Source organism: Salvelinus alpinus, chromosome 4 (genome assembly GCF_045679555.1).
Source record: "Salvelinus alpinus chromosome 4, SLU_Salpinus.1, whole genome shotgun sequence".
Taxonomy (NCBI): Eukaryota; Metazoa; Chordata; class Actinopteri; order Salmoniformes; family Salmonidae; genus Salvelinus; species Salvelinus alpinus.
Window position 1 is genome coordinate 41,479,515 of NC_092089.1, and position 284,208 is coordinate 41,763,722.

The 284,208-nt window shown below is 44.8% G+C and overlaps 15 protein-coding genes across 36 annotated transcripts in view; 10 read left to right on the forward strand and 5 right to left on the reverse strand.

The window, feature by feature from the left end:
- Positions 1 to 2,698: 2,698 nt before the first annotated feature.
- On the reverse strand, positions 2,699 to 17,326 carry LOC139573547 (DDB1- and CUL4-associated factor 13-like). The gene is made up of 11 exons (XM_071397132.1): positions 17,140 to 17,326; positions 16,650 to 16,849; positions 16,350 to 16,457; positions 15,823 to 15,912; positions 15,362 to 15,517; positions 14,458 to 14,535; positions 13,046 to 13,128; positions 12,568 to 12,732; positions 12,275 to 12,410; positions 4,544 to 4,707; positions 2,699 to 3,717 (listed from the first exon to the last, which is right to left on the reverse strand). The coding sequence occupies exons 1-11, from the start codon at positions 17,207 to 17,209 to the stop codon at positions 3,630 to 3,632; spliced, it is 1,338 nt and encodes a 445-aa protein (XP_071253233.1). The 5' UTR covers positions 17,210 to 17,326; the 3' UTR covers positions 2,699 to 3,629.
- A 194-nt stretch (positions 17,327 to 17,520) lies between these two features.
- On the forward strand, positions 17,521 to 23,747 carry LOC139573546 (zinc finger protein 384-like). Of its 4 annotated transcripts, none has more exons than XM_071397128.1 (11): positions 17,705 to 17,847; positions 18,618 to 18,682; positions 18,810 to 19,008; positions 19,109 to 19,225; positions 19,331 to 19,497; positions 19,705 to 19,799; positions 20,688 to 20,912; positions 21,382 to 21,549; positions 21,828 to 21,906; positions 22,043 to 22,201; positions 22,387 to 23,747. In XM_071397128.1, exons 2-11 carry the CDS (start codon positions 18,623 to 18,625, stop codon positions 22,783 to 22,785), a joined length of 1,668 nt encoding a protein of 555 aa, XP_071253229.1. In that variant the 5' UTR covers positions 17,705 to 17,847; positions 18,618 to 18,622; the 3' UTR covers positions 22,786 to 23,747. The 4 variants fall into 4 exon arrangements, with proteins under 4 accessions (XP_071253232.1, XP_071253229.1, XP_071253230.1 ...); XM_071397129.1 differs by having other exon boundaries at positions 18,810 to 18,993; XM_071397131.1 differs by lacking the exon at positions 20,688 to 20,912 and having other exon boundaries at positions 17,521 to 17,847; positions 19,723 to 19,799.
- An 834-nt stretch (positions 23,748 to 24,581) lies between these two features.
- Positions 24,582 to 32,743, forward strand: LOC139573548 (guanine nucleotide-binding protein-like 1). Of its 2 annotated transcripts, none has more exons than XM_071397133.1 (12): positions 24,582 to 24,805; positions 25,715 to 25,868; positions 26,532 to 26,668; positions 26,952 to 27,103; positions 27,417 to 27,488; positions 28,082 to 28,274; positions 28,422 to 28,526; positions 28,867 to 29,049; positions 29,239 to 29,417; positions 29,825 to 30,026; positions 30,234 to 30,374; positions 30,877 to 32,743. In XM_071397133.1, exons 1-12 carry the CDS (start codon positions 24,733 to 24,735, stop codon positions 31,140 to 31,142), a joined length of 1,857 nt encoding a protein of 618 aa, XP_071253234.1. In that variant the 5' UTR covers positions 24,582 to 24,732; the 3' UTR covers positions 31,143 to 32,743. The 2 variants fall into 2 exon arrangements, with proteins under 2 accessions (XP_071253234.1, XP_071253235.1); XM_071397134.1 differs by lacking the exon at positions 24,582 to 24,805 and adding an exon at positions 25,388 to 25,409.
- Positions 32,744 to 50,943: 18,200 nt separating this feature from the next.
- LOC139573550 (epithelial discoidin domain-containing receptor 1-like) lies at positions 50,944 to 118,423 on the forward strand. Of its 4 annotated transcripts, none has more exons than XM_071397135.1 (21): positions 50,944 to 51,326; positions 79,425 to 79,582; positions 83,115 to 83,217; positions 87,299 to 87,374; positions 87,622 to 87,774; positions 88,093 to 88,240; positions 89,928 to 90,030; positions 90,888 to 91,074; positions 97,109 to 97,358; positions 97,571 to 97,726; positions 99,583 to 99,636; positions 103,104 to 103,264; positions 103,444 to 103,669; positions 111,954 to 112,100; positions 113,104 to 113,257; positions 113,434 to 113,566; positions 113,861 to 113,988; positions 114,194 to 114,391; positions 114,657 to 114,924; positions 115,094 to 115,243; positions 115,415 to 118,423. In XM_071397135.1, exons 2-21 carry the CDS (start codon positions 79,483 to 79,485, stop codon positions 115,553 to 115,555), a joined length of 3,036 nt encoding a protein of 1,011 aa, XP_071253236.1. In that variant the 5' UTR covers positions 50,944 to 51,326; positions 79,425 to 79,482; the 3' UTR covers positions 115,556 to 118,423. The 4 variants fall into 4 exon arrangements, with proteins under 4 accessions (XP_071253236.1, XP_071253237.1, XP_071253240.1 ...); XM_071397136.1 differs by having other exon boundaries at positions 111,996 to 112,100; XM_071397139.1 differs by lacking the exon at positions 111,954 to 112,100.
- Positions 118,424 to 118,487: 64 nt separating this feature from the next.
- Positions 118,488 to 135,235, reverse strand: LOC139573551 (flotillin-1-like). Its single transcript, XM_071397140.1, has 12 exons — positions 135,084 to 135,235; positions 133,872 to 133,933; positions 132,994 to 133,069; positions 132,551 to 132,641; positions 132,255 to 132,398; positions 131,551 to 131,670; positions 130,912 to 131,160; positions 130,498 to 130,679; positions 124,767 to 124,812; positions 123,275 to 123,412; positions 122,579 to 122,743; positions 118,488 to 122,456 (listed from the first exon to the last, which is right to left on the reverse strand). Exons 2-12 carry the CDS (start codon positions 133,912 to 133,914, stop codon positions 122,430 to 122,432), a joined length of 1,281 nt encoding a protein of 426 aa, XP_071253241.1. The 5' UTR covers positions 133,915 to 133,933; positions 135,084 to 135,235; the 3' UTR covers positions 118,488 to 122,429.
- A 7,717-nt stretch (positions 135,236 to 142,952) lies between these two features.
- Positions 142,953 to 155,785, forward strand: LOC139573553 (tubulin beta-4B chain-like). Its single transcript, XM_071397144.1, has 5 exons — positions 142,953 to 143,108; positions 152,646 to 152,754; positions 152,923 to 153,033; positions 153,254 to 153,498; positions 154,760 to 155,785. Exons 1-5 carry the CDS (start codon positions 143,052 to 143,054, stop codon positions 155,573 to 155,575), a joined length of 1,338 nt encoding a protein of 445 aa, XP_071253245.1. The 5' UTR covers positions 142,953 to 143,051; the 3' UTR covers positions 155,576 to 155,785.
- Positions 155,786 to 156,796: 1,011 nt separating this feature from the next.
- Positions 156,797 to 167,975, forward strand: LOC139573552 (mediator of DNA damage checkpoint protein 1-like). Of its 3 annotated transcripts, none has more exons than XM_071397141.1 (10): positions 156,797 to 156,861; positions 157,471 to 157,609; positions 158,079 to 158,720; positions 158,899 to 158,977; positions 159,145 to 160,565; positions 160,928 to 164,253; positions 164,702 to 164,863; positions 165,064 to 165,246; positions 165,504 to 165,629; positions 166,606 to 167,975. In XM_071397141.1, the coding sequence occupies exons 2-10, from the start codon at positions 157,483 to 157,485 to the stop codon at positions 166,927 to 166,929; spliced, it is 6,390 nt and encodes a 2,129-aa protein (XP_071253242.1). In that variant the 5' UTR covers positions 156,797 to 156,861; positions 157,471 to 157,482; the 3' UTR covers positions 166,930 to 167,975. The 3 variants fall into 3 exon arrangements, with proteins under 3 accessions (XP_071253242.1, XP_071253244.1, XP_071253243.1); XM_071397143.1 differs by having other exon boundaries at positions 164,711 to 164,863; positions 166,606 to 167,065; XM_071397142.1 differs by lacking the exon at positions 156,797 to 156,861 and adding an exon at positions 156,925 to 157,258.
- A 412-nt stretch (positions 167,976 to 168,387) lies between these two features.
- LOC139573557 (uncharacterized) lies at positions 168,388 to 190,121 on the forward strand. 3 transcript variants are annotated; one of them, XM_071397152.1, is made up of 11 exons: positions 168,388 to 169,312; positions 176,266 to 176,334; positions 176,932 to 176,952; positions 177,063 to 177,341; positions 180,769 to 180,889; positions 181,178 to 181,353; positions 182,000 to 182,139; positions 182,408 to 182,555; positions 183,014 to 183,195; positions 183,299 to 183,388; positions 183,533 to 190,121. In XM_071397152.1, the coding sequence occupies exons 2-11, from the start codon at positions 176,280 to 176,282 to the stop codon at positions 184,478 to 184,480; spliced, it is 2,160 nt and encodes a 719-aa protein (XP_071253253.1). In that variant the 5' UTR covers positions 168,388 to 169,312; positions 176,266 to 176,279; the 3' UTR covers positions 184,481 to 190,121. The 3 variants fall into 3 exon arrangements, with proteins under 3 accessions (XP_071253253.1, XP_071253251.1, XP_071253254.1); XM_071397150.1 differs by lacking the exon at positions 168,388 to 169,312 and adding an exon at positions 169,408 to 169,547; XM_071397153.1 differs by lacking the exon at positions 168,388 to 169,312 and adding an exon at positions 176,095 to 176,132.
- An 807-nt stretch (positions 190,122 to 190,928) lies between these two features.
- On the reverse strand, positions 190,929 to 199,984 carry LOC139573558 (zinc-binding protein A33-like). Of its 6 annotated transcripts, none has more exons than XM_071397155.1 (7): positions 199,317 to 199,983; positions 198,826 to 198,932; positions 198,371 to 198,466; positions 197,769 to 198,002; positions 192,752 to 192,774; positions 192,238 to 192,353; positions 190,929 to 192,006 (listed from the first exon to the last, which is right to left on the reverse strand). In XM_071397155.1, the coding sequence occupies exons 1-7, from the start codon at positions 199,372 to 199,374 to the stop codon at positions 191,438 to 191,440; spliced, it is 1,203 nt and encodes a 400-aa protein (XP_071253256.1). In that variant the 5' UTR covers positions 199,375 to 199,983; the 3' UTR covers positions 190,929 to 191,437. The 6 variants fall into 6 exon arrangements, with proteins under 6 accessions (XP_071253256.1, XP_071253260.1, XP_071253259.1 ...); XM_071397159.1 differs by having other exon boundaries at positions 199,313 to 199,357; XM_071397158.1 differs by having other exon boundaries at positions 199,248 to 199,357.
- A 2,266-nt stretch (positions 199,985 to 202,250) lies between these two features.
- On the forward strand, positions 202,251 to 205,131 carry LOC139573555 (INO80 complex subunit E-like). Of its 4 annotated transcripts, none has more exons than XM_071397146.1 (8): positions 202,251 to 202,390; positions 202,622 to 202,736; positions 202,855 to 202,925; positions 203,113 to 203,165; positions 203,335 to 203,404; positions 203,518 to 203,629; positions 203,990 to 204,088; positions 204,523 to 205,131. In XM_071397146.1, the coding sequence occupies exons 2-8, from the start codon at positions 202,656 to 202,658 to the stop codon at positions 204,727 to 204,729; spliced, it is 693 nt and encodes a 230-aa protein (XP_071253247.1). In that variant the 5' UTR covers positions 202,251 to 202,390; positions 202,622 to 202,655; the 3' UTR covers positions 204,730 to 205,131. The 4 variants fall into 4 exon arrangements, with proteins under 4 accessions (XP_071253247.1, XP_071253249.1, XP_071253248.1 ...); XM_071397147.1 differs by having other exon boundaries at positions 202,263 to 202,390; positions 202,625 to 202,736; XM_071397148.1 differs by lacking the exon at positions 203,990 to 204,088.
- A 923-nt stretch (positions 205,132 to 206,054) lies between these two features.
- On the forward strand, positions 206,055 to 210,757 carry LOC139573554 (endonuclease domain-containing 1 protein-like). The gene is made up of 3 exons (XM_071397145.1): positions 206,055 to 206,665; positions 207,278 to 208,051; positions 209,763 to 210,757. The coding sequence occupies exons 1-3, from the start codon at positions 206,336 to 206,338 to the stop codon at positions 210,312 to 210,314; spliced, it is 1,656 nt and encodes a 551-aa protein (XP_071253246.1). The 5' UTR covers positions 206,055 to 206,335; the 3' UTR covers positions 210,315 to 210,757.
- Positions 210,758 to 210,925: 168 nt separating this feature from the next.
- Positions 210,926 to 225,871, forward strand: LOC139573559 (valine--tRNA ligase-like). The gene is made up of 30 exons (XM_071397160.1): positions 210,926 to 211,052; positions 212,017 to 212,366; positions 212,600 to 212,743; positions 213,448 to 213,637; positions 214,470 to 214,597; positions 214,799 to 214,874; positions 215,022 to 215,122; positions 215,232 to 215,359; positions 215,684 to 215,848; positions 215,978 to 216,059; positions 216,239 to 216,358; positions 216,453 to 216,561; positions 216,733 to 216,821; positions 218,607 to 218,697; positions 218,819 to 218,943; positions 219,471 to 219,574; positions 219,746 to 219,904; positions 220,259 to 220,349; positions 220,466 to 220,571; positions 220,669 to 220,739; positions 220,997 to 221,122; positions 221,233 to 221,337; positions 223,106 to 223,253; positions 223,359 to 223,486; positions 223,675 to 223,830; positions 223,966 to 224,190; positions 224,309 to 224,420; positions 224,566 to 224,741; positions 224,901 to 225,050; positions 225,174 to 225,871. The coding sequence occupies exons 1-30, from the start codon at positions 210,929 to 210,931 to the stop codon at positions 225,240 to 225,242; spliced, it is 3,948 nt and encodes a 1,315-aa protein (XP_071253261.1). The 5' UTR covers positions 210,926 to 210,928; the 3' UTR covers positions 225,243 to 225,871.
- Positions 225,872 to 226,026: 155 nt separating this feature from the next.
- On the reverse strand, positions 226,027 to 243,576 carry LOC139573560 (phosphatidylserine lipase ABHD16A-like). The gene is made up of 19 exons (XM_071397162.1): positions 243,411 to 243,576; positions 242,936 to 242,998; positions 242,617 to 242,683; positions 242,275 to 242,361; positions 241,852 to 241,937; positions 241,567 to 241,640; positions 241,243 to 241,353; positions 238,083 to 238,197; positions 236,356 to 236,457; positions 236,139 to 236,202; positions 235,908 to 235,957; positions 235,416 to 235,539; positions 235,052 to 235,156; positions 234,539 to 234,602; positions 229,083 to 229,139; positions 228,926 to 228,988; positions 228,562 to 228,737; positions 227,711 to 227,757; positions 226,027 to 227,262 (listed from the first exon to the last, which is right to left on the reverse strand). The coding sequence occupies exons 1-19, from the start codon at positions 243,510 to 243,512 to the stop codon at positions 227,179 to 227,181; spliced, it is 1,641 nt and encodes a 546-aa protein (XP_071253263.1). The 5' UTR covers positions 243,513 to 243,576; the 3' UTR covers positions 226,027 to 227,178.
- Positions 243,577 to 249,523: 5,947 nt separating this feature from the next.
- Positions 249,524 to 261,943, reverse strand: LOC139573561 (uncharacterized). 2 transcript variants are annotated; one of them, XM_071397163.1, is made up of 14 exons: positions 261,781 to 261,943; positions 260,453 to 260,785; positions 259,971 to 260,234; positions 259,689 to 259,724; positions 259,103 to 259,275; positions 258,699 to 258,861; positions 257,866 to 257,927; positions 257,374 to 257,566; positions 255,600 to 255,644; positions 251,403 to 251,561; positions 251,062 to 251,135; positions 250,606 to 250,632; positions 250,067 to 250,113; positions 249,528 to 249,777 (listed from the first exon to the last, which is right to left on the reverse strand). In XM_071397163.1, exons 1-14 carry the CDS (start codon positions 261,857 to 261,859, stop codon positions 249,717 to 249,719), a joined length of 1,716 nt encoding a protein of 571 aa, XP_071253264.1. In that variant the 5' UTR covers positions 261,860 to 261,943; the 3' UTR covers positions 249,528 to 249,716. The 2 variants fall into 2 exon arrangements, with proteins under 2 accessions (XP_071253265.1, XP_071253264.1); XM_071397164.1 differs by lacking the exon at positions 255,600 to 255,644 and having other exon boundaries at positions 249,524 to 249,777.
- A 3,692-nt stretch (positions 261,944 to 265,635) lies between these two features.
- LOC139573562 (nectin-2-like) overlaps positions 265,636 to 284,208 on the forward strand; it is a 73,015-nt gene continuing 54,442 nt past the window's right edge. Inside the window, exon 1 of one of the 2 annotated variants that reach the window (XM_071397166.1) lies at positions 265,636 to 266,064. In XM_071397166.1, the coding sequence (XP_071253267.1) occupies positions 265,980 to 266,064 (85 nt within the window). In that variant the 5' untranslated portion in view covers positions 265,636 to 265,979. The remainder of the gene's footprint in view (positions 266,065 to 284,208) is intronic. The other variant, XM_071397165.1, reaches the window with a different exon arrangement.

Here is a 284,208-nt window from a genome sequence, read left to right on the forward strand (position 1 = left end):
AGGAAGGGGAGAGGGGCGCTTGTCGACGTATTTTCATTGACATCAGGCATTTGCAAAACACGGACTGTAAATCCTTTACAGCTGGACCAGATTATACAAAACATTTGCCTCTTAAAGAGCATTTTCTGAAGAAAAATTATGTTAAATGTATAGCGAAAGTTAAAAGCTTCATCAGCACACGATAAAACTGGCACACTAGAAATGTGCATTTCAACACCATGTCGCTGTCCAGTTTGTTATGTGGTGCAGTAGCATATTGTGGAACTTATTTTCCGATAGGATTGCCTCTCCAACTGGAGGTATGAATAAAATTGTGTTATACAGCATTCTTATTCCTGATTTGGTAACACTTTAGACTACTTTTAACCATCCAGGTATAATAATAAAAAATAAAAAAACATTTGTCCTAGAAAAAAGCTAGCACCAACACAATCCATGTCTATCATTGATTTATCAGCTGCTTCTTGTGACACTGCTTCTTAACTTTTTAGTCCCATCATGTAAAACACCCCTCTTATCCCCTCTCACCCCAACTCAAGGCCCAACCCCCTCATCCCAATGTCCAGACCGTGACCCCTCATCCGAAGGCCCAGTTCTAACCACTAATTTCAAGGCCTAGCCCTAACCCCCCAAGGCCCAGCTCTAACCCCTCATCCCAAGGCCCAGCCATAACCCCTCATCCCAAGGCCCAGCCATAACCCCTCATACCAAGGCCCAGCCATAATCCCTCATCCCAAGGCCCAACCCTAACCCCTCATCCCAAGGCCCAGCCCTAACCCCTCATACCAAGGCCTAGCCCTAACCCCTCATACCAAGGCCCAGCATTAACCCCTCATCAGAAGGCCCAGCCGTAACCCTTCATCCCAAGGCCCAGCCATAACCCCTCATCAGAAGGCCAAGCCCTAACCCCTCATCCCAAGGCCCAGCAATAACCCCTCATCCCAAGGCCCAGCCATAACCCCTCATCCCAAGGCCCAGCAATAACCCCTCATCCCAAGGCCCAGCCCTAACCCCTCATACCAAGGCCCAGCCATAATCCCTCATCCCAAGGCCCAACCCTAACCCCTCATCCCAAGGCCCAGCCCTAACCCCTCATACCAAGGCCTAGCCCTAACCCCTCATACCAAGGCCCAGCATTAACCCCTCATCAGAAGGCCCAGCCGTAACCCTTCATCCCAAGGCCCAGCCATAACCCCTCATCAGAAGGCCAAGCCCTAACCCCTCATCCCAAGGCCCAGCAATAACCCCTCATCCCAAGGCCCAGCCATAACCCCTCATCCCAAGGCCCAGCAATAACCCCTCATCCCAAGGCCCAGCCCTAACCCCTCATCCCAAGGCCCAGCCATAACCCCTCATCAGAAGACCCAGCCCTAACCCCTCATCCCAAGGCCCAGCCCTAACCCCTCATTCCAAAACCCAGCCATAACCCCTCATTCCAAGGCCCAGCCATAACCCCTCATCAGAAGACCCAGCCCTAAACCCTCATCAGAAGACCCAGCCCTAACCCCTCATCCCAAGGCCCAGCACTAACCCCTCATACCAAGGCCCAGCCATAACCCCTCATCAGAAGACCCAGCCCTAACCCCTTATCCCAAGGCCCAGCCCTAAACCCTCATTCCAAGGCCCAGCCATAACCCCTCATCAGAAGACCCAGCCCTAACCCCTTATCCCAAGGCCCAGCCCTAAACCCTCATTCCAAGGCCCAGCCCTAACCCCTCATCCCAAGGCCCAGCCCTAATATCCCCCCTTCCCAAACCGTGCTCATGATCCAGGTTTGATATGATGCTCATGACTTATTTCATAATCCTATCTAAATCCTGCAGTGATAAAGTGGATTGAACACTACACCTCATTAAGACTAAGTCCATTAGCATCAATACACTGAGCCCAACACAAGCTCATCCACTTTGAGTCAGAATGCCGAGAAATCATTAAACACCAAAACACTGATAAAAGTGTGTTGAACTTGTAGCTACTGCTTTACTTAATCCTCTTTGTATCTCGGGTGGTACATAAGGCTGCAACAATCTTCTGCCATCAGTCTCCATCTTCGGCCACAGCTTGTGCTATCCCATGAGACCCATCAGTTCTAGCTCAGCCACTACTATCCGCCGCTAGGTAGTTTTTGGCCTGCCTCGCTTGCTCTTTTCCAGTTGGTGTCCACATGAAGGCAACTTTGTGGATCCTTTCTGGTGGCATACTTAGCACGCGTCACAGCCAACGAAACCTGCATCTATAGTAACCCCTATACAAGATCATCCACCTTGAGTCACAATGTTAAGAAATCACTGGTACAAAACGAATCCAAAAACATTGGTAAGTCAGTCTAATTGTGTCTTTGTCGGCCCTGCAACATGGGTATATCAATTACAACACATACCTCCTTGGTTACTAGAACTCAGGCACATTAAAATGACAATTCAGAAACAATCACCCTTTTTACCATCACTTGTGCCATCCCCATATATCAGTAGACTGTTTTTAGGATTTTACTCCTATAATGTATCCATTGTTATACCACCTATATTACTCATGTGCCAAACAACACACAAATTATGCTAATCTGAGCCCTTGGATATTAATTGTATACTTCGTTTTTTTAAACGTAAGAAACAAGCGTTGAAAAGTATCGTTGCATCGCTATGAGAATCAGTGTATTTTGCCTACCAAAAAACAGTATTCATATCAGACCCAAAAATATCATACCACATCTTTATTAGCAGTGTATCAATAAATACAAAAAACAGTATCAATAGAAACAACCCGTAGCATCATGCAATCTTTAAGGTTACTGAATCAGTACACACACAATAGCTGAAGGTATGTGGTGGTGTAGCGAGGCCAAACATTTTCAAGATGGTTCCTAAAATACTAAAATAAATGTTCTGGTGATATTTGACAGATGTCGTTCTTCTTGGTTTCTAGTGTATTCTTATTTCAATACAATAACATCCCAAAATAATGTTCCAACAATAGCATTCATGAAATCATCATCTGGGGGTACAAAGTTTTACCATGACAGTTGGGACACTTATGTCAACAGACTTCAAAATATTGACCCATAGTTGTCTTTTGTAATAAGCCTTGGAGAGGTGGAATGAGTTCTTTCAGTCTTAGATAGGGTTGTGTTCAGGAGGGTGCAGCCTTTTGACCGTTGCAGATTAGAATGTCATGAATATAACTGAAGGGACACATAACGTTGTGTGCAGGGTTGCAAAATTCTGGTATCTTTCCCAAATAGCCAGGTTTGTCAGAAATCCCGTTTGGAATATTCCTGGAACATAGGAGGCTGCTGAGGGGAGGACGGCTCATAATAATGGCCGGAACGGAGCAAATGGAATGACATCAAACACATGGAAACCATGTGTTTGATCCCATTCTGCTCTAGTTATTACCGCGAGCCCGTCCTCCCCAATTAAGGTGCCACCAACCTCCTGTGTCCTGGAATCATGAGGGAACAAGCAGGATATCCAGGTATCTGGAATTTCTGGAAAACCAGAGAATTTTGGGAAACTTACCGACATTTTGCAACGCTAGTTGTGTGTTTCTGAACGTGGCCCAGGTGTGTGTAGAGTTGAGTAGTCCTTTAGTCCTCCAATGCCACACGGTCACTGGCGTCCATGTTCCTTCTATTTCACCACGGTGACGACATGTTTCTCTTTCTCCGTCACCACAGGCATGGAGCCAGGCTTGCTGTGCTTGCGTACGTTCCTCTCCCTGGGACACACAATGAGGCAACAATGAATAACTCAAACATCAGGAGCCAATTCATGAGAATATTCACACACAGAGAGAGAGAAACGTTAGCAGAGTACACAAAGGAGTTAGTGCCAAGCAGGTGGCCTGATGTCATAAAATGTAGAATACACTAAAACTGACGTCATCTGAAAAATACACAAAGAGACTGTAGGCTACACTGCCTTCAGTCACAGCTCCAAGGTACACATGGATGACATATTACAATGTGTTACGTTTCAGGACCAAAAATCAACACGGACTAATATTTGATTAATCATCAACTGGTCATGATGGCACCATCACTTCCCCTTAGAGACTTTAGTGTAAATGAGCAAAAAGCCCACGATGACCAAGCCATGAGGGACCATCCTGTCCTATCAGTCCTGTTACCCATTAGGGTAAGTGTGCCTTGGTAGGGCAGTCAGACCTATTCTGGCAGCCAGCTACGGCCTTAACCACTAGACGGACACTATGAGGACCTTCTGCCATAGTTGGACAGAGGCCAGGGTAGTTCTAAACCTACTGTGTTAAGAGATTGACAGTTTCCTTTGTGGTGAGGCCAAAGACCAGGTCAACCACCCGAAAACCTCCTCCCATCAACACAGAGACAAATAAGATCCAAAACCACACTAACCTTACCAAGAACACAAAGAAGCCAATTCTACTGATATACATACTGTAATATATAGACTTCTGTGGTTTCACTGTAAAAACAAGAGTATTGAGGATATGTGCAGGTAGAGTTAAGAACAGAAAGCCACTGTAGGGCAGACAGTAGTGGCATGGGTAAAGAAGGAGCCCATACTTCCTGCGGCGAGCCTCCTTCATGACACGCAGCTCCTTGCTCTGGCTGTAGATGGACTTGGGCAGGTGGCGGTGGCGCGAGATGCGGCGGATCTGAGGGTGGTGCTGGAACTTCTCCTTCAGCTTCTGGCTGTAGTTCACAGCTGCCTTCTCCCTAGGAGCCAGCTAGACCACGGGGGGGGGGGGGGGGGGGGTGACGACGACAAATAGAGGAAGAGAAATAGCAGGTAAGAAGAGAGAGAAAAAGAAAGAAAGGGAGAGAAAAGAGAACCAAGAGATTTCAATCTATTACTGAGGTCTACTTGGGTGCCTCATTTATCAGTATACACTAATTACCAGACCATAATCACAACACTGAAATCTAAATAAAATGGTATAACTATATGACTATGTCCCCTGGGATGTTGAACCATGGCGAAAAGCAGGGTTGAAATGTTCATCTTTGGATTGACAGTTATCTTTAACACCTACTACTGCTCGCTGATCTTTGTGACTTGGATATTATGACTGAATGATATTAGTTATAAGATGGTAAAATATTTGCTATTATCTACAGTATAGGGCTGTCCCTGAAAAATAAATATTGGATCACTGAAAGTCTGTTCTTTCGACCAATCGTTTGACCAGTCAAAAAAAAATTAAGTGTATTTTCCATATATAGACACACCTTATGAGTCTCAATAAAATAAAAAATATATGCATTGAGCTTGTCTGATGCTTTAAGCTCACTGTTTGATGAAATAAGACACAAATAACTCAAGAGGGAGTCAGAGATCAAGATAACCAGAAGAAAATAAAAAACCTGTCCAGACCATCCTCCTCCCGCTCCTCCTGGATTTTGCAGATTCTGCACTTAAGCTCCTGAAACTGGCGGTAATAGGCTATATGAGAAGTCGGCAAACTTCCTCATGTGGAATGGCAATTTATCTTACCATTACTACCGATCTGATCTGCGAGCCAGTTATGGTTTTCATACGCACATTTTCGTGGAACAGTTTCATTTAATTTATAATAACGTCTTTGTATCTCAAAATCATTTGTCATTTAGTTTATCAAAATGTAATCCAAATATAAATAAATTATAAACCTAACAAGTTACTTCTATTGCCAACTAGGTAGAAATATCCTATAAAGCCACAAGGGATAAGAAGTAATCAGGTAGGCCTATTATGACATTTCCACTGGATAAGAGCATGACATTTTTCCCTTTCACGCCGAGTGGTTATCAAAAGGCAGGGAGCTCAAAATATATATATTTTTTAACATCAACTATTCAGAGACTGCGTGAATCAGGCCTTCATGGTCAAATTGCTGCAAAGAAACCACTACTAAAGGACACCAATAAGAAGAAAAGACTTGCTTGGGCCAAGAAACACAAGCAATGGACATTAGACAGGTGGAAATCTGTCCTTTGGCCTGATGAGTCCAAATTTTAGATTTTTGGTTCCAACTGCCGTCTTTGTGAGACGCAGAATAGGTGAACGGATGATCTCTGCATGTGTGGTTCCCACCGTGAAGCATGGAGGAGTGTGATGGTGCTTTGCTGGTGACACCGTCAGCGATTTATTTAGAATAAGGCACACGTAACCAGCATGGCTACCACAGCATTCTGCTGTCAAGGCAAATGGTGCTGTCAAGGCAAATGGTGGCTACTTTGAAGAATCTGAAATATAAAATATATTTTGATTTGTTTAACACCTTAAGCCTACTATTCATTGGGTGTTGAAAGATTGTATAGGCCATAGAGAACTCTGCAGAGTCAGTGTTGCTCTGCTCCTTTTTCACTCTAAATGTTGTTCAGGTTTTCATAAATAACATTTAACAGGCTGTTGGCCTGGTCTAAGCGAAGCAGTGTACCTCAACATCATCAGCAGCTATTAGCTAATCTCCCACAAATTGAATTGATTATAATTAGAATAAAAGCCCTGGAAGAGTGGCCACTTACAGAACCTCTGAAACCACGGCCAGAGAGATTGTTTTTAGTCGAGCAGTAGTAAATACAAAGTACCAGTCAAAAGCTTGGACACCTACTCATTCAACGGTTTTTCCTTTATTTTTTACTATTTTCTACATTGTAGAATAATAGTGAAGACGTCAAAACTATGAAATAACACACATGGAATCATGTATTAAGTAGCTGTATGAGCTGTGTATCCATAGAGATAGTGAGCTCCAAAAGTATTGGGACAGTGACAAATGTCTTGTTTTGGCTCTGTACTCCAGCACTTTGGTTTTGAAATGATACAATGACAGAGGTTAAAGTGCAGAATGTCAGCTTAATTTGAGAGTATTTTCATCCATTTTGGGTGAACCGTTTAGAAATTACAGCACCCATTTTAGGGGACCAAAGGTATTGGGACAAATACATACACTTATATGTGTATTAAAGTAGTCAAAGTTGAGTATGTGGTCCCATATTCCAGCACGCAATGATTACATTCATCTTGTGACTACAAACTTGTTGGATGCATTTGCTGTGTGTTTTGGTCATGGTAGCTGTGTGTTTTGGTCATGGTAGCTGTGTGTTTTGGTCATGGTAACATCCACATTAAAGTAGAAGTATTTAGAAACATTTTGTTCTTATTTACAATAAAAGTGACTCCAATATGACATAATACCTTATTTACCATTCATTTCTATTGGGCACAAAATAAATCTGAAACACAACCAAAACAAACAGCAAAAGCATCATGCAAGTTTGTCATGTCACAAGTTTAATGTAATCATTGTGTGCTAGGAATATGGGACCAGATACTAAACATAAGTACACAAGTAAATTTGTACCAATACTTTCGGTTCCTGTAAAATGGGAGGGACTATGTTCAAAAAGTGCTGTCCTTTCGAAACGGTTCACCCGATATGGAGTGAAAAGCGCTGGCGTACAAAGCCAAAACAAAGAATGTGTCTCTGCCCAATACTTTTGGAGCTCACTGTATGTATAGGATATATAGGTCATACTTCTCATGACTGTCATGAGAATGTGTTATACGGACGGTAATGTGTGTAATTTCAGAAGGTGAATTTACAATATATGTCAAAGGCAATGAGATGGTCATTATTACGCCAAGTAACATGAAAAATAGGATGTATAGTTCACACAGTGAGGTCAAAGGTCAGCTCATAGAAAGGCATCAAAAGTCAAAAACCAGAGAGAGAGAGACACTGCAGTTACAACAAACACAGGCTGAAGACTTCCACCCTTCCGGAGATCTGACAGTCAGCCTTGATTCAGCATTTCTTTTTAATTAAAGACCATTCCAGTCCAACTTGATTGTTAATGCTTCATTATTTCCAGAGTGGCCGCTCTCTTTAAGTGATTGGGCCCATTCAAACTGCTGATAGCAGCTGTGCTCGTCTGATCTGTTTAAGTGCAAAGCTACAGAATAAATATCCTCTTATACACTGACAGTAAAACAAGTGCCAAAAGTTGCCCAATTCTCCAGTGTTAAGCTGCATTAAGGGAATAAGGAAGAGTGAAGCAAAAGGGGGATGGATATTGGAGATGGCACCGAAAAACGTCCATTCATCTCCCTTGCAATTCATCCTTGTAGGCTAAATGCTGGTTTTGGCATCAGATGAGAAAGGAGTTAGTCTAGCCTATGTGTAAGAATCTGTTTAAGATACGCTAAACAGAACCTTATATTTCAGGTAATGTGTAAATAATGCCTTGAACATTCAGAGTGTTAGAGGTTGAAGAAAACATAACAGATATAATGCCAATGTGGGCAGAATGTAATTCCAATGTTTTGGGATGGGCGATGCTAACGTTCGCCTGCTGTAACACCTCTAAGTAATTCAAGTCTATCAAAGTTGCAGTCCCTATTTGCCATACATACATTTTAGTGAACTATCCCTTTAAATCCACTCTATAGTGCCACATTGCCCACACTGACTGACTGACTGGTCAGAAATTGTCTATTGGTAATCAAGAGTTCCAAATAGCTCCAGTCTGTCACTAACCCTGCCCTGCTGTCCCTATTGGTCCATTGTACTTATTGAAAGTGATTCTGTTCCAAGTCAGTCAGCATCCATCAGAGCCCTTGGCAGTGCCACTGCTGTTGCTGCTGGCAGCCTTGCCTCCCTCTCTCTTACCATGCTGAGCGTACCATGGTGGGCATCTGGCCATGGCAGGTTGAGGAATGCAGCAAACTCACAAAACGGAAGGTCAAAATCACAGCTCCAACAAATGCATCAGAATATTAGCAAATACAGTTGAAGTCGGAGGTTTACATACACCATAGCCAAATACTTTTAACTTCTTGGAACTATAGGGGGTGCTGTTCCGCATTAGCATATTTTGGTCTCCAAATTAAACTGCCTCGTGCTAAATTCTTGATCGTACAATATGCATATTATTGTTATTATTGGATAGAAAACACTTTCTAGTTTCTATAGCCGTTGGAATTTTGTCTCTGAGTGGTACAGAACTATATCTACAGCACTTTTCATGACAGGGGTCAGATTTCAGAAATTTTTACCCCTGATCTGGAGTCTGTTTTTAAGGTGACAGTGAATGCTATGAAGAAACCGACACTGCCTACGTCTTCCTCTGGGTGTCTGTACGTCATCACGTTTTGAATGGAATCGATTGCACAATCACAGCCACTATAAAAGAAGAAAACGTAGAGGTACCTCCCTTTCTCGTCGCGCGCCTGAAGCGTGAAGGACATCGGACTTGCCTCATTCCAAATCGTTGTTTAGCCAGCAATATTTCTCAGGTCATGTTTTTACTCGTTATAGTTGTTAAAAACATCATAATGTAGTTAATTTGAACCGTTTTATAGCAATTTATATCCGTTTAGTGCGATTCTGAGGAATTTCTTTGTCGTGCACTTTCTAGCTTTGGGAACGTTTCGGGGTCTCGGTCGTTGTTAGTGGACATTTCGAAGGACAGAGGACATCTATCGACCAAAAGAAGATTACAACATAGAAAGGATACATTGCCCAAGAATCTGATGGAAGAACAGCTCAAAGTAACCAATATTTAATATGATAAATCGTTGTTCTGTCGAAATATTTTAAACGCATATTTCGCCATTTTGTTTGTTATCGCGTCACTTGGCGAACCCTGTATTGAAAAGTAAGGATAATTTTAAAAATGTAAGTCAGCGGTTGCATTAAGAACTAATTTGTCTTTCGATTCCTGTCAACCCTGTATTTTTTAGTCAAGTATATGATTAGCTTTCAATTAAACTAGATCACTCTGAAAGATGACGTCAGACATTTTGAGGCTTGATTTCCTAGTATTTTCATTGTGTAACCACGGTTTTGTATGGCTAAATATGCACATTTTCGAACAAACTGTATATGTATGTTGTAAAATGATGTTACAGGAGTGTCATCGGAAGAATTCTGAGAAGGTTAGTGAAAAAATTAATATATTTTGGCGGTGATTACGTTATAGCGCTCTTTGGCTGGAATCGATGCTCTGGTAACGTTTTCACATGTGGTATGCTAACTTATCGATTTATTGTGTTTTCGCTGTAAAACGCTTAGAAAATCTGAAATATTGTCTGGAATCACAAGATCTGGGTCTTTCCATTGCTATGCTTTGTCTATTCTTATGAAATGTTTTATTAAGAGTAAATTGGTCATACACGTTGCTCTCTATAGTAATTCTAGTCGTGTTGTGATGGTCGGTGCAATTGTAAACTGTGATTTCTACCTGAAATATGCACTTTTTTCTAACAAAACCTATCCTATACCATAAATATGTTATCAGACTGTCATCTGATGAGGTTTTTTATAGGTTATTGGCTATCAATATCTTAGTTTAGCCGAATTGGTGATAGCTACTGGTGGAGAGAAAAAATGGTGGACAAAGAAATTGTGTATTTTGCTAACGTGTTTAGCTAATAGATTTACATATTTTGTCTTCCCTGTAAAACATTTTAAAAATCTGAAATGGTGGCTTTATTCACAAGATCTGTATCTTTCATCTGGTGTCTTGGACTTGTGATTTAATGATATTTAGATGCTACTATCTACTTGTGAAGCTATGCTAGCTATGCTAATCAGTGTGTGGGGGGTGTGGGGGGTGATCCCGGACCCGGGGTAGAGGCTCGTGAAAGGTTAAACTCAGTTTTTCACAATTCCTGACATTTAATCCTAGTAAAAATTCCCGGTCTTAGGTCAGTTAGGATCACCACTTTATTTTAAGAATGTGAAATGTCAGAATAATAGTAGAGAATTATTTATTTCAGCTTTTATTTCTTTCATCACATTCCCAGTGGTCAGAAGTTTACATACACTCAATTAGTATTTGGTAGCATTGCCTTTAAATTGTTTAACTCGGGTCAAACGTTCCGGGTAGCCTTCCACAAGCTTCCCACAATAAGTTGGGTGAATTTTTGGCCCATTCCTCCTGACAGAGCTGGTGTAACTGAGTCAGGTTTGTAGGCCTCCTTGCTCGCACATGGTTTTTCAGTTCTGCCCACAAATTTTCTATGGGATTGAGGTCAGGGCTTTGTGATGGCCACTCCAATACCTTGACTTTGTTGTCCTTAAGCCATTTTGCCACATCTTTGGAAGTATGCTTGGGGTCATTGTCCATTTGGAAGACCCATTTGCGACCAAGCTGTAACATCCTGACTGATGTCTTGAGATGTTGCTTCAATAAATCCACATCATTGCCCTACCCCATGATGTCATCTATTTTGTGAAGTGCACCAGTCCCTCCTGCAGCAAAGCACCCCCACAACATGATGCTGCCACCCCCGTGCTTCACGGTTGGGATGGTGTTCTTCGGTTTGTAAGCTCCCCCCTTTTTCCTCCAAACATAACAATGGTCATTATGGCCAAACAGTCTTTGTCCCCAAGTGCACTTGCAAACTGTAGTCCGGCTTTTTGATGGCGGTTTTAGAGCGGTGGCTTCTTCCTTGCTGAGCGGCCTTTTAGGTTATGTCGATATAGGACTGCTGTTTCCTCCAGCATCTTCGCAAGGTCCTTTGCTGTTGTTCTGGGATTGATTTGCACTTTTCGCACCAAAGTACATTAATCTCTAGGAGACAGAATGCGTCTCCTTCCTGAGCGGTATGGCGGCTGCGTGGTCCCATGGTGTTTATACTTGCGTACTATTGCTTGTACAAATGAACGTGGTACCTTCAGGCATTTGGAAATTTCTTCCAAGGATGAACCAGACTTAAAGAGGTCTACAATTTTTTTTCTGGAGTCATGGCTGATTTCTTTTGATTTTCCCATGATGTCAAGCAAAGAGGCACTGAGTTTGAAGGTAGGCCTTGAAATACATCCACAGGTACAACTCCAATTGACTCAAATTATGTCAATTAGCCTATCAGAAGCTTCTAAAGCCATGACATAATTTTCTGGAATTTTCTACGCTGTTTAAAGGCACAGTCAACCTATTGTATGTAAACTTCTGACCCACTGGAATTGTGATACAGTGAATTGGAAGTGAAATAATCTGTCTGTAAACAATTGCTGGGAAAATGACTTGTGCCATGCATAAAGTAGATGTCCTAATCGACTTGCCAAAACTATAGTTTGTTAACAAGAAATTTGTTGAGTGGTTGAAAAATGAGTTTTAATGACTCCAATCTAAGTGCATGTAAACTTCCGACTTCAACTGTAGGCCTACCGGTTAATGGTAAGCATTCAACATTGTTCTGGGATCCAGCTTTCTTTCATGACATTACTGTTGATCCCCGACACCTGCAGGTTACAGGACGTGCGTACACTACTTCTAAAGGAGAGGAAGAGGACTGTGTCTCACCAATCCCAACTTCTCAGCAGCGTTGGCCTTCCACAGTCTGATGTTCATCTCATCTGAAGCACTCAGGATGTACTTGTTGTCTGACGACCACTTTATGGAGATGACGTGCTGCATGCGCTTGGTGTGGTACACCTCCCTGTGAAGTCACACACACAACCACACACACTGAACACAATGTTGCTGTCGCACGGCGTCATCTCTAAACATGTCGACACCTGTAGAAAAATAAATACATCAAAGCTGATAATAACAATCTGCTGGAACCCAGTGTCTGAACCCCTGGCACCACTAACCTGCTGTGCCCACTGTCTTTGGGGAAGATGCGGATGGTCTTGTCAAAGCTGGCCGAGACAAACTCCTTACCAGTTGGAGAGTAGTCTACATCCAGCACGGCTGAGACATGGTCCATGTGGACGGTGACAGGCTTGTCCAGGTACCTCATATCAAATGTATACAGACTGAAGGGGGAGGAAACGCATGCTGTTGGTTAATAAATACAAAGATGAGATGTTAACACACACCACCATGCTTCTCTCATGCATGATGTAAGGTCAGTAAATAAAAACACGAGATCTCGATGGACATGCTGTTATTGTAAAACAAGTGTAAATGTACATTAGTAATAATAATTATATCACTCCCCAAGCAATTGCACGAACAAAAAAATGATTAGCCATGGAAATACACAAACTTCTCTCCAGGAATGAATGAGGCCTATGTGATGTAGTGAACATGTTGTAAACTCAACACATTTTGAATTGCATCACTCACTTGTAATCTTCATTAGAGCAGGTGAAGTTATAAGCTTCCATGGGATTCCAGCACAAAGTGTTGCTCCTCATATTCATGATTACCTATATAGGAAATCACACATTCATACTTCAATACACTAACCATTAGACACATTCAGTAATGAGAGGACAGTATGGAATGGGAAATGAGTTTAGTAAAGGGCAAAGTCATGGGCAGTAGGGCTGGACGATATGGGCAAAAAAATCGATTTGACATTTTTATACCAAATATTGAGATTGTGATTTTACATCAAATCACTTGGTTAAACTGTTGGAATCATAGAAATAGAATGATCTGATCATTCAAATGTTATGGTTGAAATACAGTGGCTACTTGGAATGCAGTTGTTTGGCATGACAACGAGGAAAGGGTAAGGGAGGAGATGGTTGTGACAGAGTAAGAACCAAAGTGTTGGTCAGCGTTTCCCATGGCCAGCAGCATACCACCCTGCATCCCACTGCTGCCTTGCCTCTGACCTGACTCCCGGTGGTCACAAAAGATTCCATGGCACTTATCGTAAGAGATGGGGTGTTAACCCCGGTGTCCTGGCTAAATTCCTAATCTGGCTACCTATTGTCTCCTTCCTCACCCCTGTAACTATTCCCCAAGTCGTTACTGTAAATGAGAATGTGTTCTCAGTCAATTTACCTGGTTAAATAAATAAATTGGGACCCTAATTAGGTTTAAATAGATACATTTAGACAAAGATTTTACAATATTATTTGTATTTTCCTCTCTGATTAAGAACAAGCTGTTTCACAAACAATGATGATATACTCCACCATTGGTACCGTCCAATATTAGAGTAAAAGTTTGCTAGCAAGATTTGCACTCAGTGGAATTAGCTAGGAAGCGATTAGCCTTGCTAACAAATTCTAGGCACATTTTCAGCTAACTAGTGTTTTGCAGAGAGCAAGTTACACAAACGAATAGTATAATAAAGAAAATATAAATGTATATTAAGAAGCAAAGTGGAAAGCTGCGTCGTACTTGTTAGGAAAAAAATCTGTTGACTGCATGCTGTTTGGTCAATGCATGCAGTGAATCTTGAGCACGAGGAACTGCCTGCTTGAGTGACAGGGGCCGGGGTTTTGTGTGTTTGGGATTGGGAAGCGGCCAGAGGAGAGAAGGAGAACTCTTCAACTAAAGTAATATAACAAAACATTTAAAAAACTGGCGTTACAGACGGACGGCTAAGTGGCATTTCAAAATATTGCAGCCTCTTGCGATATGGATATTGCGCATGTCCATATTTCAATTTAGATAAAAATTTGATTAATCGTGCAGTTCTAATGGGCAGCATCCCAAATGGCACCCTATGAGCCCTCGCCAAATGGTAGTGCACTAAATAGGGTGTCATTTGGGATGCACCCAAGGACATCGACATTTACCTTTTTAAGAGGTGTAGCTTCCCTCATGTCATACAGCACAATACTTCTGTCAGAGGCACAACTTGCTAGAAGTTCAGTCTGAGGAGAAAGCGGGAAAGTCAAGAATCAAACTTTTTTTAAATCCACTAACATACAATTCTGTGTTTTATACAACCTTTGACCTACATAATCCTGATATGGGTATAGCCTCCATTATTCTGGTGTATGGAGGCTATAGCCAAAGATATTTATAACGAACACAAGATAGTTCATCTGTGCGTTTACAGTTTGAGCAACCGAAGCATAGTGGGCAAAACAAACAAGGCGGTAGGCAAAGCCAAGCACGAGCTAGCAAGATCCTATTGGCCCGTTGTAGCTAGTATTTGCATTTTTCCATTAGGGAACGCCTCCTCTGTGAAGTGTGTGTGTGCACAAACTCAATTTGACCTTGCACTCCTTCTAAACAACGCATTTCGTTTTTCAGTTTGGCAAAGCATCAAGTCTATAAATATTAGTGCACTGTGTTCGTAACAGATTCTAGTTTTGGGAACAGAAAAATTTGTTTCAACAATGAGATAATTTGCAAAATGTTGGCACAGTTTCACCTAGTTCCATCCTCTCCCACTACCCGCGACTGGACTTCCTCTCACTACTATATATTTGATGGTGATAAAACATTCTAAACGGATACTTCAGCTTTATAACCGCTGTGACGTGTCTGGGTTACGCTTTATGTCTGTGCTATAGCAATGTCAGGGCCCGTATTCACCAAGAGTCTCAGAGCAGAAGAGCTAATCTAGGACCAGCTTTGCCTTTTAGATTATAATTAACAAAATTATATGGACATGGAGGACCTGATCCGTGATCAGGAATCATACGCTGAAACACTTTCTGCTACAATCCACACAGAGAAAGGGTTGATTACCTCTACAGGGTTGAAGCGGACGCAGTTGAAACTGTCCACGCCCCAGGAGAAGGAGCGGATGGGGTTGCTGCGCTGCTCATCCCAGATGTCCACCTGCTGGCCACACGTCACAAACACACCCTCCTTCTGGTGGTGGTCGATGCTGGTGAACACAGACTGGAAGGAACAAACATTGGTCTCAGTTACATTTTTAAAGTGAATCCTCAATCATCATCATCACTGACTAGAGGGAATACATTACAACAACCATCATCATCACCCTGACTGTAGAGAATATCTCCAAAACCATCATTCTTATCATCATGGGCTTAAAGCCACAATCTTTAATGATGGGTCCACTCGATGGTATGCACATTTTACAGTGTTGCTTAATGAGATCAGATAGGTTAGGTCAGAGACACACTCTCAGAGATATTCATTGAGCAGAATAATGACAGAGACAGACACCTCCTCCTCCATACCTTCCCAAGAATAGTATTGAGAGGTTCCTCTTCCTCTCCGTAGCCGGGAGTCTCCATCTTCCACTGTTTGATAGTCTTGTCATCACCAACCTGTTATTCAGAAACACAAGCATGTTTATTTGAGGTTGATTTATAATGAAGTTGTGTCATAAGACTGCAATTCAGCAGAGGGCAACCATTCTGTGAGATAAAATCAGGGGTGTATTAATTTTGTGTGTTGTAAAACATTTTGCAACAAAAACAACAGTTTCTATTAGAGCAATTCAGATAGGTCCCTCCCAGTTTCATTCTGTTTACTTCCATTTAGCACCTAGAGTAAACGGTAAACAGTTTCCATTGCAACAGACCAAATGTTTTGCAACGGAATCCAACTAATGAATACACCCCTAGTCTAGTTAGTATTCACTAGACAGAAAATGAAAGCAAACGGGCCAGAATGGGGAGGTACTATGTGAACTTGTTCATTGCACAACGTTTAGAGTGTGCCCTAATGAATACAACCCTGGGTAGTGGAACAGATACTGTACCGTAAAGAAGGAGGTGCCACAGAAGCGGACGACCACCCCCCTGACAAAGCCTTCATGGGCCTGGAGTGTACGAACACACTCACGTTTGGTTAGATTCCACACCTTCAGCTGAGAAACAAATCAGTTAGTCTTACAGTATAAACAGGTCATTTAGATGCATCATCTCAATGCACAGGCTTGTCATCCTATATGTTTGACCATTCCATAGTTAGACATGTAGCCTATAATTATTGGATTTGTAATCAACTCGTATTTAACCAGGCCATTGCTAACTCAAAGTACAGTTAGCTAGTTAACTACCTCTCCATCGCAGGAGCCGGACAGCATTGTGGAGAGGCTCTTGGGGTGCTTGGCCATGCAGTTCACCCCATCCCTGTGGCCGTCCAGAGAAGTCAGGAACGGCTTGGCGAACACGCGCTCCAACTTGGTGGCATTCAGGGCACGGGTGTATTCTCTTGGCACCTCGAACGGATGGAGGGACGGGTCGTAATTCCGTGGTACTGTAGGTTACATTCACTGTTAGAATAAGTTGTTTTGCCAGTGCTGATTGAGCTAGCTATAGCTCTCTACAGTGGATTGAACTGTGTGGCTCAGTTGGTAGAGCATGGCACTTGCAACGCCAGGGTTGTGGGTTCATTCCCCACAGGGGGACCAGGATGAATATGTATGAACTTTCCAATTTGTAAGTCGCTCTGGATAAGAGCGTCTGCTAAATGACTTAAATGTAAATGTAAATGTGTGAAGTTAGCTAATGTGCACTAGCTGGCTAACGTTAACTCTCTGCACTTACCACGCTGGATATCCAACTTCGTCTCACGGACATAGTCGTCCGGATTCCTGGAGAGGACTTTAACTTTCATTGTGTGAATGTGTATAAAGCTCTATAATTCTTCCCCAAAAAATGTAACACAGTAAAATGATTCGTACGGCATGTGTTTACGTGTGTGACCTCACCTACCGGATGTTGAGGGCAATATCCGCTCATATTTGCCGGAAGTGTGTTTGTAGCTTGCGCTTACAGCGACCACAGATAGAACATTGAGTTACACATTTTCTTTGGCGACACCGTGTGGACTGATTGTTTCTGTACTCTGGGCTTCCGAGATCTCACTAGATTAGATTTATTGTGGGGCATTACGTATATAACGTATGTTTTTATGTTTATTGCATTACAGTAAAATACGCAGAAGGAGAACATTGCATTCATTTACGTTTTATATATTTAATAGCATATCGATAGTACCAATTTGAAGCTTCCAAAATTAGACGGAAATGACATCACCACACACTCAGAGAGCTTTGTTTCTTCACAGAGTTTAATCGACCTTCTTCGAAGGAAGTGCAGCGCAGACAAGCGACTCCATAAGAAAGAAAAAAAAAAAAAAAAAAGAAGAGAAAAAACTCGGTGAATTTGTCAAATCTTAAAGATTTGAACAGAGTTTCTGAACTGTACCGGGCTACGGGAATTCCGGGAAGGGAGCACGCTCTGTTAGCACAGGTAAATACTGTTATTTTTTTCATAATCATAGTATTTATCTTCCAATTTGAGCGACTTGTACCCGACGAGTCTCTTCTCTGTCTGGACAGCCGGAAGTCTGTGCGATATAGTTTTTTTTCTTCTCTCACCGCTTCAGTTTTTTTTATCCTCGATTTTTTTTGGGTGCTTTGCTTTTTCTATTTTCCCAGGCATCGAAGAGCGCGAGAGTCAGATAACATTGCTCTCGTGGTTTTATTAGAGCGTCTAGCTGACTGTAAACGCCTAGCAAGGAATTGAAATGCACTTCCAGCTCACAAAATTGCTAACAAGTAGCAACCTAGACATCTTATTTGTGTTCGAATTATTGCTAGCTACATTGTATCACCACCCATCACCAAATTAATTACTTTGAAGTGGAAAACACATGTAATAGCGAGCTAGCACGGTCCTCCTTCCCATGCAACCACAACAATGTACATTTACAGTAGGCAGCTAAATTACCTAGCTCGCCTTTAACAAGTCATACTATTGTCTAACCCAGGGGCATAATTAGTGTAATATATGTCCAAATATTTCAGCTATCTAACCAAATGAAGTACCAACATAGTTACCATTATTGTTTCATTAGCTAGCTAATGTATGTGAAGTGACATGTAAATGATTTAAGATTATTGTCGCCCAAAGGTGTCAGTCGGATGTGCAAGCAACAGTGTAGCCAATTTTATTTCAATTGATGAGTGATTAGCTGTTTGGCCTAGTGGTGATATGGCGGTGTTACTCTTCCATTGCAGAAATTATGGAGGATTCCCATTTTAACTCTCAGTACTTCTGGTCCCCTGTGCCTGTACAAGGACAGGTACGTTTAGTGAAACATTTCTGTTTAAAATGTTAAAGTATATTGCAAGTGACACCTTTGGATTATAGCAATTACTCTTTTTGGAGTTTGGAATTTTGTAACAAGGATTTCTATCTCTCGCTGTCAGATTGAGAACGCCATGTTCCTGAAACAACTGAAGGACCAGGAGAAGAACACTTCGTTCCCCTCCTCTCATTACCAGACGACCTTGCTCACTGTCCCCAAGCAGGAGGGAGGGGGGCAGGGCCAAGGGGGTCACCTACACCCCCCTCACACCCAGAACATCACTGTGGTGCCTGTACCTTCCACTGGTATCATGACAGCAGGTGTGTGTGTCAACTGTTAGTGTAAAATTGCTCACACTTTTGCATTGTCTTTTTCCCATCTGTCTGTTTTGTATCATATTTTTTTCCCCTCTCTCTGCAGCGGGTCTGGTCATCACAACCCCTCAAGGCACGCAGCTGGTCTCTCCTGCCTCCTCTCAGTCCTTCGTCTCTGGACATCCCACCACCACCATGATCGTCTCTACACTGCACGCTCCAGGTAACACACACTCACACGATTGTCTCCACCCTCCATTATCCTAACACTGAAAAATACACACTTCACTCACGTACTGTCAGACTCTCACACACATTTTTCACTTAGATAAGAAACAGGAAGGTGGAACCCCCCAGGTGGCCGTCATGCCGACACCCTCGAAGCGAGGCAGGAAGAAGAAGTCGACACTAGGGAGGGCGGGGCATGCCGGTGGCCACACCCTCTCCGCCGGAAATGAGGCGTTGATTCTGGCTCACTTGGCGTCGGGAGGGCAGGTGAGACAGTTACCATAGTAACTCCAGAGTAACCAAAATAAAAGCTATTCCCACTAAAACACTTCCAGACATTTCCAGACTAAGCTCAGGCTATTAATTTCCAGACTAAGCCTTGCCCATCTCAAAAAAAGCTCATGTAGACTTTTACAACAGTGTGCCTTTCTAATATGATGAATGTGATTCTAATGTTTGTGTGACATTTGATAGGTGGTTATGTCTTCGCAGCATTATACAACTGACCCGTACGACCTCGCCAACGAAGATGAGAACCACAGCGGGAAAGACTGCAACAAGACCTACAGGTACGGACCTACGGCGTCACAGAAGGGCCAAAAAGCACCTGTTGTGCTGTGCATCCCCATAGGAATGTGAAGCTGTGGAATGCTTGCACACCCGTATGTCTGTATGTTGTAGATGATAGAGTCAGGACAGAGAGGTTAGACACGGGCTGTGGATGAACACTAGGTGCTGCTGGGCACGGGCATTTCTCTCTTTCTCTCTCACACAGAAACGACTCCACTGCATGCTGTGGCAGCGCACACACCTGCTTAAATATTTCACTATGTGTTTGTACCTGCACTCTGGAACACAATGTGTGTTTTCTTTGCAGCATGGACACACACATTCTCTGCCTCCCTCATGCATCTGCCCCACACACACGCGCATCCCTGCACACATTGGACACGCACTCCTTCGCCTACTTCTGTCCTCTATCTTCCTTCTTTCTATCTCTCCTTCATACAATGTTTCCCTACTTTTCAAGCTATCTCTGTTTGTCTTTCTATTTCTTGCTTCAGCAGAATCTGCTATTTTTCCTGCTGTTTTCACTGATTTCCCCCTCTTTATCTCTTCCCCCTCCCTGTCGCTTGTTTTTTTCCTTCACATTCCTCGTTCATTTCATCTGCTCCCTTGTTTTTATCTTTCTATCCTGTTGTCTTTTTCCTCTTGCTCTCTCCCTTTGTTTTCCACACTTGCTGTCTCATGTTTCACCCCTTTTTTTGCATTCTTCCACTCTCGCCCATCTCTCATGTCCCTGTCTCTTTGTCCTTGCTTTTTGTATTTTCATCTCTCTGTTTCTCACCTGCTCCTGCCCTCATTTCCTTCATCCCTACCTCTTTCTTCCCATTCTCCCGCTCGTTCTCCCCTCTTTCTCCCCATCCCTGGTCTGTGTGTCTGTCTCTGTCCCGTAGGTGCCGGATGTGTGCAGTGACCTTCTTCAGTAAGTCAGACATGCAGATCCACTCCAAGTCTCACACAGAGGCCAAGCCCCACAAGTGTCCCCACTGCTCCAAGTCATTCGCCAACTCCAGCTACCTGGCCCAGCACATCCGTATCCACAGCGGGGCCAAGCCCTACACCTGCTCCTACTGCCAGAAGTCCTTTAGACAGCTCAGTCACTTACAGCAGCACACACGGTACTGCTCACAGCAGCTCCACCTGACCTGCTCTACCCTACAGGCTTTATCTAGCCTGCCCCCCTCCCCTCTATTGGCTGCTAGCACTGTGTGTGTGTGTGGAGATGTCTGTGAAAAGGCAAGACGCAGGCTGTGTGTGTGTGCGCACGATTGTGTGTGATCTCTACTTCAAGTCCCTCTTTGTCTCTTCAGTCTGTCTGTTTGGTGTCCTTACTACTTCACTGCTGCTTCTCCCTTGCGCGTACACACACACACTTACACACATGATTACACACAAGTTTGAAAATAATTTGGGCCAGAGTGGAATACTGTTATGTTTCAGAGAAACGTTGTGATTTTTTTTTTAGAAGTCAGGCACTGAGTAATAGGGTGTTTAAGTGTGCTTTTTGTTGTTGTTCTATCAATCAAGGTTTAAAGAAAAGCAACACTGTTCTTCCCTCCTCCCTCTATCTTCTCTTCTTGCTTCCAGAAACCACACAGAGTCCAAGCCCCACAAGTGTCCCCACTGCACTAAGTCCTTTGCCAACTCCAGCTATCTGGCCCAGCACATCCGCATCCACACAGGGGTGAAACCGTACACCTGCTCTTTCTGTCAGAAGTCCTTCAGACAGCTCAGTCATCTACAGCAGCACAACAGGTGAGGGTGATGTCCTACATATCTGCCCCTTTCTCTGCGGGGGCCTTTCAATGGTGTCTTATTTGGGGGCATCTCAATAGTATTTTATTTGGGGGCATTTCAATAGTCTTTTCTCTGTGGGGGGGCCTCTCGATAGTCTACAGTGGCTTCCTCTCCATCTCCCTCATCTGTAATGGTGGGGATCACAGGATAGCTGAAAGGAGAATATGGCGGGTCCATTTACATTTCTCCCCTCTCTTTTCTTCTTCTTACTGGTTGTGTTTTCCATGTTTCTGCAGGATCCACACAGGAGACAGGCCTTATAAGTGTGTTCATCCGGGCTGTGAGAAATCCTTCACACAACTCTCCAACCTACAGGTGACTACTATCCATTTTCTTTGTTTTTTGTTTTTTATTCCCAGTGGTGAAAGCATAGTAACACTGACCCTTAGTAGTAACAGTCTTACAAATACCCATTTGAAGATTAGTCCTGAACGGTCCTGTTCTGTTCCAGTCCCACAGACGGCAGCACAACAAGGACAAACCCTTCAAGTGCACCAACTGTAACCGTGGTTACACGGACGCGGCCAGTCTGGAAGTCCACCTGTCCACTCACACGGTCAAACACGCCAAGCTCTACTCCTGTGGCCTCTGCAACCGCACATACACCTCTGTAAGAGAAACACCACTGTTAAGGCACTCAGCATGTAGTAGTCACAGACCTTTAACTTTCAACAGACATTTTCACAGGCTTCAGACAGTGTGCATGTCTGTGCATAGTGTGTGTTTGTGCACACTTGTCAACTCTCGCTTTAACCCTCTGTATTCTATTCTCAACCCTCTGTATTCTATTCTCAGGAGACGTACCTGTTGAAACACATGCAGAAACACAACTCAGACCCGCTCACTGCAGCGGCGGTGGCTGCTGCACAGCACTCTCAGCAGAACCAACAGAACCAAAGCCATACCCAGAACCAGGGAGGTTCTCATGGCCGAGGAGAGGTCACCGATAGTGGGGCAGACCGAGCCGGAGGACAAGGTGGAGGTCATGGACAAGGACAGAGCCAGGGGCAAAACCAGGGTAGCTACTCTCAGGCAGAGACGGCATCCTGCCCCTTTGACCTGCACCAGTATAAGACAGTCGCTGCAGGGGACATCCAGTTCAAAACAGTCAGTGTGGCGGACCTAGTGACCCACAAGGACCTCTGTCTCACCGTGGCTACCTCCACCATTCAGGTGGAGCACCTAAACTCATAGGGGTAGGAGGGAGGAGTGGTAGAGACAGAGGCCTATGGACAGACTGGATAAAAGCAATACAGGGGGGGTATAGGAAGATGTGACTGTGCCTGAAAGGTGGGTAATGGAAGAGGAAGTTAAGAGATGTTCGAACAGAGATGGAGTCTGGAAATAGAGGACTTTGTAGTTTTTTGTACTCGTTTATCACTTTTATTTCATTATGCCTATGTTTTTGTACTACTCTTTTATAATGGATGGCTAGTGTATACCGTTGGTAAAGGAGTGTTTCTCTGTCCGTCACTGCAATGGTGCGGAAGAGACACAAAATGATAGGGAACAATGAGTGAAGAAGAGCGAATGTTTTCAAAAACATTTATCCTCCTACTCCCTACAAACACAACTTTGATTATGGTGTCATCCGTGAAGTGTATAACTGAATCTGACAGATAACTGTTTAGGTACATTTTTCAACTTTCCCACATATACTATCAGGTTTTGATTACATCATCATTGTCATGATGGTTACTGTAATCTACCTTGTAAAATTTGCTCACAAATCTTTTTCACTGGAAAAAAAAAGGGAAGTAGGCTCTGTTTTCCGTTTCTGTAAAGAAAAAAGGCCTGCAAAAGTATATATTGATATACATACCAGTGTATATGTGTGCGTGTTAAAAATAAATGTATAATCCATACTATATAACACTTTGATATTTACCCTCAGTCCACAAGCCAATCATAGAGCCCTGTTTACCTCACCTGACCCTGTAAGAACTGGGAAGTGAATGTGATCAGCTGGTACATGTTGTATGTAATCCTTGTAGTATTTATTTTTTTGTGACCTAAGAATATCATTGTTATCCAAATATATTCTGACTACTTCCACTACTGTTATACTAAAGTGTATGAGCCTTTACAAATAGACTGATACATATGAAAATACAGTTTTCCCTTATCAAACAATAAACCTCACTGAAGTCCAACAATTTGCCTTTCTCTATCCCTGTAACACATTGTGCACTTGCAGTAATGATAAAGGTTAATTTTGAAGATATCAGCATCAGGCTATGCATGATGCCATTTAATTTATTGTAACGACAGATGTGTTAAAATCAAATCAAATCAAATTTTATTAGTCACATACACATGGTTAGCAGATGTTAATGCGAGTGTAGAGAAATGCTTGTGCTTCTAGTTCCGACAATGCAGTAATAACCAACAAGTAATCTAACCTAACAATTCCACAACTACTACCTTACACACACACACAAGTGTAAAGGGATAAAGAATATGTACATAAAGATATATGAATGAGTGGTGGTACAGAACGGCATGGCAGATGCAGTAGATGGTATAGAGTACGGTATATACATATGAGATGAGTACTGTAGGGTATGTAAACATAAAGTGGCATAGTTTAAAGGCCCAGCACATCCGCATCCACACAGGGGTGAAACCGTACACCTGCTCTTTCTGTCAGAAGTTAGTTTGAATGACACTGAATGTCACATTTGAATATGACAGCTGTAGATGTAAATTTGCCCCAATGCATGATGCATGTAAGGACTTGGCAAAGTTGGCAGTGTTGAGTGATGTGTCATGCAAATAATACCTGCATCACAACATCAGCGTGAGCAGTAATAGTGGAATCGGCGGGTTACTGTGTGGACTGTACCATTCTTTAAATATTTTTTTCTATCCATATTAACTTGCCATGTCTTGTCAGACAATGATTCAAAGCATGACATTTACATTGTTTAAAAAATAAGTAAATATAAACTGTGTAATGACATGTATTACCATTGAATGTTTTTGTAACTTAGTCCCCCAAAAAATCTGCAGTGCCGGATGGCGTCGGGTGGTTAAAGTGTAGGAGTCGAGAAACTTCACGATAGTAAATAACGACGTTACTGTATTTCTGCCTTAGCTAACACAAATCCACACTACGAAACTGTAATTTTTCATTCAAACATGCCTCGGAAAAAGCCGTTCAGCACCAAACAGAAGAAGAAACAGATGCAAGTGAAACGGGAAAGAAAGAGAGGTAACGTGAGCTGCAATGATAGAAAGTGTGCGTGCCGAAAATGCTAACGTTAGCTAGCATAGCTTTTCATTTTAGTAACTTGTACGAGGAGAGTTGGGTAACTTGGCTAGTTAGCTCTGCTTTCAGGAACAATAACACTGTCATGTTACCCGATATATTTTGGACGAATTAGCTACAAATAAAGAATAGGGACGTCATTATTTTTGCCATAACATGTGTGCCTTGTGTATTTGGGTCTTTCTAGCAAACGTTAACTACCTTGCTTGCTAGCTAGCTAGTACCTTGCTTGCTAGCTAAAGATGTGACGACGTTATAGAGCTAACTATGTGTGTGACCTTATCGCTGAAATTGTATTGCTGGCGTCATTCATTGCCATTGGTGGAAAAGTATTGATGCACAGAAATCAGCATCACTGTACTACACTGGTATTGTTTTCACTTTGTGTAAACTCTACTGCGCAGACTCGCTATCAAATTATGTAGGAACGCTAGCTTTCTCAAATTGATGGAATAACAAAAGGTGTTGGAGTTCACATACCTACACAACAGCTAGCAATGAAAATAGATTTATTATGAAAACGTCCACTGTCAATTTATTACATAGGGTTAGTATTGAGACGATTACCACATTTATAGATAGCTATGTGTTATGTAATGTAGATAGCATATATTGTATGTAAATGCATGTACACTCGATTCTAAAGTAGAACGTTGTGGAATATGGTCTTTGGTACCAAGTGCTGACATAGAGGGTAGTTTTCATTCTGTCCACTGTAAGTTTATGTTCCAAATAGCACTATATCACCTATATATAGTGCCCAAGAAAAAGTTGTGCACTATATAGGGAATAGGGTGCCTTTTGGGAAGGGTTCAATGTAAGCCTCTGACTATGATGATCTCTCCTCCTCAGGTGAGCCAGGCTCAGGGCCCAGCAGCCGTAATGCCAGTGTGGAGCGGGGGATGGACAGGGAGAGGCAGTCGGACACCTCAGATAGCGAAACCACAGATGTCAGGAGGATAAACCAGCAGCCCGGCATCAGGGAGGGCAGATACGATCCCAATAGGTGAGTTACCAATACATTAGCATAGGTAATATTTAGCTCTGGTCCAGGGGATTACATGCGGCTTACTGATGCAGACGCTGAGCAAGCCACACGTAACACCCTGGACCAGAGCTAATGTAATACTACATCACCTGCAATGAAACTAAACATGTGTGTTATTGCTGGGCTTGAACAAAAGCCTGCAGACTGTATGGACCAGGATTGGTGACCACTGATAGCTAGGCTCATAAGGCTCTCACCAGCTGAGTGGGTTTCTGTTTTGTCAGATATCATCAAAAATACCTTTTGGGAAAACATGTCATGATTGCTGTATGAACTGATGCCTGGAACAGTGGGAATTCCCTGGAACAAACTGAAGGGTTAATGGAAAAATATTAATTAGAGCAATGTCTGGGTCTGTAGATATTAAAAGTAAGAGGCCGAAAGAGACTAAGTAAAAAAAATGAGAACATGTTACTGTAGGAATCCTGAACCATGAGCAAAAAACTTTCAGACAGAGGTCAATGGTAAATTACAGAAACTGCTGTTGTCAGAACAAACAACCATGTCACACACACCTGATGTTCATGACTCTGCACACAAATGGTTTTGTGTCCTTCACACACTCACCCTGCCCAATTCCCCCCTCTACACACAGCTATATTCATCTCTCTGTCCATTCAGGTTCCGTCTGCACTTTGAGAAGGAGAGCAGAGAGGAGGTGGAGAGGAGGAAGAAGCTTGCCAGAGAGAAGGTTCTGGACCAGATGTTAGACAAAGACCTGGAGGTTGACATCAACGACATCTACCCCACTGAGAAAGGTCAGAGCTCCTTGACCCTGAGCCTCACAACAACCTCTTAATGCTGTTAAATAAAGGTTCTGTCTCAAATGGCACCCTATTCCTTATTTAGTACACTCATTTTGACCTAAGCTATATGTGCTCTGGTCGAAGTAGTACACTAATAGGGTGTGATTTGATACGTAACCTGTATCCTGAGCCTCTCAATGCTGTTAAATAAAAACCCACTCTAGTGTGAGTTTTGACATGGTCTTTTCACTTTGTGTCACTGTTTGACGTATCTGCCACTGACCTCCAATCTCAGGTCTTGAGTTTCCGCGGCGACCTCCGTGGAATTATGGGATGAATCGTGAGGAGCTGCTGAAGAAAGAAGAGAAGTCATACCGGGAATATCTGAACGACCTGCACTCCAGAAACCCACCTGGATCCCTCAGCCACTTTGAGCACAACCTGGAGGTGAGGAAACGATATATCCAGAACCCTTTATAAATGCTCTTCAGGGAGGTGGTGGTAGCCTTGAGGTTAGTGACCGGCTAGTTACGGGGGGCTGTATTGTGTCAGCAGAAAGGTCCATTTTGATGGATAATTAAAGAGCTATGAATTCTACAATATTCTATAAACTTGAATGAATCCGTTAAAAACCACCTCTTTCTCTGACACTGAGCAAAACCTAGGGTAGGTAAAACCTAAATACTCTTCACATAACTTTACTCTTTATACCCTTCCTTTCTCCCCCTCTCTCTTTCTCTCCCCCCTCTCTTTCTCTCAGACGTGGAGACAGTTGTGGAGAGTGTTGGAGATGTCCGATGTGATCCTGCTCATCGTGGACATCAGGCACCCGGTGGGTAATCTCTTTTAAACTCCTCCTACTGTCATTATCTGCTACTAGTCATGTACCATAGTATCATTATCAACTTACTACTGTCACCATGATAATGTAATTAATAGTTACTATGATGGCAGGTAGCCTAGTGAGTGGTTAGAGCGTTGGGCCAGTAACCGAAAGGTTGCCAGATTGAATCCCCGAGCTGGCAAGTAAAAAAATCTGTCGTTTTGCCTCTGAACAAGGCAGTTGACCCACTATTCCCCGGTAGGCCGTCATTGTAAATAATAATTTGTTTTTAACTGACTTGCCTAGTTAAATAAAGGTTAAATATAATACATAAAAAGGATGGTTTCATTATGCTTTGAACCATATGGTGAAATGCATACATAGAGTATCCACCAGGTGGAGCCACAGACAGGGTAAGTTATAGGTGGTCAGTACCATGTATAACTTGACTATGTTCATGACTATGTTGCTATGGGCCCTGGTCAAAAGTAGTGCACTATATAGGGAATAGGTTGCCATTTGGTACGCGGTCTATAAGTCGTTTGCCAGACCGAGCATGCATGTCTTAATGAATGTGTTCCTGGTGTGTCCCTCCCATGCAGGTGCTGCAGTTTCCCCCAGCGCTGTACCACTACATCACTGGGGAGCTGCAGAAGCAGGTGGTGGTGGTGCTGAACAAAGCTGACCTGTGTCCCCCTCCGCTGGTGCTGGCCTGGACACACTACCTCCAGACACAGTTCCCCCACCTCCACTGTGTCTGCTTCACATCACACCCCGGCCAGCCATACAGCACAGGTGGGTGGGAGTGAGGGTGGTTGTGCTGAAGCGAAAGTGATACACAAGGAGAGGGACAATGATGAGAGCTGATTGTAGCTGTTGAACTGTGTACTTGATCACCAGGATAACCTATTGCACTGTCTGTATCTGTCTCTGTGACTCTAGTGCTTCAGAAGAAGAGGATGAGAAAAAAGGGTACATGTGGGTGGGGACATGCTGGAGGCCCCACCCACATCCTGAAGGCGTGTCAGGAAATCACAGCAGGAAAAGGTTAAAGGGACCCACCCACCTGGGTGGCATAGTACCTATTTCACACATGTATTGCTAACCATGTAAGTCTGTAATGACTAAATGCTTTGGCCAGGTACTTTCCATAGCATCCATAGCATAGCTAATTACTGTTGAATGAAGGATTAGTGTCTTCATACAAAGATCTGTGGGTGCCGGGTTGTAAGGGTATATCATAGAAGAACCAACACTGAATGGAAGTAGTCTTAAAATAGGCTGAAGACAAGTAATGCTCCTTCCCAATTCTCCACTTTTTTCCCCAGAAGTGTACAGAATGATTGGCTGTAGGGAGTGTTCACCATTGTTGCCCCCCCTCTTGTAGTGGACTTGTCCAGCTGGGAGAAGAAGATCCAGAGAGATGCGGTTGCTATGGGATCAGAAGGAGAGCAGTCAGAGGAGGGGGCGGACTCTGTTCTAGTGGAGCACCAGAGTGATGTTGCCATGGAGATGAGCAGCCCCTCCCAGGAACTATATAAAGATGGCGTACTCACGCTGGGCTGTATAGGTGAGCGGCCATGTTGGAAGCTTGCTTTCCTACCTCCCAATCACTAATCTGTCGTCACTGATTAGTAACTTGATAAAGTTATGCCTGTGTACCTCAAGGCTTTGTTACCCCACCAGCCGCCTCTGGCATTCATGAATGTCTACTACAAAGGGAATATGAATATACGTCTCTCTTTCCCTCCCTCCCTAGGCTTCCCTAACGTGGGGAAGTCATCAGTATTGAACAGTCTGGTAGGTAGGAAGGTGGTGAGTGTGTCTCGAACCCCCGGCCACACCAAATACTTCCAGACCTACTACCTCACACCCACTGTCAAACTGTGTGACTGCCCTGGACTGGTCTTCCCTTCACTAGTCAACAAACAACTACAGGTAACTGAGAGGAGGGAGTGAGTGAGTAGGGTATATGTTTGTGTGTGTACTATGTCCTCCCATTCCCTAAGAATCCCAGGTCAAATCACTTTTTGGTGACAGCCTGTGAAGGAAATGTCTTGGAGAGTAGAAGAATAACTGATATTCCCTCTGGCCATTTGAAGGCTGTTTTTGGAGTAGAATCATAATTCAAACCACTTTTAAGTCTCAACTACTGCAGAGAGCTTTGTGTATAAAAGCAATCATTACTCTTCAACCCTTTTCAAACTTTTTTTAAACTATCTTTCTCATCATGCTTTACTCTTTCTAAACACTTTTTCTCCATTCTTTTGTATCTACGCCTCTTCCTCCATCTCCCCCTCACCCTCCATTTCTCTCCCTCCTCTTATCTGCCCCTTTCTGCCTAGATCCTAGCTGGTATCTACCCAGTATCTCAGCTGCAGGAGCCCTACAGTTCTGTGGGTTATCTGTGTGAGCGGACCCCCTTCCTGTCGGTGCTCAAGCTCCGGCACCCCAGCGTGGAGGGCCCACAGCATGCACCCAAGGGGGGGGAGAAGGAGAGGGAGCAGGGGCCCGAGCACAGCTGGACAGCCTGGGACGTGTGTGAGGGTAAGGACCACCTCCAGTCTGGCTCTAGAACCTCTGATCTGGTTCTAAACTGTTGAAACACGCCCTCTTGTCTGGATGTCAGGGAGACATCCAGACAATTCTCAGGAACAGTTGAAATTATAATACAATAACAATTTATCGGTTTTTGTTTTCTGTCCCTACCCCTCTTTCTCGTTTTCTCTTTCTTTCTCCTTGTCTGTCTCACAGCCTGGGCGGAGAGGAGGGGTTATAAGACAGCGAAGGCAGCTCGTAACGACGTGTATCGGGCAGCTAACAGTCTGCTGCGGCTGGCCGTCGACGGGAGGCTGTGTCTGTGCCTCAGACCACCTGCATATAATGATCAGAGAGGTCAGTACACAGGTCATACAACTATCAGAGAGGTCAGTACACAGGTCATATAACTATCAGAGAGATCAGTACACAGGTCATACAACTATCAGAGAGGTCAGTACACAGGTCATATAACTATCAGAGAGGTCAGTACACAGGTCATACAACTATCAGAGAGGTCAGTACACAGGTCATATAACTATCAGAGAGGTCATAGACCGGTCATGACAACCAGTGAGGCATCAGGCATATCACTTCATCACTACTGTACAGACAACAGAGACTCATATTTAAAAGGGAAGATAGACCGACACGAATGTCGGCCGTGAACAGTGGGCATGCAGGGGAAGGTCAAATCCCAGCAGGTGATCTACTGTGCACGGCTGATGTTCATGTTGATCTGGTTTCCGACCTTTAAACTGATGACTTGGACTTTGTACAAAAAAACATGAAGAAAAATGTTTATTTGATTGCTTGATTGATTGATTAATTATTCAACCAATGGATTTGTGCTATACAGAGCAGTGGGAGTCCCACCCAGACCTGGCAGAGATCATCGCTCTACAGGGACGGAAGGAAGAGGGGGCAGGAGAGAGGGATGAGGAGGAGGAGGGGGAGTCCAGCTCTGAGCCGGAGGAGGAGAGGGATAGGGATGCTGATGATGATGATGAGGATGGTGATGATGAAGATGAAGGGTTTGGACACCCAGCAGTGAAAGAGAGGAAGGGGCCAACCAGCCTCACAGTCAATATGTTCGATGTCCTCCGGGAAAACGAGTGCGAGTGAGGGAGAAAGAATACATTTTAAAAAACAAAGTGCTTGATCTCACCCTACACTCACTGCACCTTCATTCCATTTTCCTTTCCTTGACTTGCATTCCTTTTACATTCTGACTCTTCTTTCCTCTATTCTCTCTCCCTGCCCCTTCCCCCTCCCAGAGGTTACTAAAAGCACTCTGATATTGTATAAAACATTTTCATTTTTCCATGCTGTGCCTCTGCTCTGCTTGTACACCCATGCAGCTGTACTTAGACCATTTAGACAGGTAGGCCAATTCTGATCTTTTTTCCACTAATTGTTCTTTTGACTAATCACATCCTATCTTTTCACATTCAATCTTTATCACAGCTGATTGGTCAAAAGGCCAATTAGTGAAGGAAAGATCAGAATTGGGCTGCCTTGTCTAAACTATTGTAGGATTACATTTGTTTTGTTTTTATCATTTTCCTGCATGTAGGATTTTACTTTTATTATTTCCCTTAAAGCTGGTAGGGGCATTGTGGTGTATTAATCGTTGATTGGTTTGTGGCCTCACAGCTGAGATGCCAAAGGTCATTAGACCCTAGAAATGTAATGGCTTGAACTGACAGGGTTATGGATTCCACCTCATGTTGAAGGTCACACAGTCTAAATGGGGATTAGACATTGATGATGATGTCATCCACATGGGACTTCCATTTGGCTGCCAGTGCAGATTTATGACATCACTGTCTAATCCTGGTTGATTTCACTGTGTACAACAGTATGATAGTACTTCGGTAGAGTCGGGATGTGGTGGATGTGTGGAATTCGGCATTCCATGCTGCTTTCAGTGGTAATAATCATTGTCAAACCCATTTATATGATTCTACCCAATTCAGTGTTCTATTTTAGGGTCCACTAGGGGCAGTGTTTGTCAATCCTGGTGCAGCCACTCACGTGCAGCACTGTATCATGCAAAGCTGACTGACTGACTTGAAAAAGAGAGAGTTTGGCAACTGCGGTTTCAACCAAAAAGCACTCTGATGTTCTGAGATGCTATCACATGGTTCCATAGCAGCCAATATTGACCAATACAATAACGGTCCTGTTATTGATCCTAAATTATACCAGCTACGCAAACCAGCTGAGTAGCTAGAATTAAGAACAAGAGTCTAAATACTGGAAGAATGGAACGACATTAATGTTGGTCAAACTTCCATCTCTATCTCTCTAGGGCTCTGTTCTAATGTTACAATCTGTCAGGGCTGGATTATAGTGTGCTGTTGCCTACTGTTATACCTCATTGTTCCTGTTCAACTGTATTACATGTCACTCTGAGGGAACTACAGCACAGTGCTGCGTTACCATGTAACAACATGCACTGTTCTGGTCTATACCAATGGCACACTTAGAAATATACACACTAGGGCCATAGGTTTTTCCTGTCTGTGTGACTGATCAGGAAAAACTCCGGGCCGTAGTGTGTCTAAGCAACAACTAGGGACCCAGCAGAGTTTTTCCTACCCACGTGACCAGGAAAAACTCCTGTCCCTAATACACACCACTCTGGTTTCCGATATGGAGATAGATGTGTTAATGCTCTTTGTTTGAATGATTAAAACAGACTTGTGAGTGTTTGGATTTTGTATTTGCTGCATTCTTTATTTCATTCCTGGTATGCTCAAATGACAATGAACTGGACTGCTCTCTGCAATAAAGATAATCCATGGAACAAGGTCTGTCTTTTTATGACAGGCTCTTTCTTCACACAGGATTTACTTTAGCAATCATATAAGCGGCAATTTGGGATTGGTATATACATTTTTGAACTTTTAAATAAATTATTTGTAGTCATTGATTCTTGATAAATATAATGTATAAATGCCTAATGAGCTTATTTAAACTGTTTTACCCCATCCCTCAGCTGTCAATCAAAAAAGTGGCGGGATGCTGTGTTGTTTGAATCTCAGATTGCCCATTTACACTGGCACACAAAATAAGTACACTAGGATACCACCTTTTCAACAAGTCAGTTCGTACAATTTCTGCCCTGCTAGCACTGCCCCGGTCAACTGTAAGTGCTGTTGTTATGAAGTGGAAACCTCTAGGAGCAACAACGGCTCAGCCGCGAAGTGGTAGGCCACAAGCTCACAGAATGGGAACGCAGAGTGCTGAAGCGTGTAGCGAGTAAAAAATCTTCTGTCCTCGGTAGCAACACTCACTACCGAGTTCTAAACTGCCTCTGGAAGCAACATTAGCACAATAACTGTTCGTCAGGAGCTTCATGAAATGGGTTTCCATGGCCGAGCAGCCGCACACAAGCCTAAGATTACCATGCGTAATGCCAAGCGTCGGCTGGAGTGGTGTAAAGCTTAATCACAATGGACTCCGGAGCAGTGGAAACGCGATCTCTGGAGTGATGAATCACACTTCACCATCTGGAAGTTCGATGGACGAATCTGGGTTTGGCAGATGCCAGGAGAACGCTACCTGCCCCAATGCATAGTACCAACTGTAAAGTTTGATGGAGGAGGAATAATGGTCTGGGGCTGATTTTAATGGGAAATCAATGCTACAGTATACAATGACATTCTAGACGATTCTGTGCTTCCAACTTTGTGGCAACAGTTTTGGGAAGGCCCTTTCCTGTTACAGCATAACAATGCCCCTGTGCACAAAGCGAGGTCCATACAGAAATGGATTGTCGAGATCGGTGTAGAAGAACTTGACTGGCCTGCACAGAGCCCTGACCTCAACTCCATCGAATACCTTTGGGATGAATTGGAATGCCGACTGCGAGCCAGGCCTAATCGCCCAACATCAGTGCCCAACCTCACTAATGATCTTGTGACTGAATGGAAGCAAGTCCCCGCAGCAAGGTTCCCACATCTAGTAGAAAGAGGCTTTTATAGCAGCAAAGGGGAGACCAACTCCATATTAATGCCCATGATATTGGTATAAGATGTTTGACAAGCAGGTGTCCACATACTTTTGGACATGTAGTGTATTAGTGACCATGATATTACACCATCAACGTCAACAGTGAAGAGGCGACTCCGGGATGCTGGCCTTCTAGGCAGAGTTGTAAAGAAAAAGCCATATCTTAGACTGGCCAATAAAAAGAAAAGATACAGTTGGGCAAAAGAACACAGACACTGGACAGAGGAACTCTGCCTAGAAGGCCAGCATCACGGAGTCGCCTCTTCACTGTTGACGTTGAGACTAGTGTTTTGCAGGTACTATTTAATGAAGCTGCCAGTTGAGGACTTGTGAGGCGTATGTTTCTCAAATTAGACACTAATGTACTTGTCCTCTTGCTCAGTTGTGCACCCGTGCCTCCCACTCCTCTTTCTATTCTGGTTAGAGCCAGTTTGCGCTGTTCTGTGAAGGGAGTAGTACACGGCGTTGTATGAGATCTTCAGTTTCTTGGCAATTTCTTGCATGGAATAGCCTTCATTTCTCCGAACAAGAATAGACTGACGAGTTTCAGAAGAAAGTTCTTTGTTTCTGGCCATTTTGAGCCTGTAATCGAACCCACAAATGCTGATGCTTCAGATACTCAACTAGTCTAAAGAAGGTTCGTTTTCTTGCTTCTTTAATTGCAAAAGGGTTTTCTAATAATCAATTAGCCTTTTAAAAGGATTAACTTGGATTAGCTAACACAACGTGCCATTGGAACACAGGAGTGATGGTTGCTGATAATGGGCCTCTGTACGCCTATGTAGATATTCCGTAAAAAATCTGTTATTTCCAGCTACAATAGTCATTTACAACATTAACAATGTCTACACTGTATTTCTGATCAATTTGATGTTATTTTAATGGACAAAAAAATTGCTTTTCTTTCAAAACAAGGACATTTCTAAGTGACCCCAAACTTTTGAACCGTAGTGTATATTTGACTAAAACATAATTTCAAACCTTGCTTGCATTTATTTGTCCATGATCACATGTGTATCTCTATTATGCGTGGGAATACTGGGGAACAGACTCCCCAAAAAATGTAGCACTTGGAGCTGATTTCCTGGTGTTTTTACAATCCTTTATGTTCAACGATAAAAATAATAATACTCAGAAAACTTGGGGGGCCAAATAAGCCACCCCCGGGCCAAGTTTGACTGCCGTTGGGGAACCCTATGTAGGCTTTCATGTTGAAGCAGAAAGTCATCTTCTGAATCATCATCCACACTCTCATTATAGACGCAGTGGCGGTTCTAGACCATTTCAACTGGGGGGGGCCAAGCTGGGGCCAGTTGTACTGTTAGAGGGGCCAGTTACATTAGATGTTATTGTTGTCATCGTTTTCTTCACTGCATTGCAGGCATTAGCAGGCAAAAGACCATGTTCATAATCATCATCGTTGCTACTGTCTAATAACGGATGTAAAAAAAGAACGATAGCAAAAATTAGTTATGTAAAAATTATTTCATACTCCCCCCCCCCAGAACAGCCACTGCATAGACGTCCATACCGTCTCTCTTGGCAGTGATTGCATCCCAAATGGCACCCTATTCCCTATATAGTAGTGCACTATACAGTGTGTGTATTTGAGTGCATTGGTTATCTATTTCATCCAGTGTGTTAATACCACAGATGATCTGGAATGGTTTCTGTCCATCTGATCGACACCCCAAACTATTCACTGCCTGATTTCCAGGGATCAACCTGTATGGTAGCAATTATACCGTCACATAGAAAGCAGCCTTGAGATTTACTAGTGCATGACACCATAAATATAAAAACTGTTAATTAAATTCTGGTGTGTCAAAAGAATTTACTGCCAGCAGTATGTGTTGGTCGCGCCAGTAATGCCCATGTGGTTTGAGTTAGAGTTCAGCTTTTCAGGGAGGCTCACTGTGGAACTCTTTTCTCATGATGTAATCAGTGCCTTAACCCCCTTCCCCTTCCTATCCTGACACACACACAAACAATTACAGACATAGACACACACATGCACACTTCCTACCCTGGCACAAACTCCCTCTCTATGTGCCCCCTCAACTAGCCAATGCCTAATGTGTGTGAGACCAGATGGTAATGAATAGGTTTCGAATGAGAGGCAGAAAATTAACAAACAACAGAAACACTGTTAAGCCTGGTAGACACTGTCCCCTGAGTGGACACACACACACACGTGGGAAGCTGAGAGTACAGGTGTTATAATGGGCCCTTATTATGGCTACTTACTGGGGAAACAGAATAGAGAGGACCCCATAAGCCCAAACTCAACACCCAAAGTTAACCTCATTACTACAGCACTTACTTGTTCCCCAGGCTAGCATAGGGAGGAAGCATCTTGTGAACAAGATTTCCACAACACCAACTGTGGGACCAAAATACCCAGCTGGCATGTACACCTGTATGGTCACTAGAGGGCTTTCAAGCCTTGCAGCACCATTGATGTCTGGAGTTGTTACTGGTCTGGAGTTATTACTGGTCTGGAGTTGTTACTGGTCTGGAGTTGTTACTGGTCTGGAGTTGTTACTGGTCTGGAGTTGTTACTGGTCAGGAGTTGTTACTGGTCTGGAGTTGTTACTGGTCTGGAGTTGTTACTGGTCTGGAGTTGTTACTGGTCAGGTTCTGCTGGCCTATTGTGCACAGGGTTCTCATTGGTGGTGTTAATAGTATGTACGTGCAGTATGTGCTACATGATATCACACACATGACTGGTTTTTACCTTTACATAGGTGTGTCATGGACTATTGAGTATCTCGCTCTCTCTCTCACACATACAGTTGTACACACACAGAGGCGCACACTCACCCTCTACTTTCTCACAAACACACACATACTGTATTTTCTCAGACTGTAATGCTGTATTTTCTCACACACACACACATACCTCCCTTATATGATTTAATACCAGGCGGTTGTCTCCAGCCTGCTTCCGTGTGGTGCGTCATTGTGGGGGACAGGGCAGCCTCAGCCGGAAGATTGGGTGTCCTGATCTCCCTGTCTCAGGCTTGTTTTAACTAGGGCAACACACTAGGCCATAACAGAGCACCCGGGGAGATGAGAGAAGACTAGGAAGCCACCTTACCACTGGGTCTACTGGGTTGGGCCCATCGTCACTGCTGTTCTGGTTGACCTGGTGCTCAGGTAGGTCTCTCGCTGTGCATCATGATATTATTTATCCTCATTGTCATCTTAATGATGTTATTCCTGTCTTGTGTTTGTTTATCCCCTGAAACATTCTGCAAAAGCTCAATCTGTGAGTAAAAATAGCAATCGATCATACCCAACAGGCTGGTGCAAAACATTTCTTATGGTCTCTGGATATGGTTTGCTAAGGGACAGAGCACTCCCAGAAAATAACTAAGAGGACTTGAGATGAAGGAGAGGAGACGAGGAAAGAAAGCCACTTTAGACTAGACTGTGCTATAATGTAATGCTGAATCTTATAGATGGGTGTCCTCTACTCATCTTCTCTTCTTCACTTTTACTAATCTGAAAACACAAAGTAAGGGGAAGCAATATGGCGGCGGTCTACAGGGAGTGTCCAGTTCTTTCATGAAGGAGAGGCCATGGCAATGAAGCCTGTTACTATGCTCTACTATTGACTTACAGCCTCTTTGAGAGAGAAAGCGTATTGTGTTACAAACTTGGCTGCTCAGTAACAGTCAGTCTCTATTGTCCTGGAGGGACTCATAACCAGGTAAACACACCCAGCCCCAGTTCCTCTGCGAGGAAAAAACAAGAGTCATGATGAAGTACTATCACACCCTAATCTGTTTCACCTGTCATTGTAATTGTCTCCACCCCACCCATGTCTCGCCCATCTACCCCATTATCCCCTGTGTATTTATACCTGTGTTCTCTGTTTGTCCGTTGCCAGTTCGTCTTGTTTGTCAAGTCAACCAGCGTTTTTGTTCTCAGCTCCTGCTTTTCCCAGTCTCTCTTTTTTCCGCCCTCTTGGTTTTGACCCTTGCCTGTCTGGACTCTGAGCCCGCCTGCCTGACCACTCTGGCTCACCCTGAGCCTGCCTGCGGATCTGTACCTTTGCCCGAACTCTGGATTATTGACCTCTGCTTACCCTGACCCTGAGCCTGTCGTCCGGTACCGTTGCCCCACCTTTGGTTTACTGACTCCTGCCTGCCTTGACCTGTCTATTGCCTGCCCCTGTTGGATTATTAAACCATTGTCAATTCGACCTTGATTCCTGATAAGTAGCAACTCTTTACTAGTCTGCTTGGACTACTTTACTGTACATCAAACTATCAACAGTTGGCGGACTGATCTAGTATCATTATGACAACATTAGGTAAACTAGTCCATACATGTCCCAACTGTCATGTTTTATGAAGTTACACAGAAATAACACTTTCCCTACATATTTCTTTCACAATACGTCAGCTGAGCTGTTTGCCTTAAGGACCTGCGCTTGCGTGTGAAAACTGTTGGCACTGCTTTTAGCTTGGGTGAGGAGCATCACTCTAGGAATACAAACTCATTGTCATTAAAGGGGCTGAGATGTAGATGATGCTGAACTAATCATACATAGTCATGTCTGTCTGGCTGCATGAAGCCTACTGTTATTTGTGTGTGTAATTCCTCTTGAGGTTCTGTATACTGTATGTGTCTCTGAGTGAATGGGTCCCCTTCAGTCATCGACCGCAGGCGGCGTGTGTGTTTGTCTGTGCCCCTGTTTGTGAGTTGGAGCCCATGTGTCAATAGGTATTTTTAGTGCCGCCTCTCACTGCATTGCAATGGCACTCCTTCGCACCCCTTTGGACCTCCCCCACCCACCCTGTCTACCCTCCACCTCCACCACTCCAATCCCTCTGCCATAACATTCCCTCTCACTGGGAGAGACTATAGAGCTAGCCAGCAACAGTCAGTGTGTAACTTTAAAAAGGAGAGTGATAGTTTAGAAACGAGAGGAGCAGAGACAGACGATAGGGGATTGGACGACTCCAGTAACCATGGTGATAGTAGAACCCGCAGGCAAGAGTGCGCATGTTTAGGTTTTTGCCCTAGCACTACACAGCTGATTCAAATAATCAAAGTTTGATTATTTGTTCATTTATAAATATGTGCTTCTAGATTGTTGAGTCTAACCATGTTTGCACACAGAGAGACAAGACTGTAGGTGTCTGTGTTTGAGAGACTACAGTGCATTCATAAAGTATTCAGACCCCTTGACTTTTTCCACATTTTGTTACGTTACAGCCTTATTCTAAAATGGATTAAATTGTTTTCTTCCCCTCAAACTACAAACACTACCCCATAATGACAAAGCAAAAAATAATAATGTTTATGTTGCTAATTTGAAATATCACATTTACATAAGTATTCAGACCCTTTATTCAGTACTTTGTTGATGTACTTTTGGTAGCGATTACAGCCTGGAGTCTTCTTGGGTATGACGCTACAAGCTTGGCACACCTGTATTTGGGGAGTTTCTCCCATTCGTCTCTGCAGATCCTCTCAAGCTCTGTCAGGTTGGATGGGGAGCGTCGCTGCACAGCTATTTTCAGGTCTCTCCAGAGATGTTAGATCGGGTTCAATTCCGGGCTCTGGCTGGGCCACTCAAGGACATTCAGAGACTTTTCCCGAAGCCAATCCTGCGTTGTCTTAGCTGTGAGCTTAGGGTCGTTGTCCTGTTGGAAGGAGAAGTCTTGGTGGTTCCAAACTTCTTCCATTTAAGAATGATGGTTGTTCTTGGGGACCTTCAATGCTGTAGTGGTACCCTTCCCCAGATCTGTGCCTCAACACAATCGTGTCTTGAAGCTCTACGGACAATTCCTTCGACCTCATGGCTTGGTTTTTGCTCTGACATGCACTGTCAACTGGAGGACCTTATATAGACAGGTGTGTGCCTTTCCAAATCATGTCCAATCAATTGAAATACCCACAGGTGGACTCCAATCAAGTTGTAGAAACATCTGAAGGATGATCAATGGAAACAGGATGCACCTGAGCTTAATTTCGAGACTCATAGCGAAGGGTCTGAATACTTATATAAATAAGGTATTTCTGTTTTTTATTTTTAATACATTTGCAAAAATTTCTAAGAAACTGTTTTTGCTTTGCCATTATGAGGTATTGTGTGTAGATTGCTGTGGATTTTTTATTTATTTTTATCCATTTTATCCATTTAAGACTGTAACGTAACAAAATGTGGAAAAAGTCAAGGGGTCTGAATACTTTCCGAAGGCACTGTATGTGGTTGAGAGATTTCCCTGAGCTACTGTTAGTGTTGGAGAGAGGAGTGGTAGTAGGATGGTAATGCCTCGACTGACAGAGTGAATGAAAGAAGGTGTAATTGGACAAGACAATGGTTCCGTCACTAGACAAAGGGAATTAGGGCACATCCAATGGGGGCTATAAGAGGAAGTCCCTAAGCACTATAGTTAGACACTTTAGAGAGAGGAGAAGAAAGGGGGAACATTTTCATTCACAGGCTGAGCAGGACAGGAGTGGAGAGAGAAGGGAGGGAGGGAGGGAGAGATTAGGGGGGGGGACTAAGCGTAACCCTAGAGGGGTTGGAGTGATAGTTTGAACAGGGGGCGATAGTTGTGGGAGAGCCGCCCAAATGCCATAGCGACTGCAGCAGTCCCCCTCTGCTGCAGGGTGTGTATGTGTCGTGTGTGTGTGTGTGTGTTTGTGTGTACTACTAGTCGGTGTGTGTGTGTTGGTTTGTGTGTGAGTGCTACTAGTCGGTGTGTGTGTGGTGGATGAAGGATTGCGGGGGATTTCTCAGAGGAGTAAAGGAACCCGACACCCAAAAGAAGTCTTCCCCCCAAACACCACTCCCCACCCAGCCCTCCAGGAGGAAGAGAGGACACAAGTGCAGGCCATGGAAGGGTACAGCTGAGAGGGTCCCCAGAGACCTCCTGACTGTGTGAGGGGTCATCTGGAACACCCGCCTCAAAGCCTACCCCCAACCCCCCCACCCCTTCTCCTCTGACCCCACCACCACTATGATCCCACCAACCAACATCACATCCACCTTCTAGCACACAACAGTGTAGCAACCCACCACACAACCCTCTGGCCTCCACAGCACAAACCTTCGAGTGGGATCACTTTCAACGACGACAAACACAGATGAAATAACTGAGACAGTTGTTAAATACACACTGATCAATCCATGTATCCGTTATTGAGTAGAGCATTTCACATAATGGCTGTCGCACCTCTTCGGAGACAGAAACTTTGATTTGCTCGCTGTTAGACAGTATGCTGCTAAAATGCTCTTTTATTACAGTACACGAGCTATCAATCACCTCTATAACCACTAGGATTCAAAATGTCCATTTAACGCTATCCTCTAAAGCCACAGAGTTTTCTGGCTCTCTTGGCTCTCTTTTGTTTGCTTGTAAAACAAAGCTCCCCCCAACACACACTGAGACACTGACACACACACTGACTGAATGATTGACTGGGTGTAAAACTGAGTTGGGTAGGGGAATGTGCCAGGTCACAGAAAGAACTGTGAGGAGAGTGAGAGGAGCTGACCACCGCAGATTTTTTACACTGAGCATCCAGAGGAGAACTCCTCAGGGGCTGTGCCGCACACCCTGACCCCCACCCAGGAACCTTCCCCTGGGGTAGACAATGACCCAATGACCCCTGAAGCCTCCCGACTCATAAGACACTCCAGGGACCAATTATAAACAACCCACCCCGAGGCCTAGGATATTGATAGTGACAAACACAGACAACTCACACTAAACAGACAAATGTGCATGCATAATGCATACCCACACACACATGTATGCACACACACACACACACACACACACACACACACAAACGCACAGTCAATAAACACGCTGCATATTGAAATAAGTGCTGTGTTCTCCGTCCATTTCAGAGGTGACATTGAAGAACAGAGTGGAAAGCCCATGAAAGAGAGGGAGAGAGAGGGGAAGAGGGAGAGAGAGAGGGGGGGGGTAGTGTCACTGTACAGTCTGTGCTTTCAACAGCAATTGAGATTTTGAGAAATTCTAGGGATTCTGAAAGGCATTGAGAAAGAGAGACACATAGATTAGAATGTTTTAGAGGGTAGAATGCTCAGCATTGTGGAACTGATCTGTGTTGTCAGAATCCTGCACTCCTCCACCTCCTCTGGGACAGAGGATGTGTGTGTGTGTCTTGCCTCTTGAATTCCTTTGAGAGAGCCACTTTCATTTTTTATTTACATTTTTCAGCTGAAGTCAAAGAGGTGATAAATTCATAGCATAAATTTGGAATGAGTCGAATAACAGGAGATGCATCACTGTCAACACAGAAGAACTAGACTGAATACTTAAAGAAACTTGGGATGGAAGGTTAAATTACAGAGACAGATTAATTTCTCATAATCAACTTCTTCTCTAAAATCTCAAGGCTATCTTTCAACTAACAAAGAGTTAGGCGCGTTAATGAAGAGTAGAGAAAATCTCCCCTTTAAAACCCTTTTTCTATGCTCTCTCTTGATAATGACTGACTTGATGTTTTCTGGGCATCCTCCTCTCTCTCTCTCTGTCTGCACTTCTTTCCCTACTCAACCTTCTTACCTTTTTTCCTCTCTCCTTCTACCTGACTCTTCATCCATTCTACAACTTGATCTCTCTCTCTCTCTCTCTCTCTCCCTCTCTCCCTCTTTCTTTCTATCTCTCTTTCTATCTTTCTCTCGATCTCTCTCTCTCTCTCTCTCTCTCTCTCTTAGTGAATTCCTCACAGGATCAGACCTGCTTTTTATGCTTCACTAGGTTTCACTCAAAGTAGCGAGAGAGGAGGGAGAAAGTGAGGAGAGAAGAAGAGGGGTGGAGAGTGACACCACACAGAAATGGCTGTGGCAGCATGTGTAAGTTTTAAACAACAGCAAATGGACAAAAAATACATTTTGTAAAATGGAGAGAATTAATGTCAGAAAGGAGGGAGGAAGTAAAGAGAGACAGAGGGAAAGAAGGTCAGAAGAATAATGGTAATAAAGGTCATAACATTTGGAGGGGTATTTGCGGTTGCCGGGGCAACCAACAAAGCCTTGCCAGTCAGGGGAAGAGCCCAGAAAAGAGTGTGAAAGCGAGAGGGAGAGGCAATGGCCTGCACAAAGGATAGCAGCTGAAGTATTTCTCAGTAAGAATGAAAAAGAGCTTCTGATAGAAATGGGAGAATATTATTTTAATATTTTTTACTTTATTATCCCCATGGTGAACTATGAATATGCTTGAGGAACGGATAGTATTTCATATCTGATGTGTCAGGTTTTGGCCAGGACTGTTCTGGTTTTTTGTCACTAGATGTCCCCATTGCACCTTTTTTGTACCTTTTGTTTTTCCCTTGCTCTAATTATTGTTTGCACCTGTATGTCGTTCCCTTGTTAGTATTTAATCCCTGTGTGTTCCTCAGTTCCTTGCTCAGTGTTTGTATGTTAGCACCCAGCCCCAGCCCAGGCCTTGTTGTGAACATATATTTTTCTCTTGTTGGATTTTCCAGAGGTTCTCTGGTTTTGTTCTTTTGTATTTTGGATTAGTCTTTTGAGGTTTGTTTTTCCCTTGCTGTTTTTACCACTTTGTGGATTTTCTTTGTATTTTGGAAGATATCTATTTTTTATTAAACCACCATCTCTAGTACTGCTGTGTCTGCCTCATCTTCTGGGTTCTGCCGATTTAGTGACTGTTTCTCGCACCGGGTCCTGACAGAAACACTGAGCCATTAAAATGAACCCAGAGGCAGCCAGTACCCAGGACTTTTTTCCCATGCTGTCCCACCACGAGGGGACTGTCCAACGTCACGAAGCTGCTCTGGTTCAGCAAGAGGCCTTAATGGCTGGACATTCTCAACTTCTGTCGGAGATGATGACTTCCATAAAGCAGATTTCTGATCAACTTTCTCCTGCAACCGCTTCTGCTCCAGTTCATCAGATTCAAGTGCCCGTGGCAGTTAACCCCCTGGCTGAACCTCGTCTGCCGCCTCCCCAACGGTTCTCAGGTGATCCGAGTGGTTGTAAGGGGTTTTTCACCCAATGTTCTCTCTCCTTCGAGCTGCAACCCTCGTCATTTCCCACCGACCGGTCCAAGATAGCATATATCATCACCCTGCTGTCGGAAAAAGCCCTAGCCTGGGCTACTGCTGTGTGGGATGCCCAAAGTCCCTGCTGTGCCAGCTACTCTACCTTTGCTGAAGAATTCAAGCGAGTGTTTCAAGGTCCTACCAGCGGTCCTGACTCAGCCAAACAGCTCCTGACTCTCCGCCAAGGTCGGCGCAGCGTGACGGACTATGCCATCCAGTTCCGCACGGTGGCAGCAGCGAGTGGCTGGAATGACGAGGCGCTCACAGTGTGCTTTTTGAAGGGTCTTTCCGACACCATCCAAGATGAACTGGTCACTCGGGAACCACCGGACAACCTCGAGTCCCTGATCAAGTTGGCTTCACGCATAGACCAGCGTCTGAGAGAGAGAGAGCTCAACCGTAGATCTCTCACCCTAGCTCCTATCGGTCCCAGCTCCGAGTCTCCACCTTTATCCCCGCTGACTCCACCGGAACCCATGCAGGTTGGACGCATCTCCCAGGCTGAGAGAGACCGCCGGATGAGGGAGCGATGCTGTCTATATTGCGGCAAACCGGGCCATTTCCTCTCCACGTGTCCCGGGCTCCAGGGAAAACGCACTCTCCCGTGCAGGCCTGGGAGGACGGTAACGGGAAACATAACCTCCTCTCATCCATCCAACTCCCGCCTGCTCATTCCAGTTACCCTTTCCTGGGACAACCACGAGCTTCCCCTTCAAGCCTTGGTAGACTCTGGAGCCGCAGGTAACTTCATGGATGGTGTCTGGGCGAAGGAGAATGGCGTTCCCTCTGAACCTCTAAGTGACCCCATAAGGGTTACTACGTTGGATGGAAGCCCTTTTGGATCTGGACTTGTCACTCGTGTCACTACCCCCTTGCGTCTTTCAGTTTCCCAACACCAGGAAGTGATGAACTTTCATCTGACCTCGTGTTCCGAGTTCCCTCTCGTCCTTGGTTACCCCTGGCTTCACAGCCATAACCCTCACATCGACTGGTCTGTGGGCACTATCAAGCAGTGGGGTCCTACGTGCCAAGCCACTTGTATCTTCCCAAGTTCCCCGAGTTCCCCTCCCGAGTCTCTAGAATCCATCGACCTGTCCCGAGTTCCCGAGTGTTACCATGACCTCAAACCGGTATTTAGCAAACAGAGGGCCACCAAACTACCACCTCATAGACCTTACGATTGCCCCATCGACCTGTTTCCGGGCACCTGCCCCCCCAGGGGTCGGATCTTTTCCCTATCTCCTCCCGAACGAGCTGCTATGGATACCTACATCAAGGACGCTCTGGCAGCAGGCCTCATGCGTCCATCCACCTCGCCGGCGGGAGCAGGGTTTTTCTTTGTGGCCAAAAAAGACGGGGGATTACGTCCTTGCATCGACTACCGGGGACTTAATGCCATAACCGTCCGTAACCGCTACCCGCTACCCCTTATGGCCACAGCCTTTGAGCTGCTCCAGGAAGCAGTGGTCTTCACTAAGCTTGACCTGCGGAACGCATACCATCTTGTGCGGATCAAACCCGGTGACGAGTGGAAGACCGCTTTCAACACGCCTACTGGTCACTACGAATACTTGGTGATGCCCTTCGGCCTGACCAACGCCCCGGCTGTGTTCCAAGCGCTCATAAACGATGTGCTTAGGGATATGCTTAACATTTTCGTGTTTGTTTACTTGGATGACATCCTCAACTTTTCGAGCTCCCTTCAAGAACACACTAAGCATGTCAGACAAGTGCTCAAACGCCTCCTAGACAGCCATTTGTACGTTAAGCCGGAAAAGTGTGAATTCCATTCCTCTCGAGTACAGTTCCTGGGATTTGTAGTGGAACCCGGTCGAGTCCAGATGGACCCCAAGAAGGTAGGGGCGGTAGCAGATTGGCCCAACCCCAAGTCCGTTAAGGAAGTTCAGCGTTTCCTGGGCTTCACTAACTTCTACCGCAAGTTCATCAAGAACTTCAGCTCGGTGGCAGCCCCTCTCTCAGCTTTAACCAAGGGTGGCAACACAAGGTTTCTGTGGGGAAGAGAAGCTGAGACGGCCTTCCAAGGACTCAAGCAGCGCATCCTCTCTGCTCCCATCCTGACACTACCGACGGCGGATGAACCTTTTGTGGTGGAGGTAGACGCATCAGAGGTTGGTGTTGGAGCTGTCCTGTCTCAGAGGGGTGAAGACAAGAGGCTTCATCCTTGCGCCTTCTTCTCTCACCGGCTTACCCCGGCCGAGAGGAATTACGATGTGGGGGATCGTGAACTCCTAGCGGTTAAGATGGCATTGAAGGAATGGAGACACTGGCTCGAGGGGGCTTCTCAACCGTTTCAAGTGCTTACGGACCACAAAAATCTGGAGTATATCCAGCAGGCGAAGCGGTTGAACTCCAGACAAGCTCGATGGTCTCTTTTCTTCAGCCGATTCCAGTTTATTCTCACCTATAGACCCGGGTCGAAGAATCTCAAACCGGATGCCTTGTCACGAGTCTACTCTCCTGCCATTCGAGAAGATACTGACATGACTGTTCTTCCTGCCGCTAAGATCGTGGCTCCGATCTCGTGGCAAGTGGAGGATACCGTGAAACAAGCTCAAGCCATCGAACCGGGCCCTGGAGGAGGTCCTGCTAATCGGTTGTTTGTTCCCAAGGCAGCAAGGTCCCAAGTCCTTCTGTGGGGGCACTCCTCTCGCCTCACCTGTCACCCGGGCGTAGGTCGCACCTTGGAGTTCATCCAGCGTAAGTTCTGGTGGCCCACCATAAAAGAAGACGTTGCCACTTTCGTCAAGGCCTGTTCCGTGTGCTGCCAGGGCAAATCTTCTCACCTCCGCCCTCAAGGACTCCTTCACCCTTTATCTATTCCCCACCGACCCTGGTCCCATATCTCGCTGGACTTTATTACTGGCCTTCCTCCGTCCCATGGTAATACTACGATCCTAGTCATCATCGACAGGTTTTCTAAGGCGGCCAGGTTTGTTCCCTTGACCAAATTACCTTCTGCCAAGGAAACAGCTGAGTTGGTGATTAACCATGTGTTCCGAGTCTTTGGCATCCCGCAAGATATGGTTTCCGACAGAGGTCCCCAGTTCGCCTCAAGGTTTTGGAAGGCCTTCTGCCAACTCATAGGGGCCACGGCCAGTTTATCTTCAGGGTACCATCCGGAGTCCAACGGCCAAACCGAGAGGATGAATCAAGAGCTGGAAACCACCCTCAGATGTATGGTTTCCAACAACCCATCCACATGGTCATCCTTCATTGTTTGGGCTGAGTACGCGCACAACACCTTGTGCTCCTCCTCCACTGGTATATCCCCGCACGAGTGTCAGTTTGGCTATGCTCCTCTATTGTTCCCGGACCAGGAGGCAGAAGTCAGAGTGCCTTCAGCCTCGAGGTTCATCAGACGCTGTCGGCTTACGTGGAAGAAGGCCCGTCTTAATCTTCTGCGTTCCTCACAGCAGTACCAACGACAAGCCAACAGACGTCGCCGTCCCGGTCCTACCCTGTACCCCGGCCAGAGAGTATGGCTCTCAACAAAAAACTTACCGCTACGGGTGGAGTCTCGCAAGCTGTCCCAGAGATTCATCGGACCCTTTAAGATTGCCAGGAGAGTCAATCCCGTTACTTTTCGCCTGCACTTACCCAGATCCCTTAAAATCAATCCCACATTTCACATTTCTTTATTAAAACCTGTTGTTTTTTCTCCCCTTATTCCGGCAGGCAGACCTCCCCCTCCGCCCCGTGTCATCGGAGACCAGTCGGCTTATACCGTCCACCGGATACTGGACTCCCGCCGGGTGCAGCGGTCCTGGCAGTATCTGGTGGACTGGGAAGGCTACGGTCCCGAGGAGCGCTCCTGGGTTCCTGCCAAGGACATACTGGACCCTGACCTCATTCGTCAGTTCAGGGCCCTCCACCCTGAGAAGGCTGGTAGGAACGTCAGGAGCCGTTCCTAGGAGGGGGATTCTGTCAGGTTTTGGCCAGGACTGTTCTGGTTTTTTGTCACTAGATGTCCCCATTGCACCTTTTTTGTACCTTTTGTTTTTCCCTTGCTCTAATTATTGTTTGCACCTGTATGTCGTTCCCTTGTTAGTATTTAATCCCTGTGTGTTCCTCAGTTCCTTGCTCAGTGTTTGTATGTTAGCACCCAGCCCCAGCCCAAGCCTTGTTGTGAACATATATTTTTCTCTTGTTGGATTTTCCAGAGGTTCTCTGGTTTTGTTCTTTTGTATTTTGGATTAGTCTTTTGAGGTTTGTTTTTCCCTTGCTGTTTTTACCACTTTGTGGATTTTCTTTGTATTTTGGAAGATATCTATTTTTTATTAAACCACCATCTCTAGTACTGCTGTGTCTGCCTCATCTTCTGGGTTCTGCCGATTTAGTGACTGTTTCTCGCACCGGGTCCTGACATGATGACTGTCAAACATTCATTAGAAGGTTTTCATAACCTTCATACATTTGGAAAATATCAGTTAAACATTACCTCAAAGTTTACTGTAGTGTAACTGTTACATGGACCTACTCATTCGCCATTTGTCTTGGGGAAAAAATATCATCAAAAACACTTTTGAGGCCACAGACAGTTGCAGCGAAAGCTGTAAGTACGTCTATGAAACAACCCTAGCAACCAGACAACATGTATAAATCAAGTTAGTGAAGTGACTAAATAGATTCAAAGAACATGGTGGAAAACCCTATTCATTTATTTATTTAACCTTTATTTAACCAGGTAGGCCAGTTGAGAACAAGTTCTCATTTACAACTGCGACCTGGCCAAGATAAAGCAAAGCAATGCGACACAAACAACAACACAGAGTTACACATAAACAAATGTACAGTACATAACACAATATAAAGAAATCTATATACAGTGTGTGCAAATGAGGTACGATTAGGGAGGTAAGGCAATAAATAGGCCGTAGTGTCGAAGTAATTACAATTTATCAATTAAACACTGAAGTGATAGATGCTGGAGGTCATTTTGCAGGGCTCAGGCAGTGCTCCACCTTGCACAAAGGCGGAGGTAGCGGTCCTGCTGCTGGGTTGTTGCCCTCCTACGGCCTCCTCCACGTCTCCTGATGTACTGGCCTGTCTCCTGGTAGCGCCTCCATGCTCTGGACACTACGCTGACAGACACAGCAAACCTTCTTGCCACAGCTCGCATTGATGTGCCATCCTGGATGAGCTGCACTACCTGAGCCACTTGTGTGGGTTGTAGACTCCGTCTCATGCTACCACTAGAGTGAGAGCACCGCCAGCATTCAAAAGTGACCAAAACATCAGCCAGGAAGCATAGGAACTGAGAAGTGGTCTGTGGTCACCACCTGCAGAATCAGTCCTTTATTGGGGGTGTCTTGCTAATTGCCTATAATTTCCACCTTTTGTCTATTCCATTTGCACAACAGCATGTGAAATTTATTGTCAATCAGTGTTGCTTCCTAAGTGGACAGTTTGATTTCACAGAAGTGTGATTGACTTGGAGTTACATTGTGTTGTTTAAGTGTTCCCTTTATTTTTTTGAGCAGTGTATTTGTGTCCATACATCATCTGGGTTTATGGGTGTTTGGAATATAGCGTTTATGTCTCTTTGTCCTCTGACATAAACCACACCATGCCTTCATGTTGACGTACTGAGATAAGGTAACATGCTGACCAATATACTGTACACACAAACAGTCTATCAGTGGTTCAGAGCCCCTGTTTATCCAAAGTGGGTCTGGATCAGGCAGTGTTTGCTAATGACCTTTATTGTCCCACGCTGCTGATAGAGTGCCAGATAAAGTTAGCTTTTTCTCCTCGTGGCACCACACTGCGAGAGACGGGCAAGTACTGACACATAGCTGCCTAATACTCTTCCTCTCTATCTCGCTCTTCTTGCCTTCTACTCATTTTCCTTCTACTCATTTTCCTTCAGCATACCCAACTCCTAGGCTACTACACTGTCTGTCTATCATTGGCTTGATTTTAAAATAACCAATTGTTTTCATTAGAGTTTGTGTAGTGTGTTACTGTTTGTGTTTGCTTGTTTCATTCACCTTACAAACTCTACTCTTTCACGTTTATACTGAACAACACTTTTATCTCACTTCTTAGGTTGAGTCTTTTCTGTGTGAGCTTTGGTCTCCTCTCCAAGCCCCATTTTCACAACTCTTATGATCCAAAGTACTGTGCTTTAGTGTAAAACCTTCAATCACACTAATTATAGCCCAGGGGTGTAATAGTATACAGTTAAAGTGGCAAACTCTGTAATAATGTTTACTTTTGGGGTAAATCCAGAGAAAGAACCCTAGATAGATGTAGGCTATTGGCAACAGCTATGATGAGTGGATGAAAGAAGTGATAACAGATGAAGGTGTGCATCCCAAATGGCACCCTTTTCCCTATAGTGTACTACTTTTGACCAGGGCCCATAGTCAAAAGTAGTACACTGTATAGGGAATTTGGTGTCATTTGGGAGGGAATTTGGTGTCATTTGGGAGGCAACCTAAGTGTTGTTTTTGATATCTCACATAAAGTAAGGATGTTGATGCTGAAACCAGGATACAGTTACCCAGACAGAAAGGTCGATTTTGTTAGGTGTAGATGCAAGGGATTAAAAAGGTAAAATACCTCTGTTTTTTTCCTCTGTATTATATTTCATATTCCCCAAATCTCTCAATTCCTTTAACAAATAAAAATCACTTTATACCGGGGCTTACTCATATTTACAGTGCTGTTGTCGGGCCATGGGTCCCACCCAGGGGGACTACTGATTGGCTGTTTGCTGGTAGAATATTCAACAAGCACCTGGCTAGCTGTTATGATTGGACACAGCCAGTGCCGTTATGTAAATGAGCACCTGGTGGCGTTTTCTGGCCTCTGGGTGAGTTGAGGTTTGAGCAGGGCTCTCGTGTGCGCAGCTGAAGCTAGGTTTCCGCGGTGAAGTAGACGAGTAGAGAGCGACGAACAAACGGAACGGAGATATGAACCGTTTTCTCGTCCAGTTCTCACTTTAATCTTGACAAATGTGAGCTAAACGACTTGACATTTTCATCTACGTTTTTTTGACGTCACGTGTCGCCTATTTTGGAGTGCTTTGTTGTTTTCAGAGTTTAAGAAAGGTCGAACGCGCCGCGCAACAACTGCAGGTAGTGTTGGATTATTCCCGTGACGGAATATTTTGGTGGACAGTCACAGTCCGACACATTGCGCACGGGATATTCAAAACATTTAGAAGTTGCGATTGGTGTCTCATATCTCCGTGACTTTTAGGTAAGTGGTAAAAACGACATCACGTTTATGCATTGATAAAGAGGTTACATATCTGTACGCACTGTCAATAAACGCAAAATGCTAAATCGCTTTACTCATGCCAGTTAAGGAGCTGCTGTGGGTGGGCTATCTTAGACGGTTACATGAGGTATTTATGTCCGTTTGTCTGTGCATGGGTGTTTGTGGGTTCATGTCAGTCTGTCTGCCTGCCTGCCTCGCTGTGTCGATTGGCGTCAAACAGTCTCGGTGTAAGGCGGGGAAGGCTGGTTTGGACTCTGGCCACGGCACTCTGGAAGCGCATAGTGAGGTGTAACGTTGCAACCACATTGCTTGTTTGCCTGGCCTGGTGATTTGACAAATTCTATCTTCCACGAGTCAACGAACTAACTACTTAGTTATTACATTGCATCATTCACGTCTTCATTGGTGATATACAAAGTAGCTAGTTAAGGCTATTGTAATTAGGCTACATTGTATCCCTGCAGTATAAAAAGTAGCCAAATGTGTAGATAGCATAGTTACAGTACATTGTATCTCTCTAAGGGACAACAGAACTGATAACCCATATCATCGGCTTCTTATTAGACCACATAGGCCTAAATGCTCTTCACGTCATTCTATTCTATTATTTGATAGATTACCACTGTAATACCAGTGTATAAACAGTGTATTACCTAAAAAACGCACTATGTTGTTCAATCGTTTTTTGTTCTTAGTAGGCCACCTATATGAATTAGCAGGCCTGCATTAGGCCAAGGTCTATGCCACATTTGGGTTTTTCATGCATATCCTTATTTAGGCTACATTTTCCATTAGATCTCTTAGGTGCTTATCTGATTTACTGCCCACAATTGACCCCCCTAAATTGCAAATGGGCTTGAGTTGTTTCAAGTCATTCCCCCTGCCGCATTCCATACTAAATAACCTTTCAGTGACATGGTTCGCTTTGAATTATCCAGAGTGTGTAAACTATAGAGGTAATGGGCCGATTCTATTGATATGGGGCTGGTGTGAAACACAATTCTACGGATGCAGAATACTAAAACTGTAAAAAGGCAAAGGGTCAACGGTCCTTGATGTAAGAAGAACGGGGTCAATAAAACGTTGAATGTTTACCATGATGACCTCATAGCGTCCAGGTGGCCATTGTCACACCGAGATGGAACATGGCGCGGTTACTGACCTTGTGACCTCGCGCGGCAAGCAGGTGACACCAAACAAGGCAGAGCCGCTTGAATTTCGTCCCTGTGGGATATACCAGTGTAGCGAATGGGGGTTCTCCTCTGGGAAGCAATCAGTCACTGGAACAAACCCCCCAAACTAGTCTAAAGTACTGCCAGAGAAAATAAACATGTTTTTAGAGAATCCAGTCTCAACCTATGGAACACAATCGGACACCACCAAAAACTGAAGGGTTTTTAGAAGGAACACATGCGGAAGAAAGGGAAGGAAGAAGGAGAAACATGTCCATTATGTCTCAAGCATCATCACCCACAGTGTTAATGAATCTATCATGGAGAATGAATGGATCAATTATCCTCTGACAGAGACATGAGATGAATTACAGTGAGCGAGAATATGCTTTCTCGTAGAACCAAGTGTGTGTATGTGCGACGTGTGTGTGTTTTTGGGACACAGAGTAAACGATAGGGTTAGGGGGGTAATTGTGCAGAGAGAGCAGGGGTCTGGTTTCTCTTCCCTGGGATGAAAATGCTACCTTTAGGGGGTATATATGCCTTTTATTGTGTATAGATAGTTGTCCTGGCCAGGGGGCTGGTCCTGCTGCTGTGTAGGGAGGATGGTGTTGTTGGGGTGGGGGGTAATTGCTGCCTGGCTGGGGGGGGGGGGGGGGGGGGGGTTTAGCTGCCTGTGGTTTTGTTAATAGATAAAAAGACAATAAAACCCTTTTCTCCCCCTATTCTCTCTCTTTCTCCCTCTCAGTTCAATTCAAGGGGCTTTATTGACATGGGAAACGTGTTTACATTGCCAAAGCAAGTGATATGGATAAACAGTAAATATTACTCACACAAGTTCCAAAATAATTAGATAATTTAAAATGTCATTATGTCTATACAGTCTTGTAATGAGGGGCAAATAGTTCAAGTAAAAAAAGTAAAATTAATAAACATACATATGGGTTGTATTTACAATGGTGTTTGTTCTTCACTGGTTGCCCTTTTCTCATGGCAACAGGTCACACATCTTGCTGCTGTGATGCACACTGGTATTTCACCCAATAGATATGGGAGTTTATTAAAGTTTGATTTGGGGTTTTTCGAGTTCTTTGTGGGTCTGTGTAATCTGAGGGAAATATGGCAACCTTTCTCAATAGCAAGACTGTGCTCACTTAGTCAACATAGTTGAGTCACTTAGTCAACACTTAGTTACATAGTCAAAGGCTTTCCTTAATTTTGGTTCAGTCTTTCAGTGTTTTGGGCCAAATAGCTTTCTAGTTTGCTCAGTTTTTTCAGTTAATTACTTGACACATTGGAAATAATTATCTTTTTGTTTTCTCATGATTTAGTTGTGTCTTATTGTGTTGCTGTCCTTGGGGCTCTGTGGGGTATTTGGTATTTTGGGGTATTTTATTAGGATCCCCATTAGCTGTTGCAAAAGCAGCAGCTACTCTTCCTGGGGTCCACACAAAACTTGAAACATGACATAATACAGAACATTAATAGACTTTGTTTGTGAACAGAGCCACAGGACCAGCTTGCTTAGGGGACTCTTCGCCAGGTTCATCTCTGTAGGTGATGGCTTTCTCTCGTGCTCTCTCCCGCTCTCTCTCTTTTCCTCTTTCTCTCTCCCCTATTTTCTCTCTCTCTCTCTATGCCTCCTCTCTGTCCCCTACACGCTCACTCTCCCCTACTCCCCTCTCCTGTGCTAGTAGTACCAGTGAAGAGTGAGGACATAGAGGAGGAGCATTGTGTTGATAGATAGACCCCAAGGGATCTGTTCTATCCCTGTCTAATGGGCATTTGGATGCTAATTCCTCCATGTCGTCCGAAGAGGATGGTTGTCATTTCATAGTCTGGTTCTATCAGCTGTAGAGAAGAGAAGAGACGAGAAGAGATTGACATATTATAGCCTACAGTATTTAGATCAAACTTCCAGAATGTGAGTATACCGCTGCATACAAATTGGATTCTTGTGAATTCTTTGGAGTTTTGTACAGGAAAGATGAATTTACAGAGTCAGAATGATTTTCTTTGTAAGTGCTCTATGGAAGTTGTCTGTTCAGTCTATCAGTAAGAGGTATCTGTTGGAAGCATTTTAAAACAATAATGAGGAAATATTGTACATTCCAGGTGTGCAAGGCTCTTAGAGACTCACCCATAAAGACTCACAGCTGTAATCGCTGACTAAGGGGATTCTAACATGTATTGAGTCAGGGGGTTGAATACTTATAATCAAGGTATATTAGTGTTTTATTTTTGTATTTTTATTTTTTTACAGTTGTTTGATTCTTTTTTTCACTTTGACATTGCAGAGTATTTTGTGTAGATCATTAACAACAAATGTTTCAAATTTTATCAGAATTTGTTAACATAACAAAATGTGGAAAAAGTCAAGGGGTGTGAATACTTTCTGAATACACTGTAGATGCATGTAATGACACAAAGGCATGCATACCACATACCATGTAACTACACATTATCAATAAAATGTAATAAACGTGACAAAATGGATGATGGGATATAAGTGGTATCCAGTCATACAGCAGTATGTTAAAGATGAATAATGTAACTGGGTTTAGGTGATTGTGAAGCGTTCCGGTTTAGTCTCCGCCAGTATACAGTCACACAGGTTAATCATTGACCTCGCTGCTGATGACACCATTGTCCTCTTTTTCAGGTCATTGTGTTTATGAGATACATTTATTAGATGTAGTGTTAGGAGAGAGACTGTAAAGTTACATGACATCAATCTTCAAAAGGGATGCGCTCGCATGTAAAACAATATATATATATATTTTACCGGTTCATTAAACGTGAATCAAAATAATAAATGAACCACACGTTGCCTGCTTGCAAAACCTCACCTCTTTATTGCAATCTACTCTATTTCAATAGTCAATGCTTCCATCTATCATTGAGGTCTGTTGAACTAAACATTGGCTATTGAAATAATAAAGAGCTGAAACTTTGCAAGCATACACAGTGTACAGGATTTTGTTATATAATCTATAATCTGTAATCTGATAATAGCATCCTTTTGTGGAGTGTATGGCTTGTATGGAAGCAGTTATCTAGTCGTCCATATCACTGGGGTTTGTTCTGGACTAATTGGCTCCCAACAGGCTGACCGACCTCAAGTTCAGGAATAATTCAATTACCAAGGATGAGCAGGTTCCATCCACATGCTCAGACAAAGTAGTCTTTTACGGAAGACACACCCAAAAAGAAACCATTGGCTAAATTGTTTATCTCTTGTCCTAAACCAATTTCCCCTTGGTCTAGACAGCTAGCTAGACTTTTCAATCCAAATTCTTTCCCATACTTTTCTCTTGCTAGCGTTTGAATGGCTGTCAAAGAGAGAGGAAGAGAGAGAGGAAGAAGAGAGAGAGAAACTATAAATTGCATAATGGGCGGTGACACTTAAAAGCGGGATGTGAAGTCGTTTTGGGTTCTGTGTGTCGGTTTGGTTCAAATCTAAAAGGAAACCATTTCTGAGACCCATTTGATCTCCCCTTCTCCATCCGTCTCTCCCTCTGCCCCATCCAACATACCTTTGATGCAGTAATTGATCATTCTGGCAATCTGTCTCTCTCCAAATCTCTCTGAACATCTCCTCTTTCAGTTCATCTTCCACCACACCCCTCTCTCTCTCTCTCTCTCTCTGTCCCCCTCCGGCTGAAGCAGCACTAGATCATTTATCCCTCTTCCTTTCCCTCATCCTCCCATCTCTTTATCATTAACCCTGATAGTGTTGGTATGGGGCTGGGTAAACAGTTTGCGTCTATTGACTGTGGCTTGACTGTTTGAATGAGTGAATCTGTCAAGTGTGTCTTATCTGGGGATCTCACATACCCTCAGCATATCATGCCAGCATAAGAGTTGACTGGAATTCCTCTGTCTGCATGCAGTATAATGAGTACTCATCTTCAGGGTTGTTCATTTCAGTGATACAGTCAGGGAGTATTTGAATAGTGAAGTGTGTGCCCCCAAACAACCTAAAAGGCATTTCACATTATTATATTGTAATGATTTTACTGAATAAATTCATTGTGTTTGTTTTTTTATGAGTCAGAGTCAGACTCACTGGGCTCTAACAAGTGTCTCTCCACATTCTATATGACAGCTATCATATTTCCCTACGATAAGTATGGAAACGAACAAACTTCAGTTGACTTAAATCCAAAGTAATGAGCTCTTTTTCTTTCATCTCTCTCTCTCTCTCTCTCTCTGTTGACTCACGTGGTACAGTATCCCACCCCCGCAGTCATTACTCAGGACTTTCAGACGACGCTAGAAAACTTTTAAAAAGCTTCAGGAAAAAAATGCCACGATGCCATGCTGAACATCAAAGAATTGCTTATTTTATCATGTTGACCAGGGCCTAGGAGAGCTTGACCAGGGCCTAGGAGAGCTTGACCAGGGCCTAGGAGAGCTTGACCAGGGCCTAGGAGAGCTCTGGTCAAAAGTAGTGCACTATATATAGGGAATAGGGTGCCATTTGGGACTGAGCCGATGTCTCTTTATCACCTCAGTGTTCTGAGTAACACCATCCCTGTTGAGGTTCTGACTATGACATCAGCCTTCCCCTTCCAGGCATTAGGACCAGGATACTGCTGTGTGAAGTGTCAGTGAGCTCTTTTTAGAAGCAGAGAGAAATTAGCTGGTAGAGGGATCAACCGATGCCTGAGGGGTGTAAAAATGATAATGGGTGTGTTCGTGTGTGTGTCAGCATGAGTTACATCTAGTACCAGACTCCACGTTAATCAGGTTATCAGGAACTACTCCAGAGCCGACATAAAACAGCTCTGAGGGTGTCTTCAGCCTTCCCCTGCGTGACCATTTATTTGTCTTGATGAAGAAGTTGGTTAGTGAAGTAGAGTCTGTTTTTCTCACTGCAGTTCTAAATGCTGAGCCTCGCACAACACATTCTGGTTTGACCTGCTCGCTCTCTTTTCTCTCTGTCTCCAAACTATTCCTCCCTCCCTCCCTCCCTTTTCCCTCCTGTGCTCCTTTCCATTTCAATGCTAACTCACTGGGTGAATCATTCTCACCCTCCTGCTGCCAAGGTCCCGTCTTTGTCTAACGCTGTCTAATGCTTACTCTATATTTCTGAGTCAGGCTTCTAAATATGGAAGCCCCACCCCCCCCCCTCTCTGCTCCTCTACTCCTCTCTACCACTTTCTCCTCCTGTACCCATTTCTCGTCTCTTCTCCTCTCCCCCTTTTCTCTCCTACTCTCTCTCTCCACCATGGTGGACCGGGCGGCAGTCCGTTTTCTCTCTCCCCATTGTGAGAGTAGCACGGTGCCGTCACGTACTTCTGCTTTCTCTCCTCCCCCTCATCCCCTCTTTCTCTCCTCCCCCTCATTCCCTCTTTCTCTCCTCCCCTTCAACCCCCTTTCTTTTCCCTCTCCGCAGACAGGTGGTAGTGAGACAGTGTAAATTGAATTCAGGGAATTGGTCTGAGGCCTTGTCACACTAGAACTGTAACAAACCCTCAGAGGTCCAGTATAGCTAGAGTCACTGTAACAAACCCTCAGAGGTCCAGTATAGCTAGAGTCAGTCTAGCATCACAGATTGATATTCACTCTATGTCATTAGGATGCCAATGCTACTACAGATATATTACATACTTGTTATTGTATAGGTCTCATATGGAAAACTGTTATTCCTATGCCTAGGGCTCAATTCAGTTAAAACATCATTCTTTTTTCAGTGCTAAAATTTTCTCTCCAAGACCATGTTTATAGCTTGAGACTTAAAGAGATTTGACGGGTTCTTAATTCAGATTCAGTGGCAGTACACCTCCCTGGATTTTCGTGACTGCACTTCTCTCCCATCTAGGGCGGCAGGTAGCCTAGCGGTTAGAGCATTGGGTCAGTAACCGAAAGGTTGCTGGTTCGAAAACCCGAGCTGATCAGGTGAAAAATCTATTGACGTGCCATTGAGCAAGGCACTTAACCCTAATTTTCTCCAGGGGCGCCATATTACTGTGGCTGACCCCGTAAAGCAACATATTTCACTGCACCTATCTGGTGTATGTGACAATAAAACATATACTGAACCACAATATAAATGCAAGATGCAACCATTTCAAAGATTTTACTGAGTTCCAATTCATATGAGAAAATCAGTCAATTGAAATTAATTAATTCAGCCCTAATCTATGGATTTCACATGAGTTGGTCATAGATACCTTAAAATAAATGGGCCTCACATTTATGTATTTCTGTGTATTTCTGTGCATTCAAATTGCCATCGATAAAATGCAATTGTGTTCGTTCATAGCTTATGCCTGCCATACCACAACCCAACCACCAAAATGGTGCCCTCTGTTCACAACGTTGCAAACAATCAGCAAACCGCTCGCCCACATGATGCCATACACGTGGTCTGCGGTTGTGAGGCCCGGTTGAACGTATTGACAAATTCTCTAAAACGATTTTGGAGGAGGCTTATGGTAGAGAAATTAACATTCAATTCTCTGGCAACAGCTCTGGTGGACATTCCTGCAGTCAGCATGCCAATTGCACGCTCCCTCAAAGCTTGAGACATCTGTGGCATTGTGTTGTGTGACAAAACTGCACATTTTAGAGTGGTGCACCTGTGTAATGATCATGCTGTTCAATCGGCTTCTTGATATGCCACACCTGTTAGGTGGATGGATTATCTTGGCAAAGGACAAATGCTCACTAACAGTGATGTAAACAAATTTGGCCACAACATTTTTGAGAAATAAGCTTTTTGTGCGTCTGGAACATTTCTGGGATCTTTTTTTTCAGCTCATGAAACATGGGACCAACACTTTACGTGTTGCGTTTACATTTTTTTGTTTAGTGTATATATACAGAACACCTTCCTAATATTGAGTTGCACACCCCTTTGTCTTAATTTGTTGGCCCATGTTTACCACAATGCAGTTGTATCAAGTTGGCTGGATGTCCTTTGGGTGATGAACCATTCTTGATACACAGAGGAAACTGTTGAGCATGAAAAATCCAGCAGCATTGCAGTTTTTGACACACTCAAACCGGTGAACCTGGCACCTACTATCATTCCCTGTTCAAAAGCACTTAAATATTGTGTCTTGCCTATTCACCCTCTGAATGGCACACATACAGAATCCATGTCTCAATTGTCTCAAGGCTTAAAAATCCTTTAACCCGTTTCCTCCCCTTCATCTACACTGATTGAAATGGATTTAACAAATTAAATCAATAAAGGATCATAGCTTTTACCTGGATTCACCTGGTCAGTCTATGTTATGGAAAGAGCTGGTGTTCCTAATGTTTTGTACACTCGGTGTATATATCCAGGACAGGGATTATGGAGAGAGGGAGTGTAGCTCCACTAGGCCAGGTGTAATCATCCGTTTGAGGCCCAGAGCAGTTCCCTGGACGGGCACCGACAAGTACGGAGATCTTAGTCCTGTCTGAGAACCAAAACAAAACCGTTGGAGTAGCAGACAGTGAGAGTGAAACAAAATTCTTGTCCCGTGGGAACCTATTGGAGTCCCACTCTCAGTCCAAAATGGCACCCTATTCCCTACGCAGTGCTTTACTTTTGAACAGGGCCTTTTTTTCTCTCAACATTTAAAAAATATTAATATTTTAGATAGATTGTGGCTTATATCAATGTATTGTCTGCATCATTTCCATACATACATATATACATACATTTTTTGTAAATATATATGTGATGAGTAACCTTGCCGGAGACTTGAAAGCTTTGTCAACTTCTAGATCTGATGCCTAGGCTTTAGCTCAGTGTGCTAACGTGGTCTAGATCTGATGCCTAGGCTTTAGCTCAGTGTGCTAACGTGGTCTAGATCTGATGCCTAGGCTTTAGCTCAGTGTGCTAACGTGGTCTAGATCTAATGCCTAGGCTTTAGCTCAGCAGTTTAAGTTGGTCACGTACACAGTTTAGCAGATGTTAAAGCTGGTGCAGCGAAATACTTATTTTACTAGCTCCTACCAATGCAGTAAAATGTCAAACAAGCAAAATAGCATGTCAAGAAACCAGTATATCTGCATCGCAGTGCTAGCTGCGCCACCAGAGTCTCTGGGTTCGCGCCCAGGCTCTGTCGCAGCCGGCCGCGACCGGGAGGTCCGTTGGGCGACGCACAATTGGCCTAGCGTCGTCCGGGTTAGGGAGGGTTTGGCCGGTAGGGATATCCTTGTCTCATCGCGCTCCAGCGACTCCTGTGGCGGGCCGGGCGCAGTGCGCGCTAACCGAGGGGGCCAGGTGCACGGTGTTTCCTCCGACACATTGGTGCGGCTGGCTTCCGGGTTAAAGGCGCGCTGTGTTAAGAAGCAGTGCGGCTTGGTTGGGTTGTGCTTCGGAGGACGCATGGCTTTCGACCTTCGTCTCTCCCGAGCCCGTACGGGAGTTGTAGCGATGAGACAAGATAGTAATTACTAGCGATTGGATACCACGGAAATTGGGGAGAAAAGGGGATAAAATTTTTACAAAAAATAAAATACAAAATAAAATAATCCAGTATATAAATACATATGTGGTGTGTGTATAAAGTGTAACTGAAATGTCATGTACAGTAGTAGAAATATTAGAATGAGCTACACTACGTGAACAAAAGTATGTGGACACCTGCTCGTTGAACATCTCAATCCAAAATCATGGACATTAATATGGAGTTGGTCCCCCCTTTGCTGCTATACCAGCCTCCACTCTTCTGGGAAGGCTTTCCACTAGATGTTGGAATATTGCTGAGGGGACTTGCTTACATTCAGCCAGAGCATTAGTGAGGTCGGGCACTGATGTTGGGCGATTAGGCCTGGCTCACAGTCGGTGTTCCAATTCATCCTAAAGGGGTTCGATGGAGTTGAGGTCAGGGCTCTGTGCAGGCCAGTCAAGTTCTTCCACACTGATCTCGACAAACCATTTCTGCATGGACCTCGCTTTGTGCACAGGGGCATTGTCATGCTGAAACAGGAAAGGGCCTTCCCCAAATTGTTGCCACAAAGTTGGAAGCACAGAATGGTCTAGAATGTCTTTGTACGCTGTAGCGTTTAAGATTTCCCTTCACTGGAACTGAGGGGCCAACTTTACAATTGGCACTATACATTGGGGCAGGTAGCGTTCTCCTGGCATCCGCCAAACCCAGATTAGTCCGTCGGACTGCCAGATTCATCACTCCAGAGAATGCGTTTCCACTGCTCCAGAGGGAAAGGGGGAAGGAACATAATGGAGTAACTGGAAGTTTTACTCCCTTAATGATTGACTTCTACTTGGCCCAAGCTGCATATAATGAATCAGAGTTTATTACAATACTTTTTTACTCCTGTCTCACTTCCCTAAAGAGTTGATTCATTGGTTTTTGTTGCATAAATATTTTCTGTCTGTCAGTTCCTCGTCGCTTAGATTGGTTCAGAGCAATGTTATTGTGCATGGCGTAAGTTTATGGTCTTGGCACTGGCAGTTAGGTGAAGGGAAAGTTTGTGTGTGTGAGTTGTGGAAACTGTGTTTCGGAAAGCAGAGAGCCGTCGTAATGAGTCAAGCCACACTTCCCAAGGCCAAACTATTCCTGGAAATGAGTTTCCTTTCTTTCTTTCACTCTCTCTCACTCTTTTTCTATCGCCGCCGCTTTTAAAAATGACTTTTATTACTATTCTCTTTCCGCCCACTTTTATAATCCCCCCCCTCTCTCTCCTTCCTCACTCTCAAGCATGTTCTTAGTTTCTCTCTCCATCTATCTTTCACCTCTCTCATCCCTTTTTGTTCTTTTTAAATAACTCACTTTTCCTCTTCCTGCTCCATCCTCTCAAAATCAGTTCAGATTCCAAACTTCTGACTGGCTGTACTTCCTGCTGACTGGTACTTCCTGGTATTGATGAAGTGTCAGCTGACACATACTAGTGAATCACTGGATGACTGAATGACTGGACCGCTGACTGACTGACCAACCAATAGCGCTGTACATACAGCCTCATCACAGAGGATATCCACCACAGCCATTTTTTCCAGACAGATGGCTTCATTCCATCTGTGTGTTTGTTGTTCTTGGAATCCAGTGAGAGGATCCATATGTGCCGTTGAAGGACAACGCACCACACTTCTCTCAGACACACTTCTCTCAGACCATCGATAAGAGACAATACTGTGCAGCTGCATTCATCGACCTGGCCAAGGCTTTCGACTCTGTCAATCACCACATTCTTATCGGCGGACTCAACAGCCTTGGTTTCTCAAATGACTGGCTCGCCTGGTTCACCAACTACTTCTCAGACAGAGTTCAGTGTGTCAAATCGGAGGGCCTGTTGTCCAGACCTCTGGCAGTCTCTATGGGGGTGCCACAGGGTTCAATTCTCGGGCCGACTCTTTTCTCTATATACATCAATGATGTCGCTCTTGCTGCTGGTGGTTCTGTGATCCACCTCTACGCAGACGACACCATTCTGTATACATCTGGCCCTTCTTTGGACACTCTGTTAACTAACCTCCAGACGAGCTTCAATGCCATACAACTCTCCTTCCGTGGCCTCCAACTGCTCTTAAATGCAAGTAAAACTAAATGCATGCTCTTCAACCGACCGCTGCCCGCACCTGCCCGCCCGTCCAGCATCACTACTCTGGACGGTTCTGACTTAGAATATGTGGACAACTACAAATACCTAGATGTCTGGTTAGATTGTAAACTCTCCTTCCAGACTCACATTAAGCATCTCCAATCCAAAATGAAAACTAGAATCGGCTTCCTATGTCGCAACAAAGCATCCTTCACTCATGCTGCCAAACATACCCTCGTAAAACTGACTATCCTATCGATCCTTGACTTCAGCAATGTCATTTACAAAATAGCTTCCAACACTCAGACTGCATCCAATTTGCTAAGTAATCACAGTGACATCCGTTTTGTCACCAAAGCCCCATTATACTACCCACCACTGCGACCTGTATGTTCTCGTTGGCTGGCCCTCGCTTCATATTCGTCGCCAAACACACTGGCTCCAGGTCATCTATAAGTCTTTGCTAGGTAAAGCCCCACCTTATCTCAGCTCACTGGCCACCATAACACCATAACCCGTAGCACGTGCTCCAGCAGGTACAGTGGGGCAAAAAGGTATTTAGTCAGCCACCAATTGTGCAAGTTCTCCCACTTAAAAAGATGAGAGAGGCCTGTAATTTTCATCATAGGTACACTTCAACTATGACAGACAAAATGAGAAAAGAAAATCCAGAAAATCACATTGTAGGATTTTTTATTAATTTATTTGCAAATTATGGTGGAAAATAAGTATTTGGTCAATAACAAAAGTTTATCTTAATACTTTGTCATTGCCAACAAAGGGTATATAACAGAGGTCAAACGTTTTCTGTAAGTCTTCACAAGGTTTTCACACACTGTTGCTGGTATTTTGGCCCATTCCTCCATGCAGATCTCCTCTAGAGCAGTGATGTTTTGGGGCTGTTGCTGGGCAACGCGGACTTTCAACTCCCTCCAAAGATTTTCTATGGGGTTGAGATCTGGAGACTGGCTAGGCCACTCCAGGACCTTGAAATGCTTCTTACGAAGCCACTCCTTCGTTGCCCGGGCGGTGTGTTTGGGATCATTGTCATGCTGAAAGACCCAGCCACGTTTCATCTTCAATGCCCTTGCTGATGGAAGGAGGTTTTCACTCAAAATCTCACGATACATGGCCCCATTCATTCTTTCCTTTACACGGATCAGTCGTCCTGGTGCCTTTGCAGAAAAACAGCCCCAAAGCATGATGTTTCCACCCCCATGCTTCACAGTAGGTATGGTGTTCTTTGGATGCAACTCAGCATTCTTTGTCCTCCAAACACGACGAGTTGAGTTTTTTCAAAAAGTTATATTTTGGTTTCATCTGACCATATGACATTCTCCCAATCTTCTTCTGGATCATCCAAATGCTCTCTAGCAAACTTCAGACGGGCCTGGACATGTACTGGCTTAAGCAGGGGGACACGTCTGGCACTGCAGGATTTGAGTCCCTGGCGGCGTAGTGTGTTACTGATGGTAGGCTTTGTTACTTTGGTCCCAGCTCTCTGCAGGTCATTCACTACGTCCCCCCGTGTGGTTCTGGGATTTTTGCTCACCGTTCTTGTGATCATTTTGACCCCACGGGGTGAGATCTTGCGTGGAGCCCCAGATCGAGGGAGATTATCAGTGGTCTTGTATGTCTTCCATTTCCTAATAATTGCTCCCACTGTTGATTTCTTCAAACCAAGCTGCTTACCTATTGCAGATTCAGTCTTCCCAGCCTGGTGCAGGTCTACAATATTGTTTCTGGTGTCCTTTGACAGCTCTTTGGTCTTGGCCATAGTGGAGTTTGGAGTGTGACTGTTTGAGGTTGTGGACAGGTGTCTTTTATACTGATAACAAGTTCAAACAGGTGCCATTAATACAGGTAACGAGTGGAGGACAGAGGAGCCTCTTAAAGAAGAAGTTACAGGTCTGTGAGAGCCAGAAATCTTGCTTGTTTGTAGGTGACCAAATACTTATTTTTCACCATACTTTGCAAATAAATTCATAAAAAATCCTACAATGTGATTTTCTGGATATATTTTTTCTCATTTTGTCTGTCATAGTTGAAGTGTACCTATGATGAAAAGTACAGGCCTCTCTCATCTTTTTAAGTGGGAGAACTTGCACAATTGGTGGCTGACTAAATACTTTTTTGCCCCACTGTATATTTCACTGGTCACCCCCAAAGCCAATTCCTGCTTTGGCCGCCTTTCCTTCCAGTTCTCTGCTGCCAATGACTGGAAAGAATTGCAAAAATCACTGAAGCTGGAGAGTCATATCTCCCTCTCTAACTTTAAGCACCAACTGTCAGAGCAGCTCACAGATCACTTCACCAGTACATAGCCCATCTGTAAACAGCCCATCCAACTACCTTATCCCCATACTGCTATTTTTTTTTTTGCTCCTTTGCACCTCAGTATCTCTACTTGCACATTCATCTTCTGCACATCTATCACTACAGTGTTTAATTGCTAAATTGTAAATATTTCGCCACTACGGCCTATTTATTGCCTTACCTTCCTTAGCTTACCTCATTTGCACACACTGTATATAGATTTTTCTATTGTGTTATTGACTGTATGTTTGTTTATTCCATGTGTAACTCTGTGTTGTTGTTTGTGTCGCACTGCTTTGCTTTATCTTGGCCAGGTCGCAGTTGTAAATGAGAACTTGTTCTCAACTGGCCTACCTGGTTAAATAAAGGTGAAATAAAAAAATAAAAATGGCAATATCCCGATCGATCGGAGAGAGGGCCAAAACTTTCTGTTGGGCTACTGTCCAAGAGGGCAGCCATCTTCCCTCAGCTTCAGTGACCAATGGTGTTCTGAGAACAATAACCAATGACATGGAGGAGAAATTCATTGAGTCAGATAGTTTAATAATACTTCAAGGGAAGGCGACAGCTTCAGGGATAGGGTATCAGAACTTCTTGCAGGATTAGTAAAAATGCCTGCTGGATGGTAGCACAGCACTCTAGCTGCCACTATTGTTATTCTGGCCAGGTCTTCAAAGATTCTCAGAGAATAGCCCCTCAGAACCAGTAGCAGTGTTACCAGGCTAACAACAACCATGACCTAGCCTGGTCTCTGATCTGTTTCTGCTGTATTGTCAACTACAGCATAAATAAACAAAGGGGTATTCTACAAAGCAGGATAAATGAGTTAGCCAGCTAACTTGCCTAACTATTCTGAAATAACGTTGTTGTTTTTAGAAAGATAAGCTTGAAATGGGCATGGTCTAATTGACTCAACAACCAATAACACATATCTAAGTAGGTATGTGTACCGAAACCCGGTATTAAACTGGCCCCGGGGCTAAATTATGAAAGACCTTAGTATCGATAAGCTCAGACGTTATCGGTTCTGCTTTCAGTACTGGAGAAATTAAGAAAATACATTTCCTATTTATTATTGCTACATAAAGGTTATCTCACCAACCGTTTCCAATTTGCAATAAGATTAAGAGATTTGTCTATGATGCATTTTCGTTATTCCCAATCCAGAAGAGATCTCTGTCGCGCGGAGCCTGTCTCTCTCACACGGTACAGAACGCACGCACGCACACACACACAAGAAAGACTTAATTAGTGACGATGGCAGAGAGAACTAAACGTTCAAAATTGTGGTTACACTTCACCAGAGTCGATGCTGATAATGCTCGTTGCCACAAGTGCAACAAGACTTTTGCTCGTGTTTCCGCCCTTACAAGCATTCTGTCCAAACATCTATGGAAAGTGCATCATGTACAGGCAGAGAAATGCACAGTTTTCGACTGCCTAGCTCGTAGTTCATCTCTCGTCGCCCGATCTACGTTAGGTATGTATGCTAGCAGCCTAGAGCCAACACACGGAGTTAACTAGATTATGAGAACATGGGTTCCTGATCAAAAGGAACCATTAGCCAGCTGATTGTTTAGTTGTGGGTGCGTTCAAAAATAAAAACAATTATTAGATTTGGAAACTTTTTTGTTAAATTTGCAGCTACAATGAACCAACCCGCTGCTCCCTTTTAATACCGCTGGTCCAAGCCAAAGACAAGCCCAAAGCCCCTTCACGCTGGCAGCTAGTGGGAGGATGACTGATGAGAATGACTGCCACCTAGCCGAGACCAAGTTCATAGTGAAAGGCCTATACCCCTTTGCAACAGTGGAGTCCAAGGGCTTTAGGTAACAGTCTGTCAGTATATATATTGAGTTGTATTCATGTTTAGGATATAGTAGTATAAAAGGGTTGTATGTTAGTTCCATCACTCCACAATACAATACACAACACAATAATTCAATAATGATAATTAAACACATGAACATTCTTTTTACTGTAGGGAGATGAGCAAGGCACTCAACCACAAATACATCCCTCCCTCCAGGAGTTACCTCAGTGACACATTCATTCCTACCTGGTATGGGGTAGAAAAGGCCAATGTGATCACTGAGCTGAAGGACGTGCCAAAGCTGGCCATCACATCAGACGAGTGGACCAGCCTCTGCCAGGACCACTATCTCACTGTTACAGTGCACTACACAAGCCAGGGCAGTGTAAAACAGAATGTCCTCCACACCAGGGCAGTGTAAAGCAGAAGGTCCGCCACACCAGGGCAGTGTAAAACAGAAGGTCCTCCACACCAGGGCAGTGTAAAGCAGAAGGTCCTCCACACCAGGGCAGTGTAAAGCAGAAGGTCCGCCACACCAGGGCAGTGTAAAGCAGAAGGTCCGCCACACCAGGGCAGTGTAAAACAGAAGGTCCGCCACACCAGGGCAGTGTAAAACAGAAGGTCCGCCACACCAGGGCAGTGTAAAGCAGAAGGTCCGCCACACCAGGGCAGTGTAAAACAGAATGTCCTCCACACCAGGGCAGTGTAAAACAGAATGTCCTCCACACCAGGGCAGTGTAAAACAGAAGGTCCTCCACACCAGGGCAGTGTAAAGCAGAAGGTCCGCCACACCAGGGCAGTGTAAAGCAGAAGGTCCGCCACACCAGGGCAGTGTAAAACAGAAGGTCCGCCACACCAGGGCAGTGTAAAACAGAATGTCCTCCACACCAGGGCAGTGTAAAACAGAAGGTCCTCCACACCAGGGCAGTGTAAAACAGAAGGTCCTCCACACCAGGGCAGTGTAAAACAGAAGGTCCTCCACACCAGGGCAGTGTAAAACAGAATGTCCTCCACACCAGGGCAGTGTAAAACAGAAGGTCCTCCATACCAGGGCAGTGTAAAACAGAAGGTCCGCCACACCAGGGCAGTGTAAAACAGAATGTCCTCCACACCAGGGCAGTGTAAAACAGAAGGTCCTCCACACCAGGGCAGTGTACAAATGGCGAAGTAGTGTCAGAGGAGATCTCAGACATTCTGTAAGAGTTTGAGACAGAGCCCAGCAAGATTGTAGCTGTGACTGTTGATAATGCTGGCAATATGGATGTTGCCATCAAGAGGCTACACATCCTAAAAATAGGATGCTTTGCAAACACCTTGAATCTGGCAGCGCAGAAAATCTACAAAATGACTTCCATTGATAAATGGGCTCCCCGAATCAGAGCAGTGGCCGTGTGGTTCAAGAGATCCTCGATGTCCAAAAGCAGCAGCTTCTTGGTAAGAAGCCAGTTCAATTTATTAAAGTATTATTTTGAAATTCCCACATTTAACTATTTAATTCAATATTCAAGTGTGCGGTAATTAAATGTATGTTGTTTTTTGTTGTTTCAGGCCTTCCGCAACACTCACTTATCCTTGATGTCAAGACCAGATGGAACGCTATCTAATGAGAGAGAGATTCATGGAGCAGTATCCAGCGATCCAAGCAGCAGCCTTGGACCCACGACTGTGAAAAGCAATGACCAAGGACAACCTGGACCGTCTGAAGGACGAGGACTTCCATAAGGCTGGAGTTTGTCCAGCTCATGAGAATATTTTATACATCCACACTGTGTGTATCATGTGAATAGAATGCCACCTGTGGACAGATCATATCCATCCTCCACAAACTGGAAGAGCACTTCACTGTGAAGCATGAAGATACAACGTTGGTGGCAACCATCAAAGAGAAGGTGTGGGAGAACCTCTCTGAGCGCTATCAGGATGAGGACATTCAAGCCTTCCTGCATGAGGCCACAGCAATAGACCCCAGATTTAAAGGGAGCCTGGTGAGTGATGCCATCTGCGACAGGCGGAGGGAGGTGCTGAGGCCAATGTGACAGGAGCAACACCAGGGCTGTCAGAGGAGCCGAAGCAGACAGGCACAGAGCACCAGCAACAGGAGGAGGAGTCTGAAGGAGAAGGAGAGGAAATGGAGGAGACAGTCCCTCCATTGTACAAAACAAGGAGTGCCTTGGAGGAGCTGTTCTCAGAGGAGGACAGGGAGTTGAGGTTGACGATCCAACAGGACACCTCGTCCCTCACCCTCAGCGAGTGTGTTGACCTAGAGGTGGAGCTCTACAAAGGCCTGCCTCCCATCCCCATAGCTGAAGATCCTGTGATGTGGGAGAAGAGAGCTTCTCTGCCCCTCCTCACAAACATTGCAACAAGCTACCTCTGTGCTCAAGCCTCCTCCACCCCTGGCGAGAGGGTATTTTCTACTGCAGGGAACACAATAAGCCAGGAGAGGTCCCGACTTCTGCCAGAGAAGGAAAATATGTTGATCTTTCTCCAGAAGAACTGCTAAGAACTGTTAGTCCTTTTGTAGCCTACCTGCATGTCCCACCCGTGTTGCTCTATACCACTGTATTTTCTTTTGCAGGAAAATATTGTTTATTTCATTTGTTTTACATTTCCATCATCACAACATTAGTCTATAATAGCAATGTTTTGAACAAATCACTGTTTCTTTTGCTGTAAATAATTGTTTATTTTATTTATTTGACATTTCAGAAAATAAAGCAGTGTTAATTCTGTTCTTAATTTGTTTAGTTTTTTTTTCTCGTAACAAATAACAAAAATAACCGATAAGAATACCGTTAAAGTACCGGATCGATAAGCAGTATCGGTAAGAGTAGTAATACATTAAAATCTTAACGATACCCATCCCTATATCTAAGTTTGGCTTTTTAATGAAACAAAAAATCAACAGTTATTTCTGCTTGTTAAAGTTAGCCTGCTAACTCATTGATCCTACGTTGTAGTATACCCCTCTGATGTCAAGACCTCACAAACAGATCTGGGACCAGGCTATCACTGACTCACAGACAAAACAACAAAACCATCTGCTCTCGTTCAGGAAAGCCTTTGAGTGCCGCCTTGTTTCCCCGGCTGACGCCACTGAACACTGTAAGCACTTGGAAGGTTAAAAGGTGTTTCCATCTATCCAGGACTCACCGGATGGTTGTGCCTCAGTGACTCCCTCTACTTCCTCTACTGGGTCTGACGGAAACCCAGAACAAAGACCTCTCTACTCTCTAACCTCCCCAGTGGAAGGGTTACTATTACTCCTGTCTGACTGACTGGCTGACTGGGGAGAGAAACGGTCTGTCTGTCTTACTGACTGGCTGGGGAGAGAAACAGTCTCTGTGGCTGTTGTGTTCATGGACTCCACACAGAGAAAACAGAACACAGAGAATATAATAGATTTAGAATCAGCTCCTTGTTCTACCCCAGGCCCAAACTCAACCCCTTAGAATTAGACTGAGTGGAACGAACATTCCAACTCAAAGTTGGGCTTGATACCATCAACTCATATAGTATGGCAAACTCTCATAGTATGGCCCAACTTGAATGGGTGTTTTAATGGGCACTATTGATCTTAGCAGTTACCAGACAATCACATTATACACTGAACAAAATATAAATTCAACATGTAACAATTTCAAAGATTTTACTGAGTTACAGTTCATATAAGGAAATCAGTCAATTGAAATGTATAAATTAGGCCCTAATTTATGGATTTCACATGACTGGGAATACAGATATGCATCTGTCGGTCACAGATACCTTTTAAAAAAGGTAGGGGCGTGGATCAGAAAACCAGTACGTTTCTGGTGTGACCACCATTTGCCTCATGCAGTGCGACACATCTTCTTCGCATAGAGTTGATCAGGCTGTGGATTGTGGCCTGTGGAATGTTGTCCCACTCCTCTTCAATGGCTGTGCGAAGTTGCTGGATATTGGCAGAAACTTGAACACGCTGTTGTACAAGTCGATCCAGAGCATCCCAAACATGCTCAATGGGTGACATGTATGAGTATACAGGCCTTGGAAGAACTGGGACATTTTCAGCTTCCAGGAATTGTGTACAGATCCTTGCGACATGGGGGTTCATCCATGAAGAGCACACTTCTCCAGCGTGCCAGTGGCCATCAAAGGTGAGCATTTGCACACTGACGTCGATTACGACGGAAAACTGCAGTCAGGTCAAGACCCTGGTGAACATGACGAGTACGGAGGGGAGCTTCCCTGAGACGGTTTCTGACAGTTTGTGCTGAAATTCTTTGGTTTGCAAACTCAGTTTCATCAGTCCAGGTGGCTCGACACAGATTTTATTTAATACATTTTATTTAACTAGACAAGTCAGTTAAAAACAAATATTTATTTACAATGACGGGCTACACCGGCCAAACCGGGACAACTCTGGGCAAATTGTGTGCCGCCCTATGGGCCTCCCAATCACTGCCGATTATGATACAGCCTGGATTCGAACCAGGGAATCTGTAGTGACGCCTCAAGCACTGAGATGCAGTGCCTTAGACCGCTGCGCCACTCGGGAGCCCTGGGTTGGATGATCCCGCAAGTGAAGGAGCCAGATGTGGAGGTACTTGGTATGCGTGGTTACACGTGGTCTGCGGTTGTGAGGCTGATTGGATGTACTGCCAAATTCTCTAAAACAACGTTGGAAGTGGCTTATGGTAGAGAAATTAACATGAAATTCTCTTGCAACAGCTCTGATGGACTTTCCTGCAGTCAGCATGCCAAATGCACGCTCCCTTAAAACTTGAGACATCTGTGGCATTGTGTTGTGTGACAAAACTGCACATTTTAGAGAGGCCTTTTATTGTCCCCAGCACAAGGTGCACCTGTGTAATGATCATGCTGTTTAATCAGCTTATTGATATGCCACACCTGTCAGGTGGATGGATTATTGTGGCAAAGGAGAAATGCTCACTAACAGGGATGTAAACAAATTTGTGCACAAAATTTAAGAGATACGCTTTTTGTGCGTATAGAAAATGTCTGGGATCTTTTATTTAAGCTCGTTAAACATGGGATAAACACTTTACATGTTGCGTTTATATATTTTTTCAGTATAGTTTGGAATGCAAATTACAATGTGATTGTCATGAGACATTGCAGTGCCAAAAGGAATCCAAACTCTTTTGTCAAACTTTTTCTGAAGCATACTTTTTTATAAGAGCCTTTCTTCTCCCTCCCTCATTCCCTCCTTCCTTCACTCTCTCTGTCTGTTTTATTGTTGTGTGGTGGGACAGCTGTTCATAACCATTCATTAGCAGTGGATTAGTCTGCACAAATCATGTGAGTGGAGGGAGATGGCAGTGGGATAGGGAGATGGATGGTTAGCTAAACACTATGTGCTCCGCCTCGCTTCCCTCGCTAGCTTCTCCTTAAACACTGCGGCTTGTTTTTCCACTTCCTCAAAAACACTTGACTGTCTATGCCAAACATAATCTTGGTTTTGGTTAGTGGGGATCTCATTTGGTTGTATTTTCTTCAGGACCTAAGGTTTGTGTTTCCATCCAGTTTTGTGGTCGCTGGTCAGTAAAAGTATTTTATCTGTTGTAACATTTGTCAAGTACATTGTTATTGATTGTGACAGGGATCATTTTCGTTTACGATGTGGAGTGGTTACCGTGGTGACTGTGTAGGATTGTTGACATAGTGGACAGGCCAGCGGAGGAAGATTCTCAGCTCTGGTTCTGCATGCTTAGAGTTACTGGAATCCTGTAAGAGACATATTTCAACATGGTGTCATCTGGCAAACCAGACACACACTGCTTCACTCGTTTGGAAGGCTTGGGTGTTTTCTCAGAATAAGCTGTCTACTCTCTCTCCCTCTCTGAACACTTGCACCCTGTATCTGTTGCCTAGCGCCTGTCTCTTGTTCTGGACAGCTGCACTGGCTAGCTATCCCTGAAATCTCCTCTGTGCCACACACACACACACACACACACTCTACTATGTCATCCATGTCATCTGGACCGCTCCTTCGTTCCATCCTTCTCTTCCATTCTCTATGCATACAATTCCACTTTTCACTTGTCTTCATACCTCCCTTCATTCCTTCCCTCTGTCCATCACACTGTCGCTCCCCTTCCTCTGTGTCCCTACAGCTGTGTGTCAGCTGTCGGTCTGTGCCAGTGAAGTCAGAGCTGAAGCCGAAACACAGAGGGCCCACAGGAACCCCAGGCCACCCCTCTACACCCCCTCCCCTACCAGCTGTCTCCCCCTCCCTGCCCCCGTCACCCCCAAACATTAACCATCCACCAGTAAAACTACTGGACAAGCCCTTTTGTGTCTCATAGATGGGTAACTACAGCACCCTATCCACCCTATCAGGCCCCAGTCTAACTACTACAGCACCCTATCCACCCTATCAGGCCCCAGTCTAACTACCACAGAACCATATCAGGCCCCAGTCTAACTACTACAGCACCCTATCAGGCCCAGTCTAACTACTACAGCACCCTATCAGGCCACAGTCTAACTACTACAGCACCCTATCAGGCCCCAGTCTTACTACTACCGCACCCTATCCACCCTATCAGGCCCCAGTTTAACTACTACAGCACCCTATCCACCCTATCAGGCCCCAGTTTAACTACTACAGCACCCTATCAGGCCCCAGTCTAACTACTACAGCACCCTATCCACCCTATCAGGCCCCAGTTTAACTACTACAGCACCCTATCCACCCTATCAGGCCCCAGTCTTACTACTACCGCACCCTATCAGGCCCCAGTCTTACTACTACCGCACCCTATCCACCCTATCAGGCCCCAGTCTAACTACTACAGCACCCTATCAGGCCCCAGTCTAACTACTACAGCACCCTATCCACCCTATCAGGCCCCAGTTTAACTACTACAGCACCCTATCCACCCTATCAGGCCCCAGTCTTACTACTACCGCACCCTATCAGGCCCCAGTCTTACTACTACCGCACCCTATCCACCCTATCAGGCCCCAGTCTAACTACTACAGCACCCTATCCATCCTATCAGGCCCCAGTCTAACTACCACAGAACCATATCAGGCCCCAGTCTAACTACTACAGCACCCTATCAGGCCCAGTCTACCTACTACAGCACCCTATCAGGCCCCAGTCTAACTACTACAGCACCCTATCAGGCCCCAGTCTTACTACTACCGCACCCTATCAGGCCCCAGTCTTACTACTACCGCACCCTATCCACCCTATCAGGCCCCAGTCTAACTACTACAGCACCCTATCAGGCCCCAGTCTTACTACTACCGCACCCTATCCACCCTATCAGGCCCAATCCCACTACTACAGCACCCTATCAGGCCCCAGTCTAACTACTACAGCACCCTATCCATCCTATCAGGCCCCAGTCTAACTACCACAGAACCATATCAGGCCCCAGTCTACCTACTACAGCACCCTATCAGGCCACAATCTAACTACTACAGCACCCTATCAGGCCCAGTCTACCTACTACAGCACCCTATCAGGCCACAATCTAACTACTACAGCACCCTATCAGGCCCCAGTCTTACTACTACAGCACCCTATCCACCCTATCAGGCCCCAGTCTTACTACTACAGCACCCTATCCACCCTATCAGGCCCCAGTCTTACTACTACCGCACCCTATCAGGCCCCAGTCTTACTGCTACCGCACCCTATCCACCCTATCAGGCCCCAGTCTAACTACTACAACACCCTATCAGGCCCCAGTCTTACTACTACCGCACCCTATCAGGCCCCAGTCTTACTACTACCGCACCCTATCCACCCTATCAGGCCCCAGTCTAACTACTACAGCACCCTATCAGGCCCCAGTCTACCTACTACAGCACCCTATCAGGCCCCAGTCTAACTACTACAGCACCCTATCAGGCCCCAGTCTAACTACTACAACACCCTATCCACCCTATCAGGCCCCAGTTTAACTACTACAGCACCCTATCCACCCTATCAGGCCCCAGTCTTACTACTACCGCACCCTATCAGGCCCCAGTCTTACTGCTACCGCACCCTATCCACCCTATCAGGCCCCAGTCTAACTACTACAACACCCTCTCAGGCCCCAGTCTTACTACTACCGCACCCTATCAGGCCCCAGTCTTACTACTACCGCACCCTATCCACCCTATCAGGCCCCAGTCTAACTACTACAGCACCCTATCAGGCCCCAGTCTACCTACTACAGCACCCTATCAGGCCCCAGTCTAACTACTACAGGACCCTATCAGGCCCCAGTCTAACTACTACAACACCCTATCCACCCTATCAGGCCCCAGTCTAACTACCACAGAACCATATCAGGCCCCAGTCTAACTACTACAGCACCCTATCAGGCCCAGTCGAACTACTACAGCACCCTATCCACCCTATCAGGCCCCTGTCTAACTACTACAGCACCCTATCAGGCCCAGTCTAACTACTACAGCACCCTACAGCACCCTATCCATCCTATCAGGCCCCAGTTTAACTACTACAGCACCCTATCAGGCCCAGTCTAACTACTACAGCACCCTACAGCACCCTATCCACCCTATCAGGCCCCAGTCTAACTACTACAGCACCCTATCAGGCCCAGTCTAACTACTACAGCACCCTACAGCACCCTATCCACCCTATCAGGCCCCAGTTTAACTACTACAGCACCCTATCAGGCCCAGTCTTGCTACTACAGCACCCTATCCACCCTATCAGGCCCCAGTCTTACTACTACCGCACCCTATCCACCCTATCAGGCCCCAGTCTAACTACTACAGCACCCTATCCACCCTATCAGGCCCCAGTCTTACTACTACCGCACCCTATCAGGCCCCAGTCTTACTACTACCGCACCCTATCCACCCTATCAGGCCCCAGTCTAACTACTACAGCACCCTATCAGGCCCCAGTCTAACTACTACAGCACCCTATCCACCCTATCAGGCCCCAGTCTAACTACTACAGCACCCTATCCATCCTATCAGGCCCCAGTCTAACTACCACAGAACCATATCAGGCCCCAGTCTAACTACTACAGCACCCTATCAGGCCCAGTCTACCTACTACAGCACCCTATCAGGCCCCAGTCTTACTACTACCGCACCCTATCCACCCTATCAGGCCCCAGTCTAACTACTACAGCACCCTATCAGGCCCCAGTCTTACTACTACCGCACCCTATCAGGCCCCAGTCTTACTACTACCGCACCCTATCCACCCTATCAGGCCCCAGTCTAACTACTACAGCACCCTATCAGGCCCCAGTCTTACTACTACCGCACCCTATCCACCCTATCAGGCCCAATCCCACTACTACAGCACCCTATCAGGCCCCAGTCTAACTACTACAGCACCCTATCCATCCTATCAGGCCCCAGTCTAACTACCACAGAACCATATCAGGCCCCAGTCTACCTACTACAGCACCCTATCAGGCCACAATCTAACTACTACAGCACCCTATCAGGCCCCAGTCTTACTACTACAGCACCCTATCCACCCTATCAGGCCCCAGTCTTACTACTACAGCACCCTATCCACCCTATCAGGCCCCAGTCTTACTACTACCGCACCCTATCAGGCCCCAGTCTTACTGCTACCGCACCCTATCCACCCTATCAGGCCCCAGTCTAACTACTACAACACCCTATCAGGCCCCAGTCTTACTACTACCGCACCCTATCAGGCCCCAGTCTTACTACTACCGCACCCTATCCACCCTATCAGGCCCCAGTCTAACTACTACAGCACCCTATCAGGCCCCAGTCTACCTACTACAGCACCCTATCAGGCCCCAGTCTAACTACTACAGCACCCTATCAGGCCCCAGTCTAACTACTACAACACCCTATCCACCCTATCAGGCCCCAGTTTAACTACTACAGCACCCTATCCACCCTATCAGGCCCCAGTCTAACTACTACAACACCCTATCAGGCCCCAGTCTACCTACTACAGCACCCTATCAGGCCCCAGTCTTACTACTACCGCACCCTATCCACCCTATCAGGCCCCAGTCTAACTACTACAGCACCCTATCAGGCCCCAGTCTACCTACTACAGCACCCTATCAGGCCCCAGTCTAACTACTACAGGACCCTATCAGGCCCCAGTCTAACTACTACAACACCCTATCCACCCTATCAGGCCCCAGTCTAACTACCACAGAACCATATCAGGCCCCAGTCTAACTACTACAGCACCCTATCAGGCCCAGTCGAACTACTACAGCACCCTACAGCACCCTATCCACCCTATCAGGCCCCAGTTTAACTACTACAGCACCCTATCAGGCCCAGTCTAACTACTACAGCACCCTACAGCACCCTATCCACCCTATCAGGCCCCAGTCTAACTACTACAGCACCCTATCAGGCCCAGTCTAACTACTACAGCACCCTACAGCACCCTATCCACCCTATCAGGCCCCAGTTTAACTACTACAGCACCCTATCAGGCCCAGTCTTGCTACTACAGCACCCTATCCACCCTATCAGGTCCCAGTCTTACAGCTACAGCACCCTATCCACCCTATCAGGTCCCAGTCTTACAGCTACAGCACCCAGAGAAACAGTGTTTAGAAAGGAGCTCTGAAATCCACTTTTTCATGCTTGAGCTACTTCTGTGTCTGATACATGCCTAACTACAACCATAGAAGTAGAATGAATTAGAACTTGAATGAATTATATTTCTATGACTACACCACCCATAGAATCGTGTTTAGAATGAGGCTCTGAAATCCACTTTTTAATGTTCCACCATTTGTAGGACCAAGGATTGATTGTCTGTCCTGTCCCGTCTGTCCGTCTGTCCGTCTGTCTGTCTGTCTGTCTGTCTGTCTGTCACTTAGCTCATCTACTTATTGATACTGATACACAGACTGGACTGTCAATCATCTCAAATATATATGTTACCTTCCTCTATTTCTCTCTCTATCTGTCCTTTTCTGGCTATGTGTTCTGATGAATAATCTACATGTATTTACTACTGTCTTTCTCTATCTCGAAACATCCCTGCTGTTATGTTTAAGCCAATTAGGGCTTGAGGAGGAGTTTGCAATAAGGGAGTTGGAAATGACATGATTTACATTTCGAACGCTGAAGGACTAAGTAATGCTGGCTAGGCTAATTATACCACCTTCGATTGGTTCATTGTGCAACAACAACAGATCTAAACCAAGCCAATGGTGTCTGTGTTGTGGTGCCACTAGTCAATCAATCAATCAAATGTATTTATAAAGCCCTTTTTACATCAGCCGATGTCACAAAGTGCTATACAGAAACCCAGCCTAAAACCCCAAACAGCAAGCAATGCAGATGTAGAAGCACGGTGGCTAGGGAAAACTCCCTAGAAAGGCAGGAACTTAGGAAGAAGCCTAGAGAGGAACCCGGCTCTGAGGGGTGGCCAGTCCTCTTCTGGCTGTGCCGAGTGGAGATTATAATAGAACATGGCGAAGATCTTCAAACGTTCATAGATGACCAGCAGGGTCAAATAATAATAATAATCACAGTGGTTGTAGAGGGTGCAACAGGTCAGCACCTCAGGAGTAAATGTCAGTTGGCTTTTCATAGCCGATCATTCAGAGTTAGACAGCAGGTGCGGTAGAGAGAGAGTCGAAAACAGCAGGTCCGGGACAAGCTAGCACGTCCGGTGAACAGGTCACGGTTCTATAGCCGCAAGTAGAACAGTTAAAACTGGAGCAGTAGCACGACCAGGTGGACTGGGGACAGCAAGGAGTCATCAGGCCAGGTAGTCTTGAGGCATGGTCCTAGGGCTCAGGTCCTCCGAGAGAAGAGAGAAAGAGAGAGAGAGAGAATTAGAGGGAGCATGCTTACATTCACATAGGACACCAGATAAGACAGGAGAAATACTCCAGATATAACAGACTGACCCTAGCACCACAACACAAACTATTGCAGCATAAATACTGGAGGCTGAGACAGGAGGGGTCGGGAGACACTGGCCCCGTCTGACGATACCCCCTGACAGGGCCAACCAGGCAGGATATAACCCCACCCACTGGTCTGTTGTGTTGAATTGAGTTATTTGTATCTACTAGACACACAGTGTGGATGTGTAGAGGATCTACTACTGTATCTACTAGACTGGACCTGACATTTAGACAGAAACCCATCCACACGGATTATCACCTCTCTCATTCTTCCTACTCTCTCGTATTCTGTCTTTCATGATACAAAATAAATGATTCATGCATTCTGAAATCTTCTAATCCTTCCCCTCTCTCTCGCTCTCTCTCTCTCTCTCTCTCTCTCTCTCTCTCTCTCTCTCTCTCTCAGGTATGCCTGTGGTTGTCAGCGTGTCTCCGGACAGGTAACCGGGTGTGTTGCTGGTGCCATGGCAACTCCAGAGCTGCGTCTGTTGCCTGTCATCGTGGTTACCATCGTCCTGGTGGCGTTGTCGGCTGCGGATGACCATGAGTGGCACTTTAAACCAGGTAAGAGGTCAAAGGTTAGACAGGAAGTGGCTGTTTAAGGGCAAGGTCAAATCAGATCCCTAGAATATGATTGGTCGTTATTGTTGAAGAGAATGGGTTCTCAATAACCTGCCTAGTTAAAGCTAAGGTAGATAGTAGACGGACTAGGGATTGATGATCGTTGACCAATCGGCCAGGTTTAATACAATTTGAGTCACAACAAGGGAAAAAACTATAATCAGAACAGATGTGTTTTACCTTCCATTCAAGATCTCACAGGCACCCCCTCAGAAATGTCAGACAATTCCATCTCGGCCTCACCTATTGCCCTATCCTCCTCCTCCATCCCTCGCCCTCTCTGCCCCTCACTTGTCTACATTCTCCTCACAGTCTTGGATGTGTGCCTTAAGTCTGTCCATCAGCTATCAGCAGCCAATCCTGTTTCAGGTCCATGTCTCCTAGGCACCCTTGTGTAACAGGAGAGAGATGGTAGCAGGGCGATAGAGCCTCGGGTATTCAACCTCACTAATGCACAGGCTGCTCATCAACCTGTCAATCATACAAAGAGAGAGAGAGGGGAGTGAGGGAAGAAAGGAGAGAGGGGAGGAGAGGGATAGAGAGAGAGTAGAGAAAATTAAACTCCACAAGGTGAAACCAGAGCTGCCGTTTTCTGTCACCTCCAGGGTATCAGCAGACAATGAATTATCTGTCTCACGCACACGCACACACACAGTTGTCATCTGATTTGCTCCATATGGTTATTATTTCCACACCGTTGCTGTGGTGATGCAACAACAGGTCTTTTATAGGAAGAAATAGCCCGGGATATTAGTACCGGGATATGAACTGATATGAAGAGTGAATAAAGGAAGGGAAACAGCCACCATGTGTGTGAAAGGGGGAGAAAGCCAATGGAGACAGAGGGCAATAACAGAGAGGGGAGTAAAAAGAGAGATGGAGAGGCCTGGAGAGAGAGAGTTTTATTGGCAGCTTGGTAATGATGTAATGAAACAGGCCTGTCCGTGTGTGTGTGTGTGTGTGTGTCTCAGAGGGTTTATCTTCCAACCCCACATTCCTATCCACTGACTCACTTGACAGCAACTGAGTTAGAACTTCCCCCCTTATCACCCCCCCACACCCTCATATCACTGACAGCATCATTATCACCCCCACACCCTCATATCACTGACAGCATCATTATCACCCCCCACACCCTCATATCACTGACAGCATCATTATCACCCCCCACGTCCTCATATCACTGACAGCATCATTATCACCCCCACACCCTCATATCACTGACAGCATCATTATCACCCCCCACACCCTCATATCACTGACAGCATCATTATCACCCCCCACGTCCTCATATCACTGACAGCATCATTATCAGCCCCCACACCCTCATATCACTGACAGCATCATTATCACCCCCCACGTCCTCATATCACTGACAGCATCATTATCAGCCCCCACGTCCTCATATCACTGACAGCATCAGTTATCCACGCCCCAATATTACTGACAGCATCAGTTATCCCCCCCACCTCCATATCACTGACAGCATCAGTTATCCACGCCCCAATATTACTGACAGCATCAGTTATCCCCCCCACCTCCATATCACTGACAGCATCAATTATCCACGCCCCAATATTACTGACAGCATCAGTTATCCCCCCCACCTCCATATCACTGACAGCATCAGTTATCCACGCCCCAATATTACTGACAGCATCAGTTATCCCCCCCACCTCCATATCACTGACAGCATCAATTATCCACGCCCCAATATTACTGACAGCATCAGTTATCCCCCCCACCTCCATATCACTGACAGCATCATTATCACCCCCCACACCCTCATATCACTGACAGCATCATTATCACCCCCCACGTCCTCATATCACTGACAGCATCATTATCAGCCCCCACACCCTCATATCACTGACAGCATCATTATCACCCCCCACGTCCTCATATCACTGACAGCATCATTATCAGCCCCCACGTCCTCATATCACTGACAGCATCAGTTATCCACGCCCCAATATTACTGACAGCATCAGTTATCCCCCCCCACCTCCATATCACTGACAGCATCAGTTATCCACGCCCCAATATTACTGACAACATCAGTTATCCCCCCCACCTCCATATCACTGACAGCATCAATTATCCACGCCCCAATATTACTGACAGCATCAGTTATCCCCCCCACCTCCATATCACTGACAGCATCAGTTATCCACGCCCCAATATTACTGACAGCATCAGTTATCCCCCCCACCTCCATATCACTGACAGCATCAATGATCCACGCCCCAATATTACTGACAGCATCAGTTATCCCCCCCACCTCCATATCACTGACAGCATCAATTATCCACGCCCCAATATTACTGACAGCATCAGTTATCCACCCAAAGCAAAGTCTCCGTATCAATAACAATAACTGAGTTCGATTCCCCCCCCCCCCCCCCCCCCCACTAGCACAACCCCATTATCCCCTCTCATTTTCCATCACCATCACCACCCCTCCCCCACTCCAGTTAGTAGCACCATCCTGTCTCCCCCACACCCCCTTCCTTTCATATCATCTGGCCCACCACCACCACTCACTGTGACTGCCTCTCTGCCCCCCATTTGGTCATGTCTGACCCTGCAGTGAAGTCATGGCAGATAGCTAAGTCGTTGGATAGTGCCTGGTTGATATATGCCTGTGGGACTGTTGTCTGGGCTGATATTTGAACCGGTTAGAGCAGAGCTGTCCATTTCATCTGTTAACTGCCTGCCCTATGTCCTCCTCTTCCCCTCTTTCACTCCACTTCCACCTTGTCCTCTTCTTTCTCCTCCTCCTCTTTTTAGTCCTGTGCTCACCTCACCTCATCTGCCTGTTAAAGTAAAAATAAATGGAGAATGATACTTCTTCAGGGTTATAAGCTAATAGAAGAATATCTGTTTGTAATGAACTTGGCAGCTCCTATTCTTCAATATTCATCCTATTAGATGATTAATTAACGTTGACTGTACGTGTTTCTTCCTGAGTGACTAGAAGAGAAATAAGAGGTGACAAGGACATTATTGGATGAGCTCCACTACGCAGTCTGAGGATGTGTCCCAAATGGCACCCTATTCCCTATAGAACGCATTGCTTTTGACCAGACCCTGGAGTAGGGTGCCATGTGGGAAAGATAGAGAAGGAAAAATATGAATTATTATCCACATAATAATTCATATTTCCTGTTGCTGCAGGATTATTTTCCTGCTGTGAGAAACTGGTCAAATTAAGATCCTACATCTGTACATGTAGCTATCATGTTACTCCTGATGTATGATAGTAGAATGTATGATAGTAGAATGTATGATAGTAGAATGTATGATAGTAGAATGCTCTATTCTGTCCTCTAGTCTCTGTATGACAGGCATGATGAATTATATTATGTAGTCTCTATCTCATTCTTGCCCCCCCCCCTGTCTATGTCTCCCTTTCTCACACGAACACACACACACACACACACACACACACACACACACGGCCACATCCATGCAGCTCAGTGTCGTTATGCCCTGGGGATGGAGGATGGCACCATCCCTGACTCTGACATCACGGCTTCCAGTGCCTGGTCAGACTCTACTGAGGCCAAACACGGCAGGTACGTATGTCGGTGTGTGTGTTATTGCATACGTTCCAAAGGGAAAAAGCCCAGCAGCTGGCCTGTATAGCTCTGTGTCAGCTGTTATAGTAGCTGATAGCTGATCTCTGTGGAGGAGAGGTGTTTCTGGTTTCCATGATTCTAAGACTCTGCGACCTTTGACATATTTGGGTCCTTTGTACCTCAATGCTTGACTGTGGAGAGTGCAAATAGAGTATTCAAAATGTGTGTGAGTGCCTGTGTGTGTGTGAGTGCCTGTGTGTGTGTGAGTGCCTGTGTGTGTGTGAGTGCCTGTGTGTGTGTGTGAGTGCCTGTGTGTGTGTGTGAGTGCCTGTGTGTGTGAGTGAGTGCCTGTGTGTGTGAGTGAGTGCCTGTGTGTGTGAGTGAGTGCCTGTGTGTGTGAGTGAGTGCCTGTGTGTGTGAGTGCCTGTGTGTGTGTGAGTGCCTGTGTGTGTGTGAGTGCCTGTGTGTGTGTGAGTGTGCGTGTGTGTGTGTGTGTGTGTGTGTGTGTGTGTGTGTGTGTGTGTGTGTGTGTGTGTGCAATTACATGATCTCTATTCATGTCTGGTTCTGGGTCTGTATCTCTCTACCGTTGACTATGTCTGTCATCTGTTGTCACCATGTTTAAATCACACAGGAGAAGACTATTAGATTACAATACAAGGCTGTGGCCAGCGTGTCTCTTTATAGCACATTAGGTCATGATATTACATTACCAGCCTATATGTTAAACAAGGCAGATTGACATGGTCTATTACTAGACATCCACAGTGTGTGTGAGTGTGTGTATGTGAGTGTGCCTCAGTTTCCATGTCTCTCTTAGCCTGCCGTGTCTGGGCTGGGTCTGCTGGCTGACTCTCAGTTCATGTGGAGGTGATAAGCGCCAACCCCTTAAAGAGACACCACAGACAGACGGAAGGACGGACGGACGGGGAAGAGAGAGAAGAGAGAGGGACGGGGAAGAGAGAGAAGAGAGAGGGACGGGGAAGAGAGAGAAGAATGGAGGGAGAGGGGAATAGAGAGAGAGAGGGAGGGATCGGGGAGAGAGAGAGGAGGGAGAAGTAGGGAAAATGGGCGCCACTGTGATGGAGGGGGAGATTGAAAGAGGGATGGAACGAGGGAGGGAGGAAGCCTGGTGTGTGATCTTAGGGAGATGCTCATTGATATTGTCTGAAAGCAGTTGGATGACAGCATGTTAGATGGAGGGAAGAAGAGAGGGAGGAAGGGAATTTAGAGAGAAGGAGGAAGGGATAGAGTACTTGGCTGATCTGAGAGTGAGAAAGAGAGAGCGGGAATAGAGAGTGATCAAATCAAATCAAATTTTATTTGTCACATACACATGGTTAGCAGATGTTAATGCAAGTGTAGCGAAATGCTTGTGCTTCTAGTTCCGACAATACAGTAATAACCAACAAGTAATCTAACCTAACAATTTCACAACAACTACCTTATACACACAAGTGTAAAGGGATGAAGAATATGTACATAAAGATATATGAATGAGTGATGGTACAGAACGGCATAGGCAAGATGCAGTAGATGGTATAGAGTACAGTATATACATATGAGATGAGTAATGTAGGGTATATAAACATTATATGAAGTGGCATTGTTTAAAGTGGCTAGTAATACATTTTTCCATACATTTTTACATTGTTAAAGTGGCTGGAGTTGAGTCAGTATGTTGGCAGAAGCCACTCAATGTTAGTGGTGGCTGTTTAACAGTCTGATGGCCTTGAGATAGAAGCTGTTTTTCAGTCTCTCGGTCCCTGCTTTGATGCAGGGGGGGATAGAGGGGAATAGAGGACTTGGCTGGTCTGAGAGTGAGAAAGAGAGAGAGGGAATAGAGAGTGATGGAGGGGGGATAGAGGGGGTAATAGAGGACTTGGCTGGTCTGAGAGTGAGAAAGAGAGAGAGGGAATAGAGAGTGATGGAGGGGGATAGAGGGGAATAGAGGACTTGGCTAGTCTGAGAGTGAGAAAGAGAGAGAGGGAATAGAGAGTGATGGAGGGGGGATAGAGGGGAATAGAGGACTTGGCTAGTCTGAGAGTGAGAAAGAGAGAGAGGGAATAGAGAGTGATGGAGGGGGGATAGAGGGGAATAGAGGACTTGGCTGGTCTGAGAGTGAGAAAGAGAGAGAGGGAATAGAGAGTGATGGAGGGGGGATAGAGGGGAATAGAGGACTTGGCTGGTCTGAGAGTGAGAAAGAGAGAGAGGGAATAGAGAGTGATGGAGGGGGGATAGAGGGGAATAGAGGACTTGGCTGGTCTGAGAGTGAGAAAGAGAGAGAGGGAATAGAGAGTGATGGAGGGGGGATAGAGGGGAATAGAGGACTTGGCTGGTCTGAGAGTTAGAAAGAGAGAGAGGGAATAGAGAGTGATGCAGGGGGGGATAGAGGGGGATAGAGGACTTGGCTGGTCTGAGAGTGAGAAAGAGAGAGAGGGAATAGAGAGTGATGGAGGGGGGAATAGAGAGGGGAATAGAGGACTTGGCTGGTCTGAGAGTGAGAAAGAGAGAGAGGGAATAGAGAGTGATGGAGGGGGGATAGAGGGGAATAGAGGACTTGGCTGGTCTGAGAGTGAGAAAGAGAGAGAGGGAATAGAGAGTGATGGAGGGGGGATAGAGGGGAATAGAGGACTTGGCTGGTCTGAGAGTTAGAAAGAGAGAGAGGGAATAGAGAGTGATGCAGGGGGGGATAGAGGGGGATAGAGGACTTGGCTGGTCTGAGAGTGAGAAAGAGAGAGAGGGAATAGAGAGTGATGGAGGGGGGAATAGAGAGGGGAATAGAGGACTTGGCTGGTCTGAGAGTGAGAAAGAGAGGGAGGGAATAGAGAGTGATGCAGGGGGGGATGGAGGGGGATAGAGGACTTGGCTGGTCTGAGAGTGAGAAAGAGAGAGAGGGAATAGAGAGTGATGGAGGGGGGAATAGAGAGGGGAATAGAGGACTTGGCTGGTCTGAGAGTGAGAAAGAGAGAGAGGGAATAGAGAGTGATGGAGGGGAATATAGGGGGAATAGAGGACTTGGCTGGTCTGAGAGTGAGAAAGAGAGAGAGGGAATAGAGTGATGGAGGGGGGGTAGAGGGGGGAATAGAGGACTTGGCTGGTCTGAGAGGGAATAGAGTGATTGGGGGGGGGGGGGGGGTAGAGGTCTTGGCTAGTCTGAGAGGGAATAGAGTGATTGAGGGGGAATAGAGGGGGGGGGGGTAGAGGACTTGGCTGGTCTGAGAAGGAATAGAGTGATTGAGGGGGAATAGAGGACATGGCTGGTCTGAGAGGGAATAGAGTGATTGAGGGGGAATAGAGGGGGGATAGAGGACTTGGCTGGTCTGAGAGGGAATAGAGTGATTGAGGGGGAATAGAGGGGGGAATAGAGGACTTGGCTGGTCTGAGAGGGAATAGAGTGATTGAGGGGGAATAGAGGACTTGGCTGGTCTGAGAGGGAATAGAGTGATTGAGGGGGAATAGAGGACATGGCTGGTCTGAGAGGGAATAGAGTGATTGAGGGGGAATAGAGGGGGGGGATAGAGGACTTGGACAGTTTGTCTCCTTTTGCACGTCAGTGATCTGTCATATGAATCATTTTGGCTGATGTAGGATGGAGAGGCCTGGTTTGTCTCTCTCTCTCTCTCCCTTTCTTCATCTATCCATCCCTCCCTCGTATCTGATGTACTGTATGATGCAGTGAGGCCTGGCTCTATCCCCAACTATCTCCCCTCCCTCCATCAGTGTCAATGACCTAGTGTTCTGAATGGTAGGTTGACCTCAGTGGGATCGCGATCAACTGTAGTATAACTTTATTATCATTCGATTCAACAATGTTGACAGGAAGAACTGTGTCTTGGTGTTAGGGCTGGTCTTTATATGGTCCAGGTTTGGTTTGCTTCATGTGGACCAGTTCTCAGTGTGAATTGATCCTAATGCCAGCGACTAAGTGGTTGTACTGTGGTCTGTTTGTTGTGATGGATATTGTGGTCTCTGTAAGAAGTATTTGTGGTTGGGAAAGTTATATTCTATCCAGAATGATCTCATTATGGAATCCATGAATGTATAATTCAATAATCCCCCCCCCCCCCTCCCCCAGGTTGAGTACAGGAGAGGGAGACGGTGCGTGGTGTCCTGCAGGAGCAGTGTTCCCCAGTGCTTCAGAGTACCTCCAGGTCAGACATGGGCTACAGCCACATACTATATGTGAAGGATTCTCTGTTTCCATTGGCTAGAGGTGCATTCATTCCGCCAATACTCACATTTCATTGGGTTATAGTTTGTGTTTAATTTAATCAAGGTAGAAGTTCCCTAGTTTCCCTGTGTTGGAGGTAGAGGGTCAGGATGGGCTGAGGGTCAGAGCACTACATTACAACTGACCTTAGATCAGTGACTAGAGACGTCTTGTTCTCTCTCTTCCAGGTGGACCTGCGCTCACTGCACTTCCTGGCTCTGGTGGGTACCCAGGGTCGCCATGCCGACGGGCACGGCCAGGAGTTTGCCCGCAGCTACCGGCTCCGTTACTCCCGAGACGGACGCACCTGGATCACCTGGAAGGACCGCTGGGGGCAGGAGGTAAAGATAAGTGTGTGTGTGTGTGTGTGTGTGTTTTATCTATTTAATGTATCTCTCTCCCCTTGGCTCTGCTTCTCTGACTCATTCCATTATTTCTGTCTTATACAAACCTTTTATTCAGCCACCCACTCACAACATCCTTGAATCTCACTAGTTTCCTAAAGACCTTTTATGTATCATTCATTCACTATCATTTCTGTATTCCATTATGTCCATGTTGCTTTTTCACATCTAAATGCTTAATACTGCTATTCATGGTTATTCAATGGGTCTCCATGCTACTCTTGACTGTCTCCCTCCTCCCCCCTCACCCCCCAGGTGGTGTCTGGGAATGAGAACACCTATGATGTGGTTCTGAAGGACCTGGGTCCACCCATTGTTGCCCGTTATGTCCGCTTCTACCCCCTGGCAGACCGGGTCATGAGCGTCTGTCTACGAGTGGAGCTCTATGGCTGTCTGTGGAACGGTGAGTCACACTGTGTGTGTGTGTGTGTCTGTCTCTGTCTGTCTGTCTGTCTGTCTGTCTGTCTGTCTGTCTGTCTGTCTGTCTGTCTGTCTGTCTGTCTGTGTGTCTGTGTGTCTGTGTGTCTGTCTCTGTCTGTCAGTTGGGAAACATGTGTGGATGGGTTCTGTGTGGGTCTAGAGCAGATTAATTAATACACTCTTAGAAGAAAAGGTTCTGGATAGAACCGATAAGGGCTCTTTTGCTTGTTTCATATACGGCACTATATACTGTAGAACCTTTTTGTAGGGTTCTTTGATCAGAACCCCAGGGGTTCTTCTTCATTGAACCAAAATTGGTTCCACATTGAACCCTTATAGAACCTTTAGGGGGGGCCATATATGAAGCAAGCATAGAACCCTTTTTGGTTCTATCCAGAACCTTTTTTTCTAAGAGTATAAGGTGGATACAGACAGACATTGAAAGAAGGCCTTTGGTCTCATATCTCTGCTGTCTGCACTCCAGACACCTAGGGGGATGGCCAACGACTTCACCATCCTTAGATGTGTGTGTGTTCGTGTGCGTGTGCGTGTGCGTCGCCTTGAATTTACGGTCTGTTTTCTGGATTTGAGAAATAAGTCTTATGTGTCTTCAAGCACGTATTTCTGCAGATATGGTCAAAGGATTCACTCACCATGACTTTTAATTTACTGTCTGGTTTGGCCTGAGATAAAACCATCCAGTTTTACCACAGATAAGTGACACTACAGCACTAAGGATGATAGATGGTATGCTCACAGAGCACCAGTGAATTACACTGCGTTTATGGGTGGGTCACGTCTCCTCTCTGTCCTCCTCCCTCACACAATGGCTGGCTGACTGGCTGTAAATCAAGCCTAGTGCTGAGCCTTAGTGCCTGGGGTCGCTGCATCTGGATGCATCCCAAATGGCACTATTCCCTGAACAGGGCTCTGGTCAAAAGTAGTGCACTGTATAGGGAATAGGGTGTCATTTAAGACTCAACCTCTGTGTGTCTCTCTGGGGATAGACTGACTATCTTCTTGGAATTATTGTCTGTTAGAGAGGGCTCTGTCTCTGTCTCTGTAACCACTAACACTATAACATGCAGATTCACAGAAATGGCAGACACATTTCTCAGCACACATTCCTGTTCCATCATCACATTTTACATTGTGGCGGGGAACCGGTATGCTATGTGGTTTGTTTATTGTGCAAGACCCCAATGGGACTGAGCCCATGTCCCCCACACACACGGACACACATGTACACACAAACACACACACTCCCTGCCTCTGTAAAAGCTGTGTTTATTGTGGATGTGAGCACTGAAGGAGAAGGTGCTAGTTGCAGTGAGTGACGTCAGGCCTGTGCTAGGAGAACATACTGATTAGCCATACAGGCTGGCTGGGGGGAGAGAGAGTCTAGTGTTTCACTGACTAATGTTCTATAGAGCTGTTCTGGAGAGATGTCTGCTCTGCCTGTGTGTTTCTCATCTCCTGAACACAGGCTTAACCAACGTATGTAGGTAATGTGTAGCTGACCAGGCGATGGTAAAGATGATGTATGTTGTATCTTATTAAAGTGTATATTATTAATGTAGTCTCTCTCTATATACTTCCTCTCCCCTCTCTATCTCTCCCTCTCTCTCTCTGTCTCTCTCTCTCTGTCTCTCTGTCTCTCTCTCTCTCAGATGGCCTGTTGGTGTACACAGCTCCAGTGGGTCATGTGATGCACCTGTCTGGCTCACCTGTGTACCTCAACGATTCCACCTACGATGGCAGCGTAGAGTCAGGGTAAGCATCATCCTCCTCTCTCAGCTCTGTGGGTATTGGCTGGCTACTTGAAATTGGTCTTCAGCCTCCGTTGGCTTTAGTTGGGTCCCACACAAATGCAACTTTTCCCCAGGTTGTCGCTGTAAAAGAGAATGTGTTCTCAGCCAACCTACCTGGTAATGGATGTATGGATGTATGGATGAATATATAAAGGAACCAGCAGCTAGCTGAAACATGGCCTCCATCGTCTGCAGGCCCCCTCCGGTGCTGCTCTGCTCCTGGACTCATCCCATCTGTTAGTAGTGAACAGGGCCTTAGTGAGCCGCAGTCAGCCAAATGCCTTTAGTCTGTCATACACACACACGAAACATCTCCTCTAACCAATGTTTATTTTCTCTGTCCACCTAATCGAATAAGAATGAAATGATCTGGAGTCAGACTTTATTTGCTGAGGGAGTTGTACTCTGTTTCCAGACTGTATTGTCCAGGGATGGGGGAAAGTAGGGAGGTTATATTCACATATACCTTTTTAATGGGGCACAACTGTTTTCATAGCGGGTGAGCTAACGTTTTTGACGCAACCCAGACCTATATAGTGTGTGTGTGTGTGTGTGTGTGTGTGTGTGTGTGTGTGTGTGTGTGTGTGTGTGTGTGTGTGTGTGTGTGTGTGTGTGTGTGTGTGTGTGTGTGTGTGTGTGTGTGTGTGTGAGAAAGCTGAGACACAGAGGTCTGAGTTGTGTGTGTGTACTTCTGTATATGTCTGGATGTGGGTGTGTGCATGTCTCTGCGTGTCACATGTACAATGTATGACTGTGTATGCCTTGGCATGTGTGCAGTATATGTATAACGGTGTAATAATGTGTACTGTATGTGTTTAGGGTTCAGTTCGGAGGCCTGGGCCAGCTGTTTGACGGTGTGTTAGGAGGGGATGACTTCACAGAGACCAAGGAGCTGAGGGTGTGGCCGGGGTATGACTACCTGGGCTGGAGCAGAGAGGCTCTGGGGCAGGGCAGCGTTGACATCGAGTTCCACTTCGAAAAGACACGCAGCTTCCACACCATGCAGGTAAGAGGATGTGTGTGTGTGTGTGTCCCTTATATCTACATGTGTGTCTCTTTAAGTCCAAAAATCCCCCCCAAAATCCTTGGCTCACACAGTCCAATACATCTCTATAAAACCTTCAAATTATCTATGATACAATAATGTTGACCAACATTACACAACACATAATAACATAATAACTGTTGTCACATCACTTCATATCTCTTTATCATCGTGTGACTAGCCAGTAACACATTGTCTTAAATTACCCTCCCAGTCCCACCATCATATTAGCTTTTCATTATCCTGTCGTTTATCATTGTTTGTCTGTTGTCTGTAATCTGGTCTCTGTGGGCCATTAGGTTGTATCACTGGCTGTATGTGTGGTTGTGGTTTGATGGTTTCTGGTGAAATGTTGCGTTGCTATGTTGGAAGATTTTGGAATGTGTGAACCCAGTTTAATGTGTGAACCCAGTTTAATGTGTGAACCCAGTTTAATGTGTGAACCCAGTTTAATGTGTGAACCCAGTTTAATGTGTGAACCCAGTTTAATGTCCTGTTGTTTTCTCTTCTGGAATGGAGTCAGTCTGGAATGTTGGTTAGGGCTGGAATTAGAGATTTGCCCACTATAAAAACTTGAATGAAAGTGTATTTAAAACAATAAAATGAATGAGATAAAAGAAAACAAGCAGGAAGAATGAAAGAGATGAGTAAAGAAACAATATTAACCAGTTTGACTTTCCAGTCTAGATACAAACGATGATTAATCTGTTTTGAACTTTTCAGTCTTACTCATTAGTTCCCCTATGCTACGCCGTTAACGATGGGAATTCTTGAACTATCCCAGTGTTTTCCCAGTCCTCTCGGAATGCTGCACCTAAGCTATCTAAAGCTTTCTATCGCTTTCCTAAAGGTTTTTCCTGACACGTTTTCCTGTGTTTTTGTTTTTCTATATAGATCGTTTCAATAGTCTCCTGTAGTCTTTCCTCAATCCGGTTCCTGATGCGTTCCTGATGTTTTTCCTGAGCTTAAGCAGTTTTTTTCCTGCCTTTTTCCAATGCGTTCCCTGGTCTTATCTCAGCAAACATACACCTGAAGGGAATAGCACACAGTTCACATAAATAACTGCAGGAACATGAACCTGACAAGTCTGCCTTCCCTAAAGGGAGATATGTTCTCTAACCTGGTTCTAGGACACTCCCAGGAGAGGAACGTGTTCCGTTACCTAGCTCGCTCTCTCTCTTTTCTCTCTCTCTCTCTCTCTCTCTCTTGTTGTCACTCTCTCTCTTCTCTCTCTCGTTCTCTCTCTCTTGTTCTCTCTCTCTTCTCTCTCTCGTTCTCTCTCTCTTCTCTCTCTCGTTCTCTCTCTCTCGTTCTCTCTCTCTCTCGTTCTCGCTCTCTCTCGCTCTCTCTCTTGTTCTCTCTCTCTCTCTTGTTCTCGCTCTCTCTCTTCTCTCTCTTTTCTCTCTCTCTTGTTCTCTCTCTCGGTCTCTCTCTCTCTTGTTCTCACTCTCTCTCTTCTCTCTCTCGTTCTCTCTCTTTCTCGGTCTCTCTCTTGGTCTCTCTCTCTCTTGTTCTCTCTCTCTCTTTCTAATTTTCTTTACTTTTACATATTTTTGATACTGAATGTTATCAGATCTTCAACCAAAACCTAATATTAGATAAAGGGAACCTGAGTGAACAAATAAAACAAGAATTACATCCTTACATAACTTAGTTTATAAAATAAATTAAATAACACCCAATACCCCTTACACTCAATAACTGGTTTTGCCACCTTTAGCTGCAATGAATCCAAGCTTGAAAAACCCGCAAAAGTATAGAAAATCAAAATGAGGCAAATACTTTTGTACCTTTTTATTTATCCAGGTGAATCAATTTGAGCATAATTATTATTTACAATGTCTGATCTCCTCTAACCTACTAATAAGTGTCTGATCTCCTCTAACCTACTAATAAGTGTCTGATCTCCTCTAACCTACTAATAAGTGTCTGTTCTCCTCTAACCTACTAATAAGGGTCTGATCTCCTCTAACCTACTAATAAGTGTCTGTTCTCCTCTAACCTACTAATAAGTGTCTGTTCTCCTCTAACCTACTAATAAGTGTCTGATCTCCTCTAACCTACTAATAAGTGTCTGATCTCCTCTAACCTACTAATAAGTGTCTGATCTCCTCTAACCTACTAATAAGGGTCTGATCTCCTCTAACCTACTAATAAGGGTCTGATCTCCTCTAACCTACTAATAAGAGTCTGATCTCCTCTAACCTACTAATAAGTGTCTGTTCTCCTCTAACCTACTAATAAGGGTCTGATCTCCTCTAACCTACTAATAAGGGTCTGATCTCCTCTAACCTACTAATAAGTGTCTGATCTCCTCTAACCTAATAATAAGTGTCTGTTCTCCTCTAACCTACTAATAAGTGTCTGATCTCCTCTAACCTACTAATAAGGGTCTGATCTCCTCTAACCTACTAATAAGTGTCTGATCTCCTCTAACCTACTAATAAGTGTCTGATCTCCTCTAACCTACTAATAAGGGTCTGATCTCCTCTAACCTACTAATAAGTGTCTGATCTCCTCTAACCTACTAATAAGTGTCTGATCTCCTCTAACCTACTAATAAGTGTCTGATCTCCTCTAACCTACTAATAAGTGTCTGATCTCCTCTAACCTACTAATAAGGGTCTGTTCTCCTCTAACCTACTAATAAGGGTCTGATCTCCTCTAACCTACTAATAAGTGTCTGATCTCCTCTAACCTACTAATAAGTGTCTGATCTCCTCTAACCTACTAATAAGTGTCTGATCTCCTCTAACCTACTAATAAGTGTCTGATCTACTCTAACCTACTAATAAGTGTCTGATCTCCTCTAACCTACTAATAAGTGTCTGATCTCCTCTAACCTACTAATAAGTGTCTGATCTCCTCTAACCTACTAATAAGTGTCTGATCTCCTCTAACCTACTAATAAGTGTCTGATCTCCTCTAACCTACTAATAAGTGTCTGATCTCCTCTAACCTACTAATAAGGGTCTGTTCTCCTCTAACCTACTAATAAGTGTCTGTTCTCCTCTAACCTACTAATAAGTGTCTGTTCTCCTCTAACCTACTAATAAGGGTCTGATCTCCTCTAACCTACTAATAAGTGTCTGTTCTCCTCTAACCTACTAATAAGGGTCTGATCTCCTCTAACCTACTAATAAGTGTCTGATCTCCTCTAACCTACTAATAAGTGTCTGTTCTCCTATAACCTACTAATAAGTGTCTGATCTCCTCTAACCTACTAATAAGGGTCTGTTCTCCTCTAACCTACTAATAAGTGTCTGATCTCCTCTAACCTACTAATAAGTGTCTGATCTCCTCTAACCTACTATTAAGTGTCTGATCTCCTCTAACCTACTAATAAGTGTCTGATCTCCTCTAACCTACTAATAAGTGTCTGTTCTCCTCTAACCTACTAATAAGTGTCTGATCTCCTCTAACCTACTAATAAGGGTCTGATCTCCTCTAACCTACTAATAAGTGTCTGATCTCCTCTAACCTACTAATAAGGGCCTGATCTCCTCTAACCTACTAATAAGGGTCTGTTCTCCTCTAACCTACTAATAAGTGTCTGATCTCCTCTAACCTACTAATAAGGGTCTGTTCTCCTCTAACCTACTAATAAGGGTCTGTTCTCCTCTAACCTACTAATAAGTGTCTGATCTCCTCTAACCTACTAATAAGTGTCTGATCTCCTCTAACCTACTAATAAGGGCCTGATCTCCTCTAACCTACTAATAAGGGCCTGTTCTCCTCTAACCTACTAATAAGGGTCTGTTCTCCTCTAACCTACTAATAAGTGTCTGATCTCCTCTAACCTACTAATAAGGGTCTGTTCTCCTCTAACCTACTAATAAGTGTCTGATCTCCTCTAACCTACTAATAAGTGTCTGATCTCCTCTAACCTACTAATAAGTGTCTGATCTCCTCTAACCTACTAATAAGTGTCTGATCTCCTCTAACCTACTAATAAGTGTCTGATCTCCTCTAACCTACTAATAAGGGTCTGTTCTCCTCTAACCTACTTGTCATATGTTCCTTGTTCCGTGTTCTTCCATTTACATTTCAGTCAGTTAGTAGGATGTTTTCATCCAACTCACAAATAAGTGCATTCAAGTAAGTGATCAGAAACATGTTCTAGAAGAATGCAACAGGAAGACTTAAGCACCAAATAACAAGAACATAATGTATGTTTTCTAGCCAGGCCTGTGCAGATCAGATTACCCAGCAGGCTTTGCTTTTTTGAATTATTAGGCCCCCTCCAGATTACAATCAGTTACATGTTAACCTCAGTGTTGTGTTCCAGGAGTGTGCATGAGAGCATATATGGGTGTGTGTGTGTTTGTATTACACAGATCCACATGTGGTTTTAGTTAGAGAGGTTATCCCTGCAGTAAGTGTCAGGTTAATGACTAACCTGTCAGTAGAGTCTTAATACCAGCCCTTCCTTCCCCATTAGAGGGAGCATTTCTCCCTCCCCTTTTCTTTCCCTCCCTCCAGATGCCCTATCCCCCTTTCCCTTTCTTTTCCTCTGTATTCTCTCTCTCTTCCTGGCTATTCTATTCCCCACCTTTCCCCCTTGAACCTCTATCTACCTCACCATCTATCTACCTCACCATCTATCATTTCTCTTTCTCTCTATTCCCTCTCTTCCTGCCCCCCCCCCCCCCCCCTCTTTCTTTATTTCTCTCTCTCCTCACTAGGTAGCAGTGATAGTCTATAGACATAGATGGAACCTTTCTCTCCTGCCGTGTCCCTCTGGTTGGCTGTAAAGTGTATTTTCTCCAATCAATCACCTCTCCTTCTCCCCCTCTCTTATTCTCACCTCACCCCTCTTCTCTTTCCTTTCTCTTCCCTCTCCTACTTTGTCACTAATCACTTTCCACTTTCACTCATTTGCATTTATAGCCAGCTCACAACAATGTTGTCAAAACAATCAAGAGTCAACAGGATTTAAATCCTGTTTTTAATTTCATGTTTTAATTGAAAGCCCCCCTCTCCCCCTCCAACTTAAAAAGATAGTTTGCACATTGACTGTTTCTTTATGCAGAGTTTTGTTATTTTCCACCTAGTACCTCAGTGTAATGTGATGTTCCTATTATAAGGAGGTAGTACATGGTCATAACAAGGCTAACGATGCATTATAACTGCAGGGTTTTAGTGTTACTATTTTTTAAATCCAGATCAGGTGGGCCTTCACACTTCAGAAAACAAAGGAAAGGAGGGGTGCTCTACAACAATGACAAAAATCATGAGAATGGCTTACCAAGAAAAACTTCCAAAAGGACTAATTCGAGGTAACAAGAAGTTGGAGCATAGTTAAAACGCGGACTATATTTATTGCACGCCACTGCATCGAAGCCGACCATGGCTCACCTTCCTCCCTGTGCTTTGTAGCCACAGAACAGGTTCACATTTCACCAAGACGAGGTGACATCATACATCAACTCAAATAAAGAGAGGCGTTCTGTTGCTACTGCATAGACACTGTGGATCCTAAGTGGCTAGAGGATCTTTCACTGTCCTCGTTTCTAGAATGTCCTTGCCTTGATTTTGGGGGTCTCTGTGTCTCCGAATTCAAAGACACTCAAATATCACTTATGTACAGTTGAAGTCGGAAGTTTACATACACATTAGCCAAAAACATTTAAACTCAGTTTTTCACAATTCCTGACATTTAATCCTTGTAAAAATTCCCTGTCTTAGGTCAGTTCGGATCACCACTTTATTTTAAGAATGTGAAATGTCAGAATAATAGTAGAGAGAGATTTATTTCAGTTTTTATTTCTTTCGTCACATTCCCAGTGGGTCAGAAGTTTACATACACTCAATTAGTATTTGGTAGCATTGCCTTTAAATTGTTTAACTTGGGTCAAACGTGTCGGGTAGCCTTACACAAGCTTCCCACAATAAGTTGGGTGAATTTTGGCCCATTCCTCCTGACAGAGCTGGTGTAACTGAGTCCCTCTCCCCCCCCCCCCCCCCCCCTCTTCCCTCCCTCTCCCCCATCCAGGTCCACAGTAACAACCGTCACACCCAGGGTGTGAGGGTGTTCAGTAAGGTAGAGTGTCAGTTTAAACCTGGCCTCTTACTCCCCTGGTCCTCGCCCCCCCTCTCCCTGGCTGTACCCCTGGAGGACCTGAAGGACCCCTCCTCACGCCCCATCTCCCTGCCCCTGGGGGGTCGCCCCGCCCAGATCTTACGCTGCCAGTTTTCCTTCGCAGACCGATGGATGCTCATCTCTGAGATCTCCTTCTACTCCGGTACGTTCAGGGTATTGCTCTCTTTCACTGCCTTTCATTCTCACTCCTCTTCTCTCCTTTTGTCATTATCTCTGTCATTTTAACGTTATCTCTCCTTTTCTCTCTGGTTCTCAGTGTCTCTCTCCCCTTCTACTCTGTGGGATTCATGGTTATCTCTGATTGTCTTAAGAAGTTGATCATCCTATTCTTGTTTATCCCCATCTCTCTCTCAGAGCCGTATGGGGAGGGTGTCGACCCCATGGACACGGGCTCTGCTCTTCCTGCTCCTCCGGTCTCCTTCGCTACTCCTCCTCCTCGTCCTGTCTTCCCCTCCTCCGTCAGCCCCGCCCTCAACCACAACTCCTCCAACTTCACTAGCGTTCCCTCAGGTGAGTCGCCTCTCTTTCTTTTTTTACCCCCTTTTTCTCCCCAATTTCGTGGTATCCAATTGTTAGTAGTTACTGTCTTGTCTCATCGCTACAACTCCAGTACAGGCTCGGGTGAGACGAAGGTCGAGAGCCATGCGTCCTCCGAAACACAACCCAACCAAGCCGCACTGCTTCTTAACACAGCGCGCATCCAACCCGGAAGCCAGCCGCACCAATGTGTCGGAGGAAACACAGTACACCTGGAGACCTGGTCAGTGTGCAATGCGCCCGGGCCGCCACAGGAGTCGCTAGTGCGAGATGAGACAAGGATATCCCTACCGGCCAAACCCTCCCTAACCCGGACGACGCTGGGCCAATTGTGCGTCGCCCCATGTACCTCCCGGTCGAGGCCGGCTGCGACAGAGCCTGGGCTCAAACCCAGAGTCTCTGGGGGCACAGCTACCACTGCGATGCAGTGCCTTAGACCACTGCGCCACCCGGGAGGCCCGAGTCGCCTCTCTTTCACCACTTGTACCTCTCTCATCCCTGTTTGTCTCATCCCTCTCTATTCCATTCATCTCCCTTTTGTCCCACTCTCCTCTCATCCCTCATCCTTTCCCCTTCCTTCCCACCTTCCCCATTTTCACCCCTCCTCCATTCCTATTCCATTCCCCTCTCCCCTTTCTCCTCTCCTTCTCCCTCTCCCTCGTGCCCTTCGACCCACCAGTTGTGATGAGTGTGGGCATGCAGTGTTCTAAGTCGTGTGTTTTAAAGCAGTTCCAAAAACATGCAATGACAAAAAAGACAGGATATAAGAAGTAACCATACCATTCAATGCTGGATATCAATGTAGAAAGGAGCCATGTGTGAGCCGCCTCCTCCTCTGTCCATCATGCTGTGTTAAAGCCGCTGGCCTCAGTCCAACCTCACACAACAGCCGTCTACACTGCAGCTTTGTCTGGCAACATGGTCGTCTACACTGCAGCTTTGTCTGGCAACATGGTCTTCTACACTGCAGCTTTGTCTGGCAACATGGTCGTCTACACTGCAGCTTTGTCTGGCAACATGGTCGTCTACACTGCAGCTTTGTCTGGCAACATGGTCGTCTACACTGCAGCTTTGTCTGGCAACATGGTCGTCTACACTGCAGCTTTGTCTGGCAACATGGTCGTCTACACTGCAGCTTTGTCTGGCAACATGGTCGTCTACACTGCAGCTTTGTCTGGCAACATGGTCGTCTACACTGCAGCTTTGTCTGGCAACATGGTCGTCTACACTGCAGCTTTGTCTGGCAACATGGTCGTCTACACTGCAGCTTTGTCTGGCAACATGGTCGTCTACACTGCAGCTTTGTCTGGCAACATGGTCGTCTACACTGCAGCTTTGTCTGGCAACATGGTCGTCTACACTGCAGCTTTGTCTGGCAACATGGTCGTCTACACTGCAGCTTTGTCTGGCAACATGGTCGTCTACACTGCAGCTTTGTCTGGCAACATGGTCGTCTACACTGCAGCTTTGTCTGGCAACATGGTCGTCTACACTGCAGCTTTGTCTGGCAACATGGTCGTCTACACTGCAGCTTTGTCTGGCAACATGGTCGTCTACACTGCAGCTTTGTCTGGCAACATGGTCGTCTACACTGCAGCTTTGTCTGGCAACATGGTCGTCTACACTGCAGCTTTGTCTGGCAACATGGTCGTCTACACTGCAGCTTTGTCTGGCAACATGGTCGTCTACAGAATAATACATCTTTATTGTCCACGTGGAGTTGGACATCTCGTATGCTACATATCATCACTCTCATGCTTTTCAGTACCTTGAGAGGAACTCTCTCTTCTCCTCTGTCTTCTCACTCCTTCCATCCCTCGTTCCTCCAGAACCCACCACCACCAACCCCATGATGGACAGCACGGGCAACAGCACACTGTCAGGTGAGAGAGAGGGCGAGAGAGAGAGGACATTTCCCCTGATAACTGGTCTGTTTATCACAGCTTAGAGCTGTCCTGAGACCATGAGGGGTTCAGAAGGAGAGAAAAGAGGGATAGATGGAGGGATGAAGGGCAGGAGGGGAGGATGGAGCGGTGGAGTTCATGTTTTAACTCTGGGCCAAAGAGTGTAACACACTAACACAGCATGTTGCTTTGTGGTACCTCATCATATTCACATACAACAACACCACTGCTTCCTTCCTGTGATCTCCCTAACTGCATGTTGACGGAACCAACGGAACCACTGTGGAACTAAGGAACATCAGATCATGGGACACCAGACAATTACAGGCCTTTTTAGAGGGCGGCAGTGGGTTCCACTGTGGTGGGTGTGTAGTGCTATGTCTGTCTTAACGGCTATGGTTGTGTGGCTTTGGATGTGTTTGTTTGAGTATGTGCGCATGCCGAGAGAGAGATCTCACTTTACAACACTGTTTTGCATGTTTGAGCTGAACTCATAAACTGTGTGCATTCTATTTCCTATATAATCAGAGCTGCTGCTCTCATGCAAGGTCATCTGGAACATAAAACACAGCTAAAACATTCTGTCCCCAAGACCAGCCCTGAGGCTTTCACAGACGTCCCCGGCATGAACACACACACACACACACACACACACACACACACACACACACACACACACACACACACACACACACACACACACACACACCAGACAGTCAGTGAGCTTGATGAAAGTATTTGGGTGTGCCAGACAGATGCGTTCTCAGCAGCTCCCTCTCTGACTATACAGACCGTGCTAATACACAGACTGCAAAGCTCATTAACACTTACACATTTACTGATGAAATACTGATTCTCTCACGTACCACATACAGCTCTGGAAAAAATTAAGTGAGCACTGCAAAATAATCAGTTTCTCTGGTTTTTACTATTTATAGGTACAGTGGGGAGAACAAGTATTTGATACACTGCCGATTTTGCAGGTTTTCCTACTTACAAAGCATGTAGAGGTCTGTAATTTTTATCATAGGTACACTTCAACTGTGAGAGACGGAATCTAAAACAAAAATCCAGAAAATCACATTGTATGATTTTTAAGTAATTAATTTGCATTTTATTGCATGACATAAGTATTTGATACATCAGAGAAGCAGAACTTAATATTTGGTACAGAAACCTTTGTTTGCAATTACAGAGATCATACGTTTCCTGTAGTTCTTTACCAGGTTTGCACACACTGCAGCATGGATTTTGGCCCACTCCTCCATACAGACCTTCTCCAGATCCTTCAGGTTTCGGGGCTGTCGCTGGGCCATACGGACTTTCAGCTCCCTCCAAAGATTTTCTATTGGGTTCATCTCTGGAGACTGGCTAGGCCACTCCAGGACCTTGAGATGCTTCTTACGGAGCCACTCCTTAGTTGCCCTGGCTGTGTGTTTCGGGTCATTGTCATGCTGGAAGACCCAGCCACGACCCATCTTCAATGCTCTTACTGAGGGAAGGAGGTTGTTGGCCAAGATCTCGCGATACATGGCCCCATCCATCCTCCCCTCAATACGGTGCAGTCGTCCTGTCCCCTTTGCAGAAAAGCATCCCCAAAGAATGATGTTTCCACCTCCATGCTTCACGGTTGGGATGGTGTTCTTGGGGTTGTACTCATCCTTCTTCTTCCTCCAAACACGGAGAGTGGAGTTTAGACCAAAAAGCTCTATTTTTGTCTCATCAGACCACATGACCTTCTCCCATTCCTCCTCTGGATCATCCAGATGGTCATTGGCAAACTTCAGACGGGACTGGACATGCGATGGCTTGAGCAGGGGGACCTTGCGTGCGCTGCAGGATTTTAATCCATGACGGCGTAGTGTGTTACTAATGGTTTTCTTTGAGACTGTGGTCCCAGCTCTCTTCAGGTCATTGACCAGGTCCTGCCGTGTAGTTCTGGGCTGATCCCTCACCTTCCTCATGATCATTGATGCCCCACGAGGTGAGATCTTGCATGGAGCCCCAGGCCGAGGGTGATTGACCGTCATCTTGAACTTCTTCCATTTTCTAATAATTGCGCCAACAGTTGTTGCCTTCTCACCAAGCTGCTTGCCTATTGTCCTGTAGCCCATCCCAGCCTTGTGCAGGTCTACAATTTTAGCCCTGATGTCCTTACACAGCTCTTTGGTCTTGGCCATTGTGGAGCGGTTGGAGTCTGTTTGATTGAGTGTGTGGACAGGTGTCTTTTATACAGATAACGAGTTCAAACAGGTGCAGTTAATACAGCTAATGATTGGAGAACAGGAGGGCTTCTTAAAGAAGAACGAACAGGTCTGTGAGAGCCGGAATTCTTACTGGTTGGTAGGTGATCAAATACTTATGTCATGCAATAAAATGCAAATGAATTACTTAAAAATCATACAATGTGATTTTCTGGATTTTTGTTTTAGATTCCGTCTCTCACAGTTGAAGTGTACCTATGATAAATATTACAGACCTCTACATGCTTTGTAAGTAGGAAAACCTGCAAAATCGGCAGTGTATCAAATACTTGTTCTCCCCACTGTATGTGTTTTGGTAAAATGAACATTTGTGTTTAATTCTATAAACTACTGACAACTGAAAAAAATAACAACTAAAAAACTACTGACAACTAAAAATATTGTAATTTAGAGCATTTATTTGCAGAAAATGACAACTGGTCAAAATAACAAAAAAGATGCAGTGTTGTCATACGATGCAGTGTTGTCATACAGTGCAGTGTTGTCATACAGTGCAGTGTTGTCATACAGTGCAGTGTTGTCATACAGTGCAGTGTTGTCATACAGTGCAGTGTTGTCATACAGTGCAGTGTTGTCATACAGTGCAGTGTTGTCAGATCCTCCACCAAGTTTCACAGTGGGTGAGAGGCCTACAAGCCACAGTGTCTCACACCCACTGTGAAGGATTGGTGATGATCTGGGGATGCTTCAGCAAGACTGGAATCAGACAGATTTGTCTTTGTGAAGGATGCATGAATCAAGCCACGTACAAGGTTGTCCTGGAAGAAAACCTGCTTCCTTCTGCTCTGACAATGTTCCCCAACTCTGAGGATTGGTTTCTCCAGCAGGACAATGCTCCATGCCACACAGCCAGGTCAATCAAGGTGTGGATGGAGGACCACCAGATCAAGACCCTGTCATGGCCAGCCCAACCTCCAGACCTGAACCCCGTTGACAAACAGTTATTTTGACCAGTTGTCATTTTCTGCAAATAAATGCTCTAAATTACAATATTTTTATTTGGGAGAAATGTTGTCAGTAGTTTATAGAATAAAACTAAAATGTTCATTTTACCCAAACACATACCTATAAATAGTAAAACCAGAGAAACCGATAATTTTGCAGTGCTCTCTGAAATTTTTACAGAGTTGTATACCGTCGCAAACACACACATGCACTTCATTACGTTTATGTTCTTCTCAGACTTCGATGCTGTGACCCCAGGGGCGGGCCTTCCTGTCGCCAAGGACGACACCAGCAACACAGCCATCCTGATTGGCTGCCTGGTGGGCATCATCCTGCTGCTATTGACTGTGATCGCTGTCATTCTGTGGAGGCAATACTGGAAGAAGATACTGGGCAAGGTGAAGGAGGAAAGGCTTTCAGCATGACTTTCAAAATGGCTACCACTATCTGTCTCACGTATCTTTACATTCTAACTTAATGTGCGTGTTGGCCTTTCAGGTTCAAATTAGTCTGTCCAGTAACGTGTGAGAATGTATGTGTGTGTGTGTTTTGCTAACCCTCTCCTTGTCCTCTCCAGGCCCAGGGCAGTCTGTCCAGTGACGAGTTGCGTGTCCATCTGTCCGTCCCCTCGGACAACGTGGTGATCAACAACACACACAGCTACTCCAGCCGCTACCAGCGTATACACACATTCCCTGACGACAGGGAGCGCTGCGACGGAGAGGGAGAGTACCAGGAGCCCAGCGCACTGCTCCGACCACTAGACCACACCGGACGAGACAGCACCGGACGAGACAGCACCGGTAAGACATGGTTGCAGTAAGACCGCAAACACACTGAGAGAATGTCAGTTTGACACATAGTTAGAAAGAAAGACACAGACAGATATACAGACAGGCAGACAGATATGCAGACAGATATACAGACAGACAGACAGATTGATATACATACAGACAGATAGATTTATATACAGACAGACACACAGACACATAGACAGATATCCAGACAGACAGACACATAGACAGATATCCAGACAGACAGACACATAGACAGATATCCAGACAGACAGATTCCAAGAACACAGGATGAGATGTTATTATCCTTTGTGCAAGCACTTCCAAGAGTTCATGAACAGTGAGACTGGTGAAATTTGGGGAGCGCATCGTCAGTAGTGTACCTTTGGTTCCTAGGGTGTTTCGGCCTTTCACACTATACACCCTCCCCAAAGGCAGCCAGCGACAGGGTGATCAATCCTACGCTTGCGTCCCATTCCCAATTAGTCATAGGAGTTGCCTTGTTGTTGATAGCCAACGTCCCATGGGACTATGCATGGCAGGGGCGTCTTCCTCCCTGAGTCAAGCATTGTTGACCGCATACCTCCTGGCCCTCTCACTTCGGGGCCCAGCTGGGGTCTTTCCTCTTCATCCAGAGCCATTGACTGCTGCCTTCTGCCGCCTCTGATACAGCTTTGATTGCCGAACGCTGGCTCTGGCCCTTAATTCCCAGGTCTCTAAGCAGTCTGGTTGTAGATGTTGCCACAAAACCTCTGCAGCCCACCTCCACTGGTCGGACTTCTGTGTTCCAGCCATGATGCCGTGCTTCGGCAGCTAGATCGGCATAGCGCAGATGTTTTCGCTCATAAGCCTCATCTACTGAGTCCTCCCAGGGTACTGTGAGCTCAATGATGAAGACCTTCTTGAGCGAATGGGACCAGAGCACCATGTCAGGTCTTAGGGTGGTGGTTGCGATCTCCGGAGGAAACACAAGTTGCCGGCCAATGTCAGCTAGCATTTTCCAGTCGCGGGCCAAGCGCAGCTGGTCTCGCTCTAATGGTGTAGAGCCGCTCTTCGGTGGTTTAGCCCCTTCGCGGACAAAGGTCGTCCGTAAGGGGTGTGATGCTGCTGGGGGTGGTAGGGAGTTGGTGGCAGCTCGCTTGTCCTCCAGGGCGGACGCAAGGTTTTTAAGGACTTGGTTGTGACGCCAAGTGTAGCGTCCTTGGGTGAGGCTTGTTTTACACCCTGTGAGAATGTGCCTGAGGTTGGCTGGCATGGAACAGAGGGCACAGTCCGGATCTTCACCATACCATTGGTGAAGATTAACTGGTGTTGGAAGGACGTCATATGTTGCTCTGATGGAAAAGCTCAACCGCCTCGCTTCCATGGCCCACAGATCCTTCCAGCTGATCTTCCTCTTCTCCACACTGTCCCATCGAGTCCACTGTCCCTGTTTGGCAAGAGAGACTGCCTTGGCCCACCTTGCAGCCTCCTCCTGATGGCGTACTTCCTGCACTACCATCTTCCGCCGCTCTGGTGCAGTGGCCTTACTCCAAGCAGCACGGCTAGTTAGCCCAAGGCCTCCTCTCCCTTGCTGAACATGACCCACAATGTCAGCATGTCTGAGGGCTGCTGTTGCCTCCTGGACTGCTTTTCCTGGCCTCCATTTGCGCCCAGTTGCCAAGGTCGGCGCGTTGTTGCTCACCACTGGGTCTCGAGATTCATTCAGTGTCATCTGGAGCCTGGTTTTTGCACACTTGAATTCCTCTGTTAGACTGGTGAGGGGCAGCTTGAGGACACCATCTCCATAGAGGCCTATGGTGGTAAGGCATCGTGGAACTCCGAGCCACTTCTTTAAGTAGCCTGTGACTCCTCTTTCCATCTTCTCCACTGTTGAGATTGGAACCTCATACACTGCTAGGGGCAACAACACCCGGGGTAGGAGACCAAACTGCAGACACCAGGCCTTTAACTTTCCAGGTAGCTGGGTGTTGTCGATGGACTGTAGGCTACTACTGATGTCTTTGCGCAGCTGTTGCACCTGGTCTTTGTCCTTCAGGCTTGCATCATACCACCTTCCAAGGCTTTTTACCGGCTGCTCAGACACTGTTGGGATTTGGTCATCTCCGATGAAGAATTTCAGGTCAGAGAGTACTCCCTTCACAATCGAGATGCTGCGTGACTTGGATGGTTTTATCTTCATACGGGCCCAGCTGATGTTCTCCTCGAGTTTTCTGAGCAGTCTCCTGGTGCATGGGACAGTGGTGGTCAATGTTGTAATGTCGTCCATGTAGGCTCTGAGTGGAGGGAGGCGGAAACCAGAGTCGACTCGCTGTCCACCAGCAACCCATTTTGAGGATCTGATGATAACCTCCATTGCCATTATGAATGCCAACGGAGAAATGGTACATCCCGCCATTATACCTACATTCAGGCACTGCCATGAGGTGGTGAAGCAGAACTGCAGATCCTGGAAGTACGACTTCACCAGCGTTGTGATGGTGTCCGGTATGTGGAAAAATCTGAAGGCAGACCACAGGAGTTCATGGGGCACAGAGCCAAATGCATTGGCGAGGTCGAGGAAGACTACATGGAGGTCCCTTTTCTCCACCTTGGCCATTTGGATCTGGTGCCAGATCATGCTGGAGTGTTCCAAGCAGCCAGAGAACCCTGATATTCCTGCCTTCTGTACAGATGTATCGACGTACGCATTCCTTTGCAGGTACACGGACATCCTCTGGGCAATGACCCTAAAGAAGATTTTACCCTCGACATTCAGTAAGGAGATTGGGCGGAATTGGCTGATGTTCACTGCATCCTTCTCCTTAGGGATCAGGACCCCGCCTGCCCTACGCCACACTTTGGGTATTATCTTATTTTGCCAAGCTGTTCTCATAAGCCTCCAGAGGACCCTCAGGACGTCTGGTGCGTTCTTATACACTTTGTACGGGACTCCATTTGGCCCCGGGGCTGATGCTGTTCTTGCCCGTCGAACTGTGTTTTCCACCTCTTTCCATGTCGGAGGGCTGGTCTCAATATGATGTTCCGGGGGTTCAATGGGTGGGATATCTGATGGGATGGCCAGATGTTCATGTCGCTTTGAGTCAACGTTTGTTGTTATCAGGTGCTCCTCTAGGTCTTTCTTTGTTGTTTTTAGAGCTCCACTTTTTTCCTTCGTGAAGAGACTTTTAAGGAACTTGAAGGGATCTTTATAGAATCGAGTTCTAGTTTGTTCTTTCTTCCTTCTGCGTTTCCGTAGGTTCTCTGCTCTACGGAGGGATGCCAACCGGGTTTTAATGTCAGCCTGAAGTGCCTCTATGCCCTCCTTTTCCACTTCCGAGGCCTTCTTCCACTGTTTCTTAAGCTGTCTCCTTTCTTGAACGAGGCGCTTGATTTCTTGTTGCCTCCTGGAAACTGGTGGGGTTGGAACCTTTCTCCTGCCTTTTGCCTCTTGCACTCCAAAGCTTTCTGCCCCGTACTCATAGATGATGTCCCCCATCCTCTCCAACTTCTTCTCCACTGTGCCTCGAAGTTTCTCGAGGGTCAAGGTAAGGTCAGTATTCACTGCTTCCCACAACTTCTTGTCACTGGCGCCAGGCCACTTCACATACGGTCTGTGCCCTGGTAGTCTCCTCTCGACTGCAGGTCTGGGAGGCTGGGTGAGTTCCACTCCTGTTGTTGGTTCCACCTCAGTTGTTACTTCGGTGCTTGAGTTTACGTCCTCCATGACAGTGGTACTGATGCACTGCAAACTATGGTTTGCGTCCAGTTGCTGTGCTTCATTCGACTGATTTGATCGCTTTCGCAGAAAGTGATCAATGCGAGGCCTCTCTCTCTTTACCCAAACACCCCTTCTTCCCCTGGTGGATCCTCAACCCATGGTGTGATGTAACTTTCCTCCAACCACAGACACATACCTGCATCTGTTTGTGGCCCGCTGTTGCAGCGGAACTTGTGACAGTTGCTGTGGTGTTCTCTTGTGCTGTGCTCTCATTACTCGTAGTCGTTTCCGGTCCAGTCGTTACCATGTTGTCAGCCAATGAGTCATCTTCCGCCCCCGCTCTCGCAGACTCTAGGGGTATTCTCGTATGTTGACTTTCTGTAGCTAAAAGCGGGTGTTTCCAACATACTGCGAAGCATGGGAAACTACAGAAAGACAGACACATAGACAGATATCCAGACAGACAGACACATAGACAGATATCCAGACAGACAGACACATAGACAGATATCCAGACAGACAGACACATAGACAGATATCCAGACAGACAGACACATAGACAGATATCCAGACAGACAGACACATAGACAGATATCCAGACAGACAGACACATAGACAGATATCCAGACAGACAGACACATAGACAGATATCCAGACAGACACATAGACAGACACATAGACAGACACATAGATACATAGATACATAGACAGACACATAGACACATAGAACCGGTACTGGAGAATGTGCTGTATTATTGAAAGAAAGAAAATAAATAAAATCTAGCAACTGCTATATCAATTAGCCAGTTGATTTGGCTAGAAAAAGAGAAGGAGATGTGGTACAGTACAGTAAACACACAAAGGAGATGTGGTACAGTACAGTAAACACACAAAGGAGATGTGGTACAGTACAGTAAACACACAAAGGAGATGTGGTACAGTACAGTAAACACACAAAGGAGATGTGGTACAGTACAGTAAACACACAAAGGAGATGTGGTACAGTACAGTAAACACACAAAGGAGATGTGGTACAGTACAGTAAACACACAAAGGAGATGTGGTACAGTACAGTAAACACACAAAGGAGATATGGTACAGTACAGTAAACACACAAAGGAGATGTGGTACAGTACAGTAAACACACAAAGGAGATGTGGTACAGTACAGTAAACACACAAAGGAGATATGGTACAGTACAGTAAACACACAAAGGAGAAGGAGATGTGGTACAGTACAGTAAACACACAAAGGAGATGTGGTACAGTACAGTAAACACACAAAGGAGATGTGGTACAGTAAACACACAAAGGAGATGTGGTACAGTACAGTAAACACACAAAGGAGATGTGGTACAGTACAGTAAACACACAAAGGAGATGTGGTACAGTACAGTAAACACACAAAGGAGATATGGTACAGTACAGTAAACACACAAAGGAGATGTGGTACAGTACAGTAAACACACAAAGGAGATGTGGTACAGTACAGTAAACACACAAAGGAGATGTGGTACAGTACAGTAAACACACAAAGGAGATATGGTACAGTACAGTAAACACACAAAGGAGAAGGAGATGTGGTACAGTACAGTAAACACACAAAGGAGAAGGAGATGTGGTACAGTACAGTAAACACACAAAGGAGATGTGGTACAGTAAACACACAAAGGAGATGTGGTACAGTACAGTAAACACACAAAGGAGATATGGTACAGTACAGTAAACACACAAAGGAGAAGGAGATGTGGTACAGTACAGTAAACACACAAAGGAGATGTGGTACAGTAAACACACAAAGGAGATGTGGTACAGTACAGTAAACACACAAAGGAGATGTGGTACAGTAAACACACAAAGGAGATGTGGTACAGTACAGTAAACACACAAAGGAGATGTGGTACAGTACAGTAAACACACAAAGGAGATGTGGTACAGTACAGTAAACACACAAAGGAGAAGGAGATGTGGTACAGTACAGTAAACACACAAAGGAGATGTGGTACAGTACAGTAAACACACAAAGGAGATATGGTACAGTACAGTAAACACACAAAGGAGAAGGAGATGTGGTACAGTACAGTAAACACACAAAGGAGAAGGAGATGTGGTACAGTACAGTAAACACACAAAGGAGATGTGGTACAGTAAACACACAAAGGAGATGTGGTACAGTACAGTAAACACACAAAGGAGATATGGTACAGTACAGTAAACACACAAAGGAGATGTGGTACAGTACAGTAAACACACAAAGGAGATGTGGTACAGTACAGTAAACACACAAAGGAGAAGGAGATGTGGTACAGTACAGTAAACACACAAAGGAGATGTGGTACAGTACAGTAAACACACAAAGGAGAAGGAGATGTGGTACAGTACAGTAAACACACAAAGGAGATGTGGTACAGTACAGTAAACACACAAAGGAGATGTGGTACAGTACAGTAAACACACAAAGGAGATATGGTACAGTACAGTAAACACACAAAGGAGAAGGAGATGTGGTACAGTACAGTAAACACACAAAGGAGATGTGGTACAGTAAACACACAAAGGAGATGTGGTACAGTACAGTAAACACACAAAGGAGATGTGGTACAGTAAACACACAAAGGAGATGTGGTACAGTACAGTAAACACACAAAGGAGATGTGGTACAGTACAGTAAACACACAAAGGAGATATGGTACAGTACAGTAAACACACAAAGGAGAAGGAGATGTGGTACAGTACAGTAAACACACAAAGGAGATGTGGTACAGTACAGTAAACACACAAAGGAGATATGGTACAGTACAGTAAACACACAAAGGAGAAGGAGATGTGGTACAGTACAGTAAACACACAAAGGAGAAGGAGATGTGGTACAGTACAGTAAACACACAAAGGAGATGTGGTACAGTAAACACACAAAGGAGATGTGGTACAGTACAGTAAACACACAAAGGAGATATGGTACAGTACAGTAAACACACAAAGGAGATGTGGTACAGTACAGTAAACACACAAAGGAGATGTGGTACAGTACAGTAAACACACAAAGGAGAAGGAGATGTGGTACAGTACAGTAAACACACAAAGGAGATGTGGTACAGTACAGTAAACACACAAAGGAGAAGGAGATGTGGTACAGTACAGTAAACACACAAAGGAGATGTGGTACAGTACAGTAAACACACAAAGGAGATGTGGTACAGTACAGTAAACACACAAAGGAGAAGGAGATGTGGTACAGTACAGTAAACACACAAAGGAGATGTGGTACAGTACAGTAAACACACAAAGGAGATGTGGTACAGTACAGTAAACACACAAAGGAGATGTGGTACAGTACAGTAAACACACAAAGGAGATGTGGTACAGTACAGTAAACACACAAAGGAGATGTGGTACAGTACAGTAAACACACAAAGGAGATGTGGTACAGTACAGTAAACACACAAAGGAGAAGGAGATGTGGTACAGTACAGTAAACACACAAAAGGAGATGTGGTACAGTACAGATAAACACACAAAGGAGATGTGGTACAGTACAGTAAACACACAAAGGAGATATGGTACAGTACAGTAAACACACAAAGGAGAAGGAGATGTGGTACAGTACAGTAAACACACAAAGGAGATGTGGTACAGTACAGTAAACACACAAAGGAGATGTGGTACAGTACAGTAAACACACAAAGGAGAAGGAGATGTGGTACAGTACAGTAAACACACAAAGGAGAAGGAGATGTGGTACAGTACAGTAAACACACAAAGGAGATGTGGTACAGTACAGTAAACACACAAAGGAGATGTGGTACAGTAAACACACAAAGGAGATGTGGTACAGTACAGTAAACACACAAAGGAGAAGTGGTAAACACAGTACAGTAAACACACACACACACACACACACACACACACACACACACACACACACACACACACACACACACACACACACACACACACACACAAACCCCCCACACAAACACACCCACACACACACATAACCCCCCCCCCCCCCCCCACACACACACACCCACACAGGGCATAAGAGACCTATTGTTGACTGACGGGAAGGAAAGAGGAAGAGAGAGAGAGCATTCCTAGTTGCTCCGCGCTGCAGGCGGCCTCTATGCTGTCTTTACTATCCACTGTGTGAGATTTGAACAGTGTCACATATTATACAGAAGAATAACTATCACAGAAACATTATTATGCTGAATAACAGAAATATTATCCTCCCACATGTACTTTATCCTACCGTGGGTGTTACATTTGTTCATTGTCTGAGTTGTGTTAACCTTGCCTGGTCTTTGCTCTGCTGACCTGTTCTGTTCTCCCCAACTTAATGCATCCCTCCCCTTGTATTGTCACTGGTATGCTGTGTTTCGCTAACTTGTGTTGTGTTTTTGTTGTGTTGTGCTGTACTGTGTTGTGTTGTTTGCCTTGTCGTGTATATCGCATGTTTGCCTTATTTTGTGTTTTGCGTGTTGTGTGCCTTGGTGTGGGTGTGTGTGTGTGTGTGTGTGTGTGTGTGTGTGTGTGTGTGTGTGTGTGTGTGTGTGTGTGTGTGTGTGTGTGTGTGCTCCATGTCCCCCCCCAGCCTTGCTGTTAAACAACCCAGCCTATGACCTCGTCCTGTCAGATCAGAGGCAGCATGGCTCAGGCTCCTCGTGGCCCCTAACCGTCCCTATGGCCAGGGCCAGCTCCTCCCACCCTCAGGAGAAGAGCCTCAATAATGGGGCCCAGGGTAAGAGCCTCTGACTGGGGGGAAGTACCAGGATTCACCCCCTCCCTGGAGCTCTATGGAGCTGGAATCATACTGTCTAGAATAACAGAGTGACATCAGGGCTCTGAGCATGTGTTTGATTATGAACCGTTTGTCTGTCACTCGCTCACTGCATCAATTCACTCCATTTTGTGTCGTGCTTTAAGCATAATAAAGTCATTTGTCTCAAAATGCTTGTGACAAAGGCCTGAGCACGCCTCTCTCAACTCTTCCATCCCTTTCTCCACTCCTCCATCCCTCTCTCCACTCCTCCATCCCTCTCTCCACTCCTCCATCCCTCTCTCCACTCTTCCATCCCTCTCTCCACTCCTCCATCCCTCCATCCCTCTCTCCACTCCTCCATCCCTCTCTCCACTCTTCCATCCCTCTCTCCACTCTTCCATCCCTCTCTCCACTCTTCCATCCCTCTCTCCACTCTTCCATCCCTCTCTCCACTCCTCCATCCCTCTCTCCACGCTTCCATCCCTCTCTCCACACTTCCATCCCTCTCTCCACTCCTCCATCCCTCTCTCCACTCCTCTATCCCTCTCTCCACTCTTCCATCCCTCTCTCCACTCCTCCATCCCTCTCTCCACTCCTCCATCCCTCTCTCCACTCTTCCATCCCTCTCTCCACTCTTCCATCCCTCTCTCCACTCCTCCATCCCTCTCTCCACTCTTCTATCCCTCTCTCCACTCTTCCATCCCTCTCTCCACTCCTCTATCCCTCTCTCCACTCTTCCATCCCTCTCTCCACTCCTCTATCCCTCTCTCCACTCCTCCATCCCCCTCTCCACTCCTCCATCCCTCTCTCCACTCTTCCATCCCTCTCTCCACTCTTCCATCCTTCTCTCCACTCTTCCATCCCTCTCTCCACTCTTCCATCCTTCTCTCCACTCTTCCATCCCTCTCTCCACTCTTCCATCCCTCTCTCCACTCTTCCATCCCTCCTTTCGCAACCTCTTCCCTCCTCTCCTTCCCTCCAGCCTGTGGTATGGACTTGGAGAAGGGCTTGCCCCCCACCCAGGAGGAGCCTCCCCCGTACCCCGATGCCCCTCCCTACCCGGCCCTGTCTCCCCCCTTCCCCGCCAGCGTGCCCCACTATGCAGAGGCGGACATTGTTAGCCTGCAGGGCGTCAGGTAGGAGGGTTAAATCACCATTAAAAACCCACCTTTTTAACTTGAATCAGTGATCTTTCTTTGTTTTTATGTTATTTTATTCATCTCTTTTATTGCCTTTTTCGTGTTTCTACCCTAAAGTGTGTTGTGATTTTTAATGCACTTTCAATACACTTGGCTGTGATTTGTCTTGTCAGTGGTAACAACACGTATGCAGTGCCAGCCCTGACCTCCCCCAGCCCCACTGCAGCAGACTGCACCCCCCTGCCAGAACTGCCCCGACACTGTCTGGTCTTCAAGGAGAAACTGGGAGAAGGACAGTTTGGAGAGGTGTGTATGCCTGTGTGTGTGTGTTTGTGTGTGTAGACGTGTTTAACTATACTGTGTGTGTGCATGTGTGTGTGTGCGTGTGTATGTGCAAGTGTGTGTTAGCTTGACAACTCACTAAATTCTTCCGCTGCTCTGTCGTTCACTACATTCTTTAGTCTGAGACTGGCATCATTGAAGTCATTTGTGGCGATGCGGGGTGGTTTTCTGATCCTGTGAGACAGTGGCTATACTTGGACTTTTAGTTGTGGTTGTTGGTTGTCTGAAGGTAACTTTTCCTGTTGGTTCCTTCCCCAGGTGCACCTGTGTGAGATAGAGAGCCCTCAGGACCTGCCTAACCTGGAGTTCCCTTTCAACGTGAGGAAAGGACGCCCTCTGCTGGTGGCTGTTAAGATACTGCGCCCTGACGCTTCCAAGAACGCCAGGTCTGTCTCAGGATAGTTCATCTAAATCATTTAGCGAACAATTACCATTTCTAGACCTATTAAGAACATCTAATTTTGGTCCTAAAGTTGAGTTTTTCTTTCTCAGTCTCTGTCGCTCCATCTCTTCTCTTTTAGCTTTTTCTCATTTCAATGGTTGATCTCTCTCTCCACCCCTCGCTCCTCTCTCTCTCTCCCTCCCTCCTAGGAATGACTTCCTAAAGGAGGGGAAGATTCTGTCTCGTCTGAAGGACCCCAACATCATCCGTCTGTTGGGAGTGTGTGTGAGCAGTGACCCTCTCTGTATGGTCACAGAGTACATGGAGAGTGGAGACCTCAACCAGTACCTCTCACACAGAGTCCTGCTGGACAAGACCGGACCCACACACAACACCCCCACCATCAGGTAATACGCACACATAGTACACACACACATAGTACACACACACATAGTACACACACACATAGTACACACACACATAGTACACACACACATAGTACACACACACAAACGCACATAGTACACACACAATACACACACACAGTCACACTCACATTTTCACAAAGACAGATGCATATACACACACAAACACCTTTCCACCTGCATCTGAAATATTGTATTTCTGCCTCTTCTCTTCTTCTTCCACCACACATCCCTCCATCCCTCTCAGTTACCCTGCTCTGATCGCCATGGCCAGTCAGATAGCTTCAGGGATGAAGTTTCTGTCGTCTCTGAACTTCGTGCACCGTGACCTGGCCACAAGAAACTGCCTGGTGGGGGGTGAGAAGGGCGAGAGCGGGGGCGACCGGGGCGGGGAGCGACCCATCAAGATCGCCGACTTTGGGATGAGCAGAAACCTGTACGCTGGAGACTACTACCGCATCCAGGGGCGGGCCGTGCTGCCTATACGATGGATGGCCTGGGAGTGTATACTGATGGTGAGAGGACACAGGGAGAGAGAGGGGGGAGGAAGGAGAGAGAGGCATAAAGAAAACAAGAGGATATAATATTACAAAAGAAACAAACAAAATGGTGGGACAAGTAGTAAGTTAGTTGTGGTAAATAAGTAACTAACCAGTAACTAACAGATAGTGTGTGTCTCTGCAGGGGAAGTTCACCACAGCCAGTGACGTGTGGGCGTTTGGTGTGACTCTGTGGGAGATGCTGAGTGTGTGTCAGGAGCAACCCTACTCCAACCTGACTGATGAACAGGTCATAGACAACGCCGGAGAGTTCTTCAGGGACCACGGAAGACAGGTGCACTCATACACAGGCTCATACAGTACAGTAGCAGTACATTTAAGTAGATGGAATGTTTAACCCTCATCTCTACCTCATCCCTTTTGTCTCCCCCCTCCATCTCCCCTTTTCTATCTTTCTCCCCCATCCCTCCTCTGTCTTTGTCCCCCCCCCCCCTCCCCCCCCCAGGTGTATCTGAGCAGACCAGATGTGTGTCCTCAGGGTCTCTATGACCTCATGCTGAGCTGCTGGAACCGGGACTGCAAGCTCCGCCCCTCATTTGCCCACATTCACTCCTTCCTCACAGAGGATGCCATGAACATGGTATGAGAGAGAGGGATGAGAGACGGCTCCTCCAACCTTCATTCCGCCATTCATCATAGAGATGAGTGCTTTGAGCGAGGGATGTGTGTAGAAGTGGTGGAGGTGTAGAGGGAGAGGTGTGCAGTAGAGGGACGGGTGCCTGCTTGTATATTTTGTATTTCTCTATGATGGGCGGATGGGGCTGAGACACCGCTGGTTCGGTTTTCACTCCCACGAGACAGACCCCAACCCAAACCCCTTTACCCCCCCTGAGTAGTCTCTAGAGTGTCTCGATAAGAATGTAACACAACACAATGGTTGGTGCGGTGGTGGGTTGGTGTCTGATTCTGCATAGTACTTACAGGACCACCAATGGTCCGTCAATGGTCTGCTAGCTAACACAGGGAAGCTGTAAGACATGTATGGGGAGGTGATGTGACAATGCTTGGTAATGTAGATGAAGCTAAAATGAATTTGTAACGCTGATTTAACGTTTCTCAAAGAATATCAACAATACCAATCTGATTATGTATCAATGTCAGACTTTAATACTCTGAAATGTGATCATAGTTTAATAGCATATTAACATTTTGGGATAAACTTAAAAAACACATCATCCTATATAGATATTTTATTACTTGACCTGCTAATGTTTTTGGTATTGTATAAATCATGTGCTAGGGTTACTGGTGAAGGTCTATATATATTCTCATACTGCCAACATTTCTCCATCTGAAAACGGTACACACACATTTTTCACAGAGGTGAAATTGCACACAAGGTTTGCTGTCTTAGTACCATATATAAAACGAGTATGTCCCAGTATGTTTCACTAGTTTTCAGTATATAACCCAGTTCTTCCCAGACCCTTATTCCCAGCCCCAAACCCTCCATCCCAGACCCCAGTCTAAGGTTGTCTCTAGTCTCATAGAACCAGACGAGTGTGGCTGAATATTGCATTATATTCCTCTGGCCTACCCGTTACGCCTGAGCTTTAAAGTCTGGCAAGCAGAATGATGGTGTCTCATACACAGGCCAGTAGCAGACACAGCAACAGGTGTTCCACCAGCAGTCTGTAACACCAGGCATTAGACAGACACACACACAATGCTGTCAGTCAGTCAGTCAGCTGCTCAGCCCAGACTAGGCTGGCGTTGTGACTATATTCTGCCTCTCTCTCCACCCAACTCAGTATCTCACCACTCCGTAAGCCTTTCATTCTGCAGTCTCACTCATATCTCTCAACTGATCCACTCTGAGCTGTAACGATGGAGTTATACTGGACTGATGTGAACTGATCTGGACTCGAGGACTCTTTCCAGGACAGGAAGTGTGTGGTTGTTACTCTACCAGACCTCCAAACTGAAACCCTTTGGACCTCCGGAGCCAGAGAGAACTGACTGGTGTCACGTGACGTGAGCCTCACTGACTGAGAGAACAGGTACAGTAGGGGAGGTGCACTGTGAATGGCTACAACCAATGAGATTTGAACTTAACAGAAGAGAGACATCCTTCCTGATGGGAGCTGGAATAGTACAGCCCACAGCAACACACACTGAAAGACAGACAACACTGCCTGTGCTGTGACATCACATGTGAAACTGACAGTTGTGTTTGGTGACTAGCTGATGGAACAGCATAACATGGATGGACAGATGGATTGATGACTAGAGGGGAGTGGGGGCTGATATATGTAAATGACCATTTTCATGTGTAAGTGAGGTGAGCGATGTGATGATTTTCTACCAGCGATGGATAGCGGAGCTGGGTCTGACTCAGTGACCCAGATGCAGAAAGGAGGTTCATGTATATGTCCAATACACTACCAGCTGCACTTTAAAGGCTGTTTCTGGCCGCACGCCCCAATACCTGCACTAGAATAGTAGAGTCGTGGCCAGTCTTGGGGCGTAGTTACAGTACTTGTAGTTTAACAACTAATTAACGACACTTTCAGAGTAGCTCCCCCAACACTGGTATGTATCATGTTAGTATGCTAGTCTGGATGTTAGAGCGTACAGACGGTCTGTATCCCCTCGGCGTTACAACCGATAGCAGTCCAACATGGCATTGCTGGTCAAAAGAGATGTAGTTCTAAACAGAAAAACAGGTCAGTGTCTTGTGATTTATCTACTTAAAGTTGATCATTTATTCATGATTCATTTCAGTGGATTGTTGTTCAAATAGAACTGCCTCATAAAAGGTGTTCTCAAGGAGGAAAATAAAGGTTTGGAAAACGTCTATCTGCATTCTGAGGAAAGGTAGAGTACACCAAATGCTCATCCCCAAACTTTCTGCCAGTGTTACATAGATACCCAGCAATAGAGAAACGATCAGACCTAATGGTTAAAACGTCAAAATCACATCTCATAAGAAGAGGAGCACTAACAACTGTATCCAAAGCCTTTTAGTTTGTCAGTAACCTTTCATCTACATTATCCCAACATAAGCTGACCATGGTGGACTCTGCCTTACTCATTGTAGTTCTGTATAATGTGTCAGGCTTAATCAAGATGATCAAATAATCCTTGTTTACTGATTGAATGAGTGTGAATGGTGGTGCCATACGAATACAGTATGTGTCTCGATTGACCTTTTTTGATACACTGTAGCCCAACTAAACCCATATTTGTATATATTTCCTGTATATGTACTTAGAATCTCCTTGTTGTCAGTGATGATGTCATCCTTTGTCTTAGAATATGTACACATCATCAGGTTCATCTTCAAAGTACAGAATTTTTATTTTGTTGACTAATATATGGAATTTCTTTGTTACAGTTGGGGTCTCTTCTTTTTGTTCCTTTGTAGAAAGCTTGCTACCTTACCTTGATGCCATTGTAATTCATTGTGTTGTCTATTTTTGTAGTTTTAATAAAGTTAACCTTTCCAAATAAAGCAAGGAAGAACGTTTGTCATTAACACACACACTGAAGAAACAACACACGTGGAGGACAAAGGGTTTGAGTTAGGAAATCAGAGCGTTTGTGTTTATATGTTACAATAATAATTTCATAATATTCATAACTTAGTGCACTTGAATTCAAAGTTTACACTACAGTGCCTTGCAAAAGTATTCATCCCCCTTGGTGATTTTCCTATTTTGTTGCATTACAACCTGTAATTTAAATAGAATTTTATTTGGATTTCATGTAATGGACATACACAAGATAGTCCATTCAAAAAAACGGAAAAGTGGTGTGTGAATATGTATTCACCCCCTTTGCTATGAATACCCTAAATAAGATCTGGTGCAACCAATTAACTAATTATGTGACTTCTGAAGGTAAGTAAAGTCCACCTGTGTGCAATCTAAGTGTCACATGATCTCAGTCTATATACACCTGTTCTGAAAGGCCCCAGAGTCTGCAACACCAAGGGGCACCATGAAGGCCAAGGAGCTTTCCAAACAGGTCCAGGACAAAGTTGTGGAGAAGTACAGATCAGGGTTGAATTATAAAAAAAATATCCAAAACTTTGAACATCCCACAGAGCACCATTAAATCCATTATTAAAAAAATTGAAAGAATATGGCACCACAACAAACCTACCAAGAGAGGGCCAAAACTCACAGACCAGGCAAGGAGGGCATTAATCAGAGAGGTAACAAAAGAGACCAAAGATAACCCTGAAGGAGCTGCAAAGCTCCACAGCGGAGATTGGAGTATCTGTCCATAGGACCACTTTAAGACGTACAGAACTGGGCTTTACGGAAGAGTGGCCAGAAAAAAGCCATTGCTTAATTAAAGAAAAAAATAAGCAAACATGTTTGCCAAAAGGCATTTGTGGGAGACTCCCCAAACATATGGAATAAGGTACTCTGGTCATATGAGACTAAAATGTAGCTTTTTGGCCATCAAGGAAAACACTATGTCTGGTGCAAACCCAACACCTATCATCACCCCGAGAACCTCATGTTTTTTTATCAGCAGGGACTGGGGAAACTGGTCAGAATTGAAGGAATGATGGATGGTGCTAAACACAGAAATTCTTGAGGGGAAACCTGTTTCAGTCTTCCAGAGATTTGAGACTGGGATGGAGGTTCACCTTCCAGCAGGACAATGACCCTAAGCATACTGCTAAAGCAACACTCGAGTGGTTTAAGGGGAAACATTGAAATGTCTTGGAATGGCCTAAGCCCAGACCTCAATCCAATTGAGAATCTGTGGTATGACTTAAAGATTGCTGTGCACCAGCGGAACCCATCCAACTTGAAGGAGCTGGAGCAGTTTTGCCTTGAAGAATGGGCAAAAATCCCAGTGGCTAGATGTGCCAAGCTTATGGAGACACACCCCAAGAGACTTGCAGCTGTAATTGCTGCAAAAGGTAGCTCTACAAAGTATTGACTTGGGGGGGTAAATAGTTATGCACGCTCAAGTTCTGTTTTTTGTCTTATTTCTTGTTTGTTTCACAATAAAAAATATTTTGCATCTTCATAGTGGTAGGCATGTGTAAATCAAATGATATAACCCCCCCCAAAAAACTATTTTAATTCCAGATTGTAAGGCAACAAAATAGGAAAAATGTCAAGGGGGTGAATACTTTCACAAGCACCTGTACATGGAAGGCCAGGCATTATCTTGGCAAGTCAACGCATAGACAGAAATACAATCACAGAAATCATATTTAACTAAGAGCAGCTACAGTACAGAAAAATGTTAAGTCACAAATCATTGACATTATGACGTAATATACAGGTGTGTGCATAAGTGAAAGCAGTAGTATTGGTTTGGCGAAATTGGCTTTCATTAATATCTTTAGGACATAACATGCCTCTATAGGTTGTTACAATGTTTAACGTGGGGTGATAGTTTAGCCTTTAGGTTGAGAGAAAAATGGGAATCTTTCAACTTAGTCAGGCACTTGGCGGTAACAAAATGCATAGACAGCCAGAGAGCATGTAAGCTTTGGGGAATTACAATCAGCTAGAGAGAAGTAGCTTCTAGAATCCTGAGCGGTGGTATAGAACATAGAAGGATTCTATTTCTATGGTATAGAACCAGTCCCTAACAACAAACCCTATACTACAAAAAGGATCAAACAGGGATGTGATCAGCACCACATAGAACATCTGGAAAAATAATGATAAGATTACGATACAAAAGGATAGCTCCTGATTAATCAACACATTGATTAAAATGTATATCGTCTACTCCAGTCTACAGAAGGTGCATGTCTACCCCACTGGACCATACATGGGACTCCACTATAGTAGTGTCTGTAGCCTGGTCCCAGGTCTGGTTGTGCTTTTGCCCGTTCCATTGACATTGTTAAGGAGAGCAGAAACATTGTTTAAGAGAGCAGAAACAGACTGGCACCCAGGCTAGTTTCTCCATTCCCCTCTCCTACACACATAACTTCACCTCAAACAGCACATCCACCAGGCACCACGTGACTGACAGTACACCTGACCTAGATAAAGAGACCTCTGAGGTTTGTCTTCAGCAGGAATACCCCAGTCTGCTCCCTCCCTCTTCCTTCCAATCACTTCACAGAAAATCTCCACCTTTATGCAGTTCTAGCACAGCAGAAGCTCTGATCTAAGGCCTGTCTGTCTAATACGTCTAGGGTTTAGAAACACACGGGAACTAAGCCAGAATGGTGTACATGACAATCTGTTGGAGAAACACTATAGTAACAGAGAATCTGTAGTTCCTTGATTTTCTTTGCTTTGGAAAATTAGATGATTAGGTACCATCAAATTCAGTACTCCATTGTACCAACAGAGAGAAGAGGTTTAGTGCCAACCCATCATATAGTTTGTGATTTCATCCTACACACATGGCAGTCATGGCAAAAAGCCCACAAATCAGCCTTATCTGCATGCAACTTTGCTTCTACTGTAATATGGCTTGTATTGATATGATGAATTAGACTTTAAAACACAAGGCACTGGCCATTCTAGAGGGCTATTTTAGAGATATCAGTAGATAGCCTGATCTAAGATCTAATGTCAGGGGAGCACATAGTGGAAAACTACTTTGTCCATAAGGTGGTAGACAGAGGTACTACATTTAACATTTACATTTAAGTCATTTAGCAGACGCTCTTATCCAGAGCGACTTACTGATATCTCTAAAATAGCCCTCTAGAATGGCCAGTGCCTTGTGTTTTAAAGTCTAATAGAATCCACAAGCAGGTAGACCATGTTTAATAACATGACTACCAGGACTACAATTAGCTATATAAAAAAAGATATGTCCACAGTGAAAGTAAAGAGCATTTCTTCTTAATTTGCAAAGCAATTGATAGCAACTAGCTAGCCAACCATGCTCCGAACAAGACAGACTACCTTATAGAACTGCAAATGTTGACAAAACAATCAGCTGACAAACCCAACAATGAAATGGATGACCTCCTACTGACACGATTATTTCCTGTGAACAACAAAAAGGCACTGAGAATGAAAACATCATTTCTCAACCCCATCCCAATGAAATAACATTCTATGAATTACAACTAAGTGACAGTGGAACTGTTTATATGGACCCAAACCTGTAATAGAGGGAGACAGAAAGGCAGGCTTGAAGCAGGGATTAAAACACACTGAATAACGGACGGGGGAAAGAGGCTAGTTACGACCAGAACTACTAAGGGTGTGTCATGCTAGTCCAAAGTGCTTTCCTTTATCCAAGCTGAACTAACAGAGATATGAATGACCACGAGAAACAAACTCCCACAGAAGGCCTATAACATACAGCTTTGACCCATCCTCTGTTTCCAGATCAGTGCCAATACGAGTGCTGAGACATGCCCTAAGAAAGACTACCGTGCTAACAGGCATGCAGACAGGCATGCAGACAGACAGACAACTACACTAGGTAATAGTAATTATAGGCACAAGGAGGCAGTATGGAGTTCCTGGTCTGACGGTGCAGACTGTCTCAGTCATTGGGCTCCATTCTCAGCCCATTCGGGTGGACAGGCCAACCTGTGGAAAGAAGGGGAGAGAATGGCAGTGTTTGTCGACAAACATGTTCACATACACATACTGTTTTTGCACACACACAAATACAATTTTTCTCTCTCTTCCACACACACACACACACACACCTGTGAGATGTTGATTCCAGTGAGTTTCTCCACGGCAGCTGGTAGTCTGGTCATGATGTCCAGAACCTCTCCGGTCAGCTTGGCCGCGCCCACCTCACCCCCGCCGCTGGAAACCATGGTAACCTTCTGGGCCATGGAGAGGGGCCTGCTGATCTCCTCTGCTATCTAGAGGACAGGAGGAGTGAGGGCAGCTTCAGGAAGAGAACAGCAGCAGACAGGACTGCAGTAACAGTACACTACATGTCCGTCTGTCATCTAATCAATCTGTCATCCAGCTATCCTTATATCCACTGAATCTGACCATTTATCCATCCAATCTCTTCATCTCTCCATCCATCTGCTTAAACTCTCCATCTACTGAATTGCTTTCCCATCAATCCTTCTCCCTATCCATGCACCCTCCCAGTCTCTAGTAGAACCAGTCCTCCTCCCAGTCTCTAGTAGAACCAGTCCTCCTCCCAGTCTCTAGTAGAACCAGTCCTCCTCCCAGTCTCTAGTAGAATCAGTCCTCCTCCCAGTCTCTAGTAGAATCAGTCCTCCGCCCAGTCTCTAGTAGAACCAGTCCTCCGCCCAGTCTCTAGTAGAACCAGTCCTCCGCCCAGTCTCTAGTAGAACCAGTCCTCCTCCCAGTCTCTAGTAGAACCAGTCCTCCTCCCAGTCTCTAGTAGAACCAGTCCTCCTCCCAGTGTGACTGACCAGTGGTAGTTTCTCCAGCAGCATGTCCACCATGGCTCCCTCCCCGTACTGTTTAAAGGCCTCAGCCTTCTTAGCCATCTGCTCTGCCTCGGCACGACCCTTAGCCTCCAGAGCAAACGCCTCAGCATCGCCCCTCATCTACACAGACAGGACAGAGACAAGGAGAGAGAACACATTATAGTTCAAATAACCAAAGGGTGTATATACAGAAGAAAAAATAAGAACACACTCAGTTGCCAGTTTATTAGGTACATCTGGTACCAGGGCGGGTCCAGAACAGCCTGAATTATCCAGGGCATGGAAACGTTGCTCAATAACTGGTATCAAGGGACTTAACTTGTGCCAAGAAAACATTCCCCACACCATTACACCCCCCCCCCCAGCCTGTACCGTTGACACCAGGCAGGAAGGGGCCATGGACTCATGCTTATGCCAAATCCTGACTCTGCGATCAGCATGACGCAACAGGAACCGGGATTCGTTGGGCCAGGCAATGTTTTTCCACTCCTCGATTGTCCAGTGTTGGTGAACGCGTGCCCACTGGAGACGCTTCTTCTTGTTTTTAGCTGATAGGAGTGGAACCCGGTGTTGTCGTCTGCTGCAGTAGCCCATCCGTGACAAGGACCGACGAGTTGTGCTTTCCGAGTTGCCGTTCTGCACACCACTGTTGTACTGTGCCGTTACTTGCCTGTTTGTGGCCCGCCTGTTAGCACGATTATTGCCATTCTCCGTCGACTTCTCATCAACAAGCTGTTTTCACCCACAGGACAGCCGGTGACTGGATGCTTTTTGTTTGTCGTACCATTCTCGGTAAACCCTAGACACTGTCATGCGTGAAAAGCCCAGGAGGCCAGACGTTTCTGAGATACTGGAACCAGTGCACCTGGCTCCGAAGATCATACTACGCTCAAAGTCCCTTAGGTCACTCATTTTGCCCATTCAGATGACTGTCTGCATGCTTTATATAGCAAGCCATGGCCACGTGACTCACTGTCTGTAGGAGCGAATCATTTTCATGAACGGGGTGGTGTACCTAATAAACTGGCCACTGAGTATATACCAATGCATCTGAACCACAAGACACAGGTGGGTGGTTGTTCTATGAAAAATACATCCAAATGCGAAATGGACTGTTAATAAGACTAATAAGGATGTGTATAATATATGAAACAGGAAGAAAGAGAGAGAACTTATCCTAAAGTAAGGTTAAATTAAGGCAAGTAAGCAATGTCTACAAAGAAGGAGACAAGGAAGTTAGAATAGAGACAGGAAGAGGAACAGAGAACACCAACCTCAATATGGAGAGAGGGGAGGGAGAGAAAGAGAGCGAGAGCAAGTGGATGAATGAGAGGGTGGAAAGGACAGGCTGTCAGGGGAGAAGCTAGGACAGGAGGCATATCAGACAGCTATTGTACTGGGGGTGAAGAGACTGATAACAGGAGTGACAGGAGAGTGGAGGGGAGTGATAGAGGAGAGGTGCTGCTGAACTCACTCTGATGGACTCTGCCTCTGCCTCAGCCTCCATGATGAGCTGTGCACTGTGAAAGAGAGAAGGACAGAGACCGTTTGAGTTGAACAGAGCAAATGTTGGAGCACTAGAAAAGTCTCTTCCTCAGTTTAACAGGACTCACTGTCCAGGACTACTGTAACTACTACGGAACAGAACATACCCACAGTTCTGACACACCCCCATCATTCCCCTTTTATGGCGACAATAGGGCCATTATTTGCTGTATACTTTAGAAGTATTGGAATTAGGCCAAAGCAGCATGTAAAGGAAATAGTGGTGAACTTGATCAAATGTCCTGGAGGGGGTGTGTCTGACCATTTCTGAAAGAAAGAAAGAATTGCAAATTGTTGTGGCCCTGTAAAAAGATCGTTTGAACGCAATAATTTTTTGCAATCACTTTTTCCCCCGAACATAAATATGCTGCACTGCCTACGAATTCTGAAACATGGTGTACCTGGAAAACATGACAACTACAGTACGGCTACTTACAGCTGTAGCCTACACACTTCAATGCAAAACATCAACCACAGACACTCAAATCAACTGTCTGTTACAAACTGTGCTCCCTGTGGATGCATAGGCTAGCTAGAGCACATTTTAAAAATGATAATAGCCCATCTAATAGGTCCAATTAAAAATGAGAGATGTGCATGGTATTTTGTTGTATGGCTACTTCAGGAATATGAACTCATGACCAGAACATATGAGGAATTTATTCTGCAATGATCATTATTTTAGAATGAAAAAATAACAGCAAATGATTGCATCTTGTTATTATATTTAGCTACTTGTTTTTTAGTTATGAATAAGAGTATCAGCATACAGTTGAAGTGGGAAGTTTACATACACCTTAGCCAAATACATTTAAACTCGGTTTTTCACAATTCCTGACATTTAATGCTAGTAAAAACTCAGTTTTAGGTCAGTTAGGATCACCACTTTATTTTAAGAATGTGAAATGTCAGAATAATAGTAGAGATAATGATTTATTTCAGCTTTTACTTCTTTCATCACATTCCCAGTGGGTCAGAAGTTTACATACACTCAATTAGTATTTGGCAGCATTGCCTTTAAAATTGTTTAACTTGGGTCAAATGTTCCGGGTAGCCTTCCACAAGCTTCCCACAATAAGTTGGGTGAATTTTGGCCCATTCCTCCTGGCAGAGCTGGTGTAACTGAGTCAGGTTTGTAGGCCTCCTTGCTCGCACATGGTTTTTCAGTTCTGCCCACAAATTTTCTATGGGATTGAGGTCAGGGCTTTGTGATGGCCACTCCAATACCTTGACTTTGTTGTCCTTGAGCCATTTTGCTTTGGAAGTATGCTTGGGGTCATTGTCCATTTGGAAGACCCATTTGCGACCAAGCTTTAACTTCCTGACTGATGTCTTGAGATGTTGCTTCAATATATCCACATCATTTTCCTCGTGATGTCATCTATTTTGTGAAGTGCACCAGTCCCTCCTGCAGCATTTTATGGCGGTTTTGGAGCAGTGGCTTCTTCCTTGCTGAGCGGTCTTTCAGGTTGTCGATATAGGACTCGTTTTACTGTGGATATACAGTGGGGAGAACAAGTATTTGATACACTGCCAATTTTGCAGGTTTTCCTACTTACAAAGCATGTAGAGGTCTGTAATTTTTATCATAGGTACACTTCAACTGTGAGAGGCGGAATCTTAAACAAAAATCCAGAAAATCACATTGTATGATTTTTAAGTAATTAATTTGCATTTTATTGCATGACATAAGTATTTGATACATCCGAAAAGCAGAACTTAATATTTGGTACAGAAGCCTTTGTTTGCAATTACAGAGATCATACGTTTCCTGTAGTTCTTGACCAGGTTTGCACACACTGCAGCAGGGATTTTGGCCCACTCCTCCATACAGATCTTCTCCAGATCCTTCAGGTTTCGGGGCTGTCGCTGGGCAATACGGACTTTCAGCTCCCTCCAAAGATTTTCTATTGGGTTCAGGTCTGGAGACTGGCTAGGCCACTCCAGGACCTTGAGATGCTTCTTACGGAGCCACTCCTTAGTTGCCCTGGCTGTGTGTTTCGGGTTGTTGTCATGCTGGAAGACCCAGCCACGACCCATCTTCAATGCTTTTACTGAGGGAAGGAGGTTGTTGGCCAAGATCTCGCGATACATGGCCCCATCCATCCTCCCCTCAATACGGTGCAGTCGTCCTGTCCCCTTTGCAGAAAAGCATCCCCAAAGAATGATGTTTCCACGTCCAGGCTTCACGGTTGGGATGGTGTTCTTGGGGTTGTACTCATCCTTCTTCTTCCTCCAAACACGGCGAGTGGAGTTTAGACCAAAAAGCTCTATTTTTGTCTCATCAGACCACATGACCTTCTCCCATTCCTCCTCTGGATCATCCAGATGGTCATTGGCAATTTTCAGACGGGCCTGGACATGCGCTGGCTTGAGCAGGGGGACCTTGCGTGCACTGCAGGATTTTAATCCATGACGGCGTAGTGTGTTACTAATGGTTTACTTTGAGACTGTGGTCCCAGCTCTCTTCAGGTCATTGACCAGGTCCTGCCGTGTAGTTCTGGGCTAATCCCTCACCTTCCTCATGATCATTGATGCCCCACGAGGTGAGATCTTGCATGGAGCCCCAGACCGAGGGTGATTGACCGTCATCTTGAACTTCTTCCATTTTCTAATAATTGCGCCAACAGTTGTTGCCTTCTCACCAAGCTGCTTGCCTATTGTCCTGTAGCCCATCCCAGCCTTGTGCAGGTCTACAATTTTATCCCTGATGTCCTTACACAGCTCTCTGGTCTTGGCCATTGTGGAGAGGTTGGAGTCTGTTTGATTGAGTGTGTGGACAGGTGTCTTTTTTACAGGTAACGAGTTCAAACAGGTGCAGTTAATACAGGTAATGAGTGGAGAACAGGAGGGCTTCTTAAAGAAAAACTAACAGGTCTGTGAGAGCCGGAATTCTTACTGGTTGGTAGGTGATCAAATACTTATGTCATGCAATAAAATGCAAATTAATTACTTAAAAATCATACAATGTGATTTTCTGGATTTTTGTTTTAGATTCCGTCTCTCACAGTTGAAGTGTACCTATGATAAAAATTACAGACCTCTACATGTTTTGTAAGTAGGAAAACCTGCAAAATTGGCAGTGTATCAAATACTTGTTCTCCCCACTGTAGATACTTTTGTACCCGTTTCCTCCAGCATCTTCACAGGGTCATTTGCTGTTGTTCTGGGATTGATTTGCACTTTTCAAATAAAATGTTATTTGTCACATGCGCCGAATACAACAAGTAGACCTTACAATGAAATGCTTACTTACAGCCTCTAACCAATAGTGCAAAAAAAGGGTTAGGTGAACAATAGGTAAGTAAAGAAATAAAACAGTAAAAAGACAGGCTATATACAGTAGCGAGGCTATAAAAGTAGCAAGGCTACATACAGACACCGGTTAGTCAGGCTGATTGAGGTAGTATGTACATGTAGATATGGTTAAAGTGACAATGCATATATGATGAACAGAGAGTAGCGTAAAAGAGGGGTTAGCGGGTGGTGGGACACAGTGCAGATAGCCCGGTTAGCCAATGTGCGGGAGCACTGGTTGGTCGGCCCAATTGAGTTAGTATGTACATGAATGTATAGTTAAAGTGACTATGCATATATGATAAACAGAGAGTAGCAGCAGTGTAAAAAGAGGGTTTGGAGGGGGTTGGGGGGGGGGCACACAATGCAAATAGTCCGGGTAGCCATTTGATTACCTGTTCAGGAGTCTTATGGCTTGGGGGTAAAAACTGTTGAGAAGCCTTTTTGTCCTAGACTTGGCACTCCGGTACCGCTTGCCATGCGGTAGTAGAGACAATTTTTAGGGCCTTCCTCTGACACCGCCTGGTGTAGAGGTCCTGGATGGCAGGCAGCTACCGTACTCACTACCCTCTGTAGTGCCTTGCGGTCAGAGGCCGAGCAATTGCCGTACCAGGCAGTGATGCAACAAGTCAGGATGCTCTCGATGTTGCAGCTGCAGAACCTTTTGAAGATCTCAGGACCCATGCCAAATCTTTTTAGTTTCCTAAGGGGGAATAGGCTTTGTTGTGCCCTCTTCACGACTGTCTTGGTGTGTTTGGACCATTCTAGTTTGTTGTTGATGTGGACACCGAGGAACTTGAAGCTCTCAACCTGCTCCACTACAGCCCCGTCGATGAGAATGGGGGCATGCTCGGTCCTCCTTTTCCTGTAGTCCACAATCATCTCCTTAGTCTTGGCTACGTTGGGGGATCGGTTGTTATTCTGGCACTACACGGCCAGGTCTCTGACTTACTCCCTATAGGCTGTCTAGTCGGTCTGTGATCAGGCCTACCACTGTTGTGTCGTCTGCAAACTTAATGATGGTGTTGGAGTCGTGCCTGGCCATGCAGTCGTGGGTGAACAGGGAGTACAGGAGGGGACTGAGCACGCACCCCTGTGGAGCTCCAGTGTTGAGGATCAGCGTGGCAGATGTGTTGCTACCTACCCTCACCACCTGGGGGCGGCCCGTCAGGAAGTCCAGTATCCAGTTGCAGAGGGAGGTGTTTAGTCCCAGGATCCTTAGCTTAGTGATGAGCTTCGTGGGCACTATGGTGTTGAACGCTGAGCTGTAGTCAATGAATAGCATTCTCACATGAGTGTTCCTTTTGTCCAGGTGGGAAAGGGCAGTGTGGAGTGCAATAGAGATTGCATCATCTGTGGATCTGTTTGGGCGTTATGCAAATTGGATTGGGTCTAGGGTTTCTGGGTTAATGGTGTTGATGTGAGCCATTACCAACCTTTCAAAGCACTTCATGGCTACGGACGTGAGTGCTATGGGTCTGTAGTCATTTAGGCAGGTTGCCTTTGTGTTCTTGGGCATAGGGACAATGGTGGTCTGCTTTTCACACCAAAGTACGTTCATCTCTAGGAGTCAGAACGCGTCTCCTTCCTGAGAGGTATGACGGCTGCGTGGTCCCATGGTGTTTATACTTGCGTACTATTGTTTGTACAGATGAACGTGGTACCTTCAGGCGTTTGGAAATTGCTCCCAAGGGTGAACCAGACTTGTGGAGGTCTACAATATTTTTTTTTCTGAGGTCTTGGCTGATTTCTTTTGATTTCCCCATGATGTCAAGCAAAGAGGCACTGAGTTTGACGGTAGGCCTTGAAATATATCCACAGGTACACCTTCAATTGACTCAAATGATGTCAATTAGCCTATCAGAAGCTTCTAAAGCCATGACAATTTTCTGGAATTTCCCAAGCTGTTTAAAGACACAGTCAACTTAGAGTATGTAAACTTCTGACTCACTGGAATTGTGATACAGTGAATTATAAGTGAAATAATATGTCTGTAAACAATTGTTGGAAAAATTACTTAATAACCGACTTGCCAAAACTATAGTATGTTAACAAGAACTTTGTGGAGTGGTTGAAAAACGAGTTTTAATGACTCCAACCTAAGTGCATGTAAACTTCTGACTTCAACTGTATATTCTCCATTTTCACAAGGTTACCTTTACCTTTTAGCAATGCAATACTTCAACCACTAGAAACGTTGTGTACACATGGTCTATAGTCTGCAGGAGGAGGAGTACATTCTCACCTCAAGTTTCCTTTTTACAACTGACAACTTTTGCGTAAAAACTGGCGCATGCAGGTTTTGGGGCATATTTTGTGTGTACGAAACGTTTCTAAATGAGGCCCTTGGTATTGTAACATACCGTTCCGCCTCAGCCAGTCTCTCCAGACGGTATCTCTCTGCCTCAGCAGGCTTCTTCACCTTGGCCTCCAGCTCCATCTCCTTGCGGATGATCTCCTGCTCCTGGAGCATGATCTGCTGAGACCTCTCCACCACCTTCACCTGCATCGTCTCCTCCTCAATCCGCTGCTTCGTCTTCGCCACCTACATAACCCCAATAACACAACCGATTTAGAAAAAACACTCAGACACTTTACATCAAAAGTGATGGCAGTGGGGGGAATTTGAGGATCATGCTCGTATCTCAAGTTAGGATTCTGCCCTGTGTAAATAAACGGGAATCTTTTCCATATTAGAACACGACACACTGCCTCGGCTGTGTTGGGCATCTGAATGAGAGGATCATTGCACGGCCCAGAGTTTGGTGGCAGGATACCTGTAGCTGATAGGCCATCTCAGACTCTGCCTTCTTGGTGTTGACCTCGTAGTCGTAGGAGGCCTTCTTCAGCTCGTAGTCCCTCTGGGCTTTGGCCATCTCGATCTCATTCAGATACTGGGCCGACACCTTCTCCTGCATGGCCTGGGCCTCACGGATCACCGCGTCTCGTTTGTACTGAGCCTCTCCGATCCTGGCATCCTTCTGCACCTGAGCTGTCCTAGCTTTACCCAGGGAGTTGAGGTAGTCCTGACAGAGAGTGTCATTATTATTATTAGAAACAATGGTAGTTTGGGTCCAGCATGTGATTGGCTGATATGGCCAATATACCACAGCTAAGGGCTGTATCCAGGGACTCCCCTTCGCATCGTGTCTAAGAACAGCCCTTAGTCGTGGAATATTGGCAATATACCACACCACCTTGGGACTTATTGCTACTATAAACTGGTTACGAACATAAACAGAACAGTAAACAAGTATTTCTGCAGGAATTTGTCTTGCATTCTCGAACACTGACTTTTAAAAGACATTTGACCAAATCTGTGCCAATATCTCAATTTCAGACTGTATTCTGTAACAACAATCCTTGTGTGACCTTCATACTGTAACGTCACTGTTTATTTGTCAGAGAGAACAAACCTGGTCGTCGTGAACGTCTTTCAGCGTGTAGCTGACCACGCCGATGCCCATGTTGACCAGGTCAGAGGAGGCCACCTTGAACACCTGCTCAGAGAACTTCTTACGGTCCTGGTAGATCTCCTACATGGGAAGGACATTAATAATAATAAATAATATACATGCCATTTAGCAGTCACTTTTATACATTTTCGTATTGGTGGCCCCAACAGGGATCGAACCTATGAACCCTGGTGTTGCACGCGCCATACTCTACTAACTGAGCCACACAGGACAAGAGGGGGACCAACCATAACGAGTGTACCCATGAGTGTTCCTGTCAAATTGGCCTAGTCTGAGGGGCTTTGTCCCTTCTAGTATTTCTGTATCTACATGGGGCAGACACCAGTAGCATACAGAGGAGATCAGCCAGAGCTACACAGGGAGTAAAACAACAGACCTTGGGAATGAAAGGAGACTTGTTATTACATACGTTATAATAACTATAATCCATTATTGCTCTGAGTTTCCAGGCTGGTTTGCCAGCATTTTAGGTAAGTCATGAGAAAGGTCAACAATGAGGAAAAACAAGCTATGGCTTGTAGCTGGAAGTCAGTGAGACATTCAGCAAGTCAATTCAAAAGACCAAGTCACTCCTTCAGGAAGAGAAAAGGGCACCAGAGGCAACACATGCCCTTTATCAGGACATGGTGCGGTGTGTAGCCTACCTCAACAGTCAGATGGGCGATGATGGCCCTCTGGTGCCCCTCCAGTGTTTCCAGGGCGATGTTGGAGACCTCAGCCTCAGACTTCCCCATGAACATCTGACAGGCCGTGGCCAGCATCTCCTTGTTCTGACCCTGGATCTTCACCTGTCAGAGGTCAGGGGTTATAGGTCAAAGGTTACATATGGATTCCCTATTTGACCTGTGAGGTCAATTATACCTATCCAATCAGAATACATGGCTACTTTCACATGTACACGAAGTGTGTAGGGGCTAGGGGATGATTTCTAAGTCCATACCTGGGCGATGCCAGTGACAGAGATGGGCACTCCATGACGGGTGTACACCTTATCACTCTTCACATTCAGAGTCAGGGTGTTCAGAGTGATCCTAACAGACACCGAGAGAGAGAGAGAAGGGGGTATGTGGTTCAAAGAGGGAAAGTACAATGAGAATAGAAAGGGGGATAGCGAGAGGGAGGAGAAAGTGAGTCAGAGAGAGTAACCACGGCTACAGGTGGAGGCTACAAATGACAGACTGTGTTGCATTATAAGCTTAAAATACTAGCCTGGCATTTATATAGGCTTACTCATTTAACCACTAACGTTACAGTAACAGTAGAGAATACACAGAGACTATGGGGCCTTTTTCTCTATACATGAATAGAATCCCTGAATGAAACCTGGATAGATGAACGGATGGATAGATAACTGAAAGAAGAAGGGGAGGGAGAGATAGCCACCTCTGGATCTGTTGAATACAGGGGAGGACAAACACTCTTCCTCCAGCGATCATTAGAGGAGGGGAACGACCAAAGCCTGGAGGAGAAGCGAAGGAGAGAGAGAACAATCAGTCTTTGACAAAGAAAAGTAAAAAATGTAGCCTTAGAATATACTAAAAGAGTGGGTTATTTGAAAATATGAGAGAGATGAGATTACATTAGGCTATACTCTCTGTCCACACAGTACTGCACACAATTAAGATGTAATGTACACAGTGAGTCTATGACATTAATTTGCCTACATATAGGACTACATTGCAGCACCACATTCCATACAATACAATGTAAGTGAGGAGCTAGCCTATCGACAGCTGGTATTGTAAAATGTAAACAAAATACTGTACGGTTTGGCTGAACCTGATTACAGATTCCTGTCCTGGTTTACTAAACACTGTGACATCTGGGCGCGTTCAGCAGGACACGACGTTTTGGAACATTCAGATAGAAATATGTAACATAGAACAAACTTGCCTCTCCGACATGTCGATCAAGGAATCATGTTGGCTCTATTAATGACTTTTCTATCAGCAAAGTTTGACAACTGAAAGTGGCCCAGAGTTACTAAATGGTATCACATGACACTTCACGTGACTCCAAAGTGAGTCACGTGTCACATGGCCCTGCATTACGTTTACTGTTACTTGTACTGTAAACAATCACATACAGTAAACAACATAGGCCTATTACAGTTTCAAGAAGAGTCATAACAATATTGGGCCATGTAGGGCGATGGGGGTACGGTTGTGTAGATTACCCAACCTGGTTTTATTGGAGGGTTCTGTATTGTGTCATGTAAGATTATGTTAATAAATATTAACACATGCAACTAAACATCTTACCAGACACCACCATGGCTTCATTGGGTCCACATGTGTGGAACATCTTGATTTGGACCTAAAAGCTGTTAGAGAAGATTGCCAACGTCATTAGACAGTCTCCACTTGGTTGGCCTAATCTTTCAAGACTCCCTGGGTTAGTACTAGTGTTTTGCTGCTAGTCCCAATTCCAAATAGCTTAGGCCTAGTAGGTCAATAGCACAGCTGAACATGTAATCATAAATGTAAACACAGCCTTGAGAGCTACAATTAAAATAACGTTTAAAATTTAAATATAAGTGATGAAGTAGGCCTAGTGCCTCAAGTTGTGTGTCTGACAGTCACTTGTTCATCCGATCTGGTACAGTAGTGTGGAGCCTCAATAAACATTGTTTATGTCAATCACCCAAGCCAAAGACCCAATTGGCAGACCCTACACAACTTCCCACACACACTATTTGCCTTTGATACTTTACTTCCTGTTTATAACGAAATGTACAAGACAGTGGAATAACTGGTTGTGGTAACTATGTTGTGGTAACTAGATGGCAGTTACTTTTGTGGTTAGTACTTGTGCTGAGAAAAAGCAGTGCAATCAACTTGGGAAAAAGTGACAGACAGTCTGGGTGGGTGTAGAACAGACTACAGTTTAGAGAGAACGTTATTTGGCAGAATGGGACAGAGGCGTTCCATCTCATCTGGGATCTAAGCAGATTGATGGGAGGTTAAATTAGCCATGTGGATACTCCAAGTGTCGTTCGTGAATCCGTGGCTTATGCTGGAAGTTACATTATAATAGTTACCGTCTGCCAATATGTTACAGCTAGCTACATAGTTACCACAGAGATAGTTTCTCTACTGTCTCTGGTTACTATAACTAGCTAGTTACGTCAACAATGTGAATGTTAAATACAGCAGATAGCTAACGTTAGTTAGTGCATTTACTATAGCCGTGTGCTGTCACCCATACTGACCCACCCTATTCTGTCTCGTGGCTTCACATCACTCCCCATGAACCACAGCAAAGATTATATTTCTCTCAGATCACAGAAACGTCTACCACAGTCAAGTACGTAGCTAGCTAACTTGCTACTATGCACCCGCCTCAACCAAATTAGCTAGTATGCTAGTTTAAGCTTGCTGGGTGAAAATCACATTTTTACGTTACGCTAGCTAGGTCCATAACAACCACAAAAAAAGAAATAAATAATTGTTATCTTGCCTACTGTAACTTACCAATCGATTCTCCCTAAAGATATGTTTTCATAAATCGTCGTGTACACTCAAGAGGGTTTCAATGTACTCCGATTTACGTGACTTGACGACTGGCTCAAATACTGGAATTGCAACAAAATGTTACTTAACGTGACTTAATGGAGAGCAAATGCTGACCACGCCCCCTTAGGAGTATAGTGGAAATAACGCCCTCTGGTGGTCAAACTGCAGACATTCGTTACCCAGAGAAATGGAGGGGTTGTCTAACTTCTTGCTTTGGGGAGTGCCGTTTTTTTTTTTATTGGGCACAGGGGAGGGTAGTGCATTTTTTCCCTGGTCTAACTCTTTGCTTTGGGGAGTGTTTTTTATTTATTTATTGGGCACAGGGGAGGGTAGTGCATTTTTCCCCTGGTTTACATTCGCTCTTTTGCATTATTTATTCTATCCTAGCCACATTTCCTCATCTGCTTGCATGCACCTCCCCTACATTAGGTGTTTTGGTACTTCCCTTATACACTACGTTTTTCGGGATGCTAACTTTTACTACCACAGGTCAATATAGTCTACCAGTCTGTCTACCCTGTCTTCTATCCACCATTCACAGTAATAGTAATGGAAGGTGTATCATTTGTCAAGATCTGCAATAAGCTAACTAGCAATCATACCACACATAAAAGCATTCAAAGCTGAATCAATTTTCAATATGAACCCACAAGAAAAACTATGAATAGCTGATAGGCAGAGGAGAGGCAAGGTGCATCATTGTACATGAAACTATTTGCATTGACCCCCTTGTTTTATTCTTATTGTTTTGCACAGGCTCGATGTACACTCACTGGACTCTAACCACACATACTACACTGACACTCCAACACACACCTGCATATTGATGACGCCACACACACACACACACACACATTCCCTCACACACGCTGCTGCTACCCTCTATTTATTATCTATGCATTATCACTTTACCCCTACCTACATGTACATATTACCTCGACTAACCCATACCCTTCCACATTGACTCGGTACTGATACCTTTGTATATAGCCTCGTTATTAGTTTGTGTTACTATTTTTCCTTTAGTCTATTTAGCAAACTTTTGTTTTGTTTTACTCTGCATTGTTGGTTGAGGGCTAGTAAGTAAGCATTTCACAGTGTTGTATTTGGCGCATGTGACAAATACAATTTGATTTGAACAGTAAAGACATGAGACATACAGCTCAAAAAGCTCCCCTGTTCATCTTGTTTAGGGACAATACAATTATCCTACATAGACTAGCCTACAACACCACAATGCAATGAATCATTGCATTATTGTTTAAGTGAGTACAAAATTATACTCTAGGCTGCAGTGAAAATGTCATTTGAATAACAGCGCACAGGTTTCCAGCCAACCTTCTTATGGGAGTAAAGTACAAGTCAGATAAAAAACGTAATGACATCGCAATGCATTCAGTTTATTAGGCTACAGATTAAATAAATTGGTGAAATTCACCTGGTGGTGAATGTTCACAGTGATGATCTCGATGCTCCTTTCAATAAATATCAAGCGTCTTATTCTGGTGACATGATCGATGCATGGCTGCTGTTAGACAAATAAAAAGAATCTCGCACTTTCGTCCATAATTATCTCATGTAGGCTACAGAGTCCCACAGTGGAGGCGTCATAATACCCATAAATCTAGCGGCCAAACAGGAAAATGGTTCCAATCATTTTTACACTCCACTTTTCCCATAAGGGATTTAAGAAGCACAAAATAAGGGCTTACCCTGGGATGACGTTTTGATCAACATGTAAATCTCTCTCGGACAAGGTGACTGTGCCACAAAAGCATGCTGAAGTGGCAAAGTGATATCCACGTTTATTAACACAGCCACAGTTTTAGTACTATCTTTATCTTGGCCAGGTGCAATTGTAAATGCGAACTTGTTCTCAACTTGCCTACCTGGTTAAATAAAGGTGAAATAAAAATAAAAAGTAAACATGAGTTAATTATATGAGGGGGAGGGTGTGCAATTTATTTTACAGTACAAGGGGAGGGTCATGTGAAAAAAAACTATGAAATGAAACAGAGCTGGGGTGAATGTAATGTTCATAAGTAGTAATTTAGTTGTTTGTTCATAAGTATAATTTCAATACACTTCGTGAATGGGGTATGAATGGAAATTAAATTGATCCCCACCCTATATGAAAATCACTCCCAGTCTCCAGCCTCACTCTGGACCCAGTCCAGAGGATTACCATTCTCCTAGCAGTAGGATATTATACTGGCAGCACAATCACAGATTTAAAAAATAAACAAATAGGAGTCCCCCTGCAAAGACATACTAAATTTGGGAATATCCATTTGTTTTGCACTCTATTGCAGTACAACTGTTTTTCTGTCAGAAGGTGAGTGTAGCTGGTGCATGAAGTCAGGCGCAGGAGAGCAAAATTAGTGAGAAACGTACTTTACTCAAAAAATAAAAGGCACAAGGTAAAACAAATACACTTGACCAATAACCAACAGTAAATATTACGTACGGGTGAAAACAGCACCCGTCAAAAAAACAGCCATCATGAACCGAACGGAACATAGAAATAATCACTCACAACAAACATGGGGGAAACAGAGGGTTAAATACATGAACATGTAATTGGATAATGAAAACCAGGTGTGTAGAAAATAAAGACAAAACCAATGGAAAATGAAAGATGGATCAGCGATGGCTAGAAGACCGGTGACATTGACCCCCGAACAAGGAGAGGGGCCGACCTCGGCGGGAGTCGTGACATTGTCACTGCGTTGCATATACGGGCACAAGGCGAGACCCAAATGCAGACACAGGAGGCAGATGTTAGAGCTCCGATATTTATTATAACAAAGTGAGTAGGCAAAGGTAGGTCGGGGACAGGCGAGAGTTCATAAACCAAGTCAGAGTCCAAACAGTACCAGACGATATGCAGTCTCGAGGTCAGGCCAGGCAGGGGTCAGAAACCAGATCCGAGTCCAAACAGTACCAGGCGATAGGCAGTCTCAAGGTCAGGCCAGGCAGGGGTCAGAAACCAGATCCGAGTCCAAAAACAGTACAAGGGGATAGGCAGGCTGGTAGTCAGAACAGGCAGAGTGGTCAGGCAAGCGGGTTCGGAGTCAGCACAGGCAAGGGTCAAAACCAGGAGGACTAGAAACAAACAGACGGGAAAAATAGGAGCAAGGAAAAACACTGGTTGACTTGGCAAACAAGACAGGGATATATACACCGGCGATGATAAGTGACCCCTGGAGGGGGTGGAGACAATCACAAGGACAGGTGAACCAGATCAGGGTGTGACATTGCAACCACCTCTGAAAAAATAAATGGATAATTTGACATTGTATTATTTATACCAGCATCTTTTAAAAGTGTACATAAATACTGGCATGTTAAAACCTATTGTATATGTTATTGGAATTACTCAGTCTGGAAAACTTAAATGGGTCTCTTTTGCTGGGCAACAGGTTTAATACAGAGTACCTGTGACTCTGTACTCCACCCACTTCTTTCTCTTCAACGTAATACATGGTATTACCTTAGAGAAGGTCCAAGAACTCCTGGCGCAAGCAGTGTTCAATCTGGTATCATAAGAAAAGTGAAAAAGTAGTACATTTTCTTCAAAAAGACAGAAATAATCTGTGCTCTGACAAATGCACAAAGAATGACTCATCTAGGTCTAAACTTCCTATTCCAAAGGCAACTGTAACTCTTCTCACTAAAAGTGGCAGTAATAAAGCCTCTCTTGAAAAAGCCAAACCTTGACCCAGAAAATATAAAAAACTATCGGCCTATATCGAATCTTCCATTCCTCTCAAAAATTTTTGAAAAAGCTGTTGCGTAGCAACTCACTGCATTCCTGAAGACAAACAATGTATACGAAATGCTTCAGTCTGGTTTTAGACCCCATCATAGCACTGAGACTGCACTTGTGAAGGTGGTAAATTACCTTTTAATGGCGTCAGACCGAGGCTCTGCATCTGTCCTCGTGCTCCTAGACCTTAGTGCTGCCTTTGATACCATCATCACCACATTCTTTTGGAGAGATTGGAAACCCAAATTAGTCTACACGGACAAGTTCTGGCCTGGTTTAGATCTTATCTGTCGGAAAGATATCAGTTTGTCTCTGTGAATGGTTTGTCCTCTGACAAATCAACTGTACATTTCGGTGTTCCTCAAGGTTCCGTTTTAGGACCACTATTGTTTTCACTATATATTTTACCTCTTGGGGATGTCATTCGAAAACATAATGTTAACTTTCACTGCTATGCGGATGACACACAGCTGTACATTTCAATGAAACATGGTGAAGCCCCAAAATTGCCCTCGCTAGAAGCCTGTGTTTCAGACATAAGGAAGTGGATGGCTGAAAACGTTCTACTTTTAAACTCGGACAAAACAGAGATGCTTGTTCTAGGTCCCAAGAAACAAAGATATCTTCTGTTGAATCTGACAATTAATCTTGATGGTTGTAAAGTCGTCTCAAATAAAACTGTGAAGGACCTCGGCATTACTCTGGACCCTGATCTCTCTTTTGACGAACATATCAAGACTGTTTCAAGGACAGCTTTTTTCCATCTACGTAACATTGCAAAAATCAGAAACTTTCTGTACAAAAATGATGCAGAAAAATGAATCCATGCTTTTGTTACTTCTAGTTTAGACTACTGCAATGCTCTACTTTCCAGCTACCCGGATAAAGCACTAAATAAACTTCAGTTAGTGCAAAATACGGCTGCTAGAATCCTGACTAGAACCCAAAAATTTGATCATATTACTCCAGTGCTAGCCTCCCGACACTGGCTTCCTGTTAAGGCAAGGGCTGATTTCAAGGTTTTACTGCTAACCTACAAAGCATTACATGGGCTTGCTCCTACCTATCTTTCCGATTTGGTCCTGCCGTACATACCTACACGTACGCTACGGTCACAAGACGCAGGCTTCCTAATTGTCCCTAGAATTTCTAAGCAAACAGCTGGAGGCAGGGCTTTCTCCTATAGATCTCCATTTTTATGGAATGGTCTGCCTACCCATGTGAGAGACGCAGACTCGGTCTAAACTTTTAAGTCTTTACTCAAGACTCATCTCTTCAGTGGGTCATATGATTGAGCCACAGTGTCTCCTGACCCCTCCTGTCTCAGCCTCCAGTATTTATGCTGCAGTAGTTTATGTGTCGGGGGGCTAGGGTCAGTTTGTTATATCTGGAGTACTTCTCCTGTCTTATCCGGTGTTCTGTGTGAATTTAAGTATGCTCTCTCTAATTCTCTCTTTCTTTCTCTCTCTCGGAGGACCTGAGTCCTAGGACCATGCCTCAGGACTACCTGGTATGATGACTCCTTGCTGTCCCCAGTCCACCTGGCCGTGCTGCTGCTCCAGTTTCAACTGTTCTGCCTGCGGCTATGAAACCCTGACCTGTTCACCGGACGTGCTACCTGTCCCAGACCTGTTGTTTTCAACTCTCTAGAGACCGCAGGAGCGGTAGAGATACTCTTAATGATCGGCTATGAAAAGCCAACTGACATTTACTCCTGAGGTGCTGACTTGCTGCACCCTCGACAACTACTGTGATTATTATTATTTGACCATGCTGGTCATTTATGAACATTTGAACATCTTAGCCATGTTCTGTTATAATCTCCACCCAGTACAGCCAGAAGAGGACTGGCCACCCCTCATAGCTTGGTTCCTCTCTAGGTTTCTTCCTAGGTTTTGGCCTTTCTAGGGAGTTTTTCCTAGCCACCGTGCTTCTACACCTGCATTGCTTGCTGTTTGTGGTTTTAGGCTGGGTTTCTGTACAGCACTTTGAGATATCAGCTGATGTAAGAAGGGCTATATAAATACATTTGATTTGATTTGATTCCACCGCCACCTACTAAAGCAGATTATTAAGCAATGACAAGTGGTTTAAGGATACAGTAATTGACATGTAACGATCTATTGAAGTCACATTTGAAGGATCAATGTGTTAATGTCCCTTGCGTCTTTAGCAAGTCAGGAATTACAGAGTCTGTTTTGTGACAGCAAAAAAGATTATGCCAAATGTGCCTGAAATGGTGCACAATTGGTGGCTTTTGAGCATGGGTAGATAGATATGCAACATATAGTTAACAGAAGTAATTGCATTACAATGGTAGATTCCTTAAGCCAAAATGAAAGGATAAACTACTTCCACTTCAGAAATACCTGGCTGTCACTGTATAATGATAGGAGACAGGCGCAGGAATACGTAATGGGGGGTTTTATTTCTTCACCCAAAATAAAGTACATCGTGAAAACGACGAAGCCCAACACACACATAACACAGGGATGTAACCCAAATAAAAGAGCGAGGTGTAAACCTCTAAATAATACACGGGATGAGACCCGTAATAACAAGCGCACAATAACACGAAAGCCGATAATACAGAGCACAGATAATCACAAGATCAATAGACATGGGACAATAATCAACAAGGACAATGGGGAACAGAGGGCACATATATACACATACTAATCATGGGGAATGGGAACCAGGTGTGTGTAATGAGACAAGAAAGTCCGGGGTTGGTGGTAATGATCCAGTTCAGTGACACCTAGAAGGACGGTGAGGTAGACCTACGGAGCTGGTGAACGGAATGAGCAGCAGTACCGGGGGGATCCGTGACACTGGCATTACAGTATCTGACAATGCATGAATTTGTGGTGGATGTGACACTAAACTATGAATTTCCTCATCAGTGTCGCTATTTTAGAAAACAGTCAGATGGTAGTGGTGTTTATGTGTACTGATTCTCTAAAGTAGTCTCATTAGAGGGCAATGTGAATACGCTTTGTCACAATGGCACGGGCGAGTATGTTTTATATGAGTTATCGGAGAGAAAATTACTACGTAATACATTTTAAAAACTCTACAGAAAATGACTACTGACCTTGATAGATAATAAACACCTCTCTGTATTATGTATTATCTTTCAATCTTGTCTCTGTTATTGGTTTAGAAAACGTGGTTAATGGGCCTTTAATGTATACTGCTAACCTTGATAGAAAAAGCAAAACATAGAGGCGTATAACTTGTAAAGAATGTTCTCCATTGTTGTTCTGAAAGCTTGATTATACTGTGTGCTGTTAGCCATGTAGCCTTGTTGTCTCCTGTAGTACATTTTAACTCTTCAAAAAGATCCTTTGCTGACCTTGATCCATAATCATGACAATATAGCTTGTAAATAATCTTGTCTTTGTTATACTTAAAAAAAAAAAAAAGGTAATAGTCCTATGCCTTTGCTGTATACTGCAAACCTTAATAGATAAGAATCACATGTCGGCCTACAACTTGTAAATACATTTCTCCATTGCTGTTCAGAATGTGTGATTGATTATACTGTGTCTTAATAGCCTGGTTAATATTCATTACATTTAACTTGTAAAAATATGTTTTTGTTCATTTTTTGTGCAATGATTTCAGAACCATGGATAGTATCAGACTATTTAAAGGTGTGTTGCTGGGTATGTACGACACAATCCCATCCAAAACTACACATTTGGTTAGTAGAGACACTACTGAGTATTTTCCACCCCACTTTAGCTGAGACAGGTAGAGAAGTTCTCTCTCTACAGCCCAATATTCTCAACATACCAATGTCAACATTGTATTTTTTCATTATTGGTATATATATACTGTATTTATTTTAAAAATTTATTAAATCATATTTTGTATTTGTTTTCATAAATTACTCATTGCATTTTCTTGATATCACAATAGAAGTGTCCAGTGAATAAAATGCATTATCTTTTGAATTAGTTATCCACATTGCAATGTTTTGAAAACCGCCTTTTATTTTGAAAGTTTCCTCATTACCGTACGAAAATTACATCATTGTTTGTGCTGATGGCAGAATTCTCCTGTCCAGATGACCAAAACCATTGTCCATACTAGTTCGGTTGGGTCTTCATGGTGCACTGTCTCTTTGTGTCTCAAAATTTCTACCAGTCAAGATGAGGGAAATCGTGCATATCCAAGCCGGCCAGTGCGGTAACCAGATTGGCGCCAAGGTAAGAACCTATACATTCATCATCCTAATTATGAACTTCTATTGTAGTCTAACTGTTGCAGTTTAATATAAAAAATGTTTTGTCAGGTTGGATTTGATACATTAGATTAGGATATAGCGCGAGATGAGACCACTATGCTTTGAGCTTTTGTTTCATCACAAAAAGTGGCTTCCTTTTTAAACCTAATAATAAAACCTTACATCCTCAGTAATACAACTACAATGGTTTGAATAAATGTATTGAATGACTGTCTATAGAATAGTAAAGACTTGTTTCAAATTAATCAACACAACTAAAACCTACTACAAAGAATGGATAATCACCCAGTCACATTCACCCTATTAGGCTACCATATTATTTGGAGACTATGTAGGCCTATTGCAATATTATTTCATACAATATGCAGAGTTAATTGGGTGTGTGATTGCTACCATTTGTTAAAGTATTGTAACTCCACAATTAAAAACTATTTGATAAATGTATGTGTGTGTGGGTCTGTGTGAGCCGGTGTGTGTAATTGCGGTGTGCAATTGTCTAGGAATATCGGTTTAACAGGGTTCTCTGACTGTCGGGACAGGATTTCTTTCTCACCACCGGGCGTGTCTGCGTCTGCAGGTCGCGTTAAAGCTGCTCTCGCATGATTGTCTGAACTCAACCTATTATTCCATTGTCAAAGTCTGTCAAACTGCAATGTTGACTTGCCCCTTTTGCCTCGCATATGTGAGAAACTTGCGTTCAATATAATGGTGACTTGCCCCTTTTGCCTCGCATATAGGAAACTTGCGTTCAATATAATGGTGACTTGCCCCTTTTGCCTCGCATATGTGAGAAACTTGCGTTCAATATAATGGTGACTTGCCCTTTTGCCTCGCATATAGGAAACTTGCGTTCAAGACAATCACATTTATTCATGTAGCCTGCTATGCGCAAGAGCCATATTACATGTTTTCCTTCATATATTGGATCGATATATCGATTCGATTTATTCCAGCGGGGTGTGTAGATGCGGACAGAGTTTTCCATTGGTGTGTGAGAGGTGGTGCAAAGGAGTATTGAGAAGAGTGGGGCGTGCATAATTTACAATGATGGAAAGGGGATAAAATACAATTTGAGAGGGCTGTCAGTTGTTTGGGCTTTTCCAAATTGGAGAGACAAAATGTTAATAAAATGTTTGTTCACTTTGAGATAATATTCTTTATTTTGTAGGGCATGACTGGTTTGTGTTAGTGGTCCATTTCCCATGTACAATAAGCCTTGACATCATCAGATAGAAGTACCCCAACCCCACCCAGTCTCTCATAGGCCTATGGGTGAAACTGTTTGACAGTCTTTCTGGTTGAGAGCTCATATAGGCCTACAATGGAGGACATGATGGTCCAGTCAGACCAATCAAATCCATATTCTCTGTATCAGGGTGTCTAAGGTTGTCATGACTACCCCAGGTCCATGGTTATTATAGAGCCACAGAACCATACCAAGGTCATTCCTTCCTCAGACATACAGTACAGCTCATCGTTATCATGATGGCAGAGCCTTTTCCGGCTGCTAGCGTTGATTTTAATCATGTCCAATTATAAAAGCAGGACCGTACAGTAGCACTGCCCGCCTTATCCTAATCAATGTCTGTCCTCCCCTAACCAAATTAGGGGCGGATGGGGTGGGGGAGGGACATACAGACAGAGGAAACAGCTGACGTAACAGACGGTGAAATCACTGGGTTCAACACCGATTTAATCTGATACTACTGGAGGAAGAGAGACAGACAGAGATGAGAAGAAAGAGCGAGAGAGAGAGAGAGCGATGGACAAGAAGGGGAGTGTGTAAGAGAGAGAGAGAGGTGCCCAATGAATAAAACATTTTCCTTTGGATTACGCCATGGCACAGTCTATTCTTTTCATTCAACTTTTCTTTAGACTGAGAAGTCCTATTGAGACAATTAATCTCTTTTTGTAGGGAGACTTGGCCAAGAAGGCAGCTCCAGTATACAGGTTGATGATACAATCAGGACATACTGTACATATACAGTCGTGGCCAAAAGTTTTGAGAATGACACAAATATTAATTTCCACAAAGTTTGCTGCTTCAGTGTCTTTAGATATTTTTGTCAGATGTTACTATGGAATATTGAAGTATAATTACAAGCATTTCATAAGTGTCAAAGGCTTTTATTGACAATTACATGAAGTTGATGCAAAGTGTCAATATTTGCAATGTTGACCCTTCTTTTTCAAGACCTCTGCAATCCGCCCTGGCATGCTGTCAATTAACTTCTGGACCACATCCTGACTGATGGCAGCCCATTCTTGCATAATCAATGCTTGGAGTTTGTCAGAATTTGTGGGTTTTTGTTTGTCCACCCGCCTCTTGAGGATTGACCACAAGTTCTCAATGGGATTAAGGTCTGGGGAGTTTCCTGACCATGGACCCAAAATATCGATGTTTTGTTCACCGAGCCACTTAGTTATCATTTTTTCCTTATGGCAAGGTGCTCCATCATGCTGGAAAAGGCATTGTTTGTCACCAAACTGTTCCTGGATGGTTGGGAGAAGTTGCTCTCGGAGGATGTGTTGGTACCATTCTTTATTTATAAAATTGTGAGTGAGCCCACTCCCTTGGCTGAGAAGCAACCCCACACATGAATGGTCTCAGGATGCTTTACTGTTGGGACGACACAGGACTGATGGTAGCGCTCACCTTGTCTTCTCCGGACAAGCTTTTTTCCAGATGCCCCAAACAATCGGAAAGGGGATTCATCAGAGAAAATTACTTTACCCCAGTCCTCAGCAGTCCAATCCCTGTACCTATTGCAGAATATCAGTCTGTCCCTGAGGTTTTTCCTGGAGAGAAGTGGCTTCTTTGCTGCCCTTCTTGACACAAGGCCATCCTCCAAAAGTCTTCGCCTCACTGTGCGTGCAGATGCACTCACACCTGCCTACTGCCATTCCTGAGCAAGTTCTGTACAGGTGGTGCCCCGATCCCGCAGCTGAATCAACTTTAGGAGACGGTCCTGGCACTTGCTGGACTTTCTTGGGCGCCCTAAAGCCTTCTTCACAACAATTGAACCCCTCTCCTTGAAGTTCTTGATGATCCGATAAATGGTTGATTTAGGTGCAATCTTACTAGCAGCAATATCCTTGCCTGTGAAGCCCTTTTTGTGCAAAGCAATGATGACGGCACATGTTTCCTTGCAGGTAACAATGGTTGACAGAGGAAGAACAATGATTCCCAGAACCACCCTCCTTTTGAAGCTTCCAGTCTGTTATTCAAACTCAATCAGCATGACAGAGTGATCTCCAGCCTTGTCCTCGTCAACACTCACACCTGTGTTAATGAGAGAATCACTGACATGATGTCAGCTGGTCCTTTTGTGGCAGGGCTGAAATGCAGTGGAAATGTTGTGTGTTTTTGGGGATTCAGTTAATTTGCATGGCAAAGAGGAACTTTGCAATTAATTGCAATTCAACTGATCCCTCTTCATAACATTCTGGAGTATATGCAAATTGCATTCATACAAACTGAGGCAGCAAACTTTGTGAAAATTAATATTTGTGTCATTCTCAAAACTTTTGGCCACGACTGTACATCATATGTCTCTGAGATTAATACAATTTCACATGAAATTGAAATCCACATTGATTGTAAGCTACTTCAATGGACAGTGAACCTCGCTGGTGTCCATGTAACTGTTTGTCTAGTAAAGCGTTAGTTAGAATAACATTACTGTTGGTCTGACAGTGAGGACACTACCCCCTCTAGGGTGTCATTGGGTTGGATGGCCACCGGCTGGATCTGACTGACAGCCCAGTTGAAGGCATAGGAGAGTGGGTGTGGCACCGTCCGCTTTCCTGGCCATTGTCCCCATTCTTTCAAAGCAATTATTCTCAGTCCTCCCTGATAACCATCTATCCTATCTATGGCTGTCCCTCACTCATCCTCTTTCTCTGACTCTCTCCTTCTCTCTCTCTCAGATTAAGGTCACTTGGTCATATTGCCTGAGCCTACATGGTTTATCAAAACACTGATTGCTACTGTATATTGAGTCCATACAGTTGAGTACCCTCAAATCTCTCTTAACTACTGATCTGCTATACAGACTGTTCATCCAGATTATCCATAATCCTCCCTTAATGCTGCTGTTTACAGAAAATCAGCAGAGACAGCGACATAAACAAATGTCTGAAACAAAAGGTCACACAGACACACACACAAACACGCAATGCATACTCCTCAAGGGCTGAACTAGACATGGTTACAGATCTAGAGATGATCAGCTTTCTCAATTAACTCTGACTGCCTGCAAATGGATTTCATTTTCACAATTGTCCAAGAAAAGATCTGTGGGTCCTTTGTGTTCTATCCCTCTCCTCACATGGCCTTTTAAACGCCTCCTCTGTTCAAATAACACTATTATAACCATCTATCTCAGTCTATGAATATTTAAATTGATCCAGGGCCGACTTAGTGATTTGGAGGCCCCAGGAAGAGGCCAGTCTTTTTATGGATTTATGGTAAAGATGTAATTTAACTGTAAAAATGTATTACCTTTTAATGTGCCATGAACACAACCAGTCATGATGTTTTCATCTGATTGTCAAACAAATCACTTAAAAAAGTAGGTTACCCTCGCACGTTCATTCGAAAATAATTCCAGCATCTGAACAGTGCACTGTACACCTGCCAACTTTTCTTCAATTCGCAAGTGACTGAAACTATCTGGAGAAAGCATCCAAGTGAGCAAAACAGCGCCCATCTGTCTTACTATATGTAGCCCATGTATCTGATGCTGTCTAGCCAAAAAGAGTATGAAATGCCATAATATTTATTGCTACATAGCATCAGATACATGGGCTACACATACATGTCCTCTGCCTCGAAGACGATGGCAGTATTATCAGCAGCACCTGTCTTCTACTAAATAGTCTATGGGCCCAGGGTTGGGTTTCTATTAAGCTAACATGGAATTGTTAGTTTAATAGTCATAGCAAGGATCATTTAGCTATTTGATTTATAATTTTAGGACCCCTGTAGGTATAAAAAAAAATACAAAAATATAAACGCAACATCTAAAGTGTTGGTCCCATGTTTCATGAGCTGAAATAAAATATCCCAGAAATGTTCCATATGAACAAAAAGTTTATTTCTCTCAAATGTTGTGCTCATATTTGTTTACATCCCTCTTCGTGAGCATTTCTCCTCTGCCAAGATAATCCATCCACCTGACAGGTGTGGCATATCAAGAAGGTGACTAAACAGCATGATCACTACACAGGTGCACCTTGTGCTGAAGACAATAAAAGGCCACTCTAAAATGTGTAGTTTTGTTACACAACACAATGCCACAGATGTCTCAAGTTTTGAGGGAGAGTGCTATTGGCATTCTGACTGCAGAAATGTCCACCAGAGCTGTTGCCAGATCATTTTCATTTCTCTACCTTAAGCCACCTCCAACATCGTTTTAGATTATTTGGCAGTGCATCCAACCGGCCTCACAACCGCAGACCATGTGTATGGCGTCGAGTGGGTGAGCAGTTTGCTGGTGTCAATGATGGTAGTGGGGTTATGGTATTGGCAGGCATAAACTACAGACAACGAACACAATTACATTTTATCGATGGCAATTTGAACAAAAATACTGTCAAGAGATCCTGAAGCCCATTGCGAGGCCCTTTTTTTTTTTAAGGTATCTGTGACCAACAGATGCTTATCTGTATTCCCAGTCATGTGAAATCCATAGATTAGGGCCTAATGAATTCCTTTCAATTGACTCATTTACTCCCATGAGCTGTAACTCAGTAAAATCAATGAAATTGTTGCATGTTGCTTTTATAATTTTGTTCAGTACATGAAACATTAAATTGGGCCTTACTGCTATTAGCCCATAGACACGCACTGAATAACAGATGCATACATGTAAAAACAGATAGTCAAACATTTAGTAAAAAGGAAGTATGTTTTGAAGTGTCTGTCCTATATCTGAGCGATATAAAAAAAAATATGCCCTGCTCATGAGGGCCCTTGATGGTGTGAGGCCTGAGGCAATTGCCTCTTCTGTCCGGCAGTGGATTGACCACTCTATTGGTGTTACATTCAGTGCTTGATTTGGTCCGGAGCTGTCCGTACCGGCACTTCTAATCTTTGGGGAATTGCGTTCCAGCTCCTCTACAAAACAAAGTAGCCTATCGCTGATCCTGTCACGCGGGACTATGTGTGTGAGGAAGAATCAGGCGCAGAGAGCAGCGAGTTCCACAGGGAAAAGTGCACTTTAATACCGCACAAACGCAAGCCCACAACACAGGGCGCGGAAATAAATGGACCACCCAAAACACAGGGTACCAGGTCTAGACCACGAACACACCTAAATAACGCACACACGTAACACAAGAATAATCCCGCACAAAACAAGGGCGGGTAAACGTACTTTAAATAAGGAAGCCCATCAAGCACACAAATAGACACAGGTGCAACTAATAAGACAAAACAAACAGACAACGAAAAAGGGATCGGTGGCGGCTAGTAGGCCGGAGACGACGACCGCCGAGCACCGCCCGAACAGGCAGGGGAGCCAACTTCGGCGGAAGTCGTGACAGATCCAGATTCACACGCCGAGGCCAAAAAAGTTGATCAAAGCAGAATATAGGCGGTATCTGCATTGAATAGCAATGCAGAGTGGCCATTCATTTCCTGATTCCGCTTTGTTCAAGTTTATTTGCCGCCAGTCTGTGAATCTTTGCGTGACCGTAGGCTATTTGAGATTGTGTAGATTTAAAATGCGCCAATTTGAATGCACACGATGCGCTGTTCCTAGTTGTTAAATGAGGGTTTGTAAAGTCATGGAAATTAGTTTAATAATTTTTGTTAATGTATTTCATGAAGGCAAACTTTTAAATATTATCAATCACTTAAAAATCTACATATCAGCCATTATCGGAATGACCATTCAGTGCGTGTCTGTGTGTGCTGCGTGTGTACCAGTGCGAGTGGGCCGTTGCTTGTGAGAGAGCGAGACATTTCAGCAGCAGGTATAAACAAAATGACAAACAGATTAACTAGATGGCCAATTCAAAACATTACTTGTAGCTATAGTTACTGTTGATAATTGGATATGGAGAAGGGCGAGCCGGTCAAGGATCGATTCAGACAAGGTGGTAAATTGTATGACAAGTGACAGTTTTATTTAAGAGTAAAGATATCTGGTACAAGCGTGCACGGACTTATTCATTTAGCTCATATGGAACTTGCAGAAATAAGCCCAGATAACAGAGTGCATTAGACATTTTATACAGTACAGAAAGTAGGTTGAGTCTGGAAGTTCTGGTCCTCTGGTTGGTTCTGATGAGTTGGGCGAGGTCTCCTTCAGGCTAGTATCACTGTCCCATTGGCTCTGAGTAGAGTTCTTTGTCTTCAGAAATGTTCAGCTAAAACAGGAGATTAGGTGTGTGCGTAGATGTTCCTATTTTGACATTTCTGTGTGTCTCTGTAAAATGTTCAGACTGAAGAGGAGATTTTGTGTGTGCGTAGATGTTCCTGTCTTATCTATGTTTATGAAAGGTTTACGTCAGCCCTCTGTCCTTGGGTATGTGTGTGTCTCAGTATCTCGTGGAATGCAGTACCAAGCACCCTTTTCTTGTCAGTGTTTATAAAAGGTCTATGTCAGCCATCTGTCTCTGGGTATGTGTGGGTCTCAGTATCTGCTTATGAGTTTGTGAGAAACCCTGTTTTGAAAGAAGTTAGTTATAACAATGTAATAGGGATATGCTTGTGTTATATTAAATGGTATTTATTACATTACCTAGCAGCATAACTGCTAACTAAGCATTCATGTCGTTGTCACCTTTCCACCGACACTGTAGATAGCCTAAATACATCTGCACCGTTGGAAAGCTGGGAATCCCCTCTATTAAACAGTAGCCATGTAATTGCAACAACGTTTAAAAATATTCTAAGAATGGCCTAATTGAAAAATAACTTGCTGTGCATAGATCTCCCTTGAAACATGAATATTTGAGCATTATATATTAACATGTCTAGTTAGATACCTTGCTTTCAAGTAGCCTACCTTATCCATTTGATCCCTGATTTATTGAATGAGGGAATTGATGGGGTCATGATAGGGGCTGCACCAAATGTTTGATGTATTATAATAATTGATTATGCTTATGTTGTATTAATAGAAGGGAAGGGCTGTAAGACCCCTCCCCCACTACATTTATAGTATCCTAGACTACAGATTAACAATATATATATCTGCATTATAAGGTTTAATATTGTTCCACAGTTCTTTTCTAGTCTCTGCCTCATAAAGAAACGGTCTGAGAGATGTGTGAGTTATTGCAGTAAAAACAGGGTGTCTGTGAGAAAGCGCCTCAAGGCTTAAAGAGATTCATAAACACAGAACCCTGCAGGGGAGTGAAAGAGATAAGAGACTAGTCAGACATACCACTATAAAGCAACTTGGGGAGTGGAAAATTACTGCTGAGCCCTTAAAAAACACTGGAACTAGTGTCTCTCCTGCAAGTTTGTAAAACTGTATATGCATGGGCTTGGTCTCATGAGTAGAAGGTATTGACGTAGGCAGTTACATCACTAGGGGTTGACTGCAAGCATATTAAAAGCAACTTGGACTTTTCCTATTTTGCAGAACTCAGGAGAGACATCCGTTGTATGTTTAATGTTTGATCTTTGACTTCTGTCTACAGCTGTATTTTGATTCAAATTGTTAGGATTTATAAGTGCACATTTTGAGTATTCCTTATTTGTTAAGTAAATAACAGAGCCCAGAAAAGTGGAACCAACATAATAATTTAATAAAGACAAAAGTATATGGTTGTAATGTTGAAATATTTAATATCAAGCTTGCCATCCATCATTCAGTTACTGCAGGCTTTTATTCAAGCCCTGGTCTAACCACAGTGTAGCCTAAACATCAGCTGCTCATCAGGACCTTGATAGGCAGACTTGGGTGTTTCAGGGCTGGATCAAAATCCAAGCCTTCACACCCAGGAGGTCCCCAGATGGAGGGTTGAACACATGTTGACATGTAACAAACAGTGCAATTCTACTTTGTGGGGGGTTAAGAGCCTTGATCAAGGGCACAACAGCAGGAGATGGTAGGCCTACATGGGATCAGACAGCCTTCCAGTGTCAATAATGCTTACTTTTTCATGTAGGCTGTAATAATAATCATGAACATTTGGTTAAAAGTCATGGAGAAGTCATAAAAAATAAGTATGATTAACAATGAATAATCAGAGGTCTCTATAGCATTATGTAATTTGTGAATTTAGGTGAACATAATCTAATGGACCGTCTTGGAAAAAGATACCTCTTGCACTTATTTTATCCCAAGCACGGGTTACATTTGGTTTAGTGAGCCAAGAATTTGCTGTTGTTTTCATCATACTCCACAACAAGAGAGACAGTGATTTCAGATATTTCGGCTCATGCTTCAGTCTTTGTTTGCCATGTATTCCTCTCTATAAAACGTGTGGCATATGAACCTAGGAAACTGATGTGCTGTCATCAATTTTGTGTCTATAGTTCTGGGAGGTGATCAGCGATGAGCACGGGATCGACCCCACAGGCACCTACCATGGAGATGGCGACCTGCAGTTGGACAGAATCAGTGTGTACTACAACGAGGCAACAGGTACCACACCCCTAAATCTATTGCCATGATCCTGCCACATTTTAATATGTAGCATATTTAACCCAGTCTATATGGCTATGCTGGTGGAGAGTTGTTTTAGTAATGGTTTCCTACAGTATTCACCTGATGTCTTTTCCCTCCTCCCCTCTGTCTCTGTCTCTCATGGAGGTGGTAAATATGTACCCAGGGCCGTCCTCGTGGACCTTGAGCCTGGCACCATGGACTCTGTGAGGTCTGGACCCTTTGGACAGATCTTCAGGCCAGACAACTTTGTGTTTGGTAGGTGGACATACAACCTGTTTGTAGGCAATGGATGGGGATGGATATAACAGAAAATGTGAAAAATATATGTTAGAACTAGGCACCCAAGAGAACCCAGTAGAATGTAATAATTTATTGGTGTGGGGGGGCTATTGATTATCATTACTAGATTTGTTTCATATACAATATAAGTTAAATGTCTTCTCCTTCTTATTACTCCCTTCTCCCCTTCCTTCAGGCCAGAGCGGTGCTGGTAACAACTGGGCAAAGGGCCACTACACAGAGGGAGCAGAGCTGGTGGACTCTGTCCTGGATGTAGTGAGGAAGGAGGCAGAAAACTGTGACTGCCTGCAGGGATTCCAGCTCACCCACTCCCTGGGTGGAGGCACGGGGTCGGGTATGGGCACCCTGCTCATCAGCAAGATCAGAGAGGAGTACCCTGACCGCATCATGAACACCTTCAGCGTGGTGCCCTCACCAAAGGTACTGTTACGTGTCTCCTAAAGGAGGGAGGTGCAGGAATCAGGAAGTCCCAGTGGCAAAATAGTTTATTGAGCAGTCCCAACTCAACTACAACATGGGACTGAAACAACGAGGTTGCCACACACACAGGGAAATAAACGCTACACATGGAGGAGAAACCTCTACTCCTAAACTCATAGCAAACGGCACAACTGCCGTGAGAAAAGAAAACCCCATGGTGCAGACACGCACCCCAAACAACGTAACCACAGAAAACAATCCCGCACAAAGACTAGCAGGCAGCGGAGGTAAATATACCCACCGAAATCAACTAATAAGACACAGGTGTAAACAATACAGACAGAAACAAACGAAAAGGAAAAATGGATCGGTGGCAGCTAGTAGGCCGGCGACGACGACCGCCGAGCACCGCCCGAACAGGGAGAGGAGCCACCTTCGGTGGAAGTCGTGACAGGTACTGTCATGTCAGCCGAGACTGCTGTTTTGCGGGTACGATTTAATGAAGCTGCCAGTTGAGGACTTGTGAGGTGTCTGTTTCTCAAACTAGACACTCTAATGTACTTGTTCTCTTGCTCAGTTGTGCATCGGGGCCTCCCACTCCTCTTTTTATTCTGGTTAAAGCCAGTTTGCGCTGTTCTGTGAAGGGAGTAGTACACAGCGTTGTACCAGATCTTCAGTTTCTTGAAAATTTCTGGCATGGAATAGCCTTAATTTTTCAGAACAGGAATGGATTGACGAGTTGCAGAAGAAAGTGCTTTGTTTCTGGCCATTTTGAGCCTGTAATCGAACCCACAAATGCTGACGCTCCAGATACATAACTAGTCTAAAGAAAGCCAGTTTTATTGCTTCTGTAATCAGCACAACAGTTTTCAGCTGTGCTAACATAATTGCAAAAGGGTTTTCTAATGATCAATTTGCCTTTTAAAACAACGTACCATTGGAACGCAGATGTGATGGTTGCTGATAATGGGCCTCTGTACACCTATGTAGATATTCCATAAAAAATCAGCTGTTTCCAGCTACAACAGTCATTTACAACATTAACAATGTCTACACTGTATTTCTGATCAATTTGATATTATTTCAATGGACAAAAAATTTGCTTTTCTTTCAAAAACAAGGAAATGTCTAAATGGCCCCAAACGTTTGAACCGTAGTGTATATTGAGTATATTTTTTTTGAAATGCTTCAATACAAATGTACTTGATGAGGCGGATAATATAAAGTACTTTAATCTCTCTCTCTCTTTGTTTCTTTCCAGGTATCAGACACAGTGGTGGAGCCATACAACGCCACCCTCTCCGTTCACCAGCTTGTGGAGAACACAGACGAGACGTTCTGCATTGACAACGAGGCCCTTTATGACATCTGCTTCCGCACGCTCAAACTGACTACGCCAACCTACGGTGACCTCAACCACCTGGTGTCAGCCACCATGAGCGGCGTCACCACCTGCCTGCGCTTCCCTGGCCAGCTCAACGCTGACCTCCGCAAATTGGCCGTCAACATGGTGCCCTTCCCCCGTCTGCACTTCTTCATGCCCGGCTTCGCCCCCCTCACCAGCAGGGGCAGCCAGCAGTACCGTGCCCTCACCGTGCCCGAGCTTACCCAACAGGTGTTTGACGCAAAAAACATGATGGCCGCCTGCGACCCTCGTCATGGCCGCTACCTTACTGTGGCCGCAGTGTTCCGGGGCCAAATGTCCATGAAGGAGGTGGACGAGCAGATGCTTAATATCCAGAACAAGAACAGCAGCTACTTCGTGGAATGGATCCCCAACAACGTGAAGACCGCTGTCTGCGACATCCCACCCCGCGGCCTCAAGATGTCTGTCACCTTCATCGGCAACAGCACAGCCATCCAGGAGCTGTTCAAGCGTATCTCTGAGCAGTTCACCGCCATGTTCCGCCGCAAGGCCTTCTTGCACTGGTATACTGGAGAGGGCATGGACGAGATGGAGTTCACTGAGGCAGAGAGCAACATGAACGACCTGGTGTCTGAGTACCAGCAGTACCAGGACGCCACCGCTGAGGAAGAGGGAGAGTTCGAGGAGGAGGCTGAAGACGATGACGCTTAAAGACAGAGCTTTGAAAATGAAGATTGTATTCGAAGGGCCAAATGAAGCTGTGAAACCACATAGGAAAAAAACTACCTCAAAGTAACTTAGAAGCAAGAAAAAGTTAAAGGGGTCCTAAAACCAATGTTGAGCATTTTTTTTATCTGATGGAAAATATTATAGTAATGTAGATACACCCCTTGTGACTGCAAATAAATGAACGAATGTTCATCTCTTGTCTTGTCCTCATTTGTCCTGTAACAATAGGCATACTGTTTGACTGACAGATGTCTATCTATCTCAATGTGAAATCTGAGATAGAAAGATATGTGTTTTTTGTTGAGTACTGTGAGTGCTTTGAGTCACAAAGTTTGATACACTAGGGAGGCTGTTGATGCATACCATCATCATGGGCCTGAGAGGAGGAAAGTTAGTAATATCATTGGAATAACATTAAACTCACAGCATGTGAATGAACACATTCTTACATTATGAAAACATATTACAGGCCCAAAGCAACGCTATTCCCGCTATGACAACAGAGTAGCATCTGGATAAGATTAAGTGCAGCAATAAGGCTTGAACTGCCTCAAAATGGAACAAAACTATGAATATTCATGAACACAATAGAATAGGCCTATATTAGTATTGGTGCAATAGCCAGAAAATGTATATTTAAGAATGGTATGCTCTTACTCTTCCCATTCAATTGTTATAATATAAAAGGAAACAACACAAGGGAACATTAATGAGTTGGGAAATGCGTACACTGTTTAATGCATTCAAATGCTACACGTTCATAAAAGAGACAGAGAACAGACACTAGAGGGGAAATGGCTGTGTAAACACGGATGCAAATGATACCGGATCCCAAACTATCCGAATAATAATGGAAGATTCACTCCTATTTCTATAATAAAAGTAAAATGTCATTGGATCGCTCCGAAAGAGGAAAAGGCGCTTCAGTGGAGATGCACGCCCCTTTGTCTATCCAGCGCGGTAAAAAAAAATGTAGAATTCGTATTGCATGGCCGGGTGCCCAGGGTAGGCGGAGATTTTAGACCATTCCATTGGTCCTTCCGTGAAATCTCGAGTCACTCGTAGGGCCAAGAAATGCTCAAGTCATACCTTTCATGTCCAATCAAGTCCTTAATAATAATGATCGATGTTCTTTTACCCAATCATCACAAATCAGAGCATAATTGACAGCCGTTTCGATCAATGATATTATAGACCCACCCACCGAAGGCGGGCAGATATTCTACCGGAAATGCACATTGTTTTTCATCGTTCTAAAGGCATGCACGGTAAGTGTGCTGTTTTAAAGAAAAAGTGAATATCCATAAAAGATGTGTTCTATTAACAGTTGCACACATGATTGAGACATTGCGCGAGTATTTTTAATACACTGGCATTTGATGATTGCTTTAGCAATTACCTTTGCTGTCCTGTATTTTGTACAGACGTGTCACAGACTCCAGTCCAGAGACATGACATGAACTGGACTGTGGACTAGATTGCTAACTCGCTAACGTTAGACCATGAACGTTCCTTTGAATGATTGAATTTGTAACTAATTTTAACGTCTCGAGCTGTATTCAAAACGTTAATCCATGACCACGAGTACCATTTTTTGATGTTACTGATCAAATTGCTTTATCCACTAACGTTAGCAAGTTATCTGCCCACCTAGCTGGCTTGAAGGTAAAACGTGTTCTTTATGGTAATTGGTGGCCTTGTTTACTGAATAAGTGATTGATAGTCACATTTAGAAACGTTCTGCTAACTTAGCTAGTTAGCTTGCTAGCTAACTATATTCTAACGATAGCTAGCCAGTGCATCCCGATAAAACAATTTAGCTGACAAACTAATTACTGTTTTGCTGCCATGTTTTCTGTCCCTTTGGCTGATTTTAGATTGAAGGGTGAATGGAGGCAACACAGCTGATCGATGACTCAATATTGGAAGAGTCAGAGGAGGAGGATGATGGAGAGAAGCGAGGAGAGCCACTGGCCAAACTCAGGGTGTTAAAAAATAAACACATCACAGAGACTGGTGAGTAGAGCCCAGTTATGTCCCCATCCTTTCTATAATATTTTAGCCTTTACAAATATGCCTAGACTTGTACAACATCTCGCATTACTGGCATGTTGTAGCATGCATTGCTTTCCCTCTTACTTTGTTTCATCAACACAAGATTTGAGATATTCAGCAGGTAGTCTAGTGGTTAGAGCGTTGGGCCAGTAACTGAAAGGTTGCTGGATCGAATCCCCGAGCTGGCAAGGTAAAAATCTATCGTTCTGCCTCTGAACAAGGCAGTGTTCCTAGGCCATCATTGTAAAGAAGAATTTGTTCTTAACTGACTTGCCTAGTTAAATAAAGGTTAAATAAATAAACAATATATACAAACTTGTTTGTCAAAGTGTTTCATGAAATAATTATGTCAGTTTATGACATGTTTATATTTGCTGCTAAAAGCAGTATTTTATTGATACCCCCCCCTCCCTCCCTCTCTCTCTCTCAGAGTTGCCTCTCTACCAGGGAGAAAATGTGTTGGGTCGAAACCCAGACTCCTGCTCCCTGCCCCTCGTGGCCAGCTCCGTATCCAAGCAACACACCATCATCTCCATCTCAATGTTTCGTGGCAACCGTCATCACGGCAACGTTGCCGCCATGGAGACAGAGGCTTTAGTGTGGGACCTGGGCAGCATGAACGGGACAAGGAAGGGCCGGACCAAACTGACCCCTCACGTCCGCTACGCACTGACCGAGGGAGAGTGTGTGGTAATAGCTGACATCCCCTGCCAGTATGTCTCTGTGGACCAGAGGGGGGGACAGGGGCACATGCAGAACCCGACAAACACACACTCTGGAAAGGGAAGGAGGTCAGGGCCAGACAGGAAGGCCCAGCTCAGAGGAAGCCCTAGCGGCCAAGGTCTGGGACGAGAGACTGGCACACCGAAGACTGAGAGACCGACTGCGGGTAGAGGAGTTAATGGAGAGATGGGGGCACCGTCGTTGACTGAGCTGGGTGGAAAGGGTCAAACTCTGGCCAAACCCCTGTTGTTTGAACAAACCCCCACACAGCCTGAGAGGACACTGGTGCCTGAGTCTGACTCCGATGGAGAGCGAGAGGGACGGAGAGACAAACGGGGAAAGTACTTTGGTAAAATTATGTTTATTATTTCACTTGCTGTAATCTCAACACATGGTGCTCTGATCAAGCTTTGTTGCAGTGTTTTGTAAATATCTATTTCTTTCCTTTCTATCTCTCTCTACCTTTCTTTCTCTACCTCTCTCTCTACACCTCTCTCTCTCTTTCGTTCTCTCCCTTTCTCTGTTAGTCTCTGATTCTGACTCCCACATGTCCAGTCCCACCTGTTCTACATTCCTCAGTCCTACAAACAAAGTCATTCCAGAGAGGTAAAGTTCCCATCCATCCATTCATTTACACTTCAGTAACCTGATATCATCACTGAAAACTTAAATATTGAATTATATTTTAAACTATAAATATATATTAGAATACAGTGGGTGTTTGTATTCCGTTGTATTCAAAGTGAAGTCACCTTTCCTTGTATGTCTAACAGTGAGGAGGAGAGCCCCATCACTCCCTCCTCCTCTGCTAAAAACAGACCCAAGAAAGTAGTGAGCTTCAGTGAGGAGGAGAGTGACATGGATGGACCGAGACAGCAGCCCAGGAGAAGAAGAGCCCAAGTGATAGTGGACGACAGCGAAGAAGAGGAGGAGGGGAAGGAAGGGAAAGAGGCTCTAGGAGAGAAGGAAACTGGCAAAAGGACAAGAGGAAAGGAGGATGTGTCAGTGGTGAACCAGGTCAGTCAAGCTGAGAGAGATGGACCAATGGTGTCTACAGAGGTCAAGTTTAACATGGACAGTGACACAGACGTAGAGGGAGAGGAGGAGATGGGGCTGTCTGCACCTGTAAACGCTGTTAAGCCACCAGCCGCAACAGAACCTCCTACTACAGACTCTGACCCAGGCCAGATCCACATGGACAGTGATACCGATGTGGAGGAAGGGGATACTATGGACGGTGACTCTAAGTTAATGCTAACTGCTGCCGATGTGGAGAGGAAACCAGTAGATTCTGTCCCAGTGGTGCAGCCAACAGAGATACACCTGGACAGTGATACAGACGTGGATGATGAGGATGATGATGATGTTGTTGTGTCGGACAGTGCTACCAATGTTACCTCCTTCGTATCCGATCCGGTTGAGAAACCAGACGGTTCTGGCCCTGCAGTGCCGCCCGTAGAATTCCACCTAGACACTGACACAGATGTGGAAGAGGAGGACACAGACACACATTCCAAAACAGTTCCAGAATCAGATTCTAGTGGGATCAGAACAGGGATTGCTGGTCACCAGGAGATCCTTTTGGACAGTGATACTGATGAAGAAGACAACCCTTTTGCCCCTCCGGCCAGCAGCAGAACAGCGGAGCTCCTTAATCCACCCACCAGTGTAGGACCTGCAGCTGCTGCTCCTCTGGAGATCAGGTCTGACAGCGACACAGACTTAGAGGAAGACGCCACACAGACCATGAACCTTCCTCCTCCTAATGTCGCCACGGTAACGGAGGACGCGGTGTTAGCGTTGCGACAGGCCGTGCTTCCATCACCCACAACAACGACAACCGGTGCTGTTACCAAGACAATCGCTCTCAGGTCATCTGCTGACACAGATGCTGAGGAGGAGAGGTTGGAGCCCAAACCCCCCCGGTGTCGGCCCCCAGCAGGGATGGTCCCGGAGTCGGACCTCAGTGAGCCCAGTGACTTCAGGATGGACAGTGATACGGAGCAGGATGGACCAGGGGAGGCAGGCCAGGGACACACTGGAGGTCGGCTCAGAGAGGGGGCAGCTGGCCCCGGGCTGCTCCCCCTGGGGGGTTCCCCTGGCCCTCATCAGAAGTGCTCTACCCCTTTGGCATCGTCAGTACAGGAGGAGATGGAGACTCAGGCCTTCCTCAGTCCCTCTGACCCCTTCAGACGTAAGTCATGGATTGTATGGTTTGCATCTTAAATCACACCCTGATTCCTATGCAATGTACTGCTTTTGACCAGGGTCCATAAGGCTCTGGTCAAAGGAAATTGACTATTCTTTTGTTTATGTGTAACTCTGTGTTGTTGTTTTTGTTGCACTGCTTTGCTTTATCTTGGCCAGGTCGCAGTTGTAAATGAGAACTTGTTCTCAACTGGCCTACCTGGTTAAATAAAGGTGAAATAATAAATATAGGGAATAGGGTGCCATTTGGGACACAGCCATGGACTTTGACAAGAGATTATACATTTCCAGTGGAAACTGTGAATCTGCTGTGTTCATTTGTAACCTGTCTCTATCTTTCCTCCTCAGACCCAGCTCTCCCTCCTGTGCTGAGGCCTACAGCAGCATTGTTCTGCTCTGCATCAGACAGCCAGGAGGACGATGACTTTGTGGTGGCTGAGACCCAGTCATTTGTGTTGGAGGCCCATAACCAGGGCCATCAGAGCAGCCTTCCAGTGGAACCCACCCTGGATGCCACGCAGCCCTACAGTCTGGAGCCTTCCTTGGGGGAGGACCGGGAGGAGCAGCCCAGCCGAGGCTCCTTCCATCTGGGTCTGTCAGACAGCAGCCACCTCCACCTCCAGGCCAGGGACCAGGCCTCAGAGAGCACCCAGGCATTCAGCTTCCCAGATGGGGATTCTGACCTGGAGGCCACCCAGACCTATGGATCTGGAGGGGGGAGCGAGGAGCCTGGCCTGGGCCAGAGGTCTGCGGTGTTCGGGAGGAACAGGCAGGTGGACTTTGCCGTGGAGGCAACACAGGCTTATGCTGCCCAGCCTCGCAGTGACACAGAGGAGGAAGATGAAGAGGAGACGCAGCCCTTGGAGTTCCCCACCCCGTCTAATGTTGCTACGACTGAAACCCTGCCCAAGTCTGCCTATGAGGAAGAGGACAGTGAGGAGGACGAAGATTTGGTTGGGGCCAAGCCCCTGACCCCAGTAAGGAGAGGGAGATCTGGAGGAGCGAGGGAGAGGGAGGAAGAGGAGCAGGAGACCCAGACTGGTGAGGTACTGACCAACCAATACCTCTCCACAGCTCAAACTCTGGACATGGTCCAGGAGAGTGATGATGAGGAAGAAGCCAAACCAGACTCGCCCAGAAGAAGACGGCCCCAAAAACAGACAGTAGACGAGGAAGAGACACAGACTGTTGGCTCCTACCTCTCCACTGCTGAAACCCAGCCCATGTTTACTGCTGCTGCTGCTGAGGATAATGATGATAATGAGGAGGAAGAACTCAAACCTCCATCACCCAGAAGGAGGGGAAGGTCCCGGAGAGGGAGAGTAGAAGAGGAGGAGACACAACCTAGTGAGTTCCTCACCAGCTCCCACATCTCCACCGCTGAAACTCAGCCTATGGGTACTTGTGACACTGAGGAAGAGAAGGGGGAGGACACCAAAGCTAAAGGACAGGCTCAGAGAGGGCGAGGGAAAGAGTCGGAGGCTGGGACAAGTGGTGTCAGCAGTAGAGGAAGAAGAGGAGCTAGAGGAGGAGAGGAGGAGAGCTCTGAGCCTCTGAAAACGCAGATGAGAGGGAAGGGGAAGGCTGTGAACACCGCGGGAGGGAGGAGAGAGGTGTTGCCTGAGGAGGAAGAGAGTGAGAAAGAAGAAGAGGCAGAGGTGGTTGAGCAAGGGAGGAGAGGAAGAAAGAGTGTGAAACAACAGAAAGAGGGAGAAAAAGAAAGACTTGAGGAGGAACGGAGAGAGGAGGAAGAGGGAATAGAGAAGGAAAGACAAGAACAGGCTGAGAAGGAACGGTTGCAGAAGGAAAAAGTAGAATCAGAAAGGGTTACGAAGGAACAACAGGACCGAGAGAGGATGGAACAGGAACTTAAAGAACAAGATGAGAGATTAGAGAGGGAGAGTGTGGAAAGAGAAGAAACAGAAAGGATGGAGAGAGAGGAAAGGGAACAGGAGGAAAGTGAGCGGCTTGAGAGGGAAAGGAAGGAACGAGAAGAGCAAGAAAGACTGGAGTGCGAGAGGGTAAAAAGAGAAGAGAAGGAGAGATTAGAGGAAGAAAAAAAAAGAATAGAGAGGGAGAGGAAAGAAATAGAAGAGAGGAAAAGACTGGAGAGGGAGGAAAAAGAGAAGCAAGAACGATTGGAGCGAGAAAGCAGGGAAAGGGAAGCGCTTGAGCGATTGGAGAGAGAAAGGGTGGAGAAAGAGAGAATAGAGGGAGAACAAGCAGAAAAGCAAAGATTGGAGAAAGAGCGTAAAGAGATATTGGAGAAAGAAAAAAGGGAAAGAGAAGAGAAGAGAAAACAGGAGAGAGAACTATTGAAGAAGAAAAAGGAAGAGAAGGAGAGAAACCTGAAAGAGAAACTGGAGAGGGAGAAGAAGGAAAGAGAAAAGAGGGAAGCCGAGGAGAAAGAAAAGGAGATAAAAGAACGACAAGCGAAGGAACAAGGAGAAAAACAAGCAAAGAAAGACGACGAAAATGAGCCAAAAACATCCACGAGAGGCCGCAGAGCAACCACCAGGAGAACCGTCACGGTTCCACCCACAACAGAACCACAACCTGAACTTGATATTCTGTCCAGCCAACCAGAACCAGTTCCAGCTAGTATAACTAGGTCTCGCTCCAACTCTTCCAACTCTGTCAGCTCTGAGAGATCCAGCATAGGCACCCTGGGGAGCAGAGGGAGAGGGGGGAGGAAGACCACCAGCACCACAGAGCCAGCCCCTGGTCCAGACAACCCCACCCGCAACAACACCAGGAGAAGGACGTTGGTCGGGACGGTTGTGGCTCCCCCTGCTGCTGTGGAGGTCACAGTGCAGGACATTCTCTCCAGCGAACAGTTTGTTGCCAGGAGAACCCGCTCTCGCTCCAGCTCCACCAACTCCCACAGCTCCACCAACTCAGTCTCCACCTGTATCGTGGCTAGCGTGAGCTCTCAGAGCAAAGGGAGGGGAGGAGGCAGAATGAGGAAGACTGGAACAGAGTCTGTCTCTCCCAGTAACAGGCAGAGTGAGCAGCCTCCAGCCCCAAAGCCCACAGCCAGAGGCAGGAGAAGCCAGAAAGTAGAGGATGATGGTCCACACCCTGAGATTAATGAGAAGGCTGATTCTCAGGAGGCTGGTGGTACCACTAGAGGGCAGAAGAAAACAGCCAAAACCAATGAGCCAGACCCTGTAGTAGCAGATGAAGAAACCACTCCAGCCCAGGTAACAGAGGACTCCCCCGCTCCTAGAGGGAATGGAAGAGGCCGGGGCCGAGGCGGACAGAGAGACAACACACCTGAATCCACCACTACAACAGCAGGAGGGGACACTCCAAGTGAAGAGGGAGTGGAGTCTAAAACTGGTGGGAGAGGGAAAGGGAGGAAGAGGGGGCTGGAAGAGGAGCAGGAGAACAGTGGGTTCAAGGTTCCCCGGAGGAAAGCTAAGGTTCAGAGGGGAGGGAGATGCAGGACAGCAGAGGAGGAAGGAGAGAAAGAGGAGAATCCTGCATCCACTCCAGCAAAGAGGGGCAGAGCCTCCACTGCACATGTGAAAAAGATAGCAGAGGAGGAGAGTATGGAGGGACAGAGTGAGAAGATGGAAGAGCCTGGTACTGTGCAGAGGAAAGTCCGAGGCAGGCAGTCGACGGTTCAGATAAAGAAAGAAGAGGAATCTGTTTTGGACTCTAATTCTGTGGTAATGTTCTCTCTCCATCTGCTCCCTTCTGATAGACAAGCCTTTGAAAAGCTATGCACTCAATTTCTGTCCACACCCAGCTCCACTCTCTTCATACACTGACTCAGTCTTTTCCCACTAGAGTAATGGATTTCAATTAACATCATTCAGTGACTCCCAAGGCATCTATCTCTCTTTCTCTCTTTCTCTTTCTCTCCCTCAGCCATGGGAGTACACTGGCATCTCTCTGTCCATTAGGAGTACACTGACATATTTGCATAACAGCCCTAGTAATGAATTAAGTGGTTCAATGTGCGTAACTGTCAATTTGTATACACCCTGTATTACTGACTAATGATACTCTCTCTCTCTGTGTCTCTCTTTTTTCCTCTCTTCCCCCTCTCTTTCTCTCCTCCCTCTCACTCTCTTCCTCCTCTCTTCTTCCACCCCCTACCCCTCTCTGCTTCAGGTGCCCCAGACCCCTACAGGTAAGGGCAGAGGTAAGCGTAGGGCCCCTGTGGAATCATCACCGCTAGCCAGGACCCCTCGCTCCACCTCTGCCTCTCCCCTGTCCTCCTTCTCCTCCTCTGGGACACTGGGCTCAGTTAGGGCCGACACACAGTCCTACAAGGTAAGGTAATGGACATGTGTGTGTTTAGTGTCTGTGTGTGTTTAGTGTCTGTGTGTGTTTAGTGTCTGTGTGTTAGAGCATTAAATCTCTCTGATGCACAGTTGTGTATGTGGGTTTTGAAAGCCCTCCCTTCCTCTGCCTCTTACTCTCTATCCTTCTCTCTCTCCTCCTGTTATTCTCTCTTTGACCCCTCCTCTCAGGTGTTGTTTACAGGAGTGGTGGATGAGGAGGGGGGGAAGGTGGTGTCTCGTCTGGGGGGCAGCCTGGCAAAGGGCGTGGCTGACATGACCCACCTGGTGACTGACAGGGTCCGACGCACCGTCAAGTTCCTGTGTGCTGTGGCCCGCGGCGTGCCCGTCGTCACCACCGATTGGCTGGATAAGGTTAGTCCCCACCCCCCCACCAGGAAGTGAAGATGGACCTGAAGATTGTAAAATTAGAATGCACATCACTGTTATGTGTAATGGGGTGTTTGGAGTTCTTTCTGGAAGTGCTTTTGTACAATTGGGGACAATTTTGTACAAGAACTTCTGAGACATTTTTCTCTTAGTATAATGACTATCTGATCATGGTTGGCGTCAGAGCCTCGTTTTAACCTCAAAACCTTCCCCTCTTTCTCTGCACTCTCTCCCCCCCTCAGTGTGGTAAGGTGGGTCGTTTCCTACCTACTGACAGGTACCTGGTGAAGGACAGAGAGCAGGAGAACAAGTTTAGCTTCTGTCTGGAGGAATCACTGAGGACTGCCAGCACCCAACCTCTACTACAGGTACACACACACACTCTCCTCCATCTGTCCAATTCATCCCTTTATGTTTGTGTGTTAATGTCCCAACTCTGTGTGTGTGTGTGTGTGCTCCCCGCTGTGCCTCCCATCCATGTTTATTCAAATAGGCAACACACACACACCCCTAGGAGAGCGCAGGCGCTAGGCAAATAATGACTCACAGGAACCCAGGAATTGTTCTGCATACATACATTCTCCTGAATCATTTAGATGGGTTTGTCAGTGTGTGAACAATCCACACTTCCCAATGGCCTCCTTTTATCTACGACTACACACCATAGACTGTTGAAAACACACGACACACTAAAGCCATGTCCTGAGAATATGGGTTTTTGTATAATCAAATCAAATGTTATTTGTCACATGCTTCCTAAACAACAGGTGTGGACTACTGAACTGCTTACTTACGGACCCTTCCCAACAAAGCAGAGAGAAAGAAAATAGTTAAACATGTAATAATAAAAGTAATAATAGATACATAATGAGTAATAATAACTTGGCTGTACAAGGACTACCATTCCCTAGTGGATGTGCAGGGGTACGAGGTAGATCTATACATACGGTGCATTCTGAAAGTATTCAGTCCATGACCTATTCCACATTTTGGTATGTTAAAGCCTTATTCTAAAATAGATTTTTTTTTAAATTATCATTTCAGTCTACACACAATACCCCATAATGACAAAACAGGTTTTTAGACATTTTTGCCAATGTATTACAATTTTAGAAACTGACCTTATCACAAGCAAGCTGCATTAACTGTTAATGTTGTGGTTGTGTTCAATGGGCAGCTCTCCCATGAACTCAGTTCTGACTGAACAGCAAGCAGGCTATTATCTTATCTCCTTTTTACTTCCTGTTTATAAAACTGGCTTCTTAGCCTTAGTGAACACACTGATTTGTAAATTTAAAGGGGAAAATGAAACACCAAATAAGAGCATGCCCTCTCCTCTCTCAGGGTTATGAGGTCCATGTGACCAGGTCAGTGTTGCCAGAGCCAGCCCAGATGAAGGACATCATCGTCTGTAGCAGAGCTCGCTTCCTCTCCACGATGCCCTCCACTCAGAAGGCCCAGGCCCGGACCCTAGTGATATCGTGTGGGGAGGACTGGTCTCTCTGTGCTCCTGCTCTCTCTGCTTCTCTCCCCGTCCTCAGTGCTGAGTTCCTGCTAACTGGTATATTACAGCAGAGAGTGGACCTGGTAACCCATGTCCTCTCAGCCCCTAAACCCAGGGCCCAGCCAGGAGCCAAAGGCCAGGCCAGGGGGAGGAAGAGAATATAACAGAAAGACCAAACTCACCTGGGTGTTATTCATTAGTGCATACTGTAGCAAAACCATATGCAACAGAAAACAAACACTAGTGTTTCCTATTGGACAAGTTCAGGTAATCCCTCCCTGTTTTAGTCTGTTTTCTACCGTTAGGTGAATATGACCCTGTCTACAGGGCCAGGGAGAAGGCATTACAGTTCCAGAGAAGACCACAGACATATGGCACCCGTGTGTGTGTGTGTGTGTGATGGCATAGCATGCAGCACCCACCTCCACCTGTATAGAGAACAGTAGCAGGTCCAGGCCTCAGAGGAGTGGTAACTACAGTACTACTCCCCTGGAGGGGCTGGAGACCATTAGACACCTGAGAGAGGGGAGAATGAGGATTTGGCTGTACAAGAGACAGTGGCAGCATCCCAAATGGGACCCTATTGCTTACTTTTGACAAGAGCCCTGCACTATGTAGGGAATAGAGTGCTATTTGGGACACAGAAGTAAAAGGCTGGTGAGAGGAGACATCCACCTGTATGACCAACTAGACCACATAGTTGAGAATGTATTCACTCAGATAAGAAGACAAACAAACCCAAGAGATGGAAATATATTCCTATGTTTATGAGGGTAGAGAGAGAATACATGATAAGAAATGCTCTGAATAGATTTGTGTTCATAAAAAAATATATAAATATGAGTTAACATAGAGAGAAGAGACGGAGTAATAAGATAATTTACTGCCTATCCCAGTCATTTATTTTATGTCTCTTCCTCTTTTCCTGTCTTTCCTCCCTCTCCTGATCCTTTATCTATACTGATTAATAGCCATCCTCTCGCCTTTGTATAAAGATAACAAATATATATATTAGTGCCTATTTTACGAGGATAATGTTGAATATACCAGATATCTGTCTTCACTAGCTGTGATTGCTGAAGGGACATGTCTTCAATCTTAGAGAAAGGACTGAACTCATTGTTTTAATGCTGCTCATCCATCTACATCTTTGTATGTCTAGGAGTTAAATGTGTCTTTATTTACTGACCAATAAACCTTTTGTACTGAACCTCTGAGTGATTTGTTAAATTGTGTTTGTATTTTTGGGGGGTGGGAATTTCTTATGCCATATGTTTAGATGTTGTATAATATTTTGGCTACCTGCCATTTCATTAAGTGTTTTTAGGCCAATTAATGGCAGTCAATGGACGAATGTTTACTGTGTTCTGTCACTTCATTTAGGCATAGTCTGGGCTTTGGGATGTTTTAATACATAATAGATATACTCGATTGAGGTTGAACTAAATCCCTCGACACAGCCTTCACTTCTACCTCTCAGCTGAGTAGCCTTTACACAATGCAGCTGTTATAACGTTTTGTTAAAGGAAGATAAATTCCTTCAGTTAAAAAGACAAACAACCAGCAATCATTGCCTTGTGTTGATAAAAGGTGAGGTGCACAGGTGAGCGAGTCGGTCAAGGATCGACTCAGACGAGGAGTGTAAGTTTAACAATCAGCAGTTTATTCAGAGTAAATATATTTGGTACTGCGCATGCGGGGCTCCGTCTTAGAACTCCGAGTGAGCTGAAAGAGGAGACCCCTAAAACAGGTTGATTACAGATTATATACAGTACAGAAAGTAGGTTGATTCTTTGAAGTCCTGGTCCTCTGGTTGGCTCTGGTCCGGGCGTAGTCCATGCTTATTGGTCCACCATTGTTGTTGAAGAATGTCCCTTGCTTAATGTCTGTTTTGAATTTCCCAACTGCCGTGTGTGCACAATGTTGATAAGCTTAGGATCCCTAGAAGCTCTATTAGGTATTAATGCGGTGTGTGTGGTTCTCTGTGTTTGAGTGTGAATGTGCGTGGGTGGGGTGTGTGTGTCTGTGTGTCTTCCAGGCATCAGCAGATATGTCATCACAAGATGAAGTCCCTTAGACCTCTGCGGTTGACCCAGTTCCTGTTTTCTTGGCTGTATGTGGAAACATTAGTATGGCATGCCAGAAGCAGGTTGTGCAACATACTGCAAACACACTTGTAATATAAGTTCATTCGCTTTGCCTTTTGTTACTAAAGGCTAATGCATAGATATAAAGGCCTATCTTGGCTTCAAGCATATATGAGCATAAAAGTTTTTCTTACACTTGCTTGTGGCAATCGAATCCGGTGTTTACCGACAATAGTCGAGCGGCTCCGACCGAGAGCAAAAGCCGACATATTCTGAGCATCTTCAAATGTTCAGCCCCAGTCGTCAAGTGCTGCTCTTGGGGGGCGAGGTTGAGAGGGAGGGTGACGCCAAGAAGAGAGAGAAATACGTGCATCAATAGGCTAGGCTACATATTTCTTCAATAATCCCGTTATAACGTTGCCTACTCTGTCAATACGGAGGAGATAGTGTGAATTTAGAGGTGAGTGAGCTAAGGGGATAATTATTTTTTACGTGTGGTGGATGTGATGAGATTCTTCAAATAAATTCGCCGCCTGGTGCGTGACGGGTTAAATTCTGCAGTTTTTGGTGAGATGCTCGTGAGGGTGTCTGTTGGCTTTCCTGCATATTGAGATGTTATGTTAATAGCCGATTATTATCCGATAAGGGCTTTATTTGATGAAAACAGGGCGTGCTTGTTCCGGAGAAGATGAAAGGTGAGACAATTGTGATTAGGTTTTCACGTTTATTGGGAGGAACGATTAAACAGACTATGCGCTTCATCGGGATGGTGGTATGATGGGACACGCATTCAATAATGCATTACCATGCTAATTTCACAGTCTGCTCTACAGAATGACACACAAGGGGTTAATCATTAGGCTACACAGGTTGGATAGGCTAGTACCGGTCCAATGCCTATCCCTATTTATGACCATTTAGATTAGGCCTATAGCCTAATGTAAGACATTGCTTCAGAATTTGAGCCATAGCCTATGATAAGAAAAAATCTCTGAAACAATGTAGCCTAACAGGGTTATGCAGTAGGCTATATTATTTGAAATATCCCTGAATAATCCCATCATGGAATGCAATATGTCGCCTTAATTCGCAGTACCTGTTACTTCATGTAGAGATGAATTGTATGACTCAGTTTGGTCCTGTAAGATTATTAATGCATAATCCACATCTAATCAATGCAAATGAGTAGACTACGGATCCTGGCTCTAATCAGTATATCTTAATATGTAGGACTATTTTTTTTAAATAAAATTGTTTAGCCTATACTGAATCCTTTATTTTTAAAGCATCCATCCATTATAAATTGAATGATGTGCTCCTGCAGCCTGTACCGGCGCGCTGCGGACTCCGGTGCTGTGCAGTGTCGCCCCCGCCGCTTATATGTTGATGACATATGGTGGCCTGAGTCTGCGCTGCCTGCATGTTACATTTGCCAACAGTTCAGGTACATGGCAGTATAGTACAGTACAGTGTGCGCGCTGGTCATCAGTCATCACCCGATCCCTGTTCAAGGATGGCCTTGGCCTGTATGTTACTGCTATTCAAGCCTTTATATGCTCTGAGGTTTATCTGTTGGGATTTTATGAACACGTGTTTGTCTTGTACACAAGACACTTTAATCAAAAGATGTGGGAATATTCACATGTCTTGTTACTGTTGGGATGTTCTGGTTAAGATAGAAACACGTTACACACCTATTTGTTTTTCCTCTCTGTCTCTAATTTGGCACATATATATTTTTATTGGAAGACTGTAAACTGGAAGTGATGCTGATTGATGTATTGCTTGCGCCTGTAGTGGCCTATTTTCAACTGTCACAATTAGGAAATGATGAAGCTACATGTAATCTGTGAGTTGTCTTTCTATGTCCTCACTTGAAAGACAATGATTAGTTGAGGAAGAGGACATTTACTGTAGCACTCTTCCCCCTCATGACCTCTGATCTGACAAGATCTGACAGGTGAATGCAATATGGTGGAAACCTGTCCACTCCTTTCATATATAAGAGAAAGAGCGAGACTGACGGAGAGTGATTGAGAGAAAGAGAGATAGAGAGAAATACACAGAGAGAGAGGGGGAGAAAGAGAAATAGAGGGAGATAGCGACATGGACCTAGACAGAGAGAGAGATAGAGATAATATTTTTTAGAGTACTTAAAGAAGGGAAGGCGGTGGATAAATGAAGTGTCAGTCTATGTCTGTGTGATATGAGACCTCATCCATCATCCATTTTGATTTACACAACACTTCCAGGCAGGCAGCCCAGGGCTGCATCTCAACAGTCTAAAGTGGCTTCTTCCCCTTGTCTCCTTTCCTTTATCCGTCTCCTTGCCACAGGATGGATACAAGCAATATGGTTGATGGGTATTGTTGGGAATCTGCTTTCACCTATCAAGTAGTTTTACACTCATCAGAACAGATGAAGGAAAGGAGACAAGGAGTGGAAGCCTCTTAAGACTATTGAGATGCACCCATTGTCATTTGAACTATCCAGAAAGCCATGACCTCCAGTAAAACACCTGAAGTAAACATTCAGCCTGTGTACTGGTCTGTTGTTCTGTTACCTTTTGCTTTTCTGACACTTCATGATTTAAGATTGTATTTTCTGGTGAGGGAGGAGAGGAGGGAAAGAGGGAGAGAGGAAGTGAATATTGGTCATGTGTGTTTGTGCCTACGGGATTTATGGACAAGCGTGTGTGTGTGTCTTGTATTGTATCTAATGTGTGTGTGTGTGTGTGTGTTTGGGGTGTGCATTTCCTTGCAGCCTGACTGGATACTTTGCCTTCACTACAGTGACAGAAGTATTAGGGGATAGATGCACTGACCGCTGGGGTTATGTAAGCCAAGGAGAATGAAGGAAACGATGTGAAGGTGAGGGAATGAAGGACAGACAGACAGAGACATCTTTGTGGGGTTCATGCATCTGCAGTCATTGAAGGCTTTTCCGCCTCTTTAAAGGAGCTCAACAAAGGCCTGTCTGTACCTCCTCCTCTCCCTTCTCAGTGACCAGAGACTCAGAGGGTACGTCCCAAATGGCATCCTATTCTCTATATTAGTGCCTTACTTTTGATCAGACCCGTATGGACCCTGGTCAATAGTAGTGGACTACATAGTGAATAGGGTGCCATTTGGAACAAATCCCACATCTCAGATGAAGACAGACACAGTCTTTGAGTTCAGAGTGGGATGCTGCTGGAGCTGAGATTATATAAGATAAGAAGGAGGAGAGGGTGAAAGGGGGCATGAGAGGAGAAAGAGAGAGAGAGAGGAAGAGAAAGACAGGGAGGGAGAGAAGGGGAGAAAATAAGAAAGAGAGGGAAGGACAGAGGAGGCATAGCAGAAATGGAATGGGAAATAAAGAGAGAGAAGGCAGAGAGAGAAGAGAGGGATAGAGAGAGTGGCATGAGGCAGAACAGGAAATAGAATGAGAAAAGATAGAAGGACAGAAAGCAGGAGAGGAGAGAAAGTAACAGCTGAGTCAGACAGAAAAAAAGAGAGAAAGGGAAAAATTGGAAGATAGATGAGAAGATGATGCAGGGAAGGAAAGAGGATAAGAGATGTGGGAAGAAACAGAGAGAAAAAGGGAGGCAGGAAAATAAAATAAAGAGAGGGTGGCAGTAAAAACTGGGGAAGGAAGAGAGAGGGACAGATAGAGAGGGACAGATAGAGAGGGACTGGGGAAGGAAGAGAGAGTGACAGATAGAGGGGGACAGATAGAGAGGGACTGTGGAAGGAAGAGAGAGTGACAGATAGAGAGGGACTGGGGAAGGAAGAGAGAGTGACAGATAGAGAGGGACTGATAGAGAGGGACTGGGGAAGGAAGAGAGAGTGACAGGTAGAGCAGTCTAGGTGAATAGGTGACAGAAAGAGAGAGATACAGAAAGAGGAAGGGAGGAAAAGAGGGAGGGAGGGAGTGAAGGATAGCAGATGGCCCAGTCCGGCAGCCCATGGTTAAAAGCCCAAAGGAGAGGAGGCATGTGTGTGTGTGTGTGTGTGTGTGTGTGTGTGTGTGTGTGTGTGTGTGTGTGTGTGTGTGTGTGTGTGTGTGTGTGTGTGTGTGTGTGTGTGTGTGTGTGTGTGTGTGTGTGTGCGTGTGTGCGTGTGTGCGTGTGTGTGTGTGTAAACCCAGTGAGGCGAGCACCAGGGTGTTGTTTCCTTTACAAAAAAACATGTCAAATTTGTCCTAAAACCACGTCTGACTCACATGTCTGCGTTTTGATTTGTTCACATGTAAAAAATGTATGTGAAATGTCACACGTGTTTGAAAACTATGTGAATGTTTTTATTTTACATGTGACACCTTTCACGTGATTCGTTTATACCCGTGTTCACACGTGTCCATAAACCACCTGTTTTATCACGTGTTCCTTTCACATGTGATTTTTTTGTTTTTTTGTAAGGTTTCTGGCCCCAAACGATTCCAAAAACTATTTTTTCCTCCTTAAATGGAGTAGAAGATCTTGGATTATCTGCTTCACAGGTCCTCTAAAAACAACAGCGCAGATACATTCCCCTTATGTGCTGTAGTAACACAAAGATGAACATGTTTCACACGCCTGTGTTCACACATTATGATATAACATCACATCAAATCAAATCCAATGTTATTAGTCACATGCGCCGAATAGAACAGATGTAGACCTTACAGTGAAATGTTTACTTACAAGCCCTTAACCAACAATGCAGTTTTAAGAAAAGACATGTTCTTATTACCATGTAATTCTTCAGTAATAAGAACACAGCAAGGTGTTCCCAACGTCATGTCCCAGGCAGAATCAACCTATACAGACAGAACATGGCTGTACCAAGGGGTCACAACTGATGTGTGGTTGTTGCTGGTGTTGTCTGAGGGACCCTCTCCTGTCTTTTGTTTCAGATGTAATCAAATGACTGTGCTTTCAAGCTATGATAGTGGCTCAGCTCTCTGCCCAGTGCAGGGTGTAAGAGGCTGGGAGAGAGAGAAACAGAGAGACAGAGAGAGAAACAGAGAGAGGAGACAATTGGATAAGAGTGTCTCGTAGCAGAGAGAGATGGTGGTGGTGGAATTATGACATTATCACATGCTAATTGTCCTCATTAACAAATGAGAGCAGCAGGCTTTCTGCTCCTGCCAACAGATCGGGTCTCTGCAGATGGCTTAATGCTTCCTGCTTTGTACACACATTCTCTCTCTATCTATCTCTCTCTTTCACACACACACACGCACGCACGCAAGCACACACGTGCGCGTGCGCGCGCACACACACACACACACACACACACACACACACACACACACACACACACACACACACACACACACACACACACACACACACACACACACACACACACACACACACACACACACTACCAACAGTTCAGGCCTGCTATCTCCTTTCATTTCTAGCGTTCAGGATCGCAGTGTCTTACACTCCCGATGAAGCATCCTGTTGCAGAATGGTTGCTGAGAGGGTGAACGCTTTGCTGCTTAATCTCAGCACCTCAATGGCCCTACAGAGTGGAAAGAGCAGCTGTCCAGAAAGTGTTGCAAAGCACTGCAAAACTTACATCCTAAACGCAGGACTATCAATAAATACAGCTACAGGCCTGCACTCAGGGGAACTAGGTAAATCTGCCGCTACAGATGTAGGATCTTCATTTGATCACCCTGTTGCATGATAACTTTCCTTCTATGCAAGACATTTAAAATGTGTAGTATATTTGAGGTTTTAAAGGGATTCTGAAGTTTGTAATTTCCACTTTGAAATTTCAGACTTGATTTTCACTTTCGAAAAATGTATGAACCCCTACAAAAAATGTCCATTAATTATAATCCACAAAATAATTCACATTTCATGTTGCTGCAGGATTATTTTCCAGCTGTAGAAAACTGGCTGAAATTAAGATCCTACATCTGTATATTCAGGTTTTAAATTCTCTTGTCTGTCAAACCCTCTAGTCTCTACAAATGAAGAGGACAGAACAGAAAAGCCCTGACTAGTACTTCCCTTGATGTGTCTCATCTGTAGTCGCACCTCACCCAGAGGCTGCTCAGATCATCATAACCCTCTCAATGCTCCAATTCATCAGAATTCTCCCACTCAGCACATTTTTACACACACACACACACACACACACACACACACACACACACACACACACACACACACACACACACACACACACACACACACACACACACACACACACACACACACACACACACACACACACACACACGCACGCATGTGAGCACACAGACAAATACACACACACACACACTTCCCTCTTCTCAAGGTCCTGAGGAAGGAAAGGGTGGATCTCTGTTTGAAACCCAGCCAAGCAATTACCCTGACCCCCCCCCCCAGTCCCAATTACCATTCATTATTCGCAGGCTGTTTTAATTCAGGCATGTTCACTGACACCTAATCAATATACCAATCCCTGTCTGGGATCCAGTGGGAGCCTATGGCGTCCTTGGGTGTATTATCCAGGAACCAAACAGACACAAACAGGCCAAAACGGGAAGGACTAACCTGAACTTGTCCAATAAGAAACACTCCTTTTCTTTGCTAAACTTTTCTGTTGCAAAACATTTTGCTACGGTTTGCTATGGTGAGCACTAATGAATACACCCCTAGTTTAAAAACTCAAACAAGCTCCAATGTGCCTTTAAAAGGTAGGGATTATGAAAAAGAATAGGTTATTGTTGTTGTTGTTTTTGTTGTTGCAATAAGTTCATGTATATTTCAATCTTAAAGCCCCACTTGCTTGCAGCATGGTAGTGTAAATCAACTATTGAATTGAATTGGGAACTATTTGCTGATTTGGTGGATTGCTTTCATGATGGAAGGGGGGAAAGATGTATTTTTTCAAAGATATCAGAGGAACACGCACGCACGCACGCACACACACACACACACACACACACACACACACACACACACACACACACACACACACACACACACACACACACACACACACACACACACACACACACACACACACACACACACACACAAACACACACAAACACACACACACACACACACACTGCATTCACTCCTCTGGTGAAGTCAGACAACCTAAGTGATCCAAAGGACATCCTCTCTGCTCCACTTCATGCGATGATGTCACCATGAGATGATGTCACCACCACAACATTCTATCATTATCTATGAATTAGCTAAGAGAGCACCTCCCTCACCCTCACCCACACTCTCACCCACACCCAGCCAAACACAATCAGATGGAGACACAGAAAGAACAACTGAGGGAGGAGAAGAGGATGTAGAGGTGATAGAGGGACAGAGAGAGAGAGATAGATGGAGTGGCATTCTATTCTAATGTGCCACTTATCAAACACCATTTTTGTTTATACTCTATCTTTCCTTTATCTTATATTCCCTTCATCTCTCCTTCCTTCCAGAGCTAGGAGATCTGATGAAGATGAAGACAGTCAGTGTGGTGGTGGTGCTGAGCTTGCTGCTCTGCTCAGGTACGTCGTGTCCAGAGCAGTGTGGGTGTGTCCAGAGTACTGTGTGTCCAGATAAGTGTGTGTCCAGAGTAGTGTGTGTGTCCAGATAAGTATGTGTGTGTCCAGAGTAGTGTGTGTGTCCAGAGTAGTGTGTGTTTCCAGAGTAGTGTGTGTGTCCAGAGTAGTGTGTGTGTCCAGAGTAGTGTGTGTGTCCAGAGTAGTAATGTGTCCAAAACAGTGTGTGTGTCCAGAACAGTGTGTGTGTCCAGAGTAGTGTGTGTGTCCAGAACAGTGTGTGTGTCCAGAACAGTGTGTGTGTCCAGAACAATGTGTGTGTCCAGAGTAGTGTGTATGTGTCCAGAGTAGTGTGTGTTTCCAGAACAGTGTGTGTGTCCAGATCAGTGTGTGTGTGTCCAGAGTAGTGTGTGTGTACAGAGTAGTGTGTGTGTCCAGAGTAGTGTGTGTATCCAGAGTAGTGTGTGTGTGTCCAGAGTAGTGTGTGTGTCCAGAGTAGTGTGTGTGTGTATAGTTATCGGTCATATATCTAACATATTTGATGAATTACATTTCTATGCATAATTATGAAATAACACCAACCTCTTTTCTCTTTGTCCGTAGCTCTGTCGGCCCCTTTGAAAGGTAAGCATCCCTGCCATCTGTTATCAATGCATCATTAGTTATGATATAGTACTAGGTTTTGTGATGCATTTCTGTGGAAATGTTAAACATACCCTCCCACCACCTCCCAGGTAAAGAAGACTCCCAGAAGACCATGTTCTTTGGGGAGGACTTCCATCTGCAGCTGCCCTCCCTGGCTGCAGAGGTTTTGTTCCAGTCCAGTAATGCCAAGGCGGGGGCTGAGGTGGTCCTGATGCGGGGTGGGTCCGTGGTCGGTAACCGTGCCAAGCTCAACAGTCAGCTCAGTCACCTGATCCTAGCGAACGTGGGCGAGGTGGACGAGGGGACGTACTCGGTGAAGAACAACGAACAGCCGGAAGAGGTCCGACGCATCACACTCATCGTCAGAGGTATGGGGTCTGAGTGTGTGTGTTGGAAGTAGGAAAGTTGCTCTCTGGGAGGAAGGTTGGAAGAAGGAAAGTTGCTCTCTGGGAGGAAGGTTGGAAGTAGGAAAGTTGCTCTCTGGGAGGAAGGTTGGAAGTAGGAAAGTTGCTCTCTGGAAGGAAGGTTGGAAGTAGGAAAGTTGCTCTCTGGGAGGAATGTTGGAAGTAGGAAAGTTGCTATCTGGGAGGAAGGTTGTAAGTAGGAAAGTTGCTCTCTGGGAGGAAGGTTGGAAGTAGGAAAGTTGCTCTCTGGGACGAAGGTTGGAAGTAGGAAAGTTGCTCTCTAGGAGGAAGGTTGGAAGAAGGAAAGTTGCTCTCTGGGAGGAAGGTTGGAAGTAGGAAAGTTGCTCTCTGGGAGGAAGGTTGGAAGTAGGAAAGTTGCTCTCTGGGAGGAAGGTTGGAAGAAGGAAAGTTGCTCTCTGGGAGGAAGGTTGGAAGTAGGAAAGTTGCTCTCTGGGAGGAAGGTTCGAAGTAGGAAAGTTGCTCTCTGGGAGGAAGGTTGGAAGTAGGAAAGTTGCTCTCTGGGAGGAAGGTTGGAAGTAGGAAAGTTGCTCTCTGGGAGGAAGGTTGGAAGTAGGAAAGTTGCTCTCTGGGAGGAAGGTTGGAAGTAGGAAAGTTGCTCTCTGGGAGGAAGGTTGGAAGTAGGAAAGTTGCTCTCTGGGAGGAAGGTTGGAAGTAGGAAAGTTGCTCTCTGGGAGGAATGTTGGAAGTAGGAAAGTTGCTCTCTGGGAGGAAGGTTGGAAGTAGGAAAGTTGCTCTCTGGGAGGAAGGTTGGAAGTAGGAAAGTTGCTCTCTGGGAGGAAGGTTGGAAGTAGGAAAGTTGCTCTCTGGGAGGAAGGTTGGAAGTAGGAAAGTTGCTCTCTGGGAGGAAGGTTGGAAGTAGGAAAGTTGCTCTCTGGGAGGAAGGTTGGAAGTAGGAAAGTTGCTCTCTGGGAGGAAGGTTGGAAGTAGGAAAGTTGCTCTCTGGGAGGAAGGTTGGAAGTAGGAAAGTTGCTCTCTGGGAGGAAGGTTGGAAGTAGGAAAGTTGCTCTCTGGGAGGAATGTTGGAAGTAGGAAAGTTGCTCTCTGGGAGGAAGGTTGGAAGTAGGAAAGTTGCTATCTGGGAGGAAGGTTGGAAGTAGGAAAGTTGCTCTCTGGGAGGAAGGTTGGAAGTAGGAAAGTTGCTCTCTGGGAGGAAGGTTGGAAGTAGGAAAGTTGCTCTCTGGGAGGAAGGTTGGAAATAGGAAAGTTGCTCTCTGGGAGGAAGGTTGGAAGTAGGAAAGTTGCTCTCTGGGAGGAATGCTGGAAGTAGGAAAGTTGCTCTCTGGGAGGAAGGTTGGAAGTAGGAAAGTTGCTCTCTGGGAGGAAGGTTGGAAGTAGGAAAGTTGCTCTCTGGGAGGAAGGTTGGAAGTAGGAAAGTTGCTCTCTGGGAGGAATGTTGGAAGTAGGAAAGTTGCTCTCTGGGAGGAAGGTTGGAAGTAGGAAAGTTGCTCTCTGGGAGGAAGGTTGGAAGTAGGAAAGTTGCTCTCTGGGAGGAAGGTTGGAAGTAGGAAAGTTGCTCTCTGGGAGGAAGGTTGGAAGTAGGAAAGTTGCTCTCTGGGAGGAAGGTTGGAAGTAGGAAAGTTGCTCTCTGGGAGGAAGGCTGGAAGTAGGAAAGTTGCTCTCTGGGAGGAAGGTTGGAAGTAGGAAAGTTGCTCTCTGGGAGGAAGGTTGGAAGTAGGAAAGTTGCTCTCTGGGAGGAAGGTTGGAAGTAGGAAAGTTGCTCTCTGGGAGGAAGGTTGGAAGTAGGAAAGTTGCTCTCTGGGAGGAAGGTTGGAAGTAGGAAAGTTGCTCTCTGGGAGGAAGGTTGGAAGTAGGAAAGTTGCTCTCTGGGAGGAAGGTTGGAAGTAGGAAAGTTGCTCTCTGGGAGGAAGGTTGGAAGTAGGAAAGTTGCTCTCTGGGAGGAAGGTTGGAAGTAGGAAAGTTGCTCTCTGGGAGGAAGGTTGAAAGTAGGAAAGTTGCTCTCTGGGAGGAAGGTTGGAAGTAGGAAAGTTGCTCTCTGGGAGGAAGGTTGGACGGTTGGAAGATCTTCATCGTCAGACACCATAGTTTGCATCCCCATGGGCCCTGGCTAAAAGTACTAAATAGGTAATAGGGTGCCATTTGGGATGCAGGCATACTGTGCTTTTTACATTGAGTTTTGGAGTCTTGGCTCAGTCTAAATCATTTGGACTAAATTGATACTGGTGCTCTCTCTCAAACATGCTGCCCTGCTACCGTGGTTGTGTGCACTTCAAACCATCTGTCCGTCTCAGTCTAGCTCAGTTCGGTCAACAGGCCAAGCCTTTTACAGCTACACATGAGCACTGCTGTATTAGTGTAGAACAGCCCTATTGGCTAGCACAGCAGCAATGTTCTGAACAGCACTAAGTATCTGACTGTAATGGGATGAGGAAGACCCAGTTTGTGTCCCAAATGGCACCCTAATCCCTATACAGTGCACTACTTTTGACCAGGGCCCATATAGGGGCTACCAAGTGGCGTTGCGGTCTAAGGCACTGCATCTCAGTGCAAGAGTCGTCACTGCAGTCCCTGGTTTGAATCGAGGCTGCATCACATCCGGCCGTGATTTGGAGTCCCATAGGGCGGCTCAGCGTCGTCCGGGTTTGGCCGGGGTAGGCCGTCATTGTAAATAAGAATTTGTTCTTAAATGACTTGCCTAGTTAAAATAAAATAAAAAGGTATTGGGAATAGTGTGCCGTTTGGGACACAGATACACACAGTCAGAGAGGAATGATGACTCGGTGATGCTGAGAAGACTGAGCTTTGCTCTGCATGGATTGGCGTTCCAGGCTGTCTATATTGCAGTCACACTGCACGCAACAACCAATGGTTTTATGCCACGTCATTGACTTTGCAGTCGTGCATCAGAATGCTATATCAGTTTATGCAGTTGCCTGATATCAAATGATGCAGTTAACTGTGTGGAGCTGGCTAGCTGTGTGGAGCTGGCTAGCTGTGTGGAGCTGGCTAGCTGTGTGGAGCTGGCTAGCTGTGTGGAGTTGGCTAGCTGTGTGGAGCCTTGACAGCGTCATATGGAGTTAACAGTGTGTGGAGAGGAGGTGTGTGTAGTTAACAGCATGTTGCATACACCAGGCAGTAATTATGCAGCTATTTAACCACCCCATCCGTCCGTTCATCCCTCCCATCCGTCCATCCCTGCTGTTTTTCTTCTATCTTTATCCTCCTTTTCTCTCTCTTGTTCTTCTCCTCTCTCTCATTCCTTTGTCTTCCCTTTCTGTTTCTCTCTCTCTGTTTCCTGATCTCTTGTCTCCCTCTCTTTCCCATTGTCCTCCCCTTTTATACCTTAATTTATTTCTCTTGCTCTCTGTATCTAACTGTCCCTGCCTCTCCCAACCCTTTCTCTGTCTTTTAGACTGTTCCAACGAGCAGAACATTAAGTATGGGGAGAACTACCACATCCAGCTGGCGGGGGTGGAGGCTCCCATCACCCTGGAGTATAGGCCCAGTGCTGTGGAGGCCAACCTGACCTCCAGGTACAGTTGTTTCTCTGTCAAAATGTAAACTTCTCTGATTTCCGCAAAGGAGGATTTACTGTCTCCCATCAACATTGATTATCACGATGTAGTGGTTATTGCGATAATATCACGGTATCGTGATATTGTGATACTATTGTGGCTGTCATGATAGTAGCATGGTTATCGCGATAACATTATCAATATGATAATTATCGTTACACCATCATTATATCATTATGTTATTCTGATCAGTATCATGACTGTTTTGATAGCAAGTTCTATTATGGTTCTCCATTAACCCTCCAGGCCGCCCCTGGTGCTGATGACCCGAGGAGGGCTCTCCAGAGACGGGTACCAGTGGCGCCTGAGTGTCAACGAGCACCGGATCACCCTCGACGCCGTGACAGGCGCCGATGAGGGAAGCTACACCGTCAGAGACACTAACCTGAAGATCATGAGGAAGGTCTGCCTAAATGTCAAAGGTACATTTGTTTTCATCCTCCCTCTACCTTCTGTGGCCAAGCTTTACCTTGGCTTTTCTATCTTTTTCCCAACCTGCTGCAAGTTCGCTGTAATGTTAGTCATCAATGGGTTTAAAGGTGTAATCCGTAGTAGGGGATCAGCACCACTGTCCGCCCCACTGCTGTTGTTATTGTATTTGTTTTGTTTGGCGAAGCAGAGGTGAGGAGCGCCGCACAACCTGGTAAAACAATTGCAGTACACATTCTGCTCTTCTATCGCGCGTGCAATAATGTCAGAGGGGGAAAAACAATGTTTGTTGTTTGCAGTAAATTCTTCTTTGTGAACAGACGTGGCAGTTTCACCATTAAGAATTCCAGCTTTAAATTGATGTTATTTTATGAAGTGAGTTATCTATTTTGCGTATTGTGTTCCTAAATGTTTTGTTTGTTAAATGCCCCCTCTCACTTTCCCCCCTCTCTCTCTCTCTCTCTCTCTCTCTCTCTCTCTCTCTCTCTCTCTCTCTCTCTCTCTCTCTCTCTCTCTCTCTGTCTCTGTCTCTGTCTCTGTCTCTGTCTCTGTCTCTCTCTCTCTCTCTCTCTCTGTCTCTGTCTCTCTCTGTCTCTGTCTCTGTCTCTGTCTCTGTCTCTCTCTCTCTCTGTCTCTCAGAACACCAGAACTTTGTGAAGCTGCCGTACGCTGGCACCCTGAAGATCAACCTGATTCTGAATGCCTCCATGGTGCGTCTGTTCTACACGCCCGACTACGACTTAAAAACCAGACAGATCCTGGACGGGGGACAGTTAACGGTACTGGAACGGCTGATTTAAAATCACTCAAATACTACCCTAATCCTACTCCCTATAGCGCACTGTGGGGTGGTAATAATACATCATCACTTATATATGCTTATGAGAAGTCTTATAATGCATTATACCTGTTGGCTTGAAGTAAAGTGTTACCAAACATTTATATCCAAGTGATTTACTTTTATTTGCCAATAATAAAAATTGTCTTACAATGTTGAAGTCAAGTGATTGAACTTTTGAACCTACCATGGCTCTTGGTTGATGATAGGTGCCAGCGGACCTGGATCTGGTGGGGCGGATCTCTCTGGATTCATCTGTGGTTATTCTGGACCAGGTCAAGGCCAGCGACGTCGGACAGTTCAAGGTCACAGACATACTGGGGTTTCCTGTGTCCAACGTCTACCTGGAAGTGGATGGTGAGGAGAGGGGGATGAAGGGAGGAGAGGAGAACAGAGGAGAGGAGTAGGGAGGAGAGAGGGATGGGAGGATGAAGGAGATGGAGAGGGGGATGGATGGGTGGAGTTGGCCAGTTAGTCTTACGTCTATCAGGCGGTGGAGGGTGAGGAGATGGGAGGGTCAGGGGTTGGAATGTTAATGATGTACTGATAAAACCCGGGAATAATTTATTAACATTATCTCTCCTTTCCTCCCTTCACCTCTTTCTCCTCTTGCCTGTCTCCTCCTTGCCCCCTCTCCTCTCTCCCACCTCTATCTCCCCTCCCCTTATCTCTCTCTCTTCTCTGTGTATCTCTCTCTTCTCCTCTTCTCCTCTGTCTCTCCCCTCTCCACTTCACCACACTCCCCCTCTATATTCTCTCCCTCCCCTCTTTCTCCCTTCTGCCTACTCTCCCTTCCCCTACCCTCTCTCCTCCAGCCTACAAGCTGCCCTCCCTCTACGTGGCAATCATAGCACTGGTGGGCTTCCTGGTTCTCCTGCTGTTGGTGTGTCTGCTGTCCTGCCTGGTCAAGCAGAAGAAGAGGGCTGCCAAGGCCAGAGCCATCGAGAAGATTGCCCAAAACGCAGGCAAGGAGGACGAGGGAGATGCCTTCAGACAGGTACCACACAGACACAGACAGAGACACTGGTGATGTCTCAAATGGCACCCTGTTCCCTATATGATGCTCAGTACTTGACATAACATGTATGTGTGGTTTCCAGGTTGTGAAGAACATTACTCAGTTTGAGGAGTCTATAGCCCAGTCCATCGACATCACAGAGAAGTCTCAGAGCACTGAGGTGGACATTAAAGTAAGTATTAGTGACACAGTGGTTATTTCTGTCGAGTTGAGGGAATATTGTCAAAATAGCTGTTAAAATCTCCTTGCTCATCCTCATCTTCTCTCCTGTCTTCACCCTGACCTCGACCCTCTGACCTCTGTGTGTTGACCGCAGGGTCTGGAGGTGTCATCCAAGGAGGTGGCATGTGGTAACCTGGAGACCAGTGACTCAGGGGTGGAGTTTAACACCACTGGCCTCCCATTGGACACTGACACTGACGTCCCCGACCAGATTCTAGAATCAGAGGCTGAGACTGAGAGTGTTGCCTTCGTCCCAGAAACCAAGCCAAGCCCACCCCCGGTTACCCCGGTTACCAAACCTAGCCCGGTTCCCAAGATCAACAAAATCCCTGAACCAGCTCCTGAACCAAAGTTGACCATAACCAAACCCGTTGAGACCAAACTCAGCCCAATCCCAAGCCCGGTCTCCAAGCAGGCTCCAAGCCCCATTGCCAAAACACCTGAACCAGCCAAAACTCCTGATTTTAAAACTCCTGAACTGAAAATACCTGAATTGAAAACACCTGAACCAACCAAAACTCCTGATTTGAAAACTCCTGATCCGAAAACACCTGAATTGAAAACACCTGAACCAGCCAAAACACCTATTGCTGTGTCTCCAAGCCCGGTGTCCCCTAAGCCAACCCCACCCCTGACCCCTGTCTCCAAACCAACTGTACCCCAACCATCAACCCCCGAACCCGCCAAGCTGGTGACACCAGCCCCCGAACTCCCCAAGTCGGTGACACCAACCCCAGAATCCTCCAAGCCTGTGACACCAACCCCGGAATCCCAAAAGCCTGTGACACCAATCCAGACTCCGACCCCAACCCCAATGCTGAGCCCTGAACCTGTTCCGACCACCAATGGCACACCCGAACCACCAGCACCTGAATCCAAACCTAATACTGCTCTGGCCCCAGTGGGTCTGATCGAAAGTCCTGTCGCCAAGGCAACCCCTCCTAAAACCCCTGAGGTGGAGGTGACCGCCCCAAGTAGTCCAGCCCTTGAGGCCAAAATGGACGCCCCAGCTGAGGACAACACCGCCACCACCGCAACCTGAGAACAGTCCCTGTACTCCTCCAAGGGAAACCCCACAGATCCATTATCCTATCCTCCTCCACCACTGTAGACAGACAATCGAACACCCCCCTTACCAAATAAGGAAGAAATCACTGCTACTATCGAGGCTGGGACTTAGATGTAACACTTGTAATGCTCGAACATGCTGTAGGTTGTTATGATAGCTAACTCACCTGTACCTAACGCTAACATTATCTTTGAGATACTTTTTTCAATTCACAGTATACTTTTCACAAGATAGGAAATATAAGCAAGCGAGTTCCATTTTGTCAGACGTTTTAGCTATTGTTTTTTCTTTTTTACATTTCTATGCCGCATACTCTTTTTTAGTATGTAAACTAGAGCATGACTGCCGGTCTGCCAACAAAATCAGTTGCAGAGTTTACAAGTAAAATGTTAAACCTAGCTACTTTAGATATTTTTTACATTCAGAGGTGTGCAGAATGGTTCCACACCCTTTTACATAGATATAGGAACAATAGAATGGCAAGTGAACATGACTCAATCTAATTCAACTACATCTATGACCACCTACTCCATTTGTGGAATGATAAAACCTTTGATGATGCCTGCTCTAATCTCAGCATGTGAAAAAACAGACCAAAACGGAAGCACGAACAGCTCGTAAATTTGCAACGGACATTTTTTTTATCTCATATGATGAAACCAATGACATGATTTAGCCCACCCAAGGACTTATAAAAGTGACTATGACATAACGTTCTCGTCAAACTGGATGAATTTAAATCAACTTTCTATCAAACTGGACTGGATTCCTTCAATCTCCTTGTGACATTCTCTATAAGTTTTCCTGAAACCTGGGAATCTGGAATTTTCCTGCTGGTCCTTTGCCGTCCTATAGAAACATCTAGAATGCTTGAATGATGAAACATCCTGATACAAAGGAGCATGGCATTATCCCAGCAACACCAACACCTGAATGCTGAACTCTAACATCAATACCTTCTGCTAAACTAAGTCTAACTTTTGTTTAAAATGGATGTCTTAACTTTTGTTTAAAATGGATGTCTCATGTGATTGCGCTCCCAACTACGTGAGAGACTGTATTGGTTAGAAGGTATTGGCCAACTCTGACTGACTGTCCCAGTGGACCTCTAGAATCAGTTTAATCCAAGAGTAAGAGCTTGTGATCCTTGACCTCACCCGAGGACCTGAAGACCCCAAGGACACACCTCAACACTTTAAGCAATCCCCAGTGAATCTTTGGAAATGTAGTGCTGATTGTTATTGTGCTGACTACAACTATGAGAGTGGGAGAGAGAGAAGAGGAGGGGTCTGGTGAGTGATGTCATTGGCTTAGTCCTAACATTTAAAAAAGGAATCCTCACTCCTCTATGTCCTTCTTTACTTCTGTCCTTCCTTCTGTCCTTCCTTCCTTCCTTCCTTCCTTCCTTCCTTCCTTCCTTCCTTCCTTCCTTCCTTCCTTCCTTCCTTCCTTCCTTCCTTCCTTCCTTCCTTCTGTACTCCCTCTTTTCCTTCCTCTCTTGCTTGCAGCAGATAGTGAAGTACAGTATTATGGCATGGTTTCATCTGGCCGATAGATGTAGTTTTACTGTAGGTCCTGCCCTCTTGACTTCTCATTTATAGATTATGGGTCAGCCTTTATACCCCATGATGACTTATAAAAGTACAGTATGAAAGTCTAGTCTTCCCTGAGATAATAGAACAGATCCATGTCAGACTATTCCTTGCCTACACACATCTACATGCGTTAGTCGTCTATGAGCTACATACTGGAGGCCTTGAGCCAACTGTAGATGTGCTCCACGGCTCTGATGCCTAGTATGGTGATCTCACAGTACAGTATACATGTAGTTCTGGTTATTTGCTCCAGCCTAAAACAGACACTTCACAAATAGGGTTAACCCACTAGCATCCATCCACAGTACTGGATATGATGTCAAGGCATGGGTTGATGTGTTCTAATAGCCTAACCTATTGCCATTAGTCTCTCTGACTGCCCTAAAAAGGTCCTGCGAGAACTTCACTAACGTAAACTCACTCATTTTGTACATCGCCTTGGTCCGTACAATTGACCTTATTTTAGCACCCCAAAAACGTAATACTTCCAGATCAACTGTAATGTCAATACCATTGTAAAGCACAATTTCTCCCCTTTCCAACAGAATCAATTACATGACCTCCACGCTGCCCGTTTCTGCATAATTCAAGAAGGCAATGAGCCCTGTCGGGTCTTTTTAAAAATGACGGGTGGGGAAGCGAAACTAATGCGTGATAGTGAGAAGGAGAGATGTGTGGGAAAATTGCTTTTTTTCACTCGATCTGTCCAACCTATCACCTTATCGCCTCTAAAATGTAAATAAAACACTATAAAGAGTTTATATAATGTGTCATTACATACCTATTTGAAGGTTTGTGTTGAATTTGAATCGGGTTTTTAGGGCGGTGCTAAAGTGATCTTCAGAAGTAAACAGCGGCTTTGAGAATGATGATCGCTTGCAGTGATGACGCAAAAAATTACTAGGTATCCCCCTTACCCCCGTCACTGTCCATTTCTTGTTTTTAAAGGATGAGAGAAGTGCTACACCTGGTGGAGAGAGATCGTAAGACAGAAATAGTAGCTTTATGCGTGCAGTACGTTACGGCATGACACGTCACGATGTAACGGAGGGTCCGTTTTTTCAACTTTTCTCCAATAATATAGAGCCATTACCATGTCGATCAATGCTTGAATAGAAACGATTTTGAAGTCAACACAGTCGCTACAGTCCCATTAGTTTTCTTTGCAGCCTCGTTTGAATGTTGCGGTTGCGCACATTTGTACGGAATGGGGTGAGTTTACGTTAACTATTAACTCACTGTACCACCATCTCCAGGACTGTGCCATGATGCCATCTGTCTTTAGTTGCTTGAAGCGATGTTGCTCTAGCCTAGATTTACAGTGCAATAAGACTTCGCTGGTGGTTAAAACTCCTGTAGCCGCTATGTGTTACAGGAGGAGGTGTGCAGATACATTTTGCTTGACAAAAGACATATCTCTACCTCAGTGTTTTAACTGACCGTCGTGACAGACACCATGAATGGTACATTGAGTTCAGTGGACTACATCTAAAAGCATTTAGGATTTTTAAGAGAAGCACAAATAGGAGTCGTGTTAAGTTCACCAACACATCAATCAGTTGTTGGAACACATAGAAAGTACATCCATCTTCAACTTCAAACGATGGCCTTTCTCTTTCTGAACACTTCCACAATTCTAAGACGTTTTTTAATGCTAAAATGAATATGAGAATAAAATTAAAGTTAAAAGCCATATGGTAAGATAGTGATATAGATGTTGATATGATTAGTACAGTATATGAATCATGATGAATACAGTATGAATACTCTAGTGTTTGAGGTGCCTAAATTCTTTGCTATATTGTCATTCAACTGATGTGATAAAAGGTCAATGATTATGTAAAATTCTACCACTGAAGAGATTTGGCCCCACTCTCAATCTCAATCTCGATCGCATTGCTCGTCAAAGTATGTTGTGTGGAGCCGTAACACCTATTTAGGCAATACTAAAAGCAGTGTTTAGCTGTTTCCACACACACACACACACACACACACACACACACACACACACACACACACACACACACACACACACACACACACACACACACACACACACACACACACACACAAACACTCCCTAATGACCCTGCTGACGAGGTTCAGCATTGTAAATATTGCATGTGTAAGGTTTAAAAAGTCTCCTCTCAAAGGTTGAATGTGTTTAGTGTATAGAATGATCGTTGTATTATACTTGATGATATAAAAAAGCTAATCTAATTTCTCACCTGTGCAAAGCCTACATGCTGATTATTGAATATACTGTATACACACAAACTAATCTTCACTAACTTAGAAAATACTAACTTGAACAACTGAAAAGGGTAAACACAACTGAATAAGTGCATATTTTTCCGTGTCACAGATCTTCGAATAGATCTCTAAAATATTTTGATTGGATTAACTTTTATTAGTACTATTTCAACCCTATGATGATAACACTGTATAACACCCTTACATAACTTATATATATATATATAAAAAATACAGAATTATCTATGTCACTTTAAAGATAAAGACGTTTATTGCAGCATGTCCACATGATCTCCTCAAAGACAGTATTATTATTATTCATATTTTTCTGCTTTTATTAAAGCCGTCTGTGTGTGTGTGGAGGATTGATCAGTCATAGTGTTATCTTCATCCTAACGTGTGTGTGTGTGTGTGTGTGTGTGTGTGTGTGTGTGTGTGTGTGTGTGTGTGTGTGTGTGTGTGTGTGTGTGTGTGTGTGTGTGTGTGTGTGTGTGTGTGTGTGTGTGTTTGTGTGTGTGTGTGTAATCGTACCTGTGTGTGTGTGTGTTGTGTGCATGCATGCGTGCGTGTGACACATCATTTTGTATCTGTGTCTAGGTATAAGACTCTAGCCTATGTGTGTGCAATGAGAAAAGAAAATCACAATTTCAGCTGTATGTCGACGTCACACATGCTTAGAAATGATTGTCCTCAATGATCTGCTTATCATCTAACATTTGTTTAGAAAACTATCTGTGTTTGTCCAGACTCAGAATGTGGTTAACATCACACAAACCTGCACCTCTGAGGTGCTCTACACGGGATGACTCTCATCTTTGATTTAGTGCCTCAAATATGAAATCAAATATTCAATGGCTAGTCAGCCTATATTCTATAAATACACTCCGAGGCACCGTTTGGTTTATATGATGTAGGGTGGTGTCAGACTAAACAGCGGTAAAGTACTATATGCAGACCTTTGCACCTTATAGGTCTACTGTACTGTATATAGAGACACAACATAGTCAGGAGATACTGAATATTGTAGTCAGGACAGGAAGTGTTTAATATAATGCACTTCGACACTCAGTCATGATTGGAAGAGTGATAAATTACCTAGTTGCTTGGTATTTCGTTGTCAGGGTTTATTTGAATGTGCATTAGCATGAGATGAATAACATCATATTGAAGTGTATTGTGTAACTTGGTGAGACAGTAACTGTTGTACATCTTGGGAATTCAGTGGCGCTGTTTGTATGTAAACAGCAGGTTGAATTCAAAATGGATGCCAAAGCCTCAAACAGTATTTGAGACCTAGCCCTCCTGAAGTGGAACTGAGATGTGCATGTGGATGAATTTGACATGTTTTATACCACTACTGTATTATAGCGCTTCCCAAATGAGGGGGTAATGTAACAAACCTACCCTTGGTAACCACATTACCAGCACCTCCTAGTGAGTCAACTCTATTTGGGATGGTTGGTTAGTGTCTGGGTCTTGGGACCAGAAGGTTGTGGGTTCAATTCCCCCCTGGCTGGGACAGACCCCCCCCAAATTCACTCCAGTGTTCTCATTGGCGTTCCTTGCACTATGTGAGTGATCTCTCTCTGCCCTGGTTCTGTCTGTTTACTCCTTCTGCTGACATGGCGTGTGTAGCGTTCTGCAGTCTGTTGATCTCCTCCCTTTTTTCACGACACACAGGCGTTTTGTAAAGGAAAGGTGTTATTTTCTTTATTTCATGTCTAAAAAAATATACGAAGAATAAACTAAAGATTATGAGAAAAAAATCTAGTGTCCTTTCCTTGTCATTGATTCTGTACTTTTCCAAAGCTTTGAATTTGTCATAATGTTATTAGGGTAGGCAGGCCATAACGTGTGTGCACTTAGATTTTCTCCTAGCCGTGTATAGTGTAACGCATCATACTAATGGCCATGCTCACTGAGGAAGCCTTGGTCTCTGTAAATGTAACGGTGTACAGGCCAAGATGGCCCCTCCCTTCAGGGATAGGGTCCAGAGACCGTTACTGGTCCCGTTAGAGTCTCCCCCCTGTGGACGTCCTCCCTGGCCACACCCACCCGCCATGCTATCTTGTGGCCCACCTCCATGTCAGTCATCTCACTCAATGTCACACACATTTATTTGTTCTCCCACAGTGTCACACTCTCCAGTGTCACCCTGTGTGTCCTCCTCCCCCCTCCTCCCACTCCCCTCCCCTACATTGCTCCCATACGCATGCCACAATAGATACATCCCAAATGGCACCTTATTCCCTACATAGTGCACTACTTTTTTACTAGGGCCCACGGGCCCTGGTCAGAAGTAGTGCACTATATAGGGAATAGGGTGACATTTGGACTGCAGACAATGTGTCACAGCTGTGGATGCATGACCACAGTATTTATAGATGGGCCAAAGGTAACATCATTGTGCAGTTAACCCCTCCTGTTAAGTCCTGAAGCCCCGGGGTATCTACCCCCACTAGGATACTGACACTTGTTTTAGATACGTTAGTCTTGTTTTTCTACATTCATAACCTATTATGTGACAACATGACAAAAATATCACATTCTAATGTTATAAGCACAGACCAAGGTTTTGTGTTTATTTGTTTATCTATTTATTTGTGTATAATGCCAATAAAATGTCAATATTCAAACCACAACGCAAACAACTGAACACAATGGCATAAACATTAATTGACAGTGCTATACCATAGAACTGGGTAGGTACATGTCAGTGGAGGCTAGTGGGAGGACAGGGTCATTGTATTGGGTGGAATGGAATAATTTGAACAGTATCAAACACATCAAACATATGGAAACCTCGTTGACTCCTTTCCATTGATTCCATTCCATTGCAATTAGCCCGTCCTCCTATAGCTCCTCACACCAGCCTCCCATGGTAAATGTAAATGCATATCATAAACTCATTGGATTTTTTAACAGATACAATTTACATCATGCTTCCAGCCAGCTATGAAATTATTCCTGAAACACACACTGTATAAAACAAACCATTTCCAAATTCTATCTATCACTCCACCACATCCCCAAACGAAAAATACTCCAGTACAACCTTGGTTCTCCTTGGTTCTCTGTACTCTCATATAGAGGGGCTGAAGAGCTTTAGGGGACCCAGGTTCCTCCCATCGTCCGTGTCACACGGGTTATAGAAGGGGATCAGCGGAACGAACACCGTTTCCATGGAGAATGTGTACAGCGGCGTCATGGTAACAGCGTTATAGAACGCTACTTCCTCCTTCTCACAGTCTAAGAACACTCCGATCCGGACGGGCTTGATGGACACCAGGACCTTGATGGGTTTGGGGTCTGTACAGGCCAAGATGGCCCCTCCCTTCAGGGATAGGGTCCAGAGACCGTTACTGGTCCCGCTGGAGTCCATCTCCCCCCGGTGGACGTCCTCCCTGGCCACACCCAGCCGCCACGCTGTCTTGCAGCCCACCTCCACCTCCCAGTAATGGCGTCCGGTGATGAAGCCTTCTCGGCCCATGACACTGTAGTAGTAGTGGAAGCAGCGGGGGTTGGGTGGCTGCTCCTCCTCCGAGGCCTTGGGGATAACTTTGTCCTCCTCGAACCACACAGAAGTGCAGCTGGGGGAGAGTGTGAGGAGGGGGTGGGCTGTCTCTGGGTCAAAGGTCACTTCAGTGATATCTGGGGGGGGGGGGGGGGGGCTCAGGTGAGTTGCATTGTTGTAATCTAGAATTGTCTAATGGTATATGTGTAAGGGGATCCCTTTAAGTAGGAATGTAAAAAACAGGTATACCAGTACATTAGCACTATGTCACTAGCAGACGTCATCTCTTTAATTCAGCATTATACACATTGTATAACAAACAATACTATAACAATACTGATGTCACAGAATGATACGATGTGCATTACTTGGGTACAGGCAGCTCTTCATGTGTTTCCATATCCTGTACTGGATGGGCCCCACAAAGTGTGCTGATCGCACCTCCACATCCACCTGCGGAGGGGGTATGAAAGCCACCTGGGACCTGCAGGGAGAGGGGGATGAGAGGGAGAGGTGCAGGGGAGGAGGAGTGCAAAGATGGATGAGAAAGGGATCGAAAAGAATGTGAAAGGAAAGGATTGGGAAATTAGTGAGAAAGAGAGAGAAGGTAGAGAGAGTGAAGAAAGAAAGTGGGATGCCAAAGAGAGAACGAGAGGATAAAGTGAGTGGACAGAAGAAAAAGGGGGTTGCCAAAGAGAGGGTACAGAGAGAGAGAGAGAAAGCGAGAGAGAGAGAGAGAGAGGGAAAGAAAGAGAGAGAGAGAGAACGGGATGCCAAACATGTAAGATGAGAGATTATGGCCGATCAGGAGAAGGGAGTGATTTGTGACACGAGAGATAGATGGAGTCATAATCAGTTAAATAATTAAATATAAACACTTGCCTTTTCAAGAGGTCTTGAATCTCCTTCAGAGAGAAAAAGGGAGTGGTCATTACAGTAGTGAAAGACTTAAAGCACTCAAAACAACATAGCACATAACAGTGTATTTGTTCCACTGATAAAGGTGCCCAATAAAATGATGAATATTGTGAATATTCAATTTGTTTTCCATCAGAAAACAAATCACAATTGTGCCCTCGTGTACTCAATAGACAGTTGATATTCTCTCTCAGTCATTGTTTGGTGTCGAACCTCAGCTAGTCCTCCAAGACTGCACTGTGTGTTGCTTTTTGACCACCAGCCTTTTAATGGGAAATTGATTTAGACCTGCGACAGAAGGCAAGTAGACTCTTTAGCCAATGATTGATCAAATTAGTGCCAGAAGAGAAGGCAATAAGCTGACACGGTGGTCCTTGAGGACTGCAATGTCAGCGTAGGCTAGCTGTTGTGGAAGCTGATTCTGTAGAGGTACTCCAAGCTTCTTATTCCCCTGACCCTCCCCAAATCACTCCCTCCCTCCTGCCATTCATCACATTCTCTGTAACACTTTGCTCTCCGACCTTTCATCATAAGACCTGGATGACGGTGTCGTAATAATGACATAAGAGATGTCATAAAATGTTATGACAGTTTGTTTCATCTTATGATCATTGACGGTGGCAACTCTCCTCATGGAGAGCTACTGCAGTGTGCAGGCTTTAGTTCCAGCCCTGCACTAGATTTACATGAACATTTTAGTAATTTAGCAGACGCTGTTATCCAGAGTGACTTATAGTTAGTGCATTCATCTAAAGATAGCTAGGTGGGACAACTACATATCACAGTCATAGTAAGTACATTTGTCCTCATTAAAGTAGCTATCAGCAGTCAGAGCTAGTAAGAGCGAAAGTCAAGTGTTAGTTCCCAAAAAGCTATTATTTGGGGGTGAAAGAGGTGTGAGGAGGAGTTGCAAGGGGGGCGCTGTGGGAATAAACCTTTGGTTAAACCTAAAAATAACATAAATGCAAACTAATATACAAAACATTGAGAACATCTGCTATTTCCATGACATAGACTGACCAGGTGAATCCAGGTGAAAGCTACGATCCCTTATTGATGTCACGTGTTAAATCTACTTCAATCAGTGTAGATGAAGGGGAGAAGACCGGTTAAAGAAGTATTTTTAAGCCTTGAGAAAACTGAGACATGGACATGGTGTTCTTAATGTTTTGTACACTCAGTGTATATACAGTAGAACACATTTTTTCATGTTGTAGATTTTTCACTCTGGAATTACCTATCCAAATTTCTTCGATTGGGTTATAAGCTAATTAAATACATTTCCTGTTAATCAAGATATTAAATTGGTTCTATAACATGAAATAATGACTCCAAACACTTTCTTTGCATAATATTTCCACATTAACTGGTTACGATATTGTAACCAAATGGTGACCATCTCATCAATAAAAGCCTTTCCATGCACTTTAGTATCACAGTTCTTAACAGATATCATTTAAGTTTCAGTGCTGGCAGCAAATATATAATCATTAAAAAAACAGAACACATTACCTGGAATTACCTCACTCTCACGGGTGGCCAACAATAACAAACAGAATGCCACGCCCCCAATAGGCCATGCCTCCAACAATTCTGATAGGCTGCCACTGCTACATTGCTCTCACCACTATGCAACATTGATGCACATGGGGTGTTGAAAGCAATTTAGAAGCTTTCATTCAATTTTTAAAAATCACATTGATCTAACCCTAACCCTAACTGTAACGGCTGATGTCCTCCTCTTCGTCTGAAGAGGAGGTGTAGCAGGGATCGGACCAAAACGCAGAGTGGTAAGTGTCCATGTTTTATTAAAGTAAACTGAACACTACACAAAACAAAATAACAAAGAGAAATCTAACCGAAAAACAGTCCCGTGTGGCACAAACACTAACACGGAAGACAAACACCCACAAACCAACAGTGAAAACAGGCAACGTAAATATGGTTCCCAATCAGAGACAATGCAAAACACCTGCCTCTGATTGAGAACCATATCAGGCCAAATGACAAACCTAAACATAGAAACACATAACATAGACTGCCCACCCCAACTCACGCCCTGACCATACTAAATAAAGACAAAACAAAGGAAAATAAAGGTCAGAACGTGACAAGAACATGTTGAACGAACCTGTCACGCCCTGACTTGAGATATCTCTGTTTTCTTTATATTTTGGTTAGGTCAGGGTGTGACTAGGGTGGATACGCTAGTTTTTGTAGTGTCTAAGGGTTTTGTATTGTCTAGGGGTTTTGTATTGTCTAGGGTTTTTGTATGTCTAGGGTTTTGTAGGTCTAGGTATTTGTATGTTTATGGTGGCCTGATATGGTTCCCAATCAGAGGCAGCTGTTTATCGTTGTCTCTGATTGGGGATCATATTTAGGTAGCCATTTCCCTTTGGTGTTTGTGGGTTCTTGTTCTATGTTTAGTTGCCTGTCTGCACTATTCATATTAGCTTCACGGTTCGTTTTGTTGTTTGGTTAGTTTGTTCAGTGTTCATTCTTTAATAAAAGAAGAATGTACGCCTACCACGCTGCGCCTTGGTCTTCCTTGTACGACGAACGTGACAGAAGAACCCACCATAAATGTGTTCAGGAGGAATGGACCTGGGAGGAGATTTTGGATGGAGCAGGACCCTGGACGCAGGCTGGGGAGTATCGCCTTCCTAAAGGAGGAGATAGAGGCAGCGAAGGCAGAACGGCGATATTACCAGGAGTTATACCAACGAGGTAGGCCACAGAAACCCCAATAATTTTTTGGGCACATGGAGCAGTCGGCGAAGTTGAGGGGTGAGTCAGAGACTGTCGAGGAGTTATTGGACAGATTGGAGGAGAGTGAATGGAGGGGAGATTATGAGACCTTCGAGGAGTTGTTGATCAAATTGGAGGAGACTGAAGAGAGAGAGCTGTTGGTTTGGCGTAGTATGCACGGCATTCGCCCTGAGGAGCGTGTTAGCTGTCCGATGCCACCGGTGTCAGTTCCTCGTACTCGTCCTGAAACGTGTGTTAAAGTTCAGTGTTAAAGTTCAGTCCAGTACGTCCTGTGCCTCCTCTCCGCACTCGCCCTGAGATGCGTGTCATCAGCCCGGTACCAACAATTGATGCCGGCTATACACACCAGGTCTCCAGTGTACTTTCACAACCCGGTGTGTCCTGTTCCTGCTCCTCGCACTCTCCCTCAAGTGTGCTTCCACAGTCCAGTACGTCCTGTGCCTCTTCCTCGCACTCGCCCTGAGGTGCGTGTCATCAGCCCGGTGCCACCGGTACCGGTCCCACGCATCAGTTCTCCAGTGAGCATCCACAGTCCAGTACGTCCTGTGCCTCCTCTCCGCACTCGCCCTGAGATGCGTGTCATCAGCCCGGTACCACCAGTTCCGGCACCACGCATCAGGCTTCCGGTGCGCTTCCACAGACCAGAGCTTCCGGAGACAGTTCCCAGTCCAGAGCTTCCGGCGACAGTACCCGGTCCAGAGCTTCCGGCGACAGTACCCGGTCCAGAGCTTCCGGCGACAGTACCCGGTCCAGAGCTTCCGGCGACAGTACCCGGTCCAGAGCTTCCGACGACAGTACCCGGTCCAGAGCTTCCGGCGACAGTACCCGGTCCAGAGCTTCCGGCGACAGTTCCCGGTCCAGAGCTTCCGACGACAGTTCCCGGTCCAGAGCTTCCGGCGACAATACCCGGTCCAGAGCTTCCGGCGACAGTACCCGGTCCAGAGCTTCCGGCGACAGTACCCGGTCCAGAGCTTCCGGCGACAGTACCCGGTCCAGAGCTTCCGGCGACAGTACCCGGTCCAGAGCTTCCGGTGACAGTACCCGGTCCAGAGCTTCCGGCGACAGTACCCGGTCCAGAGCTTCCGCCGACGTTTCACAGTCCGGAACCTCCAACGACGTTTCACAATCCGGAACCTCCAACGACGTGTCACAGTCCGGAACCTCCAACGACGTTTTACAATCCGGAACCTCCAACGACGTGCCACAGTCCGGAACCTCCAACGACGGGCCACAGTCCAGAACCTCCAACGATGGGCCACAGTCCGGAACCTCCAACGACGGGCCACAGTCCGGAACCTCCAACGACGGGTCACAGTCCGGAACCTCCAACATCGATCCACAGTCCGGAACCTCCACCGACGGTCCACAGTCAGGAACGTCCACAGACGGTCCACAGTCCCGAATCTCCGGCGACGGTCCCCAGTCCGGAGCCTCCGGCGGCGATCCCCAGTCCGGGGCCTCCGGCGACGATCCGCAGTCCGGAGCCTTCGGCGATGATCCCCGGTCCGGTTCTACAAAGGCGGAGGGATCAGCGTAAAGAGGGGGGGCGGCGTCCAGAACCAGAGCCGCCACCAAGGGTAGATGCCCATCCAGACCCTCCCCTATAGGTTCAGGTTTGCGGCCGGGAGCCCGCACCTTTGGGGGGGGGGGGTACTATCACGCCCTGACCTGAGATACCTCTGTTTTTTTTTATATTTTGGTTAGGTCAGGGTGTGACTAGGGTGGATACGCTAGTTTTTGTAGTGTCTAGGGGTTTTGTATTGTCTAGGGGTTTTGTATTGTTTAGGGTTTTTGTATGTCTAGGGTTTTGTAGGTCTAGGTATTTGTATGTTTATGGTGGCCTGATATGGTTCCCAATCAGAGGCAGCTGTTTATCGTTGTTTCTGATTGGGGAACATATTTAGGTAGCCATTTCCCTTTGGTGTTTGTGGGTTTTTGTTCTATGTTTAGTTGCCTGTCTGCACTATTCATATTAGCTTCACGGTTCGTTTTGTTGTTTGGTTAGTTTGTTCAGTGTTCATTCTTTAATAAAAGAAGAATGTACGTATACCACGCTGCGCCTTGGTCTTCCTTGTAAGATGAACGTGACAGAACCAAAGCTTAATTTTGCCATTTAGAAAAAGCAATACAGATAAACAACAGTGCCATCCCTCTTTTTACAGTGTAGAGGTGCAGTGCTAGAACAATAGCCTGAACACCCTAACTCACTCACTTTGAGCAGTTTGGGACTATCCTCCTCGGCCAGTTTGTTGTTTAGCGTGGCAATGCCTCTCTCTAGATCTCTTCCCTGCATGGCGATCTTCTTCTCTCTCTCCCTAAGCAGCTTCACCCTCTTCTCTTTCTCCTTCTTCAGTCGCTCCATGTCCATGGTCTCCTCTTCGTCCAGGAAGCGATGGAGGTTCTGGAACTCAGCTCGGACCTCCCGTTCCAGATTATCAAAACATCTCTGAGAGATAGACAGAGAGACAGACTTGACTATTTTGTGTAGTAGGTTTTACTATATTTTGTTACTATATAGTGGGTAGTAGAAGGATACTATCCTGGTTGGGAGAGACAGATTTTTCAGCTTTAGCCAACACGCATCAATTACAGTATGTTCATTTTAATGCTAAATATGTAAATACTACAAAATACTTATCATAATGTTGTTAGATACACATTTCTCACCACTATCAGTCAAAATGCTTGTAATATTACTGACACACTAATACATTCACAGATGATCATATTCAGGATTGAATGAAATAATCAAATGAATAAATAATGAAAAGTAAATGACAGTGGTAAATGATGCATTGGCAGCCAGTACCGTACCTCTACACCAACAGACCATATGTACGTCTCTCTCTCTGCCTCCCAGCACTCGTCTACCTCATGCTTTATTCTTTTAATAGCCTGGATCAGCTTCTCCTGTAACACGCACATAGACAAACATGAGGGGAGAGGAGAGAATGGAAAAACAGACAGAGAAACAATGTTAAATAGTGACAGAATAGTGACTTAAGTTATTTAACAAAAGAGTACGTTCAGCATGCATGCATTTAGATAATAGTTTTTCCTATGAGTTTAGAAGTCATTTATTTATTGAACATGATATTGTTGTGCCATTGAAAATGTACTTGAAAAATGTCCCATCGATATAGCCTATTAGATTTTATGGGAGAGCCTTTTCCCAAACATAATCTCTTTCATAATTAATTTAACTTTCTTTTGGCTGACTTCCCTTTAGACATAAACCCAAGGGTGAAATGATAAACTGTGCAGCTTACCTTATGGTCAAGGAGAAGGCTTTTATTGCAATTGTTGTTGGTGTCTTTTATGTGATTTTTGTACATTCCAATTTCTCCTAACGAGACTGGAAAGCAAACGAGGTACTCTTGGTGTAATAAAAGAGAGGGAGAGAGTAAAGATGAAAGTGGGAGGGACAGTGACAGAGAATTGAAGGACATGGAAAGAGAAAATTATAAATTAGAGAGAGATAGACAGAGAGATACACAGAGAGAGAGACAGATAGACAGAGAGAGACACACAGAGAGAGACAGATAGACAGAGAGAGACACAGATCGACAGAGACACAGAGAGAGACAGATAGACAGAGAGCAGATATGGAGAGAGAAACCAATAGGAAGAGATACCCTCTCTGAGGTCATCAAAACAATTAGCATGAAGAGAGAATGAGTGTCATACATACATCCAACCAGTCAGATGGAGATTTATCTAGAAACAATTAAAGAGACAAGGGTCACCATCAAATACCAACCGACAGCAGCCTTCCCCCTCTCTCCCCACACGCAGCTTGGCTGAAGACTAGGGTCCATTAACACTGAGGAGAAACAGAGGGAGGGGGGCAGGGAGGGAGGGAAGGAGCCACAGCTGCTGGCCAGGATGGACAGGCAAGCAGGCAGGCATCAGCGATTTATGGCATTGCACGGTGGAGAAGATTCTATTTCTGTCTGCTGTTCTGGAAACAAAAGAGGGAATCGGTCAGGGGATAGAATCAGGCAGTGGGTCGGGGATGTAGGGGGATATCGTTTTTCATAGGGAGGGGTTTGCCTGGAAGGGATAGGAGAGAGAGGTTGTGTATTTATTTTGGTAGGCCGATGTTGGTTTAGTACTATCGTCACTAGGGCGTCTGGAGAGGGCAGTATGACAACTAAACAATAAAATGTTGGTGTTAAAACTGAACATAAATATTGGTAGATCTAGGGCAAACTGAGGTCAGTTTCCATCTGTTCTTCCTTCTCTTCCTGACATAAAGATTATGACTATTTCGCAACAAAGCATCCTTGACTCATGCTGCCAAACATACCCTCGTAAAACTGACTATCCTACCGATCCTTGATTTCGGCGATGTCATTTATAAAATAGCCTCCAACACTCTACTCAGCAAATTGGCTGCAGTCTATCACAGTGCCATCTGTTTTGTCACCAAAGCCCTATATACTACCCACCACTGCGACCTGTGTGCTCTCGTTGGCTGGCCCTTGCTTCATATTCGTCGCCAAACCCACTGGCTCCAGGTCATCTATAATTCTTTGCTAGGTAAAGCTCCGCCTTATCTCAGCTCACTGGTCACCATAGTAGCACCCACCCACCCGCGCGCTCCAGCAGGTTTATTTCACTGGTCACCCCCAAAGCCTATTCCTCATTTGGCCACCTTACCTTCCAGTTTTCTGCTGCCAATGACTGGAACGAATTGCAAAAATCACTGAAGCTAGAGACTCATATCTCCCTCACTAACTTTAAGCATCAGCTGTCAGAGCAGCTCACAGATCACTGCATCTGTACATAGCCCATTTGTAAATATCCCATCCAACTACCTCATCCCATATTGTTATATATTTTTTGTTGTTGCTCCAATTGCTAAATTGTAATTACTTCGCCACTATGGCCTATTTATTGCCTTACCTCCCTAATCTTACCTCATTTGCACACACTGTATGTAGATTTATTTTCCTATTGTGTTATTGACTGTACATTTGTTTATTCCGTGTGTAACTCTGTGTTGTTGTTTGTGTCGCACTGCTTTGCTTTATCTTGGCCAGGTCGCAGTTGCAAATGAGAACTTGTTCTCAACTGACCTACATGGTTAAATAAAGGTGAAATTAAAACATTTAAAGAAGAGTGGGGGAGCACTGGTATAAAAGCAAGCAGTCAGCATTTTCTCTCGCAATATTCTCCCCCTCAGAGACAAACACACACACTGACCCCCCCCCCCCCCCCCCCACACACACACCCTTTCTCCTTGCCTTCCTCTCTCCCTCTACCTCTCTCCCATTCTAATACACACACACGCATGCACACATGCACACACACACAGCCTGGCTGGTTGGCTGTGTGTGTGCAGAGGTAGCATTACTCATCTCTGGAATGTTCCTCATCTATAATTCATTGTCCTGGGTCCTGACGATGTGACTGCTGTGTGCTCTGCTGAAGTGAGCAAGCTGCACCTTCAGCGCCATAAACCAAACCACTGTAGTCTACTCCAGTACTGTAGGTGGACAGAATACAGAAAACTAGCACAATGCATTATTATGAATATTACTCACATGCAGAGGTGCACACACTGAACATGATTCACTTGTTGTAATATGCAACAGAACAATTCTCTATAGGAAATGCGGCTGCTTTTGTATCCCATATATTTCTGTATTCAAGGTCATCTTGTTTGGGTCATAATCATTAGTTGATAAGGCCTATTGTTCATGGGTATGAATAGGTCTCACACTCCATAAAATAGCCTAGATCCCTCGTTTATGTATTTGATTTATGTGACCGCTGCAGGGGTTAGATTATTTTCCTTCATTCTGGCTCTATGTCTGGCCCCGCCCACTGTTTCAAATGTCACTTTCAGGAGCTTGAAAATGACAACCAACTAGTGGTGAGGTGAGGTTTTAATGGGTGCCACTGTAGGGTTAGTTGGTAGGGTTTCTTCCCTTTTCCCTGTCCTTTTCTCTTCCCTTTTACATCACAAAGTGTAATGAATTCACACTCCAGTAGGCGGAAATACAAGGGTTGAAAAGACAAATCCATGAATAGGGAGGTTGTGACAAATTGTCAAAGACTCCAGCCACACTAGTCATAGACTTTTCTCTCTGCTACCTCACGGCAAGTGGTACTGGAGCGCCAAGTCTAGGTCCAAGAGGCTTCTAAACAGCTTCTACCCACAAGCCATAAGACTCCTGAACATCTAGTCAAATGGCTACCCAGACTATTTGCAGTGCCCCCCCCCCCCCTACACCACTTCTACTCTCTGTTGTCATCTATGCATAGTCACTTTAATAACTCTACCTACATGTACATATTACCTCAACTAACCGGTGCCCCCACACATTGACTCTGTATCAGTACCCCACTGTATATAGTCTCGCAATTGTTATTTTACTGCTGCTCTTTAATTACTTGTTACTCTTATTTCTTATTCTAATCCGTATTTTTTTTAAACTGCATTGTTGGTTAGGGGCTCGTAAGTAAGCATTTCACTGTAAAGTCTACACCTGTTGTATTCGGCGCATGTGACTAATACAATTTGATTTGACCAGAATCACAATCCAGTACGGTAGGTGGCAGTGTATGCACTTTTCAGTTGGTTGCGATCCGCCAATACAAATTTAAAGAAGAAGAGTGGCACACACACACACACACACACACACACACACACACACACACACACACACGGAAGTAGACTCAATAATGTAATGTAGGTAGGCCGTGAATGGCCTCACACGCCAGTACAGTAGGTGGCGGTATATGCGAACTGACAACCAAATCCTAAAGAAGAAGAATAACAGACGTAAACAAAGAACACGTCGCACATATTCATTCAAACGAGAGGTATGAAGGATTTTTCATATTAATTCAAGCTATTTAACTTTATAATTACATGGTTTCGTCTCCTTATTATCCTACTTTCAAGCGTTTTCCATTGCTATTCTTCTGCTTCCAGCTAAATGCTTAAAAAAACTACGATAATGTACTGGAAAGGCTAGCAGTGAGCTAGCCAACAAGCCGCTGTTAGCTATAGTTAACATAACCACGACACTAACAATTACCCTACCTGTATAGCAGGTCCACTGACGATTCAACCACAGCGTCAGAAATGAACGGTCAAGCCGATATGGAGGTGGACTACAAGCAGAAATACAAAAATCTCAAACGCAAATTGAAATTCCTGGTTTATGTGAGTCTTAATTTTTCATCCAATTGTCAATGACGTGTTATTATTATAACACCTATTAGCCAAGGAACTGTAATTTACAGAGTTAAACTGTTGTATTTCGTTACTTGTCTCCGTCTAGGAGCAGGAGTGTTTTCAGGAAGAGCTCAGAAGATCCCAGAGGAAGTTGCTCAAAGTGTCCAGAGATAAAAGGTGGTTGGGTGAATCTACAAAGTTTGTTTAGTTTGGACAGATGGGGTGTATTTATTTGTCACACTGTAGCAAAACCTTTTACTACGATGTGCTACTAAGAAATACACCCCTGTTGAATGTGTACACATACTGTACAAGCATGTTCAAAGTTAAAACTGGTCGTTCCTTGGCTTCTCTTCTCTTGCAGTTTTCTGTTGGACCGACTGTTACAATACGAGCGGGTGGACGAGGACTCCTCAGGTAGGACTAAAGCACCAAGTCTCAATGTTTCATTCTCCACAATATCTGTTCTTATCCATAGCTCACCCAATACTGATCATGCAGTTACCTGCCTTGCTGTAGAGTATTTTTAGTATGGATCATGTCAGTATGCTGATGTACAGTGTCTGATTGTCATGCTGTGTTTCAGATTCTGATGCCACAGCCTCTTCTGAGAACAGTGAAGGAGAGGGCACCAGGGAGAGAGACGGAGGAAAGAAGTGAGGATGCAGCATGCCAGCAACACAGACAATATTTCAAATTGCACTCTTTCCATCTTTGCCATTCTCTCTCACTGTCTCACTATTTATTCAACTCTTGTGAACTCTCTTAGGAGAAGAAGTAGCCCTGGCGTAGGCCTTCCTTCATCCTCCCATCTCTCTCTCCTCTCTCGTTCTGGAGTGAACCCTCTCCAGTCGTCCGGCAGTACCCCCTACCTCAACACAGTGAGTTATGATCGCCTTCCTCTCACTGAATCTATACAATCAATAACTATAACATCATTGATTGTTGCCATTATCGTTTTCTCATTACCGAAGATAATCACTGTTTTGATTTTGGGCATTATTAATATTGTTTTATTATATGTTTTCCGTTTATCTTTTGTTGTCTATCATGTTTTATTTTTGGGGGCTGTATTTGTACCTACAATGTGTGTGTGTGTTTGTTTTGGAAATTGTCACGGTATGTGTATGTATGTGTGTGTGTGTGTGTGTTTTCTGTTCGTATATGTGTTTGCATTTTTGTTTGTTTGTATGCGTGTGTTAAATTGACACATGGGGCCTGTGTGTGTGTGTGGCGGGCAGTTGCCCTTCCCACCAGAGTATTTGGCTCCACCAGCTGAGAGAATGAAGAAAGAGAGAAAGACAAAGGCGCCCAAACACAAGAAAGAGACATCGGGGAAGGTGAGAGGGGAGGAGGAGGAGATCACAGATGAGGGAACAGACATGTGGCATGTAGGGTATTGAGTTAGGGTCTAGCAGAGGGTGTTTCTACAGTATAACTGCACTAAATATAGCAGGTTAGGTGCAGGCCTACAGTAGGCTATAGGAAGGTCCATAACATTTGGACATCGTCAATGAAGTCACATACTGCCATAATATCCTGGACTCTTTATTTTCAATTTCTGACCATTCATTTAAAGGGTTGTTTTTCCTCTGTAGACTAACGACATCCCAGATGGAACCCTATTCCTACCCCAGAGGGCTCTGGTCAAAAGTAGTGCACTATAAAGGAAATAGGGTGCCATTTGGGATGCAGTCCAAGTCATCTACTCCTCTCTTTCTCCATTGCATCTCTCATTCCATCTACCTTATTCCTTTTACCTCCTTCCCCTTAGGTGGTGGCCCCTCTAGCAGCCAACTACCCAGCGGGCCCGACTGCCCCTCCCACATCCAGCGCCTCGTTCAACTGGGTGCCCAGGCAGATGCTGAGTGGAGACGCCGCGGAGGAGGAGGGAGAGAGTGACGGAGACTCAGACAGAGGAGACGACGACAGGGGGGAAGGAGAAGAGGCTGACCTTGTCATCGATATCCCCAACGAGTGAACTGTGTGTGTGTGTGTGTGTAAAGGATTGTTAGAAAGAGTGTGTAAAAGCACAATGTGAGTGTGTGTGGATTCAACCCCTCCCACTGTCAAATGCTTAGCCAAGCTCCCCCCAGTGGACCTTCAGGTTACTGTAACAATATCTCTCTCTAAACAATGTGACCTGTCATAATAATGTCACTAATTGACTCATTTAATGTAATTTTACTGCCTTCTACTGTTATACAAGTCATGGAAGAAATGGTATTGAAGGCATGGACAGCTACAGGACTGCATACATGTAGCACCTACCTTTTTATAGGAAACTGTCAAATAATGAATTTTCTGTTGGAGATAATGGAGATGTTATGTTTTCTACCAATGACTTTTCAAAATTAAATTGCATTAAAGTGGTAACATTTCAGATGACTGTGGTAGTTGTTGTTGAAAGCCTAATGGAATGGTAGTATAGTGTACAGTATGTGCTGCACAGACATGCAGTATTGTGCCTTTACTCAAAACAACTGTTTCTATTGGCTGTGCCTGGAGACAAAAGCATTTCATGCTGCATTCATAACCAAGTGGGAAGGTGGTATTTACCACTTACGACTGGGAAAAATCCACTTAAATGCCCCCTTAAACTCGTAATAACTAGTAGGAAACTCGTATGTCATCCCTGAGCTCTAACTTCTCGCTGACAAAGGTCACAGGTGAAGAGCTTAATTATTATGCTCTCGTCTTTCCTCTCTTGTCATCTCACAGAGGTTGCGATGGATCGGATTGGATGACTCCCTCTATGAATTTGAGAGTGGATACATTTCCCAATTTCCCTCAGCTTTACCAAACCAAGTGGCGGCTGAAACACAAAATCCAAAATAATTTTGTCTTTATAGCAGAGAAACTGTAATTCAGTCAATAAGATCTATTTTGGAACCTTGGTGGTGGATAGATCTACTGTGTAATATTCAACACTAGGCCACTGCTGTAAGATATTCTGCTGCGGTTTCACTGTGCACCCTAATAGTGCATGCTTAAGCACTCGGCTACATACACAGAGGAGTCAGCACTTTCTGAGAGGTGTGTGTTGTAACAAAGAAAATGAACCATTGAGCTGTCAATCAGACAGCCAAACCTTGTGGAAACATTGTTTGGGAATGCAGACCTACAGGTAATAGGAACCGGTTACTAGGTGTGGGTCTGGTGTGTGTGTGCCTAACAGTAATGTGAGGTAAAGGTGTAACCAAAAAGAGCTATGAAATGAAGTAAGGAGGGAGGGAAAGCCAGGTAGCGGTGTAACTAGAGGGAGAATGTGTGAGGGAGGGAGGGAGGAAGAGTGAGCTTGTCAGTGAGGGAGGGAGAAGCAGAGTGTAAGCAAGACTGTGCCCAGACACAGACAGCACAGCACACACAGTCCAAGGAGAAAGGCATGGGTGGAGACGCTGATGGGGTAGAAGAGAAAAAAGAAGGGAAAGATTGAGAAAGGGATAAAAGAACGACATACCAGAGATTCCCTGGCTGTCAACCCTAGCTATCGGCCATTATCCTCTCCCATCTGCGTAGATACAGCACAAACCTCTGGATTATTTACCAGCCTCTCTCTGTGAGTGTGTGGGTTTGCTGAGCTCACCATGCTGCTACTGCGGTGGTGTCCTGCTGGTGTCAGTGTCAGTACTGCAGGCTGGGCAGGCTGGATCTTGCTGGGGCTGACTCTGACTCTGGAGCTGTCTCTACCAGTCACGGCACTATCAGAACCAGACCCAGGCTTCTCCCTCTGCAGACAGAGCTTCTACAGACAGACCCCCCCTCTGGGCGGGGGGGCCCTCCTGACCCCCATCTGTCACAGGCTGCCAGGGGGACAGTTGTTTGCCACGCTCTACCACCCGACCTGTGACGCAGCTGTTTACTCTGCCTTTCATCTCAGCCAAGGATGGGGAGAGAGAGGAGGAAAGGAGGAGAGGGTAAGGGAGGATTATTTTATTTCTATTATGTGGTAACAGTGGAATCATTGTCATGCATGGACTGCGTAAGCACTACCTTGTACCTTGTACCTTTAGTGTACATTCTCAACACAATCACACAAGTTACAGCGGACATGATCAAACCAACTGTATACCACTCTTTTCCTCCAGTTGTTTTACAATAATGTTTTTCCGATATGAAACTTGTTCAAGTGAAACGAAACTCTTGTCCTGTAGAGGCAGTCAACTTACTCTTGATATCAACATTCCATGCAAACCTGAACTTGTTAAAACAAGTCAGAGTGAACAGAAAGATGAATGTGAACAACAGTTTGATATTTGACTCAGATGTCTGTCAGTAGACAAGCTCCCTAACGCTCACAAGACTGGAATGGTCTGCATGGCATATTATTTCTGCCATGACACCTGAGTAAAAGACGTCCTCGTCAATCCTACTCTATTTACAAACTGCATTGATACTAAATGTACTGTAATGTACAGTAGGCTTTACCCAAATAAAGGCCTAGCATTCATTTATCATGATGTTGATACTAATTGCAATCGTGATTCAATATGTGGACTTTGACTCATGATTCCAAACCTATCTCCTAGACAGAGAAGGAGGAAGAGGATGCCAGAGGGGAGGAGAAAGAGGACGAAGGGTCCCAGAGTCCCCCCCTGGTGATGACCCCAGCCCTGCTCCGAGGGGATGTGGCGGGGGGTAAACTCCAAGCTCACTCTGACTCTCCCCTTCACCAGTGGGACTCCCTGGTCACAGAGCTGATCCAGAGCAGCGTTCTGCCCCAGTGTGGCTCCACAGGGGGCCAGCTCTACGTCCTGACAGGGGCCACAGGGCTCAGGCTGGGGCCCGGGATGGAGGAGGGTGGGAATGAGGGGTGTGAGGCTGGGGTGCAGTGGTCTGCAGTGTGCTGTGCTGGCCCAGAGGGACAGAGTGGGTTCAGTGTGGGGGTAGTGAGAGAGACAGGTGGAGGGGAGAGGGTGGTGAGTGTTAAGGAGCTGGAACACATGATTGGAGTGACAGATCTATTTTCAGAGGGTTGCGGGGAAGCAGATGGGGACACGGAGGGAGACATAGTGATACTGCTCAGTGATGCGATGGTCGGAGTCGTAGAAAAGCAGAAAGCAGTCGCAAGGCCAGACGCCATTGAGGAAACACTAGATGAGACTACTGATCGAAGCCTAGAGGCACTACCTGCTGACACAGAACCTCTCATCCCTCCCTCAGAGGACAACGAGACACTGGCCTCTGAGTCGGACACAGAGTCGTCCGGCAACCCTCTGGTGTATATCATCACCTCCTCTGTCTCCCTGCTCATGGCCCCTCTACGCCCTGTAGTCTCCACCCTCATTGGGATCCCTGGACAGGTGATTACTGATGGAATACAATACTGTGATAGTTCCATATCCTATATACACTGCTCAAAAAAATAAAGGGAACACTTAAACAACACAATGTAACTCCAAGTCAATCACACTTCTGTGAAATCAAACTGTCCACTTAGGAAGCAACACTGATTGACAATAAATTTCACATGCTGTTGTGCAAATGGAATAGACAAAAGGTGGAAAATATAGGCAATTAGCAAGACACCCCTAATAAAGGAGTGGTTCTGCAGGTGGTGACCACAGACCACTTCTCAGCTCCTATGCTTCCTGGCTGATGTTTTGGTCACTTTTGAATGCTGGCGGTGCTTTCACTCTAGTGGTAGCATGAGACGGAGTCTACAACCCACACAAGTGGCTCAGGTAGTGCAGCTCATCCAGGATGGCACATCAATGCGAGCTGTGGCAAGAAGGTTTGCTGTGTCTGTCAGCGTAGTGTCCAGAGCATGGAGGCGCTACCAGGAGACAGGCCAGTACATCAGGAGACGTGGAGGAGGCCGTAGGAGGGCAACAACCCAGCAGCAGGACCGCTACCTCCGCCTTTGTGCAAGGAGGAGCACTGCCAGAGCCCTGCAAAATGACCTCCAGCAGGCCACAAATGTGCATGTGTCTGCTCAAACGGTCAGAAACAGACTCCATGAGGGTGGTATGAGGGCCCGACGTCCACAGGTGGGGGTTGTGCTTACAGCCCAACACCGTGCAGGACGTTTGGCATTTGCCAGAGAACACCAAGATTGGCAAATTCGCCACTGGCGCCCTGTGCTCTTCACAGATGAAAGCAGGTTCACACTGAGCACATGAGCACATATGACAGACGTGACAGAGTCTGGAGACGCCGTGGAGAACGTTCTGCTGCCTGCAACATCCTCCAGCATGACCGGTTTGGCGGTGGGTCAGTCATGGTGTGGGGTGGCATTTCTTTGGGGGGCCGCACAGCCCTCCATGTGCTCGCCAGAGGTAGCCTGACTGCCATTAGGTACCGAGATGAGATCCTCAGACCCCTTGTGAGACCATATGCTGGTGTGGTTGGCCCTGGGTTCCTCCTAATGCAAGACAATGCTAGACCTCATGTGGCTGGAGTGTGTCAGCAGTTCCTGCAAGAGGAAGGCATTGATGCTATGGACTGGCCTGCCCGTTCCCCAGACCTGAATCCAATTGAGCACATCTGGGACATCATGTCTCGCTCCATCCACCAATGCCACGTTGCACCACAGACTGTCCAGGAGTTGGCGGATGCTTTAGTCCAGGTCTGGGAGGAGATCCCTCAGGAGACCATCCGCCACCTCATCAGGAGCATGCCCAGGCGTTGTAGGGAGGTCATATAGGCACGTGGAGGCCACACACACTACTGATCCTCATTTTGACTTGTTTTAAGGACATTACATCAAAGTTGGATCAGTGTGGTTTTCCACTTTAATTTTGAGTGTGACTCCAAATCCAGACCTCCATGGGTTGATAAATTTGATTTCCATTGATAATTTTTGTGTGATTTTGTTGTCAGCACATTCAACTATGTAAAGAAAAAAGTATTTAATAAGAATATTTCATTCATTCAGATCTAGGATGTGTTATTTTAGTGTTCCCTTTATTTTTTTGAGCAGTGTATATCCTTTTATATTTCTGATCACAAAAATAAGTTTCTGTTATGACAGACAATATCTTGTAACAGAACATATCTCCTCTCCTCGTCTAGGTGGCCTTTGTCCTACAGGAGGACCTGGGGGTCCTGTCTGCCCTGCCAGGCGACATCCTCTCTGTGTTCTACAACATGGCGTCTGACCTGGTGTCTGGAGTCGGCTCAGTCACAGGCCTGATACTTGGAGTGGGGGAGATGTGCTTGTCCACTCTGTACTGCATTACAGCCCCTCTCGTTGGCTCCCTGTTCACCAGCTGCCAGGACGGGGTCACAGGGGTGGGCACCCTGGCCTGGGATGGGGTGGGCATATTCGGGAGGATCTTTGACAACGCCTGGTGGGTGTCCAGGGTGGTTGGGGACCAGGCGTGGGAGCAGGGTGGGGGGTATGTGGGGTCGGTGGTGTCTGAGATGGGAGGGCAGGTGAAGGCAGTGGGTGGGGGAATGGGGAAGCTGGCGTGGAGGTGTGGGAATGGGGTGGGGAACATAGTGAGTTTGGCAGGAGGGCTGGTAGTAGGGAGTGCGGAAACGGTTGTGGAGAATGTGATGGAGGCCTTTGGGCAGGACCAGAACGGTGGATGGTTTAGGTCTACAGAGAATGTTCATCAATAACATTGCAGATTTTTTGCAAACCTTGAAAATTGTATATCTTGTTCTTAAAAAGTATGTAAATATGCACCAGATAGCAAGAGAGAATTGATGGGTACACCGCAATGCCAATGCCTCTAGCTAAGCTGTCTAACATAAACCCATAGTTAGGCACACAATGCATTTTCATATTTTTTTGCTCCCTAAAGTAGATGACTTCTACTTCTACTACTTCTTAGTTGTAAAGAAGCAGGATCCCAAAAGACTAAAGCTGAGATGAATGGTATATGTGTCAGAAAGTGAAGCAGGGTAGCCCCATGGCCATTTGATCAATTACAATATGGTATTATTTTGGGGAAACATGCTTTTACTGTGTGAGTTCATATGGTAATAGGTGTTAGAATTTATGTTACTTTATGAACTATATGCTTGCTTGATTAAAACGGATAATTGATTGATCACATCCACTCAGACTAGTGCAATTTATTTATTTGTGATTCATTCATTTGTCTATCAATATATTTTGCCTTGAAGCTGGATCATTTTAATTTGCACATTCATAACACTGCAATAATTGATCTGAGTGAAATGGTAAATTTGGAAAAGGCATTCTTACAGGCCGCCTTGATGTGGCGGAAATGAATCTGTTCAAAGGTCCTTCGAACCAAACATGTGCGCCACATTGCATCAGACGGCCGGCTACTGTAATACGCTGCTTATCCGGAACTCATGAGTTGACGTCCCTTTCTTCTTCATTCAACGGTATGGATAACTTTTTCAAGTGCCATTTAGTTTAAAATGATGTATTATATCAAAAGTTTGTGTACATAATTCATGGTGTAAGGCAGGTGAAATGTAACTCTGAAATCCATAGATGGAGCTATGGATTTTTTAAATGTAACTAGGCAAGTCAGTTCAGAACGATAGATTTTTACCTTGTCGGCTCAGGGATTCGATCCAGCAACCTTTCGGTTACTGTCCCAACGCTCTAACCAGCAGGCTACCAGCCGCCACCGATGCAAGGACTGACCGTTCATGATATCAACCTGATAGTTTAAACTATTTTTTGAGACTATACAGTGGTTGTTTACACTTAGCTAACGTTATTTTGTTTACAAACATTGGAGTAAAACAAGTTTATATTTTGGGTTATGATGGTGTACGACCATTGAACGAAGCTTATAAGGCATTTAGCTATGTTATATTTTTTCAAGAATGAATGGGTATATATAATTGATTTACAATGGATATAGCAACTACATATTGTCACTTTTTTAAGTTACAGCTTGCCAAAGCTGATGATTAGCTAGCCGACTAAACTCACCATGGAGTGGAGTTTAGTCCGCTAATGGTTAGCATGTCTTTTCAGTTTGTCAGGTTAGTTGCACTAGTAAATAGCGCATGAATCGTTGCATAGCTATCTGTGCACGTCTCTGTTTGTGGAGGTGTCTCTGTTTACTTCCCAGATTTGTAGCTAACTTTAGCGTTTGTTACTTAAGAGATGTCACCTTAGTGTAGCATAACTTAAGTTAGCATAAACAAACATGCCCAAAACAGTAACGGTACTGCCTACTGTTATGTAGCTAACCTGCTAGCAAGCTAGTTTTAGCTGAGATTGGATGACTTGTGAAGTGGTTTGCATCCAAATACATATCTGTACTATTTAATGACACCATGGAAGCGTTATATGACACGCCAATCTCAGTCATTCTCCCCCCTCTCCTAGGGATGGCTTCGCTCTACGTCTCCCCCCACCCTGACGACTTCAGGAGCCTCATGGCCCTGGTTGCTGCAGAGTTCTGCCCCTCTCGGCCCTGCACACTCATAGAGGACCCTCCTGCCTCCCTGGCCCTGTGCTCTCGCCCCAGCCTGGTGCTGGGCTCTGGGGGAGGTGAGGTGCTCTCTGGGGCCAGTGCTGTTGCATGGTACCTAGCCTCTCAGGGGAAGAGGATAGGGTCGAATGCTAAACAGGAGAGCCAGGTGTGGCAGTGGCTCAGCTTTGCAGACAATGAGCTGACTCCTGTGTCCTGTGCTGTGGTGTTCCCACTGCTGGGGGTGATGGGAGTGGATAAGAAGGTGAGGGAGAGGGTCTCACTACTGGCAGCAACCCATGCAGTCACAAACACAAATAGGAGTATAATGGTGTATATTAGCTTAATTTCAAATGAATTGGACTATGGGAGTGATTGAACAATGACAGAGCAAGGGGAGGGAACACTAATCTGGAATATAACATAGCCCAAGACAAATTCCTGTGTTAACAATGTTGATTACCAATCGTTTTTTCTGATTCTGATGAGTCCATGCAGCTTCAGCAGAGTTCTCATGCTGAGATGATGCGCGTGCTAAACGTTCTAGATAAGAACCTGGAGCCTAGAACATTCCTGGTGGGAGACAGCCTCACTCTGGCCGACATCGCTGTGGCAACCGCAGCACTCCTGCCCTTCAAATACGTGAGCCAAGTCTTTATGTTAACATTTATCTTTTTATCTTATTTGTGTATACTCTTCCTTATTCTTTAAAGTTAGGAAGAAGTGAAAGTATTTGTCTTCTGTTAACAGACTGTCTGGTAAGTGAGTGCTGGGGTGTATTCATTAGGGAGGGGCGGCAGGTAGCCTAGTGGTTAGAGCGTTGTGCCAGTAACTGAAAGGTTGCTGGATCAAATCCCTGAGCTGACATGGTAAACATCTGTCGTTCTGTCCCTGAACAGGACAGGGCACTGTTCCCCGGTAGGCCATCATTGTAAATAAGAATTTGTTCTTAACTTACTTGCCTAGTTAAATAAACAAATTGCAACAGAACCTGTTAAAGAACTAAATGGAGCACGCAGAACAAAACGGGGGGCCTACCTGCATTTGTCCTATAAAAACTATTGTTTTCGTTGATAAAACGTTTTCCATTTGGAGTAAACCGTTTTCTTTGCAAAACATTTAGCAACAGAATCGGCATAATGAATACAACCCAGTTGTACTGTAAAGCTGATGTCACACGAAGCAATCCGTATGCAATTTCTGTTGCAGATTGCAAGTGACATCTCAAGCAACTTTGCTGATACACAAAGCAACTCGACTGAAATTGCATGCAACATCCAATGTAAGATCTTCCTGTTTCACATTGTTTGAACTCCAATAACAATCTTATTATTATGTCATACTAGGCCTTGGAGCCATCCAACAGGAAAGCCCTGACGAACGTGACCAGGTGGTTTCTGACCTGTGTCAACCAGCCTCAGTTTGTCAAGGTCCTGGGACAGATCTCTCTGTGTGAGAAGATGGTGCCCGTCACACCCAAACCCAGCGCTGCTCCTGTTCCTGCTGCTAACGCTAATCCAACTGCTGATGCCAATGGTAAGAGGCCATGTCTTTGACTGTGAGTAACTCGTCTGGTAGTATGTGTTAAAGATGCACTATGCAGAAATTGCTCCCCCATTTCCTGGTTGCTAAAATTTTAATAGTGCGCCTAATTTCAGTTTATACAACATAACAAGCAAATATAGTGTAGAGAATCACTGTACCATCTAAACCACTGTGAAATATATATTTTCCATGGCCAAAAATATTGTATTTTCAGCTGTTTGAATCTGGTGTATAAAAGAGCAAAAACTAAACTTGATAACGGGAAGCATAGAAATATTGAAAGTAGAACAGATCTGCTGCTTCTTAGACATGATTTCAATGAGAATAGGAGATCTACCGGTATAACACACATTTCTATGTAAATTTGGTTGGGTCGCCCAAAAAGTTACGTTGCAGCTTTAAGAATTTGCAAACAATATGGAATCAATAAAATGACAAGTACCTTCAATTTGATTGTATACATACAATACATGCATACAATAAAACAATTATAATAATTGTGAGTTGACTCGTATATCTGCAAAGTTGCTTGAGATGATGACATTTGCAAATGCAACAGAAATTCTGCTCAAGTTTCTTTGTGTGAGATTAGCTTTAGATTGAAGAATAACTTTATTATCCTGAAGACCAACGGTGTCTTATTGTCAAGCTGAATGGCAAATCCGTTTGTTTTCACTACATTTGGCATCTTATCAGTTAGTTACATCGGAGGAATATTTTCTGGATACATAGCATCATGAGTTGACTCCTTTGTGTGTGTGTGTGTCAGCTTGAGTTTGTTTGAGTGTGTATGTTATTCTCAGAAGTGTGTTCTCTCTCTCAGGCAAACCAAAGACAGAAGCTCAGCTGAAGAAGGAGGCTAAAAACAGAGAGAAGCTGGAGAAGTTCCAAAAGAAGAAGGAGATGGAGGAGAAGAAAAAGCAAGAAAAGAAACTGGCACCCCCGACAGAGGTATGAAGATGGACAGGTGGCTGGTTTCATTTCTCATTTTCCCTGTTGCAAAGACCATTGCTGTGTGGATCAACTGGGACCCAACAAGATGATGATCCTTAAAGTATACTCCCTTACTCCCAGTTTTTACAGCCTAGATAAGGTCATTCAGTAGGTGTCTTGCCAATAGGTCTCATCAGTCTCATTCTGGTCTCTCTCCAGAAAAAGGCCAAACCAGAGAAGAAGGACCTGGGAGTGATCTCATACGACGTCCCCACCCCTCCTGGAGAGAAAAAAGGTGCTTATTAACCATAGAATTAGGAATTTGAATAATTGAATAGGATCTCTGTTATTAACCATGTATAATCCACCACTCTCTCTATTATACTCGTGTGTGTGTGTGTGTGTGTGGTGCGTATTAAACTCCTATCTCTCCCTGTGTCAGACGTCCTGAGCCCCCTGCCAGACTCGTACAGTCCTCAGTACGTGGAGGCAGCCTGGTACTCCTGGTGGGAGAAGCAGGGATACTTCAAGCCTGAGTACGGGGTGAGACTGTCACTCTCTTTATGTATTTCATAGTTTATGAAATGTGACATTTAACCAGCCCATGGTTGAGGTCATAATCAAGCTATTATGGTGTTCTTATATTCTTCAGCGGAAGAGTATCAGTGAGCCGAATCCCCGTGGAGTGTTCATGATGTGTATCCCTCCGCCCAATGTGACGGGATCTCTTCACTTAGGCCATGCCCTAACCAACGCCATCCAGGACTGTCTGACCAGATGGTAATGGGATTCTCTATCTGATTACACCAATCTGCTCTCTCCCTTTCTAGCGGTTTATTTTACATCCTTTCACCAATCTCACTCTCTATTATCTTTCTTCTTTCTACCAACCTCTCACACTTTCTCTCTCATTCTCTCTCTAGCCATCTCTGTCTCGCTGTCTTGCTTTCTATGTTGCTGTTATGACTCTACGTGTCCCACTTTTCTCTTCACCTGTCTCAACATTCATGTCTTGTCCCATTCTCAACATTCTGTAGTGCTGTAATCTAGTTCTGTCCTTATCGCAGTATGATGGTGCATTTCCTGTTTCCTCCCTCTCCCCAGGCACCGTATGCGTGGCGAGACGACCCTGTGGAACCCAGGCTGTGACCACGCGGGTATCGCCACCCAGGTGGTGGTGGAGAAAAAACTGATGAGGGAGAGGGGCATGAGCCGTCACGACCTGGGGAGAGACCAGTTCATCCAGGAGGTCTGGAAGTGGAAGAACGAGTGAGTAGAGGGAGAGGAAGGAGAGAGGGTTTCAAAAGAAAGAACAACAATAGAAGAGAACGTAAGAGCTAGAGTTCCTCTCTTTCTTCCTCCCTCACCCTCTTTCTTCCTCCCTGCGCTGTGTTGTAGGAAGGGAGACCGTATTTACCACCAGCTGAAGAAGCTGGGTTCCTCTCTGGACTGGGACAGAGCCTGCTTCACCATGGACCCTGTGAGTTTACTATAATTTCCATTACATTACACTTTACATAACCTGTCACCTTTTACTGATTATTCATGGACAACTCATGAGAGCTTTATTAGTCTAATACATAAAGTACTATGTCTAGACTGAGCCTTTACTAACGTTGTAATGTTCCCAACACTAAACTATTGTGACTCCCTCTCTAGAAACTGTCCTATGCAGTCCAGGAGGCGTTCATTCGTCTGCATGAGGACGGCGTGATCTACAGGAGCAAGAGGCTGGTCAACTGGTCCTGCACCCTCAACTCTGCCATCTCGGATATTGAGGTATTATTCTGTTGTGAAATGTTTTAAACCGTTTTTGAAATGTCCATTCTGTTGCATACCATAATGAACACTCCCATGATGCTGTATTGTCCAGGTGGATAAGAAGGAGCTGACTGGCAGGACTCTGCTGCCCGTGCCTGGATACAAGGACAAGGTGGAGTTTGGAGTACTGGTCTCCTTCTCCTACAAGATAGAGGGATCAGGTAAGACATGGAGAGAAAGGGGAGAGTCATTTTGGGCTGGGGAGGTACAGGGACACGGCTTTATCTTGAGTGTTTCTGTCAATTATGTTAATTGATCTCTCCCTTCCATTTTTTTCTCCCTCCCTCTATTTCTGTCTTCTCTTATTAAATGTCTCCCTCTCTCACTGTTAGATGAGGAGGTGATTGTGGCGACCACTCGTATAGAGACCATGCTGGGAGATTCTGCTGTGGCCGTTCACCCTGCCGACCCCAGATACCAGGTCTCTACAACCCACACACACACACCCTGCCAACCTTCCAATACAGACATTCTTTGGGAAAATCCATGAAAGGTTATACAGTGGGGAGAACAAGTATTTGATACACTGCCGATTTTGCAGGTTTTCCTACTTACAAAGCATGTAGAGGTCTGTAATTTTTATCATAGGTACACTTCAACTGTGAGAGACGGAATCTAAAACAAAAATCCAGAAAATCACATTGTATGATTTTTAAGTAATTAATTTGCATTTTATTGCATGACATAAGTATTTGATCACCTACCAACCAGTAAGAATTCCGGCTCTCACAGACCTGTTAGTTTTTCTTTAAGAAGCCCTTTAAGAAGCCCTCCTGTTCTCCACTCATTACCTGTATTAACTGCACCTGTTTGAACTCGTTACCTGTATAAAAGACACCTGTCCACACGCTCAATCAAACAGACTCCAACCTCTCCACAATGGCCAAGACCAGAGAGCTGTGTAAGGACATCAGGGATAAAATTGTAGACCTGCACAAGGCTGGGATGGGCTACAGGACAATAGGCAAGCAGCTTGGTGAGAAGGCAACAACTGTTGGCGCAATTATTAGAAAATGGAAGAAGTTCAGATGACGGTCAATCACCCTCGGTCTGGGGCTCCATGCAAGATATCACCTCGTGGGGCATCAATGATCATGAGGAAGGTGAGGGATCAGCCCAGAACTACACGGCAGGACCTGGTCAATGACCTGAAGAGAGCTGGGACCACAGTCTCAAAGAAAACCATTAGTAACACACTACGCCGTCATGGATTAAAATCCTGCAGCGCACGCAAGGTCCCCCTGCTCAAGCCAGCGCATGTCCAGGCCCGTCTGAAGTTTGCCAATGACCATCTGGATGATCCAGAGGAGGAATGGGAGAAGGTCATGTGGTCTGATGAGACAAAAATATAACTTTTTGGTCTAAACTCCACTCGCTGTGTTTGGAGGAAGAAGAAGGATGAGTACAACCCCAAGAACCCATCCCAAACGTGAAGCATGGAGGTGGAAACATCATTCTTTGGGGCTGCTTTTCTGCAAAGGGGACAGGACGACTGCACCGTATTGAGGGGAGGATGGATGGGGCCATGTATCGCGAGATCTTGGCCAACAACCTCCTTCCCTCAGTAAGAGCATTGAAGATGGGTCGTGGCTGGGTCTTCCAGCATGACAACGACCCGAAACACACAGCCAGGGCAACTAAGGAGTGGCTCCGTAAGAAGTATCTCAAGGTCCTGGAGTGGCCTAGCCAGTCTCCAGACCTGAACCCAATAGAAAATCTTTGGAGGGAGCTGAAAGTCCGTATTGCCCAGCGACAGCCCCGAAACCTGAAGGATCTGGAGAAGGTCTGTATGGAGGAGTGGGCCAAAATCCCTGCTGCAGTGTGTGCAAACCTGGTCAAGAACTACAGGAAACGTATGATCTCTGTAATTGCAAACAAAGGTTTCTGTACCAAATATTAAGTTCTGCTTTTCTGATGTATCAAATACTTATGTCATGCAATAAAATGCAAATTAATTACTTAAAAATCATACAATGTGATTTTCTGGATTTTTGTTTTAGATTCCGTCTCTCACAGTTGAAGTGTACCTATGATAAAAATTACAGACCTCTACATGCTTTGTAAGTAGGAAAACCTGCAAAATCGGCAGTGTATCAAATACTTGTTCTCCCCACTGTACTTTCTTGACATTTAAATGTTGTTTTGATGAATGTTTGTGGCATTCTAATTGAGAACTAACAGGCTTTGGTTTATCTGTGTCTCTCAGCACCTTAAAGGGAAGAGGGTGCTTCATCCCTTCTGTGACAGGAAGATGCCCATCGTGTTTGATGAGTTTGTGGACGTCAACTTTGGAACGGGTACTAACCATGCTGTGTGGCCATGTGGCTGTCCTGTAGTAATCTGGTGGTCTAAGGAATAGTGGGATGCTGTTAGTTTGTATTGTTCAGCTGTACGGAACCTTGTCTCTCTCTCCACCAGGTGCTGTGAAGATAACCCCAGCCCATGACCATAATGATTATGAGGTTGGAAACAGACACAACCTGGCCTTCATCAACATCCTGGATGAGAACGGCCTGCTCATCAACGTGCCGGCTCCATTCCTGGTACAGTACACTCGCACTACTTCTTCACCTGGTACAGTACACTCGCACTACTTCTTCACCTGGTACGGTACACTCGCACGACTTCTTCACCTGGTACGGTACACTCCCACTACTTCTTCACCTGGTACGGTACACTCGCACTACTTTTTCACCTGGTACGGTACACTCCCACTACTTTTTCACCTGGTACGGTACACTCCCACTACTTTTTCACCTGGTACGGTACACTCCCACTACTTTTTCACCTGGTACGGTACACTCCCACTACTTTTTCACCTGGTACGGTACACTCGCACGACTTCTTCACCTGGTACGGTACACTCGCACGACTTCTTCACCTGGTACGGTACACTCGCACGACTTCTTCACCTGGTACGGTACGCTCGCTGTCTTCATGCTGTCTAGTAGTTGTGATGTGTTGTCACTCTTCTTCTTCCTTTTCCTCCTTGTTGTTCTGTGTGGTATCTGTTTGGGAACTTCCTCTGTTTTTCTCTGCCTACCTCCCCTCTCTCGTCTCTCTTTCTCAGGGTATGAAACGTTTCGAAGCGAGGAAGGCTGTGCTGCAGGCTCTGAAGGACAGAGGCCATTTCAAGGAGACCAAAGACAACCCCATGGTGGTGCCTGTCTGCAGGTGCGTTACAATCAGTCCACATTACGAGCACAGAAGGACATATTTTTTTCAGTTTCGCGTCCATCAGTGGGCGAAATGTGGTCACGTCTGTGTGAACATGTTAGTGAGAACATTCTGGATTGGATGTGTGAGTGTGTTAGTATTGAATGTGAGTGTGTTTCTCCTCCCCAGTCGTTCTAAGGACATAGTGGAGCCCATGCTGAAGCCTCAGTGGTATGTGGACTGTGCTGACATGGGCAAGCAGGCAGCTGACTCGGTCCGGGAGGGAAGACTCAAAATCATCCCAGACCACCACCATAAGACCTGGTTCAACTGGTTGGACAACATCAGGTAGGTCACCTCCATCTCCGTTCTGTTTTCCTCTTCCCTCTATACCTCTCTTTTGTCATCAGTCATTCTGTCAGTCATTCTCATTCCTCGCTGTCCTTCCCATTCTACTCTTTAATGTGCTCCATCTCTCTACGTATTAGAAGGTGACACGCCACACTCTCCATTATAGAAATCAAGTGTATTACAGATCCTGGTTAGATCTCTAGTTAAAAACAGTGAGCACCTCTACTCCAGCACCAAACCCCTTTTCTTCTTTAGTGTTTCATCTGTCACCAGTTGTGCTCAGGTTTCCTCACTCTCTCTTTCCTCACATATTCACTTGAACTCATCCCTCTCATTCTCCCTTCCTCCCAGGGACTGGTGTATCTCTCGTCAGCTGTGGTGGGGTCACAGGATCCCAGCCTACTTTGTCACCGTGACCGACCCTTCAGTCACACCAGGAGAGGTGATATCCGTTTCTCTCTTTCTCTCTTATTTTCTCTGTGTCATTTAAGTCACACCTGTCCAAACAACCCATGTCCCATCTCTCTGGCTCCCTTCTTCCTCCCTCCCGTCCTCCAGGACATGGATGGTCATTACTGGGTGAGTGGGAGGACAGAGGAGGAGGCCAGAGATAAAGCTGCCAAGCGCTTCAACGTCTCCAATGACAAGATCACCCTCAGACAGGGTAAGATCTTCTCTCAAATGATGATCATTTACAGTGGAATGGAGTATTCTGCCCATTGCCCAGTGATATTTTTGTTTGTTCACTTCCTGTGTTACAGATGAGGATGTCCTGGATACATGGTTCTCCTCTGGTATTTTCCCCTTCTCCATCTTCGGCTGGCCCAATGAGGTGAGGCTGTGGGGGTTGGTGGGGGTGTGTGCGTGTCTGTCTGTCTGAGGCTGCGTGTGTGGTCTGTGGTAAGTGTGAGTGTATTAAAGTTGTTAACATATGCTTTCCATAGTTCCTGTATTGATGATATTGAATGTGTGGGTAAGGTGTGTCTAGAGCTGAGTGTGTGATACCCTCTGTGTGTAATACAGGTTTTCCTCTCTCTGTTCAGACCCAGGACCTGAGTGTGTAATACAGGTTTTCCTCTCTCTGTTCAGACCCAGGACCTGAGTGTGTTCTATCCAGGCAGCCTGCTGGAGACAGGTCATGACATCCTGTTCTTCTGGGTGGCCCGCATGGTGATGATGGGCCTCAAACTCACTGGCAAGCTGCCCTTCAAAGAGGTGTGGCTCATTTGGAAGTAATCACCTGCTGCCTCTGACCGGTGTAGCATGTCATTAATTATAGTGGGGACAGCCTGTATAGTAATGGTAATGGCTGTGTTTGATACTAGGTGTACCTCCATGCGGTGGTGAGAGACGCCCACGGGAGGAAGATGAGCAAATCTCTGGGGAACGTCATCGACCCTCTGGATGTCATCACAGGCATCTCTCTGGAGGTAACACACCATGTTCCCATGGGGGGTGTTGTACTGTCTGCTTTATTAAGCAGCTATTCCAGGCTTTATTGAGGCCATTTATCTGTCTCCTAGTGTTGCTCCCTCAAACTGAGCTGAGTAGGGTTTGGATGTATCCACATTTTCTTACCGTCATACCGTTTCTGTACCATACAAGGGTATACAGTATTACCGGAAATGCACACAAGGGGCACAAAACAATTTAGGCAACATGGATCTTGATCCAGGAACGGATTGAATGTAACCAAGAAGCGTGATCTAGCCACTTAGTTAGCAAACCAAATGCATAGCTGGAGCCCTGAGCTGGATATAATTTATTTGACACATCTTAGGTTTCTTATATACTCAACTTATAGTTAAAAGCAGTGACGAAGCACACACCCCCCAGCTGAAATACCCCGGTATACAGTATAAACGGTATATCGCTCAAGTCTAGAGCTGAGTCAGCCCTCTAGAGCAGTGGCCACCCACATTTTCAGAGTCAAGGTCACTTTCGGAGTCAAAAAGCAAGCCGATATCTACCGCTATTATTTAATCATTTCTTTCAACATTTTTTAAAACATTTTACCTAAAAACAATTCTGTAGGAATGAGGTTTGTGCAGTAGGCCTAAAACATTATCACAGCATATTGGCTATATGCCTGGCTTGCCAGTTCTTCTCAGACCATATTATACAAAAACTCACGCTTTGATAACAAAATAGATCAGTTTGTGCAGTACTTGCGAGGCACAACTGAGCATAAATTGAGATCATTTGCAAATAATTCACTTTTTTTTTTTTTTTACTGGACTGGTACCTGCATCAATCTGATGGTCATGGTGCTTTCAAGACAACCGAAGAAGAGAAAAGAAGAGGTCAAATCATGATGTCAGTGATCTAGAAACGATTTTCCCCAGTCGGATCTCGTTTTCTTCCGAGTTCCCTGTTGTTTTGAACACTACATTAGTCTCAGAGGAGGGAGAGAGCAGCAGAGGGTCCGCCTCTCACGTCCCTGCTCTATTCCTCCATATTAAAATAGACATGATGAGCTGCTAATAATAATACAAATGCAGGGCTATCGAGACACTTGGCTACTAATTCATTACAGCGCGAGTGGAAGTAGGGAGAAGCGCGTTTTTATGTTTTGTAATAGTGTTGAATAAAAACAGCGTTGACAGTACTGAATAAAAAGACATGAACTCACTCATAAAAACAGCAGCCCTTTGCTGTATTGTGACAGTCTCTCTGTGGTTATGGTTTTAAAAGTGATAAAATCTCATGTAGTTTAGGATCAAACTTTGCTGTAGCTGGGGTCGTGGAAGCTGTAGGCATGGTGATTTGAGCTATCCGAATGGACAGCGCAGTAGGCACGCTCCCGGTCTGCCGGGTAGGCGGAGTGTGTCTTTTCAGACAAATGAAATGGTTCAAAATGGGAATACTTTGCCTACCCGGTGCGCAGTGCTTCTAAATCAAGTGCACCTACCGCCAACAGCGCAACACAATTTTTTTTTTAAAGGAGCGCAAGCCTTTATCTTTTCTACAGAAATGTTTGGTGCTCGACCGGTTGGTGACCACTGCTATACAGGGCTCTGGCAGTACATACTCTTACTATATCAGGTGGATTGAGGAACCAACAGTGTCTCTTGCTGCTTTGAATCAAGTGTCATGCATTTATGTTGTCATGCAGCACTGCAAGTGTGGTTAAGGGCCTAGAACGAAGCACCAGGACATAGATAGATGTCTCTGCTGACTCTGTGTGTGTGTGTGCAGGGTCTATATGCCCAGCTGCAGGACAGTAATCTGGACCCAGTAGAGGTTGAGAAGGCCAAGCAGGGACAGAAGTCGGACTACCCCACTGGTATCCCAGAGTGTGGCACAGATGCCCTCCGCTTCGCCCTGTGTGCCTACACCAGCCAAGGTACATCACTCACTACTGCCATCTGGTGATGTGGCTGTGTCATGTTATGGCATGTACACACCAACACAACCCTTTCTTTTTCCTCTCTCCCCCTAACTCTCTCAGGCAGGGACATTAACATGGATGTGAATCGTATCCTTGGTTACCGTCACTTCTGTAACAAGCTGTGGAATGCTGTGAAGTTTGCCATGAGGACGCTGGGAGACAACTTTGTTCCTTCAGAGAAAGCCCAGGTGACATCTCTACCTAGGCCTATTCATTGTGTGTGTGTGTGTACTGCAGTGTCATGCCCATGTAAATTAAGGAAAATAAAGTTGCTTTGAGAAAATGCTCTTAATTTGTTACGAGTGAAAACAGGTCTTTGTATGATATGGTATTTAGGTTTATATCTCTGTAAAATGTCCAATTCTCCTCCTGTTAGCTGTGTGGGGAGGAGAGTGTGTCAGACCGGTGGATTCTATCCCGTCTGTGTACTGCTGTGGGTCTGTGTAATGCAGGGTTCCAGGCCTACGACTTCCCAGCTATCACCACAGCCATCTACAACTTCTGGCTCTACGAGCTCTGTGACATCTATCTGGTGAGAGTCTGTTTGCCTTGTCTCTGTCTGCCTGTGAGTGGTGTGTGTGTGGGATTAATATATTACCACTCCTTAACTTTCTGCTCCCGAACTCCATCCTCGTCCCTTCTCTACCTCCCTCCCCCACCCCTCTAGGAGAGTGTGAAGCCAGTGTTCTCCAGGGCGGAAGAAGACAGTGGGTCTCAGAGCCAGGCTGTAGTCTGCAGACAGACTCTGTTCACCTGCCTGGAGACCGGCCTGCGCCTCCTAGCTCCCATCATGCCCTTCGTGGGCGAGGAGCTCTACCAGAGGTTGCCACGGCGACGACCCCAGGATGGCCACCCTAGTATCCATGTCATGCCCTACCCTGAGACTGAAGAGGTGAGGGAGAGAACTTTATATTGATACACTGAGTACACTGTATAATAAACCACAGGGCATGTGTTTTGTTGACTGTGGTTTGAGGTGGTTGTCTGACCGTCGTCTCTGTGGTCTCTAGTTCTGCTGGCACAGTGAGGATGTGGACCGTCAGATGGAGTTTGTGATGACCGTGGTCCGGACCATCCGTTCACTCAGGGCCGACTACAACCTGACCAAGACACGTGCCGATTGTGAGTTCATACATGACCACAAGCACTGTACTATATTTACTAATTAGTTATAGCAAGGGTGTATGATTTAGTCAAAATTGGCATGATCATCTACTTTGGTGACACTTCTCATAGCGTTGTTTTACTATACCCCCTCCGTCCCCAGGCTACCTCCAGTGTATAGACAGTGAGACGATGTCTCTGGTGGAGCAGTACAGTCTGCAGATCCAGACCCTGTCTCTTTCCCAGACCATCCAGCCCGTCCCAGCCACCGGGGCCGTCCCAGAGGGCTGTGCTGTGGCCATTGCCTCCGACAGGTGCACCGTCCACCTCATGCTCAAAGTAAGAGGGCAATTTTACGGGCTTCAACCGCACATTATTCTGTGTTGTGATTGGCTAACAGTGTATACTACAGTCATCTGTTTATTCCCTAGTGAAATTGTTACACTTTTCTGTTTTTACAACTACGTTTCCTTTTCTCCTCGTTAATCTCTCTCCCAGGGTCTGATAGACTTGGAGAAGGAGGTGGCCAAGCTGACTGTGAAGAAGGGAGAGTTGGAGAAACAGATGGATAAACTGAGAGAAAAGATGGATAAGAGTGACTACAAAGAGAAGGTGCCTGTTAAAGTACAGGAGCTGGACACTGAGAAGGTAAGGAATGGGGCGGGATGTGGTGGAATGTTATTACTCAGGTTTTAGTTTTGGAACATTCCCACAGTAAAGACGCTCTGCTTGTGAAGTGACCTGTGACCCTGCTCTCTAACCCTGTTCCAGCTGCGTCAGAGCCAGACGGAGCTGGAGAAAGCAATGGAAGCCATAGACCACTTCAAGAGAATGGTGTAACCACTCCTCTCTCCGTCCCCTTTTACAATATGGTTCTTATCATAGTGAGCTCCAAAAGTGTTGTCACCGTGACTTGTTTTGGCTCTGTACTCCAGCACATTTGATTTGAAATGATACAATAACTGAGGTTAAGGTGCAGACTTTTAGATTTCATTTTAGGGTATTTTCATGCATATTGGGTGAACATTTCTACATGAATGTGGATGCAATTACGAATAATCCTGAATGAGAAATTTACAGATGCACAAATACCCAAGACATGGAGTTTTGTGCCTGTAACTTTCACGATTATCCGCAATCATGGTAATATAGAAATGTTTAGAAACATTCTATTCTTATTTACAATAAGTGACTCCAAAATGAGGCTGTTCATTTCTAATTGGGCACAAACTTTTCTGAAACCAGCAAATCCTGGAAAGACTACTTAGTCATTTGTAAACATTTCACCCGATCTGAAGTTAAAGCTGACAGTATGCCCTTTAACCCAAAGTGCTGGAGTACAGAGCCAAAACAATTTCACTGTCCCAATACATTGAGCTCACTGTATTTCTCATGTCAGTACTATGCCACTTTCCATAAAGGATTCTCTGCAGGAAAGTGAGTGAATAAAGACCTTATATTAGACAGTCTGGGATCTCTGCATTCTGCTTATTAGGTCCAGGAGTTTATCCTGAACTGGAAAACCTCAAGGCCCTAGTTGTCTATAATTAGGGCCTGGAACTGTGATAGTTATGGTCAGAAACATTATACATGCAAGATTGCAGTTTCATAAGAAATACAAAACTTATTTTGCCAACACTTTATTTAACAGGATCCAGCTTTGTTCAAAATGACAGTGCCCACAAGAAAATAATAGTACAAAAAAATGTCAACCTTTAGAACGTGAGGATGGCCTGGCTGTATTTGTAAAAAGTAGATCTTTGTCTGGAATAAGTGTATGCTTTTTATTTATTTTTAATGCAGCCAGAGGGAAGAAAGGAGGGAGAGACAAGCTCCTTATTCCTTTTAGTAATGTAGTCAGGCAATAGAATGGAGCCTTTTATCCAATTACCTAGAGATCAGTGCTTACTTTATGGAAGGGAGCATTTAAATATCTAGTTCGAGGACGGCAGTGTATATTTAAGCAATAAGGCCCAAGGGGGTGTGGTATATGGCCAATATACCACGGCTAAGTGCTGTTCTTAAGCTCAACGCGGAGTTCCTGGATACAGCCGTTGGCCATATCCCCCGAGGTTCCTTTTTGCTATTATAAACTGGTTACTAATGTAATACCCGTGGTATACAGTCTGGAACCACCCAGTTTATAAATTAGTTAGTGCTGACAGTAACAAAAACAGTCATCTGATATTAACGCAATAAGGAATTCCCCTAGACCACACCCACAAATTGGAAAATAACCTACTTTTTAAAATTTTCTACAGAAATAACAAAAAGCTGCTGTGTTGTTCAATGTACATGTAGCCAGGTCAAAAATCACGGCCGACTGTTCGCAATGCTCCCAACGTAGGGAAATAGCCTGAAGCCACAGGGCTCTATTTGGAGTGGGGACGCAGAATCTAAGTAGGCTGTGCGTGTGGAAAGCATTGTTCTTGACAAGCTTGATGTTCCGGTCGGTCGGCCGCTAGCATTGTCATAAGGGGCATGAGGCAAAATTACGTTTTTCTAAGTAGTAATCTTTAGACATCTACTTTTCTTAAATATAGTTTTGTAATTGATTAAAACAAGTAGACAAAATGCCAAGTTTTTGCTGTGAGCCAATGGGGTAACCACAGGTTGTTTTCCCCACAGGTGTGCAGGGTCGCAACGTTCTAAAACCGTCTGGGTGTAGCTGCCTTGAACACCTCCCATAGATTCAATCCATGCTCTGTATACCTCTTCTGATTGGTTGGTCTCGCCTGCATCTTTGCTTCTCGTTTCTATCCATCCATCAACACTCTTACAGTCCCCAAGGGGCAGCGAATTCCGAGTAGGGGAGAGGAGTGCAGTGAGTTGAGTCGAAGTTCCGCATGTACTTCCGTGCCTGAGAAGAGGGAGGGAACAAGTGATGAGGGGAACATTCCCAATAAATGGAAATCTGTAGATTTAGTTTTGTCTTATGTCAACGAAAGCTCACTCACCACCATTTCCATATAAAGGGAACCAGATGTACTTAACAGGCATTAGCCCGCTGTAGCAGTAATTGATTACGCTTCTATCATGCTGTAGTAAATTACTTCAATAACCACAGAGCCAATAGAAATACATTACACCAGTCACAAGGAGAGCACAGGTGACCTAGTTACTATGGAAACCACAAGTGTTCTTCAGCATGGTAATTACCCTTAACTACAATTAGGGAAAGAGGGAGGACAGGTAAGTAAAGGATGGGGTGAAGGAGACAAGAAGAAAGGCACTGATGGAGGGGGGTAGAACGCAAGTCATGTTGTAGAGAGGGGGAACAATGGAAGATGAAAGAAGTTGTTTCTCACCAGGAAGAGAGCCAGCTGCCGTCTCCCCTCCAGTGTCATGTCCTCACCTGACAAAACAAACAGGAAAGGCTTAAAACCACACGTGTGTGTGTTTATATAGGTTGTTTTAGATCTCTTTATGCAGTGTTGTCTCGTCTGTGTTCTAATCTCAGCCCCCGTCCCCACAGGAGGCCTTTTGGTAGGCTGTCGTAAATAAGAATTTGTTCTTAACTGACTTGCGTAGTTAAAAAATATATATGGATACACAATCTGAGAGCAGTGGTGTAAAGTACTACTTAAGTAGTTTTTTGGAGTCTCTACTTCACTACATTCCTAAAGAAAATTATGTACTTTTTACTCCATACATTTTCCCGGAGACCCAAAAGTACTAGTTACAATTTGAATGCTTAGCAGTACAGGAAAAAGGTCCAATTCACACACTTATCAAGAGAACGTCCCTGGTCATCCCTACTGCCTCTGATCTGGCGGACTCACTAAATGTAAATGATGTCTGAGTGTTGGAGCTGCCCCTGGCTATCAAAAAAAGTAAATTGTGCCGTCTGGTTCAATGAATATAAGGAATTTGATGTATAGCATTTACTTTGTACTTTTAATCAAGTATGACAATTTAGTACTATTTAAAATCCGATACTTTTACTGGGTCATTTTATATTAAGGTATCTTTATTTTTACTCAAGTATGAGTACTTTTTCCAACTCTGGCAGAAGGGAGTGTAAGGGGCCGGGCCGTAAACAAACCCTTTTGACAAAAGGACGAAGACCAAAATAAATTCCATCAGGTAGTTCATCTAGGGAGATTCTAATCTAAGTCAAACAGCTGTAATGGTGTTGTCATTTGAGGAGCAGTCTTACCAACGCTCCAGGGGAAGAAAACGTCTCTCTCTGTCTTATACGACTGCAGTACAGACACACACCAGTCATCATCCACCTCATAGCTACTGTACACCGCTGCCTCTTCTACGTGGTTGGAGGCTGCCAGCCATGCTCTGATGGCCCTGACTCCATCGTCTGTCATCACCTTGGGGTACCTGAAGATATGACATCAGAAAGGGTTTAAACAGAAACACAGCGCACTCTGTTCCTAGTGTATGTATGTATATATGGTACAAAGCAACACCTTAGATGTCTGTGTGAGGTTGTGGATAATCAGGTCTGTAGTGTACAATGTGTACGTAGACAGACAGCCTGTGAGAGGTCTTGGAGACAGAGAACCGACCTGAACTGCAGAAGTTTGAGCAGGAGGTTGTTGCCTCTGTTGGACATGATGTCTTCTGGACCCCTGAAACAAGAACCAGTCACTATAGCTATGCACTGGTAAATCGAGGTAATCTGAACGGGCCCTTTTCGTTATTCATGCCTTCATAGTGACTCACATGGTGGTAATGATCTCATCTTTGGTTCTTCTGATCAGAAGCACTGGTCCCTGGTACCTAAGGAAGAACTCATGAGTGTTAGGGTCACAAAATACACAAAACCTCCCATAGGGTAAACAGCACCCCTTTTGACCTCCCATACATATTTGCCCATTGTAAAAGTGCTCAGAAAGTGTCCTTTTGGACCTGAAACCCCAAACATTCAGGAGAATAAAGGTGCTCAAATTTGACCTATTTTGCATATCCCACCATACTAATGACACATCCTTGTCTTCATCACTGGAAAAGATAGTTGTAATTGACATTTAAAAGCTTAAAAAATAAATAAAAACTATTTTATACTTGGAAAACTCTTTTGTTCTTCATATTTGTATACGTTGTAGCTTATACCCTACATCTGATGTTTTTGTGTTGTGCCCGCCCTCGGTTGAGACAACATGGTCTTGAATACAGTAGGTCACGATACCAGAATTGACTTCAATACAAATACCGTTACGTTTCTCAACACCAAAAAATGAATATTAGCCAGTCACAGAATGGCACAAACTCAGCTACTGACTGCTCTGTTCAATCGTTGAGCATCTTTTAAATTCAATATCATTAGATTTGAAAGTTTTTACGGTAACATTTTTCAGAGACGGCTATGTATGGATGAATTAATCAATTATAGAATACATTTTACTAATCTATTCACATAACGGTAATTTGAATGATTGATGCACCGGGTAAATCAAGTTGTAGCCTAGGTCTATACACAGTGTACAAAACATTGAGAACACCTTCCTAATATTGAGTCCCCCCCCCTCAGAACAGCCTCAATTCGTCAGGGCATGGACTCTAAGGTGTCGAAATCGTTCCACAGGGATGTGGCCCGTCTTGATTCAAGTTGGCTGGATGTCCTTTGGGTGGTGGACCCTTCTTGAAACACACGGGAAACTGTTGAGCGTGGAAAAGGCAGTATAATCTTTTGTCTTTCCTATCCACCCTCTGAATGGCACACATACACACTCAATGTCTCAATGCTTAAAAATCCTTCTTTAACCTGTCTCCTCCCCTTCATCTACACCAGTGGTTCCCAAACCCCTTCGAACATTCAACCTCCAGCTGCATACCCCCTCTAGCACCAGGGTCAGCGCACTCAAAATGTTGTTTTTTGCCATCATTGTAAGCCTGCCCCACACACACTATACAATACATTTACTAAACATAAGAATGAGTGTCGTCACTTCCCACGAGCCGGGTTGTGACAAAGAGCTCTTAAAGGACCAGGGCACAAATAATCAATAATTTTGCTCTTTATTTAGACATCTTACATATAAAACCTATAAATATAAAAATGTGTTCGTGAATAACTCACCACAGGTTAATGAGAAGGGTGTGCTTGGAAGGATGCACATAACTCTGCAATGTTTGGTTGTATTGGAGAGAGTCTCAGTCTTAAATAATTTCCCACACACAGTCTGTGCCTGTATTTCGTTTTCACGCTAGTGAGGGCCGAGAAACCACTCTCACAGAGGTACGGGGTTGCAAAGGGCATCAGTGTCTTAATAGCGAGATTTATCAAGGCAAGATACTCTGAGCACAGCCCTATCCAGAAATCTGGCAGTGACTTCTGATAAAATCTTCACAGAACCGCTTGTTGCAATTTTGATGGGGCTCTCTTGTTCAGATATCGATAAGTGGACTGGAGGCAGAGCATGAAAGGGATAACGAATCCAGTTGTTTGTGTCGTCCGTTTTGGGAAAGTACCTGCATAATTGCGCACCCAGCTCGCTCAGGTGCTTCGCTATATCACATTTGACATTGTCCGTAAGCTTGAGTTCATTTGCAAAACAAAAAAATCATACAATGATGGAAAGACCTGTGTGTTGTCCTTGTTAATGCAGACAGAGAAGAGCTCCAACTTCTTAATCATAGCCCCAATTTTGTCCCGCACGTTAGTTGTATGAGAGTCCCTGTAATCCTAGATTCAGATCATTCAGGCGAGAAAAAACATCACCCAGATAGGCCAGTCGTGTGAGAAACTCGTCATCATGCAAGCAGTCAAACAAGGGAAAATGGTCAGTAAAGAAAACTTTAAGCTCATCTCTCAATTTAAAAAAACATGTAAATTCTTTGCCCCTTGATAACCAGCATATGTTGCAAAATCGTTACATGGTCGCTGCCCATATCATTGCATAATGCAGAAAACACGAGAGTTCAGGGGCCTTGCTTTAACAAACGTAACCATTTTCACTGTAGTGTCCAAAACGTCTTTCAAGCTGTCAGGCATTCCCTTTTCGGATGCTGCGGTGTACCCAAGTGGTGTCGTGAGCAACTGCTTGCACACCTATGTCTCCCGGTTATGGCTTTTGCACCATCAGTACAGATACCAACATGAGCAGCAGCTACGTTTGGTTACATACGGACCGTTAGTGGAATTCCCGCGAGAGAGTAACAGGTAATGTGATTGGATGTTAATTATTTGACTAGGCTACCTGTATTTGACATGGTGTTGTTATTTCGCTGAACACCAGATGGTTTAATTTGATTTTTGGCAGTGAAACGAGGCTACTCAGGCGAGAAAAGAAAAACTCACCCAAATGTATATAGCCCTGTTGGAAAATATAAATGGACTGTTTGAAAATCTGAAGGAAAATAAAAATGTAACAAATATTTTTTTTTAAATGCGAATCACATTTTCATTTGGTTTACCCCCGACGGCATTGCGCATACCCCAGTTTGGGAACCACTGATCTACACTGATTGAAGTGGATTTAACAAGTAACATCAATAAGGGATCATAGCTTTCACCTGGATTCACCTGGTCAGTCTGTCATGGAAAGTATATGTGTTCCTAATGTTTTGTACACAATACAGGTGTATGCATATTCAATAGGAGTGTGTGCATTCATTGAGTTGAGCTTGTTTTGGCTGATTTCATGGGGCTACAGATGACACAGAAGTAGCTTATTTGATATAACTGCACGCTGTGTCTTTAACCAGTAATGATGTCATTCACGAGGCAAGGGTAGGGGGGAGGGGGGGGGCGGACCGTTGGAGCCCTATTAGCACACTATTCAGTTCGCTGAGGCAATAGATCATCTTTGGGAGAGACGTGCCTCGACATGGGCTGCGCTGAGACAGACTTGATCTGTGAGTCAGATTTGACTGAAGTACTGAAAGTAACAAATTCTAGTACCAAACTGTTTTTCAAGTTCTATAAATGAAAAAGTACCGAAGTTGCATTATAGAACTGGGTGGTTTGAGCCCTAAATGCTGATTGGCATTTATGGCATATCAGACCGGATATGACAAAACATTTATTTTTACTGCTCTAATTACATTGATAACCAGTTTATAATAGCAATAAGGCACCTCGGGGGGTTTGTGACAAATGGTCAATATACCACGGCTAAGGGCTGTGTCCAGGCACTCCGCGATGCGTTGTGCCTAAGAACAGCCCTTAGCCGTGGTATATTGGCATATACTACACCCCCTCGTGCCTTATTGCTTAAGTATACCATGCAACACTAGAATACAGGGTTGGTGTCATGTTTTGGCTGATAAATGCACTAAAATGGGAATACAAATGGAAATGTCAACTTTCAAATGGTACCACAAAAATGGTTGGAGGTCCATACAGAACGTTGATTTGAATGAGAATATCTGTTTTAAATTATACTGTCAATCCTCCATAGAACACCTATTGAAATCATAGAAATATAGATAATAGAATAGGTATGACCATTTAAGTTAACATTCAACGGTGGGTGGACCGGGGGCCATCTGTGGTAGTAATTTAGAAGTTAAAATGTGATTGGTGTACCAGCTAAATTGCAGTGGTCTGAAGGGATAGGTCCATTCTATGAATTATATTCCTATGATTAAATGATAAATTATATGTATTGCGATTCGATAGTGTGATTTTATTGCAAACATATTCCTCACCATATGTCTGCTGCAGAGGAACAAGAGAGCCATAAGAAAACGAGATTTGATCAATCATGGAAATAAAGTGCTGAGAAGTAATTGTCTCCCTGTTGAAAAATAAATGTGGAAAACAAGCGATGAAGGAAAAATACTGGAGTTTTTGTGCAGGTACAGCCAACTAGCACAAAAAAAAAATTGCGACATTCTCCAAACAATACATTGTAAATAAACTATCGACCCCCCCATTACTCTTAGCCCTACTAGCCTGCTAACGTTAGCCCTATCTGCCTGCTAACATTGTTAGCACTGAGTAAACCAGTTGCTACCAACATTTTGGAACTACATAACACCATCAAACCAGTTATAAAAGAACGTTATCTATATTCAGTTATGTTAGCCGGCAAGCTAGCCAGACAGCTAACGTTAGCTATTTAGCCAACTAGCTATTAGCCTAGCCAACCACCACGGTTATGGTCGGCAAGCTAGAGCCCAACTACTGGAGACCAGCTAGAGCAAAACTAAAACAATCAAATATTAAAATCAGAGACTTACAGATTGATGATTGAGGCCCATCCGATGGTAAAAGAGTGCAGGCTGAGTTAACTACAAAAGCTAGGGGGAGGCGGGCGCTTCACCAGGGCGAAACCCAAAATAGATAGATGCCATGTCAGTCAGCTAGTGCGCTAGCACTAAGCCAAGGTGGAAAAAGTTACAAAACGCCTGTAGCCTACTTCACATAACATGCTGAAAAGTTTAAATAAAAAGTATAACAGACAAGATACTACACAATTAGAGGAAGCAGGTATGATTTTCTTTTGTTTTTAGCCCACGGCAAGAAAGCACCAGAGCCAGCCGTGGTAACGGTTCACAATGTCTGAATAGCATGAGGTGTGGCTAACGTTAGCCAGCTTGAGATAGCTACCGAACTAGAATATGAACTCCGTAGCAGAGTAGATCCTCCATATGACGTTGAGAAATAGTGCATTGTGGGTAGTTTAGAAGTTATCCGGAAATAAGTTAATAAACATAATACCCCCAAAACATAACTATACGTTTGTACTTATAGGTAACCAGATCATTACTACAACTAAGCTACTAAGTCTGACCACACTTGTTATATTAGTGAGTTAAAATTCATCCTTCCTACCCTTTAAAAAAGGTTGAAAAAAAATGTAACATCTAGAATTCATACAATAGTTTGACAACCCTGTTTTTAAGCTTTTCATTTATATCAAACTCAAATGTTTATATTTTCCAGTGATGAAGACATGGATATCTGATGGGTGGGATATGCAAAATAGGTCAACTTTGAGCACTTTCATTCTCCTGAATGTTTTGGCATTCAGGTCCAAAAAGTCACTTTCTGACCACTTCTTCCATGGGTAAACATAAAAGGAACGTTTTGTTCAAATCAAATGGGATGCGGTCAAAAAGTGATTAAATTCAAATAAATGTACCCAATATTTTCCATGTATGATATGTTCGTGTCAGTCACACACACACACGTGTAAAGTGTTTGTTTGAGTGAAGAGTGTTGCACTTACTTGCAGAGCTGTTCTGCGCTGTTGAGGTTCATGTACTGCCTGACTGTGTGTGTCACCAGAGGCCCTGAAACACACCATTTTCATTGTCAGATCCTGAACCAAACACAGCCCTTACAAATACACACACCTCAGGCCTTTTTTTTAATTTATTTATTTTACCGTTATTTTACCAGGTAAGTTGACTGAGAACACGTTCTCATTTGCAGCAACGACCTGGGGAATAGTTACAGGGGAGAGGAGGGGGATGAATGAGCCAATTGTAAACTGGGGATTATTAGGTGACCGTGATGGTTGAGGGCCAGATTGGGAATTTAGCCAGGACACCGGGGTTAACACCCCTACTCTTAGGAGATGCTCTCATCCAGAGTGACTGTATTCACTTCTTAATATATATTCTTATAGAATATATCTCATAATAGGAAAAGTGTTATCCAAAGACATAATACATTTCTGCTTATATGACATCACTGGTCTTTTCCACGCCTTGACCTATGACCCCTGCGAGAGACTCACTCCAGCTGTCGGGCATGACCTTGAGGGCCAGCGGCAGCAGGTCATCAAAGGAGGCGTCCAATACCAGCGCTTGGATCTCTGGATAGGACATCACAGCCCAACTGGCTGAGAGACAGAGAGAAATATATAGACAGAGAAAGAGAAAAGGAAGTATGAGAGGGGAGAGAGAAGGAAGTATGAGAGGGGAGAGAGAAGGGAGGAGTGCGGAGAGGGGGTGAGCGAGAAGAGTGAGATGGAGAGAAAATGAAGAGAAGGGGGGAGAAATAAAGAAGTGGTGCTTGCAATATGTTGGTGAAATTGGTCAACTCATTCCCACAACAGACTTGAACCAGACACAAACTGCATATACCAGTTTGGTCCCTACCTGTGAATCCCCCTATGGACCAGGCATACACCACTATGTCACTGAGCTGGAAGCCCAGCTTGTGCACTGCAAACTGGATCACTACATCCATGGCATTGGCCTCGTTCTGGGGGAACGGTACGCCCTGAGAGAGAGAGAAATAAAGGAGTGGATAGGGGAATTAAATAGTTATTGTTTTTACATTTACTTTCATGTCAATGCACATTTTGAGACAGAAACAAATCTGCTGCTAACACAGACATTTAATATTTTATTAATTTAGCGGACGCTCTTATCCAGAGTGAGTTGATACATTTTCATACTTTTACTTGCTGGTCCCCTGTGGGAATTGAACCCAGAACCCTGTGTGTCTTCCAACCTTCTCTATGAATGACAGGTGTAGACAAACCATACTTTCCACACAAGACAAACTTGCCTAATAATGCCGTTGAAACATGCTGGTAAGTTCACACAAAAGCGTGATGGGGAAGAGCGAGGGACACTAAGGCTTACCGTGCTTCCTGCAAAGCCAGGGTGGTTCCAGCCAAGCACGGAGTATCCACCTGCAACACAGACAGAAACAGTTTTATACTGCTCTAGTTTAAATTTAACAGGTTATGGAATATGTTAACAACCATGTATGAACAGTGATCTTTACAACGAAGGAAGGAAGGATGGTAAGTAGGATGGAAGGAAGTAGGAAAGAAGTATTTGATGTGCAAGTGTCAGACAGAGGTTCCTTACCTTCCAATGGAGTGTTCATACAGCCCACCTCATAGAAGCCTGCGTTCCCCTCACAGCAGATCACCTACAACAGGACATACAGAAAACACTATAGACCACAGGGAACAATGGGTAATGTAGTTCTGATGGTTCATAGAGCCTACTGTAGTCCAGTTCCTTAGAGGAATCATGGGTAATGTAGTTCAGATGGTTCATAGAGCCTAGTGCAGGTCCTTACCAGAGTCTGTCCATGTAGTCCTTCTTCTCTCCTGCGGTCCACAAACATGGTATCAATCTCATTCCCATCACACGCCACCAGTTTGTTCCTCTGGCCCTCACACTGCACACAGAAGAGGGAGGGAGGTACAGAAACTTCAAGTTACGCAGCTCTATAAGCTAAAGGTTGCGTACAGTGCATTCGGAAAGTATTCAGACCCATTGACTTTTTCCACATTTTGTTACGTTACAGCCTTATTCTAAAATTGATTAAATTGTTTTTCCCCCCTCTCCATCTACACATAATACCCCATAACGACAAAGCAAAAACAGGTTTTTAGAAATGTATGCAAATGTATAAAAAGTTATCAAACTGAAATATCACATTTACATAAGTATTCAGACTCTTTACTCAGTACTTTGTTGTAGCACCTTTGGCAGCAATTACAGCCTTGAGTCTTCTTGGGTATGACACTACAAGCTTGGCACACCTGTATTTGGGGAGTTTCTCCCATTCTTCCCTGCAGATCCTCTCAAGCTCTATCAGGTTGGATGGGGAGCGGTGCTGCACAGCTATTTTCAGGTCTCTCCAGAGATGTTCGATCAGGTTCAAGTCCGGGCTCTGGCTGGGCCACTCAAGGACATTCAGAGACTTCCCGAAGCCACTCCTGCGTTGTCTTGGCTGTGTGCTTAAGGTCGTTGTCCTGTTGGAAGGTGAACCATCATCCCAGTCTGAGGTCCTGAGTGCTCTGGGGCAGGTTTTCATCAAGGATCTCTCTGTACTTTTCTCCTTTCATCTTTCCCTCGATCCTGATTAGTCTCCCAGTCCCTGCCACTGAAAAGCATCCCCACAGCATGATAATGCCACCACCATGCTTCACCGTTGGGATGGTACCAGGTCTCCTCCAGACATGACGCTTGGCATTCAGACCAAAGAGTTCAATCTTGTTTCTCAAGGTCTGAGTCCTTTAGGTGACTTTTGGCAAACTCCAAGTGGGCTGTCATGTGCCTTTTACTGAGGAGTGGCTTCCGTCTGGCCACTCTACCACAAATGCCTGATTGGTGGAGTGCTGCATAGATTGTTGTCCTTCTGGAAGGTTCTCCCATCTCCACAAAGGAACTCTGGAGCCCTGTCAGTGACCATTGGGTTCTTGGTCACCTCCCTGACCAAGGGCCTTCTCCTGGGTTTCTAAACTTCTTCCATTTAAGAACGATAGAGGCCAGTGTGTTCTTGAGAACCTTCAATGCTGCAGAAATGTTTTCGTACCCTTTCCCAGATCTGTGCCGACACAATCCTGTCTCGGAGCTCTACGGACAATTCCTTCGATCTCATTGCTTGGTTTTTGCTCTGACATGCACTGTCAACTGTGGGACCTTATATAGCCTTTCCAAATCATGTTCAATTAATTTAATTTACCACAGATGGACTCCAATCAAGTTGTAGAAACATCAAGGATGATCAATGGAAACAGGATGCACCTGAGCTCAATTTCGAGTCTCATAGCAAAGGGTCTGAATACTTATGTAAATAAGCTATTTCTAAAAACCTGTTTTCGCTTTGTCATTATGGGGTATTGTGTGTAGATTGATGAGGAAAAACGTATTTAATAAGGCTGGAACATAACAAAATGTGGAAAAAGTCAGGGGGTCTGAATACTTTCTGAATGCACTGTATATGAATACATGTTTAACTATTGTAAATTAATGTAACTTGAACCTACTGTGGTGTGTGTGTGTGAGATGACTCACCTCTTCTATAAGTCTAGCCTGGCCTTGTTGTAGCATGGGTCTCATAGCTCTTTGCAGTAGGTATACAGATCCAGGGTACAGAATCCTCCTCCCAAATGAGTGGGCAATCAGAAAACTAGAGAGGGAGAAAGAGGGAGGGGAGAGAAAAGGTAGCATCGGTGGGCTAGCAGGCAGTAATGTAATATCAATCAAATATACCAAGCCTGCCTGCTGTAAGTGTGACGCAGATAGAAACGGACAGAAACAGTATTTGGTTACATTATGACCTGTGTAGTACGATATCTGATTATGTTGCACGGTAGTATGGTATATTGTAGTCTATTGAGTGTTTATACCTGCCGATGTGGTGTGGTAGAACATAGTGCATTTAGTTTAGTACCTGACGATGTGGTAGAATATAATGTATTTACACTGAACAAAAATATAAACGTGACATGTAAAATATAAAACGCAACATGTAAGGTGTTGGTCCCATGTTTCATGAGCTGAAATAAAAGATCCCAGAAATGTCCACTCACAAAAAGCTTATATCTCTCTAATTTTGTGCACAAATTTGTTTACATCTCTGTTCGTGAGCATTTCTCCTTTGCCAAGATAATCCATCCACCTAACAGGTATGGCATATCAAGAAGCTGATTAAACAGCATGATCATTACACAGGTGCACCTTTAGCTGGGGACAATAAAAAGGACACAACACAATGCCACAGATGTCAAGTTGAGGGAACGTGCAATTGGCATGCCGACTACAGGGACTTCCACCAGAGTGGTTGCCAGAGAATGTTAATTTATTTACCAAAAGCCACCACAAACATTGTTTGAGAGAATTTGTCAGTACGTCCAACCGGCCTCACAACCACAGACCATGTGTACGGCGTTGTGTGGGTAAGCTGATGTCAACAGTGCCCCATGGTGTTGCTGGGGTTATGGCAGAGTTTCCCAAAATCGGTCTTCGGGACCCAAAGAGGTGCACGTTTTGGTTTTTGCCTTAGCACTACACAGCTGATTCAAATAATCATCAAGCTTTGATTATTTGAATCACCTGTGTAGTGTTAGGGCAAAAAAAAAAAAAAAACATGCACCCATTGGGGTCACGAGGACCGAGTTTGGGAAACGCTGGGTTATGGTATGGCCAGGCATAAGATAAGGCCCATTATCGTGCCATTCATCCACCGCTATCACCTCATGTTTCAGCATGATAATGTACGGCCTCATGTTGCAAGGATCTGTACACAATTCCTGGAAGCTGAAAATGTCCCAGTTCTTTCATGGCCCGCATACTCACCAGACATCTCACCCATTGAGCACGTTTGGGATGCTCTGGATCGACACGTACAACCGTTCCTACTAATATAAAGCAACTTCGCACAGCCATTGAAGAGGAGCGGGACAACATCCCAGAGGCCACAATCAACAGCCTGATCAACTCCATGTGAATGAAACATGTCGCTCTGCATGAGGCAAATGGTTGCCATACCAAAAACTAACTGGTTTTCTGATACACACCCCTATTTTTGTATTTAAAAAAAGTTATGACCAACAGATGCATATCTGTATTCCCAGTCATGTGAAATTGATAAGGCCTAATGAATTTATTTAAATTGACTGATTTCCTAATATAAATTAACTCAGTAAAATCTTTGAAATCGTTGAATATTGCATTTAAATTTTTGTTCAGTATAGTTTAGTTTAGTACCTGACGATGTGGCACGGTAGAGTACAGTGTGTTGTGGGTTTTGTAGTCTGTTTATACCTGACAAAGTGGCATGGCAGACAGGGGTCGACATTCACACTTGACCGGGACAAGTAAAAAAATAAAATAATTAAAATTGGCGAACAAGAAGAACATAGATTTAAGTTCTCTGAATGGACAAATAAAATAAATCACAATATAAATTAGGGTAGTCCATTCAGAACTGGATCTGTGTCCTCCAGATGTAGCATTACACACTGTTCTCCCAATCTATGCAGAGCGCATCGGCGTAGAATTATTGAAAGCCTGTATTGACAAGCACGAGTTGTCTTTCAATTAGGTAGTCGAGAGATGCGTTTGAGATCAAAGTGAGCCGCATGTGCACATTTGTTGATATTCATTGCTTGTTAGTGAGTCATTTGCCCACTTATAGCTTATTTTTGGTCAGCAATGTAAATCCTGGAAAAGTCACGGAGTGTGCGTCACCTGTGTGTGCCAGCGGGTCGTTGCCAGAGGAGAGACTTGCGCAGCAGGTAAAATAATGATATACAACAGACTAACTAGATAGCCAATTCAAAACAGTGTAGTTTGGCTAGTTAACTACTTAGCATGTATTAATGTCATTGTCATGTCCGATGTCCTAAAATAACTTTCCACTGGCACTTGTGTATAACCGCAAATGGGAGACAGTTGATGAAACCAAATGCGGAATACTCACGTTGTAAAACAGTCTCAAGCCCTCAAAATTAGCTAGGATTCTCATCTATTCAATTCTGGCCAAGGAATTCTGACAAAGTTACAAATTTATATTCTTAGAATAGCCTAATTGACAAGTAACAATGTTGTCAAGATCTTCCCTGAACACTGAATATTTTAACCTTACAAATAGATAAAACATCTTAGTTAGCTACCTCACCAACCTTAGCCATTTGATCCCTGGTTCATTTAACGAGGGAATCATTGTATAAAGACTGGACAAACCATCCTCCAGGAGAGCTACTGGGTGTGCAGGCTTCCGCTCCAGCCCTGCTCAAAAAATAATCAGCTGCTCAACAGGACCTTGATAAGCTGACTGGTGTATTTGTGCAGGGTTGGATCCAAAGCCTGCACACCAGGTAGCTCTCCAGATGGAGGGTTGACGGACCACATGTGTTTTAAACAGTAGTCTATCAGTGCAGTTTTTTACTTTGTGGGGGGTTAAGTGTCTTGCTCAAGGCCACAATGGCAGAAGATAATGTATAGTAATGAAGGATATTTTACATCATACAACAATTTTCAGTCACCTTTTTGGCCCATGGTGTTACATACTTGTCACCCACCCACCCCTTCCCTCCAAAAGGTTCTCACACAAGTTAAACATTTTAATACATAACCCTGTCCTACTTGTCCAAAGGACAAGTGGCTAAAAATGGTAATGTCAAGCCCTGGTAGAGTACAGTGTATTGTGGATATTGTAGTCTGTCTATACCTGACGATGTGGCATGGTAGAGTGCGTAAAGAGTTGAGCACGCTGTCTGCTGCCCCTCTCAGTTTGGGCTCTGGCTTCAGTAGAGACACTCCTGCCTTGGACAGCAGCTTCCTGCCACACAGGATGTTAGAAGGGATATTTAACAAATCAAGTTATATAGTGAAAATAGAGCCTTACGCTCAAATCATAACCCAGACACAGTCCTCCTGTTAACATTTACTGTATCACCTGGTGTATTTCATACAAAAAAAACTACAATCACAGTGTAAAAATTAACACGTGTCAAAGGTTCACATCAGTACGCAAATTACACACACAACTCACGGATTGCTAACTTCTTCCCAGCTGAAGTCTGCCGGCCAGTGAGAGAAGTCAAAATCATAGCAGGCCAGCCTTTTCTACAGACAGTACATTCAAAATTAGTGCTCAGAAAGAATAGCTGTGGCTTGTTTCTTGAATTCAAGATTGACAACCACTAGCAAAACGGGCCTGAGAATAATATCAAATGACATATAGGGTACTGGTTAGACATAACACACCATATGAGGAGTACGGTGTCATTTGAGACGCAGCCCAACTATTGACAAGCTGTTGCCATAGCAGTGTTACCTTGTTGCTAGGCGTGTGGTTCTTCCTGGTTTCCTCCAGAATGGAGATGAACTGTTGATACTCAGAGTTCCTCCACCGTCCCCAACCTGAGAGGGAGGTAAAGGGAGAGAAGCTGCGAGTGCCAGAGTCTCAGGGGTGTACTTAGTGTACCTGATAGACCCACACCTTGTGAGGGAGTCAGTGTGTGAAATCGTAACCCCCACAGGAATGCAATCGTAGTTACCTGTAGCCTAGTCACACACAATCCAATGTCTGTTTAGTAGATGAAGAACACCAGACACTACATTCTCTACAATTAGGTTTGAGATGCTATAATATTTTATTGGGGTGGGTGGGGGAGCATTGAACACAGAGGATTTCTCAAACCAGACCAATCCAGGAAGAGCAATACAAGTCCAGTAAAAAGAGTGGTAAAGTTCTCACCTCTCAGACAGGCGACTCCCAGCAGACAAACCATTACTGTTCCCACATACTGACTGACTGGGACCAGCTTACTGCTGCAGATGTACCCTGAAACACACAGCAACGGTTAGGGCTACGAACACTACACAAACAATTAGGCTAGTAATAGCCATTTGCTTCCTCTTTCTTACACTAAAGCATGCACACATGTCCTACGTCAAACTATAACACCACTAGCCAGTACCAATACTTACCTACTACACTACAGCTGGGAGGTATTAATAGTTAAACCCAATAAGAGCATCACTGCATGAGTCATTTTTTTAACCTTTCATATCACATGAACGAACACACACACATTACCTTTTCTGTAAAGGTAGCAGAGGAGGAGAGGGGAGCTGTAGTATGACAGAGACCACAAAGCTGACGCCTGGAGGGAGAACACACAAGAGAACAGTTACATCTCAACACAAAGTATGAGAATGTATAGACTACCTGTATAGCTTTGCAAATGTGCTACTTGTCTTTACCTGTGGCTTCAATTTATGGAAAAACAAAGCTCGTGTATTACAGTGCAGGCCACTGCATGTAATAGTAAAATAGAGTTTGTTCTCTAGCTAATCAAAACAGATTAATGATCAACAATTAGATACGTGTGGTAACTTGCTAGTTATATACTGACCCATCCGAGGATGCTGTCAGTGTGTTTCTCCAGGCTCTTGGGTTGATAAGTCCATCCATGGGGCTGTAAGAGAAGGGGAAGTAGTTAGCTAATAGCTAGTTGCTAAATGAGTGGTGACTAGCCAAGCCAGCTAACTGGATAACTGCAATGATTACCTGCCTAACTAGTACAGCTAACGTTAGCTACCTAGCATAGCTAACAGCGGCTTAGGTTACGTGCTTGCTAGCATAATCACCTGCAACAACGCAAAGATAGCCATTATACTTGATTCTCCTTGGAATCTAGCTTAACATTCCCAAATGTGTTAACTATGCCTAATTTTTCACATTGTCACCCCTGTCAGTGATGGACAGCAGTTTCAATAACACGTACTGACACGTCCTGGCCGGAGCGAGAGCTAGTGCTAGCGTCGAACAAAGTTACATTCCTAGCTCTTCCTGGTCGGTCAAAAGCACGGTATCTGCCGTGAGCCTACCCTCCTGCCTGCTCTTCCTTCGGGTCGGGACTCCTCCTGTGAACGGTGCACTCTCTGGAGATGAGGCCCCAAAAAGCAGCGAAACCACATCCAGCCGGCCATTCTTCCTCCGGTAGCCGACACAGGACGTAAATTCCAAACATACAAAGTCCAAGCGTTTTCTTCTTTGGTATAATAGCCTTCGCAACCATTATATGTGCATTCCGCCACCTACTGTACAGGTGGATAATAAATATCCCAAAAAGGAAATAATGCGGGGTACAAATAAATCCATACAAACGTTCAAAAACACATTTTGAATTAAACTAAATCATCCTGCTTTTCTGTTCTAATCAGTTACGTACACAGGCTCAGAAAGATCCTGTGAGGGTGGCATATTTTCTGGCGAGAGTAGTCCTTGCAGGGCTTCTGCCATGAAGTCTTCTCAGCTGTACAGATCTAATGATTTCCAGCTTCTTGGACACTTGTGCAGTACAATTAATAATGTGGCTATAAATGCTACACAATCCACCTTCTTCACAGTAAGTGTATCCAGATCACTTTGATGTTTAACATTTGCGGTGCATCCACCGCCATATCTTCTTCAGAACTGTGGGCTGTTGCCCCTTCAACTCTCTTCACCGCCTCCATATAAGATATTTGCTGTACAGCACTGATCCTTGACACCTCAACATTTTTCACCCTAACAGGGAACTTTGGGAATTCGTAAATATGACCTCCACCACAGTTGCAACATTTTACATTCACAGACCCTTCTATAGCATATTCCTTCCGTCTGCAAACACTTGACACGTGGCCAAACTACAACTTTCTAAATGTCTTGCATTGCATCGGGTTTTGCACGAACGCTCTTATGGGGTATCTTATATATTCCAGTTTTACATCGAGTGGTAGAAACTCTTCATCAAACATCAATAATACAGATAAACTTTGCTCCTTTTTCCCAATTCTCCATACATGTCAAGCGACATGCATTAACTACTCCTGGATTTTTTTTGCCGAAAATATTGATTATCACTGTCCAATGGGACGCAAGAGATAACACCTTTTACCGGTGCCCTGCTCCAAAAATCAAAGCTGTCCACTTCATGCATCGATAATTTCGCAAGCAACATTGCACGCTCCTTTTGCTCTTTAGATACACACGATATCAAATAAAATGTATTTATAAAGTATTTTTTACATCAGCAGATGTCACAACGTGCTTAACACCATACCACTCCTGGTTACTTTGACTGCATCCACTTTTCCCAACGCCTTCTTCACAATCCTCGTGACTTCAAAAGGGTTTCCCAAGTGAACATACTTATCCAAAAAACGTACTCCAACAAGCAACGACTAATTTTCCACAATAATTTTAGCCGTTTATGTACTATTCGTGGGCTTCACTGTTGTCCACTCATCTTTCTCACTAGCTGTACTCGACGCGCTTTCATCTTCAAACAACACTTCCAATTCCGCCATCTCAACCCTTACTCGGAAGAACTTGTCACTTTCCATGCATGAGTTTTAGGATAAATAATTATTAATTTTACTGTCGTAATAAATGCTGCAATAACACAATTGTGACAATGAGATTCGGTTTGATAACAGACAATAAAGATTCCTTTGACCCGTTTATTTGGTGATGTTTATTGAAACAGACAGACCAAAAGTCCATGGTGAAGGTTTACATTTCCCCCAGCCCAGATCTTTCCCTATGGCCAGTGATCAATATCACCATAAACTTCATACCTCTTGACTTATTCAAAATTTTTCCGTTACAGTCTGAATTCCAAAATGTTCTCACCCATCTAACACAACCCATAATGAAAGAAGTGAAAACATGTTTTCCTCTAGGATTTTGCCTGTGCTTAGCTCTATTCCATTTTATATATACAGTACCAGTCAAAAGTTTGGACACACCTACTCATTTCAGAGTTTTTATTTATTTGTACTATTTTCGACATTGTAGAATAATAGCGAATACATCAAAACTATGAGATAACACATATGGAATGGAATATGGAATTTCATGTAGAAACCAAAAAAGTATTAAACAAATCAAAATATATTTTGTATATGAGATTCTTCAAAAGTAGCCACCCGTTGCTTTGATGACAGCTTTGCACACTCTTGGAAAACAGAGGGTTAAATAATGAACATGTAATTGGGGACTTGAAACCAGGTGTGTAAAACAAAGACAAAACAAATGGAAAATGAAAAGTGGATCGGCGATGGCCGGTGGTGGCTGGTCCACTCCAGGAGTCTGAGGTGCGGGAGATCCAGATCCAGATCCAGACAGTCCAGATGAGAAAATTGTGTTTAGCCCCCTCAAGCCAACGTCTCCACGCCTTCAGGGCCTTGACAGGGCCTTGACAACAGCCAACAGCTCCCGGTCCCCCACATCATAGTTTCGCTCCGCCAGGCTGAGCTTCTTCGAAAAGAAAGCACAGGGGCGGAGCTTTGGTGGCGTACCCGAGTGCTGACAGTGCACGGCTCCTATCCCAGCCTCGGACACGTCCACCTCCACTATGAACGCCAAAGAGGGATCCGGATGAGCCAGCACGAGAGCCGAGGTAAACAGAGCCTTCAGGTGACCAAAAGCCCTGTCCGCCTCAGCCGACCACTGCAGTCTCACCGGTCCCCCCTTCAGCAGTGAGGTAATGGGAGCCGCTACCTGACCAAAGCCCCGGATAAACCTCCGGTAGTAGTTGGCAAACCCTAGAAACCGCTGCACTTCCTTTACCGTGGTGGGAGTCGGCCAATTACGCACGGCTGAAATGCGGTCACTCTCCATCTCCACCCCTGAAGTGGAAATGCGGTACCCCAGGAAAGAGACGGACTGTTGGAAGAACAGACATTTCTCAGCCTTGACGTACAGGTCATGCTCTATCAGTCGACCAAGCACCCTGCGCACCAGGAACACATGCTCGGCGCGTGTAGCGGAGTATATCAGAATGTCGTCGATATACACCACTACACCCTGCCCGTGCAGGTCCTGGAAAATCTTGTCTACAAATGCCTGGAAGACTGACGGAGCATTCATCAACCCGTACGGCATGACGAGGTACTCATAGTGCCCTGAGGTGGTACTAAATGCCATCTTCCACTCGTCTCCCTCCCGGATACGCACCAGGTTGTAAGCGCTTCTGAGATCCAATTTTGTGAAGAAGCGCGCCATTGACTCTATTGTACTGGCTATGAGAGGCAGCGGGTAGTTGTACCTCACAGTGATTTGGTTGATACCTCGATGGGCAATGCACGGGCGCAGAGCTCCATCCTTCTTCTTCACAAAAAAGATAGTCGAGGAGGCAGGTGAAGTGGAGGGCCGAATGTACCCCTGCTCCAGGGATTCGGAGACATATGTTTCCATAGCCGCTGTCTCCTCCTGTGACAGGGGATACACGTGACTCCTGGGAAGTGCTGCGTCTACCAGGAGATCTATCGCACAATCCCCCCATCGATGAGGTGGTAATTGAGTCGCTTTCTTCTTACAGAAAGCGAGAGCCAAATCAGCATATTCAGAGGGGATGCGCACGGTGGAGACCTGGTCTGGACTTTCCACCGTAGTAGCACTGACGGAAACCCCTAAACACCTCCCCGAGCACTTTCGTGACCACCCCTTGAGAGCCCTCTGTTGCCACGATATAGCAGGATCATAGCGGGATCATGACAGGCCAACCAGGGTAAGCCCAGCACCATGGGAATAAAAGTAACTTCACTCAAAATACCAAAATACATGTATTATACCAAGCCCACACAAAAGGACCAAAATACAATAAACAAACACGCACAAAACCAATGGGGAAAACAGATGGTTAAATAATGAACATGTAATTAGGGACTTGAAACCAGGTGTGTAAAACAAAGACAAAACAAATGGAAAATGAAAAGTGGATCGGCGATGGCTAGAAGGCTGGTGACGTCGACCGCCGAACGCCGCCCGAACAAGGAGAGGGGCCGACTTCGGCAGAAGTCGTGACAACTCCAATACCTTGACTTTGTTGTCCTTGAGCCATTTTGCCACAACTTTGGAAGTATGCTTGGGGTCATTGTCCATTTGGAAGACCCCTTTGCGACCAAGCTTTAACTTCCTGACTGATGTCTTGAGATGTTGCTTCAATATATACACAGAATTTTTCTGCCTCATGATGCCATCTATTTTGTGAAGTGCACCAGTCCCTCCTATAGCAAAGCACCCCCACAACATGATGCTGCCACCCCCGTGCTTCACGGTTGGGATGGTGTTCTTCAGCTTGCAATCCTCCCCCTTTTTCCTTCAAACATAACGATGGTCATTTTGGCCAAACAGTTTTATTTTTGTTTAATCAGACCAGAGGACATTTCTTCAAAAAAGTACAATCTTTGTCCCTATGTGCAGTTGCAAACCGTAGTCTGGCTTTTTTATGGCGGTTTTGGAGCAGTGGCTTCTTCCTTGCTGAGCGGCCTTTCAGGTTATGTCAATATAGGACTTGTTTTACTGTGGATATAGATACTTTTATACCGGTTTCCTCCAGCATCTTCACAAGGTCCTTTGCTGTTGTTCTGTGATTGATTTGCACTTTTCGCACAAAAGTACGTTAATCTCCAGGAGACAGAACGCGTCTCCTTCCTGCGCGCTATTGTTTGTACAGATGAACGTTGTACCTTCAGGCATTTAAAAATGGCTCCCAAGGATGAACCAGACTTGTGGAGGTCTACAATTTTTTTCTGAGGTCTTGGCTGATTTCTTTTGATTTTCCCATGATGTCAAGCAAAGAGGCACTGAGTTTGAAGGTAGGCCTTGAAATACATCCACAGGTACACCTTCAGTTTGTTAAGAAATTTGTGGAGTGGTTGAAATGTATGTAAACTTCCGACTTATATATATTATACTTTTTTGTACTTTTTACCCCTTTTCTCCACAATTTTGTGATATCCAATTGGTAGTTACAGTCTTGTCCCATTGCTGCAACTCCCGTACAGACTTGGGAGAGGCGAAGGTCGAGAGCCATGCGTCATCAGAAACACGACCCTGCCAAGCCGTACTCCTACTTGACATACTGCTCACTTAACCCGAAAGCCAGCCGCACCAATGTGTTGGAGGAAACACCGTCCAACTGGAGACAGTGCATGCACCCGGCATGCCACAGGAGTCGCTACAGCACGATGGGACAAGGACATCCCGGCCGGCCAAACCCTCCCATAACCCGGACGACGCTGGGCTAATTGTGCGCCGCCTCATGGGTCGCCCGGTCACAGCTGGCTGCGATACAGCCTGGGACCCAACCCGGATCTGTAGTGACACCTCTAGCACTGCGATGTAGTGCCTTAGACCGCTGCGCCACTCGGGAGGCTATTAGATCTATTTTTATTTTTTTTAACTCCCTAGTCCTTGCCGATGACAAGCATACTCACAATGAAGAGTGGTACAGAGTGATGTGTTGTGTTTCCGCCAAACATAGCGCTTTGTATTCAGGACTTAAAGCTAATTTCTATTGCCACATTTTTTTCAGTTTTATTTTAGTGCCTTATTGCAAACAGGATGCATGTTTTGGAATATTTTTATTCTGTACAGGCTTCCTTCTTTTCACTCTGTCATTTAGGTTAGTATTATGGAGTAACTTCAATGGTGTTGATCCGTCCTCAGTTTTCTCCTATCACGGCCATTGAACTCTTTAACTGTTTTGAAGTCACCATTAGACTCATAGTGAAATCCCTGAGCGGTTTCCTTCCTCTCCGGCAACTGAGTTAGGAAGGACGCCTGTATCTTTGAGCTGACTGGGTGTATTGATACACCATCCAAAGTGTAATTAATAACTTCACCATCCTCAAATGGATATTCAATGCCTGCTCTTCTTTGCGAGGCAAAGGCGCTCTTCTTTGCGAGGCATAGGAAAACATCCCTGGTCTTTGTGGTTGAATCTGTGTTTGAAATTCATTGCTCGACTGAGGGACCTTACAGATATAGTAGTTGTATGTGTGGGGTACAGAGATGAGTTAGTAATTCAAAAATCATGTTAAACACGATTATTGCACACAGAGTGACTCCATGCAATTTATGATGTGACTTGTTAAGCAAATTTTTACTCCTGAACTTATTTAGGCTTGCCATAAGAAAGAGGTTGAATAATTATTGACTTAAGACATTTCAGCTTTACATTTTTTATTAATTTGTAAAAATGTCAAAAAACATAATTCCACTTTGACATTATCGGGTATTGTGTGTTGGCTAGTGACATAAAATCTCAACATAATCCATTTAGGCTGTAAAACAACAAAATGTGAAAAAAGTCAAGGCACTGTAAATGTCCATATACTGAACAGAGGTGAGATAATATTGCTTCAAGCTTTTGCTGATAACTCCTGAGATGTGGAGGTCTCCAGAAGGCTGCATGATTTGTATCTGAAAGGAGAACACACTCTTAAACCACACAGACACATACAGGTACACACACACAAACGTATACACCCATGCATGACGTGCTGCATGTCGCACCCAAAACCACACACACACACTTCACTGTCAGTGCATTATGTGACATTATGTTACCGACGTGCAGCGCCAGTTTGACAGTGTCATAGTGATGTTCAGAGTTGATGGGGGTGAAAGGACCTGTGAAGGGCAGATGGGAAATTGTGACAGAAACGCACACACACACACCACGCATGACCCAGGGCTATTTAATTCTTACCGATCCAATTCCTCATAGACATCATCCTCCACTCTGGGCTTCAGGTCCTGAGAAGAAGAGGAGAAGAAGAGGAGAGAGAGAGAGAAGTGGAGGGAGGGAGGGAGGGAGGGAGGGAGGGCGGGCATAGTACAGCAAGAGATAGGAGGGGAGGAGAAGAAGAGAAAGACATATAGGCATTGTAGAATGAGAGAGGAGAGAGAGGGGGAGAAGGGGGTGAAGGGTTGGAAGGTAGAGAGAGACAAGAGGGAGGGAGAGGAGAGCACATTTAAAGGCATCCTCCTGGGTGTGATGCGATTGATTTCTTAATATCACTTATGTAAGGTTGACAGTTAAGAACTGACAGGTTTTTATAAACCACAGGACTGATGGGGAGGGGGGGGGGGTCATATCTGCTGACAGAAGAGGGAGAAAAACACACACACACACACTGAGGACAGACTAGCAAGGGAGGCCACTACAAGCTAACCTCCCCACACACACACAGACTCAGGGGAACGCTTCTGTGTCTGTGATGCTGAGAACAGAACACAATAACTCACCATGTATACTGAACCCTGGGGAGAAGTCTATAGGGAGAGAGGAGAGAAAACAGTGTTCAATAACCGCACAGACAGACAGAGAGAGAGAGAGAGAGAGAGAGAGAGAGAGAGAGAGAGAGAGAGAGAGAGAGAGAGAGAGAGAGAGAGAGAGAGAGAGAGAGAGAGAGAGAGAGAGAGAGAGAGAGAGAGAGAGAGAGAGAGAGAGAGAGAGAGAGAGAGAGAGAGAGAGAGGGGTAGAGAAACATATAGAAAGGCAGAGGCAGGGAGTTAGATGAGGGGTAGAGAAGAAGAAGCGTGAAAACAAAGGAAAACGAAGATAGAAGAAGAGAGACAGAAACAGAGGGCCAGAGACAGGAAATTAAATGGTGGGGAGACAGAAGGAGGAGAGAGAGAGAGGGAGAAGAGAACAGAGATTCATCAGAGTATTGAGATACAGAGAAGGCATGAATCCATCACCTGTCTGACATCCTCAGGATTCTCATAGATATTTTCCACTTCCCCGGAGTAGTGGGAGAGAGACTGTTCAATACCTGTGGAGAAACAGACACACACACACACACACACACACACACACACACACACACACACACACACACACACACACACACACACACACACACACACACACACACACACACACACACACACACACACACAGTGAGAGGCAGACTTCCAGATTCATTGCATCGACCTCATAATATGTCATGCCCCAGATCACTCACTGGAGTTGACAAGTCCAGAGATGGAGAGAACACAAGAAGGTAGGGATGTCGAAAAGAAAACGCCGGAAGACTCACCGCGGCGAGAAATGTCTTTCTGTCTCCATAGCAACACACCAGCAACCGCGGCAACCAGGGGCACCAGGAGTAATAAAGCAGAGAGGAGGGAGGGAAGGATCGAGGCACTGTTGCTCTCTGGGTGAGGAGGAGAGATCGAAGTAGTGCTCTCTGTGTTGTCTGAGAGAAGAGGAGAGAAAGAGAAAAAGAGAATAAGTTAATGAGTGTTGTATGAATTGAACACTTGTACATTAATGATTAGTGAACAGTATGGTCTCATTCCCAGCAGGGGGCAGGCCTGATCCCTGGTTTAGCTCCAGAGAGGTCCTATCGAAATAGCGAGAGACAAGATGGGAGGGTGAGTCAATGTGAGTATGTTAAAATTCCTCCAAGATCACTGAAGCTAATTGCTATATGTCTAACTCCTTATCATGGCAAGACACTCAGTTTAAATCCTGTGTCACACTCCATACAGTACTCTGGATGAAACAGAACGATGACAGAGAAGGTTGGGAGGGGAGACACGGAATTATTACATGACATAACCATGTGATTAGCTCATGGTATTCAAATTAGCCATTTGTAGACTAACAAAGCGCCACACGCGACATGATTACAGTAGTCTGGTGTGTTTGTGTAACAGTATAACTTTAGACCGTCCCCTCGCCCCGACACGGGCGCGAACCAGGGACCCTCTGCACACAGAGGGCCGCGGCTTTTGTGGAGCGATGGGTAACGAGGGCCGCGGCTGACACCCACGAAGCGTCGTTACCCATCGCTCCACAAAAGCCGCGGCCCTTGCAGAGCAAGGGGAAACCCTACTTAAGTCTCAGAGCAAGTGACGTAACTGATTGAAACGCTACTAGCGCGTACCCGCTAACTAGCTAGCCATTTCACATCCGTTACACTCACCCCCCTTTCAACCTCATCCTTTTCCGCAGCAACCAGTGATCCGGGTCAACAGCATCAATGTAACAGTATAACTTTAGACCGTCCCCTCGCCCCGACACGGGCGCAAACCAGGGACCCTCTGCACACATCAACAACTGACACCCACGAAGCGTCGTTACCTATCGCTCCACAAAAGCCGCGGCCCTTGCAGAGCAAGGGGAAACCCTACTTAAGTCTCAGAGCAAGTGACGTAACTGATTGAAACGCTACTAGCGCGTACCCGCTAACTAGCTAGCCATTTCACATCCGTTACATTTGCATGGTGAGGTGAGGTGACATCATTCATGCAAACAGCCACAGGGAGACATGGGAGCTGTTTGGGAGGTGTCAGTTACCACAGTGACAACTACCTGCTCACAAGCATCCAGAATATAAGAGAGACTTTGATGTCACCAGTGTATATCTTCATTTATATATATATCTCTTAATTTGTATACCAGCGATGTGACCATTACTAACATGTTACTGTTACTTATATATTGCTAATTTATGATGATTCTATTGTGAGGTTGCAAGTCTTTCTGGATAAAAATAAATACATTCGATAGCATGCATGTTTCATTTGTACTACATCATCAAGTTACAAATTCCAAAAAACGTCCAGAAGTTTGTTTCGTAGAAGTTTCCTCTACAGGCCTTCACCTTGTCCTGCTGTCATCACTTATACATGGTGCTCCAAATGAATCAATCATGAATTGCTGTGTGAGGTGTAATTGATTGGTGGGGGTTTGTTTGTGTGTGTGTGTGTGTTGGGGTCCCTAATGGAATAGTGTGGTGGCAGGGAGTTGACCCCCAGGCCAGGTTGACCTGCTCTGTTCTCAATGCCAGCTTCTTTAACACTGCATGAATGATGGTAATTGGGTGCAGCGAGGTGAGGCGTAAATTCCATCACTCCTCAATGGCCTGGGTGCACCTTGCCTCCCTTCCTTCCTCTCTGCTCTCCTCTAATTTCCTTTCCCTACACACTTCCCCACATGACAGACTACTACAGTTTACTATAAAATACTATTGTCCTTACTATAGAATGCTGTAGTAAACTGTAATATACACTGAAGAATACTATACTCCACACTGTAGTATCCCTCGATCGTGTACTTCTTACTATAGAATTTTGTAGTATACTGTAGAATACTATACTCCACACTGTAGTATCCATTGATCATGTGTAGTACTTACAATAGAAATGTACAGTATACTATATAATACTATACTACACACTGTTGTATCCCTTGAGTGTGTATTTCTTACATTATAATATTGTAGTATACTGTAGAATACTATACTACACGCTGTAGTGCTTTCTATAGAATTTTGTAGTATACTGTAGAATACTATGCTACACACTGTAGTATCCCTCGACCGTGTCTTCTTACTATAGAATATTGTAGTATACTGTACTCCACACTGTAGTATCTTTTGACCATGTGTAGTACCTACTCTCTCTCTCTCTCTCTAGTACCTACGGTCCCGTGTGGCTCAGTTGGTAGAGCATGGCGCTTGCAACGCCAGGGTTGTGGGTTCATTCCCCACGGGGGGAGCAGGTTGAATATGTATGAACTTTCCAATTTGTAAGTCGCTCTGGATAAGAGCGTCTGCTAAATGACGTAAATGTACTATAGAAATGTGTAGTATACTATAGAATACTATACTACACACTGTAGTATCCCTCGATCGTGTATTTCTTACATTATAATACTGTAGAATACTATACTACATGCTGTAGTGCTTACTATAGAATTTTGTGGTATACTATAGAATATTATACGACACACTGTAGTATCCACTCAATCATGTAGTGCTTAGTATAACATTCTGAAGTAAACTGTAGTATACTGTCAAATAATATACTACACACTGTAGTATCACTCGATCATGTGTAGTACTTACTATATAATACCGTGTAGAATCCTACAATTTTATCCACAAAAACACTACCGTTTTTTTTACTATGGTAATACTACAGTATTCAATTTGCATATACCCCACCCATTCCCATCCCCCATGTCCCAATTTGTGCCACCCATGAGTGAGAAACCTACATGCCAAGTATAGGCTATATATTGTGTTCCCTAAAGGTTATAGAAAAGAGCAGAAGCGTTGAATTATCCATTCATATTACAATCAAAGATAATAAACAAAAACACTTCGTAAATACTACAGTAATGTCTGCAAAAACACTACAGTAATTACTTTAGTATATACTATAGTTTTTGAAATATAGTAATACTACAGTATTTACACGATAGTAAACTGTAAATACTACAGTCATGTCTTAAAAAACCCTACAGTGAATACTACAATAAAGGCTGCAAAAACACTACAGTGAATACTACAGTATATAAATATAGTAATACAACAGTATTTATACCATAGTATACTATATAATTTTTTAATGTGGGTCTATCATCCATCTTTCCCTATTTGCTCCCCTCTGTTCCTCTATTCTTTCCTCCCATCTCGCTCTCTCCCTTCCCTACCTCCCTACTCCTCTCTTCTCTCCCACATCCCAATAAGAGAGTAAATGGGACAACAAACCACAATACAACGTTCAATCAGCCCTCACAAACAAGAGCTCATTCTGTATGGATATGCAACAGTTCCCTTTGCATATCCATTACTCTTGTTAAAGCATTGCTTTGTTGTGTGTCATCATCATGGCTCCTCTGTATCAGTGATGTATGGGGGTATTGATTGTGAGCTCATCTCCATAAGGAGATTCATTCAACTATCAGATCATTCTGTGGCTGTGTGTGCTTCCTCAGATACAATGAATGTGAATACATTCCAGAGAGCTGTCCTGGTGTCCTCCCTCACCATTTACCTTATCATCTGAAGAAGTGTGGGGGTGTGAAGAGAGGTAGAGAGAGAAATAGAGAGAGCGACACAGAGAGACAAATACTATTTGAACCCAGGCGGGTCTGGTGGTGATGACAGTGACCCATTACCTCCGTTGGGACAGAAGCCATATTTCTTATCCTTGTCAAAGTTGTATGTGGTGGAGCACGAGAGAGAGAGAAGAGAGAGAAGAGAGAGAGAGAGAGAGAGAGAGAGAGAGAGAGAGAGAGAGAGAGAGAGAGAGAGAGAGAGAGAGAGAGAGAGAGAGAGAGAGAGAGAGAGAGAGAGAGAGAGAGAGAGAGAGAGAGAGAGAGAGAGAGAGAGAGAGAGAGAGAGAGAGAGAGAGAGAGGGACGGACGGACGGACGGACGGACGGACGGACGGACGGACGGACGGACGGACAGACAGAGAGAGAAATGGTTTGAAAAATACCGATCAGTGTGTTGGGGGTTGTATTCTCTCTTTTCCCTTTGAGATCTGTTGTAAACCAAAACACTCTAAGTCAGACAGAGGCCTTATTCCCTATATAGTGCACTAATTTAGACTAGGAACAGTAGTGTGCCATTTAGGACACAGGCGTATAGTGTAGCAGACAGAAATACATGGTTAGTGGCCATGGTTCTAGTCTATTTCTGCTCTAGCTAACTTCTCCTCATCTTGCCAAGGCAACAGTGTAGCACTGCTGAATGCAGAAACAGTCTGTCACTCAGCCAGGCAGGCAGGCAGGCAGGCAGGCAGGCAGGCAGGCAGGCAGGCAGGCAGGCAGGCAGGCAGGCAGGCAGGCGGGGCTACAAGGTCAGTGCTCTGTGAAGCATTTTATAGTGGTTGTAGAGCAACTTCAGGTCAACCTGTGTGGCTGTGATAAGCAACAGAACAATGGGTTAAGGATGTAGAATAAGGATAGAATGGAGTAGAATAGAATAGGTGAAGCAGACAATTAGACTCCCATTCAAAGCAATGCTCTGTGGTGTGTGGCTGGATCAGACATGGGACCATATTGGGTGTCATGTGGATGTTTTCTTCAGTCAATACTTGGCACATCCTCACGCAGAATTCAGTGTCTTTCTTTGTCTTCTATATGTGTACAATTCTTGATATTCTCACTACCATATCGTGGAACATTTAAAGTTTATGTGGAATTTAGAATTGGAGTTTAGAATTCATCCTGCCTATTCAATTTCTGGGCTGATTGGTTAGCTCACAACAGGGCTCTGGAGATAACGAGATGAGGATGGAGTGGGCACATATCCAGCACTGAAGGACTTGAGCGAAGGGAGAGAGGGATAAACACAGGCAGGTGTGTTTACATAGCTAACGGATTAGCAGCTGAGCTAGCCTGCTGTTCACTTCTCTCTATTGGGAAGGGATGTCTTGTGTGTTTAGGATTTAGAGCAGTGGTTCCCAACCAGGGGTACTAGGACCCCTGGGGGTACTTGGTCTATCAACAGGGGGTACTTGAGAAGACTTTTAAGACCATAGGCTTACTGGTAAAATGCACATGAGGGGGTACTTCAGGGGTACTCCGGGCAGAGCAGAATTCAGTTGGTGGTACAGTAACCCAAAAAGGTTGGGAACCACTGATCTAGAGCAGTGTTTCCCAACTCCGGTCCTCTAGTACCCCCAACAGTACACATTTTTATTTGTAGCCCCAGACAAGCACACCTGATTCAACCTGGCAACTAATCATAAGGCCCTCAAAGAGTTGAATCAGGTATGTTTGTCCGTGTGTTGGGGGCCACTTATAGAGGAGGTTCATGTTCAGTAAACATGAACTTGGATGAGTGCCTATTTGGTCATAATGATTACAGTGGTGTTGGCTATAATGGTGTTAAAGAGCAGAGTATATTTAAAGCTCTCAAATGGCAACACACAAACTGAACTGACCAGGGGCGGACTGGGACCAGAAATCGGTCCTGACATTTCTAACACATCGGCCCGGACCGCCCCTGGAACTGACTGGGTAGGTGCGAGGAAGAAAGGATAAGATGATAGCAAGAAGGAAAGGAAGCATTGTAAAGGGACCTATTTGGACAGACATGTAGGCCTATATATCTACTGTTGGTCCCGCTAGGTACAGTTAGTTGACACTGACCTGAGAAAAGTTGAGCATTTTTAGCATTACTGATTATGGTTAGCATTAGGAGAGGGTAAGCTGATCTTAGATCTATATCTAAAGACCCAAGTTGGACCGTTTGGTTCTCTCCACCTTTCGGGGGCAGTTTGACGGTGTAAACAGCCTTGACCGCCTGTCCGTTCCGCAGTAGCATGGTGCAGGTGTAGTTCCCAGCCGTGTCCTGGGTGGGGGACAGGGGGACCTCGGTGCTGAGGTGACCCGGGCCAGAGGAGCTCCACTTCAGCGTGCGACTCTGGTTCTGGTGGCTCCACACCACCCGCTTCACCTGGTGGATGGAGGATGATGGATTGGGTTTATACAGCGTGTTCTTTATCCACCAGGGCCGTGTTCATTAGGGGACTACGCAATAGAAAACTTACAACAGAAAAAATTAAATGTGTGTTTCTAATTGGAAAAGTCCAGGTTGTCCTTCCCTGTTTCAGTCAGTTTTCCGTTTTGTGCCTAATGAACTCAGCCCAGGTGCTCAAGGAGCCATTTTGTGCCTGAAAGCTCACCACACATCAGCTAACTATGACAGTGAAGAGATGAGAGATGAATGTTGCCAGTCAGGGGATGGTTACCTACCTGGGAGCGCTCTGTATACTGACATGTCAGGACCAGGGCTGATGGAGAATGTCTGGCTTTCACTGGGATGGAGGGATAGTGAGAAAGGGGGAAGGAGAGGGGAGAGAGTGGAAGGCAAGGGAGTAAGAAAGAGAAAGACAATGTGAGGTAGGGATAAGGAGAGAGTGAAGGAAGTACCAATAAGGGGTAGTCAGGGGACAAAAAGAGAAGGGGGGCAAGGAGAGATAGAAGGTGTTGGGGGGGGGGGGGAATGAGCGAATGCGAATCAGAGATGGGCCAAAATAATATATATTCATTACACAGAATTGCTTCTAATGTGTCGCCTGACGGTGACTGATGCCCCATGTCTCATCGAACCCCAATGAGGATCAATCTGGGTTTAATCAAGCCCTACAGACACACACGCGTCTCTGTCCGTGATTACAATGTTTAATGTGTGCCTCCCACAGCCCTGGTGGGAGAGCGGCTGGTATAATCATACACAATTACACCCATAATGAGGCAGGTTAAAAATATATGGGTCCGTGGGGCTGTATGTGTGTGTGTGTAATTGTGTGTGACAGATGTGTGGAGCAGGGTGATAGTGACAGATCGCTTGGTCATGTCTGAGCAGCTGTAATGGCTGCCAGAGGGACAGTGATTATTAAAGCCTTCCAAGACCGCAAAAATGGACAGACGGGTGTGTGAGTATGTGTGTGTGTTTCTGCGTGTGTGGGAGTTGGACAGTATTTTTAGTCTTTGTTTTTATTCATACCGATATCTCTATATCAGACATAAATACATAACTCTTCTCTCTTCACTCCTCCCTCTCTCCTCCCTCTTCCCCTCTGTACCTTGGAGGATGCTAAGCAGGGTCCTCTGGCTGAACACGTTGTCATTGAGGAAGACCTCACACATGTAGAGGCCTCCGTCATTCAGCCCCGGGCTCAGCAGGAAGGAGAAGAAACCCTCTTTTGGGGTAGACAATGGCCCATCCAGGCTCAGCTGGGCATGAGTCTAGATCAATCAAATTCATTCAATCACATTCAATCAATCACATTCATTTATAAAGGCTCTTTTTACATCAGCAGTTGTCATAAAGTGCTTTTACAGTAACCCGGCCTGGACCCTGTGGAGCAGGCAGAAACAGAAGCACGGTAGCTAGGAAAACCCCCTTGAAGGAAGAAACCTGTAGAGGAACTCAGTTCATACGCACGCAAGCATGAACACATACACACACATCCTCTTCTGGGTGTACCTTGCTTTGCTCTGTGCGGTCCCTCCAGCGGTCGTACCCATAGACCAGGGTTGTAGTGTTGATGTTTCTGCTGTCTGGTGGCTTCCAATAGAGCAGGACATAGTCACCCCGCATCGGAGGGCAGGCGAGGGAGAGAGGGGTCTGGGTGAGACTGGCCATAAAGATCTGAGTACCTAGGGAGGGGGAGAGGAGAGGGAGGGGGAGGGAGAGAGAGAACGGGGGGAATGGGGGAGAGGAAGAGAATGAGAGGTATGTAAGTGAGAGAGAGAACGTGAGAGATAAGAAGAGAGCGAGAGAGTGGTGGGGGAACAGTGAGAGAAATATGTAGGGAAGATGGTGGGGTTGAGAGATATAGAGAGGAGGATGAGTGACAGAAGTGGCAGTGGAGAGAGGAACAGAACAGACAGAGGAAAAGAAAGAGAGATAGAGAGAGGTGCACAGCAGCAACAGGGATTATGTCGTTATGTTTCTGAGAGATAGCTGGTCCCTCAGTAAGGTCAGTTTGTATTGTGCTGCTTGATCCAAAGGTTGCTGACTCTGTGTTTTAGCTAGACTAGAGTCTACTGTACACGGTGACGTCACTCACTATGGCTTATATTGGTGAACGAGGCCACATTCATACCTAGAAAGAGAGAGAGAGAGAGGGTGAGAGGGAGAGGGAGAGAGAGGAAGAACGACAGAGAGGGAACAAGGGAGTGAGAGAGATGAAGGGACAGAAATAAAACATTTGGGTTAGTGTGGGAGCAGTGGATATAGTGGGAGCACATATAAACACTAGTCAATTATATAACAATGCCAATACAATGCCGATCCAATTATGGCACTACACCCTTTCCTCCCTCTCTCCACCCCCCCCGTCATATCTCACCATCCACGCGGAGGTCCACAGTGAAGGGGAACATAGGGTTGCTGCTGTTACCCCTTGGGTACACCTGGCAGATGTATACCCCCCGGTCAGTGGGGCGTATCTGGGGCAGCTTGGCAACCCCCCCCCATGACCTCCTTGCCAATCGTAGGGGCGTCCCGCCAGGGGACAGCCAGGTCACCTCAGAAACGGCGGAGGCGGGGGACACTTCTGCCATCAGACGCAGTGTGCTGTACTGAGGGAGAGTGGCTGAAGGAAAGATAGAGACTGGGACCGATGTAGGAGGTAGGAAATAGGAGAAACGATAGAAGAGATAAAAAACATGTGGGATATTGCTACTACAGTCTGACCTGATTGTGTCAAATAAAGTGGGCATGGGGAATTATTTATACATAATATTTGTATCAATACCATCACAACTGTATATTACATGTATATGGACATACGGTAACGGTCGTTTTGTGTGTAGGACCACAGTTCTATACCTGTGAGGACGGCTAATAGTATGATCTTCTCTCTCAGTTTCTTCTGTTGCTGTATAATCAGACAGGAGTAGCGACCCTTGTCCTCCATTTTGGGGACGAACAGCAGAGAAAAGTCCCCAGTTTCCTGAAAGTTTGAGTCAACCAATCGCATGGAAGCCTTTGAGGCTGCGCCCGAGAACTGCTGCCTCTCATTGGCCGAGAGGACCAGTTTCCAGTGGTTTTCAGACTTCATCTTCCAATTAATGCTCACAGAACCCGTGAGAGGCCAATCAACACAGGGTAAGGTAACTTCCCTGCCAACCATTGTCACAACGACATCACTCCAGTCAGGGTCTGATGATGACAAAAAACACACAAAAAAACAAGTGAGTGAAATAGTGATAGGTCTAACCTTCCAATGGGCTTACAGTGGAACTTCTGCCATGGCTGCTCACACCTATCCAGCTCTATGTGCTCTGTAAAAACTAAAAGGTGCTAGTAGAAGGGGTTGCAGTTGGATCAGGCTCTGGCCTCACAACTGATAGAATCGACCTGAGGAGATAAGAGGTGACTAGTGCTGGAGCCACAATCAACACTCAGACTTAACCCAGAGACGCTCAGCTCTGCTTCTAGAGGACTCTCAAATGGCACCCTATTTCTTAGAGCCCTGGTCCAAAGTAGTGCACTATATAGGTAATAGAGAGCCAGTTGGAACGCAACCCAGGTTTTTATCCTTCCTTTTTAATCAGTAACTGATTTAGATCAGGAAGAGCCAGTGTGTTGTGGACTCTTTAAGCTCAATCAATGGCATTAATGGACCAATTAAACGCCAAGGAGAGATGAGAGCCAGCCAGACTGGACAGATTAGAGATGTGTATCCCTGGTTTGACCTTCAAACGACAGGAATATTTGTAAACCTCTACTGAAATACTACCTTATTCATAAAATATCAAATTTATTTATAGAGCCCTTCTTACATCAGCTGATATCTCAAAGTGCTGTACAGAAACCCAGCCTAAAAGCCCAAACAGCAAGCAATGCAGGTGTAGAAGCATGGTGGCTAGGAAAAACTCACTAGAAAGGCCAGAACTTAGGAAGAAACCTAGAGAGGAACCAGGCTATGAGGCTATAAAAAAAGGCTATAAAATACTACCTTGATTATTTTGAATGTTATGTTTTCCATATACTTTCTTATAAAAGATCCACTGAACACCGACAGAAGAATCTCACATTCGTTTTCAGCTTCAAAACGAGTGAGTAACCCAGTCACAACAGTTGTATGGGAGAATACTTGCAAGTGAAGGCAATTTGTGCGATGTCATCTATCAATGGTTCAAATTTCACCATACCTTTAGTGGTCGTGTCAGATTGAGTGATGAGCACCACCGAAGAAGAAATAAGAACAAAGAGGAGACATCTAAACTCCATGGTCCAAGCGGAGGCAGCCGAGCAGGTGTAAAGTCAACTCACACACAGACCCACACACACTCTCCACTAGCACCCACCACCACTACAAACAACAACACCCTTCTCTACTCCAGTTTACTAGCAACATTTCTGTATTCATTAAAAGGGAATGTGGTTGCGTTCCAAATGGCATCCTATACCCTATTTAATGCACTACTTTTGACCAGGGCCAATAGGACTGGTCAAAAGTAGTGCACTATATAGGGGATATGGTGCAATTTGGGGCCAAACTTGTGCCTTTGGTTTGAACAGGATACGACCCGTCCAAAACCTTGATAGTGTTCAGGAAGAGAGTGTCACTGTGTCCACTGACTGGTAGTCTGTTGGTGACTGATAAACACATAGGACTGGCACAGGGGAAAAAGGCGAGCACAGAAACACAAACACAAACAGGCAACACGCTCACACACACACACACACACACACACACACACACACACACACACACACACACACACACACACACACACACACACACACACACACACACACACACACACACACACACACACACACACACACACACACACACACACACACACACAGTATAACACACCAGGCTACATGATGATGTAAACTCATGCTGCAGCTCAGTCACTGTACTGTGTATGTTCTTGAACAGAGAGGGAAGAACTTCACTTGGGATAAAATCCATACGATGACCTCAAACCTGGGGTTGGCGAATGACAAAAGGAACAAACACGTACAGTATATCACAGTGAGAAAGGGAAAAATACCAATAAAGGGGGAGAGACCGAGAGGAAGAGATGAACAGAATGAAAGTGAGTGAGAAAGACAGAGAGAGGTAACGAGGAAGTTAGAGAGATAAAGAGTTTGGGTTATAGTGGGAGCAGTGGAACCCCTGGGCTAAATGTCTTTACATCCCATAAATGTGTTGAATTAAACTAACGGTGCTATCAGCTCCTCTGAGCTCCATTACTCCATTACCAGATACACTCTTAATTACCACTGAGCTGACGGGGAGAGAGGGGAGAGAAGGAGAGAGAGAGGGGAGAGAGAGAGAGAGAGAAAGAGAGAGACATGGGAGAGAGGGAAGAGGGGAAGGGTGTGGGAGAAAGAGAAAGACGGGACAATGGAGAGAAAGACGGGGGAGATAAATGAGGAAAAGAGAGAGATGTATGGCAGTGTGAGAAATTGGAAAATACAGGAAAAAAGAAAAGGGAAGTAGTGACTGGGTGAGTGAGAGAAACCAGAGATACAGATAGATAGATAGATAGATAGATAGATAGATAGATAGATAGATAGATAGATCTGTTCACAAACACAAACACAACCCACAGAGCCCCAGGACAGCAGCACAATTAGACCCAAGCAAATCATGAGAAAACAAAAAGATAATTACTTGACACATTGGAAAGAATTAACAAAAAAACAGAGCAAACTAGAATGCTATTTGGCCCTAAACAGAGAGTACACAGTGGCAGAATACCTGACCACTGTGACTGACCCAAACTTAAGGAAAGCTTTGACTATGTACAGACTCAGCGAGCATAGCCTTGCTATTGAGAAAGGCCGCCATAGGCAGACATGGCTCTCAAGAGAAGACAGGCTATGTGCTCACTGCCCACAAAATGAGGTGGAAACTGAGCTGCACTTCCTAACCTCCTGCCCAATGTATGACCATATTAGAGAGACATATTTCCCTCAGATCACACAGATCCACAAAGAATTAAAAAACAAACCCAATTTTGACAAACTCCCATATTTACTGGGTGAAATTCCACAGTGTGCCATCACAGCAGCAAGATTTGTGACCTGTTGCCACAAGAAAAGGGCAACCAGTGAAGAACAAACACCACTGTAAATACAACCCATATTTATGCTTATTTATTTTAACTTGTGTACTTTAACCATTTGTACATTGTTACAACACTGTATATATATAATATGACATTTGTAATGTCTTTATTGTTTTGAAACTTCTGTATGTGTAATGTTTACTGTTAATTTTTATTGTTTATTTCACTTTTGTATATTATCTACCTCACTTGCTTTGGCAATGTTAACATGTTTCCCATGCCAATAAAGCCCCTTGAATTGAATAGATAGATAGATAGATAGATAGATAGATAGATAGATAGATAGATAGATAGATAGATAGATAGATAGATAGATAGATAGATAGATAGATGGGGAGAGAGAGTAACTGAGAGAGAGAGAGACAGACATTTGAAATGTCTTTATTATTTTGGAACTTCTGTGAGTGTAATGTTACTGTTCATTTTTATTTTTTATTATCTACTTCACTTGCTTTGGCAATGTTAACATATGTTTCCCATGCCAATAAAGCCCTTGAATTGAATTGAGAGAGAGACGAGAGAGAGAGAGCATGGTAGTACTGATCTCCTCCCTCATGGATAAATAATCACTCTAAGCTCTGGCTCAGTTTAATGAGTGCTGCCAATGAGCTAATACCAGACAACTATGAACTCCACTATCCTAGTCACAGACCCACAGGCAACCCCAGGACAGGGTGACGGGAGTGGAGAGGAAAAGAAGAGAGAGGAGTGAAAGACAAGGCCGGGACAAAGAAAGTGAGGGACAATACGAGGAGAGGGAAGAGTGACCAAATCCAGATGTAACATTGGCCAGAGGAGTGAGGGATGAGGGGAGGGGAAAAATTAGTTCCCTACATGGCTAGGAGAAGGGCTCAGAGTATTGAACATGAAAAGAGGTTGGGAGAATTTAGAGGTGACAATTGTGGACTGACAGAGGAGAGGAGAGGAAATTAGAAATGAGAGGTTAGGGGCAAAGAGTGAAATATGGGATGAGAAGGAGGTAATAACAATGAATCAATGTCCTCTGCAAAACACATGGACGTACAGATTAGCCTTAAAGCTGCAGGATAATATGGCTTTCCTATGTTGCTTTGGTGGACAATAAGAACATTTTGTTTTTTGATTAGTGGGTGCAGGGGTGAATAACCCCGAGATCTGATCTGGGTCTGCAAGCTTTAGTTCCAGCCCTGTTTTAACACACCTGATTGAGCTAATCAAGGTCTTTAGAATCACACCTGAGGGTGGTCATTTGATTGTGATTTCTGGTCTTCGTTAGTGGTTATTTGACTGTGACATCTGCGTCAAATATGTTGATTGTGACACCAATGTTAGTGGTTATTGGATTGTAACGTTTGTTCCAATGTTTATTTTATTGTGACACTTTAGTAGGCTGTGTCATGATTGTAGGACGTTAGAGCCAAACAGCAGAGGGCGCAATAATCATCCCTTTGCCTCATATCCACCACTGCTGGGCTAATGTGCCTAGAATTAGGTAATTGAATGGTACATGTATTACAATTGACCTAATCAATGTAAAATATTGGAGAGGGTGTACTTTCCCATAAATTATCCAACACATTACGGGTAGATTATTTTTGTTCTAAATCAAAACTTGAAGTTTGTAGCATCCTCCATCTAATTTTTTTCATTTCCAATAAAAAGACAGTAGAAAACTGAAGAGGGTACATTGACGAATTTGCCTAGTTAATTTTTTTGTAAAATACAGGCAAGACAGCTCGAGTAATGTGCTCGCCTTGAGGCTCAACAAATGTAGGTGTGCGCCCTATTACCTGTGTTGTCCAGTCAGTGCTGGAAATCAACAAGGTTTCCGTTTTGGATAACACAATCTTTTAAAAAGTATAATTCCTAAAGATTGTCATACTTTGGGGAGTTTCCAAACTTCGTCACATATCGTTTGATTTCAAGGAACTGTGACGTTGCCTAGGGATAGTCTATGACATCACAATCAGTCACACAATAGCGATCTCTCCGCAGTGTGGAAATAGTTGGTAGAGCGCACGCAGTCCAATCCACCTTTTTAGTTACCAGAGCAATATACATTTGTGAGTTTCTTGTCCGCATCGCTTGGACCAATTGGATAGGATTTTTATTCATTTTAACAGGCTCCGACAGAAGCGCAGTCAGTGAAGGACGTTTGAAAACTGACGGTTTGAATGATTGACTTCTGATTAGTTCAGGATTAAATTCAAACCGGGAAAAGACACGGATAGAGATTTTGTTTTACCAACGACATAAGGTTAATTTTAATCAGCACAGACAGCATGTCGAGAGAGGACGCTCGGAATAGGCATGACTTCACAAAAATGATCGGACTGTTCAGCGTGGTCACGTTGCTGACTTTTCAAGGTAAGAAGGACATATTTCAAAAACCACCATGGAAATTCACCAGCAGCCTAAGCTAATTGTTATCTTCTACTTTTACCACGGTTCGTTTGGTTGCGTTACCTGCCGGAGAGGTTTCAGTTACGATCCAATCAACGTTCAGGTGTACACTAGGTCTTCAAATGTTTTTTCACAATAACATTTTCCTTCTTACGGTTGTGAAATAAATTATTAATAAACAAAGTCTACTTGTCCCTAAACTAATTTGACTAGACAGTGACACTCTCACTCGGTAACATGAGTTTCGGCGTAAAGTAGACGACGCGTTGTTTTTGCTAAGGTGTGGATCAGTTGGCAATCGAAGTATATTTTTCTTCCTGGTGCCAGCAGGTGCACTTGTTCTTTTCCAAATACAACCCTAGCGCTGTTGCGTGTCCTTGATCCTCTTTCCCCAGGACCACGCTTCTCCTTCAATTCCTTACGTCCCCCTGCGCCTTTTCTTTCCTCTGTCCGACACATCATCCTCGATTAGTTCCAGTTCACAACACATACATTGGGTTAGAAATAGCTTTTAATGTAAACAGTGCAGCAACAGGGTGTAGCCTAGTTGCCACCAACGCCATAAAGTGATTGAGGCAGCAGAATCGCACTTGATAGCGTCCTTGTGGCCTGTGTATTTTAAATAAACACCTGTGCCCAGATCCATATAAGACCCGAGGGATGTGGTATATGGCCAATATACCACGGCTAAGGGCTGTTATTAACACGACGCAACGCGGAGTGCCTGGATACAGCCCTTATAAGCTAACTAGACCGCAATCGCACGCAGCCGTGGTATATTGGCCATACATCACAAACCCCTAAGGTGGTTTATTGCTATTATATACTGGTTACCAACATAATTAGAGCAGTAAAAATACATGTTTATCATACCCTTGGTATACAGCATGATATACCACGGCATTCAGGGCTCGAACCACCCAGTTTATAATTAGTTGGACCAACTGAGAATATTGTTCTAATTCTAGACATTCAGTTGCATAGTATTGTTTAAATATTCACCAAATAATGTTAAAGGGAAAATCCACTCAAACTATCTTTTGGTATTTTTTTCCAAAGTGTTTTTCATTTCAGCAGTCAAGTTTAAGATATTGGACATAGCCACCAGCCACAAAACCATGATGATGCGTTTTGCATCATATGATGTATTTTACATCTGCATGATGATGTGGCTTCTTGAAAGTCCAATATTTTGACTACTTTACCTCTGACTTGCAAAACATTTTGGTACTGCATCAGCAGTGGACTAATGGAAGAAAAAAAAGCTAAATTAGAGTTTGAGGGGATTTTGAGCTAACATGGCTGCCATAGAATGTTGTAGTGTCATGTAAATGCATCATAATACTCATTCTAGACATTCAGTTTAATAGTCTTTAAAAAAAATATGCCCCATGTAATGTCAGTGGGGAGCTAACATGGCTAATAAGAAGGAAGACACCGCACACTGTTGTTCATGTTCCCAGGTGATAAAAAATAGGCTATATTAGGCTATATTTAACTTTTCAACTGTGCCATCTTTTGGCGTCACACTTGCATATGAAGATCAAAAGATGTTGGTAATGTATTTGCTGTATTCAGAAGGTTAATTTATTCAGGTGTGGTAGGGTTCGAGCTCAGGTGTGTAGATTCTCTCCCTATACTTGCAGAGTGATCAGGCAAGTTAGCCCAAACAAATGTAAATCTCTATATTCATTTATTTGTAGTGGCAATTTAACCCAGACCTCTATTTTTTCCTTTCCCATGGACAAAAAAGTCAACACTGTCTATGCAAACTTTAGTGCCACAGAAAGAGAGGGTAGTGACCTAGCCGAGGCCTACTGCCTGCTGTAGTTGGTTTCATTTTTATGTTTTTTATATAACCTTTATATAACTATGCAAGTCAGTTAAGAACAAATTCTTATTTTACAATGGCGGCCTACCCTGGCCAAACCCTAACCCGTACGACGCTGGTCCATTTGTGCGCCGCACTATGGGACTCCCAATCACGGCTGGTTGTGATACAGCCCGGGATCAACCCAGGGTCTGTAGTGATGCGGTGCCTTAGACCGCTGCGTCACTCGGGAGCATTGTTGTTCATAACACAATAATAATAATAATATCATCCGGCCCAGAAATGTTATTTTCTGATTTATTTATGGTGTGGACCTTTATCAGCCCAAATCCATTTTACAGAAGATCTAGTGCAATTAAGGGGAAGGAAAATAGTGACAAACAAAACAAAAGGTTTCTGCATATTTATCAGGGAAAATGCTTGTTTAACCAGTTCAAGTGTAAACAGCTCCCTCTTCACTTTACTGATTTTACTGAAAGAGCCTCTTACACGACAATGTTCAGGCCTTGTTTGTGTGTTTTTTTTGCGGGAGAATGGTTGTTGGAAAATGTTTTCTGTTCTCTGCTAAGCCAAGAAAATCTTGTTTTTAAGGATATGACCATACAGAGTTCCAGTAGCTTAGTAGAGGAAGGTAGGCTTAGTTCAGTTCTCATCAATTTCAATTTAATATAGTCTCATAACCCAGCTTACAGTGTAATAACAGTGAGTTAAATTTGTTTTTAATTAAGGTAGGCTTCTATAGTATGAAAACAATCAATAAAAGACATGTAGTAGAAAATGAAGAGAGAATGAATGGGATTCCACTTTGAGCCCAAAAACGACACTGTAATACCCCCTAACGAGGTGCAGGTCCTATGTGGGTCAGGAGGGCTTGAACCCCATTGCCATGGTGATGTTTTATATTGAAATAGGGCTATGGGGTCAGCTGTGAGTGGTTACGTCGTCTTTGCGGCTGAGTAAACCGCGTTGGTGTGCGTGTGAGAGCGACTGGTGGGCTGGCAGGGTCAGGGGAGAGAGCAGCCTACAGTCACACGCTGTTGGAAGAAGAGAGAAATGTGACATTAGGCCAAATTGACTTTGTGCAGTGACCAGCAGTGAAGACACTTGAGATCCTCCTGATGGGTCTCTTCAGCCATTTGGGAACAGGTGGCTTCTTTAGAATGATGCAGAGACAGTGCAGGCTGAGGATTGTGTTTCGGAGTCAGTCCATTGGTTGGTAGGTCAGTTGGTTTATAGGACTGAATGAACAACTGATTGTCCCCCCGTCCCCACCATCACTTGAGCTCCCTCCCCCGCCTGCCAGACCCAGTACATACAGGGGGCCTTGTTCTCTTGTCGTTCATGTTCCTGTCCAGCGTTTTTGTTTGAGCGACGTTAGTTATTGGTTTATTCAAACACACTCCCTCCTCTCCCCCTCGCTCTGTCCTCTCCCCCTCGCTCTGTCCTCAAGGCCACGCTGTTTATGGGTGTCAGAGGGGGAGGAAGAGAGAAAGATGTGATATTCCACGGATAAAATAATGTGGAATGTTTTTTTAGAGAGATGGGAGAATATAATTGAAACATTCCTATCTAAATCAATGTTTCTTCCCAGACAAACACAGCAAAACAACGCTGCAGAAATAGACTAGTCTTATTTCAAATTGGAAAAGCAACCTTTTTTTGAATGTGTGAACTTGTCAATGAATGTCTGTATGCTCCAGGTGTTATGTTAATGAGGTGTCCTTGCCCCTCCGCTATAGAGCTGCAAATGCCATGGGGATTGGGAAAAGGTCAGGTGTGTGTTTGTTAGCCTTGCTTTGTCTGCTTTTAGTATGGATTCATCACTGGCCCTGTCTCTCTCTCACTCACTGCAGGGCCTGTTTAGCGTAGATTAATAGTTGCCCTCATCACCAGTAAACCTCAGTTGATTCAGACATAAATGTGTGTTTTTAATTTACAGCCAAATGGAGTCGTGAAAGTAATACTAACACCTTGCCCAAACCGGCTGCTATCGTGCGCTATCGTGCATAAATGTATTTTGCCCCCCCCACCAAACGCGATCACGACACGCAGGTTAAAATATCAAAACAAACTCTGAACCAATGACATTAATCTGGGGACAGGTCGAAAAGCATTAAACATGTATGGTATTTTAGCTAGTTAGCTTGCACTTGCTAGCTAACGTTAATTTGTCCTGTTTAGCTAGCTTGCTGTTGCTAGCTAATTTGTCCTGGGATATAAACCTTGAATTGTTATTTTACCTGAAATGGACAAGGATCTCTACTCCGACAATTAATCCACATATAAAACGGCCAACCGAATCGTTTCTAGTCATCTCTCCTCCTTCCAGGCTTTTTCATCGTTTAAATTATATGGTGATCGCATCTAAACTTTCATTGTATTACCACGACTACCGGCAAAGCAGTTTTCGTCTTTCTATCACCCACGTGGGTATAACCAATGAGGAGATGGCACGTGGGTACCTGCTTCTATAAACCAATGAGGAGATGGCACGTGGGTACCTGCTTCTATAAACCAATGAGGAGATGGGAGAGGCAGGACTTGCAGCGCGATCTGCGTCAGAAATAGGAACGACATCTATTTTAGCCCTTGGTGTCGCAGACGCTCGTTGGCGCGCGCAGGCAGTGTGGGTGCAATAATTGAATAACATGGGTTTCTAAATTTATTTTTGCGCCGCTCGCACACGCGACGGGTCCGGTCTGGTCAGCATGTAAGTGTGTGTGCGTGGATGATGCCCAACACCTGTGGCCCTGACTCTGCTGCCTCCATGGAATTCTAATTCAATCCTCATTTTATGGCAGTCTATAACAGTCCGTCAATGAACTACATTCCACATAGAATGAAAAGACCTACTACAGTAAGTCAAGCCATAGAGCTTATTGATTGTGTGTGTGTCTATAATCAATGCATGTGGAGAGACAAAGTTATTTTCTCTGTGAACATATTTTCTTTAAATCAAAGACCAGTCTAGGTTGTTGTTGATTTAACAAACATCATTAGACAAGATGGATAGTTCCAGAGTGCGAGTGAGTGCTAATGTGCGAGTGAGTGCTAATGTGCGAGTGAGTGCAAATGTGCGAGTGAGTGCTAATGTGCGAGTGAGTGCTAATGTGCGAGTGAGTGCAAATGTGCGAGTGAGTGCAAATGTGCGAGTGAGTGCAAATGTGCGAGTGAGTGCAAATGTGCGAGTGAGTGCAAATGTGCGAGTGAGTGCAAATGTGCGAGTGAGTGCAAATGTGCGAGTGAGTGCAAATGTGTCAGTGAGTGCGATTGCAAGTGTGCGATTGCGAATTTGCGATTGCGAGTGTGTGAGAGAGAGAGATCAGCAACAGTTCTTGTCACTGAATTGTACATTTTTCTATTGGATTGGGATGCAGGAGCGATAATAGTCGACACACCGCTAGCTAGTGATAAATGAGGGCGTGTAACCTGAGGCTATGCTGTGTAGGGCTGACCCCATTTAGTCGACTGGACGATGGTTTGGTTTTTCAGACAAGCAGTGGCAAATATGTTAAAGAATGTATGGCACACGAGACACCTGTCTGATTCACGGCTGTCTCTGTGGACTAATCCATTGCGGAGGCTGCGGGGTGACACTGGTGTGCCATCCAGTAGTACATTTACTGTTAATTTACTGTTAATTCACATCATTTCTAATCTACAATGTTTGTTTGGTTATGGTAATTACTGTTAATGTATTATTATTATTACTACTACAGTCTTGTCATTGGAGGAGTGGACACATTGTTTATAGAGTGTACAACCTAGGCTACACTTGAGAGTTTTGGTTTATTTAATTCCAGTTACGAGTTATCAATTTATTCAGTGTCTTTTGTTTGGAGTTTCCCTGTCAATCTTGAGTAAGGACACCCACCTGATTGTGCATAGAAGTAGGCCTAGGCTACCTGGCCTGCATGCAAATATAGGCTTATAAAGGTCACCATTTGGGGATCTGATAGGCTACTATTTCTGTTTGTCTTAACTCACCATCACTGTGTAGCTTCTCAAAGTAATTTTTAAGGTATTAGTTTTTCTGGATATTTTCTACCTGACATTGATTTTGAGATATGTAGACTTTATTATAAATGACATGAAACTGTTCCATGAAAATGTTTATATGGAATTCATAACTGGCACGCAGATCAGTAGAAATGGTACGATAACTTGGCACTACAAATGGAAAAGGATGCCGACCACTGGTGTCGCCTATTACCGGAAACTTTAGGAGCCTAATGGTAGACTCTGCGAAGAACAGTAGGCAGAAATGTGTCTTCATTTTTAATTGTAGTGCTTAAAGCATCAGCTCAGTAGCCTACATATACAGTGCATTCAGAAAGTATTCAGACCCATTGACTTTTTCCACATTTTGTTACGTTATAGCCTTATTCTAAAATGTATTAAATCGTTTACACACAATACCCAATAATGACAAAGCAAAAGCAGGTTTTATAAATTTTTGCAAATGTATAAAAAATAAACAAATATCACATTTACATAATTATTCAGACTCTTTACTCAGTACTTTGTTGAAGCACCTTTGGCAGTGATTACAGCCTTGAGTCTTCTTGGGTATGACACTACAAGCTTGGCACACCTATATTTGGGGAGTTTTCCCCATTATTCTCTGCAGATCCTCTCAAGCTCTATCAGGTTGGATGGGGAGAGTAGCTGCATAGCTATTTTCAGGTCTCTCCAGAGATGTTAGATCAGGATCAAGTCCGGGCTCTGGCTGGGCCATTCAAGGACATTCAGAGACTTGTCCCGAAGCCACACCTGCGTTGTCTTGGCTGTGTGCTTAGGCTTGTTGTCCTGTTGGAAGGTATACCTTTGCCCCAGTCTGAAGTCATGAGCGCTCTGGAGCAGGTTTTCATCAAGGGTTTCTCTGTACTTTACTTTGCATCTTTCCCTCGATCCTGACTAGTCTCCCAGTCCCTGCCACTGAAAAACATCCCCACAGCATGATGCTGCCACCACCATGCTTCACTGTTGGGATGGTTTGCTGGGTTTCTTCAAGATGGGGTGGTGTTCCTCCTTTATCTCTACATATTCATTAAACTGACACGTCCTTTCAAAGCATCATGTTTCAGAGGTTGTTAAATAACTAACGATGTATGGATCATGGGTGTCTTTCCTGGAATGTCTCGGCCCCCCAAAAAACTACACACTTAAGTGCTGTGGGATCCACAGTCCCCCCCCTTTGCTCTGCTCCCAATGCATGCTGGGAGCAAACATGGTGGCCCACGATGAGGTCTTACAGAGATCCCCACTGGGAGTGTTTGTGTTTGCCTGGCAGGGTTGCCAGATTGGAGGCCATCCCATCCAATCAAAGGGAGAAGAATTAGAAATCCCACCCTTTTTAAGGAATGCCAAATGCCGTTACGATGAATGGGAGTGGAAGGGTTTACAAAAACATAGCTCTGCTGAGGTCATTGGGGATCAGGTTGGATTGCAACTAGAGCAACACACACACACACCCGTCTGTAGATGTTATCAAGGCTGGATGTGGTATCAATCAGCTGAAATGCTGATAGTGCTCCTTATCATCCATCCCTCTATCAAAAATGTCTTAGTCACAGCAACACATTTGCACACACACCAGTTTCTGTCGCCCTGCCTGCCTCTGTACACTCAACACAGTATCTTAGAGAAGCAGTGTTTAGCTGTCCATGTTTGGTGTAGGAGATTCTCTTTGACACAGTCCCAGATGATTACCCAGCTACACTGGTCAAACCCCCATCGAGAGAGACTGAGTCTGGTAACAGCCCCTTGAATAAGACATGGCATGACACTGCAGCAACGGTTTCACAGTACTAGTTACCAAGACTCCTGCTGTGCCCAATGAAACTGTGACCCAAACAGTGGTGGAAAAGTACCCAACTGTCATATTTGAGTACCCAACTGTCATATATAAGATACCTTAATAGAAAATGACAAAAGTGAAAGTCACCCAGTAAAATCCTACTTGAGTAAGTCTAAAAGTATTAGGTTTTAATTATCTAAAGTAAAAAATAATTTCTAATTCCTTATTTATGCCAGATCAGAGACAGTAGGGATCACCAGGGATGTTGTCTTGATAAGTGTGTGAATTAGACCATTTTCCTGTTCTGCTAAGCATTCAAAATGTAACATACATTTTCCCTGACACCCAAAAGTATGGAGTAAAAAGCACAATATTTTCATAAGGAATGTAGGGAAGTAAAAGTAGTCAAAAATATAAAGTACAGATATCCCAAAAACTACTTAAGAAAAACTACTTTAAAGTACTACTTAAGTACTTTACACCACTGGACCCCATCCACCAACCAAAGCACTAGGACTATGCTGCTGGTTAAGGGGTCTGAGAGGGGGTGGGGGGATAGTAGGGCCTAGAGGGGTGGGTACAGTTGGAATGAAGGGGGCAGCGTTAGTGGGGGATGACATCATACTTTTAAATTCCTCACAGTGGCAACTTGGCACAGGGATATAAGGGGATTTGGAGGAGAGGGATAGGGAGGCAGGATCTGCTCATTTGTAATTTAGCATCATCCTCTCTGACAATTTAACAGTGACATCCAGCTATCACTGATGGAGTTGGGCCAATTATCTCTAACCTTTCTCTCTTTTTAACAAATATCTCCTCACACTTTTCTCGTCTTTCCCTCTCTCACCTTCCTCCGTCACGATTTGTAAAATCCTCTTGTGGTGCACTCAGCAGATCTGTATGGCACTGAACACAGAGTTCTTGACATTGTCCTAGCTACACACTTTTACGGACACGCATTTCCGTTGTCATTAGCAACCTTAATGTGTCCAGATGGAGAGTGTGGTTTGTGTTATTGATCCTGTATCGATCAGGGAATGATGCAGTATCCATATGTTTTATTGAAAACATTTAGGTCTCGCGCTGACGGCTCCGTCAAACCCCTCTCTCGCTTTCTCTCTCTCTCTCGGTCTGTGTATGTGTGTCCAAGTCAGTTTGACAGTTACCACCACTTTTGCTCTCCCATTCTCTCTCACTTTTCTTCACATCTTTGTTTTTTCATAGTGTGTTGTATGTTATCCGTGATGTCACAACCTGTCTCTTCCACTTCTACACCCCCAGTTGCCTTATTCTCTGCATCTCAGTTTAGCTCACTTTGAAGGTCATGTCAAACTCACACTTACCAGCCTGTCTGGACAGACAGAGACAGGGCTGAGGGAGGATATTTACTTAGTTGTGACAGGACCTTGTTTACAGTGACACTCCCAAGACCCAACCACATTACCACATTCTACTCTGGGCTGTTGATGGTGAAGAATTTAATGTCCCTGTTATCGCTCCTTCTTCCCAAAGTGTGCACTTGTTCCCTTCCCTGATTGGAAATGACTGGTATTACAAATATGGTGTAAACTCCCATTAGTCCATGCCTCCACCAATCCAACGCTTTTAGATTTGTGGGAAGTAGTTATTTAGAGCAGGAGAGAGGACGTACCGTATTACTGGGCTACAGCCAGGGAAGACATTTAGGAAGTGAAGTGGGAGTTTATTTAGTGTGGGACATTTTATCAGAGATAAGAGTGGAGCTGGAACAGAACATTCAGTTATGTTTAAATTGTTCAAGATAAAACAGATATTAGTGTGCTCAGTCTTCTATTTCCTGATGTTCTTTTGAATCTCAGAAACATTAAAGTGAAGATGGCGGTTGGCAGACTGCATTTCTGATTAGTCACAACACACTGATGCCCACAGCTATTAACCTTACCAGCTCTGTTTGGCTTGTTCTGGGTGCATCCCAAATGGCTCCATATATAGTGCACTCATTTTAACCAGAGCCTTATGGGTCCTAGTCGAGTGTGCACAATATAGGGAATAAGGTGCCATTTGAGATGTAACCTCTGTCAATTATAGTGTAGTTATGCAACTGCCACCCAAAGCAAACCTCATGATGACCTTTTTCAACCTGAATTTCTACAGAAGACTAGCCTATCTGAATGATCACCATTGAGATTCATTGTAGCCACCAGGACTGGTAGAAAGGAGACTGGAGTGACAGGTTGGCCTTTTCCTCTCACTGGGTTTTGTCAACAGGGCATGCCAAAGTGTTTGTTTACTACAGAGAGTCTATCTTCATCTAAATAGAATTTTGTGTTGAATGAGCCCCCCCCCCCCCCACACACACACACTATAGCTGATCCCATCCTTCTTACACAGCCACAGTGGGGTCTCTGACTCCTATTGCTCTATCCTTCTGCCCTCTGCCAGCCCTCTAACTAATGAATCCAATCTACCTCCTGTAGCTCTATCCCTCCCTCTTTCTTTCTTTCTGCTTTTCTTCATGTCTCACTCTCCCTCCATGCCTCCTACTTATCTTCCTTCCTCCTACTTCATGTCTCACTCTCCCTCCATGCCTCCTAATTATCTTCCTTCGTCCTACTTCATGTCTCACTCTCCCTCCATGCCTCCTACTTATCTTCCTTCCTTCTACTCCATGTCTCACTCTCCCTCCATGCCTCCTACTTATCTTCCTTCCTCCTACTTCATGTCTCACTCTCCCTCCATGCCTCCTAATTATCTTCCTTCGTCCTACTTCATGTCTCACTCTCCCTCCATGCCTCCTACTTATCTTCCTTCCTCCTACTCCATGTCTCACTCTCCCTCCATGCCTTCTACTTATCTTCCTTCCTCCTACTCCATGTCTCACTCTCCCTCCATGCCTTCTACTTATCTTCCTTCCTCCTACTCCATGTCTCACTATCTTCCCTTCTCTTTCTTTCTCTCTGTCTCCCCCATCTCTCCCCCTCCCTCCATCTCTCTGTCTGTTGATTTCCTCTGAGTAGCTTCTTAACTTCCTCCTCTCTGTAATTTGGTCCTCGTAATTGATCCGTCTGTTCAGTAAGCTCCTGTCTTACAGTCCGTGTCCCCCTCTCCTTCCGTCCCTCCTTCCCCTCATCCCTCTTTTCTCCTTCTCTTTCCTGAGTCATCACTGCCTCGTTTCTCCTGTTGTAATATGAATGTCTTTGGTTCCCTTCTTTCTCTGCTCTCTCTCTCTCTCCGTCTCTCTCTCCCCCCTCTGTCCTATTCCCTCTCTTTCTCTCTCCGTCTCTCTCTCTCCCCCCTCTGTCCTATTCCCTCTCTCTCTCTCTCCGTCTCTCTCTCTCCCCCCTCTGTCCTATTCCCTCTCTCTCTCTCTCCGTCTCTCTCTCTCCCCCCTCTGTCCTATTCCCTCTCTTTCTCTCGCCGTCTCTCTCTCTCTCCCCCCTCTGTCCTATTCCCTCTCTTTCACCTACATCAACCTTGAAGTTTCTCTTTAAGTCTGCCAGTACAAACTACTCTCCTTGTTGCTTCTTTTCCCTCACTGTTTTGTAATGGTGCCTTTTCTATCAACATGGTGTATTGCTGCCTCTATTGCAGTCTCTCTCTGCCTCCTAACAATGTTCCCTTTTCTCCCTCCCTCCCTCCCCGGCTCCAGTCCCAGAAGGCAGTTTTTGAAGGTTAAGTTGCTGCGACAGTGCAACGTTTCCCAACAATCTTCTCAAGCCCTCTCCCTCCTCCTCCCTCCCTCACCCTGGCTGCAGAATGGCACTCAGCTGTCCCTCCAACACACACTTAAAAAAGAAAAAAGTATTCACAACCTCAAGCTCAATGGTGGGCTGAATCACAGATTGACTAGAGAAGGAGGGAGGTTGTGTGAGGGAGAGGAAAGGGAAACAGATGTATGGTTTTATCAGGACTAACCTGTCCCACAGAGATGCTGTGGCCACACTCAATCCTCTGAGAACTCCTATTACACTCTCAGGACACTGCTTTGCTGTTACAAGGACTATAGAGCACAATACACAGATGTGAAGTATAGCCAGGTCATTTCCCCTAAATGTACCATGCTTGGGTTCTACAGCAAGTTGGATTTGGGGAATTGAAGAACAGCATCATGTCTTGCCTTGATGTGAGATACTTCCATTCATATCAAGTTACTGTTGTACTGTGGGCCAGCCAGCCATTGGTGGGTAAATTATACACTGTTGTTATTGAAACAGGCCTGCCATTGTGTTCCTAGTGAAGTTCCCAGTTCCTCCTTTCCTTAACTTCCCTGGTTTCCCCTTCTCCCTCTCTCCCCCAGGGCCACTAGAGCGTTACAGAGCAGCCTGTACCTTAGAACCTCCTCCCTCCCCTCCTCCGCTACCTTGCCAGCTCCCCCCCCCCCCCCCCCTTGCCGGGCAAGCTCCTCCTCTACCGGGCCAGCTCCTCCCCTCTTCCTTCCTTCCAGCTCACCTGTGTGTCTGTGTGAATGGACAGAGCTGTCTGACTACCCAGCTCCAAAGTTAGAGCTCCAAACAATAGTCAACCTCTCTCTCAAATCACATTTTATTGGCCACATAAACGTGTTTAGCAGATGTTATTGCGGGTGTAGTGAAATGCTTGTGCTTCTAGTTCTGACAGTGCAGCAATATCTAACAAGTAATATCTAACAATTTCACAACAAATACCTAATACACATAAATCTAAGTAAAGGAGTAGAATTAAGAATATATAAATATATTGACGCGCAATGTCAGAGCGGCATAGACTAAGATGAGTTATGTAAACGTTAGTGGCATTATTAAAGTAGCCAATGATTTCAGTCTGTGTAGGTAGGCAACAGCCTCTCTGTGTTAGGGAAGACTATTTAACAGTGGTGGCCTTGAGATAGAAGCTGTTTTTCAGTCTCTCAGTCCTAGCTTTGATGAACCTGTACTGACCTCGCCTTCTGGATGAGAGCGGAAGTTGGAACATGTGTAGGAAGTGGCTAGTTGGTGGTAGAACTACTTTGGTTTGTGTGTGTGGTGTATGTTTAGTTCCTGTTGGTGTTGTGTATCTCCTTCATGCTAGTCGACTGGCTTTCTTAGCTACTTATGGGCTCTTCAGTACACACGGCTCTTCAGTACACACGGGGGGGGTACAGAGCCAGGCATGTCACTGGGAACCCTCCTGGGTGTTCTGGCCTTGTAGGCAGCTAGGGGCAATTTCCTGATTTCTCCTTAACTTTCAGTGTCTTTTTATAGGAAACAATCCTCCCTCTCCTTTCTCACTACTCCTCCTCTCCTCCCTACGTTCACTCACTCGCAGTTGATTCCGTCCATCAGTGATTTCATGAATTCAGCTCTGTCGTGCAACAGCCCCTCTCGGGGGAGGCTTGGTGTGTGTGTTCATGTTTGCGACGGGTGAGGGCTTTGGGCGTGGGAGAACGGTAGAGCGAGAGATGGAGAAAGAGAGAGGGAATGTGCTGTGACGCCAGCCCTGATTAGAGCTGTAACACTCTGATTTTTAAACCCACATTTAAATAGACATTGCCTAGGGAATGTTGGGGGGGGGGGGCTGCTCTCTAAACGAACACAAGCGTCTTTTAATTTCTCTTCTTTTAAATAGATGTCCCCAAGGCCCCACCTACCAACTTTTGCATTGCTCTCGTTTTCTCGTTCTTTCTCTCCTCCCAACACGGAATAGCTTTATCCGCCATAGAATATTGATGTCCTCCCTAGCTATAACCCTCCTCTCTGCCATCCTCCCTTTTCCTCAATTCTTTGGCTTTCTTCCCTGCACCAGTCAGGTCCCTTCCACGCTCCCTCCCTCGCTCCCTCTCTGTCTCTCCCCCCTCATTCCTTCCAGCTGACTCCATCTCTCCCCTCAACCACTGTCATCTTCCTTCCTGTTCCCAGCTCAACTCTTCTTTCCTCTCGCTATCTGTCTTCCTCTCTTGTTCTCTTATTTCTCTCCATTTCTGGCCTACTTTCTAGCTCTCGCTCTGTGTGTGTGTGTTCCCTACTCTGCCTATATTTATTTACATGCACAGGGAGTGATGGATGGAAAAAGGTTTATATGGAGGGATGCATGGATGGAGTGGGTTTGGTGGCTGGCAGGATGTGAACAGACGCTGAACAGTTCTGTCAAGCTAAACATGGCTAATGACTTGGCAAATGGCTTCCTGCGTTCGTTGAGTCATTTTAGTGTTCTGTCAATGTCATCAGTTAGTTAGTTCAGTTCCATTTCAGTATTCTAAGATTGACACTTTCTCAAGTCCTCTCTGGGGACTAAATCTGATTTCATACTAGTGCCAAATGTAACTAGAGTATGAACTGGACTTTATAAGGCAGAGATCTAGAGTTGGAGCTCATTCTAGAGACTGAAGCATAATAATGAGACTTAGATTCACACTTCTATTGTAGAACGTGCATTCCCATCCACAGCTCCTCTCCCCTCTTTCTGTACATGTCTCGTCCCCTTGTTGATGACATAATTATGCGGTGTCCAATGTGACAACCGCAGCTTAGCGACATAATGAGAACAAATTAATATTCACAGCGTGGGAAGGTGAACTAACACTACTCAGCTTGTTTGTATGTTCCACCAGTGTTGTAATAGTCAGTTGTTCATAAGGACTGTCTCTTTGGTGTAATCAGAGTTAGTGGTGTTAGTGAATGTGAGACGACCACCCTCTGTGCTAAGCGGCTGTACACTGAGGGTACAAAACATTCATATTGAGTTGCACCCCCCACAGCCTCAATTCGTCGGGGCATGGACTCTACAAGGTGTCGAAAGCGTTCCACAGGGATGCTGGCCCATGTTGACTCCAATGCTTCCCACAGTTGTGCCAAGTTGGCTAGATGTCATTTGGGCGGTGGGCCATTCTTGATACACACTGTTGAGCGAAAAATCCAGCAACGTTGCAGTTCTTTACACTCAAACCGGTGCGCCTGCAACCTACTAGCATACTCCGTTCAAAGGCACTTCAATATTTTGTCCTCATCTCTCCCTCTGAATGGCACACATACACAATCTATGTCTCAGTTGTCTCAAGGGTTAAAATCCTTCTTTAACCTGTCTCCTCCCCTTCATCTACACTGATTTGAAGTGGATTTAACAAGTGACATCATAGCTTTCACCTGGTCAGTCTGTCATGGAGAAAGCAGGTGTTCTTAATGTTATGTATACTCAGTGTATATGGTGTGAGTTGTGGTTTAGAGGAAGGGGGTGGCATTGTCCTACCATGCAGATGTAGCTGGAGTTAACAAAACCCCCATACAATGATACATCTACCATTCTCTAGATTTCAGTATGTACTGCACATTCTCTGTTGTCCGTACCATCCCATCTGAATCAGTCTGTGGGAGAGGAGCAACAAGGCCTGTTCTATAATTGAAGCTGAATGCACCACCAGACCAGGAGATGTGTTGAAAGATGGAGATGCTTGAGCTCCATCCTCCTCCAGGCACCCAACCATCAGAGCACCTAGCTAACCCAACCATCAGAGCACCTAGCTAACCCAACCATCAGAGCACCTAGCTAACCCAACCATCAGAGCACCTAGCTAACCCAACCATCAGAGCACCTAGCTAACCCAACCATCAGAGCACCTAGCTAACCCAACCATCAGAGCACCTCGCTAACCCAACCATCAGAGCACCTCGCTAACCCAACCATCAGAGCACCTCGCTAACCCAACCATCAGAGCACCTCGCTAACCCAACCATCAGAGCACCTCGCTAACCCAACCATCAGAGCACCTCGCTAACCCAACCATCAGAGCACCTCGCTAACCCAACCATCAGAGCACCTCGCTAACCCAACCATCAGAGCACCTCGCTAACCCAACCATCAGAGCACCTCGCTAACCCAACCATCAGAGCACCTCGCTAACCCAACCATCAGAGCACCTCGCTAACCCAACCATCAGAGCACCTCGCTAACCCAACCATCAGAGCACCTCGCTAACCCAACCATCAGAGCACCTCGCTAACCCAACCATCAGAGCACCTCGCTAACCCAACCATCAGAGCACCTCGCTAACCCAACCATCAGAGCACCTCGCTAACCCAACCATCAGAGCACCTCGCTAACCCAACCATCAGAGCACCTCGCTAACCCAACCATCAGAGCACCTCGCTAACCCAACCATCAGAGCACCTCGCTAACCCAACCATCAGAGCACCTCGCTAACCCAACCATCAGAGCACCTCGCTAACCCAACCATCAGAGCACCTCGCTAACCCAACCATCAGAGCACCTCGCTAACCCAACCATCAGAGCACCTCGCTAACCCAACCATCAGAGCACCTCGCTAACCCAACCATCAGAGCACCTCGCTAACCCAACCATCAGAGCACCTCGCTAACCCAACCATCAGAGCACCTAGCTAACCCAACCATCAGAGCACCTCGCTAACCCAACCATCAGAGCACCTCGCTAACCCAACCATCAGAGCACCTCGCTAACCCAACCATCAGAGCACCTCGCTAACCCAACCATCAGAGCACCTAGCTAACCCAACCATCAGAGCACCTAGCTAACCCAACCATCAGAGCACCTAGCTAACCCAACCATCAGAGCACCTAGCTAACCCAACCATCAGAGCACCTAGCTAACCCAACCATCAGAGCACCTAGCTAACCCAACCATCAGAGCACCTAGCTAACCCAACCATCAGAGCACCTAGCTAACCCAACCATCAGAGCACCTAGCTAACCCAACCATCAGAGCTCCTAGCTAACCCAACCACCAGAGCACCTAGCTAACGCAACCACCAGAGCACCTAGGAAACCATCTGAACTCAGTCTACCATGGCTGAACGGACAGGAGATGGAGAGAAAGAATGTGAGGGATGGGAAAGCGAGAAGTAGATAATTGTTCAGCACACAGAGATAAATGTTCCTTAGCAGTAGCTAAAGGGGGAGACGAGAGGAGAGAGGGATAGGGAAGAGAGGAGAAAGGGAAGCTCGTTTCAACACCATCAGCGGTGGTAATGAGACACAGGTGCTGCCTGTGAAACCACCGAGACTGTCAGAGGGGGAGGAAGGGGAGCGGGGGAGGAAGGGAAGAGAGGGAGTGTGAGAGAGGAAGGGAGGTGAGTGAAGAGGGCCAAAGAAAGATGGAGAGGCTGAGGAGAGAGGTGAAGATGGATGATGAGAGACAGACAAAGGGAGGGCACAAGCTGCACAGGAAGAGATGGAGGACAAAGGAGGTGTGAACACTGAGAAATTTGAAGTGTCCGTGTGGGATAGCGAGTGTGAGCAACACACACGACAAGCCAAGGGGGCCTACTGTACTGTACCTGCAGTCCTCGTTAGAGAGCAGTAACAGAGTGGTAGAACAGTCGGAGGTGATTAGCAGGAGAGATCCTAGAGACGCAGGAATTCTAACCTGTGTGTGTGTGTGTGGAGCGTAGGGCTGGGAATTGTCAGAGACCTCAAGATAAAATATTATCACGATACTTAGGTGCCGATACAATGTGTGTTGCGATTCTCAAGATTCTTTATGTATTGCAATTCGATGTTCCAAAAATATTACTCACCATATGTCTGCTGCAGAGGGACAAGAGAGAGCCATGAAAAACAAGTTTTGATCAGTCATAGAAATAAAGATGCTGAAAACAAATGGACTCCCTATTTAAAAAGATGGAGAACAAGCTATGAAGGAAAAATACTGGAGATTTGGTGCAGGTACAGCCATCTAGTGCACAAATAATATTGTAATATTGTCAATACGATATATCGTCAAATTATATCGATAGGTAACCGCATCGATTCCCCCCCATCATCACTAGTGGAGAGCAAATGCAAGAGTGTGTGTGTGAGGGACATCAGAGGGAGAATGGCCTTTGTATTCAGAACAGAACTGAGTAAATATTTTGGAAGGGCCTGCTGTGTGGGGTAGATTGTTATTTGTGGCGGCAGATGAGAAACGAGGAGACGAGGAAGAGGGGAGGAGGGGGAGGAGACGAGGGAGAGAGAGAAGAGGGGAGGAGGAGAGCTGAAGAGCTCAAAGGAGTGCAATTGTTTACCCCACTATAGAACGTAAAGTCTGCTCTGCTCAGGGACCATGGAGAGATATCAACATAAACTACTCTGCTCTGCTCAGGGACCATGGAGAGATATCAACATAAACTACTCTGCTCTGCTCAGGGACCATGGAGAGATATCAACATAAACTACTCTGCTCTGCTCAGGGACCATGGAGAGATATCAATATAAACTACTCTGTTCTCTCCCTTCATTTGCTGCCAAATTAAGTGATGTAGAGCACCCTGCTACAGAGCTGCCCTCTGTCAGTCTGTGGCCATAGACACGGGGGGCCCTGGTCAAAAGTAGTGCACTATAAAAGGAATAGGGTGCCATTTGGCATGCGGTCAAGACTGGACAGTGAGTTCCTCTCCTAGTACTGTGTTCTGTTCCTCACGGTGGAATGGCCACTAGCTCAGTACACCCAGTATTGTTGCTGGAGCTGGGATGAGGCCATGAGTTTCACCTGCACTAAGATGAGATAAGACATGTGAGATGAAGTGGGGTTC

Bases quoted from the DNA above. Each gene is read 5' to 3' on its own strand.
- LOC139573547 (XM_071397132.1), bottom strand. From the start codon at position 17,209: ATGAAAGTTAAAGTCCTCTCCAGGAATCCGGACGACTATGTCCGTGAG. The intron at 16,850-17,139 runs GTAAGTGCAGAG...TGTAACCTACAG, and splicing joins GAAGTTGGATATCCAGCGTG to TACCACGGAATTACGACCCG. The intron at 15,913-16,349 runs GTACAGTATCTG...TCTGAATAACAG, and splicing joins GTGGCACCTCCTTCTTTACG to GTTGGTGATGACAAGACTAT.
- LOC139573546 (XM_071397128.1), top strand. From the start codon at position 18,623: ATGGAGGATTCCCATTTTAACTCTCAGTACTTCTGGTCCCCTGTGCCT. The intron at 19,009-19,108 runs GTGTGTGTGTCA...CTCTCTCTGCAG, and splicing joins CACTGGTATCATGACAGCAG to CGGGTCTGGTCATCACAACC. The intron at 19,498-19,704 runs GTGAGACAGTTA...GACATTTGATAG, and splicing joins ACTTGGCGTCGGGAGGGCAG to GTGGTTATGTCTTCGCAGCA.
- LOC139573548 (XM_071397133.1), top strand. From the start codon at position 24,733: ATGCCTCGGAAAAAGCCGTTCAGCACCAAACAGAAGAAGAAACAGATG. The intron at 24,806-25,714 runs GTAACGTGAGCT...TCTCCTCCTCAG, and splicing joins GAAACGGGAAAGAAAGAGAG to GTGAGCCAGGCTCAGGGCCC. The intron at 30,027-30,233 runs GTAAGGACCACC...TCTGTCTCACAG, and splicing joins AGCCTGGGACGTGTGTGAGG to CCTGGGCGGAGAGGAGGGGT.
- LOC139573550 (XM_071397135.1), top strand. From the start codon at position 79,483: ATGGCAACTCCAGAGCTGCGTCTGTTGCCTGTCATCGTGGTTACCATC. The intron at 113,989-114,193 runs GTCTGTCTCAGG...CCTCCCTCCTAG, and splicing joins GACGCTTCCAAGAACGCCAG to GAATGACTTCCTAAAGGAGG. The intron at 114,392-114,656 runs GTAATACGCACA...CATCCCTCTCAG, and splicing joins CACAACACCCCCACCATCAG to TTACCCTGCTCTGATCGCCA.
- LOC139573551 (XM_071397140.1), bottom strand. From the start codon at position 133,914: ATGTTCCACACATGTGGACCCAATGAAGCCATGGTGGTGTCTG. The intron at 131,161-131,550 runs GTTTGTTCTCTC...ACTCTCTGTCAG, and splicing joins AAGACGTTCACGACGACCAG to GACTACCTCAACTCCCTGGG. The intron at 123,413-124,766 runs GTGAGTTCAGCA...CTGTCTGTGTAG, and splicing joins CAGAGGCAGAGTCCATCAGA to ATGAGGGGCGATGCTGAGGC.
- LOC139573553 (XM_071397144.1), top strand. From the start codon at position 143,052: ATGAGGGAAATCGTGCATATCCAAGCCGGCCAGTGCGGTAACCAGATT. The intron at 152,755-152,922 runs GTACCACACCCC...TCTCTCATGGAG, and splicing joins GTACTACAACGAGGCAACAG to GTGGTAAATATGTACCCAGG. The intron at 153,499-154,759 runs GTACTGTTACGT...GTTTCTTTCCAG, and splicing joins GCGTGGTGCCCTCACCAAAG to GTATCAGACACAGTGGTGGA.
- LOC139573552 (XM_071397141.1), top strand. From the start codon at position 157,483: ATGGAGGCAACACAGCTGATCGATGACTCAATATTGGAAGAGTCAGAG. The intron at 158,978-159,144 runs GTAAAGTTCCCA...TATGTCTAACAG, and splicing joins AACAAAGTCATTCCAGAGAG to TGAGGAGGAGAGCCCCATCA. The intron at 164,864-165,063 runs GTAAGGTAATGG...CCCTCCTCTCAG, and splicing joins CCGACACACAGTCCTACAAG to GTGTTGTTTACAGGAGTGGT.
- LOC139573557 (XM_071397150.1), top strand. The intron at 176,953-177,062 runs GTAAGCATCCCT...ACCACCTCCCAG, and splicing joins TCTGTCGGCCCCTTTGAAAG to GTAAAGAAGACTCCCAGAAG. The intron at 183,389-183,532 runs GTAAGTATTAGT...TGTTGACCGCAG, and splicing joins GCACTGAGGTGGACATTAAA to GGTCTGGAGGTGTCATCCAA.
- LOC139573558 (XM_071397154.1), bottom strand. From the start codon at position 199,005: ATGTCCTTCAATTCTCTGTCACTGTCCCTCCCACTTTCATCTTTACTC. The intron at 192,775-197,768 runs GTGAGTGAGTTA...TTCTCTCTGAAG, and splicing joins ATAGTCCCAAACTGCTCAAA to GAGATTCAAGACCTCTTGAA. The intron at 192,354-192,751 runs GCAAGTGTTTAT...CTCTCCCTGCAG, and splicing joins ATTCAAGACCTCTTGAAAAG to GTCCCAGGTGGCTTTCATAC.
- LOC139573555 (XM_071397146.1), top strand. From the start codon at position 202,656: ATGAACGGTCAAGCCGATATGGAGGTGGACTACAAGCAGAAATACAAA. The intron at 203,166-203,334 runs GTAGGACTAAAG...GCTGTGTTTCAG, and splicing joins GGTGGACGAGGACTCCTCAG to ATTCTGATGCCACAGCCTCT. The intron at 203,630-203,989 runs GTGAGTTATGAT...TGTGGCGGGCAG, and splicing joins GTACCCCCTACCTCAACACA to TTGCCCTTCCCACCAGAGTA.
- LOC139573554 (XM_071397145.1), top strand. From the start codon at position 206,336: ATGCTGCTACTGCGGTGGTGTCCTGCTGGTGTCAGTGTCAGTACTGCA. The intron at 206,666-207,277 runs GTAAGGGAGGAT...CCTATCTCCTAG, and splicing joins GAGGAGGAAAGGAGGAGAGG to ACAGAGAAGGAGGAAGAGGA. The intron at 208,052-209,762 runs GTGATTACTGAT...CTCCTCGTCTAG, and splicing joins TCATTGGGATCCCTGGACAG to GTGGCCTTTGTCCTACAGGA.
- LOC139573559 (XM_071397160.1), top strand. From the start codon at position 210,929: ATGAATCTGTTCAAAGGTCCTTCGAACCAAACATGTGCGCCACATTGC. The intron at 221,338-223,105 runs GTAACACACCAT...GTGTGTGTGCAG, and splicing joins TCACAGGCATCTCTCTGGAG to GGTCTATATGCCCAGCTGCA. The intron at 223,831-223,965 runs GTGAGAGTCTGT...CCACCCCTCTAG, and splicing joins AGCTCTGTGACATCTATCTG to GAGAGTGTGAAGCCAGTGTT.
- LOC139573560 (XM_071397162.1), bottom strand. From the start codon at position 243,512: ATGGCCGGCTGGATGTGGTTTCGCTGCTTTTTGGGGCCTCATCTCCAG. The intron at 241,641-241,851 runs GTAACACTGCTA...TACTGTCTGTAG, and splicing joins ACCACACGCCTAGCAACAAG to AAAAGGCTGGCCTGCTATGA. The intron at 235,540-235,907 runs GTAAGCCTTAGT...TCTCTCTCTCAG, and splicing joins CTGGCTTTGCAGGAAGCACG to GGCGTACCGTTCCCCCAGAA.
- LOC139573561 (XM_071397163.1), bottom strand. From the start codon at position 261,859: ATGGAGTTTAGATGTCTCCTCTTTGTTCTTATTTCTTCTTCGGTGGTG. The intron at 259,725-259,970 runs GTGAGATATGAC...CTCTCTTTCTAG, and splicing joins TGTGGACCTCCGCGTGGATG to GTATGAATGTGGCCTCGTTC. The intron at 255,645-257,373 runs GTGGAGAGAACC...GGTTTACAACAG, and splicing joins CGTCAAACTGCCCCCGAAAG to ATCTCAAAGGGAAAAGAGAG.